Source organism: Leguminivora glycinivorella, chromosome 13 (genome assembly GCF_023078275.1).
Source record: "Leguminivora glycinivorella isolate SPB_JAAS2020 chromosome 13, LegGlyc_1.1, whole genome shotgun sequence".
NCBI lineage: Eukaryota > Metazoa > Arthropoda > Insecta > Lepidoptera > Tortricidae > Leguminivora > Leguminivora glycinivorella.
Window position 1 is genome coordinate 9477961 of NC_062983.1, and position 288358 is coordinate 9766318.

Here is a 288358-nt window from a genome sequence, read left to right on the forward strand (position 1 = left end):
GACGTGTGATCTATCTCGCGGCGACATACTCCCGCGGCAATCGTGTGCTAGGCCTACTGGTTATATTTAGTTGTAGATTAGATTTTTAGGTTATTTTGACAAAATTAAACTAATCTGTGTCGTTTTTAATGCGAATTTCGCAGCAAAAAAATCGTTTTTCTGGCATTATATTTGCATTAAATTATAGTAACTACAACGTAGGTAGGTACTTGAGTTTACATACAAAAGAGTTCAACGAGTACTACGGCCACGGGCGACTGATACAGCTCATAGATAACGTATCGATCGTCTAAAGCGACTGATTAGCTCTATTTCAGTCACAGAACGACTCAACAAAAAGCTCAAAGATCACTCATTACATTTATATTGGAAATAGATTCAAAAGAGCCGACGGAGACGCGCAGAAGGACTTTAAAGGACACTTTCGCAAGTTCCACAATTAGGCCTAACGCGACAACGCGACGCTTCTATAACGATACTTAGGCTTGGACAAAATAGCGTATTTACACAAACCGTCTTAGAATATCACCAGAACACAAATCACGCTCACTCAGGAGTCCAATATCAATAATTTAATGAGATTTTAGCGAGTCCGGGGACTTACTTGCGCGGCTAGAGCGCGTCGGCGCCGGCCCAGGGGCGGGCCTACGCCAGCGGGTACTGTCACAAGGGCGGCTGCGCGTGCGCGTGGTGATGGTGGTACAGCGAGGACTGGTAGTAGTTCTCCGCCGAGTGCCCGTACCCGTAGTTGACGTCGTACATCTTGAGGTCGGACTTGGTGTCGGCCCCGGGCAGCAGCCGCGTGATGCTGAAGGGGTGCGGCGCGGGCGCGTACCCTGGCGGCTCCTGCTTCAGCTGCGCGTAGTGCTCCAACGCCAGCGGCGTGTGCTCCGGCAGGCACAGCTCCGGCGCCGCGTGCAGCTGCGCCAGCAGCTCGTCGCGCATCTCCTTGTCGTCCCCGACTCCCCCGCCGCCCGCGCGCAGCTCCCCGCCTTTATCATGGTGATCTCTCTTCTCATGCCCCCCGTGATGTCCATGCCCGTGTGTCGCTTTCTGCGCTTGTCTTATCACCTCCTTCTTCTCATCCTTAAATCTCTTTTGGCGACGCAGGAAGCACCCGTTCTCGAACATATTCCCGCTATCAGGGTGCAGCGTCCAGAACGACCCTTTCCCAGGCTTGTCGGGCGTCCGCGGAACTTTCACGAAGCAGTCGTTGAAAGACAGCGAGTGCCGGATCGAGTTCTGCCAGCGCTGCTGGTTTTGTCTGTAGAACGGGAACAGATCCATGATGAACTGGTAGATTTCTGAGAGCGTCAGCATGCGCGTCGGGTTGTTCTGGATGGCCATAGTGATGAGCGAGATGTAGGAATAGGGGGGCTTCGCGTGCGTGTAGGAGCGGCGGTAGGTCTTGTCGTTCCTGGCGCGCTGGAGCGCCGAGGTCGGCGAAGCGGCCTCCTGCTCGCGCGGGAGCGAGCCGTAGGGCACGCCGCCGGCGCCGCCCATGCAGGACGCCATGGTGCTCGGCGGCGAGTAGCCGACGCCCGGGGAGCCCATGCACGAGCCGCCGGCCACCATGTTGTTGGAGTACAGGTTCGGGTAGGGCTGCGCGGGCATGCAGCCCATGCTGTTCACGTAGGGCGGCGCGAGGCCCGGCGACAGCGAGCTCAGCGACGCAGACGTCGGCACGTCGCCGTACGACAGCTTCTGCGAGATCATGGCTAGCGCATCACCCGCGCGTGCACGCCGGCCAGGGGCAAACACTCGCACTGATTGAAAGAGTAAATAGAGGCCAGGGGCCCGGCCGCCCCTCCACGCCGCCGCGGATTGGCGGCCGAGGGGGCGGGGCCGGCAGCGCGCCGCCCCCCGCTGCGCGCGCACGCTCCCGCGCCCCGCGCGCCTCCCCGCCCCGCGCCCCTCCCCGCCCGCAGCGGAGCTTCGCGCGCGACTTTCCACTGCTAATAATACCGCTACGTTAAAAACATGGAATCATAAGTGCGTTAGCTGCTACATTTCCTTGTAGAAAATTTCAGTTGCTCTCACATGAGATAGTTGCTTAGGCTTATCGCGGCAATGGGTAGATAGGTAGGAGTGTGTCTGAAAGTGGTTCGGTTCGGATGCGATCAGAAGCGTAGATAAAGCAAATCGTCGTATATCTGTGTGTGAGTACTTAGATAAAAAAGCTCTCTTAGAAAATTGCGTAGATACTTATTTCACAACGCGGTTATTTGCTCTTTATCGCCATTTTGGTATTAAATAATTCCCGTATATTTTGTGCTAAATTATTAGGTATTCTTAATCTTTCTGAGCGTCGTTTACGTAAATACTCTCTTTGTAATTTGTTGTTACGTATTACAGTTGTGCAAAATAAAAGACACTTTAACGTAGAGCGATATGTTTGTTTAGGCGATTTTCTATGAATTTAGACTCTACCGACGGAACGCCTATCAAATCGAACTGAGCTGAATTTTAAATTTATCATAGACAAATTTTTAATATATATAAACGACCTACCTAGAGCTATCGATTTCCCCATGGTCCTCTTTGCGGACGATAGTACCGTAATTTTTTCAGCAGAAAATGCAAATGTTGACATAAGCATCTATCAATCGGACATAAATAGGACTTTAGATATAGTAATTGCATGGCTTGATGATAATAATTTAAAAATAAACCTTGACAAAACTATAATAATGAATTTTGAGCAACGAACTAATAAAATGAACAATTTAACTGTAGCATATAATGACACTTTAATAGAGGAAAAGACAACGACAAACTTTTTAGGATTAAGAGTAGACAATAAGTTGACATGGGAAAATCAAGCAGAAATAATTTGTAATAAACTAAACAAATATCACTATGCACTGTATAACTTACGTAAGTTGGTAAATCAGTCAGCGGTCCTCACATCATATCACGCCTACGTAACCTCAACGTTACGATACGGAATAATGTTCTGGGGAAATTGTTCCGATCGTGAAATGGTATTTAAAAGTCAGAAAAAATGTGTGCGCGCTGTATGTGGTATCCCTCCAACTGATTCTTGTAAACAACATTTCATTAAACTAGGTGTACTTACTTTCCCATGCCTATATATCTATGAAATTGCATGTTATATTAAACAAAATAAAAATCAGTTCCATAGCTTTAACAGTGTACGCCAACAAGGAAAGATTGCAAACACCATATCAACTAAAACGGCATTGTTATCTAAAAGTATTTTTGGAATGGCATCACAAATTTATAATATTTTACCCAATAGTATCTTAAACATAGACAACATCGAACTCTTTAAGAAACGACTATTTACGTTCTTATCACACAAAGCATACTATTCAATCGAAGAATATAAAAGAGACAACACGAGTACTTGAGTATTATTATTAATTACAATTCTTAATTATATAATGTTGAACTGGAATATGTTATGGTTAATAGAAAATATTTGCATTTGTTAAAGAATTACTGATTACTGATATTTGCATGTTACTTATATTTATTAAGTATTTAATGTACTTCACAACCACCAATGAATTTGTATACCTAATGTTGGTAAAACATAGTGATACTAAGAAATTATTTTGTAACAACTATGTACTGTACCTATGTTTAACAAATAAATTGATTGATTGATTGATTGATTGATTGACAAATTAGACAATGTAAAGTAAAATACCTATGTGCCTAAGTTTCTAGGTACAAACATTCCTATGTTATACCTACTATACCATCCATACTAATATTATAAATGGGAAAGTGTGTGTGTCTGTTTGTTCGTCTTTCACGGCAAAACGGAGCAACAAATTGACATGATATTTTAAGTGCAGATAGTTCAAGGGATGGAGAGTACATAGGCTAATTTTTGTCTCTTTCTAACTAACCTCACACTTCCCTAAAATGGGGGTGGATTTTTGTATGGAGCATTACACAATTTTCGAATTTAACGAGAGCGTAGCCGCGGGTAAAAGCTAGTTATTAATAAATTAAAATCTACAATTACTAGTTTTAAAATTAACAATTACAGCACGGGAAGCATGGTCGCGCGATAGACGATAAAATATCAGGCCGTCCCTATCGCACTTACAAATAGTGCGATAGGGACGGCCTGCTATTTTATCACTTATCGCGCGACCATAATTGCCTGCCAGGTAAGTATCTATATACAATATCTAAGTAGGTGAGGTATTTAAAGTTAGAATAAAACTAGGTAATCTAAGTTGCAAATCCTTGAACATGTAAGTAAAAACTTTTTCAGTCGTAATCACATAAATATGGTGCTATGAAAATGAAAAATGAAATTATTTATTTCCGGAAATACATTCCATAGATTATTACTAATATTAACATAATAAATTAACTAAATTAAATTTAAATTAATAAAACTAAAACCAAATTAATCTAGTAGGACCCGCGGTTTCGGGTCACCCCGACCCCGATCCCACAGGCCTGTGGTAGGCCCTCCAGCGCTCCCCCACTAGTTCCCCACTTTATTTCCCCACTAGTTCGCAAAATAGTAGGTAGGTAGGTACATTTCTTGTCATGTCGAAATTTTTAAGTCGGTGTCGATTTAAAACAGTTCCTCCGCTCGTGTTTTAATTTATAGCCACTCGTGTCGAACTTCCTCTTTGTCGCTGTTTTAAATTTGTACCATTTATAAGTAACCTCATCAGAAATTAAGGTCAGGTATTTTTTTATATGACGTCAGTGGCAAACAGGTATACGGCCCGCCTGATGGAAAGCGGTTACCGTAACCTATGGACGCCTGCAACTCAAGGGGTGTCACATGCACGTTGCATTTATCGTAACAAAATCATCCAGGGGGTACTCCATTTAGATCTTTTATTCCAACTCGATTTAGCATTACCAAACAAATAATTCAAATACCTATGCAGTCTGACTGGGACAATAGCTTGGACACGACACGCGTAATGGCTCTACATAGGTAGCTCTATTGTTTTCAGATCGTTAGGGAATTTTATTTGTTTTAGTTTGGTTCATTACGCATAATACTGTTTTTGACTTGCTGGTAGTGTAAACATAAAAAAAAATTATGTACGCTCTAAAAAGTATCTAAGAGATTCTCCAATTTCAATTTATAACAAAATATTTTTTTTAATATAAGTTACTTAAAGATAAATAAAATACGGAACTTGATATGAACTGCAGGGTTTAAAAATAATAAGTAAATTTATTTATTTACTTTTCCCCTCACTAGTTTGGAAACACGTGTTTTGTCCTTTAATACCAGTGGGTAAAAACGTATTTTATCCACTAGTGGATAAAGTAATTTGACCTTTAATATAGTCAAATTTTCTGCTTTAAAACTGATAAAAGTGGATGTATTTAGTGATGAAGATGATTTACCACCTGTGGAATTACTGGAAGCAGTGATAAACGCGTTTTTTTGCGTAGTAATTTCCTCGCTATAGGAAAAGTTTTGTATACACACGGGTGCAAATGTATTTTACTTCTCGTGTGTTGAAAAACACGCCAAGTTCAGGATTCTATTCTCGAACCACTCCCTTCGCTCGTGGTTCAACTATAGAGTCCTTTCAGTTGCTCGTTTTTCAATTCCACACTCGGCGTTAAAATACCTTACAACTTTGCCCCCTTGTATAACAAATAACTATTTCGATCAGCTGCACAAAATTTATACAAAATATACATTATAGTATCTAAGCAAGTTTGAAAAAAAAATTTTTTTTTTTTCATTCGAATAATATCATATTAATTTTGAAAAAGTCCGATACCCCAGGCTCCCATAGCCGTGGCAAATTCAGGGATAAGGCAAGGAGGATGATGTTCAAGAAGACCTATCTTTTTCATTTGGAAACATGTAAAGCATTTGACTTGATGTGTCTCTAAGTGCTTACTAAAAATATGTCTATTCACACTTAAACAGCAACAGTTTAATTAAAGAACATTATTTTAAAGACGAAGCTTATATCACTGAGAGAAAATACAACCAGTTTTCATGTTCGTTCAACAAGTTTTTTGGTTAAAATAGAGCCTACGTGCTCTTTGGTTCAAACAACAAGCTATGTCATTTGAATCGGTAATATATTTGAATCAACAAGTCGATTTTATAAAAACAACCTGACACATATTGTTTTAAACATACGTTTGGCTGATTCAAACGGATAAACCGCAACAAGTCGAACTTGTTAAATTCACAATGCAAATTTCTCTCAGTGTATTTATTGAGAGTTAATACGTTTACCACTAATCGTGGGATGTCGTAGCAAAAGTATAAACTCACAGCACCTATGACAATCAATCAACCAATCTGTAGCAGCACTCAAGAATAACCTTAAAAAACTATGGCTTTCCGACACTTAATTTTTTTTTTTATCGGATTGTTTTTTTTTTCTTTTCTCTCTTTTTCTTTTTCTTTAATTTTTATCTATTTTTTTTTTATTGTCTTGCTTTGTGGTTCGAATTAATATCCATATACTTTTTGGTCTAAGTACCTATATAAATATATATTTTATGAGTATTTGTTTATTTATCATTATATTATTATATATGTATATATTGGTGTATTAATGTAATTGTATATGTGGGTGTCCCAAGAATATGGGACATGAAGGGAAAGTACCTAAAATATCACAGATAGGATATATTGCTGAAAGAAGACTTTATTTTATTTTTAAAACTTAGTAAAACTGCATTTAAAGATTTTTTTTTTTTTGAAAAATTGCATGGACAAAATTTAAGGCTAAGGAGTATGCTATGTAAAATGTTAAAATTCATGGTCTTCCTTTTATGTCCGACACTATGTTATTTAGAAAAAATAATCCTTATGATGAAACGTATCGATCGGTATGACAAAATTACAGAATGATTTTTTTTTTCTCGTGTAGCGGGTTTGATTCCCGGTTTAACCATGTAATTATTTAAAAATCTATGAATGCAGTTTTACTTAGTTTTAAAAATAAAATAAAGTCTTCTTTTAGCAAAATACCCTATCCACGATATTTAAAGTACTTTCCGTTCATGTCCCATAGTCTTGGGACACCCTGTATATTTGTTACCATGTGTATACAAAATTTGCATTTAATTCTTTTAGTGGTTGTACATTTTTGAATTCGTCACTCATCGTTAATTCGCTTCTACTCATTTCCTCAAAGGTTGACTGGAAGAGATCCCATTAAGGGATAAGTCCGCCTACATTGTATATTACTGACTCTGTAACTGTGTCTCTTTTGTTTCCTTTATGTACAATAAAGCTTATACATACATACATACAATGAGTAAAAAGGTCAAATGTGAAGGCCAGACACAGTTCTCCTTATGACACACTTACCCGTACTGACTTTACCTATAAGCTAAGTACTAGGGAAATACGGAATGGTAAACCATTTTTAATTATGATTCGTTTTTCAAACCATATTTCTGTCCATTGACAACTATGTATTTGTTATTTTCACGTAGAATTATCTAATTTATTCATTAGTCCGGCAGTTATCGGCAACAATAGCACGGACACGCTTAATGGCTCTACATGACTCTATTGTTTACACCTCGTTAGAAAATTTGTTTATTTCATTAGTCATTTTGTTATTTACATTGTTTTTACCGATTAGTTTATAGTTTACAATGATATCATTAAAAATGTTTGTTACGTGTTATAACGTAAGTCACCCTTTAAGGTTATAATTATATTTAGTTATTTGAAGACGATTTGTTTTATTTTATTTTACGAAGGTACCTAGTAAAATAAATACCTAAATACTTAGTTAAAAGTTAGATAGGTAGGTAAATTTATTTTTTAACCTATACGAAATAATTAGATACAAGACGACATAGGTAAATGAGATATAAAAACCAGTGTAAGTACCTACTCGTATGTAAAAATGTATTGTTCTAATTCAAACACCATTTTCTTAGTGCTAACTCTGCACTCCTTAATACCTCTATTAGGTATACGTACCTAATTAAAGGTTTCGTTTAGTTACAAGTCTCATTTTGTCACTTACTCTGTATTTTTCTACAAAATAACCTGTCTAAACATCCTCATGACAAACGACACATATGAATTCTAAGAAGAAGAGTAATTAAAAGTACCTAGACTTGGCTCACGAGATCACCGCCATGTAGGTTGTTTCGACGATCATTGTTTCGATAGTCGTTTCAGCGAACGGTCTCATAACGAAGAGTCTCTATCAACATCTCGAGAGACTCTCGCTAGATGGCTGGATAGGGTCAAATGCAGAAGGCGGTGATCTTGGACACGGCGCGGATAGTCCGACGGTTCTTCTCTCTGCAGCCCTAAACATCGGCAGCTTGGACCCTGCCCCGCTGCCGGCGGCACCCTATTAGGTTAGGTTAGTTATAATGTGTTTATATAAGGTTACCAACGGATATTTTTATTTGCCTGTGTGGTGACGGGTTAAGAATTTCACCACCCCCTTTCTTCCCGTGGGTGTCGTAGAAGGCGACTGTGGGATATGGGTTAAATTGTGGCGTAGGCGAGAGGCTTTAAAAAAAAAAGAATAAAATATTTTTTTATTAAGGAAATGAAAACAAAAAAATATGAAAATTGTGTTTTTATTTCTAGTGAAAGTTAATTGTTTTGATGTTAATTAACGGTCCATAAAATATCCGTGGCTAATTTGATAACACCCTATGTGTTTTTGTATTTTACTTTTCTATTCATATTGTAAAAACCCTAGCCTAAGAGTAAAGATAAATAAACGAGTTATACATATACAACCTACCTATACGAAAATTGTAGGAAGTAACCAATAACCATACAATGTAGCACAAATACGCTGACCAATTGACCATGATACCCAACCATGGTCAAGGCGAATGCGCCAGTTATTGTCCTATCCGTTTTATAACGTGATAATTGTGTGGATATGCCATTAAACGCATTGTGGAAACACCTTAATGTCCCGGAAAACACTTGCGACTAAGTAATAGCACACAAATATATGGCTGCGCTAATGATACGAATAAACGGCTATTACAATTCTACATATTTGTAACTTAAATAAGTGGTTTATGATGTAACTTAAACAATGAACGTAAGTACCTACCTCTACAATATACAATACACATACTACATGTCTGGATGTACTTTTATAATGGTTCAGTGATATGCGCTTTTTTACGGTCTTAGCTGAGAAGACCTTCCCTCAATTTCAATTAAATGGCATTACAGATTTTGAAAACCCCAAAAGATTTTTTGCCAATCGATGCCAAACTTATAACACCCCGTCGTTTTTGCGTCGGTCGGGGGTAAAAATGAAAAATAGCCTAAAAATATAACACCTATACAACGTGTTTCCGGTATCACTCAAAACCTCAGACACCCCAACAGATTTTTATTTTTTTAAACTCATCTAGAGTATTCATCTTTTAATCTGATGGTTACTTTTTTTTTAATTGAATTTTTAGATTTCTGTACAGTTCTACTTGACTTTTAGCTCTACACTCAATCAACTTTAAAGCTTTGTCACAGTAAACTTTAAATTGATGGACAGGTAATCGCAGTAAGCAAATTTAAACCCAATATTCAGAATGACAAGGTTGTAATTAGGTACGAGTTCAATTTGTTATGACTTATGATAAACATTAAGATTAAACTGACAAACAACGTCAAACTCGTAGCGGAAAAAATAATCGCCCAAGTAACCAGCCAGTATTAATACCCCTAAATACTGAAAAAGGTAAACAACCTCTAGCAATGCGATATACACAATGTTGTATTACGAATACAATTGAATAGGCACGTAAAAAATAACTAATCATACCTACTAATTCAAATAAAAATATTACCCCCATCAAGATGTAGCTCAATCGATTCTACTCTCGATTTTGAACAAACGATTTTCAATCAATCAAGCAATCAATCAATCAAAATGTTTATTCGTAATAAACTTAAAAACTACACATTATGCATAAAGTATGACTAAAACTACAAATGTACATGGGATGGATAAGTTTATCACGAAATGGTCCCGTCTCAGCATAATGCCGACCCGGAGGTCAGCGCTGATCTTCCGACGAGACCATTTGCGAGACACGAACGCAGCCGCACGGTACGGCCCTACCGTAAATTGAACGCGTTCAGGTTTTTAGTGTTAAGTGAAACACGGTGTATATACCCACCCGCACCTACCCCACACACGCTCGATCTTAAATTCTCCTAATTTATATATCTTCTCCCTCTCTACATAGTGCGCAATATAAGTATAATATAAAGCCAGTTACAGGCCCCCGAAACTAGACACCGGAGAAAGCGGCGTGCTCCGCTGCGCGCCGGTTCTTACACCCTCCGATATTTGATATCATTTAGATACTGAGCGAATGGTATTATGGGGCTAATAACGTACTGGTTAAGAAAAGGTAAGAAATATATTAAAATAAAAACGAGTTTTGTCGAATGAGACACTTTAACAGTAGATATTTTACTTTTGCTGACATACCCATGGCGCGGGCGTGTATTTATTTGTGATAAATAAATCAGCATTTTACACCTATCGATACCGATATACACGCTGAAACGAATATCAAATCCATGTCATATTTTTGTTGTCAGAATCTGTCTGTGGAGTGTTTTGTCTTCATATCTAGTACATTATGTCCCATAGTACAAGCTTTGCTTAGTTTGGGGCTAAGTTGATCTGTGTGTCGTCCCCAATATTTATTTTATTTTATATCTGGAATTCTGGACAAAATCTGCCTATAAAGTAAAAATGCAAGCTTGGTGTGTGAATGTTGAATCAAAATTATTTTAATAATAAAATGTGATCTAATGTGGGCACCTCTACAAAATACTGTAAAATAGTATCGAACGTTATACAAATACTTAATCTTAGAACTCTTGTGAAGTTTTTAATAATAATAACAGGCCTTTGCATAACAGATGATTCAAGCAGCATCCTTGCGACATTTACGTTCGTGGCTGTACAGCCCAATTCGAGAGAGAATCCCTCGTCCGCACTGTACACGGCAGGTTTATGCTCCCCCAGATGGGCGAGGGTTAGAGGCCTGCTCGTGAAGTTTTTAATGATGTGTTAATTACAGGATATATGCATCAAGCCTCCGTGCTATATTTATTTAAGATAAGAGGGATGTCTACCGTCATCATTAAACTATCTAATCTACTTTATAATGTAGGTATCTAAATGCATACGTAAATGCAGCACATTAAATGCACATCTTTACTCATAATAATCTTTAGGTACAATTTGTAAAGTAGTTAAGTTTATTAGGTACTAGTTTTTGCCCGCTGCTTCGCACGCGTTAGAAAGAGACAAAAAGTAGCCTATGTTACTCTCCATCCCTTTAACTATCTCCACTTAAAAAATCACGTCAATTCGTCGCTCCGTTTTGCCGTGAAATACGGACAAATAAACAGACACACACACTTTCCCATTTATAATATTAGTATGGATATAATTGTTATACAATAAACCTTTTTTTTACATACACATGCCTTTTTAATCCCAAGTGGAACCCTACAAAACCCGAAACCCGACACCAGCGCAGTAATGGTGGATGCTTGTTGTAACGCGAGCCACGCCGCGCGGCGTAACTGTATGTGCCTTACTATTGGCTGTCCCAGTTGGTATATGAAACGACGTATGTACTAGTGTTTAGGTGAGTTGGGCTATTTTATCCTAGCTTGGAAGAACAGTTATTTTATGCTATAGTCAGAATAATCCGCTAACTAACCTAACCACAAAATTAACATTTTGCAAAAACCCCCGACCGCGACATAGTAGACCGATTTTCATGAAACATGGCTAAGAACACTCCCGACTTACTCAGCTTTCAGACAAGAAAAACTAAATCCAAATCGGTTCATCCGTTCGGGAGCTACGATGCCACAGACAGACACACACACAGACAGACAGACAAACAGACGGACAGAGACACACACAGACAGACACATCAAACTTATAACACCCCGTCGTTTTTGCGTCGGGGGTTAAAAACCCCCTATATCTCAATCGAATCGAAGCTAGGTACGACAGGTATGTAGGTACCCAATTTATTACTGAATCATTTTATAACGAGACTATTCATTGATTGGCATTCTTACAACATGTAAGGAGGTACCATATCTATATCAGTTTTCTTTTTGTTAATTAAATATATAGGTAGGTACACAGACAACAAAGAAGAGGACAATATAAAAAAATATATACATTTTGTTGATGTTCCTCCAAAATTAGACAAAAACATTGCCCGTAGTAAATTGGCCCCGCCTGTTCTGGGACATAGATTCGACCGATCAGCGCCATCTATCGAGATGTTGGGTAAACGCCTCAAAATAAGCATTTCACACACAAATGTTAATCTCAGTGACCATTTAATTTCTTCTTGTCGATCACGCGCAAAGGGCTAAGGGCAGCGTGATAGATGATAACAGTTATCAGAGACAAACAGATAATTACATACATAAAAACACTGCCAGTAGTAAAGTCACCCTGCCTGCTCATAGAGGGTAGACTGTAACAAAGATTCTACGATGCAATGTTCGTGCGATGTAGGATTCGCCTGTCAGCGCCATCTAGAAGAATATGTGATAAACTCTTCAAAGTATTCGTTTTTCAAATGTTGATCTCAGTGACCATTGAATTTATTCTTGTCGAACATGCACAAAGGGCTGCGGGCAGCGTGATAGATGATAAAAGTTATCAAGGACAAACAACAGATAATTAAATAGACAAAAACACTGCCTGTAGTAAAGTGACCCTACCTGCTCATAGAGGGTAAAGATTCTACGATACAATGTTCGCGCGATGTAGGATTCGCCTAACAGCGCCATCTAGAAGAATATTGTGTTGAACCCTTCAAAGTATTCGCACAGTATAATAAAGAGTGCTGAAGTGGCAGTGGGCTGGCCATATTAGCCGTAGAACCGACAACCGTTGGTGTAAACGAGTTCTTGAGTTGAGACCGCGTCTCGGCAAGCGTAGTGTAGGACGCCCTCAGGCAAGGTTTAGCGACGATTTGCGCGGGATGGCTGGCAGCAGCTGGATGCGAGCAGCCGAAGATCGGAAACGGTGGCGTGAAATTGGGGAGGCCTATGTCCAGCAGTGGACTGCGATAGGCTGATGATGATGATTGATCGATAATAAAGAGATTTATCGTACAGTATGGACACTCCCGCTCCCCGCTGAAAGCGCCGCCCACCCCCTCTCGGTTACCTCACAGTTACCGCCTGTCAAAAACGCGAACATTCGACCTGTCATATTTCACTCATACAAGCATAGTACACGTTCACCTACACGAGCTTAGACTGTGTGCTAGGAACGCGCCTCTTTCATATATTTGATTGCCAGTGTCCGAGGTGCGGTATTAGGTATTAACTAGTTTTACAAATGTGAGTGTTTAGTAAAACGTGCCATTTTGTCGGTTACCATTAAGGCGAGATTTACTTGTATCTTTATATAAATAAACTGACTAAGCGGCTTTACAGCAATCGACAAAGTGGGACGTTTTCTCATGCACACTCACAAATGTTGATCTCAGTGACCGTTGAATTTCTTCTTGTTGATCATGCACAAAGGGCTGAGGGCAGCGTGATATTCGATAAAAGTTATCAGGGACAAACAACAGCTAATTGGGCAAACAAGCGTCAGCCGTCTTCAATACTCCGGCCAACAACGCTAATTACTTGAGTTCTATAATCGTAAACAAATAACAATGGCTTAAGTCACAAGAGGAAGCGGAGGCGGGTAGCAATAGCGTTTTAGAGTTTTAGTACAAATTACACATTACCCCACTTTAAACTCGAATAGGTATATCCATTTAGGTCGGTAACAGTCTTGCGACTTTAGTATAAAGAGAAGCTAATGAAGAGGGAGGGATGGGGCGAGGAAAGTTAAGCTTTCGTTTCATTTTTACTTATGTTCCATCAAAATCTACCATGATTGCGTCTCATAAATACCTCTATATTTAAGTCCGCAATGTCTGTCATATTCATATCGGTCAGGCAAAGGAGAATGAGCAAAAGTAATTATAAAATCCATGAAACATCCGTCATACAAAAGTGCCTATTTCGATTTTTCTATGGACAGATTACCATAGTAATCTTCGTTAGCTTCAGTAATTACCAAGTTATACAACCTGTTTTTATTGATATCCGTTAACCCAGCGATACTCAAAGTGTGCTCCGCGGATCCCTAGGGCTCCGCAAAGCCTCTCTGGGGGCTCCGTGTGAATTTTGGTTATCTGATATGCAACTTCAACTCCCTTCCATAAAACCAAATATTCACCAATTGTTAAAAAATAAAAAAAACAGTTTCAGGTAATACCTCACATTAGAATCTAATGATTAGATTTTACTAATAGGATTACCTATTAAAATAAAGATTGCAACTATTTTTTTTTATTTAATTTATTAAGGGTTCCGTCAGACATTTTGCTTTCTAAAAGGGTTCCATGGGAAAATAGGTTTGAGAACCGCTGCGTTAACCTATTGTATTGTGGTGTGTCTATTCTTACTTATATTATAGCACAATATAGTAAAATATAACAGATACATGTACAAGAGCACACTGCCAACAAACTGTTATACAGTTTGGCGATTACTTGTAAGTTGTAACTTTAAATCGGGTTTTTTTTTCCAATAAATTAAAAAAAAAAGATCTCCCGTAGATACGGATAGGTCTGTTGGATACTTGAATCTGTTTGTTTATAATGTCTAGAATATAAACGCTAGTACTTCAGACTTGTACCAATCTTCAAGCCGGGAACAAAGTACGTGCACTCTTTAATGATGTGCCTAATTGCCTCGGATCTGCACCTCTAGCTGCTTAGCAAATGGCGTGTTACGTTTCTATTATACCGTATATATCAATAAAAATGTCAACATTGTTGTTTAGAAGGTAATTACTAATTAAATAATTACTTTGAAACTAGTGGTCTAAGAAGATTGCGATAAGCTTAAATATTATAAAAAATAAAAATAATTTATTGACCTAATGGGCCTTAGACACCTGGCGCTTAAGACTAAAATGCTCTTTGCCAATTGAAACTTCTTCTTAACCAAAACTATAGGAAGATATATACATACATACATACATACAATCACGCCTGTATTCCATAAAGGGGTAGGCAGAGCACATGAAACTGCTAAAGTTTCAGTGCCACTCTTGGCAAATAAGAGGTTGAAAGAAAACGAAACTGTGGCATTGCAGTGACAGGTTGCCAGCCTCTCGCTTACGCCACAATTTACCCCATATCCCACAGTCGCCTTCTACGACACCCACGGGAAGAAAGGGGGTGGTGAAATTCTTAACCCGTCACCACACGGCCAAGGAAGATATATAACTATAACTATCAAGCTAATTCACAATTTCAAATATAGGTAACTCAGATATTTTTTTTGAGAATCCCCGTAAAAAGACTAACTTTATCAATGTCTATGTCTACATATTTGTTTCTCCGTTAGTATTAGGTATTGTTTACAAACTTTTTTAAAGAAGATTTCATCAAATCACGCAATAGTTTTTTTACAGAAATGGATCATAACTTGGACAACATAGCAGATTTAGACGACAAAAGAGTAAAAGTTAATCCTGCGCACATTTATTTATTTATTTATTTATTTTCGGAACACCAACAGCTATAAATAACATTATGCTAATTTAAATAATAACACAAAGCCAATTACAGGTATTCACAGATAGATTTAGAACCGTTTCTTCCGTTACTCCATTCTTATCTTACTCATTCATGACAAATGTCAAAAAAAATGCAATTTGACTTTAGTTCCGGCAACAAATCACAAATTAGCGCCCATGGGAACATGCATCACACCCAACGAGAAATGATTCTAAAATCCCACTTCTGACACTTCAACTCAACGATTCTTATAATAACATTGAAAGTTGGTAGAATTTCTTTGACAACTTAAGTCTTTTCGGTTTTGTTTCACATGGCGTTAATACCAAAAAACTCGACAAAAGGATGTCCAAGAGTACAAAGAGTTTAAAGGATTGCATTAGCACGTGGAGAGATAACGCAGGTAGGTCATAACACCATCTTACACAAACAACTCACCGGTGGCGCTGCTGTCTTCGTAAATTTGAAAATTTAGTATGAAAACACTTTAGTTCCAAATTTTCCCGTTGTTGCAAGAAAGTTGGTGATGTGGTAAGTCGACAGCACAGGATAAGGTCACGTAAGTGCGTTTTAATTCGTGCCAGCGAACGTCTTTGTGGATAAGATGGAGCTGAAAGTGACGTGAGAATTTGCGAGATTTTTTGAATTTGGAATTAGAAACACGTGAACGATTGAAGAGGCATGTTTACGTCGCTGTAGGTAATATCCATACTCATTTTTTCTCATTTCTCAGAGTGACAGGCTACTTTTTATCTCTTTCTATCCCCACTTTCCCTAAAATGGGGGGTGGAAGTTTGTATGAAGCATTCCGCGATTTTCGAATTTAACGCGATCAAAGCCGCGGGCAAAAGCTAGTAGATAATGTATTTGTTGTCACGGTTCGGGTAAAACCTCGAGATTTGGTAATGGCCGTATCTTGTTACGACAGCGCAAAAGTTTAGATTTAAGTGAACTAGTATACAAGCTCGTGGCAAGTACCTAGGTACTCTGATAAAAGTATAAAAGGTACGCAAAAGGTAAGTAGATTAGGCCAACAAAAACTAGGTACAGTCAACCATTTGAATCCTAGGCCACTTTAGAACCCTGTCTTATTTAAACCGTGTTCTATTAATTTGCAAGTCACATTGACGGTTACTGTGCAAAGGTTCTACAGTGGCCTATGATTGAAATAGGTTGACTGTACAAGTGTACATAGAAGAACACGCGCCTCTGTTGTCAAAGCGGTATTGCGTTTTCACATTATCCGATCCGAAATCGGCAGTAGAAAGGATTTCAAAGGCAGAAATCAAAGATGGCGGCTTAAATGTATGGGATACCGGTTTTACATCCGATATCGGATCGGATAATGACAAAACGCGCTTAGTGTGTTTTTAGATATTTTTGAGCACCTAACGGCTCAGCCACGACATTGGTTTGCGCTTAGGCGCGACAGCGGCGAGCGGCGGCCATACATTGGAGCGAGACACAGCGATGGGACTTTTCATTCGCGCGTATGGCTGCCGCTCACCGCTGTCGCGCTTAGACCAATGTCGTGGCTGGGCCGTAAGGCTCTTCCATTCCATAATGGGCATTTTCAGAATTTGGGACCCCCCAATTAGCGTAGGTAAGTCGTTAACAAAAATTAACTCACTGTCAGTTTTGTGACGATAATTAAGCATGAAATTTCAATAAGAATATTGTTTTTGTGTTAATTACATAAACATTAAGCGATAATCTACATTCAGAATGTGAAAAAAGTAAATTTTTAGACATATTTTATGCTTAATTGTCGTCACAAAACTGACAGCGAGTTAATTTTTGTTAACAACTTAAGCTAATGGGGGGGACCCAAATTCTGAAAATGCCCTAAATCATCGGATGGTGCAGTAGATACCTTTACCTATTATACTATAAGTAGACTCATCTATATTTCATGATTATAATCGATGCATTTGACGATTTGAGGACCGGTCTGACTTAGTCGGTAGTGACCCTGCCTGCTACGCCGCGGTCCCGAGTTCGAATCCCGGTAAGGGCATTTATTTGTGTGATGAGCACAGATATTTGTTCCTGAGTCATGGATTTTTTCTATGTGTATAAGTATTTTTGAGCACCTAAGGCTCTTCCATTCCATAATGGGCATTTTCAGAATTTGGGACCCCCCAATCAGCGTAAGTTGTACCTAAGATGCCTCATAGGTTGAAGTATTTGTATATTATATCATTGTCCGAGTACCCACAACACGAGCCTTCTTGAACTTACCGTGGGACTCAGTCAATGTGTGTAAGAATGTCCTATTATTTATGTATTTATTTATTTATTTACATTACATGCGCACGAGTTAGAATTTTATAACTCTCATTACCACGAGTGCGCTTGAGTCGAGAGAGCTGCCCCATCGCTTTATTTGCCGTCTAAGTCAACAGCTACTGGGTCTTGTACCTTTGATATCGCTGGAATAATAAAATATGGGAGTTCAAAATACTTTTCCCCTCACTAGCTCGGAAACACGTGTTTTGTCCTTTAATACCAGCGGGTAAAAACGCATTTTATCCACTAGTGGGTAAAGTAATTTGACCTTGAATAAAGTCAAATTAACTGCTTTAAAATTGATAAAAGTAGGTGAATCTAGTGATAAAGATGATTTACCACCTGTGGAACTACTGGAAGCAGTGATAAACGCATTTTTTTGCATTGTAGTTTCCTCGCTATAGTAAGGGAAAAGTTTTGTGTTACACTCGGGTGCATATGTATTTTACTTCTCGTGTGTTAAAAAACTCGCAAGTTCAACTATAGAATCCTTTCACTTGCTCGTTTTTTAATTCCACACTCGGCGTTAAAATACAACTTTGCCCCCTTGTATGACAAATAACTATTATTTTTAAGAGACTCTAGCGCAGGGGTCACCAATTATCTTCTCGGATCCTAGTGCCGTACCCGAATGACATTTCTGCGACGCGAAACGAAATCGAAACGCCGCGAAAGGAAGTCTGGCTCTGTCGCGCCAATACGCAAGAGCTATAGAGATAGATATCAACGAGCGTTACGTTTCGTGGGCGTTTCGTGAGCGTTTGTGCCATTCGGCTACGCACCCTGATTGTAAGAATAAGACGATCATATCGGTCCGCTCCGTGTGGCAACGAAACATGCTCCACATTAGGTAAATCGGCGGTCCGCTTTTGGTGACCCCTACTCAAGCGTAAGTATTTTTTATTGTACCTAAGATGCCTCATAGGTTGAAGCTTTTATTATAAGGTACAGCGATTCAAATCTCGACCGGGGGGCAAATGTAACTGGTCCATTTTTTCCATGTTTTACAATGTTTGCATTATTAAATGGAGAGTCCACCGCTTATATAATTATTATGGTAGGCGTGTTCAGTGGATACATGTACTTAGAACGCAACATCATAGTGTAGATAATAATGGAAAAAATTGATTAGTTACAATTGCCCCCCAGTCGAGATTTGCCCCGCTGGCTGTACCTTACAATTTATATGTGAAAGGAATACTAAGGTACATGTAAGGTAAAATTTAATCTAACCTGACTAAAAATTTGGGGAAATAGTGATGTTATACATCACTACTTCTAAAAAAATTCGACCCCCATGCTGCTACTCAAAGTTGAACCGAAGTAGCTCTGTATGCATCCCATAGGTACATTGTTAAATACCATATATTTCTCTTGGTTCAATCTAGTAGCCAGAAAGACAGACAAGCAACTACAGATTATCAATTCAAACTGATACACACTTGTATAAACAAACTATAAACCCAAATTCTAACTCCGAAACGTATTTACTTAAGCGGGTAGTTGCGTCAAAACTGTGGCAGAGGATTGGTCAACTGTATTTCAACAAGGATGGCACGCTTGATAGCCTATTCAAGATCGGTTGAAGCTCTTATTTTATAATAATATCTTGCTCAATATACATATGTACAACTCACCGAAAACGTTCACATTTTATGTTTTTGTACTACAAGTATTAACTGACTATACTATGTAGATGCACATTATATCCCTGTCACAAAGTAACGAATTGTGTGGACGATGGTAGGTACGTACAGTCTGCCAAAAGTGGTTTACCGCTTTTCGGTACCTTATGTGTTTAACATACAGTACCGGTCAAAAATTTAAGTTCACTCCTTGTTTTCAGTACAATTGACTGCTTTAGAGAGATAGTTTTTTGTAGTTCAGACGTCAAAATTTGTTTCGTAAACAATTTATATTTTTTTAACATCTGTTTCCCTCAAATCTTATAGGCTAAATAATTATTTGGCCTATATTATCTGGCTAAAACTGTGTTTCGTGTAAAGATGTGTCTCAATTAGTGGCAAAGGCAAGGCCATAAATATAACTAGCATTTTGCCGTCATGTTTATTAGATTTTAGTGAAAGAAAGGTACGTGAATTGTGTCTAACTAGTAAAACAAATCTCCACAAAACAATAAATATAAGTTGAAAACATATTTCGACTACCAAACCGACGATAATTATCGTACAAAAGTACTCATTTGTACCGAAATCAAAGGGTGAACTCAAACTTTTGACCGGTACTGTAGAGTCGAAAAGTGGTAATCCACTTTCTTGGTTGACCGTACTACTTGTCAATGCCGAGGGTAAGTAACCTATACTATCAGCTGCAAAAGTGCATGGCGAATTTTCTCAATGAATTCATTCATAATTTCTCCAAGTACTTTTGCAGCTGATAGTACCTATATGATAAATATATAAATTAATCCTATATGATTCAATCATACTCGAACTGAACTCGAAATCAGTCATGTACCAAATTATTCACGGTTATTTAGGTTATTTTCATTATACTTAATTGACCGGGATATAGACCGTGATTATGATTACGTTTTTAATTTTTGTCGATTTCCGATATTTCGACGCAGTTACATGCATCATGATCACGGAAAATGGTTTTCAATATATTATGTCCAATAATCCTTATCATCTTCATCATCATCATATCAGCCCTTTATCGCCCACTGCTGAGCATAGTCCTAATGATTATGCCTTATATTTAACCTTAATTATAAGGATTTAATTTTTACCAGTCAGAAGTACCTAGTACCTACTAAGGTTGTTCAACTTCAACGTTTCAGTCGACATGGTTAAGTCAACAGTACTCAGCCGACCCGTTTGTCGGCTTTTTTTAGAAACTACGGCTTTCGTACCGGCATAATTATGTGTGGCTGCAACCCACCCAACCTAACCAAGTAATACTAGTTGGTAGAAAACGCCGACTTTATCCGAATGCTTCATGTAAGTAAAGCCTGACCTGAAGAATAGTCGACTACGCTGTAGGGAACAAATCAAATTATTTTATTAAATATTTATTGATTATTATGATTTAATATTATTATTTAGACGGAATACATTTAATCATTAAAATGAAATAGGGTATAAATATTACCCTATTGAGAATTAAAAAAAAATCTTAAACTATCTTTTTTTTATTTGTTTTTAGGTAGTAACACTACTATATATAAATTATAAACTGAAATAGATACCATACACTAAAGAAAAAGCGATCAAGCCCCACTGGTTGCGAAGTCGGGAATCGAACCCGGGTCTCCAGCTAACGCGGCTGACGTGATAAACCGCTACACCACCTCGACCGCCCCCCGGGCGGGAACCGCGACTACGCAACATGTTGCGGAATTTAATTCGAACTGTTTTCTTCATACTATAGTGAACTGTCACCCCATACATCAGTAACAGCGCCCTTTTGATAATCCATACTTCCATATCCATATTAATATTATACCTCTAAATGGGAAAGTATGTGTGTCTGTTTGTTTGTCCGTCTTTCACGGCAAAACGGAGCGACGAATTGACGTGATTTTTTAAGTGGAGATAGTTGAAGGGATGGAGAGTGATATAGGCTACTTTTTGTCTCTTTCTAACGCGAGCGAAGCCGCGTACAAAAGCTAGTATTCATATATTTTTGGTCAGGCTTTACTTATCGGCCTACCTGAAATGATAATCGTCGATCGAAAATCGAAACGCAGTCTGGCTCTGTCTGAAAACATAGATGGCAGATTACCTACTACCAAAGACCATATATAACTTCGTATAGACAGATAAAGTCTAAGTAAAAAACGTACCTCAGTACCATACAGAAAAAGGTACGGTAGCCTAGATGGCATTACACCTTTGGGGTACGCTCAGCTAGATGGCGCTAATATTAATATTTGACATTTTATTTGATAGATATATCTGCCAGCGTTTCGTTTCGTGAGCGTTTCAGGAGCGTTTGTGCATATGGCTACGCACGCAGATGTCGCAGATACTTAACAGAGTAGGTACGTTAACAGCTACTCACTCATCTCATCTCTGACTCATCATAACATAAAGTATATAATTATATACGTACTAGCTTTTGCCCGTGGCTTCGCTCGCGTTAGAAAGAGACAAAAAGTAGCCTATGTCACTCTCCATCCTTTCAAGTATCTCCACTTAAAAATCACGTCAATTCGTCGCTCCGTTTTCCCGTGAAAGACGGACAAACAAACAGACACACACACTTTCCCATTTATAATATTAGTAAGGATTATGTAGGTACTTACTGGCTAATGTTAAAAACCTTCGAGTCGGCACGGCACTTTATTTGGAAGTGCTATATGTTTTAAACGAATAATTTATTTACCTTTACAATTAACACCACGTACAAATAATACCATAATAATTTGGAAACAGTCATGTTTACCACGATTCTTCGGATTTTTGCGACGTTACTCATAATTTTAATATTTTTTCTACTCCCGTGTTGTTATTCGTCATTTACAGTATCGTGCATAGATCGTTAAAACCTTACATAAAAGATGCCCGCCCCCGCCCGGCGCCCCGCGCACCCACGCATACGATATAGCTCTTAAAGCATTGTTAGGAAGCCTTTAAGGGATATAGCGTGGGTGCGCGGGGGCTGGCGGCGGCGGCGGCGCGGGGGAGTGCGAGCGACAGGGTGAGGCAGGAACAGAGGGGAGGCCGACGCGTCAAAATACAGGAAATAGTGCGAATTTCACGAAAGTTATTCTAGAAAACGATTAAAAATTGCATGGTCGTAGAAAAAGTATTGTATGCAACGGTGTTTAAGTAACTGAGTCAAAAAATACTCGTAGCGTCTTTTTTAACAATTTTCGGCTTCGCCTCAAATTGTTACTCACGCCACTCGTCTTTTTTGACCTCACTTAAACGCCAGTTGCATAAAATACTATAAAACCTGACCAGAAATTTAATATATTATGACTATTGTAAAGAGGGCGCTATTATTCTGATGTATGCGGTGATAGTTCAGTATAAATACGAGTAGTATGAAGAAAATAGTTCTGATGAAAATCCGCAAGATGGCGCGTACCTAGTCATATACAGAGTGGGGCCTGTAACAAAGGCGAAGAATTGAACTGTAGGTTATTCTCCTTATACTGATCAACATTTGTTCAGTGACTTTTAAAAATTATGAAGTCTTTAAATTTTTAATTTTTCATACAAAATAAATATTAGTTTCAATGTACGCCATTATTGTTGTCATTGACGTTGTCTGTCACACTTTAGACTTAACAGAATTCGCAATACATTACCTCTTAGAAAAAACTTTCAAGGGTAATAAAAATCAAAATACAAGTTATTTTTAAAAGTCGCCGAACAAATGTTGATCAGTATAAGGAGAATAGCCTAGAGTTCAATTCTTCGCCTTTGTTACAGGCCCCACTTTCTGTATAGGCTTTAGCACAGAATATATAATAGTTTAGTCCAAGCGGGCAAGCACGGTCGCGTTGAAGGCCTTCACATCAGGCCGTCCTTTTCGCACTATTTGTACCTAAGTGCGATAGAGACACACCGACGCGTAAAGTTTCACAATAGTGTGTTACGCCGTGTTGTATGGTATCTTACTCTGTACCTATCTTATTTTTTCAGTACTATTCCTATTCTCATTTTATCTTACTTCATCTTACATCTTATTGTACGAACTTATTTATGAAATGGATTTTACACCTACAAAAATATGAATAGGTATTAATAATTACTATAATAATAAAGGTTTTATCCCCGGGGTTAGGTTCCTAGGGCAGGTACAGTAAGTATGTACTACTTATTAATAGGATTTCTTATAAATATTTTTGATCAGCGGAGCCAGAATCTGCCATTTTTATTTAGCACAACTACCCCTTTTATTAAGGAAAATGCATTTTCCATCATAGATTGTCGTCTACAACACTTACGGCAATATTTTAAAAACTATTGAAGATTTTTTTTTCTTTCTACTCATGACGTAGATCTTGTTGATTTCAATTTTCAACAAAATGCGGCGATACTCTTCTCCGTCTATCTGAAGCATTTTTAATTGGCAAGCACTTGAGGGGACTTAAAAATAGCAAAATATCCGAATCGTCTAAGTCCGGTTACAAAAATAAACAGGTATTCACAAGTATTTGTGGTAAAAGCGGAGGTTTTCCAATGCGGGTGGTCTCTATCACACCACTTAGCGAGTCACACAAAAAATCACAACCAAAAATATGAAAAATCACACTCATGTATGGAGAGAATATTGTGGACATGGCTGCCTCAGTACATACATTAACTATAGTAGATTTTTTATTGGATACTTTTGGATCTGTAGGAAGACAAGGTGATCCTACCGTGATGACTCCATCATCCTCCTTGCGTTATCCCGGCATTTGACACGGCTCATGGGAGACTGGGGTCCGCTTTGACAACTAATCCCAAGATTTGGCGTAGGCACTAGTCTTTACGAAAGCGACTGCCATCTGACCTTCCAACCCGAAGGGTAAACAAGACCTTATTGTAAAAGCGACTGGCAAATATCAAATGAAATGACATTTCGCACATAAATTTCGAAAAACTCATTGGTGCGAGCCGGGGTTTGAACCCGCGACCTCCTGAACGAAAGTCGCACGTACTTACCGCTAGGCTACCAGCACTGTTCTGTTATTATCTCTTATTATAATCATAAGTAAAATATTATTGTGGAATCAAACCAAGTCCACTCTGCGGCGGTGATTTGCGACGATAGTACAAACACTGCTATCTTAAACGGCATAATTTCATAGATTAACATAAAATTTGCATAGACTTTTGTGTAATTGAAATTGCTGCAGAGAACGTCGTTATAATTATAAATAATATCTCATGTAAAAAAAAATGTGTCTAAGTAACTAATATGTTTCAAAAGCATTAACGTATATATACTTTACTACTACTTTAACTATAAAGTAGAATATTCAAATAAATGCTCACTTTTCGAAGCTGTTCAATCTTATTAGAATCGGGAATATCCTCCCTAGTGTCATCGCCTCGCCGCTCCGCCATGTTTGTTTTCCTAGGTCAGGTACTGCGCGCGCGCACAGGTACGTCCCTCCTTTTCCTTCCCAGTCTCTCGAGATCTTGTCTCCTTTCCTTTTCCATATAATGAAAATACTATAACTTGAATACGTGTCCTTGCTAAGATTATATGAATTATAAAGGAAGTTGAAGTGGATCTGTGATTCGGTTTAGAATCGAATTAAGAGAGATTAAGAGTTTATGCTCAGATAGATGTTAAACTTTCGTGAGACATAATATATTTAAATATACCTACGGTGTGTTTTTCGGCGACATGTTTCGAGTCATATATCAGTCTGTGTAAAGGTGTCCCCCAATATTTATTTATTTATATGAAGACCAATCATTACCTGTATAATGTACCTACCTACTACTTATTTTATTCCTAAAACATCGATTGCGAATTATTAAATATAGGTCGACAGGTCCTTTTTTCTGATTCTAAGCAATACCATATCTCACAGTCGACTTCTAGGACATCCACACGAGTAAAAGGGGAGGGTGAAATTCTTAACCCGTTATTACTCGAGTCATGTAGATATGCAAGTAATCAATCAATCAATCAATCAGTTCTTTATTTTGTTAAACATAGGCTACAGAAAAGGTTACCTTCAAATCAAGAGTGAACAGGCATCTTCTGGGCGAGCTCACTCCATCGTAGGCCACGTCTTTGCCTTTGGCTAGTCTGTGGCCAAGAGTAAGCCCATTAATAAAAAAAAAATACATTACTGTCAGCGCTACCCACCTTTTGTTTTACCCACTATGCAGGTGTACAAAATTGTCTCGTGCGATTATCAAGCTAAACGCATGCATATTTAAACTAAAAGGAAAACTAAATTGTTTGAGTCACAATAAAATGCAAACGGCAGATTAATACAACAATATTTAAAATTCTATTACAATTTTCACAATAGATGTCAATTTGATAAATTTAATACCTACGTAGGTAATAATAAAATTCTAATACAATGTCGAGTCATTATTATCAATCGTATAATAGCATTTTTCAATGAGAAATATGAGATTTATATTCATTGTATCTACCTTGCTGAAAATGTTCCAACTCAGAAAAATAAAAAGACCAACAAGAACGATTAATTTTTAAGTACCTGTCCTCTCTTGTGTCCCTCCAATAAGACTGCAAGTAATCCGCCAACCCCCCAACTGCCCGAGGGCCCTAATGCCCGTGCCCGTGTATTAGTTGTGGGAACGCTTATCAGGCGTAATACGAAATTAATTTGCGGCCGCGGGCAGCGGCGGGTTAAGTCTTGTTTTTAATTAATGGTCGGATTTGAATCTTATTTGTGGATAGTAAGTGGTTTTGAATAGGTTAAAACGTAGGTATTTTTTTCATGTATCTTATCCTTAAAGATTATCTAGTATTAGGTATATTATAACTAGGCGCACATATCTAATAACCTAACCACAAAATTAAATTTTTGAAAAAACCCCCGACCGCGACATAGTACTTAGATCGATTTTCATGAAACATGGCTAAGAACACTCCCGACTAACTCAGCTTTCGGACAAAAAAAACTAAATCTAAATCGGTTCATCCGTCCGGGAGCTACGATGCCACAGACAGACACACACACAGATAGACAGACAAACAGACAGACAGACGCACACACAGACAGACACGTCAAACTTATAACACCCCGTCGTTTTTGCGTCGGGGGTTAAAAAATTAACCAGAATAAGGACAATTTAATAGTTTTAAAGATTAACGACATTTCTAAGATACACTTCAAAATATCTACATTATATGTGTACCTATAAGTATCAATAATATCAATATTAATAGGTAATTATTCATATACATATAATATAAGTAAATAACTTATTCAACTAGGTACCTATTTGAAATACAAAAAGTAATAAAATACGATAAAAAAATAAAAAAATATTGGGGAATCTTATTGCAGTATGTTTTTCTTATCAGACTTTTAGCTAAGTAATTAGGTAGGTACTTAATTTTTGTTATTATAATTAATTAAATCCGAACTTTTGGTACCGAGAAAATTAGCCATCACTGCATTTTATGAGAATCAAATTTTTGCACGCTCTGAGTATAGCACTCTAGAAATATCTACAGGGTGACAATATTAACAATGCGAATCCCAGCCACTTTTTATCTATTCCCATTATTCCCAATTAGAATATTCCAATCTGCGCGCTGATTGTTTTTCAAGTGCGCACGCGCCGGACAATGGGAGCGTGGGACCTAAGGACACCCCAAGGGTTGGTATTCCGTGCATTGCATTTACTTGTACGCGGTCGAACCAGGATAGCGTGGACTAACATAATTATTACAGTGTGTTACCATTTATATCCAAAAATGCATACCAACATTAAATTAAGGTACAGCGGGGTAAATCTCGACTGGGGGGCAAATGTAACTGGTCCATTTTTTCCATGTTTTACAATATTTGCATTATTAAATAGAGTGTCCACCAGTTAAATATGGTAGGCGTCTTCAGTGGATACATGTAGAACTCAACATTATAGTGTAATAATGGAAAAAACGGATTAGTTACAATTGCTCCCCAGTCGAGATTTGGCCCAGTGTACCTTATTTGTAGTAAGTACGTGACGCTACGCGTAAAGAACGAGTGGAATTCACGAAGCGAATCTGTCAATAAATTGACATGTTTCGTTGATAAATTCGTACACCATCGATAATGCCCTGTGTAAATCGATGAGCAAATTCAAATCGATTGCCAATACCGATTATGTTCTCAAACAAATAGCGTGTGCCTAATTAGAGACACGCTAGCTTTGCCAAAAGTTACGTAATTGTTTACCTACAGTGATTTGTTTGGTCGACTGCTTAGATATCATAATACTTACAATAAAGTCGCTATCGCTAGTATATGTACTTACACAGATAAACAATTGACATAGGTACCTATGTATAAAGTATATGTGTATGTGTAATGTTTTTATTTTTACACAGTCCGGTGGTGTAACGTACCTACTGACTTTAGAATCTCTAATACGATAAGAATACGAAATGATCATTAGATAGGCATTCATATAATATAAGGTGTTGCTGAAATGCTGATGATATGATGGAAATAATGATTTTTATATGACTTTCGAAATTACCCCACTGCACCTTACCTACCTACTTAGTTTAGGTTGTTTGGTGACCGATTTTTAAATCTCGAACGGAAATCTGTGCAAGACGCTGAAAAGCCATTTTTGAAAGAACGAGCGCTAATGGGGTGGCAACGCGCATGTGACACTCTTTGAGTTGCAGGCGTCCATAGGTTACGGTGGCCACTTTCCATCAGGCGGACTGTATGCTTGTTTGCCACCGACGTAGTATAAAAAAAATAGTATTTTGGAATCTAGTAGCAATGACCACTCTACCACAGGTATAATAAAGAGTACTATCGTTGACTCTACCAAAGAGGATAAGGTATTATAGAGAGTTACTGTCAAAGTAAAATGTGTACCTAATCAGAATCACAGTGCATAGACTGCCATCTCTCGACACAAGCTTAAACCTCAGTTTTGACAATTTGGCCCATATTGTTAGCTTGATATGTGTTAAAATGTCAAATATTAATATTAGCGCCATCTAGCCGAGCGTTCCCCAAAGGTGTAACGCCATCTAGGCCACCGTACCTTTTTCTCTATGGCTTTGAGGTACGTTTTTTTCTTAGACCTTATCCGTCTATACGGAGTTACATATGTCTTTGATTCTACTAAGAATTACATGATCTGCCGGATATAGAAGATAATCTCTTCCGTACAAACATGAATTTTCAGGGTGCGTAACGTAACCCAAAGTGCCCATCGTTTACCTCGCTCACATTAATGTAGAAGATAATTGAAATGAAAACCTATGTATATGAATAATATGTATTGTACTCGTGTGAACACGATATGTGTTAGAAAACTTTTGTAGGTAGGTACTAGGTGCATTACTTTAAGAAACAGTGAGGTCTTAACGAGAACTCAACTTTCGGCGGAACTAAGGACTTGAGTCTTCACTAGAGATGGGCCGAATATTCGGTATATTCGGTATTCAGTATTTTCGTATTTGGCCGAATAATTCGTTTCTATTGCCGAATATTTACCGAATAAACAAAGTAAATAACTAATGAAGATCTTACGTATTCCATTGGATACTAAGCTCCTATTTTGTATCTTTTAAAGGAACTGTTAAAAAGAGAGAAACCTATGCGTCAAAATATAAATACAATTATTTTGTAAAAAAAGTAAAAAACCGTAGTTTAAGAGTTGAGTTCAGGGTTGTTTTAACTGTTTTAGTTATCCACTAAATCATAAAAACATAGTTGTAGTAACATATGTAACCATTATCAATCATTTAGGTAATAGTTTTAATCTTAACATCCGCTTTAAAAATATGGCGTAACCCGCGTAACCGAATATTGGGCCAAATGTTCGGTTCGGTAAGAGCTGAACCGAATGTTCGGCCGAACAGTCGTATTCGGTAAAGTCCATATTCGGCCCATCTCTAGTCATCACCAATACTTGCACTATAAAAGCAAGTTCTGGCTATGTTCATAATCAGCTGTTATGAACCCTCAGTAGTAGGATGTGAGCTCTCATGGTCCTTAGACTCCTGAGATGCTGGAGATCGGCCGAAGCGGGTGGTCTAGGCGCGGTACAGACGGTAGCAAAAGTGTTTACCCACTTACTTCTTATTACTTTCTGGTCTATATTAACGTAGAATTCAACATTTAACGCGGTATTTAAATACTTAGTCTTCGTAAATTTTGTCGCACTGAAACTGAAAGGCGGCAAGTATCATGTTATCATGTAAGAACATAATATGAACTTATACGAACTGCCTTTTATATTTTAAGCTCACGTTTATCACGTTTGTAAATATTTGATTATGAATAAATAAAAAGGACTTTTTACACAGATTGACCGAATAAAGAAATAGGTATATGTATTTTTAAACTTCACTCCTCACATTTTTGCAGCAAATATACCTAATATCCAATCGGTACTGTGTTGCGTAAAACTAAATTCTCTCTGTGACGTCTTTGAGTGACTTGTCGACTTGACAGTACCTCTCCGGGCGAGCTTCAAGTTTATGATGGTTTTACGGCGAGAGGCACTTAACGCCCGCTACCGGGTACTGCCCCCCCCCCCCCCCCCCCCCCATCTTACATTAATTAGATGCACCATGTTGTTGTAGGTAACAAGGAAACATTTGTATGGGATTTTTGTTAGGTGTGTAGGGTTTTGTTATGTCGGGTGCAGTAGTGGGTGTAATAGTAGTGAGACTTGCAATGGTTTATTATGATTGGAAATAACTTCCTTACTTTCACTATCGTCAGCTTACTACTTGATGTTAACCAAGTTTTTTCTACCGGTTCGAATCAAACTTTTGTTTTTGTCAAAACCAGGTACCTACAATTGTTGATGTTCAATTGTTCACATATAAAGCCACGTATTCATTGTAAACATTTGTTGACCAACAGTTGATCAATTTTGTTGATGAAATGGCACAAAGTTGCGGGAAACTTTGTTTACGGCATGACCTCCTGTCCACACCGCAGACTGCGTGAAAATGTTGCCTGAAGAAGTCGTGTTGTTGTGCTCTCTTGTGTAACCTAAAACCCCGGAAAAAGAAAAAAAGATGGTGGATACGGAAGTACCTCTTACAAAGGCAAAATTTATTAAGTGATCTTAAAATGGGAGATGGCTCCTTTATTAACTTTATGAGAATGTCAAAAAGTGATTTCGAACATCTTCTAGGGTTAATTAGCCCGTCAATAACAAAAAAAGCGACAAATTTTCGTCAACCAGTTTCATCTGAAACAAGACTGGCTTTCTTAATTGCATTATTTTGTCGTTGTCCCAAACTACCGCCATGTTTATTAGAAAAGTTGCAAGAACTGTATGCACACGTCAACATGAGTTGATCAACTGATGTTTTTGATCGACAAGCGAAAACACTGCAACACGCAGTCAGCAACTCTGCAACACCCAGTGTTGCCTGCAACATGTTGCCAGCAACTCAGCAACATGTTGATTAAACAAGGTTGCTCAACAAATGTTTACAATGAATACGGGGCTTAAGTACGAGTATTTATTGTATCTGACGTGATTCTGGTTTCCAAACTAGGTACTCATATTTAGATTCCGGTATGGCATTTTTAAAGCAAAACATTTCTATTTTGAACCATAAAGGAATTTCAAAAAAACTCACGAAAACGTCAAAAAGCGTACCTAATAAATATAATTAGTTAGTTTCAGGAGGTACGGATATTACTAGGAGAAAAAAAATAAACTATAGAGTCATTTCATCTTCTTTATTCGATAATATTTATACTTCGTTACGTTTTGTCTGCTAACTTTATTCGGTTATGTAAGTACTAAGTTCCTTTGACTCTTTGTTCCTTTGAATTAATTTGTGTAAAATTTAGATAGCGCTTGAAGGATCGATCCTCCAATAAAAAAGAACTGAACACTGACAAGGACAGCAACAAGTTAAAAATCGCAACAAAAAATAACAAAATGGGAGGTACCCTTCTAGTTTGCTCCTTCCTAGTTTTTATAGCGAGCTCAGGTGCTAACGACCTGCCCCAACAGGACTCGGTCCTAACTCCTAATAAATGTTTGCCTAGGCAATTAAAGGCACCGTGGGTGGTCCGTGGCCCTGGCGTGGTTTTCACGTGACCACGCGTTTTTTGAATGGAGATGTGATTTTGTGATGACAGTTTTATTTTATTTGGGTTAGAAATGCTGAGGTGTGATTTTTTTGGATCACGTTTTTTGGTAGTGCTACTACCTACTTATATTTTTTTTTGTAATATGTATTTAAATATTAACTATGCAATATATTGTAGGTATGCTGTAATGTTTACTTGTCTAGACTAGAGAGATTCCTATCAATATGGGGTCATATTGCTAGTTCCCGTTATTATATTGCATCTAATGATAGGTCGAGTATATGTTAGTTGCGAAATATATAGTATTGTACAAAGATATATTTTAAGGAAAATAAGTGGCACAGTGGAAACAAGCACAATTACCCTACCTGTAGTACATTTTTTCAAAACTTGTATGCAAAAAAAAATGAAAACACCAACTTTCACGACGATATAATCATATTACAACATAATAATAGTCATGTTTTTACCAGCACAAAATTACAATTAGATTCGCCCATCACATTAGAAAGTGATTCATCACTAAATCAATTAATTAAATTAAAAATAAATATTAATAAAAAGAGCGCGTGCCGCACCGTGCGCCCACTCCACGGTCACAGCTGACCGATTTCTGAACGAAACACAGGAACGAAACGAAACGCAAAAGCTTTCCCGCGTAAAAAAATAACCTACAAATTATAATGCACAATATCGTACACCCCTTGAAATTTCAACTATCGCTTATTGCTAGTTAAGTAAGGGTTATTATTAAAAGTGTTTCGTTTAATTACACGCACATGAAATGTGGTAATCGAGTAACAATTATCCGATGCGTTTAAAAAACAACCTCAAAAGGGTCACACAGTGCAATTGAATCGCGATTTGTTTATACTCGAAGATAATGATCAATTGTTGGGTGGAGTGGGATTAAGTCGTATTGTAATTATGTAGGCGTGGGAAAACTGTCTCAAGTGTTTGCGGACAAGTGCTTGTCTAGGTACATGAAAATAGATGAATCATAGCTTCGACATTTTTCTATGCGGTGCTTGTTTCGTACCCAGCATAGTATCTTTATAAATGAAATTAATGTGGAAGTGTAACGTTAAAATGTATAGATGATATCAAAATAAGAAGTACCTACTTAACGTTCAGTCCGCAAAATGGAGGTACAGTATGAAATGTGACTGCTTCGCCTCGCACGACAATTTTAGTTGTAATATGATATCTGTTTCTAAATGTAGGTTTTTTTAAGCGCAACGGACTTAACGGAGCCGGCGAGCGGCAACTTCACAAAATGACAAATAAATTGTAATAAATATTTAGTAGGTAGGTATATGCAGTTTTTATTTGCTATGAGGTCAGCGCAATGAACGCGATCTGTGTACACTACTTATTAGGTAAGAATAATGGCAAATATGGCTACCAAAGCATACACTTTTAACTTCGAAAATTATCTCCAACCTCCATTCAACCCTCTGCCGACCCCGACTAATAGCATTTAATTTTATCTTAACCCTCTTCGGTTGCGAATCTGCCAAAGTCACCGCACACCTGGTGATGTAACCCCAAACCCTAACGCCTCTGGTAACCGTCATTATGGCACGAAAAGTGTACTTTAAAACGTACCCCTTCCAATAAAGTGAGAAACATAAGGTCCATTTTGCTACTAGATTTAATATTGTTTTGAAAGAAAGAAAGAAAGAAAAGACATTTATTCAGTACAGCACACATACACAGGACAAAATGGTGAAATTAAAAAAAGAAACTAATAATAAAAAACAAATACACAAAAATATCCTAAGAAAATTATATACACAGTCCAGCAATGTATGCAGTAGGGAAAAGGCTTTGACTCAGCATGTTGCTGCAAGACACAGGCGAGACGAAATGCAACGCTGTTATTCTGCCAAGGCCTGAGGGAGTGACTTTTTTGTTTAAATAAAGTAAAACCAAGAAATAATAAACTAACTACTGCTGCTGTTTTCACTATCTGTTATAAGGTGATTAGGCTACTTATCTATATACCTACCTACTTTCTTGCTCACATTTTGATCAGCAATATTTAAATAAGTAAGTAAAGGTACTTATTAAATATAAATATCTGTGGGCTTAGTGAAAAAGGGTATTAACTCAAATTGACTCGATGAAGAAGGGCGTAAGTTCCACCTCGGACTTGTGCCCTTTTTCACCGAGTCAATTTGAGTTATATCCTTTTTCACTAGGCCCACAGATATAGATGTGGACCAAAGAGCCAAAAATATGTTTATAATTACTAATTTATTTCTTTCAAGTTAAGGTTGTGGTTATACCTACCTATTTTTTTTCACTTTGTCTGCAAATTACCTTCTGCCCTATATAAAAATAGAAATATAAAAATGGAAAAATAAGAATGGATGAGAATTACAAATGCATTTCAGTTGACAGCAATGTGATTTAACAAATAAATTGAATACTATGCTGTAGGCAGATGTCCCACTGAACCGTTAGAGACTCGGAGACTTAGGGTATGGGCGCGGGCGCTTTCGTCTTAGTCGCCGAAGCGAAGGCCGTGAAAGCAAAGATAAAAAAATCAAATGGTGAAATGGTGACTATCTGCTACTGATTTTTGTCGATGGAATGCAAAATTCATCACGATATTTAAAATCGCTGACCCAACGGTCAAACCCCATGGCGCATCATTGAGCGCTCATTACACCCCATTGCAAGCTCATCCCTACCTGGCGCTCCCACGCTGTGAAAACATCGTTATAATCATATGCACGCGTATGACTTCCGTTGGCCACCGCTAATTTTAGGGTTCCGTTGAAATGAATAGGGTATTTTCAATACCAAGAGTTGTTTAATTATTCTGTTACTCGAGAATAAAATCTTCAAGCACATACAAAGACGCTTCTACATAACTTACGTAAATACGGACTCTACGTGTTACGCAATGTATTTAGCGCTATGGCAAAAATGTGACAAAGGAATTAAAAAACTAGGAAAACAATCTCATTAAAATAGTCAACGTTATGCAGCCAAGATTAACAATGGCTATCCGATTGCCTGCCTTTTCACCACAAGATGGCTATTCGTCACGCGCGATGTAACTTTTTTTATCCATAAGTTCCATAACTAAGTTATGGAGCCACATTCTCTCGGCATTTCTGTGAACGGAACCCTCGATCAGCATAAGTTACCCTTACATTTTATTACTAGGGCGGGGTAACCTCACATTGAACTGTCCCAGAAACAATACGACTTATCTACCCTTTCGTTCCATCTACATTCTGCTGTTTTGAACACCGTTGAAAACCATATTCTCTAAGTTCCAAAAGGGCATATGTCCCTTTATACGTGCATAATTTTATGCTGTTTCTAATATAAGTGCAATAATAAAATTGTAATTTGTCCTACGGTGATTGATTTGGAAAGCGTGCGATGCAGATAGGTGCATGGTGTGGGTGCATCGGAGTGATAAGGAGTGAGATAAGTAGGTGTTAGCGGAATTGGACACGTTTTTGATTATATCTTTGAGGGTTATGGTTTATGCTATTTATTTGTGTGTTGTCTTTATTAATGGATAAAATCTGTCTAAACTTGGAACCGACTTGGTCAAAAATATTTAGTAAAAACTTCTGTGGACAATACCTATTATAAAAGTAGTGTCATGAACTAAAAATATGTATCCCGTCATGAGAATTTAGTCCAAAAATTAGCACTAGAAATCCTTAACCTTTGTAAAGTCCACAGGAGAGATAGGTATAACCAATAAACCATACTATAAAATCTGTTTGACCCTTAAACAGAAAAAAGTGAAGGAGTACGTGTCTTCTTAGGAGTCTTCTTCTCGCATCTTGTACCTATGTTTTTTCCAAAATCTGTAAACACAGACATACATACAATTATGCCTGGAACAAAGGGATAGGCAGAGCACATGAAACTACTAGTCTTAGTGCCACTCTTGGCAATCAAGGAGTTGAAAGAAAACGAACATTGCATCTATAAACGCCAATTTTCATAAATTTGAATTCGAGAGTTCTACTAAGCCCATTTTAAAATTCACGAGAAAGTCAGTTCATCAGACTATAATAATCGACGCGTACGGCGCGTGCCTAAAAACCGTTGACTCCAAACTAAACTATTTCTAAAACTTACCAATCACCCATCAATCGCAAATTACATTAACACATCCCATCCGTATATTATTACACGTCTATAATAGCCATTATTGTACCGGAAGTGACTGCACCCTCGTGACGTCACTAGTTTTATTGTGTCATTAATATGTGGTGGTCATTAATAGGAGAGCGGTGCGTTAATTGGGGTTAATATTAATGAGTTTGGTAATGAGGAAATATCGGCCAGCTATGTGGATTGTAGGTACATACGACTTATACTATTTTTTTATAGGTACTAGGTACAGTCTGCATCAGTATCGATTAAATAACGGGTCAAAATTATTGGAAAAACCATTGGTCAGCAGTTCTCAAAAAGTTTGTACAAAAATTAAGGAAAATGTTAAATTTGTTTTTTTTTTATATTCCTATTTAGTTACCAAGATTTTTTTGATGAATTGAGATTTTGGTAAGTTTTATTTCGTCATTAAGTTTCTCTAGTATCTATATTTTCTTAATTATAACAATTATCCTGTATATATCTTACGAAAGTCGACTTATATTACTAAATGTTGGAGAAAGATCAAAAATTGTAAGCGACAAAAATATTATTTTCTTATCTTGTTTCTTGAAAACCGAATATGCCACATGTGTGCACTAATTTTGCAACAAAAATAAATAAATACATAATAATATTAAGTAGCTATAAGATATTCTTGTATCTACTGTTTTACTGAGTTCCATTCTGTATACATATAATATCTGTAAGTAGTCATTCATATAATTAATGTAGAGCCATATCTTTTTCTTTTTTCTCTGAAGAGATTGCATTTATTGAGCCAAATCCATACTAATATTATAAATGGGAAAGTGTGTGTGTCTGTTTGTTTTTCCGTCTTTCATGGCAAAACGGAGCGACGATATGACGTGATTTTTTAAGTGGAGATAGTTGAAGGGATGGATAGTGACATAGGCTACTTTCTCTCTCTTTCTAACGCGAGCAAAGCCGCGGGCAAAAGCTAGTACTTTAATAAAAAAAACATCCGTAAAACTTTTTTTATCCTATTAACTGTACCAAACATATTATCAATGCGACTAAAATATGGAGAATCATAGAAACAATCAACCACTTATTTATTAAAACATCAAAAATCAATGGACGTGCGGATGTGAATCAATCACTTATCATTTTTGTTCGTCATGCCGCCGCACAGGTGGCCTGATCAAATTATACAAATTGCAACATACAATATTCATAGGGGTAGGGCGGTGCGTTGAGGTTCAATAGTTTTCCGTTGAACGCTCGTAATTTACAATATTTCTACTGTAAAGAGTTTCACCACAACCTCTCTTCCCGTGAGTGTCGTACGGAGAAGTTCACTGGAAGTGGGATATTAGTTCAATTGTTGCGTAACTAGTCGAGAGGCTGGCAACCTCTCACTGCCAACTCACAAGTCAGTTCTCTTTCAGTCCCTTCATTGCTACGAGCGGCATTCAATCTTGACAGACTATATCGCATAATGAGGTAGCTAAAGCTCGCGTCTCGCGATCGATTTGCTGAAGCTCAAAAATAAATCAGCGTGATCATAGTTCAGAATAGTAAAAAAAAAACACCTGAAGTGCCTGTAACTTGGGACTGAGGTAGGTACCTGAGACCACGGATGTAACGTAAAGTTTGAAACATCAGGCTAAATATATAATATGAATGAATGAATTAGATTTTATTCGAAACACATTTACAACAACATCAAAGTATTAGGCTTAAATCTAGGAAAATAAATGAAGTTACACTGCTGAGGGTGGTTTAGCATATCAATAGTGTTACGACGCTGATTTTCAGTGGCCCCATTTTTAGTCCTGTTTTAATATTAATTTATAACCAAATTTCTCTAAATTCCCACTATTCCCAGCACTACTCACCGAGCCTCTGATTAATTCATATCGCGTAATGAGGTAGGTTTTAAGCTCGCGATTGATTTGCGCCCAATTTGTCGCGCCGCGGTCGTGCATATTTGATCGCCGCTGTTATTAATAATCGTTGGAATATCACTGCAATCGAGTTCCGATTGATTTTTGTTTTGTTATTGATATTTTCGTTTATTTCGATTGAATTGGTTCTAGGTAATCTAGCTACGACGGGTACTGTGAATTGAATTATCCTTGGAGTAGTAGATCGACTAGAGATTAGAGTAGGTACTAGCTACTCGTACCTACTTCGATGTTCCATTATGTGTCGAAACTAGACACTATTCGGTATTCGGCATATTCGGCGTTTAATGTTCGTATTCGGCCGAATAATTCGGTTGTATTGCCGAATATTTACCGAATAAACAAAGTAAGTAACTAATGAAGATCTTACGTATTCCATTGGATAATAAGCTCCTATTTTAGTAGTTTTTTAAGGAACTGCTAAAAAGAGAGAATCCTATGCGTAGTGTTTTGTAAAAAAGTTAAAAAGAGAAGAGTTCAGAGTTGTTTTACTAATTTTTTAGTTATCCACTAAATCATAAAAACATAATTGTAATAACATATGTAACCATTATCAATCATTTAATAGTTTTAAGGAACACCCCCTTTAAAAATATGGCGTAACCGAATATTTGGCCGAATGTTCGGTTCGGTAAGTGCTGAACCGAATTTTCGTATTCGGCAAAGTCCATATTCGGCCCATCTCTAGTCGAAACCTAGATCCCATATTCCATCCATATGGATGAGATATTTATCTTCATACGACTACCCTGTCTGAGATTTTTTACCCAAAATGCAAAACAACCGTAACGTAACGTTCATCAGTTTCCAAATATGATTGTTTAATGGTTCTTAGTTCTTACACTTCTTACTTAGGTACCTATTCTTAGACCGATAGTCCACTATCATAGAAATACGACTATAGGTCTGTATACCTCCCTTTTTCTCCAACTTGAAGAAAAAGGACGGCTATGATCATATTTCTATGATAAACATATGATAGTCCACTATCAGCCTTACGGATTTTATGAGGAACTCTCAAAACAACGAATAATGTTATTAAGCGGAGGGCATAAATAACGAAGTCTATCTGTCTCTAGGGACCATTCCAATTTACGTAGCTAAAATGTAATTTCAAAATAGGTACTTAATAGCGTTTTCAATAATTTCTTTATTTCATTTCATTTTGAAAAAACAATCATAACAATAAGTAAGTACTCACTTAAACACCAACAAGACAACTAACATACCGACATAGAACTCCCCCGATAACGCACTAATTACCCAACACATATCGCACCGATAAGTTTTCCCACAAACAAAAGCGCTCGGTGACGCGTTTTCCGGCGGAAGTTCCCACCCGTAGATTAAAACAAGATGGCCGCCAAAAGATGGCGCTGGCACGCGCCCGACACGTGCGTACGCGCACCCTATGCTATTTTACGTGTTTTCATTGAAAATATTAAAGAATAATAGAGAGAATGGCGTGTTGTTTCACTCTCAAATTGGTTCCGGAAGGTTGGGGTTAAAATGCAATTGAACTGATCATTATTCTCACATAAAGAATTCAACAGTGACCGGGTCGAATCGAGAATCGTGACAAGGGGAAGGTTTTCCTAATGGGTCAAGTGGGTGGATTGTTTTGTACTAGTATAATAAACCTTTGGAGTAACATGTATAAACAAATACATACCCTTATTTTTGTGAAAAGCAAAAAAAAGATCTCGTTACGTTACATAAATAATACCAACCCATCTATTGTGCCTGAGCTGTAAGCTGTAAGTTCACATTTTTGACACATTTGTTTTGAAGTATGTTGCGATGTGGCTAAGAGGTATCGTTTGCCAAATCTAGTGATTATTTACGAATTGGTTGAATCGATTAGACCCTATGTACAAGGAGGACCTCCTGCTTGGTGCACCTGGTGCTTAAACAAATATACGATATCTATCAACTTACTGAAATGTCATTTGAATCGAAATGACAGACTGCCACAGCACTAGTTTAAAAATAAAAATGAATGATAAATGACATAATAAGTAAATCCTGCGTGATAAATTAATATCGTAAAATACTCAATAAAGATCCGCAAAAATGTAACATGTCTTAGATTATGTTTAAAGTAAGCGATATGTTGTTTTTAAGTAGGTACTTGATTTTTAAAATATTATTACAGGATTTTATTTAAAATTTCATTAGGTCGTGCCAGTTTACATTTTGTGGACGCTGTCATGTGTCAAAAATGTGAACTTACAGCTCCGGGACAATACATCTTAACCATAATGTAAAATATATCCTACCTGCTTTCAGTAAAGGGGTCCGTTAAATAATTGTAATTCATGTTAGGTAGGTATAGGCACAGTATAATAAAGAGTACTATCGTACAGTATGGCCACTCCCGCTCCCCGTTGAAAGTGCCGCCCACCCCCTCTCGGTTACCTCACAGTTACCGCCTGTCAAAAACACGAATAGTCGACCTGTCATATTTCACTCATACAAGCATAGTACGCGTTCACCTACACGAGCTAAGACTGTGTGCTAGGAATGCGCCTCTTTCAATATATTTGATCGCCAGTGTCCGAGGTTATTTACCGTGAATAAAAGATATTGTATTAAAGGAAATAATTTATTTAACCCTTTCCGTCCACAAATTCCGGTCGCAACAAATGCTCGTATACAAATAAAGTAAATAGGAGTATTACACAATTATGTTAACATCACAAAATTGACAAAGGGCCCATTTACACGATGCGATAACTGACATGCGAGTTTCATTACATTGCGATTTTCATGTGTTGGATTCATGAATTGTATGTAACTTCAACAGTCTGCAATATGTAACTAAAATCGCGTACGAGTTCCCACGCCGTCTAAATTAGCCTAAAATTCCAAACAGCTTTATCGATCGACTATCAATACAATAAACGAAAAAAACAATACCGTAAGTACGAACATATTCCTTCAATTTCGTTACGTCTACTTAAGCGAAGGGTTTTTTTACACTTGCAGCAACAAAAATAAATATTATTCAAGATTTAAGATTTTATAAAATTTATAATGACGAAATTATGATTTTACTGAAGATAAAAAAAAAACTGAGACATTTTATACTTATAATTTATATAGCTGTCAAGATTAAGAAATATTGAGCAAAAGTTTAACCCTTTACATAGTTTAAATTATAAAACCCCAAAAATTGAAAACAATTAGGTATTAATAGTTAAACAAAAAAAAGTTTATGTTAACGTGTCGAGTGGAGTCAATCAATTGGAACCCTAAGCCGCTGTAGGACTACGTCATAGTAACGTTATAAATCAGAATGTAAGATCTTACTGGATTCCAATTAGTTGACTGTACATTCTGTTCGTCAAAAGCTCAGGATACGGACTTTGATCGTACAGTCACCGGCAATAACATCGCACAAAAAGAACGCCGTAAAAATATCTGACACAATCATATTTTTAGAACCTTAAGAGCATGTCAGATATTTATGCAGCCCTTTTGTGCGACGTTGTTGATGGTGACTGTAATGATGGGCGGAAGGATTACGTATAAGGCACCAATATACTATTCTAAAATTGTTATTCACATTATTTATTTTTAAACATATTTTTGTTTATGAACAGAGTATTTGCATTGATTATTAAAAGCAACTAATTGAGAATTAGTTTGAAAATATCGGAGTTTTATATTGATCATATTTCCTTAAAATAATACCTAGAAATACGCCAAAGGTATTTTAAATAAAGAAGAGAAGGGTACAGTCAAAAACACAGCTGTGAATACAAAGTGCCAAAAACATGTATACACACTTTTATGTACAGGCAATAAAGTTCTGTGTTGACTGTACAAGACAGTTTTTTTTTACTTGTAACCTCTATGCCTCTGTACAGTGACGAACCTGGTAAGGCCCAGGCCTATTTTTCCGATTTTGAATTTGGAATTTTCTTTTTATTAAGAGTTCTAAACTCGAATATGATTTGTAATTTTAGAAGTACGCCGGGAATTCCGAGGTTAATAATCTCTATCAATAGTTTATTTTTTACAATGAGAATTAAGCTTTAATTCAATTACACTCATTTATAAAATCAAATCTCAATGGTCAGTAATTGACAATTTACCCTCATACAATATATATGAGATTTAAACACAATATCATAAGATATTTACACAATTACAATTTCGTCTCTTTAAATCTACGGTAGCGTTACTATGAAGCGTTAATAAATTATGATCGTATTTATATCTAATCTCCGATTTGGTATGTTACTTATTTGTAAGAATAAATTAATATCAGTCTATACTACGTGTGATGTCGGTGGTTAGTAGGATCTAATAAAAGTGTTAGGTATGTTGGGATGATTAAAAAGTGTAAAATTGTCCGCTAGAGAACTGAAGAACTAGAAGACTGATGTTGTAATCATTTTGACGTATTTTTACAGAAGTTAGAATTTCGTGAGAAAGTGTGTGTGTCTGTTTATTTGTCCGTCTTTCACGGCAAAACGGAGCGACGAATTGACGTGATATTTTAAGTGGAGATAGTTGAAGGGATGGAGAATGATATAGGCTACTTTTTGTCTCTTTCTAACTAACCTCACACTTCCGTAAAATGGGGGGTAGATTTTTGTATGGAACATTTCACAATTTCCGAATTTAACGAGAGCGTAGCCGCGGGTAAAAGCTAGTTTAAATATACTTGGCAAATATCTACATGACTATTCGTCATAGTTACAACTAAGCAACTGGCTTTTGTGTATATTGCAAACATATTATATATTTTATTTATATAATAGCGTTTTTTCTAATCATCCTAACGCACCTTGAATCACTTAACAATGTGAAATTAAGTAAGGGAATATAAAGTGAATCTATTCATTTCTAACTACATACCTATTGTTAGTGATGAGTAACTATAAATATAAAATAAATGTGTGAGACAGTGATTTTGATAGCCACACCTGTCCAAGGGTTAAACGTCATAATGTCAAGAGTTTGACGTTTAAAATTACACTACTATATCTATAGGTATGCAATTTGATATACAGGCAGCTTCAAAAGTAGCGGATCAAACAATGCTTCACACGTAACTACCATTATATTATAACTTCTAAACAAAAATATTGTCTGTGTAGTCACTTGCATATACATAAGTGATGATTTTTGTACCTTGTCGCTTTAAATCGTTTGACAATTTCGTATGACATACCTACGTACGGAACTAATTTGTTCCGTCTATTGTCCTTTGAGTCGGCGGCAACCCGAACCCTCCTGAGAACTTGTACACTCCTTTTTGCTGTGCAAAACACAGCAAAAAGGAGTGTACACGTTTCTAATGGGTTGACACTCCTTGTTGCAGGCGTCCATAGGTTACGGTGACCACTTTCCATCAGGGGGACTGTATGCTTGTTTGCCACCGAAGTAGTATAAGAAAAAAACATTTCAGACACGACGTTATAGTGAAAAGGTACAGAAATCATCACTTATTTATGCCGGTGACTGTACATAGAAAAAATAATTACCCCAAACTGTATTATTAACGACTTCAGATAATTTTGGTGCGTCGTTTCATCTGCTCCTCTTGATTTGGACTGTGCATATATGTATTTTTTACAGAGTGTACATTTTGCTACATCTAAGTGTTATGTAAGAGTATTCTATGGCAAATTAAAAAGTGATTTCCATCATTATATAAAAATAGAATAGATATTGCAATTATTACACTATGGCATTTTAGTTAAGTTATTTTTGATTGAATTAGTGTTAACATACACACACTTTTTATATATTAATAATCTTTGTCAGATTATAGAGAGCACGCCTTAAAACTATTATTAAAAAAACAAACATCACAAACATGACCTACATTATTAAAAATTAAATATTATTTTAATACACCCATGCTAAAACATTAATAAAATCGTATAATTTGTTCAAGACATTTTGAGACCAGAGAATTAAAAACAAACATTAAATAAAATTCGCTAATCATTATAATTTTTCGAGCACACGTACAATTATATCATAATTATTACAGCAAATAATTGAGCACAAATGACATTTCGATTCACGTTATGTTTACATGAAACATAAGATGAAGATAAACATACACGCACAAGGTTCTAAAATGTTTAGTAGCTGCATGCATTTGGAACTATGTAAAAATAAGTCAGCATTTTTGGTAATCAATTAGCAGTTTAGAGAAGACACGATGAAAACATAAACATGCAATCAAAACAACTTGAGGTTGAATAAGATTCTACAAAAATATGAGGCCATTGGCAATAAAATTATTTTATTTACGCTTCTAATTTTAGTATCAAATTTACTTTCGCTATTATGGTATGGATTTTCCATAACCAATCTGCATTACTAGTTTGTCGTTTTCTGAAGTAGTAATCATAAAAATCTAACACATTTTTATAATAAAAATGCACACTTGCAAATTAAAAGTTAGGCCGAAAATCTTTTGCAAAAATTCCACTGGTAAACAAATTAATATACAGAGTGGGGCCTGTAACAAAGGCGAAGAATTGAACTCTAGGCTATTCTCCTTATACTGATCAACATTTGTTCGGCGACTTTTAAAAATAACTTGTATTTTGATTTTTATCACCCTTGAAAGTTTTTTCTAAGAGGTAATGTATTGCGAATTCTGTTGTCTAAAGTGTGACAGACAACGTCAATGACAACAATAATGGCGTACATTGAAGCTACTATTTATTTTGTATGAAAAATTAAAAATTTAAAGACTTCATAATTTTTAAAAGTCACTGAACAATTGTTGATCAGTATAAGGAGAATAGCCTACAGTTCAATTCTTCGCCTTTGTTACAGGCCCCACTCTGTATATGTAAATGTGACGTTATCTGGGTAAAGGGACCTTATTGTTGATGGCGCTTACCTCCCGCGGAGTCGTATTTGTACACGAACATCGCTCTTAACGCCGTAAGCGCCATCGAGAATACGGTCCCTTTACCTAGATAATGTCACATATTTTACCTTATATCTGTATTAAATTGTATTTGTAGGTAGTAACTTCGATTACTTAAAGCACCAATAAAGAGGATCAGTTTATTATTCAAACAATTATTGACTGAATAAATACAGTTAAAAGCTTTAATAATAGCGTTATATGTGAATAGTTGAAAATTGTAAAAGTCAATAAGGAATTGCACGCAAAGTGTCAGTAAATAATATTTTATACACACATCAAATATTGTTATAATTCAACAAACAAATTAAAGAACACAGCAGTTCAAACTGTTAGACAAGCACCACAATCTATTTTATTTATTTTCCAATTTAATGAAGTCGAAAGTGTCAATTTTCGGCACAGTGTGCAAAAAGTTGCCGCTTTCCGGCTCCATCGAATAAATAGTACACATATTGGACAGTAAACAGCATTATAATGTTACATTACATTATTGTCTATTATAAATATGGATATGCAAGCAACGATTGTAACATTAAATTCGATTATTGAGTTTTAACATAATTAATATCAATTTTAACATTATTTAATTTATGGATGATTCCCAAGAGATCGGATTTTATTGTGACTGACCATAATTTGGAAAATATTGAGTTATAATTATAACACTTATAGCATCAAACCGGTTTTTTATCAGAATATCTAGTTTTTCGGATTCTGTTCAATATATTTTATCCCACATAGAAAAGTGTGCCTCAAATCTTATGTGATCAATTTATATTATTCTTAAATCACAAAACATGGTTTATCCCATACATAACAGAGCACGTCCATGGTCTGAACAAGTGAACACAGACGTCGCTAGCGAGTATTCGGTCTCATTCGGAACTGTTCGGTCATTTTCGGCGATGTTCGGGGACCGTTGATATTTAAAGAACTAGGTTCGGTGTTAGTCGTGAAATACAGTACAGTTTAGTGCTAGTATATTTTATCCAATACAGAGCACAGCACGTCTGTGGCTAGAACATAGACGTCGCTAGCGAGTGTTCGCTACAAGTCCGTCACGGGTCCGAACACGACGGTAGTGTTCGAGTTGACGCTCGTCCGTCGAGTGCGGTTCGGGTCCTGTTCGGTTTCGCTCGGGAGGGATTCGGGACCGTTCGGGGATGATTGGAGACCGTTGAATTTGGAACGCAGTTGCGTCACTAGTCGCTCCAATCTGAAAGTTAAAAAAAAGTTTCTTATTTTAGTAGTTCGTATAGGTACATAAAAAAAACATATTTACGTAAGGTACAGCGGGGCAAATCTCGACTGGGGGGGGGCAAATATAACTGGTCCATTTTTTCCATATTTAACAATGTTTGCTTTATTAAATAGAGTGTCCACGGGTTATAGGTATATGGTAGAAGTGTTCAGTGGATACATGTAGAACTCAACATCATCATAGTGTAACCTAATAAGTATAATAACGACTTTTCGCGTGCGTAATTTTACACATGGTCCTTGTAACTACGCTTCATACATTTTTTGTACCACACTATTTATGTCATTTTCAGTTAATTTGAATAAGCATTCCCCCTTCTTAGGCTAATTTTAATGTTGAATACTATTAAACAAACTTACATATACTTAAACTATTTAACTCTTTACTTATTTAGAAAACGTCACACATGAATTGCGATTATATTTTTTTTTTTTACATTACTGAAAACTTAGATGCATGATGAATGTTTTAGATTCGGAGGGGATGTTCTGTGAGTTCTCCGTTCGTTCTATGATATGAATGGCAACAAGTCACCAAACCAACAAACAACTTACCAATATTACTGTAGATTATTGATTACCGCTTTTGTTTTCACTAAGGAATAGAAAAAAGAAAAATATTTACTGTTGTCCCGGATTTGTAAGTTCACATTTTTGACACATTTGTTTTGAAGTATGTTGCGATGTGGTTAAGACGTATCGTTTGTCAAATCTAACGATTAATTTCGAATTGGTTGAATCGATTAGGTCCTATGTACAGGCGCTTAAACAAATATACGATAACTGTCAACTTACTGAAATGTCACTTGAATCGAAATGACAGACTCTGCCACAGCACTAGTTTAAAAATAAAAAATGAATGATAAATCGCCGTGTGCCTGCTATATGGCCACAATTCAAAAAACCGTTTTTTCGAGAAATCGCATCTCAAAGTTTTGAGAGTATAGTTGAGGCTGTTAAATAGGATCTTACTTCTTGAGTTTTAGGTCTATGAATTTGAAATTTAGCTTTTTTTACTCGGAATGATATAACCCTCCATAAGATCACATCACTTTTCGCTAAAAAAATTTTTTTTTTTTAAGATACAAGGCCTGAAAGACAGGTATTTAGAGTTATGGCTGTATTGCAGAAACATTTTTTTAAGATTTTGAGATGCGTCCAAAATTAAACGAGATTATTGGATAAAGGTACCATACAAATATGTATGAAAAACACCAAATAGTTAAAATAATTTTATTTACGAACTTTGACAGTAACGATAGCAATGTGTAACTAGCTTATTATACCACGTCGTTACCAAATAATATTAATTATTTAAAATTGAAACAAATAAAACTTTGTAGCTTACGTATCAGGAGTCACCCTGGATAGAAGACTGAATTTCAAGGAACACCTGACCAGCCTCTCTGCGAAGCTCAAGACCCGGAACAGCATCATTCAGTAGCTTACGGGAACTCCAGAGTAGGCTGAATGAGGTAGTTACCTGGGGTGCCAACGTAGCAACACTTCGGACAACCGCGCTATCCCTAGTCTACTCCTCTGCCGAGTACTGCTCAGCGGTGTGGCTAAACAGCACCCATACTACCGCGATTGACGTCCAGCTGAACCACACTATGCGACTCATCAGCGGCGGCCTAAAACCAACTCCCACACACTGGTTGCCGGTGCTGAGTCATATTTTACCTCCAAACTTCCGCCGAGAAAAGTGCCTATTTCGTGAAATTGATCTGAAGACAACTTCATAGGTCCGGAACCTTTTGTGGGCCTTTCACAAGGAACCATTAAAACGGCTATGAAAGACCAAACAAAGGCTAATCACCAAAAAGAGTGGGATGCCCTGGTAGGTCTGAAGCATTCAAAGCTCTTTATGCGGAGTGTAGACTCTGGATGGAGCAAAAAGCTAGGAAAGCTAGGCAAAAGACAACTCCAAATTATAACGGGGGTGTTCACAGGCCATTACGGGGTCAAAGGAATTTTGGCCAAGATGGGACACGCTGACAACACTGATTGTCGCATGTGTGGCGAAGAGGAAGAGACCGTCAGACATCTAATGTGTGAATGTCACGCCCTCGCCAGACAAAGAATGAGGAACTTTGGAGCAGGCTACCTAGCACCAAAGGACTTCAGGGAGCTACCCATGAGCCTCATCATCCGATACGTAGAGATGGTCGAGAAGCTTCTGAATAGCTGAAGGATCTTAGGATCGAAGGGGGTAATTGCACAAAAGATCCCGATGGGTCGAAGTGTATCCGGAAGGGCCCCCGCAGATTTAATATAAGATAAGGAGCCTCGACAGGTTTGGTGTCGGTTGAACCGTATCAGGACTCTGTGGAGCAGATGGGGATGGCGCGAGTCTGCGGAGTGCCAGTGTGGCCGCCCCAATCAGACGGCGCACCATATAGTCTTCGAGTGCCCCATAACCAAGTTTAGCGGAAAAAGGGCTGATCTTAAGACACTTTCGACAAATGCCGTTGAATATCTTAAGTCTAGTTTTTTAATAATTTAAGTAGAGAACAACGTATAAGCCATACGATGAATAAATTCAGACGGGTAAAAATAATTGTGACCTCAGTAATGAGCCATATTTCAGAACCGCACTTGTAAGAAAACAAAGTTGAGATTTGTTTAATCATTTTGTGTAGTAGTTTCGGCATCGGGCTGGTAATTTTATAATAATGAGTGTGATACTGACTGCTGTGACACAATATTTAAAGGGATTTATCGCAATTATCACTCAAATTTTTAGGACGCAACTCAAAACTTAGATTTAAAACGTGTGATATACAGCCACAACTCAAAACGGCCGTCGGTTTACATGCGAATAAACTGGCAAGCGGCCGTATTGCAGGGAATCGTCTGACAATTTATGGTCAATTCCATAAGGCCACTTGTGAGAAAAAGTCTCTTAAGGACCTTTTTTGTTATGGCTCTCGAAGTAAGTCGTCTCGTAAATTGAACAATTTTGAATACGAATCTGCAATAATCCAGAATTCATAATCTGAAAAAAGATTTGTATGCAAACTGACACTGACAGATCTGTCAGTGTCAGTTTGAACTGTCAGTTAACGGAAAACAAAAAAGTATATCTGGAGTTGACCCTGACTGAACTGAACGTGGCGCCATTCGAATGTTTAGTGTGTAGGTACTCACTTGAAAGCGTGTTCCTCCGCATTCTGCTTGGCTTTCTTCATGCTGGCGAGCTCCTTCCGTAGCCGAAGTTTTTCCGTCTCTGAGTCCTCGCCGCCGTTCGTGATTCCGTTCTCGCTCGAGTCGAGACTGTGTCGATAAAAAAAATATTTAAGTATTAAGCGACTCGAGATGCGTTTACAAATCCTTTAGGGATACTATCAGGAGTAGAGGTGATTCACAAGAACGTTGCTTCCGAAAGTTACCAAATGCTTTTGTCATGTTTGAGAATACAATGTGCTATATTTGTCTACCATTCTTCATCACATTTCACCTACTCAAAGGTTAGCTGGAAGAAATCCCTTAAAGGGATAAGTTCGCCTTTGTACTGTCTATCCTGTGTCATATTTGTGTTTTGTGATTTGTACAATAAAGAGTTTATACATACATACATACATACAATGCAAACAATGTTTTTTTCACCACACCAACGGGTAAAGGTTTACTTTGCTATTCGAAAGCAGATAGCAAAATTGCATTTTATCCACAAGAGTGCAAAGTAATTTTATACAAATTTTAACTTTATGCCTTAAGCTAGCTGATAGAATTTACCTATAAATGATGATTTTGAATCATAAATATTGAATCAATCGATGGATTTGATTTAGTTTAAAGTTTTATAGTCAGTATTTTGTTCGTGTTGGTGTGGTGAAAAATTTTGTGTATCACTCGGTGGCAAAGATTGTTTAACCTTCGTGCCTTGAAACCCTCGCAACGCTCAAGATTCCACTTTTTGAACCACTCGCTACGCTCGCGGTTCAATATTGGAATCTTTCGCTTGCTCGGGTATCAACATTGGCACGTGCGGGTAAACAACTACTTTGCCCCCTTGTAAAACAAATAACTATTAATAATTTTAGTGTGAGAATATTTGTACCTCGTAGACACTCTGAGTAGTCGCAGCTCGTCCTCCAGTTTTGCTACCCGGTCCATCATACGTCTTTTGTCTGCCTCCGAAGCCCGAAGTGAACTCTGCAACAAATCGCCAACAACCGCTTTACTTATCTTAGGTACCATCTTTCTACGCGTGAAGTACCTAATAACAATATAGTAGCTAGGATACCTACTAAAAATACTGCTTATTCTGTTAGGTATCTATTTAATTGATAAGTGGAGATGAAAGTAGAATTGAGACCTTTTGATTTATTGCTAGGTAAATTCCACTCATTCACCTCTGGAAAATAGCCAATTTTTGGTAGTCAGCGCACGGGATGATCGAAAGCCGGCTAGTGTCCGATAGTGGCAGTTTACACTTTACAGCGAGTGGCAGTTGCCGATAGCACGCTCACCTTTTATGAGCGGAGGCCATGGGCCGCTAAAATGTTCATACGAGCTTCTTTAACATGCAAAGTAGTGGTGTTGGTGGCTTTTCTCGTGCTCTAGCTCGTGAATTTATGTCAATTCAACCTGATTCCTAATAGCGAAGATGACATCCCTACTCCGTAAAATAGCACAATTACATTAGTCGCTGATCTCTGGCCGTTATTTTCTGAACAAAAATAACAGTGATGGTATGTCATCTGCCTATGGTTAAATTGTAATACCCATGGCGAATATTTTTATACAAATCGCCTAAATTCGATTGGCCAGGATATATGTCACGCATACAGTCACCCACTACTAGCCTTAGCGTAGCGACCGGAGTAGATGCCATTAGTTAGATACGGACGCAGCAGGACGTAACGGCCGATGGTGAGAAAACCTAGGCTCCTAGACATAGGAAGGCAAGACTTAGAAATGGAACATCGGAATAGGCTTTAGGTTCTTGGCTCTTGGCTCTTGGCCGGGTGACATTTTAGCGCCGTTGCGCGTCGCGCGGTCAGCACCCCGTGTCGGCGAATACATTACTGCCCATTTGCGTGTAACCCATAATATACCCGTGTTACGACGGAACTATTCGCGTCAGCATTCAGAGGTTTAGTCAGTAGACGACACACATGGCCTATAGGCTACGATTGAATGTTATCTACCGTGTACTATCCGCCGGACGGCTGTCGTAACTCCGAGAGTCCCTTAAAGTCATTTCTGGCGACGCGGACGACCTGTATCTAAAGTGGGAGTTGCTGACAAATGAGCTGGGTTGAGTCCTCTGCTTCTCTTGAGGTGTTAGGACTCAAAGGGCCTTTTTGCTTAAGTTCGGAAATTTTTAAACAAAAAGGTAACGTTTAAGACAAATTAATGGCATTTTAGCGCCGCTGCACGTCGCGCGGTCAGCACCCCGTGTCGCCGAATACATTACCGCCCATTTGCGTGTAACGCCGGCTTACCCGTGTTACGACGGAACTATTCGCGTCAGCATTCCGAGGGTTAGTTGGCTACGTGAGTTACTGGAAAATTTAGTTTCCATAAAGTGCCATTATAATGACGGTTCGTTTCTGTCATGTTTACCTACCCTTCTATTCTTAAATAACTGATTTTAAGACGGAATAGGTAGTAATTTTTCATTTTTTGGCTTCGACAGCTGCCATTTTATTAACAACATCATCAAAGTATTGTATATAGATACACAGTACTTTTAATTAATGTATAGACAAAATGATCACAAAATGTTACCGCATGAACACATTTGTTACCATAATAATAAATGTGTTCTGGTATGACGCTTTCGCTATTAGGTACAATATTTTCAATGCTGACTGACCAACCTATAAAAGAGAATCTAACACAATATCTCTATATTATCAACGCTTTTGCGTATCCCCATAATTTTCACGGCACTCGTTGAGTAAGATTACACGCGATAGACAAACACACCGACAGCCAGGACCGGCTAATTTTGTTTGCTCAATTCGTTATACTGCTGCTGCGTATCTGCTGATCGTTTGAGGCCATTTAAATAATAAGCGATGTGAGTAGATTGTGTAACAACATAGAACAAGAATAGGCGAGACGACTAAAAAAAACTAATTAGTCCGTCAATTAGATTATCAAAGTATATTAGACACGTATTTTTTCTTTTTTCTCGTAAACGAAAAATGACGACGGTACAGTGCGTTGAAGTTTCGCGTGACGTCACGCCTAGGTACAATTTTCACTTAGAAGTGATGTCACAAGCCCCCACTCCGGAACTTGATGCTCTATGTCTTTGGTTTTTTCATTAATTAGAAAAAGCGAAAAATATGTGTTCAGTATTTTTGGACGATCTAACTGACGGACTAAACAGAATGCCACTTTTTTATGTAGTCGTCATCCCTATAGTCATAGCCGGATACAGAAAGAGACAACAGTTTCACAGCGATTCAGGGACGAACCTTGTTCCTTTCCCACTATCTAACATTTCAGTTATTTGGGGTGATAAAATGATTATCTAATGGGACGTCTAGTTTGCATTAGTTGAGGCGAGAAAGCCCAAAAGAAACAGTTTCCTCGAAATGCGACAAGATAAGTCAATCAAAGGGTTTTACCAAAGATCTTCCGTTGCTCTTTATGTAACGATTCACTATGATCTTGACCAAATTCGTCGGTCTATCTTTGAACCATGTCATTACATCCTATCTATTGTTTCAACTGTGAAACGATAATCAGGATACTACCATGTTTTATTATGACTTGAAAACCACAAAAAAACATTTATAAAGTTTACTTTAACTTAATTAGGCAAAAACATCATTAGCCATGTTAATCTATATATTGTATGCGCATGACGTAAATCGAATTGAGCACAAAATTTTCTGACATTTAAGTTAAGAGGCATAAAGTTCATCATGTCAGTGATTGACTCGGCAAGAAGTTAGGTTCGATGACGTCACTACACGTCTGACAGCGTTTTCGGTGGCCAAAGTTAAAATAAATGTTACACACATTTTTAATCGAAAATACGTAGCCACCATACACTTTAGAGACCTCAGGCAACCAGAGGGCTGGCCAGTATTTCGCGCAACGTATAAGTATCGCTATACAGCGTGGAAATGCTGCCAGCCTTCTGGGTACCTTGCCCATTGACGGCGATTTAGGTCAATTTTTTTATTTATAAGTAGGTTAGGTATTTAGTTTTAAGTAGTTTTATCATGTTTTTATTTGTTGATTTATTTATGCAATTAAATGAAACTCCATACACTTTTAATGCCCAAAATCTACAAAAATTGATTTCTTATGTCAAATACTACAGGAAACGATCATTTCTTGTACCAAATTCGATAAGAGTCTAGTAGCCTATAGTACTACATAATATACAGTCTATTATTATTATAAAGCCCTTTATTCATAACCAAAAACTTAATTTTTTTACATGTTTATGAATTTTATGAAATAAAATTGGTAGCTACATACATAGTAGTGGTGGTATAATATGTATAGTAGTGGTGGTATGCACAAAGATTAGTACTAGCTCAATTACTTTTGCGTTGCTTGTGTCATACACTGGTGGATTATGACTATTATGATGGTCTGAATCAAAACCAGTCATCTATTCTCTTCAAATACCTTTTTTCTGTGGACGTAAGATATTTTTTTTTTTTATTACATACATGGAAAACCAACAGCTGAAGTTATCAATACAATCCAAAATAAAATTAAAAAGCCAATTACAGGTTCTCACTTATAAAAAACAGATTAAAACCAAAATCTTTCCTATCTTACAAACGTGCAAGTACCTACAGCCACAGCCAAGCTTAGGAATGTGTACAATGTATATATTTACCTATGTAAAATTATTACAATTTGATGTCAAGATACGCAATAGCGTGTCCAGCCAAGAAGAAGAAGAGAAAAAAAAAGGAAAAGAACTAGTGTCGCGTTACCTACATTTAAATTTAATAAGCCGAGCCCAAACCTGCGCTAGAATTATCGCACATATAAAAACTAATCAACCTATTTCTTATTACTGATATGCTATTACTGAATATATCAAAATCTACTTCACGTATTACTTTATTTACACTAATGCCTGCCCTGTACAAAAAACTGTTCCTCCTATAATTGGTGGAAGCCTGGTTAATATTTATGGGACGGAAATGTCTTAGCCTCCTAGTTGGAATAGACAAAGAGACTTTACTAAGTAAGCTAGGGCTGTCAACATGGCCCTTAATAATACCTATGAAGTACAATATGTCAGCCATTTCACGGCGCTTGACGAGCGGTATTAAATGATGTTTTTACATAGTCTAAAGTAATCGGCAGATCTATAATTTATATGCATTTTAAAGCAGAGAAATTTCATGAATTTAGTTTGTAATCGCTCAATCCTATCAACGTATATTTGATATTGAGGATTCCAAATCTGAGACGCGTATTCAAGCTTGCTTCGCACGTAAGCACAATATAGAATTTTAAGGGTCTTAGGACGAGTGAAGCTAACAGAACTTCGCATTATAAATCCAAGTGATTTAGCGGCTTTAGACACAATACTATCAATATGGTCATATTGGAAACCTAATACCAATTATTAAGAATTCAGAAGGCTATGGTGTTTTGTAATTTTCTAGATTCAAACTATTCAGTTAGCACAAAACATCTAAGCACTTTAGAAAAGAAACGCCGTCAGTCTTTCGTGAGAAGACAGGCACTTACACACCATTTGCTGGAACCCAGCGCGTGGGCGAGTCAGCTTGCACGAGTCATTAGCGCGCCTGCGCGCAGAACGATAGTAATGAGTTAATTGAAGTGCAAAAATACACGGTCTTGGTGTTAAAAGGGCTTATACACGGTGCCCGTGAGCATTACGAGAGATTTTAACAGCATATTCCTGATCTCATTTTAAGACTAAAATGTCATAATTTATAAACTTTTCTGGCTTTTGCCTAGTTGCAAAAAAAAATTGTTCTTATTGTTACTCAGTACAAAAGGCTTTTTGAAAGAACGATGTTGATGCCATTAACGGAACAGTCTCACTATCCTCATTGATAGATGTCAAAAAGTGTGAAGTAAAATGAGGTTTTCAGAAGAAGAAACTACATAACTCATTTTAAGTGTCAGTTTTATGATTAACATTTACTTTTTATGTTAAAATACATTCAAAAATATTAAAGATAACACAAAAAAAAATTTTTTTTTGGCACAATTTCCTCATCGGTATTTAGTTTTTTTGGCCTCAGAAATGCGTGGTTAAAATCTCTCTCAATGCTCACGAGCACCGTATTTTAAGATGGTGGAGTGTGTTAAGTCTTTTCTGTTGCGAGTGGAGAGAGATAGGGCCAGTAACTCGCTTAGCGTGTGTCGTGCTAAACGGGTTAACGGTGGGAACGCATTGATCACAGGGATTTTGTTTTTAAGGTATTGTTTCGAAAGAAATCAGGTATTGGTATAGTTACATGGCAAAATGTTATGCATCGGGCTGCAAACGTTGAAATAGTTATTTGTTATATAAGGGGGCAAAGTTGTATTTTAACGCCGAGTGTGGAATAGGCTACTAGACTCGTATCGAATTTAGCACATCAAGTTATTGTTTTCTGTAGTATTCGACTTAAGAAATCAATATTTCTAGCTTGCAGGGATTAAAAGTGCGTGGTGACTCCGTATTTTTAATTAAAGTTGTACATACATACAATCACGCCTGTATTCCATAAAGAGGTAGGCAGAACACATTAAACTACTAAAGCTTCAGTGCCACTCTTGGCAAATAAGGGATAAATAAGGGGTTGAAAGAAAACGAAACTGTGACATTGCAGTGACAGGTTGCCAGCCTAATAATAATTAAAGATGTGTGTATGTTTTTTTTTTAATTATGGACTCCGAAAACGGTGTTGGCCAATGGAGTGACGTCACATAATTCAAATCAACTATGGAAATTAGAGGTACTAATCTAATCTCGATAGAAGCAACCTCTATTGTATTAAAATTCATAGTCGTTGCTGTGACAATGTCAAATATTTTTTCTAAATCGACTTACGTCATGTCATGTCATAGATATTCTATAGATTAATATGGCTGATGTTGTTTTTGTCTGACCATCTAAAACACAACTAAATTGACAAGATTCTATTTTGGAGATGAGAGTCACAAACTCGCAAAAATTCAAAGTTTGTAACAGCAAAGGGTTAGATTTTTAGCAAACAACGAACAAGCCAGGATACACTGAGAGTCTGAAACTAATAAAATATTCAAATTTCAAACAGTTTCCAGACTGTAAAAGAAAACAACATGTTAGTATTGTTGGTACAGTCAAAATTCGCTTATCATGGGTACGTAGCCGAATGGCACAAACGGCCGAATAAAGGTTGAGGGAGGCGATGGCTGAGATACGCGTCATACTCGTGAACGGGTGCCGTCTGTGAAGACCGGTCTGTTTAAGCTTACTGGGGCTGTTATAACTTAGTAACTTTAATTCTAATTTTTATTAAATTAGGACACTTTGTTCGGTTGTCGTTTGTTTCCTTTCTTTTAGTGAATATTTTAAATATATGATTTTGACTCATGGAGACCATATACATCTCTAAGGAGAATTAGATTAAGTAGATATACATTTTATTTTTAGTTGTGACATTTAGAGTCATTTGCACCTCTAAAGTAATTTTAGACTTTTTTTTTTTTTTTTGTACTTTTTATATTAAAATTTAGTGTAGTTCTTGGTTGTAATTCGACATTTAGAGACCTTCTACATCTCTAATTAATTGTATAGAGTTAACTTTAGTTAGAACTTAGAATTAGTATATAATAGTATCAATTGTAATTTCAACTCAATTTTAAATATTTTTTTAAATACCTATGTACATGTGACGTGTAAAAGTGCCCCTGTTACACCGGTCAAATCTTACATGAAAATCGGCTAAAAAAACAAAGTGTGATGTAAAGCTGGATTTTTGGTATGTTATTTGGAGTCCTTGGGGGAATGTAAGACTATATTTTGCAAGCAAAAAAAAAGTGTGCTAACTTCGTAATTTAAAAAAAAAAGTAAAAAAATCGGACTTTTTTTGGTTTTTATTTTTTTATTAAAAAACTATGCGTTTTTGGTCAAAAGTTGCTTTGTAATGTTGAAAGCGCATTAAATTTTAAACAGTTTGACACCTTTTTTATCAATGTCCGTCAAATAGTTTTCGAGATATGAAGCGTCAAAAAAGGTTAATTTTTGACGCATTTATAAGTATAAAATGTAGCGTTTTGCCAATATTTTTGGACAAATATCTGCAAAATACTTCATGATATGATATATATTGCAATATAACATTGTATAAAATTTATTTTGCTTTAGTTTTAGTGCAAATAAAGGTCAGTAAGACGAATGGTTACTTTGGTAAACAAAAAAAAATCTATAAATAGAGAAGCCAAGAGTCTGGTAGATTGGTTAAGGTAAAATAGTTTACGCTAAAAGTTTTAGGTTGAAAGTGCTATCTATTCGATCTTAATTTCTTTGATATCTAAAAATTGTCTAAGCTAACTTTGCATCGATTTGACTATTACTAATGAAGAAATAAAATACAGTAAAATTTTGAAGTTTAGTAAACTAGAAAAATAAAACAGAATTAGTTACATTGTAGTGTGACAGGCCACACTCACACTACATTTTCCTTTTACATTTTCCTTTTTGAGGGTCCTGGTTCTGCATCTTGATGGCACAACTGTAGTGATAGAAAGTCCACTTGAGTTGTATTTGACCACCAATTGCTGTGGAATAAACTAGGGGAACGGAAAGCGCCCACGCCAATTATTAAGATACTGGAGAAGTGGTATTCCCAGCAGAAGAACGTAGTAAGATGGAAGTCAACTCTGTCCACAGCCAGCGGGCTAAACTGTGGCGTGAGACAAGGAGGCAGTATGTCTCCGGCTCTCTTCAGCGTGTACATGGATGGGCTGTCGCAGGCTTTGACCAGTACCGAGGTTGGCTGCTCCATCAATGGGCAAATGATAAATCACATCGCATATGCAGACGATATGGTCCTACTAGCACCATCTGTGGGAGCTATGCGTAAGATACTTGCAGAATGCGAGAGATACGCCATACAATCCGGACAAGTCTGAATTTATGCTCATGGAGGCAGCACAATATGCCCACACATGTACCACCTCTTTTGCTTGATGGAGTTAAATTGCGGAGAGTCCACGAAGTCAAATATCTTGGTCACATCTTGTCCAGTTTAAAAGACCAGGAAGACATAGAAAGGCAGAGGCGAGCCACCGCAGTAAGGGCAAACATGTTGGCTAGAAGATTCGCCAAATGTAGTGAACTAGTGACAGCGTAAAAAGACAGCTGTTCCTCAGTTTTTGTACAAGCGTGTATTGTATACTGTCGAGTTATGGTCCGACTACACCTGCGCGGCGGTGAGAGACCTGCGCGTGCAATACAACACATACTATGTACTGATATTTCGTTAAACGGAGAATACTATGATTCGGGCACGTCCACGACAACGCTCGTGAGATTGCATCGAATTCGATGTTATTGACCCTCAGTGATATGCTTTAAAAACCAGTCCGTACAAGAACAATTTCGGAACAATCTGATTCAATTAATGAGGGTTTTCTACTCGTAAATATTTTTTTCCGCCAAGCGGCGATCCTGAGGTCTTTTTGACCGTAAATTTAACTTACTAAATAAATGTTGATTTGATATACGCAAATATGTGTCTGAGTAATACTTGAACAGCCCCCAAATAATAATAATTTATTCTCCGCTACACCTCCTGTAAATATATGTAAACTATGCCATTACCATCCACCGATTATTTCTGATCCAGTTATACTAGACTTACGATATAATCCTATTTTTTAGGGTTCCGTAGTCAACTAGGAACCCTTATAGTTTCGCCATGTCTGTCTGTCTGTCTGTCCGTCCGTCCGTCCGTCCGTCCGTCCGTCCGCGGATAATCTCAGCTCAGTAACCGTTAGCACTAGAAAGCTGAAATTTGGTACCAATATGTATATCAATAACGCCAACAAAGTGCAAAAATAAAAAATGGAAAAAAATGTTTTATTAGGGTACCCCCCCTACATGTAAAGTGGGGGCTGATATTTATTTTAATTTCAACCCCAACGTGTGATATATTGTTGGATAGGTATTTAAAAATGAATAAGGGTTTTTTGATAATATTCATATTTTCGGAAATAATCGCTCCTAAAGGAAAAAAAGTGCGTCCCCCCCCTCTAACTTTTGAACCATATGTTTAAAAAATATGAAAAAAATAACTTTATAAAGACTTTCTAGGAAAATTGTTTTGAACATGATAGGTTCAGTAGTTTTTGAGAAAAATACGGAAAACTACGGAACCCTACACTGAGCGTGGCCCGACACGCTCTTGGCCGGTTTTTAAATAACTGGCACACTTTTGGTCTTAAATGAAAGCTAGTGAAATTTTCTACATTTTATGTAATAGCCTGAGTTGTTTTGCTGATATCTGTCTCAAAATATTAGCAAAAGGAATATTTTCATAGAAAGGGGAAAAATGTTCTTTTTTTGACGCTTCATATCTCAAAAAATATTTGACGGACATTGATAAAAAAGATGTCAAACTGTTTGGAATTTAATGCGCTTTCAACATTACAAAGCAACTTTTGACCAAAAATGCATAGTTTTTTAATAAAACGGCAAATACCAAAAAAAGTCAGATTTTTTACTTTTTTTTTTAAATTACGAAGTTAGCACACCATTTTTTTGCTTGCAAAATATAGTCCTACATTCCTCCAAGGACCCCAAATAACATACCAAAAATTCAGCTTTACATCACACTTTGTTTTTTTATTTCTCTTTTTGACCAGTGTATGTGGCCTATTTGCTGAATAAATTATTTTGATTTTTGATTTTTGATTTTTGAACGCTCACGAAACCAAACGCTCGTAGATTTCTATCTCTATCGCTCGTGCGTATTGGCGCGACAGAGCCAGGCTACCTGGATTCGAACCTAGGACCGCGCCTTAGCAGGCCGGCTTTAATAAATAATTCAGAATTCAGACTACCAGTAAATGTTACCGACGGCCAAATTATTAATATGGCCGTGTAGTAATACACGGCCATATTAATAAAGAAATACCTACCTGTAGCTACTTCGCATTCTAGTAAACGACGAGCGAGCATACGAGTCTGAGAACTCTGAGACTAATAAAAGATTAAAGACATGCGACTAACAGTAAAATAAAACAGCGAGTTGTCACCAGGTACGGCGCTGGCGCCGCGGGGGCAGCCATCCACTTACATCTGCCAATATTTGCTCAGCGCCCCCTCGCGTTCATATTTCAAATGTGGGGAGACTAAAGACTACAAAATACAAAGTTACGGCGCGCGGCAGCTTTTACACGGACGCGTAACGCGGCCAGAAAAGGAGTTTTATGCAAGATTAAAGATTTTAGATTCACAGGAAAACAAAACAGCGAGATACATCTGCCAATATTTGCTCAGCGCCCGCTCGCGTTCATATTTCAAATGTGGGGAGACTAAAGACTACAAAATACAAAGTTACGGCGCACGGCCGCTTTTACACGGACGCGTAACGAGGCCAGAAAAGGAGTTTTATGCAAGATTAAAGATTTTAGATTCACAGGAAAACAAAACAGCGAGATACATCTGCCAATATTTGCTCAGCGCCCCTTCGCGTTCATATTTCAAATGTGGGGAGACTAAAGACTACAAAATACAAAGTTACGGCGCGCGGCAGCTTTTACACGGACGCGTAACGCGGCCAGAAAAGGAGTTTTATGCAAGATTAAAAATTTTAGATTCACAGGAAAACAAAACAGCGAGATACATCTGCCAATATTTGCTCAGCGCCCCCTCGCGTTCATATTTCAAATGTGGGGAAACTAAAAACTACAAAATGCAATTTAGCTTATTAAGCCTTAGTTACACATTGTAAATTAGGTACCAAATGGGTACTAAGTACAAATACCTTATTTTGACTGCTCGAAAAAGTATTTCATTGATTTGTGAACAATACCATCTGGCCCCGTAGCCGAATGGCATTTCTACGACGCAAAACGAAAAGAAACGCCGCGAAAGGTAGCCTGGTTCTGTCGCGCCAATACGCAAGAGCGATAGAGATAGATATCTACGAGCGTTTCGTTTCGTGAGCGTTTGTGCCATTCGGCTACGCACCCTGAAGTGCCTGCGAGTGCACATCGGTGTAACAGTGGGTCGATTGTTTTGTTACACATCGGTGTAACAGTGGGCCCATAGGCCCGGTGAGTGCGAATGCCCCCGCTTAGTTAAATCGATGCGTTCTGGGCCCGCTGATTTTATAATCGCGTGCAAGCGTGCAGAAATACCTACGCACATCACATGTAAACATTTGGTATTCGCGACTGGTACCTCTTGTGCGTGGTGCGAATTTTCGATAGAATGCAAATAGAATTAAACGTCAATAAAAGTGTTCTGTTGATCAAAGTTTAGAAGTTGATGTCTTGAATATTCACGAAGAATTGATGGAGTGATAAAAGCAAAGCACTTTTGTTCCTGTAGGTACTTTGCGAGTTTAGTTTTATGCGTACAAATAAACATTTCTAAACTTGGGAGTGACATCTTTCGTAATATAAATCGGAGAGTAGGTAGACTCAAAATTATGATGGAGATATTGACATATACTAGTACTTAGCTAACCATGATAAATAAGAACATGTAGGTTCCTATTCAAAAGATAACCTAACCTAACCACAAAATTAAAATTTTGAAAAAACATCCGACAGCGACATAGTAGACCGATTTTCATGAAACATGGCGAAGAACACTCCCGACTAACTCAGTTTTCAAACAAAAAAAAACTTAATCGAAATCGGTTCATACGTTCGAGAGCTACGATGCCACAGACAGACACACACACAGACAGACAGACAAACAGACAGACAGGCAGACGTTATTGCGTCGGGGGTTAAAAAAAAGCAAAACTATAATGAATCTGCTAAATCGATTATGCATACAAACATACCTACATACATTAGAATTAAAAATAATACTGATTAAAATTAGAGAAATTAGAAATAAAAAGATTGCAATGTTTAGGCACCGTTCTTAAACTACATAGGTACCTAATCATTGGTTAGATACATTATAATAAGTTAATAACTCATAAGAAAAAGACAATGTGATTCTCTCTGCCTATGTTCCAGTGTCAAACATCTCTTGCCAAATTATACTTCCAAGCTCCTTCAAGCAACCATCGCGTTCCATCAAATTCAAATTGCGAACGCTATATTTTTAAACCCCACTCGTCGAAGGCCTACGCTAAACAGCCAGCGCGCATAAACACTTTTTTCAACGTTTATTTTTACCTCAATCGGGCACTATTAAGGTCTATTTGTCGACTTGGGTGGTCGAGGGCCCTTCACACTTCGGAACGTCACTTTCATGGTGAATATGGGTGTTGTGGCGCGAAACGCCTACGGGTGATAAAGCTGCGGTTGGTATTTGTGTTTTACTTGTCACGCCGTTTTTTACACGCAGTCTGATTTTAGGTTTAATATTGAGGTCGTAACCTGGACAAAGAGAAAAATATACCTAAACTAATTTGTCCGATATATTCTGTCAATATCTATTTATAATAACTTGACCACTTTCATAAATTTCAATCGTTCACATTACAAAAATTGGCGATTACAAATTGTGCAACTTATATAAAAAAAAAATCTTGGCCCTAGTAATGAGAAGACTTCGCTAAAATATTTACAGTCAATTTTAGGTATGTAATATCTTATAAAAAAATATTACATATTTACCTAAATTAGAATTAAGCAGTATTAAATGTAAGTAAACGCCATCTCTCGGATTGTCAGTGAACTTAACGGCGCGGCGCTAGTTGACGACCAAAGCGAGGACAATCGCACGAGCGTGCCGTACTTCCGCAGCGCATATATCGTGTTGATAGTATATGAGAACGCCAAGAGATGGCGCTGTAAACAATAAACAAAACTGAACATACTAACCTTGATTTCTTCAAGAGTTTTCTCACTGAACTTCGTTTCCGGTGACGCCAATCCGTTCTGAAACAAATATCGACATTGTGAAACTTCAGATAAAAAGTAAAATCTGCTTACTAAACAATTATGAGGCAACAGTATTCAAGTTTTATTATATTACATTTTTCTCGTTTTTGGAATGAATTTAGTAATCATAGTAGGAACCCGTGCATGTGTCAAATATTTAGGGCAATCGGGGCCTTTTCATTGGCATATGAATTCTCAATCATCATCATCATCGTATCAGCCGAAAGACGTCCACTGCTGGACATAGGCCTCCCCCAAAGATTGCCACAGAGACCTGTCCTGCGCCACCCGCATCCAGCGAACTCCTGCGACCTTAACCGACATCAGTCCACCTTGTGGAGGGCCTACAAACGCCAGAATTCTCAATGCCAAGTTTTAATTTTAATTTAGGGTCACTAAGACACCCTATAAATCTTTTTAACATGTTGTTTTTATTTTCCGACTGAACCCAATACGCAAAACTAATTGATGATTACTGATCGCATGCTGGCCGTTCAGGCTCGACTGCGCGTGCGATGCGATAAGTGCGTATTTACATACTTGGCCGTGCACTCTATACACAGACGACCAACGGCTAGACTAGTACGTACAAGAGACAATTAACGTCACATAAGCAAGAAAGAGACAACGCTCTACTCAATCATTATCGCCGGCATAGAGGAATAAGTAAGGGAAGAGTTGTAACTCTGCATACATCAGTAAATGCGAGTTATTTGTATAGGCATAGTTACTTAGTCGGTCCTAAAGTTCTGTCACAAATGCTTTTTTAACTGATAAAATTGTATATAAAGGTTTTTATTCAATAAAAAATACATGATATCAAAACCTGTTTTATATTAAAATGTGATATAAACGATCGAAAATGTAGATCGTGATTTTTAAGAATCCTTGATTACTTTGAGTTTGTCGATAGACGTCAGCACGCGGAAAAATAGACTTCGCAAAAGGAAGAAAAAACATTGTTACATTAGCCAAATAAAATAATTATTTTTTTAGTATGAGTTCTCTGAATTTGGGCATATTGAATTACTGGTATTTCATTTTCCTACAAATCTTTATGTCTGCTAGTAACCTTTAGAACTTGGGTACTTTTCAGTAAAACGCTTAGATTTCACAATCATCAACGGGAATGTGCAACAAAACGTTGTACAGTAGCAATATTGTCCATTTAATTCACAAAAATCATATACAAACTTAAAGATAAAAGACCCAGCGTTTATAATAAGTATTATTAAAGCATATTAAGCCAACCAAAAATAAATAAAAAATAAAAACGTCCGGAAGAGGTCGCGTGTTTTTTGACTTGTTTTTTTTTACCAAATTTTCAGATGTTACAAGGAACCACGCGAAACTGCGACAGCAAAGTACTTTAAGTAATATTGCAATTTATTCAGTATGAAACGAGCTTTCAAACCATGCATATGCATAGTAAGAAATATCTGTCAATAAAGTTTTTATCACTTAAAACCTTTGTGACAGAACTTTAGAACTGACTAAGTATAGTGACATCTAGCGACAATCACGCGTCAACTAGCGTAAATTTATTTAGTCTAATGCTCACCAATTTTTATCTAATATTACAATAGTATTAATCAGTATTCTGTTTTCAATTGCTTCTGCTTGTAATATAAGATGTAAACTGTTCTAATATTAAATTTTTGGCAGACGAGACACTGTTGACTTGACACCTAGTATTGATTAGTGGTACTATAATTCACGCTATTTGACGCGTGATTGCCGCTAGATGACATTATAACTATGCCTATACAAATATCTGATCTCTAAAGCCTACTATAGCACACAAGACTACATGAATGATGAAACACCGTGGGATACAAGTATTGCTGAAAACCATTAATTATATAGCTTATTAATGATGTTGATGATATTGATAATTCAATGTTTTTCTACAATTTTTTTGACATTTAGAATTTATTCTAGAAGTTTTTAGACTAGTATTTTTTTTTATACAATTTAGATTGATATCATTTTATTAAATCAATGTAGTTTTAAAACAATATTGTTTATTGCACCAATAAATTGCTCTGATATTTAGAATAAGATGAATATTGTACACTGTTGACAATTTAAAAGTGCTTATTGTAAGCCTATAAGAATAAAGAATATTTTGATTGATTGATTGAATAACTCGCACTTACTGATGTATAACTAAGAGTTGCAACTCTTCCCTTATTCCTCTATGTCGCCGGGTACTGTAGTTCTCAACCTGGGGCCCCTGGGGGTGATTTCCTCTAGGGGATCAAACTTTTAGCTGACGCGTTTTGGTGAGAAAACCGACGTATGGAGTGAGTACTATACTATCCCACAGAATATATAATAGTACAAGTACAGAAGGCTCACTCCTTTGATATGACATTAACGGACAGCACGCGAGCAGCCACAGCCATTGAATGGTCCGCAAACTCGCGGCCCCCAGCATGTACAGTGAGCTGCAAAATTGCATGGAGAAATCATGAATGAATTCATTGATAAATTCGCCATGCACTTTTGCAGCTGATAGTACTTGTAGCGCGGCGACAGAATCGCGGAGTGAGCCGCGCCTGACTATCCTTATTCCTTAACCTCGAGTGGTAAATGATTCGTCTAGTCTAGTGGGTAAATGATCATTGTTTCTATCCCTTGTGAGGTATGTAATGGACTAGTTAGTGGTTTTACCGTACGAGGAATCTTGTTACTGACAGATAGCTTATGTGTATTTGTTTTTCGTTATTTAAGACTTCATTACTAGTAGACTTGACAGGAGGTGTTAACCTCCTCAGTTCTCGTGTACAAATATTTGTAGATATTCCAAAATTATTTTGAACTTTTATTGAATAACAAAACAAATGCTGGTGGACAATCGGACGAAGGCTATCTATGCATTCGGAACACTAGATTATTTATTTATGTAAAGATAAACCTTATAAAAAACGCGATAAGCCACCTCTTTACCGGGTCTCAGGCTCTTCAAAAGTAAAAATAACCTGCAGGGTTAGCATATGATTGCCGCGAGAGTATGTCGCCGCGAGATAGACTACACGTCCTTATGTCATTGATACAGTTAGAAGAAGACATGTCATCTATCTCGCGGCGACATACTCTCTCGGCAATCATGTGCTAGGCCTACTGGTCAGCAGTAAGCCGTAGGGCTATCTTAGAAAAAAATATAATGAACTATAATAAGGTCGCTATAAGCTAAACCGAATAAGTGTGCTATAAACATCCACTGAAGTGCAAGCACACGATAGCGCGACAGTGTCTCGCGGGCAAACTACGCATCCCACTCTAATAAGGAGGCACACTGACATTTTATCCCGCCAGGCGGCGCCTGTGCAAGTGTCTAGGCATGTCACTATCATTCATATGTGAGCGACAGAAAAAACATATCATCTTCTCGCTCTCACGAATGGACTAATAGGGTGGCGCCATCTGTGTGTGCCACCTTTGAGTGTGCCTCCTCATAAATAGCATAAGTGCTATTGCCTCAATCCTATAAGCCTCAGTGTTATTGGCTTAAAATTTAGCTTGTTTAAATTGTATTTAAGTAGGTACTTAATTTATATTTCTCTTAAGCATGTGGTGTTTACCTATAAGTGGTTATTACACTTAGAAAAATACTTCTTTCAATGTATAACATCACTTTTTAGTGTAAATAACTGTTGGTGAACCAATGAAAAAAAAAAATAACAGTTGGAAGAGGATTTGCCCTGCTGGTCGTGGTCACAGATAATTGATGCGTCACAAAAATGACAAAAAATATATTAAGTCTTCGAAAGAAAGTCGACAAATATTTCTGAAACATAGTTTAAAAATCTATAAAAATGTTCAAATATGTAACTCCGTATAGACGGATAAAGCCTAAGAAAAAAACGTACCTCAAAGCCCTAGAGAAAAAGGTACGGTGGCCTAGATGGCGTTACATCTTTGGGGAACGCTCGGCTAGATGGCGCTAATATTAATATTTGACATTTTAACACATATCAAACTAACAATATGGGCCAAATTGTCAAAACTGAAGTTCAAAAGTTGTAAGCTTGTGTCGAGAGATGGCAGTCTATGCACTGTGATTACACATTTTACTTTAACAGTAACTCTCTATAATACTCGATCCGCTTTGACAAGAGTCCACAAATACAAGTAATTTGCATAGTCAATTGCCTATAGCTATCATAAATCAGCTAATCTAGATTACGTTATCAGGGAGTATTACAGAAGGACGGTCCGCTAACAGCCAAACATTATACTTATCAGTATTACTGATAACTGATAGATGACAAGATAGTGACTAAACTTTCCTTGGTGCAGCCGCGAAAGATACCAACATATCGTCACTACTTTGAAAAATCTCGTATCTCACACTGCTCCTCGAAGTTAAAACGCAGTAAGTCTATATGCATTCCACACATACTTATTACATTTTTCTTTCCATTGACAGAAGAAAATACAAGTTTTTTTCAAAGTAGTGACGATATTTAAATAAGCAATAATTTATGAGTATACTTTCTGGCACGAACGTCAAGTTGTTAGTGCTTGATAAAATAAAAACATCGACAATGCTTTTGTCGAACATTAGGTTATTAATTACCCCTAATAATAATCTCTAAAATCATGAATAATCATGTAAGAAATTATGTAAACTATTAAAATATCGTTCGTTTTATTATTATTGTCCATTTATTTTCAAACATGTGACATTTGTGTTATATACATTAATGTTATATACACATGAATTGAAGTCTATATTCCCTAAAGGTAGGCAAAGCACATGAAACTACTCAAGATTCAGTGCCACGGCAATAATTAATAACATAATTATAATAATTAACGACATATTATAGTGTACATTATCGATGAACTAAATGTCGGAAGGAAGTCACTAGTGTCACTTGGTTATATTTTATGAGAAAGGAAATGGTATGTCCAATAGCAGAAAAAGCTACATGTTCAATACACATAAACTTACGACACGACAGTACTCCCAAATGGGGTAGGTAGAGGACATAAAACGACTCAAGTTTCAGTAGCGCTTATAGCAATTAATGGGTTGAACTAAAAATGAAACCGTGAAATTGCAGTGTCAGGCAGCTAGCCCATCTTACAATATTTGGGCCATTTTTTTTCAAAGTCGTCCACTCCACTTTTTTCTTGGATTTGGATTTTTTCTGTGGTTTCCACTCAGAATCGCGAGCTCTATCAATTCTAATAGGAGAAAAAGTGTCCCAAGGTTTTTTCCCCATGCCGTTACCATTTTTTCATACATTTTGTATGGCGGTAACGGAATGGAAGATCGAAAAAATGTATGGAAATCTTGGGACATTTTTTTTCTCCTATCAGGATCGAAAGACTTGGCGATTCTGAGTATTAATCGCTTAAAAAATACCAACAACATTGAAAAAAAAGGCCCATTTTACCCATATCCCACAGTCGACTTCTACAAAACCCACGGCAGTATAATTTGGAAAAATAAAATATTCTTGTGTAATAACAAATATTTTGGAACCGGCAATAAGTATGCGACTAACGCGACCGAAAGCGTTTCTGGCCATTTGTACCGGCATTAAAAAAAACGTTACTTCTAAGTAATAGCAAACGTATTACCTGCTTTTGCAATGATCTCAGTAAAAACAAGTCTATCTGTTACAAAAAGTGACGATTAGTCTAGAAAATACCACATAACCCGCTTTCCCCATAGAGACTGGGCAAGTGCTACCTGATGGTTTGCCGGTTTTCTCTACTAAGAAATGAATAAGCCTTACAATGTTTATTTATTTCTTATCTATCTAAAACCTGTTTAGTTTTTTAGCCTCATTACTTACAAATTAATCATTTGCCCAGACTAGCTAATTCATATTAGTTAGAAAATGTACAAAATGTTTATAAACTTGTAAAGATGTAATACTGGTTCTCAAACTTTTTTTGTGATGGACTGATGGACCCTCCTAATTTCATGAACCCTTATTTTGAGTTTTCTATTTTTTTTAATTATACATATATACAATTTGCCTTTGATATGAATTAGATAAACTTAAACTATTGGCACATAGAAAAACTTTCATATTGCGCGAACTCGGACCAAAAAACTAGTTATGGCTTAGGTACAATTGTGGTTTACATTAAATATTTACTATATTTAGACAAAAGAGTGTTTTTTTGGAATATTTTAAAGTCAAGAGCTTAAATTTAAATATAATGTTTAGTTTTAAAATTATTAGTATAAAAATATACATATAAGCCTATTTTAAACTTTTAAATAAATAAATAACATTTTCAACATTATACTTAGTATCCTAAACCAATTTGTAAGCCTATCCGCGAAGGTAAACAAACCATATCAGCCAGCCAAGTCCCGTTTACAAATAATTCGATCGGTTCACCTTCACCTGACAGGTCATTGACCGTTACAGATCGTGCCATCCAGTAGACACTCGTAACATCATGTCATTAAAGGTTACATTTGGCAAGTCTGCCCGTCATCTTGGATGGCACGATATGACCGTTTTGGACTGGCGCCAGAATTCGCCAGCTTATCCAGACGGTCGACCACCGGAAAATGCGGGAAGACTAATTAAAAGGTAATGGACATTGCTGTAATGTAAAATGAAAAGTAAAAGCAGATGACCTATATATATGGAAGTGCTGATGAATACAGAAATAAAACATTGCTCTTGCTAGTTCATTTTAGACAACGTGAAGAATTTAGTGCTCTTTCAGACACAGCGGAAACCGCGCGGATACAAACCGCGCGGTTGTGTCTGAACTAGCACTTAGGATTTAGAAGTTTTTGAATTACAGCGCCTCTTCACGTATTTAAGGCCATTTATTTGTGTGATGAGCACAGATATTTGTTCCTGAGTCATAGATGTTTTCTATGTATATAAGTATTTGTATATTACATATATGTATCGTTGTCTAAGTACCCACAACACAAGCCTTCTTGAGCTTACCGTGGGGCTCAGTCAATCTGTGTAAGAATGTCCTATAATATTTATTTATTTATTATTTGCGTGGAAATCGTGGAATTTCCGATCTCCCGGACTAGGTCGGTCAGTCGGTCACAAAGCCGGGCGAGTATTGACCACCTAATAGCTTTTACAGCATATGCATACATACATCTCTCTCCAGCAGCATACTCGTGCGTACAATGCCTCTTCTGTATGGTCCGGGCGGAATCACGGATGTCGCGGACTAGGTCGGTCACGAAACCGGGCGAGTATTGACCACCTAATAGCTTCTACAGCATATGCATACATACATCTCTCCAGCAGCATACTCGTGCGTACAATGCCTCTTCTGTATGGTCCGGGCGGAGTCACGGATGTCGCGGACTAGGTCGGTCACGAAACCGGGCGAGTATTGACCACCTAATAGCTTTTACAACATTTCATACATACATCTCTCTCCAGCAGCATAGCGCGTACTCGTGCGTACAGCGCCTCTTCTCGTATCCGCGCGGAGTCACGGATCTCGCGGACTAGGTCGGTCACGTAGCCAGGCGAGTATTGACCGCCTACTAGACCTGGAAAATAATGTAAGAACAGTTATTAAATATTTCAAGACTAATGCTGTAGTTCTTGTAGCGTTTACAGTTACGATGTAAGTAATTATGTATTCTTAAGATTTTAAAAGCAATGATCATGTGTTTCAATTATTTTTGTAACTAACTAGGTCATAATTATTGCTTTAACAGGGTTTTTAAAGGGGTTTGGAACAAAACAGTCATATGAACATGAATAATCAATTGATCAACTCTGTAAATTGTAGGTATTACTTTTTTGCTTAAATTAAGGTATAATGCAACAAAATAGCTGCAAAATTAACGACCTCAGTTTGTCTAACTCCACAGAAACAAATTCTATGTTTTTTACAACGAGTCATATAAATAGTCGAATCTCAGCCAAGTATCTGTATATTCTTACTTTTCTTACGCAACTGCAGTTTAAAACAGAAGCTATCAGCCTAGGTCACGAACGAAGAGCACGCGATACGAAACAATGTTTGAACTAACGAAGCTGATTTGTTCGTAATTTGCAATATTTTATGTAATGTTCGTCTAAAACTGTAAAAACAAAAGTTATCTTCTTACGTAGGGCAAGATTCTTGCCGCAAGAAGGTCATTTATATTGGGGAGCGACAATTAAATTGAAAAATATCAAGGCCCAAAAAATATTGAAGCAGGATTAAACTATAAGAAAAGTAACGCAAAAGATAAACGTATGACCAATATTTGTTTTAGGCAGTACGGACTGTGCTTATGAAACGTTTCCTGATTCGAAAGCATTTGCTTCATGCTAATGCTTGAAATACAATACGTACTTACTTACACTACTTAGTACTAAGTATTTACAGACAAATTGAATTATCTACTTTTCATTTATCCTCATATTTTCAGTATTCAGAAAGAAAATAATACATATTTTAACTCACTTTTGTCATTAAATCTGGCAAGAACCCAAAATCAAATCACCCACGTGTCTAGCCTAGCCGAAAAAAAAAGTTAGCACATACGTTTTCACACAACAGAAGTTAAAACTTCGTAATTCAAAAAATTGCGATAGGAACCGCATTTCAAACAATATAACTTTCTCACGGATGTGCGATCAAAAGGAGATATAATTTTCACATAATTGAGAGAGATAAAAGACCCCGCATTACCCCAGATAAACAGAAATGAAGTTGAGCGAATGGCATATTTGAGTAGCAATTTATTTGTATCTTGAAATAATTAGTGTCCATTACAGTACAGAAAAGTAATAAAGATTTGAACCGTTTTAACGATGTAAGCTGAAGTAACAGAATGAAATGGACGTACGGCCCAATTCGAATTTCAATAAATGTCAAATATTATCTGAATAAGATATGTATCCAACATTTCAGCGTCAAAAATGGCATTTTAGTTTAAGGAAACGTCATCAATAACAGGTCATTGGACAATGTTTACTTTAGGTCTACTCTACTAAGAAAATAATCTTCAGGGAAGTGATACATACCTAAATAATAAAAACAGCAGTCATTAATTTAAAGATTTTCCAGGATTTCGTTGAACCCTCTTAGATGCGAGAACGAAACGTAAAAGTTGATACAATGATATAAGACTCATTTATGTCAATCATTTATAAAGTTAATCATAGCAACCAAAATTTCAAACGGTTTAAAAAAATAGCTAAGAAAATTCTTTAACGTTTTAAGTTCATAAATGCAAAGGCGCCAAATGCCTATAGATAATCTAATACTAAACTAGTAAAAAAACTAATCACATTATCCCCAGTTACAGTAATAAAAATCTACGTCTCGTCTATCTTAGCCTAACGAAAAATAAAACGAATTGTCTGCCAGTGAAACCCATAAAAAACGGTCTAGATAAAGCAATACGCATAAAATTGTTGGGTTTTATGACATCTACAAAAAATATGCTCGATAAACAAAAAAAAACAGCTTAAAATAGTCTAGATAGTCAAATTAGCTGAGATAACACTAAAGAGATAAGGCCTGCCTATTGTTTACCTTTGTCTCTATATTGTTCAGTAATGAAGATTGTAATAAATAGTCAAGACCCCTGCGGTAACTGTTACAAAAGTAACATTTGAAAATCAACAAATGACTGGTTCCCTCCGCCTCCTCCTACTCTTTAGAGACACTTATCAATTTAATTTAATATTCAAACTACTTTTCCATTCTTTTTTTTAATATAAACTGGCAACCCGACTCGATACATCTCTCTTTTGCAGTCGAAATAAAGTTCTTACGTCACGCGTCCGTAGCTAAAAAAATATGCTCGTAATATTTGCACGATGAAGTTTTCGTTACTTAGTACCATTAAGCAATTTATCATAATGAAAATATCCACATGTCTGCAAAACTAGAAGCCACGCAAGTAAAAAACTTGCACGTGAACGATCATACAAATACTCGTACAAAATATAAGTTAAACACTCATATGAACCATATCGCGTGCAATCGATCATATTCTGCAAAATACATCCGAATTGTAGTATAATCCAATTTTATTTTTTTAGGCATGCGACGTCTACTATTATAAAAAAAAATATTTGGTGAAATTTGCTTGAAGTCATATAAAATTTTATCCTTATTTTGCCCTCAGAAATGCGCAGTTAAAATCTTTCGGTTTCCTCTGTTACACTGTGAATTATAAATATTATAATGTACAATAAAAAAATATGCTCATCTTCGAACCTCCAAAAATATGGGACATGCTTCACAAAATAAGAACGTGTCAGATATTTTTGCGGCCTTTATTGGCCTGCTTATATTGGATTTGGGTTTTTTTAAGTGGTTTCTACTCAGAAACTCGAGCTCTTTCAATCCTAATAGGAGAAAAAAGTGGCCCAAAGTTTTTCCCCATTCCGTTACCATTTTTTCATACATTTTGAATGGCGGTAAGGGAATGTAAGGTTTGAAAAATCTATGGAAATATATTTTGGGATATTTTTTTTTCCTATCAGGATCGAAAGACCTCGCGATTCTAAGTATGAATCGCGTAAAAAATACCCATGCTACAAAAAAGTGGGGTGGACAACTTTAAAAAAAAGGCCCATTATTGCAAGTGACTGTACCTATTATATTTTGAAGACCCGTTATCCATGAAGTCTTACTAACCTTTTACAGAATAGCACGTATTGATTATTGGTTAGACATAACGGGGTTACACAATATGTCAATTTAGGGGTTCCGTAAAATCAAAAGGGGTCGATAAAAAGTTTGAGAAACACTGGTGTTCGAATAAGCAAGAATCTTGACTACAGAATTTTTCACAGTGATTGGACAACTGGCAACTGTCACTGTCGTGACAGTAAATACAAGGATGACTTGACTTTTATTTTAGCGATGACGAATTGACGATGCAAAACGTTGATATTGAGTTACTAATTACTTATCTAACATTACAATTATTAAAAAAGCTCTGCGTAGACGAAGGGACGTAGGATTAGATAAAATACCTAATCCAAGTGGTTTATGATTTACGAGCCCAGAGGGAAATTCAGTCCTACAAGGAATATTAATGGCCAAACCTTACCTAATAAAAGCATTGTAATTTATGAATTGTATAAAATTATTTCAACAAGGTAAATATTTAAACAGCATTATAAATAATAAATCTGCCGAAAAAGGATAACTATAGAAATCTTGCGACACTTTTTTTCTTGTATCGAAAAATAACCTAACCACAAAATTAAAATTTTGAAAAAATCCCCGACCGCGACATTACTAGACCGATTTTCATGAAACATGGCTAAGGTGTTCTTCCCGACTAACTCAGCTTTCAGACAAAAAAAAACTAAATCTAAATCGGTTCATCCGTTCGGGAGCTACGATGCCACAGACAGACACACACACACAGACAGACAGACAGACATGTCAAACTTATCTTCCCCGTCGTTTTTTGTCGGGGGTTAAAAAACAGATGAAGTGACCGAAAACGAATATTAGACTTATATAGACCGGGATATAGACGTTCAATATAAGTGTAATGAAAATAACAATTCAATTCAATTCAATTCAATGAATCCGTAACCGTGAATCATTCAAGACTCTCGAAAATAGTTTATTTGAAGACACATCAATTTTCTGTATTTACAAATACTTTCCGTTTTATCTCGCTAGGCAACCAGTTTGGTCTAGAATTCAGCTCGTTATCAAACCTGGTGTTTACGTTTACCGCCCACATGCAAAATACCTATTCCATAATTCATTAATTTAACATTCAGCTTTCTAGCGTGTGTGGTGACGGGTTAAGAATTTCACCACCCCCTTTCTTCCCGTGGGTGTCGTGGAAGGCGACTATGTGATATGGGTTAAATTGTGGCGTAGGCGAGAGGCTGGCAACCTGTCACTGCAATGTCACAGTTTCGTTTTCTTTCAACCCCTTATTTGCCAGGAGTGGCATTGAAGCTTTGGTAGTTTCGTGTGCTCTGCCTACCCCTTTATGGGATACAGGCGTGATTGTTTGTATGTATGTATTCAGCTTTCTAGTTGATTATTCCAAGGATAAACTGTGTAGTTTATCAAAAAGATGGCAATTCTTATATCGAGATTAGGTACAGCGAAAACTACACTACTTACTACTTAGCACTAGCTTTTGCCCGCGGCTTCGGTAGCGTTAGAAAGAGAGAAAAAATAGCCTATGTCACTCTCCATCCTTTCAACTATATCCACTTAAAAAATCACGTCAATTCGTCGCTTCGTTATGTCGTGAAAGACAAAAAAACAGACACCCACACTTTCCCATTTATAAAATGTATTAGTATGGATTAGGTCCGCCATTTGTACTTTATTTGTTATATTGTGCAATAAAATTTAAATAAATAAATAAATGGATTAAGGATTTGAAATTTTGGACGGAATAATTAGATACCTACTTAGCCTCTACTATGATTTATTTACGTTTTTGAAGACCTTACTGGATAGCGAATATCAAGGAAAATATTGTATGTATTTTTCGGTTCCAATTTAATGTGAAATTAAAGGTTTGTAAATCTATTCAAAAACCGACTTTATGACTGAACTAGAAGATTAAAATTGTAAATCATACTCAAACAGAACCAATTAGCAACGCTTATTTTATTTGGTTTCATTGAAATTGCTACGATTTTACTTGCTTTCAATTTCTACAGTCAAACGTTCTCAAACTTTAAAGCTTTGGAAATCTTTGGTATCAGTGCTTTCCATTTCATAAGAGCTAAAACACCCGCACTAATGTCACATCTTGGACCCTGGCAATCAAATATATGAAAGAGGCGCGTGCCTAGCTAGCACACATTCTAAGCTCGTGTAGGTGAACGCGTACAATGCTTGTATGAATGAGATATGACAGGTTGACTGTTCGCGTTTTTGACAGGCGGTAACTGTGAGGTAACCGAGAGGGGTGGGCGGCGCTTTCAGCGGGGAGCGGGAGTGGCCATACTGTACGATAGTACTCTTTATTATACTGTGCTCTGGGTACGTGGTAGCCAAATGCGCAAAAACTCACGATAATATTTTCGGAGCTATCTATCTCTATCGGCGCGACAGAGCCAGACTGCATTTGGCTACGCCGGCTGGTCGATTATTAATAATACCTACAGCTTTTAGCAATTCAGGTCATACTTTAAGATTAGTGCTGTCAATTGCTAAAACAAAAAGATGATACTATTCAGTTGTCTTTTTATTGAGTGTCGAGTTTCTAGTAATCTATTTCTTGAATTGATTAGTTGCGGATTTTAAAGAGATAGGCACTGGTCCCACCGCAAGCTAGGAAGCTATGAGCTATGGGCTATAAAAACGAACAAGAGATAATCACTCCCGTGTAAATAAAAGAGACACGGCGATGTTTATAGTTACTCGCCCAGCGGTGAGCTATCAAAATCGCCGTGTCTCTTTTATTTATACGGGAGTGATTATCTTTTGTTCGTTTTTATAGCCGATAGCTCATAGCTTACTAGCTCGCGGTGGGACCAGTGTCATAGAAACGTGGACAGTTGACTAAAATGTCGAGTTCGCTTTTACTTTCATTTCAGACGGACTAGTGTTTCTGCGCTCAAGAGATTTTAAATCAGTCATCTAGATTAATTGACTCTCTCGTATATGGAAACATTGTTCTTAAATGTTAGTCTAACCTAATCGTTAGAAAAAATAAGAACGAAACCAAAAAATAAACAATGATGTTAAAACGTAAACACTGATTTACCCACACTTCATTTTGTGGTATATTACTTATATCAGGAAGCGCAAACGTAATAAATATGACCACAGACAAAACTTCACTAAATATAACTTCAATAATGATAAAGGTATACATACTAACGATTTTACATAAACATAGTCGTACCTACTAACTAAAAACTATGAAATGTCTGTTAGTTTCTGTTTTTAATTCCACGAATGGCTCTATCCTGGCTACAACTAGCTGTCAAACATCATTTTCGTCAGTCTGTCATTTCCGTATGACGTATTATAAGTCTATTATTATCCATCCGTTCAAAGAAATCGATTCTAACAAGCTTGCCTAATTTTAAACCCAACTGAGTATATTAACATCACCACAAGAAAAGGGAAGCCATATAAACTTCATTTCCCTGAGAATTTTTTGACGCGCCGCCACTCCTAAAGGTACAATGAAGTAAAAAAGTTGTTATGAATCGACGTATGAACGTGCCTCACGTTGTTACGAACCTACGTATGGAATCAATAGCATCTACACAGTTACACGAAGAAAAATATGTTTTCCAGGTTGCACTTCGGGAAGTGTGCTCAAGAGCTACACGAGCTTATTCCACTGTCCCCATTCTACCATCGGACTCTTAGACGCACGGCCGGTTCCCATCCTTTCTTGGTAGATATTCCGCGAATTCGCACGAAGCGGTTTGCTTCTTCTTTTCTTATGCGCACTGCCAAGGAGTGGAATTCCATGCCGGCGGCTATATTTCCGAGCTCATATAACCCGGCAACTTTCAAATCTTCTGGGCGAGCTCAGTCCATCGTAGGCCACGTCTTTGCCTTTGCCTAGTCTGTGGTCAAGATTAAGCCCATTCATAATAAATAAATAATTTCTGCGTTTCGTGAGCATTTGTGCATCGATAGTATCGATACGCACACAGTAGTTAGTGCATACAGATATTTATGGTCGCGTAATCCTATGTAGATGTAACTGAACGCGACTGTATAAAGAGGCTAGGCACAGTAACCTGGTCTTCGATGAATTGGCTTCTACTTTTTGCGCTGAGAAACATTCACAGCTTGCCGTTAAGATCACGCAACGCTATACAGCTAAACACGCTTTCCATGCACTTCTTACTTACCTATATGTGGTTTCGTTTTTGATTATGAGGTCGTGCTCTTGTGTATATAATATAGTTACATTAGATAGACAATACCGAGATTGTAGCGTATTGTATATTTTACTTCACAAATAGGCAGATAAACCATAAAGTCCTTGCAACTATTTGGCATAAGAACTGTTGAAAACAATAAAATGAACCTTATGCTTTAAACTAGCGCTTGCCGTCATTAGACAATGCCAGTTAAAAGGTTAACGGTAACTTCGAACGTTTCCTGCCATAATGTAGGAACTTAATGACACACTTTTTGTTGAAGCCAGTTCATGCGTTAGGTGCTTAATACATACATACGCATTACGCATATTCGAACAATGCTCCTAATGGACTAAGAGCCCAGAGCCGCCACATCTTCCTCATTTTCTCAAGGATGAAACTTTGGGATAAAGTAGAGTTCGTATCGACGTTTAATGTCTGCATATTACCTAGTTCGGCTCGTCGGCCATTTTTTGCTATAAGGTTTTTTTTTTAAACACTAGGTCAGGCCGCTCTGGGCTCTTAGTACATTAGAAGTGAGTAAGATACTCGTATATAGCTAACGGCACGTTAGTGTCAAAAGTTACGTTTCTTCATACAAAAACGCTATTTTGATACTGACATATTAGATGAGGCTCCAAGAGGATGTTCGTTTGCAAAAATAGCGCACCTCATTCTGACTTCTGATACATACAATCATACATAGATACAATTACGCCTGTATCCCATAAAGGGGTAGGCAGAACACATGAAACTACTAAAGCTTCAGTGCCACTCTTGGCAAATAAGGGGTTGAAAGAAAACGAAACTGTGACATTGCAGTGACAGGTTGCCAGCCTCTCGCCTACGCCACAATTTAACCCATATCCCATAGTCGCCTTCTACGACACCCACGGGAAGAAAGGGGGTGGTGAAATTCTTAACCCGTCACCACACAGGCAGTAGGGTAGGTGTATAGGTCCCAGACATCATATAAACAGATGTTGCCAAGCAGTTTTGTGGTCCCCGTCCCCCCCACCCCGCCAATTAAAAATTGCATACAAACAAAAAAAAATTTTTCATCAAATCATGCCGTGTAGGGTAGGTATCAAAAGAAAGGGCTTATTGAGTAGTTTACGAATATATAGCATACTATAACATTTCTGACACTTTCTCTAAGAATTTTTTAGAAAATTTACGAAAATGCTTCATTTTGGAGTTCACTTTAAACCACTGTAGATTAAGAACTAATGAGTATATTTTTATAATTATTATTTTAAGTAACTAACAAGAGACTACGAACCAATAGTTCGTACAGTGAAAAAATTGCATTTGGGAGCAGGGGGAGCAGTCAAAGATGGCGAGTTTCGATAATTGAAATATCTTGTCATTTAAAATAATAATTATAAAAATATACTCATTAGTTCTTAATCTACAGTGATGGTTTAAAGTGAACTCCAAAATGAAGCATTTTTGTAAATTTTCTAAAAAATTCTTAGAGAAAGTGTAAGAAATGTTATAAGTAATATGCTATATATTCGTAAACTACCTACTCAATAAGCCCTTTCTTTTGATACCTACCCTACACGGCATGATTTGATGAAAAATTTTTTTTTGTTTGTATGCAATTTTTAATTGGCGGGGCGGGGGGACGGGGACCACAAAACTGCTTGGCAGCATCAGTTTATATGATGTCTGGGACCTATACAATATATATCAGAAGTCAGAATGAGGTGCGCTATTTTTGCAAACGAACATCCTCTTGGAGCCTGCTCTATATCCTATCCCTATTGTACTGTAGCCAAAGAGTTTGTACGTAAAGAGGAGAGTCGCAGAAAGTATAGGGCCCCGGAGCCCTCACGAGTCTTCTCTTTCCGAATTGAGTCTATAACCACCACGAACAGTTCAGCGACTGTAGTGCTGACCATGTAGGTACTTTTGGTTGTGAAACTTGTGAGGTACCTACCTATGTGTAAGGTACAGCGGGTCAAATCTCGACTGGGGGGCAATTGTAACTAATCCATTTTTTACCTTATAAAAGTTTGAAAATTGAAGATACACACGACGTTACTAAACTACTTTACACCGTGGCTTACGTGGGCGACGGTCGCGCGATGGTCGCGCGACGGCGATGCGACCCATACGAAATCAAACCTTATCGATATGGAAGTATGAGACGCGACGGCGACGGTCGCGCGACCGTCACCCACGCAAGACACGGCGTTAGACAATTCTGCTATCTATTATTAGTGACAAACAAAGGTGTAATTCAGTTAAGTGACGCCAATTGGCATTGAACGAAAATACGGGCTAGTCAGTAACACCGGCACCGTGTCATTGCCGGTACCTCGGCAGTTGGATGATTGACAACTATTATAGAGGCGGGTTTGACTTATACGAGGATTTTGATTTTATATTCATCATTAAAAAAAAAAATGTCCGTCTCACAACCATTTGAAAATAGCGAATGAAATTCAAAGGTCCCCAATCCGCATTGGGCTAGCGTAGAGACTATAGCCCGAGGCCCCTTAAGCATGAGAGGAGGCCTAAAGCCAATTATTGCATACTAGCTTTTGCCCGCGGCTTCGCTCGCGTTAGAAAGAGACAAAAAGTAGCCTATGTCACTCTCCAAGCCTTCAACTATCTCCACCTAAAAAATGACGTCAATTCGTCGCTCCGTTTTGCCGTGAAAGACGGACAAACAAACAGACACACACACTTTCCCATTTATAATATTAGTATGGATTTAAACCCACAACATATATGAGTGTGCACGGGAAAACGTCCCACTTTGTCGATTGCTATAAAGCCGCTTCGACAGTTTATTCATAGGTTCATAGCATAAAGATGCAAGAAAATCTCGCCTTAATGGTAACCCACAAAGTGGGACGTTTTACTAAACACACTCTCATATGATGATGATCGATGATTCAATGAGTTAGCCACCGGTGGTTAAAAACTTTGTTAAACGTCGTAATGTCTAACAATAACTCCATTTCATCGTTCCTCATATTCGACAGACACGAACATGACAATTTGCGTGTCTAATCCCCATAAGAAGTTGATAACTTGACAATGTATCTAGACATTATATGTATTTGTCTATGTAGTTTCTTCGTTTGACAATTTCGTATAACATTTCAAACAAGACGTTAACATGACAAGGTACAGAAATCATTACTTATTTATGCCGGTGACTGTACCACAAGTACCACAACCACACCTCGGGACAATCGCGATCAAATACATTAAGCTCGTGTAAGCGAGAGCGTATACCATGCTTGTATGTGAGATTTGGCAGCTCGACTGGTCGCGTTCTTGACAGGCGGTAACTGTGAGGTAACCGAGAACGGGTGGGCGGCACTTTCAGCTGGAAGCAGGGAGTGGAGTGGCCATACTGATACTGTAGTACTCTTTACTATACTGTGTTAGCGCACTCGACGTTACTTGCGTAAGTAAATAATAGATCGCTACTCTGTGTACGTAACGCTTACGATAATAATTCTTTCATAGCTATCTATCTCTATCGCTCTTGTATTGGTGCGACAGACCCAGACTACCTTTCGCGGCGTTTCGTTTTCGTTTCGCGTCGTAGAAATGCCATTCGGCTACGGGGCCTGGTGTGACAACCGCCTAACCGCAATAGCAGACTCGTGTGATACAAATCTGACCCCAACGTAGGGAGTGCGAGCAAAGGTCCCCTGGGTTATCGTAACACTGACATTTGAATAGGTACTTTGAATCTGTATGTTTTAGTTTATAATACGAACAGATTCCTATTGGATTTATATTGTAAGTGCCAATAAGTACCTAATGTACTTACCTATAAGTATAGATGTAACTGTTTTACAATACAATTTATGTCTCGTTCATTCGGTTCATATATCTGCCCGATATTAAGGAAGTTTCGCAAGAAATATTGGTATATAAATCGGGTTTCTATAAGTTCCCATAGTCTTAACCCTTTTTAGTTTAGGAGGGGGGCAAATGCAATTACGCATACCACTTGTGTGCGGGGACGGGACGGACCCAAGTGGTTATGTGGGCTACCTACTAAACGACCCCCCCCCCTGCCGCCATTGTGCGCTTTTCATCTACAGTACCACCAGCACCATCAGTCCGCAGTGCAGAGCACCACCTCCGTAGCCCAGTCATAAAACAAACCTAACCTAACCAATCCTATCAATAGTTTGACAACTCGTTTTAGAATTATTATGACTAATGATAATCTGGCAAGCAAATTATGTCAGAAAAAAGGGATCCGATATAAATCTTAACTTCTTAACACAATAAAAACTTCTAAAAACGTCATCTCACGTCACCGGTTGATTGGATTGGATGGCACGCGATTTCAAATAAATGCTCGCTAAAGCGCTTAGTAGGTGCAATCGATAATCGATCGAATTCCGGAATGTAACGCGAATCGCGTGCAACTATCGACTCGAGCCCTACCCAACTCTTCACAGAAAGCGTTTCATTGACCGCAGCGATAGCAGAACCATTTTTATGTCCGGATGTTATCCTCTATTCTCACTAGTGTCAATCGCTATTCTCAACCGATTCTCATGAATTTTTAACCCCCGACGCAAAAACGACGGGGTGTTATAAGTTTGACGTGTCTGTCTGTCTGTCTGTCAGTCTGGCTGTCTGTCTGTCTGTCTGTCTGTCTGTGTGTGTGTCTGTCTGTGGCATCGTAGCTCTTGAACGGATAAACCGATTTCGATTTAGTTTTTTTTTATTTGAAAGCTGTGTTAGTCGGGAGTGTTCTTAGCCATGTTTCATGAAAATCGATCCACTAGGTCGCGGTCGGGGGTTTTTTCAAAATTTTAATTTTATTTAACCAGATTCTATGATGAACTCAATTTTTGGTCGACATTTTTTTTTTGTAAAATTGCCATAAAGTGCCAATAACGGATATGGCGCTTAAGACAATCGTGACTTGACTGTTACAATGGGTTTAAGATCTAAGTATTTTTCATCTTTATGTTTTCTAAGCATGTCGCGAAGGTCTACAACTCCCAGAGCCACTATAGTTTATGGTGTTCCATTAGTTCCATACATATACAGTCCTTATGCAATAAGCTTAATCTTTGGTATGCTTATGAAGAGATCTGTTCCATATGCTTTCAAATTTTAATCATTTATTTATTGCGCTCGCTAGGTGAATAACTATTTTGATAGGCGCATACATATGAAAGCTAGGGTGGAATGGAATCACATAGCAATTCAGTATCGAGCCGCATTTTGTGTATGAGAGATCGCTGCATGGTTTCATCTTTCTGATGCGTTGGTAAGCGATTGTCTTCAGATTAACGAGCGATTTATCATACACAAAATCCGCCTCGATTCTGAAATTCATATTCTGATAGATGTGACTTCACCCTAAGGACCTTTTATTGAAAACTAAATTTGCTTATATTTAGTTTTTCCATAAACGATTGTCATCACATCTTAACTAGGCCATAGAGTAAACTGACTCTGGTTCTTACCATTATTGCCACCGATACTGGAACTCGATCCTTTCTGCCAGATACTATGTTGTGTTCGCAAGCTGTTTAGTTCCGCTGAAACAAACATCAACCATATAATAAAACAAATGAAATTTAGCCTCGGGAAATTTGTTAATGAAAAGAGTAGCACTATAGCTTTTCTACCCCGTTTGGGAACACAGGAGCGAGCAATTCGATATACCTATAGACAATCGGCATATAGACCGTGATTCTGATTACCTTTTTGTTTTTTGTCGAGCGGGAGCTGAGTATGGGGACATACTTTCACAAAAATGGGCATGTAACGCATCGAAATATCGGCAACTCAACAATAAAAATAACCACGGTAAAATAAATCCAGTAAAACAAACCGTGAATCATAAAATAAAATAATCCTATTAGCGATTTCTTGTTTACAATTCTAGTGGCAAAGGAGATCTATTCAAACAATGGTGTTATTGTGATTTCAATAGTTCAACAACAGGAATTCTAATGCATATTACTATTATTTTTTCACCACATCAACTATTAAAGATCAATTTTGCTATTCGAAAACGGATAGCAAAATTGCATTTTATCCACAAGAGTGCAAAGTAATTTCATACAAATTTTAACTTGATGCCTTGAGCTGGCTGGTAGAATTTACCTACAAATAATTATTTTGAATCTTAAATATTGAATGGATCTGGATTTGATTTAGTTTGATGTTTTATAGTCAATATTTTGTTCGTGTTGGTGTGGTGAAAACGTTTGTGTTTCACTCGGTGGCAAAGTTTGTTTAACCTACGTGCCTTGAAACCCTCGCAACGATCAAGATTCCACTTTTTGAACCACTCGCTATGCTCGCAGTTCAATATTGGAATCTTTCGCTTGCTCGGGTATCAATATTGGCACGTGCGGTTAAACAACAACTTTGCCCCCTTGTGAACTATTACCTATTACTGTCCTCTTGGCTGGAAAGCATCAAATTTTAGACCACTGCGCTGAACGAAGTTTCATCAATAAAATTGTCAAAATTTCCCATTTTAGGGTTAAACAGCTTTACAAAAAGCAGTGCCATCAAGTTAACAACATGTCCAGTTAAACCCAAGGTTCTACTTAACTGCCTTTTAAGGAGGTTCCAGTTAAGTAGATTATTGTCCTCGCTTGAGGCAGAGACAGATAAATATAGACTGCCAATCTTAGTAATCACCTGCGGTGTCGTAACGTAACTGTTAATGACGGCGGACAGGACTAAAAGAATCCATGACACATCCACACCAATATTATAAATGAGAAAGTGTGTGTGTCTGTTTGTTTGTCCGTCTTTTACGGAAAAACGGAGCGACGAATTGTCGCGATTTTTTCAGTGGAGATAGTTGAAGGGATGGAGAGTGACATAGGCTACTTTTTGTCTCTTTCTAACGCGAGCGAAGCTGCGGGCAAAAGCTAGTATTTTTAATAATTTGAGTTTCGACTTCCACTGGACATTTATAATATCCATTAAACTTATTATGGCCTAAAAAGAACATTAACATAAAATATAGTTTAGATAAAGTAGCTCACGATAAAGCTGTGGTGGCCGAGTGAATATGACGCCCGACTTTCAATTCGGAGGTCGTAGGTTCAAATCTTAGCTCGTATTGTACCAATGAGTCTTTCAAAACTTACGTACGTAATGAAATTTGACATTCACGAGTAGCTTTTCGGTGAAAAAAAAACATCGTGAGGAAACCTGCAATACCAGCATACGTCTGCGGAGTTATTCAAAGTTGTATGTGATGTCCCCAATCCGCAATGGGCTAGCATGCATGCATGTGTCCAGCAGTGGGACGAATACTATAGTCTCAATTATTTACAATTCACGATGTCGCGCATATATTGAATATTACAAAGCATGCAACTTCGTAAATGAAACAATCACATGATATTAGATAAAATTGTACCGTAAAAGTTGAAATGTCGACATACACTGAATAGAATAGAACAGAAAACATTTATTTAACGCCACAACAAAGTACAAATAAAACAGAAGTCATGCAAACAAAAACCGGCCAAGTGCGAGTCGGGCTCGCGCACAAAGGGTTCCGTAGCAGCAAATATTTAACCAAAATTACAGTTAAATCAACCTATCTCAAAAACTATAAGAGATACTTTGATCAAACCAAAAATCGTTGAAAGAGTTAATTAGCATGCATCACCTCTATTTTTTTTAGAATTTTATACCCCGTAGTTATAAAAATAGAGGGGGGGGGGACATACTTTTTACGACTTTGAGAGCTGATATCTCAAAAACCGTTCACTTTAAGAAAAATGTTTTTTAGAAAACTTTATATCATTTTAAAAGACCTTTCCATTGATACCCCACACGGGTATGTACATCGAAAAAAAAATTTTCATCCCTCAGTTACATGTATGGGGGGCCCCACCCCCAATTCTTTTTTTTACTATTTAGTGTCATAATTTTGTAGCGGTTCATACAACACATATTCCCATCAAATTTCATCACTGTAGTACTTATAGTTTCCGAGTAAATCGGCTGTGACAGACGGACAGACGGACAGACGGACAGACGGACATGACGAAACTATAAGGGTTCCGTTTTTGCCATTTTGGCTACGGAACCCTAAAAAACATTAGACGCTAAAATAGGACCCCCACTCAGCATAATGCCGCAGACATCCGCCGCGCTGGTTTTGGTGGTGCTGTGTCTATTATGCCTTTTGGATTTTTATCAAAAGGATAATTTACAAACAGACTATTTATACCTATCGTGTCTTAAATTATGCCTAAATTTACAACAATAGTCAGGAACACAGTCTTTTATACACTACAACTACCAGTGTTGAACAAAACATTTGACCAATCTCCTTGACTTGCTTACTACGGTGTGGGAAGTATGCATTTGAAAGTGTTTTGTGTGGGTAGCTACTGTGTTGTCTAATTTAAGACAGATGTTCAAAGCAAATTGGGACTTTGTAATTTCATGTTCATTTTATTGAGCTCGCTAATGCTATTTATGAGGTTTTTGAATTATTATCCATCTTTGAATTTCATAAACTTATAAATAGACTTTAAAATTTTCCTGACATTGTGCCATAAAGACAGCCAAGGTGACTCAAGATAGAAAGAATGGGAGGATCTTGTGGAGGCCCTATGCACCTATGGGGTGCCCTGTGCCTTAGGACAAGCAAAATAAGGACAAGATTTGATTCTCATTATAATATAAATAAACTTCTCAAAATTACTGAGGATCATGCGACTTTTATCCAATTGCAGACATATATAGACTTGCCTAAAATCTGGTAGGCTCTACGTAAGACTATACAGTGAATTATTTCTACCATTTTCAGGGGCCATTAAATGATGGACTGCAGTCTGGATTCCAACTGCCAACCTATTTAATGTCTTGGCTTACTATTGAAGTCGAGAAGAAACAGACCATAAGCCTCATTTTATTTTAAAGACCTTACACCTAAAGGAACTAATTATAACATAAAATAAAAAAGCCTTTTAATCTAATTGCATTATTACAATTTTTTACATTAATTTTTATTTAATTATGCTGGTGCATTAGACCATTTTTGGGTGAAGGCCCCCTCCTCATTGAAAGGAACTAATTAGTACCTAATAATTAGTGATCAGTGATCACAACGTATTTAAGGTGATACAGGCAAAATACTCCAATTCACACACTTTGAAAAACTTCTATACAAACACAGATAGTAATCAAACAGATCTGCCACAAATCTAGTTCCTGTTCATCCAACATAAAGCATGGACTACTTATTGTGTGCTGCAGCTGACCAACTGTATTCGCTCATGCTCTGATTGCAGAGACAATACTTTTATTGTTACTGTTACAATGCAGGTGATATTGTTGGGGATTGTTCGACAGATTGGCAGTGAATGGTGTATCATGTTTGGAAATTTTCAATTTACATAATTCATATATTTAATTCCAGCAACATGCCTTATACGTTAGATATGACCTCTAAGAACAAATTAAATTACTTTCATGGAAAATATTTTAACTTGTTATTTTTAAGTAGTAACACTACTATTATGTTCTAAACATTAAATAAATGTCATATACAAAGAAAAAGTGACCAAAGCCTCCAGTGCTCCGAGCTGGAATCGAACCAGCGTACTCCGCTTACCGGGCGAATGCCAGAACCACTCGGCTATCGGTCTACGAAAGCAAGGGTCGAAATTTCTAAGTATATGACATTTCCAAAGGCTCGTGGCGCCCTCTGGCCATCCCTGAGGTAGAACAGTATGGTTCGACCTCCTAGCCGAATCAACTCAGGTGAGCTCGGAGCACTGGAGGCTTTGGTCACTTTTTCTTTGTATATGACATTTATTTAATGTTTAGATATGACCTATTTTTTTTTAATATTAGCTAGAATTTATTGTACACAAGAAAATCAGTAGGTAAAATACTAAGCACTTTGATATTATATGAGTCAAATGAAACCATGAGTGACCATCATTGATGCTTTTCAAAATAGTTTAACATAAAAATTAAGTGGGATTTGGTTTTATTTAATAGTTTCATAAGATTTTTATTTTAAACTAGCTTTTGCCCCCGGCTTCACTCGTTAGAAAGAGATAAAGTCGCGTTTGTCACTCTCCATCCCTTCAACAATCTCCACTTAAAAAATCATGACAATTCGTCGCTCCGTTTTGCCGTGAAGGATGGACAAACAAACAGACACACAAATTTTCCCATTTATAATATTAGTATGGAAGTATGGATAGACAGTGTATTTGTTTGTCTATTCTACTTGTTATGCTGACTTTCAAATAAAAATAGCTTACTCACCTCTAGTTTCTTGTAAGTCTTTATTCAGTCTTTCATTGGTCATCTTCAAACTAGTAATCTGGTCCAAGAGGTATGTCAGCAGTCTACTGCCAACCTGACTCCCGGACAACCCCGAGCTCTCTTCCGACACCGAGTCCACCTCCCCATTAGCCGGCCGGGCTATATCAGGCAGTCCTTGCACGCAAGGATCGCTGTATCTCCGCGCACACTCGTCCTTCTCATTGGTATTCATATCACTATTGGAATTCGTGTCGCCGACTGATGTAACTATAGGCGGCAAGCTCGCGAAGTCTTGGCTGTCTGAGCAATTCTTTGGTTGGAAGTAATTAGTGTTCAAAGGGGTGCTGTTTGGGGTGCTGCAGTCTTCAGGCTTCTCGCGACGGCGCGGTCGCGGTCGCTGCACCTGCACACTCTTGTTTACACTCTGCACGTAACGATACTCCGGAGGATACAAAGGCATCGCAGGACTACAGTAGGTAGGCGGCGTAGGCAGCGACATCGGCTCTGCGTAACCGAACATGTTAAACCTGCACGGGTCGTAACCCGGCGCGAACTGCGAACCCCAATTCATATTAGGACCCATAAAAGAATCATACGTATCCATACTCGGGGTAGACTCCTGTATATGGCACATAGTTTTGTCCAACCATTTCGATAAATATGAACCTTTGCTTCCTCGAGATTTTTTCCGCTTTCCCAGGGGACTGTTTTTATTCGCAGTACCGTTCACTTGGACTGGCGTTGAAGCCATTTGATCGCACACAAATAAGCACAAAAAGTTTCTAAACAAAGAAGCACTTGTAACTGTATAATTATTATCTCATAGTTGCCCACACATCGAACCTTGTTTAGTATTCACGACCGAGAAAAAAACCAATAATAAATATTCATCGACCGAGCGGAGGAACGACTATTCCTCAATTCAATTTCGATTGACCAATGACATGAGACATGACGTTATCGGCTGGCTCGGCTGCTGTCATAATTTGACATTTTTGTTCTCAGAGACATTATTCACTAAATATTTAACTAAAAGCGTGCCCCCAAGCAAGTTACAAGTCACATTTTGGTGCCTTCGCGTCAAGTCAACCCTTTGCTTACCAAATTCTGGCGTATCAAAACAATGATTAAAATGATGATGTGTACGTTTTATTTTTATTTTGTTACGACTATAAATTGGAACCTTAAAACCAGTGAGCAGTATTCTTTGCTTTAAGCACAGTGGTGGTAGTTCTTGAAAAAACGCCACAGAGAATGTTGCCAGCATTAAAAATTAATAAGTTAAAAATAGATTAAATCAAAATTATGTTGAATGTTTAAGAAATTAATTGAAATATTTAAAAGGTTAAATTTAATGTATTAACTCAAATTCAAAGATAACTATATACAATCTAACGATTGCAGCGCCATCTAGAAACAAAACAGCCTTTTACATTAAGTCCCGAAAGTTGTCGATAGTTTCGTTAGATGGCGTTGTACGAGGAGTACCAATATTTAGAAAATACCTACCAACTTCCTACCAATTTCTGTACAATTCATTGCATATTTTATTTCTTCAGTCAAGTATAAGGTATTATGAGGATATTTACTATGATTACTAACCGATTCTTTCTGAATTTGAGTCTGTCAAATTGAATTATATTAATTACGTTATGGCAAGTTACGGAAAAACTTTTATTTATGATTTGATTGCATTAATTTTCATTTTATACTTAATCCATCCCATAGGTATCCCGCTCACCTAGACTTTCTATAACTACGTTCTTGGGAACAGTAACCTATAGATAAAAGGTACAAACTTCCATGGATACCGACATTTCTGTTGTACCTCTACCTTTTGTGATTAAGGCCGATGTTACACTATTATAGAAATATGATCATAGAAAACTTGCCGTCCTTTTTCTTCACGCTGGAGATAAAGGGAGTGATACAGACCTATGATATCTATCATTGCTGGGCATTAACTCGTTAATCCGTTAATCGTTAATTAACGAAGTTAATATTTCGATTAACGGATTAACTTTTAAGTTAACATTAAAAAATGTTAACAGACTCGTTAACTTCCGTTAAATTTCTCCGAGTCCTTTAATCGTTATCCCGTAGGGCACAGGCGCTATCTGCGATGCGAAAAACACGTTCTGAACGCTACTACTAATTTACCGATGTCGATTTTTAAAATCCCGAAATAGTAACTAAAGAAGTATTCTTCACGTGGGTTCGCTTTTACCAACGTTGATTCGGTGAATCCTAAGTTTTACCAAGGCTACTGTTCTAGTGATATGGCAGCTAATTCGAGCCCAATTTACGACTACATTCACTTCTCTAGCCTCTACCGCCCTAAGTGCCCCAACAATCCCAACACCGCCAGCATCCCGCTTCCGCCTGCCGTGATCTTGCGGCTCTCCTGACACAGCTCTTGGCAGTAGCTCAGGCGATCACTGCCTTCCACGTGCAGCCTTGAGCTTAATAGGCTTGCTGTTATGTACTTCGGGCTTTTACAGAAATAATAATAATATAATAGTATAGTATAGTATAATTTGGCGTAGGGATGTGACGACCCCATCGCCCATTGGTTTTACCAGTGCAATCAGTCAACGCAGGGCAGCTTGTGGCGAGCTGTTGGGGAACAGCGACCCCACGTACCCGAGTGCTCCTGGGGAGTTCTGTTACCCGTAAGGCGGGTGGGTGGGACAGTACTCTCTACCTCTGGCTTGCCTTGGCTGGCCGTCCAGAGTGGAGTCGTTAGGGCAACATGCCCCAGGGGTGGAAGTGAAAATTTGCATAAGACGCGAGTTGGTGCAGTGGCTTCACAGCCACTGGGCAGAAAGCGGTGTACACCTCTCGACACCCTTGAGTTCTCACACCGGTGTTGCCCTTGAGCCATCTTGGATGTCGCTTTTTGTGGGGGCCCATCTTGTGGGGACGAGTCACCGTCTGCCGGAAATAAAATTGGATACCGTTTTATTAGGCAGGCGTCCGGTTTTTTATCCATAGCCCAGTATTAAGTCCATCACTTTCATCAAAATAGACCAGTTCATTTTAGATTCCATTAACTCTCAAATAGTCCTTACACCCTGGCGGGTGTTGCCTCTGCGTGTGTCCCATGATACGGGCAAGGGCAACATCCGCTCGGTGTACCCCTTACATTTCATTAAAGTGTCGAAAGGGCCTCTACGCGTTGGCTTCGGCCCCGCGCACGCCTCTCAAAGGTCCGGAACACCATTGTTCCGTGATGGGAAAGACATATAATACATTAAAGCGGATACTGATACAACTAAAAAACCTAGAGCAAAATTCATTTCTTTTTTACGTGTTAACAGATTATCGATTAACTTTAACTTACGTTAAATTAGTTGAAATGTATCGCTTTAAAACGATTAACGAAGTTAACTTTTTTAGTAACGGATTAGCGATTATCGAAGTTAACTATTTGATTAACTGTGCCCAGCTATGATATCTATAATATCAGATAGTGTGCTATCGGCCTTAGGGCCAGTTGCATCAACCACGGACAAAACTTCACGCAGCAGAATTCTATAGAAATTCCCATACAAAAAAATTTGCGATAGTGTGTGCGGTAGGTACCTATGTACCTAACTGTCGGTTTAGTGCAGCCGACCCTTGACTAAGATTATTTTGTCCTTGTTAATTTTAGGTACACCATATATTGATCCACACTATCTGATTTCATTTTTACAAGCTGTTATTTAACTGATAATAGTTTGGGTCAAAACGTAGAAGCTAAATTTGACCCACTTCCCGGTTTCCGATTGAGCTGAAATTTTGCACACGTATGTAAATCACGTGACAATGCAATATTATGGCATCATGGAGCCGATCTGATGATGGAGCAGAAAGGTGGTCATAGGCACTCTGTTATGAAACGTCGTATCCCCATCGAGTAAGGGATATTTAAAAACGTCTCGGGGAGCAGTAGACGACTGTTGAAAGAAAGGTACAGCCGGCGATAAGAGCTATTTTTTATTTGTTCACTAGTTAATAGTTCAACAGACATTTTTGTGGCTTCTATTTTGAATTACAGTTTGGCAAAAAAAGAGTAGAAATGGAACAAAATATTAACACTTAATATTCTCCTACAAGTGACTCAATAGTTGCTACATGCAAAACGGTTGACGGTGGCGGCCCCTATTTGTTTCTAATATTTTTTGCCAGGCTCTGTAGCTACTTTTATTAAAGATTATAATTAAAACAACAATCAAAGTCAATAAATTTAATATCTAAATACTCGTGTATTTTATAAAACAATTTGAATTTTATTTACAATTTAGTTTCAATATAATTCCAAAATTTGATATATAATTCGCCATTTAATCACAAGTCAGGATCAGAAGGTAGAGAACAAAATGCTGTATGGCACAAGGCAGACGTAGTTTGAAATAATTCACAAAGAATTAGCTTCATAATGTTCAGTATAATTCTTAATATAATCCGTATAGGTACTAGAAACTTATTTTAGTTATATGTTAGACATGAAAATTGGCAGTATGTTTTATTCTCTCAATAGGGATTGCGACCAATGATTTGGGCCTCCCCATTCCTCCTTTATACCTAGTGTGGTTAACATTTATGATTACTCTTATTTATAAGATAATTAATGTCCATAGTCCAAAATCGATATCTTTGACAATCAGGCGAGCATCCATAACACCAACGATAAAATGCTTATCTATGTCCACTTTATAAAACATTATTAAACAATCAAATCTTAAAACTATCTTAAATTAACTTAATTAATATAACCAACGAGATAATGTTTACAAATGAAAATTGCATTTATTTGCGATAAATATTTAGCTGTAGGTTTATAATCATATTCATAGATTGTACTTGTGTTGATGTGTACATTCTGTGGACAGGCGTACTTACAAAATTATGTAATACTAGTAGGTAACAGAAGATAAATAACCACAGCTGTTATTCGAGCCTAGACAGAAGTATTGATTCAAAGTTGTGTAGGAAATAGTTAGCTTCAGATATTTTTAGAAGAAAATGTTATAAGAAGAGACAACTTCTTAATCATCGATATACTTCTTTTTATTAAGACTAAGTATACATATTGGTCTATGGTCGGGACACCCATAATGACACATTTTTTTAAACATTCCATTTATTTTCTTAGTATTACACGTTTCTGGGGGGTTACTATGAAGTGCTAAAGCCGTTCAGTTTAGGTTGAGAGAAAGGGACGAAGCCATAGCAGTTCCATAGCTCCGTCCCTCCCTCTCAACCTAAACTGAACAGCTTTAGCACTTCATGGTAGCCCCCCAGTTCTATTGATCTTAGGAAAGGATTGAATACATATTGCACAATTTTAGCTGATACGTATATTTTGGTCAGACTATTTGATGTTAATAATGTTACAATTGTTACATATAAAAGTTTTTGTAACCTTTTTTGTTATAGATCGCAAGGATATACCTAACCCAATATATAAAACTATCATGCCAAAATAATCTTTGTTTAAATAACAATTATTACATGTAGAACCGGTACGACACCGTCGTAACAAAATATATAATCCTTAAAATACTAAATGAGTATACGATTTTTGATCAAACAAATTATTATAAGTGCATTTTAACAGATGTGTATAATAAAACTTACATTTTTTACCTTCTTTGTCTACATTTAATAATAATATATTTTCCAGTACATTACAATGACGGTCACGTACAATACGACATCTTAAATTACGAATGTAACGTACCCTATAATTTACTTCAATTCGTTATAAAAATATGAAAATATGAGACCTCGTACTTTAAATAAGTATTTATGACACTAATAAGTAAAATCATACGCCAATTTTCTTCAAATGTTTTTAATCTATTGGAGGATAAAACCGACATATTGATGTCAGAGCTCATTTAATTGAATAATGCTGCAAATAAGATTCTCTTGATTACCTCTCAAGGTTTCATTGCTAGTCATCCATTAGATGCACCATATATGGCCGATACTATAAAGAATATAAAGATCTCTTAAACATATAAAATTACGCTGTTTTTCATTATGCTAAAATTAATAGTACATTACGATACAAGTGCGTAAAAAAGGAAGTTAGAAACGAGTGGCGATAAATTAAAACACGACCGAAGGTAGTGTTTTAAATCGACACGAGTTACGAATTTCCTTTTTGCACGTGTATCGTACGACGTTTTTCAGTACAGATGAGCCTCCGAAGTTTCGACCTGGCATATAATGAACCACTTCTCGAACTAGTGCGTAAAAAAACGACCATCTGTACTGAAAAATATATTTGACAGCGTTATTACAGTCCTTACGATTACGAACTTTTCCTGCTAAGTCACATGTTTATTGTTACGTCATTTTGGATTCCGGTATTTTGCAACGATTTTTCGCAAGTTTGCATTAATTCCTGCTCTTTAAATTTGGTACTTTTTTAGAAGATTAGCTTTAAAATAATGTAACTAGATATCAAGCAAACTTTTAATGAGTTACAAAATAATGGGGTTCTGAAAAAAAAAATCTACTGTAAGGAGTTACTGTGCTGAGTACTGAAAGGTTACCTATTCCGTACCGTACCTACTTGTACGCTCTGTGAAAATATAATGCTGTTGGTTTTACAATTATCCGGAATCCGTTTGGTATTTTATTGTTCCTAGTGTTCCTACCCTTTCCGACCCTGCGTACGCTAGAGTGATTTCTACAAAAATGAAACCCCGAATAAAATGTCAAACATTTCGCGTACGGAACGCGAATGGGTTCAGGGATTCTCGTGATTTGATAGCATCATATTTTTGGTGTTATGATTCCGCTATCGACTGAGAAATCACTCTGAAATATCAAGTTCTAGACGAGTTTGACGTCGTCTAATGCTTCAAGAAGATTGGTTTCCGTCAGCATCTCTGTATCGGGCCAGAAGTCGTTCGATGTAAGAGCTATGTTGTTGTCTATGATCATGTCGACTTGTTGCGGGTAATTAGGACTTGGCGCCATTTTATTGGTTAGATACGGGTCGCTGCCGTGTATGACGCCTATGGGCGACAGGAGTCTGCCGGGGCTGTACATTTGCTTGAATTTGCCGACGGGCGACACAGATTGGGAGCGATAGGGGCTCAGCACGCGCTCCCTTTGCGCGGGACTCATGGCTGGGCTGTAATTGGGAGTATTAGGACTCGACGGAAGCGAGTACATCGGGCTCCCTATACTAAGTGTAAGTGGAGACATAGGGTTAGTGACGTTATGTATCAGATTTGGGGTCGGTATCATGTTTGACTTGGGTATCAAGTTGGATGTGGGAATCAAGTTTGAGTGTATCATGTTAGATTTGGGTATAAGATTGGAGTTAGGTATGAGGTTTGAGTTGTGTATGGGTTTCGGGGGTTGCTTCTGCATGAGGTTCATGACCGGTACGGGGATGATGTTGTTGATCGGGATCTCCTGGTTGACCACCAACCTATACTGGCCCGGCTTCACCTGCATCGGCTGCGGTTCGTCCTGGAATACATACGATAATATACATTAGTATTTCATATTTGAGTGAGCTTAAAGTATCCGTGAGATGTTAAAGTCGTGTGAAATGGTATCGTCTCTATGACATAGAGAAAGGCGGTAATTGAAGAACATATTTCCAAAACCCTAATCATTTTAGACAACTCACGGATACGACTCAGACAGAAGTAAATATTGGAGACCGAAGAGCTTTTATAATACAAATGATACCCTTTATCAACATAAAACATTCGACGCCTTCGTGTTATCGAATTCGAAGTTCGTACCGTATGAAGCAATTACTATTTTTATTCAAGTCAAAGTAGCTTCTTTGGTTATATCTATAGTAACGTTTATCGTTCAATTCTGGGGTCAATAATTGATAATTTTATACAGATAGATACCTAAGTGACGAATGCTAAATGTTGACAAAAGATTTTATTATAATTATCAATAGCGAGATCTGAGATGCGATAATGTCGTGCCCAGGTGCAATTTGTTCAGTTCATAAAACGCATATGTAGACATGGTGATCATTTTATAGATTGGCACATCATAAAATGATCCATTATATGATCTAGTCACGTTATTAAAATCTGCATTATTTTGGAGCAATTCATTTGAGTTGTTTCAGCAAGTTATTCAAATCTAGACCATACCTAATCTCTGACTAATCTTAATGTAAATAGGTGCATGTTGCTATGTAATAAATAGGTATCGGGTATTGGCGATATCGGCTTAACCTTGGCATTGAAAATATTCACTGTTCTACCTACTCGTATTTACATATTACAAGTGCGCGATATATATGGAAACATTTACACAGGTATTCTTCGAAATGCCGGCTGCGGATGACTTCGCGGTTTTAGATGGAGACACCGACTTTTATAGGTACTTCCTAAATTTTGTTCCCGGATTTAGACATAGGAATTTACATCTATTACTAGTAAGTACATACATAAAGTGAGATTTCAAAAGGGTCTTCTGTTTACGGGTGAAATCAAAATGGTCACTGACTTATCTTATTTTTTATCGCTCTAAAATCCAGGCCTTTTTGAAAGCTCATGCACTGTACACGCCTACCATGTTTTTTGCTTTTCTATTCTATAATTTTGTTGTCGATCTTTATATAAGGGATGGCAGGGTTACACAAACAACAGGGTTGAGTGGAAGAAGCTAGGGGAAGCCTTTGTCCAGCAGTGGGATACTAAACCAGGCTAGCAAAATAAATAAATAAATAAGACAACACTTTTAGCGTTTAGACGCCCGCTTTTTAGGGTTCCGTAGTCAACTAGGAACCCTTATAGTTTCGCCATGTCTGTCTGTTCGTCCGTCCGTCCGTCCGTCCGTCCGTCCGTCCGTCCGTCCGCGGATAATCTCAGTAACCGTTAGCACTAGAAAGCTGAAATTTGGTACCAATATGTATATCAATCACGCCAACAAAGTGCAAAAATAAAAAATGGGAAAACATGTTTTTTTAGGGTACCCCCCCTACATGTAAAGTGGGGGCTGATATTTTTTTTTCATTCTAACCCCAACGTGTGATATATTGTTGGATAGGTATTTTAAAATGAATAAGGGTTTACTAAGATCGTTTTTTGATAATATTAATATTTTCGGAAATAATCGCTCCTAAAGGAAAAAAAAGTGCGTCCCCCCCCCTCTAACTTTTGAACCATATGTTTAAAAAATATGAAAAAATCACAAATGTAGAACTTTATAAAGACTTTCTAGGAAAATTGTTTTGAACATAATAGGTTCAGTAGTTTTTGAGAAAAATACGGAAAACTACGGAACCCTACACTGAGCGTGGCCCGACACGCTCTTGGCCGGTTTTTTTTAATATATAAATGGGCTTGCTCTTGACCACAGACTAGCCAAAGGCAAAGACGTGGCCTGCGATTATAGTTTCGACGCTGAAAAGAGTGTCTTTAACGTAAACCCACTTATTGGTATTAGAATTATTTTTTTTTAGCTTTTTTTCCAAAAGTTGCGCAGCTAATATTTTCATAAACAATATCCCCCTTATTCATAAACGAACTCTAATAAAGTTATCAAGCCGATAAAGTTCGTTTGTCCTTTTCTATCACACCAATACGTCGGAAAGGGACAAACGAACTTTATCGGCTTGATAACTTTAGAGTTCGTTTATGAATAAGGGGTTAGGTATTTAGGTACCTAATATATCATAGCTACAATGTATACTGTGTAAGTATAACGTCGTAGGAGGTATGTGCTGGTATTTGTCCATTGACACAGATTCCATTGATTACATATGTGTTTGTTTCTATTAAAGTGACGCGCTCTAATAGAGTGCATTTAGAGTATATTGGCGCGACTGCTTATTGATTGTTCTACAAATGAATCGCTTTGCTTCCTTGCTTGGCTGTTCGACATTTTAAATGTAATTATTTTTAATCCTCAACGCAAAAACGACGGGTGTTTTAAATTTGACGTATCTGTCTGTTTGTGTGTGTGTCTGTCTCTGGCATCGTAGCTCCCGAACGGATGAACCGATTTAGATTTAATTTTTTTTTTATTTGGAAGCTGAATTAGTCGGGAGTGTTCTTAGCCATGTTTCATGTCATGAAAATCGGTCCACTATGTCGCGGTCGGGAGTTTTTCAAAATTTTAATTTTGTGTTTAGGTTATTAGAAATTTTAGTCACTTTTTCGACGACAACAACGTACAAGGTGCTATCTGCGATTTTTTTTTGTAGCAGATAGCACCTTGTACGTTGATGGGTAAGGTGCAATTTTCTGAAAAAAATAATTGCAGGTTGTACCATATACGTTGTTGTCGTCGTTTTATCACTTTTCTTTACATAAAACAAACTTTTTCAACCACGTACAAACCTTGTTAACCTTAAAATAGATAACAAAAAGCATAAATAATCCAATTAAAAAAAGAAATAAAACTTGAAAAAATGTTATTACCTATCTATGAACATTGTCTAAGCCAGTATTTTGCTAATACAATTAGTGTAGCTTCGCGTCACCGTAATAAAATGATGTTCTAGGACAGTAATAAAAACTCTAGAATTTTATTATTGTAGGCCATCGCGATCTTGGCATTTTCATTATAACGAAATTCGCTGGACAGGTGTTAGCATTAGTAAACCCAAGTTTACGACGCTAAAATGGAATTATTAATAACCAACATGGGCCAGAAATAAGCGCTTATCCTATGTGTTTTATGATATAAGCGTAACTGCGGGATATATTTTTAGAGATTTTAAAGAATATCCCAGTAATGTATGTAAGTTGTTCTGCAGAGGTTTCATTAAGATACGGCTTAGCATGGATCCACTGATTTTAGAGAACGAATTTAGATTACGATTTCGTTCTCCTTCAACCCCTTTATTGCTAAAAGTGTCATTGAAACTTGAGAAGTTACATTTACTCTGCCTACGCCTTCTTGGAATAGAGTTTTTTTTATTAAGTATCCTGATTTTAATAAAATTTCATGTTTGTATCTCAGTCTATGTAAATTCTAATCAATAACCAAAAGAAAGTCTTCTAAAATTTATAGGTAGGACACTAAATACTGCTTTTAACGCAGGAAAGCGAAGTTTTTAATTGTTTGTCGTGAAAACCTCCGTTTAACTACTTTTTTATTGGGAACTCTCGGAATTTAGGAAGCCATTTCGAACTTCCTGTTATTTACATCAGATTCGAGGCCAGTACCTAAATAAATTATAACCTAACCTTTCCTCGCTCATTACTCATTAGTTCGACTTCGAACATGTGCCTATAAGTCTAACATAATAGCAAGAGCCAAAGACGTAAAGATACTGGAATAGGTATATGACCTATCAAGGTTACTAAGTGAACAGCCCTCATAAAACCTATAAATCTTTAATTAATCAGGTCTACGTAATACCTACAGCGCCGCGCCGAGCGTGATAAACCGAATCAGCACATATTTAAGGCTCCATTTTGGTAGCTCGACTTAACGATCAATATTTTTGTTTGGTACCAAAACAAAAACTAGTGAGTATTGTTGTGTAACTTTCTAGCGTTATTTGAAGGCAATTTTATCTTCGAGAAAGCAGCTGTTGATGATGTAGTGGTTTCAATCCTAGCTGACACCTACCGCTATTTATCTCAACACCAGTTTCTCTTAAATCAAGAAAAAAAGGTGATTCATAAAAAAGTTGCAAGCATAATCCTACTGTAGTGAAATCCGCTATTAGTTGTTTAGTATTAGTTCTTCCGGCCCGGCCTAGCACAAGCTAAAATGGTTGACGACAAAACTACGATACGACGGAGCGTTTATTACAGATATTTGTAACTTGTCTACTTTGTCCAAGTATTTTAGAGATTACTCATAAAATCCTTGAGACAAAAGCATACCCTCCAGTAGACTTCATTAAATAAGGTATTTTTCCAAACGTTATCATTATCAAAGGCACACAGCCTTAAGGCTTATATACCTAAAGCAGTAATAGACGCCAGTGTAGTTAAGGGGGCTTACGCTGTAGGCTTTGCGATCACTCCCCAGGGATCTTACTCAGATTGCGGCCCTTATCGGCGAATGCCTTACACTAATTTAAAGATTCCGATATTAACTGCAGGTCCATCTTTAATTAAAATAAAATGTGTATTTGTGTCAAAAATATTGCACGCAACATCTCGCCAACAACATACCAACTGACTTTGATGCCGGTCAGTTTTTCGGATCCACGTTTTCTTTTCTACAGTCGATGAATTATAATAATAAATAATAAAATAAATAATAAATAAACATTATAAGGACATTCTTACACAGATTGACTGAGGCCCACGGTAAGCTCAAGAAGGCTTGTGTTGTGGGTACTCAGACAACGATATATATAATATATAAATACTTATATACATAGAAGAACATCCATGACTCAGGAACATATATCTGTGTGCTCATCACACAAATGAATGCCCTTACCGGGATTCGAACCCGGGACCGCGGCGTAGCAGGCAGGGTCACTACCGACTGCGCCAGACCGGTCGCCAGATGAATTGGGGATTTATCCGTCAGTTACGAAGTCGGCTTAACTTTTGACAGTGGTATTAGTCTGTCAATATAAGTATTTATGTATAAAATAACATTCCAATAAGTCAGATAACTTTTATGTAAGCGCTATCTCCGAAAACACACTCAATTGTGTTCAACGTCGTATATAAGGGCTATTATGAGAAGGACAGAAGGGCAGCCAGAATTTCAGGCGTCAATGCCCTTTTTACTACAATTGCTACCTACCAAGCCCATAACGCCCGAGGGTCGGATGAAAGGATTGTTTCTTTTAAGGGTTTCCCACAAAATTACAAACCAACAAATCAAAAAAATTATTACGCCATAAACCTTCGCAGATTTTAATCTAGAATTATGTAAGGTGCAAAAAACCGGCCAAGAGCGTGTCGGGCCACGCTCAGTGTAGGGTTCCGTAGTTTTCCGTATTTTTCTCAAAAACTACTGAACCTATCAAGTTCAAAACAATTTTCCTAGAAAGTCTTTATAAAGTTCTACTTTTGTGTTTTTTTTCATATTTTTTAAACATATGGTTCAAAAGTTAGAGGGGGGGGGACGCACTTTTTTTCCTTTAGGAGCGATTATTTCCGAAAATATGAATATTATCAAAAAACGATCTTAGTAAACCCTTATTCATTTTTAAATACCTATCCAACAATATATCACACGTTGGGGTTGGAATGAAAAAAAAATATCAGCCCCAACTTTACACGTAGGGGGGGGCGGGGGGGGTACCCTAATAAAACATTTATTCCATTTTTTATTTTTGCACTTTGTTGGCGTATTTGATATACATATTGGTACCAAATTTCAGCTTTCTAGTGCTAACGGTTACTGAGATTATCCGCGGACGGACGGACGGACGGACGGTCGGACGGACGGACGGACGGACGGACGGACGGACGGACGGACGGACGGACGGACGGACAGACAGACAGACGGACAGACAGACATGGCGAAACTATAAGGATTCCTACTGTTCCTAGTTGACTACGGAACCCTAAAAATGAGATAGTAAATGTATTAGCACAACATTTCGTAACTTAGTATGCTTGGTGTGACAGCTGGTGTTCTAGTGATGAAAAAACTTTTGTACAGATTACCCTGGAGAATGAACGTGCCAGCGTTGACTATGACTAGGTGAAAACTACTTACGCTCTTGTACTGTGAGTTCTCGGAACTTGATATGAAAAATATTTAGGTATAATATAAACGCAATGTTTCTCTTAGGATTACAGTATAAAAATATGGGTGCATAAGTTGCACATAAGAATATGTCCCATAGTTCTTATGTGGGCGAATAAAGAGTTACGGGATTCACAAGTTGTTTGTACGTGACTGTGCATTTTAAATTTGATTCGTAGACTAATACACTTTTAGTGCTCCGTACCAATTCTTTTCCTAACTTAGGTCCAATAAATCGATTAAATGCGTTTTTTGTCGAGCAGGGACGAGTGGTAATCGATTTAGACTTTTATTTTATACATTTTAGCTGAGAGTATTCTCCGCCTAAATAAGTTTATAGTTTTCATACTCACAAAAACAGTTATCGGAATTCGTTAATTTTCTTCGACGTCAATGTTTCATAAGTGTCTTATTTCCATAATTGTTATAAATAGGATGTACCTATCATGAAAACAGATCCTTTGGAAGCCTACGCCTGTTGTTTGGTGATTTCCTGATTCATAATTTAACAGTTTCGCGCAAACGTCTATTGTGAAATTTTACTTCATAAATTTCTTTGTCGATAACAGAATATAGCGTGAGAAACTACAGGATAAAGAGCTCTTAGTAATGTTCTTAGAAATCATAATAATATGATTTACATAAGTAATTATTCGAAGATTAACACGCTATAATTCGAAGGCGTCGGTGACTGTGTTAAAAAATATGTATGTAAGTAATAATAAAAACGTAGCTCTGTGAATTTCCAACTTATAATTTGTAGATAGTGCATAAAGTCACCAATAGGCTAGTGTCCTACTAGTCAAATCAGCTTCTTTTTAAGAACTGTCAAAACGATTTGCTAATATGGAATTACTATGAAATACTGAGGAGTGATGTCACAGTCAATTCATTTACTTTATATCTTTCTCTTTGACTTATTAAATAGAAATTATGTTTATACATAACTACTGTCCATAGTTTTCTTCTTATTATGTGGTGTTTTATTTCGTGCGTTGCATAAAATATTTTATTTTAAGTATAGGAAACTAGCCTATTAAAGACAAGTTCTAGCCTATTATAAAATGACAATGTTTTCAAAGCATTTGTCACTTGCGTTGCGCGTGAATGTTTACTTACTAGTAATTATGTAACGTTTGTAAAAGCACACTTACGACATTGTGGTATTTTCCATTAAATAATAACTAGCATCGTAAAAGCGTTAATAAACCTTTATTCATCATCATCATCATTTCAGCCATTAATCGCCCACTGCTGAGCATAGGCCTCCCTTCGTGTACGCCATCCCGGTCCTGAGCTAATCTCATCCAGAAATGCCCCGCAGTTTTTCAAATGTCGTCCACCCAACGAGCCAACGGATACCCTTATTATAAAAAAGAATCTATAGTTTAACTTTTATTTATGACAACTAACTACTTTTCAGTGAATATTTTCAATACCATAAAAGCCAATACGGTGGGAAGGCAGGAATGTCAGGATAGGATAACGGTAATAAAAATCAACATGCACCTTTTACAAGTATTACTCTTGATTTATTTTTCAATAAATATATATGGTGATTCTTTCAGTTGCTCTGCAAATATTTTATTAATCGAGAAAAATATATTATTCTTCTAGAACATCGTCCAGTTAGACCATATAGTTATTTTATAACAACGATGATTTGATCTATTTATATCTACACAAATACGTCTTTTAAAAATTTGATAAGTTAATGACAATGCGAAGCGCTACATTTCGAGTATTTTCTATGCACTAGCTATGTGCTAGCATCATTCAGATCGCCCCACATAAAATACCAATGTATGACCCCATATATTCTAGTAGTGAAATATAAAACAACTAACAATGCTTTAGATCCATAAAAACTAAAATACAAATTCTCGACAATACTATATGTCCAAAATCTATCCTATTTTTGTAACCTTTGTATATGTATATAACCAAAAATCCATACTTATATTGAAAACTATACTGTGTTCTTAATTGTACTTTGTATCATTTGGCAGTGGAAATAGTCTTTATACAACCAACTAGTGTTCAGAACTGCCTAAAACTACTCATTCTAAAGTAGACTTTAGAAATAAAACGCGTAACGAAATAGTCGAAGAAAAACTCAGTATCGACTCGGTCGAAATACCTCGATGTAAAAAAATACCTACAATAAGGTAACGATAACTTAGTTTAACTTACAATAAAAAATAAATAGCGTTACTTCTGACAGTAAAACTAGAATTAGTATTGACTCGGCTCATACTACAAACATAAGACTGAGTGCGCGGCAGATAGCCGGGTGTCACCCCGGCAACTACTCTAGGAACCAACCAATAGTTAATCACTTAACCACCAAGATATGCGCACGTTAACTTAAGCACTAAACGACTAAAACGAAATTGCTTTCAAACTTACACCATTATATACATATCACCTAAAACTGAGTCTGTTTAACGCCCGCAGGCGAAAGCACATTATTGCAAGTCTGTGGAAGATTACTACACTACCCAGCCGTACACTTCACCGTTTGCCCGGTGCTTAAAACATCTCAATTGCCATCGCAGACTTTAATCTGGCCGAGGGGCACGTTTTACAGCTTCATACGGATAATTAGATATGGAAAGTTCACGCGACCTTCACTTAATCGGGTGCTGGGTTATCAAATTATATTACGTCTACAAAATTTAAAAATTCGGCCAGATAAGTCTCGTGACAAAAGATCAGGTATAAACGCTTGGAGGCAACTATCGAGTGAACACTGGACGCGCATTATCACAGTTTATATATTTTTGGGAGCAGAGCCTCAGGCCTTAAGTTTTTGGCGGGGCCGGCACTGCACCATGCAGATGTAGCCGGCGTCCACATCGCAGCCGCTCACCAGGAGGTTCATGAGGACGCTCGAGGACGGCGTGCTCCGCACTTCTAGAGCCGGGGACGGGCTGCGCTTGGCACGTTTGGCCCGCGGCTCCTCATCTTGGTTCAACACGCGTTTGACGCCAGTCTCCCATGACGACACGCTTCTGCTTGGTATTAATCCTGTGGAACAAAAATAAATTCAAAAGACGTTCTTTCAGTCAATGTATTTCAAATTTATATTGAACTGGGACGTAAAGTACCTTGATCTGAGTATATGCTTGTAATGAGATCTTGTGGGGGAGGGCCTGTGGGTGGCGCGGCTAAGAGGCGCTGTAGCGCCGGGGCCGGCGAAGCGCTCTGTTGCGTCTGTGTGTTAGTCGGCTGTGGTCTAGCCATGCTGACGTTGTCTGGGAACGCGGCCCACATGACCGCCGGCTCCAATACTGGCAACTCATCGGTGAGGGGGATGAACGGTGAGTGTCCATCGTCTATGTCGTTGTCTGACCTTACGCTATCTAAAGCATCCAGAGAAAGTTCTGTCAATATTGACGACTGTTCACATGACGAGTCACTCTCCTGAAATAAATAGAACATTAGACACAATTCCGCGAAAATTTTAAATCATTATGAAAAATATATTAGTGATGTTATTACCTGAGGTTCAGGTGAGGACATCAATAAAGAATCAGCAGTTAAGGAGTCCACAGGTGAACCATTAGCAAGGTCATCGCCTAAGAGGCTGCAGTAATTGTCGCTAAGAATAAAGTCATCGAACATATCAAACGGACTGTTCTCCAGTGGGATGCAAGTGTCACCGGCCGTGGGCGCCAGATAAGTAAGATCCTCCTCATCAGGCTCGTCTTTAAGCACTGAAAATAAACATAGATGGTCAAAAATCACCAACAAATCATTTTGAAAAATTGTATTTAATGAAATTCAGCAAAAATTTTAAGCTTTAGAAACAGCAACTCACTTGTATGTCCCTTGGATTGTGCCAGTGAGAGATAACCCTTGTTCATGTCTTTCTCCCTTGGTGCAAAGATTTCTTCTGTAGCAGGCACCACTGCTACTATGGCTCCGTTCGCTGGAGGCTCAAATGCGGTAGGCGGTACTGGTACAGGCTTCAAGTCCGCATGTTGGAGTTGGTGCGCGGAGAACACCTCATCTTTGCACTCTATAGCGCTGTGGACAAAACAAAATGCAAATTACCGCCCTAGAGGCAGATCCTACCTAAAATACGTGGTTTCTTATCCAAGTGCAGCACCGATTATTTAAAATTTGCGACCTTTAGACAAGCTCAATAATTTTACGTCTTAATTGTTTACCTATGTGCGTCGCAGTGGCTTGGAGGTGTGAATAGAATATGTTTATGAATAGGAACTAAGTAGTGATGATTTCGCGTTATAATAGCATGGAAACTTTTACAATAGCCAAGGCTACGAGAGAGATGAGCTAAGCTAACAAGTACCTTAACCAGAAAAGTTAGGTACCAGTAATAAGTCTACAGTTAAAGTTAGATATGGAAATAACAACAATTAAATTAGTCATCAATTGGCTTTAATATATGCAATAAAATGCGCTGCGACGCATTCTTATTGTATTATATTTAGTGCGCTATGTGCATACGCGATAAACAAGGAAGTTGTAGTAAATATATATTAACAGTATTACCCGTAGGACCGTTATCTTCATCACTTGTGGAGGCAGGTGATAATGAAGATAATTAGAATACCTATAATAAACGGCTTGCTGTATATATAAGACGATTAACATGGATTATATCTCAAGCAAGCAAAAACATTCGAAACTAATTTTGGTGTTTGTAAAATATACTAAATTCAATACTTACAAAATACAAATTTGATTTTCGATAAATTTAGATCAGTATTTATAAACTCGAAAAGAATTCTAAAAGTCTATTAACTCGCGAAGATTAAAGTTATTAAGATGTGAATTTGCTCAAGTATTCCAAACAATTTAACTTTTAGAATTGTTTAGACGCGTGCGCTCAGTATGAGAGCCGGCGCTAATTTGAGCTGAAACCAGCTCGATAATGTGATGATAACAGATAATACTGCAGTAAGGATTAATTAATTACTTTTGGACCAGTAACGCCGATGACCCGCGAATGGCCTTTCGATATGTGCGTCAGTATATACTGAACTAGCACTATAAATTGTAATCTGTAATACGCACAGCGTTAATAATCGAGACCATTAATATGATAACTTGTATGTTGTTGACGAGATCAGCTATTTTCATTGACCTTAGATACAGTGTGATCTTCCGTGGAAAGCTACTAATACAATTTTCAGTATCTATTTTTAACAAAAAACAACAGCTTCATTTAAAATGGCAACTGAAAAACAATATGAATTATCTGATATGAACCGGTTCCAGTATAACAAAAACATCTAATCATTACGAATGTTTACATCAGCTGAATCGCAAACTCAACCAACTTAATTTGTAATGGCATAATACCGTTCCAAACCGTCGACTCATCGTAGGCTAGACGTAAACCCATTCGGGGGAGTGTTTTATTTATTTTGGTTAGTGCATTTACGCGGCACTTTTGGAGAGATTTGAGAAGGATAACAGTATGGCTGTGAATCAGGGTGGAGAGAGACGAGGGTATGGTTGTAAGTTCGGCCTTGGTAATGACCTTGCAGCAGCCACCCTCGGGCAGGCTCTCTCCTCCACTTAGGCCATTCACCAGGAGTGTAGTGAAAGTGTATGCGCGCGCAACGTTACGTGTGTAGGCCCGTATCGATTGCCAGTTTAAGAAATTCCAATCCAACCGTCCCGACAAGCCTACCCGAAATGCATAATAAAAATAGAACGCAGACTGTGGCGCGGAGTTAAACAAAGTAGAGGTAGTAAGCATAATAACGTCTGGGGATATAATACAATAGTTGTAATGTGTCAGCGCAAAAATACGGGTGTGTAAGTACTAGGGTTGCCGTTCTGTTGACCTTGGCCGTAATCCGTTGTGTTCAATTCGGAGGGGCAACACAATTCAACAATTACATTATGTGCATCTGCCGAAACGAGGACGTGACATCAGATGACTTTAACTAGCTGGCGAGATTCGTAAACATAGAAATACGTTATTTTAATTGTCGTAGAAACCGCGACCACTTTTATAGCTCCGTTTATTTTATTACTGTAAAGTTATGTAGGTGAATTACCATTGCTGATACTAGACTATGTCAATAAAAAATCTACAAATAAAATATAATTACGTATATAAAATGAGTAAAATGAGTCTTTTGGTTTGTTTATGAACATTATCAAGACATATCGAGCAAAAAATAGTTCTAAGTGGAAAACTATTGATAAAATAAGTTTCGATAACATGGGATGTAAAATTATCCCTTTTATGACGGCACTGATATTCGTCATACTAAGCCTACCCAGACTGTTGTCTAATATGATAAAGCGATTTTGGAAAGTATTTGAAGGTCGATTATACAGATTAGATAAAGTCGAGATAATAAAATGTCCTGATAAAAATAACGCAATCTGCAATAATAAAAATAGAATGATATAATGGATAAAAGATAAATTTCATTAAAGACTGAAATGAAACCGAACAGGAAAATTATTTGAGACAGCTGAACTGAAAACGCACGTCACCAGTTGCGGTATTAGAATTATGCACATTCGTTATAAAAGAGATCGAATAACAAACAGTTCATTGTATAAACAATAAACCTATCGATAATAGATTGATACCTGATAAGGCTTCTTAAAAGTTTCCAGCGGAACGAATTGAAAGTGGTTCTGCGGTTTGATAAAGAGATCAATGGGAGGATTTGTAGGCATTGATGAGTTTGATCACGATTTATAGAACGAAGCGCATCAGTCTGCCAATAGCGAGCCGGTTGCGCGGGAGTCAAGGCCGCGGTGTGGTTATGTAACCGGCTGGGGGGCGCGGGGCGCTAATTTTAGCGGCTTCTTGCAAACAACACGCGTCAGCGCATACGCTAATGTTCTTAAATGCAACGACGACGCACTGGACGTCTGAAAGACGGAGTCCAAAATAATTGAATTGAAATTTAAACTAACACTGACTCGGGCTAGCACGGCGCGTTGTAATGACGAAGAATTTTTGCGACGAGTGGACAACCGCGATATATTTGTGACGCATGAAATAGTTTAAGCATAATTTCAGTTTAAACATTGGCAACAACACACTGAACAGTTACATAATCCGTGTTTTTAATGACCACGATCTATTAACTCTTATCTCTCCGGTTTATTAAGTTGACAAACTCGCAAGTTTTAGTTTTAATTACGCTTCCTTATGTGTCGCAATTATTCTGCACTTGAAACGAAACACACACTGTATCCACTTCACTGTCACTGCTTACCATGGTGGTGGAACGCTGTACTTGTTGTTAAACAATATTATCAGTAGTGATTTTCACGTGTTTGGGTGTCGGAACAGCTGATCGCGAGAGTTTAGTCGGCGGTAAGTAACGTGTACGGTTGAGGCGAGGTCTGTGGCGCGAATGGCCGGCGACGGCGCACTGCCGCTCTTGTTTGCGGTGTTCGTTATCCATTGACACGGTGCGCGCACCTATTGCGGTGATATAAGGGTGATAATCAAATGTTTGGCGTGCTGCATTGTGGTGGCCGCTCGTGTGATCCTACTATCATTACGTCGCGATTACTAACCGGCGATAAATTTCGAAGACTGCCGTTCATTCGACGGGCACGCGAAGAGATAACCGGTCCGCTCACTGGTGGTGTGATCGTGGTTGGAAGGAAGCGGTATCATTTGCAGTTGAATGATATTCACACCAGGGGTTTGCTGCTATCTCTTAATTACTAATTGAGTCATAGGTTTGTTGCTAATAGATAGCTCTTAAAACACCACCATATAACCACATAAACCCAGCTAATCTGTACCTAGTAATAAAAGTACAAGTGGGACATTATAATAATAATTGTTGTAATATTCCGTAATATATAAAAGACAGCGATAATATATAGCAACTGTTATAAGGAAATGCTCTGTTGTTATTCTTAGTCCGACTCCGTACACCAGCAATTGTTTCAGCTGTCATATAGGATACTGGATACCTAAATTTAAATAAGGATCGCGACGAAAGGAGTTATTTTAGTGACAGCATCTCCTCGACGAGTCGTTGAACTCAGCTCAGAAACGGAACAAGTATTCAGCTAAGTTTAGTCTAAATGGTATCGTGATTCTGTAATCTATCTCCCATATCTATCATTCGCGGAGTAAACAGTGGAAGTAAACAACCACATATTGCCATTATTAAGACTCGTATTTGCGTATAATTACTGACTCAAGGGCGTAGGACTGAATGTAAATAATTCATAGCATAACTATGCCTTAATCAACAAAGTAAATAGACATATGAGCATTTCACAAAAGAAAAAAAATCCTGCCCATTTGGCAAGTGCCAACAATTTCCGGCTAGCGAATCCAATAAAGAATGAGGCGCTAAAATGTAGACAAAAATAACTTTGGGAAAGTTAAAAAACAACATCTGAGTACTAATAAACTATTTTCATTCATTATATGAGCAGTAGAATTTTTCTAGCTAGGAAAATGAAATGAAACATCATCAATCGTGGGAATTATTAATAGATCCACCATAACTTGAAGATCAATGTCATTCCTAAAATATCTAATCAATATTATTTAACACTTATACTTTGAAATATTGTTTAACTTCGTTTATTACTTTTATTAAAGCATTTATAGATAAACATGGTGTAATTGTTGAAGCTACCGAGGGTAAAGATACTAAAGATAGTAAAGATGTCTGGACCAAATGTTCATCAAATACCTACAATACTCATTAGTATTGCTTCATCTAATAAGATTATCCATAATGATACATTAGCGCCTTCTGCTGCCATAATTACATAGGCACGTTGCCCTAATAATCCTTCTAAACGAGATTACATAGAGTTTAACCAGTAATTACTAAGATTAGGTCCTTTCAGATTATTTAAGCACTAATGATGAAAGAAATACAGCACTGTAACGAATTTAATTAAACGAAGAATAAAGATCAGGATCACTAGATTAGATTTAAAAAATCGTCTCTAAATTCTAATTGAGTAAAATATTGCATAAGTTAGACACCTTACTTGTTCTTTTTGAAGATGTAACTGAGACTCATCTATTAGCCTGGAGTAGCTAGATTCAGCGCATTAATGTGGTTTTGAAATTCATAAACTTTATGAAATTTACATTTTTCAGCACACTGACATAAAAGCTTTTTACAATTTCTTAGGTACCTATAATACCTTTGAGATACGATACTTCTTCAGTGTTATTGGAGTTATGTAAATTTGCTAGTGCGAACAGGACTAAGTTAGTAATACATTACTTTCGTCATTGGCTTTATAGAAGTTTTTATTATTATCTTACTAGCAAGCTCGGTATCTTCAAGACTATTAAAGATAAAATCAGAAGGCATGACATCATTAAGACTTTCTGTTGTACGTATATTGAAACTATTTCGAAAATCTTATGATTATCTTTGAGACACAACTTGGAAGTCTAGGTATAGGTCTAAATCTATATTTTCATTTTTAATATGAATGTTAGCGGTACGGTTTAGCAATCTATCGCTGTCAGTAGCCGTAGCGGTGACACTCGATACGCTCGATGGAGCCGCGTTGTTCCACAATTTAGCCGCGTAACTAAAACCCTCACTAATGGACCGCTAGATAATCCACAGCCAACGTGACTGGATTTTATAATGAACTCGACAAAAGTGTATCAGGAAATGAGTGATCTTTAATAGGAATTGAAATCCAATTAATAAGAAATGATGAAATAATCGAAGTTTTGGTGATACACATATGTTAAGAGCGCTATGACAAAAAAAGGCGATATATTGTAAAATGCACAATATTTATCGACAAAATTGTACACTTTACTCATACTAAAAGACAGTGAAAGTACTTGTTTCAGTTAGAACATCTTATTAACTGTCGGTTAAATAAAAAACATATGAAAAAAAAAGCTTTTTCAATTAGTAATGATTGTTTTTCTGATGCTCGTTTAGGAAAAACCGCGTGAAGCACAGAATTCGGAGCTCTTATTATGTACAATTTGATAAGATCACTCTCATAAATGAGGTAAATTTAAGTTCCAAATATCTTGTACTTCAGGCCCATTAAACAATATTTATCATTTAATTCTTTGAAATTGAGAAATTGAAAGTAAAACGAACTCAATTTTGTCTTGAAAATACATCGAAACAAGTGATCATTTCTCCGAAAATCTACATGTTATCGAAGTTATTTTAGTATATAAATAATCTGCACAATGTGCTTAAACTGCTGTTATCCATTTGTCGTTATAATATTTTATCATGATTTTTTGCCAATTTTTTGAAAACTAGCCTTCCTGTCGCTATTTTACCGGCGACGGACGCCTGCGATTTCAGTGCCGCGCCGGAGCTCGAGGAGGTAAGACGTATGTCACTTTGGTCTCCGAGTTTTCATCGCAAACGTCGAGAATATTTATTGTTGTGTGGGTCGGACGCCTTGTTTCTACACGGGCTATCCTCGCATTGTGTGTGTGTAAACAGCGACCAACGAATTTGATCCTAGATCCGTAAATATTTGCTTTTGTAATACTTTGTTATGTTTAAATGTTAAAGTATTACAACGTTGTGATGATAAAAATGTGAAAATTACAATACGGTCAAGATGATAAGACACATCAAGATGGTACTCGGGATCTGATGATGGAGCCAGAAGGTGGTCACCAGTACCAGTGAACCATGTAAGTAAACGACTTCGTGTTTAGGCTCGTTGGGTTCGTCTCAACAAGACCTTTGACAAGAGGTGGTACTCAGGGTCTGATGATGGAGCCAGATGGTGGTCACCAGTACCAATGAACCATATAACTAAACCCAGAGATGGGGAAATCGTAATCGATTCCGGATTACACGATTACTTGATTTTACTTTGTAATCTGACACTACTGGGTGTCAGATTACTTGTAATGTAATCAAGTGAAACGGTAAATTACCATTACATGTAAAGGAATCACTAATCATCTATACAATCATTACTATTACCAATAATTCTGAATCATAGTCGATTCAAAATAACTGAAATTATTGACTTGATTACTTTCAGATTACGAATATGTAGTACCTCAGATTGCTGACTGTCACTTTGACACAAAAGTCGTCATGGGTGTCGTAAAATAGGTTTTAGGAGGTGCTGATTCCAAAATTAATGACTAATGTTCAATCTGACATTGCTGACTGTCACTCTGACACAAAAGTCGTCATGGGTGTCGTAAAATAGGTTTTAGGGGTGCTGATTCCAAAATGAATGACCAATTTGGAATCTGATATTGCTGACTGTCACTTTGACACAAAAGTCGTCATGGGTGTCGTAAAATAGGTTTTAGGGGGTGCTGATTCCAAAATTAATGACCAATGTGGAATCTGACATTGCTGACTGTCACTTTGACACAAAAGTCGTCATGGGTGTCGTAAAATAGGTTTTAGGAGGTGCTGATTCCAAAATTAATGACTAATGTTCAATCTGACATTGCTGACTGTCACTCTGACACAAAAGCCGTCATGGGTGTCGTAAAATAGGTTTTAGGGGGTGCTGATTCCAAAATTAATGACCAATTTGGAATCTGACATTGCTGACTGTCACTTTGACACAAAAGTCGTCATGGGTGTCGTAAAATAGGTTTTAGGGGTGCTGATTCCAAAATTAATGACCAATGTGGAATCTGACATTGCTGACTGTCACTTTAACACAAAAGTCGTCATGGGTGTCGTAAAATAGGTTTTAGGGGTGCTGATTCCAAAATTAATGACCAATGTTCAATCTGACATTGCTGACTGTCACTCTGACACAAAAGTCGTCATGGGTGTCGTAAAATAGGTTTTAGGGGGTGCTGATTCCAAAATTAATGACCAATGTTCAATCTGACATTGCTGACTGTCACTCTGACACAAAAGTCGTCATGGGTGTCGTAAAATAGGTTTTAGGGGTGCTGATTCCAAAATTAATGACCAATGTTCAATCTGACATTGCTGACTGTCACTTTGACACAAAAGTCGTCATGGGTGTCGTAAAATAGGTTTTAGGGGTGCTGATTCCAAAATTAGTGACCAATTTGGAATCTGACATTGCTGACTGTCACTTTGACACAAAAGTCGTCATGGGTGTCGTCAAATAGGTATCCGGAGGTGTTTGAAAACTAATGACCAATTTGGAATTTGACACTGTTGACTGTCACTTTGACACAAAAGTGATCATGGGTGTCTTCAAATAGGTTTTCATGGGTACTGATCTCAATATTAATGATCAATTTGGAATCTGACATTGCTGACTGTCACTTTGACATAAAAGTCGTTATGGGTGTCGTCAAATAGGTTTCCTTTCCAGGGGTACTGTGCAATGTCAGGTTCCAAATCGGTCATTACTTTTTAAATCATTTCATTAATTTTGGAATCAGTGCCCCCTAAAAACTATTTGACTACACCCATGATTCCTTTTGTGTCAAAATTACAATTAGCACTGTGAGATTCCAAAATAGTCGTTAATTTTGGAATCAGCACCCCCGGAAACCTTTTTGAAGACACCCATGACGACTTTTGTGTCAAAGTGACAGTCAGCAATGTCAAGATTCCAAATCGGTCATTAATTTTCAAATCAGCACCTCCGGAAACCTATTTGACGACACCCATGACGACTTTTGTGTCAAAGTGACAGTCAGCAATGTTAGATTCCACATTAGTCATTATTTTTGGAATCAGCACCCCCTAAAACCTATTTTACGACACCCATGATGACTTTTGTGTCAAAGTGGCAGTCAGCAATGTTAGATTCCACATTGGTCATTAATTTTGGAATCAGCACCCCCTAAAACCAATTTTACGACACCCATGACGACTTTTGTGTCAAAGTGACAGTCAGCAATGTCAGATTCCACATTGTTCATTAATTTTGGAATCAGCACCCCCGCAAACCTATTTGACGACACCCATGACGACTTTTGTGTCAAAGTGACAGTCAGCAATGTCAGATTCCACATTGGTCATTAATTTTGGAATCAGCACCACCTAAAACCTATTTTACGACACCCATGACGACTTTTGTGTCAAAGTGACAGTCAGCAATGTCAGATTCCACATTGTTCATTAATTTTGGAATCAGCACCCCCGCAAACCTATTTGACGACACCCATGACGACTTTTGTGTCAAAGTGACAGTCAGCAATGTCAGATTCCACATTGGCCATTAATTTTGGAATCAGCACCCCTAAAACCTATTTTACGACACCCATGACGACTTTTGTGTCAAAGTGACAGTCAGCAATGTCAGATTCCAAATCGGTCATTAATTTTTAAATCAGCACACCCGAAAACCTATACTCGTGGTATATGCACTTGAAATGTGAAAGTGAAAATGCTAGAATGACATGTAAACCACGAAGTTGTATAGTCATATTGTTCATTGGTATTGGTGACCACCATCTGGCTCCATCATCAGACCCTGAGCACCACCTTGAAGTAATTAGAATTGTATTTGTCTTATTTTATCATCATATTAATATAATTATACTTTACTCTAATACTTATCATATAACAAAAGCAAATATTTGGGATGGGATCTACTTTTATAATTATTACCTTAATTTTTTAAATAAATTTTAACATAATTGATATTATTTCGCGCTATATTCTCGTATTTTCGTACAAAATAATGTTTATTAGAAACCAAAAGTTTATATCGAGATAGTAGATTGTGGTTGTTATCAAAATTCCATAGAAAGGATCAAGATTGTTGGGTCCATTATTGTAGTGCGAGCGAGTGATAAGACGTGCTAGAAAGGGTCGGCATATTGGGCTCGCGCGGCGGGTAAAATACCTAATTTCGCCCGACGCCGAAATGTTATAACGCTCTTAATAGAGCACTTTGATTTGTATATGATAATCGCTGATATATGGAATTATCACTGCAGAATCAAGTAACGAACGTAATAGATAAAAGAGAAAAGAGTAATTACGGCACAATCGCGCTAGATAATGTAACAGAGTACCTTGAATAAATAATCTTGGTAATTGTTGAAATACGCAAAATACACTGATCTATCCTCTTGATGAGAAAGTGAGTAACTGAGCCAAATCATTTGGACCGCACGGGGTCCGTAGGACCCGGATAGAGCATGCGCGAGCTATTGCACAATTTTGCAATCATACCGGACATACCATGATAAAATTTTAGATTTAAAATGAAATTATGACACGATGTCAAAACAACAAGGAAACGTGTAAATTGATATCCATGTGAGAAGTTTAACTAAGTAAGATCAGACACAATGTGCTAATCAAAGTGTCAAGTTACCAGTTTATGCGGGTAACGTCTATAAATTCTATAATTAAAGATACCAGGATACTGGTCGTGGGGAGTTATCCTCGCTCTAGATATAGACGGAGTATGTTACAAATCGAATCATACCTGTTTCTATTACCATAATTTTCTGTCTCAGCGCAAAGATTTATATGCGTCAGTAGATTTTAACTAGCGAACATATGGCTTGTCTGGCAAATGGAAGGATAAACAAACTAGCACCGGATTTTAGGACACATGCAGTGTTTTATAATTCTATGACTTAAAGTCTTGCAGATATCTAATTTGTTAATAAGGTTTTAGCATATTCAACTATGAACCCAGCTATAATATAGAACTTAAAGACGGTTTCATTAATGGCATTTTTAATTTCATTAGCAACATAATTTAAAACCTAAAAAAGGACACGATTTACTTTGACCCTTCCCAACTAGTATCGTAATTATAGGGAATCATAGTCTAGTAAGAATTTCAAAACTATTGCCTAACATTACTAAGCTTTTGGTCAGACACGTAGTCAGCCTACGTGAGTGTATGATTGTCGGAACTGCTTCTAAGTTTCGGGCATACGTGACGCGTGAAACGTCTTGCCCGATATTGAATCAGTCCTTTACTAATAGTGTTACTATTTCGCGTGTTATTGGGACATATTGCGCTTGATACAAGAATGCCACAAGGGAATAGGATCGGGTGAAGTAGGGTAAAAGTGTCATTTCGATACAAAGGCGTTCTTTGAGATATTAGCAGGTTCGCAGATTGGGATCCTAAGTAAACCTTCCAAGAGACAGATCCAACTGATATTTATCCTTGAGGTGCCTTCGATTAATTGTAAATCGTAATGATTAATTGTATCAATACTCGAATACATTTATATAGAAATAAAAACAGTACTTTAATATAGCAAGTAAAATAAATCGAAACGAACTTTGTGATAATATTATAGTCGCATATTTAACTTGCAATGAAACTGTAAAATAATCTTGAAGTTAGCATGACAGAAAGCCCCTAAAAGAAACGAAACTTTACAAAACAACAAACGCACCTGTATTCAGATAGAACACCCAATCAAAATTTCAAAACTTTCAAAAATGAGGTTGTTTACCGACTGACTATTAATACAAATTGAATATATGCCAATTCTTCCTACTGTCGAATCCGGAGTCACGAGTCATAATTGGCGTGCTCGGTGCAAGATGCAGTTCGCGCTGCAAATGGTTATGCTATTATGGCCGGATGCAGACGGCTCCCGGTCGTTGACCCGGTAGCCCCACCCCCAATTTCAACGATTGTGGCTACGTGACTCCACGAGCGTTTTACAACAGGTATTCATTGGTGTCATGCGGGGGATTGCTATACCGCTGCTGTAATGAATGATGTCAGAGTGTGACAATATTTACAAGTCATCTCTATGAGGAAGTGTGTAAAAAACTGCTTAAGTGCAGCATAAATTCAATAGACGTTTAGGTGGCTGTATTTTTGTTTTATCGCTTCAAGGAAAAAAACAAACTACACTACAACATTGCATAAGGAAACAATGTGATGCCTTGTCAACAGAGTTTAGGATATTATTATTTATTTATTTTAAACCGAATTGAAAATATTCAATAGATCAGGCTCTTAAGGTCGGTTTCATGATTTGATGTAGTTAGGAAATAAAATATGTTTTATGTAAGAGATTTTTTGTTTCAAAGAGTAGACATAAACTATCTCAGTCATCAAATCTATATTATTAATTAATAAGATGATGGGGAAATGACTGGAATCTTTTCAGTCTACAAAATTATGCCAAATGAACCTGGTGGTGGATAACGTGAACTTGAAAATGGATATTTATTTGTTACATAAAATAAATATATCAGTTGTACATTCGAAGTAACATAAGTGTAAATCGAACTTGTCATCGTCGTCTATCCAGTTTGAGATAAGAACGAGAAACCGGTACCAGCAGTGGCAGTTGGACAATGAGAGCACTTTCCAAACATACTTCAGAAAATCGAATCCGTTACTTATTTGTTCAAAAGAGAACGACCAAAAATAAGTTAGAAATGAAAATTAGGATACTACATTTGCCCCAATAAATATTGTTAAGTACACTACTGAACTTGATTCGTTAAAAAATGAAAAATCCACTAGAATTGTGGACGATATAAATCCAAACTGACGATGAAAAACTGCAGCTTATTTCAACTTATATATTTTAAAAACGCACTTTAAAACGCTGTCACGAAAACCGTATCAATAAAAGTAGCCCCGAAATTTATTTTAGCAGTTTAAAACGTGGCCTGAATTGTTGATCTAGGCTGCCTACTCAAAGGTGTCGTCGTATCAATCGATATAGACGTCGACGAACCCATATTGTACAGCAGTATTAGCAGATATACTAGTGTAGTGATCGGAAATCGAAGCGAAATCAAGTGGAAATGCTAGTCGTGCCAAGAATTTAATAATGGCTGGTTCTTAACTTTGATTCAGTGGCTCCTGTCGTTAAAAGACGGTCAGAAACTATTTAAAGCTGAAACTTAGAAACGAAGAAGGTCACAAAATAAAAGGAAATTGTTCGCAGTCTAAATTTAAATTCGCATTTAGTTACACAGCTTTGCGAGATATTACGATTTTTTCATTTCCCTAGTCATACAGTTCTGAAATCTGTCAAGACATTGATGACGCTTTCTAATTTTATAATCGACGTAATCTTATACAATTTAAATAAATCGCTAACTTTAACGAGATCATTTAGAACATTCAACTGATCTTTTTCAATATTTTGTTCTTCAGAAACTAATATCGTAAAGCTGCCGACGATATCGCAAGCTTTTTTTATTCTAAGGTTCATCCACAAAGGGCTGGTACCCTTTATTATGCAAGTTGATAGTTTAACAGGTAATCTACAGATAACGGCAGCCGTCTGGCGCAAATCTGCACAGTCGTGCCGAAAACACAGACTGAGAACATTTGTATGAAAATGAAGGATACTGTGTTGAAAATAAATCACTCTTGGCTCATGTTTACCCACATGTGAAAAATCACTTTAATTTTACCTGTTTTAGAACAAGTGCTATGTTTAATTGTTTTGCTGCCTCGCGGTTTTCCCGTAGGGAAATTTTCAAACGGTAAATTTCATAAAATGAGCAACCTGATGAATGGTTAATTCGATGTTGTAATTAATATTTGTGTCGACATAATTACCAAATCCACGCAAAATATAATAACGGAATTTTAGTTAATGACAAAATTAACAAATTTTGTCTTATTTAATACGGTAAAGCGTTGAAATAAGTTATCTCACTGGCTACGAGATTAATTAAAATAGGTAGCTTATTGGATAGACAAAATGTCATATTTACAAAACACGATAAATTAAAACTTTACTTAAATAGTATTCTATACAATCGTGATATAATACAAAGCTTTTCAGTCGAGTACCATGTTTAGGCCACGAAGCTTGCTGAGTGGCCTAATAGTACGGTACGAGAGTGAAAAGCTTAATTATATCACTATTGTATGCAATACTTTTTCTATGAGTCATCATTTTCATCATCAATGGACGAAAAATATCATCATTCAAGTTAAAATTAATGTTAATAGCGTCGTTCACCGTTGTATCAACATCGAATTACCTAGCAACCAATTGTTTATAATAACCGTCTCTAATTGGTCGATAACGCGATAGATTAAAAAAAATGTGTTTCAGATGCAGAAAAATTTGCCAGGTATCGCAAATTAGTATAGAAATTGTATGAAGTTCTATTTTCGAAATTATTACAGTTAACTAAAGTCAACTATAATGAGATATTATAGTTGAGTCGGAACTGCCATAGAGTATCCAACACTGAAAAGTTAGCACTTATAGTTTAGTCTGTGGTGTCCTAATTGACAGATTTAAGTCGACGAGTAGAAAAAGATAATTTTAGCCATCATTGATTTGAAAATCAATGTTGCTAAATAACAAGTCGTTGTTTATCAACGAACCAAACACATCATTACTATCAACTGTTTCACGTGTCAACGCACACACACACGTCTTAATAAACAAGCCGAAATATCCTTAATAAGCCACCAAGGTCCCTGGTACATACAATGGCCACAATTGAGAGGTCCCCAGCAGCATTGACGTCACAGCCATTGACCCTCTCCCCGGTCCATTTGTGTGCCAGTCACCGTCTCGTAGCACAAGATATGAACAAACAAAAAGATAGCGTCAGTTTTTTATAAGTTAGATGAACTGTGTCAATCATTGTTTTTCATCGGGAAGAAATTTCTGTTTTATTTTCCGCACCAATTGTAAGTTTCTGTTTGGCCCAATGGTTGACTGGTAAAGAATGCCTTAAGGCATTAAGTTCGCCATTTGTACTTTATGTTGTGCAATAAAAGTTAAAAAAAATTATAAAAATCTGTGCACAGTGGGCGTCAAAGCTGTTTCAAAGTAAAGAAGGATGATACCGTTTGTTTATACTCCTCCATTCCACTAATATAGTTCGTTCTACTTCGTAATACCCAACCCTGTACATTGTACAACTCCCTACAGTCTGCTTATTAAGTGGTTTAAAGCTACAACCCCGTGTAACGTAATTATGATTAAAAAAGCAGTTTTATAAAGACTTAAATACAAATTACGTGCTCTGCGGCGGAACGAGCTTGGAGAATATGCAAAACAAACAACAGAAGCACTGAAGCTTCACAAAAGATAATGTTACGTTAAAATTGTAAAACAAAGGAACGAAGTACACGTCAGTTTACAGTTACCTGCCTGCATAGTTTTCAGCGAACATTATCTAGGGAGCGGGGACCTGTGAAACAGGGCTTGAAAGTATTCCTGCTACCTTACGTCACTGAAGAAAAGAGATTTGAAATTGCGAGTATTCGTAGTTTTCGGAAGTGCCCATATTAGCGGGCAGTAAAAAAACAAGCAAAGCAAGTTTTCTTACCGTCATCTAATTACAGTCACCGGTAGTAATATTGTACAAAACGAAGGCGGCAAAATATCTGACAAACAGTTACGGTTCTAGAAATAAAAAAATAAAAAAAATCATTTATTCATGTACCAAAAATAAGATTGTTTAAGTTATTTTTGCGGCGATGTGGTTGCCGGTGACTGTCCTCGACTATCAATATAATACAATAGGTACTCTTTATTGCACACCCCACAAAGCAATCGACAATACAAGTAATCCACAATAAACACATAAACAATTAAGAAGAGGTAACAACAACCGGTCTTATCAAAAGCTTATGCAAGAGGAAAATAAATTCTTGAATTATAGGGGCCACCACTGTGGTCGTAAAGCAATGAGAATTGCAAACTAGCGTGGGTGTTGCTCCCATTCAAGCTGAAACGAAAACTGCATCCTGGTACGGTTGGGGGAGGGGGTCGACGACCGAGGGGGGAGGTTAAGGTGCATTCGCCTGCAGTTGCATAACCCGACCAACGACCTAGCTCTGTTTTATTCAGGTGCACGTGCTTTTAAAAAGGTTGCATGAGACAAGTAATGAAGAGGTATAAAATTTGCTTTATGCAATTCAATTTGAGTGGTTATAAAAGATGGTATGAAGGATTGTTGACATGCGATTTAGATGCATTGCGGATGGTGGACCGTTATGGTTCAGTAAGCAATGCACTATTCAATAGCAGCGTTTAAATTGAAACTTATTATTAGTGCGTCGAAGTGGGTGGAGCATATTGCTCGTGGAATCAATGGCCGCAGGAACTCTGAAGTTTAGATTAGCGGGTCATGCGGAAAATTTCGCGTGGGAAAGCTAAACAATATAGATTTGGTCAAGATTTCAGAAGCCGTTAGAGGAGAACAGATCATTCGTGATTTTAAACAAGATATTTTTGTCATCATCAGAAATCTTTCTGATGGTCAATTAACACACTGCTTAGCAAGTGATGCATAGCTTAATATAAATACGTCGAAAGCAAAACCGAGAATAAACCCACTGAATCAATTATGAAGCGGATTTGAATAGACAGTCCAGACGAACAACTGTATTACCTTTACCGAACGAAGTTATTGTTCTAGACATTGTATTATACTGAAAGGAATAATCCATTATTTCAATATATTTATAGAGATGAAAATTCTGGGAACAACACTTTTCATAATACCTTTTGAAATATTAGCTGGAAAACTTGATAAAAGGTCAAGCATGTGTGGCTTAAAATTTTGATGTCTACCCCAAACTTTATCATACTCTATTTCAACCTCTATTTTAACTTGTGCTGCTATATTTAGTCAGCCTTGATCATGACCAATGAATCCAACACCAAATTCGAGAATAAAAATACTAAACAGATTGACCGCCTTCAACGCACATATGTGTTCACCGCCATTCAAAATTACGCCGTCTGATGAATGAATTCGAGATAATCGCGATAGACCCGGTTCTGAAATATGATGACTAAAGATCTCTCCCTAATACCTAGGGATATTGATCTACTTAGCTTGTCTAATATTAGACGGCGCAGAAGGTGTGGCCCTACTGTTAATTACGTGTTGTTGTTACATTGACCCAGATGGTAATGTGTGAAAATAAACGGCAGTGCACGCGAGACGACGCCAGGTGTTGGTCCTGATCTCATGCATTGTATGAGGTCAGGTTTTACTAGCCAGGGGTGTCGTTGGCTTGTTGATAATAAAATAATGGTTAATATTACGTTCACTCGTTTCAAAATATACCTTTTTTCTGACCAAACTTGATTTACATTAAAGAAAACTATGGAAACGGATTATATCGCGTAATATGAATTTAGAATTCATCCCGATGCTTTATAGCGATAGTTTTATTTCATGAGTAACTATCGCGGTAACCGAAGACTATATTTGTTTTTACATTGACAATGATAACGTTCATACGTACTAAACGTTTTAATCGTATTTGAAATATGAATACGATACGAAGTTAGGAACAATGCCAAATTCAGTTTTAAATCGTACAAAAAAAAATCGTTAAAAGCCCTAGTAGAAACTGTAGACGGTATAAAACTTATATACCGTCTACAAACTGTAAAATTTTAGAGTCAAAATGACGGATAGGGATTAAGTTTTTACGTATGTAGGGAAACTAGGGCTTTTAACTTATTGAATCAATGAATATATTACTGCTATTATTAACTAGTGTTATTATTGTTGATTTTGTATTCAGGAAGTTAATAGCACATGATAATGTTTATCAAGAAGTTAATAAGCTTCACGCTTATCAAAATGTGAGGCGGTGCAAGGCAAAAGGAAACTAATCAAGTTAGATGCTTGTTTGTTAGTTAAAGAAATGATAAGCTATTGTCAAAGAAATCGAATCAAGAAAACAACTCATCCTTTTCGAGGACTATTTTGAGCTAAAAATTGTTTAAGGACAAACTTAACGGTGCTGTTACGCTTACACGGGCAACGCGATTGCCACTGCCTGCAATAGACATATTACCATTGCCGCGTTTGTTCAATACGCACCAACTAACTATGGAGCAAACGCGGCAATGGTGTTGCCCGTGTAACGGCACCGTTAAATAATCACTTCCCTTTTATTGTTTTTTTTTTTTAGCCTGCGTTAGTGTCCCACTGCTGGGCAAAGGCCTCCCCTCTCTTCCTCCACTCGACCCTATCACTCGCATTTCCTCCACCAGTTGGGATAAAAATTGATATAACATAGTAAAAACTAAACGTAGATTAAAGTATAAAATAAACGAAATGTGTGTAAGACAATTCGGAAATTATGGAGAGCTGCTAAAACGGTCAAATGAAAAAGACGGAACATTTTTGAATACAGGAGGCAAACGAGTATAACCGCTTGCTGTTAATCAATTTCAGACGCCCATGGAAATCTGAATCTGCAACACCGCGGGGGGTGCAATTCTTTGCAGGCCTATAAGATACGTACGTTCCTTTCTTGAAGGTCGTTACGATCCGGAAGTGCGGGTGACAGTTTACTCCACAGTTCTATTAATATTTTGTTTCTATTAACATTTCTGCAGTTATAAACAGTAGGTACTGAGATACAGACAGTTTATCATATCAGCTTATGAGCGTTTAGTCAATTTATTGGTTGGAATTATTCATCAGATCAGAGAAGATTGAAATAAGACCATTGAGACCCATGAAGAATAAGCCGATAGATATGACTGAATTGACAGCCCTGTTATAAAATTGAGAAATACGCTCCTGTTTATCTACGTATGACCTCAGACTACTTTTGCACATGCATGGAAATGTCACACTAACATATTAGTTCATGACTTGATCAAGAGCAACCCTTCACTAGACATGAGCAATAATATGTATACATTTTAAAACTTGTATCAAAGGGTTAAGATTGAAAATTGATTATATATTGGATTCGCCCTGAAATGCGTGTATTATAACGCAAGGCCCGCAAGGGCTTGGTTGTCGTGATATAATTTGAAATACTGATAACAGAATTTATACGTGTAACGTGCGTTGTAAGTAATTTACATACGGGGTAATATTAATTTCAAGGGAACGCATAGATCAGTCCTTTATACCTAGGTTAAAGTATTAATAAAGTCAAATTTTAAAGAGCAATGAAAATAGACGTATGCCTAATACTTGCACAATAAGTTTCCCAATTTTTAGAAGAGTTCATCTCGATAGAATAAATAAGAAGAATACTAGCAGTTATATTAAATCCTAAAAAATAATTACCACAAACAATACAATCTGAAGCATAATATTGTCTTCGGTTACCGCGATAGTTACTCATGAAATAAAACTATGGAAACGGATTAAATCGCGTATAATGAATTTAAAATACATCCCGACGCAGCAGAATCTGAAGCAGTTTGTTAATTTAGACGAGAGCAACCTCACAATCCTCGTAATTGCACGACCTCATTTAAATACCGAAGGAAAGCTACATAAATTACATTGAAAAACTTTTTTAGCATTCTAAACAAAAGCTCCAAAGGTCCATAAGTCAGTGAATGTTGTTACTGGAAAAAAGGCTATAAATTATTTTAATACAGTTTGCTAACTAAGCTAACTTACATTAATCTTTTTGGAAAGCGCGTAGTATCCGCGAAAGACATTTAAAGAACTGCAATAATGTTAATCAACTGAAGTGTTTCGAGAGGACTTACCTTAATGAATTTACAAGAGATACAAAATTGTGAAACTAAGAATATTGATATGGTCTCAGAAAGAAGCATAGCAACCATTTCCTTTTGATAACCTTTGCCTCTGTTGGTGACATTCTCGTTCAGACTGCGCTTGGTCTCCTTATCTATAGTATACATTGATAAGATAAACTTTGCGATGAACCATACAAACTCATCGGTTACAGCTGATATTAAGTTAGGTCTAACGACTTGCTTTACGCCATTAAAGACTTTATGATTAGTTTCGCAATTATAAATACTTGAAGATAACGTTGACCAAGATAAACAAACTAATGGCGAAGGCAAGATAAACATGAACGTGATTGAGAGAATCGTTCGATGTTTGTCAGGACCCGCGTGAAACAGTAAATACGAGTGAAGTGAACACGGGAAAAGTCAACAAGCTTATTATGCATGTACCTATCAAACTTTGACAAGGATACGCAAGAAGATAAAAGAGGGGATTAATAAATCTTATTCCACGATATATTGCTGAAGTGCAAAAGAAAGTTTGCAAAGACAATAAAATTACTTAATGGATGAAATGGATGTTGATACCTTACATAAAACTAAAAAGTAACTGACTACAAAGAAAGTGATAAGAAAAGAAAGGAGGACACAGTTAAAATTGTTGCAAAACAATGATTACAAAATAAATGTTGAAACTATATGTATGGAAAAAGACACAGATAGAAAAGATATTTTAATTTAAGACGGAAAACTCTCTCAAACACTGTTATTTAAAAGGAATAATATAATTCTTCATCTAATAACATGGTCTTAACCTAAAGGGATATTCCTTTTTCAAAGAAGAATCAAAATTGTTCAGTCGTAACTTTATATACATTTGGTACAAATAGGACAGATTTGAATCAAAGAAGTATTTATTTGCAACAAAATATTACACCGTTTTAGTATGAATATGCTAGTTCTTAAAAAACGTCTTTGGTTCAAGTAACCTTTATCAAAGCAAAAATAAAAACCTGTTAAAAGAAGATTCACCACAATTTAACTACAAGAATTCTGCGTTTTTAATAGGAAATCATAATTTCTTAATTTAACTTTTACGTTCTACAGTCAAGACATAAAAGTTTAAATAAAAAAAATACACGGTTTTACGTCAAGATTTAGTTCAATCTTGGCTTGATTTTAATAGTTCTTGATTTGATGCTTTGCAACTCCATTCAAAGTTCCAGAATAACTTAAAACAAAAATAAACACAGATTTATGTCAAGATTTATTAAGTTCTTGGCTTTGTGTCACAAATTCTTGATTTAATGTCTACAAGCTCCATTTGAGAATCAACAAGTTCAAATCAAAAAATATCAAGGTTTTACTTCAAGATTTAGAACAATCTTGGCTTGATTATAATAATTCTTGGTTTGATGCTTATAGACTTCATTCATAATTCGAGCAGGTTTTAAATAAAAAATCAACACGGACTTAGGTCAAGATTTATTACATTCTTGGCTTCATATCACAAATTCTTGATTTAATGCCTACAAGTTCCATTTGAGAATCAACACGTTTAGATCGAAAAATAATAAAGTTTTGCTTCAAGATTTAGTTCGCGCGCCGAGCGGCGACACCGGTTTAGTTACCAAAAAACCCGCTAGATGGCGCTGACCCCAGCCCATAGAATTCGTACATCGCGGTGTTAAGATTTTTCCCGATTTGGTTAGGCTCGCCGGTTGGAACTTGATATGTATCGAATCATAGGAATACAAATTCCGACATAATAGCCCCCTACTTCCCTCTGGGAACTACGCGCTATTATTGAGGACTATCCTAAACGTGCTTCCGCTCCAGTTCTCTCTCTCTCTCTAACTGGCTGGGGAACTCGTCTTCGTTCTGAGTTATAAGCTTGTAACGTACGGGTTATTGAACATAATACACACCTCTCACGTCATTTCGGCTTTCCCTTCTCTCCCCGCGCGCACCCCCGCTACAAACATTATTTACTCAATCTAAGAAATATAAAATTTCATTTCAAGAAATTATATATTTTAAATGAAATAAGATAAATTACATCCAAGAAGTAAGTATATTTGGTTTAAGATACTTACTGTTTCACCCCAAGAAACATTAAATCTAACTTCAAACATGTAAATCTTCATCTAATACCGTCAGAACTTTTAAAATGAAAAATGTATATATTTGGTGTAAGTAACTAATTGTTTCACCCCAAGAAACATTAACTTTTACTTTAATTATGCATAACTCTTAACCGAAAACCGTCATAACTCTTAATACAACAATTTTATTACTTAGAACCAAGAAATATTATACTTGTTTTTAAGAACTTGCTGATTTGCTTCTGAGTAATAATTATCACTGAACAAAACGTTTACGCTCTTGGAATAAATGATTAAGTTTTTAAAAAAAGATTGTTTTGCTAATCATGTTAAGATATAAAATGGTTAGTGCAAGTAATAAACATCGAGACATTTTATGTTTTATATCAAGTAATTAAAATCTTCCTGATATGGGAAACTGGATATCTCTTGGTTCAAATAGGTTTCTTTGGTTAAAGAGATATTTTCTATCTGTGTACAAACATATTTTACTGCCCAATAGCTACATATCCAATTCCATTTTGATCGAAATACCTAAGGCGATAATACTTTTGTCTAGATAATGTAGCATCTAGAACTGAGATTCAATCGTGAATACATGATTATTTCATAAATATGAAATGCAGGCAGCCCAGCCGTTGAGGCGAGGCAGCTAGGTACTTGAAATTAATATATGCACTGAAAATACCGACCAATGTAGAGCCGCAGACGCTGTGTTGAAAAGATAACACAAACACGCCAAAATAAGCAAACATCATTGTATAACAAAACTGGACAAGGTTATTTTTTGCCAAATTTCGATAAATTTGGTAGGTAAAAATAACCTGTTAGGCATAAATGAAACTAATAACATCAAAAAACTAAAAAATACTATGTAACACTCGAAATATGCAAACTTTAATAATATTCACGGCCCCGACCAGCAACAATGTGAAAACTATGTGATTCATATACAGACGATTAAAGTTTAAACATATGCTACATTTGCGACTAACAAGCGAAACGATTTAAAAATGCGGTGTTGCTATGTTAACCTGTCTATAGAACATGACCTTGCTACTAGTATACGCATTTATTACTACATTGGGGTGTATCGTAATTTTACGCGATAGACGTCGATAAACAGGTAGGTAACTTTTATAGGACGACGCGACGACGACACAACAGATTTACTTGACGTCACGGCAAAAACACTTCTTCGCCACACACTTATCACGCGACTCGTTCGTGAACGTGAAATAGTTTTGGATGCCTACAACTACAATTCCAAAGCTTGGGAAGCACGCCAAAAATAAAGATTTCTACGAGTTTTTAAACCTGTAGTTGTGAAGGTCTCGTGATGCGATGTAAGCCTTATACGTGCCAGCAGTAACAACGGCTTAGAATCTATAGGTAGTATAATACCAGCTCTTAAATAGGACTCTTGACCTTGAAGTGCGGGCCATAAACGCGACACAATTTACGAGGGGAAACGGCGGCGGATAAGAGAATTCGTGACTACAACACCTTAACTTGGAGAAAACTCAGTGACTTAAGCCGAAAGGCTCGGAAGTCAAAAGCGTTTACTGCCTAATTCTCGACGTGAAATATAGAGGATGTTTAAATTCAAGAATTACTAATTTTTTATAGAATAACGGAAACGAAAGAAAGAAAAATGTCGTAAAAATAAACAATACATACATGGGCATTGAAACAAAGAAAATCCATTAAAAGCGGCAGCATCCACTCTGCGAAAATATTTCTTGTTAGCGATGAGAGCGGATCGGGAGAGAAAGTTATAGCCCAGTGAAATAGGATCGTAAAAATGTAATGAAATGCCGACGTTTTGTCAACACTGTTTCAAATCTACACGCATAAAATGACAGATCTTAAATTATTATATATCTAATGTTTTTCAAGAAAAAATACCGGAGACATCAAGTGTAAATTTAACAAGTCAATGATCTCATTTTAGATTGCAAAAATGCCCAGAGATCAATCTCGGGTGAAAATTAATCCTGCAACCCAAATAGTAATCAAAAGAAAGAGTGGGATATTGGAAAATTCTTAATCACGGATGATTGAGTTTCAATACTTCAGTTCAGAAGCAGCCTTGTACAAACGAAGTATTAAAGTCAGAAACAATGACGAAAGTTAAAATTGAATCGAAGGTTTCATGCAAATACACACGCCAAAAATATGAGTTCGTTAGAATTAATGTTATTTTGCCATTCGCGTACATGTTTGTTTTTCATTGGAATACAGACGGTTTTCGTTGTTTGGAAAATGTTCGTAAGTCCGACAATCACTTTCAACATTGCTCTGTGAGTGTTAGCGACCTTTGACATTTTAATCACCTACAGCAATTCATAAAACTGCTAAAATTAATGTAAACGTATAAAACGTGCAGGAGTTACATATCTTAGATTTCTGGCAAAATAAACATTACAAGCAAAAGTTACGAGAAAACGTTCAACTTCTCACCAAAAAGTTATCATCGTTCTACGCATTCGGCATAACTTCAGATTCAATCGAACTTTGAAATATTTCCTACGGGTCAGTTCTGGAGCCCACAAATAGGAAGTTAGAATTTAATTTGCGAACTCATTACGATATTCATGTAACTAGAGTAAGGTTAGATTGGGCTTGTATAAATTATAAATTTTAAGAGGAGATATAAGGAAGGCGGCTAACCTAGTCGATGTTGTTCTTAATTAGGTGCTATAATATGCTGTTTTGTCAATGTAAATAGGTAGCTTATATGATCGAACAATGATTTAAAAGGGACTTCTACAATGTCTCGTTCATAAATGTTGTTACTAGTGCCAAGCATTCAGTTGGATACGCCAAAGTGGCGCCCCTGACATACAGTCCAAATCAGTCAATGCTCAGCCGTAGGCAGGGCAAAACAACCTCGGCCTTGCCTACCATTCCTACCGTCATAATAAATAGACTGGGAATATGACGCAAACTACTCCCGTAACTGAGCGGATACAACAAACTGTATATAAATAAATAGCGTACCAGCAAGATATAAATAAAAACAGTTATGAATGTGAATGAACTTGCAGCAAATTGTGAAGTCCTTGCGAGCAATGTTGAAGTAAATGATTTAAAATGCGTAGTTTGGGGCCTGTTATAATTGCTTAATAAATCATACCAATTGCAAAAGTACGACAGAGACCGACTTTGATACGTCGGCATAGAGTGCTACCGTGCCGTTAGTGACAGTCAGGAAAATTTGTTACATAAGACGCTTGTGCCCGATGCCCGATCAAAGGACTCCCTATCTGTATCTGTTCGTTATCGGAACTCCTCTCTTTATCGCCTACGACTTAGTATTCTCGGAAATAGAGGAACGGCTGACAAGGATATTAATTTTCAAGATTTTTTTGTTACATTAACATGAAGGAATGACGAATTTTATAGTAGAGAAATAATTGAATTTGAGTAGGCGGCGGGGACAGGTCCTCAAAATGTAAACGGACCCAGCCTTACTACCACTTTGAAGTTATAACAATGTTTGCAGTAATTGAAGGGTAGAACTCCGATAACGCTTTTGTTTTATTGAAGAATCTACCCTTTTCTAAATCAGAAAATTGCTACAGTAAATAATAAAGTGTAAAGTTGGTATAAAGTTTATTAAAATACTACTAAACTAACGTCCTAAGTTCCTAAAGGTTAGGCCATAATTTGATTGACAATAAGAAAGTGAAATGCTTGATACTCTTGATATCTACAGGATTACTATAAAATATTAAAAGTAATGCAATGCCACAGTTTCGTTTTCTTTCAACCCCTTATTTTGCCAAGAGTGGCACTGAAGATTTAGTAGTTTCATGTGCTCTGCCTACCCCTTTACGGGATACAGGCGTGATTGTATGATTGTATGTATATTAAAAGTAGTTTATAATGTTTACAGCGAACTATAAACATCCCAACTCGTAAACGACGCAGGTACATGTATAATATATGTAGAATGACATAAAAATGGAATTTCAATATCTAAGTACGGTGCTATCACTTTATAACCACGTATCGTCGTAAAGTAAATTAATGAAGAACAATAGCGTAATATTAATAATATAAAAAAAAACGGTAACTTACCTCAAACAATCTTTTTATAACATTTTTACATTGATATCAATATCACACAATTTAAACCTGAAATGAATGCAGAACATAAAGATGTACCAGACCTTATCATCTCTAAAGTTACTATTCTATTAGACTTACCTTATGATGTAGTTGACGCAAACGACGCTGACGGGCTTCTGCTGCTTGTCTGTGATGACGGTGGCCTGGGTCTGAACCCAGGCGTAGCCACCGGTCTTGGCGAGGAAGCGGTACTGGCCGGTCTCGCATTGTCCTTTGGAGAACACTGCAAAGAAAACAAAAATAAGAATTGTGCCAATGGTTCATGGTTGGTAAAATTTATTCCTAAAGGGATAGCTGTAAATTTGGAAATATGGTAATAAGTTAGTAATACAAATCGACAGGTTTCAGTCACACGCCTGTATCTCAAGTCACCGAGCCGGCCTTTTAGGATTTATGGATGATATAAAAGTGGACGATATTACAGATGCCTTCAGGTAAATTTAGAGTCTTTTTTCGTCCGATTGGAATTTCCCACTTAGCTATAAAGCGAACACAATGTTACATGAACAGTTAAAAATATGAAGACACATTCTGAAAGTGAAAAATCAAATACAGTATCGGATTTTCGGAGTTTATAAGTTTGTATCAGAGAGGATGAATAAAAGGGTACGAGTTACGACCCTATAAGATTTCAGCGGTCACATGTAACTCGACATTACAGATCATTATATTCATATATGTTTGAAAAAGGTTGTATTTTGAACAACGGTATGTAGTACAATGAAGCTTAGTTAGCAACAAATTCAAAGGGGTACAAAACTCATGTACCTATAACAAAGTAGGTAATCAAAATAGATCAGCTACCAATGGAGTCGCAAAGCTCAGTAAAATATTTTTCACCACACCAACTGGTAAAGGCTTACTTTGCTATTCGAAAACAGATAGCAAAATTGCATTTTATCCACAAGAGTGCAAAGTAATTTCATACAAATTTTAACCTGATGTCTTAAGCTGGCTGTTAGAATTTACCAATAAATAATGATTTTGGATCATAAATATTGAATAAATCTATGAATTTGATATAGTTTGGTGTTTTATAGACAGTATTATGTTTGTGTTAGTGTGGTGAAAAATTTTGTGTTTCACTCGGCTGCAAAGTTTGTTTAACCTTCGTGCCTTGAAACCCTCGCAACGCTCAAGATTCCACTTTTTGAACCACTCGTTACGCTCGCGGTTCAATATTGGAATCTTTCGCTTGCTCGGGTATCAATATTGGCACGTGCGGTTAAACAACGACTTTGCCCCCTTGTAAAACAAATAACTATAGGTACACGTACCAGTTAGAGGAGGTGTGTAAAGATTGTAAAGTAATCTGCATAATGTAATTACTTGAGAGTAATTTCTCATTGTGCGCGGCTAGCACAGAAAATTGGGTTTCCCACAATCTACTGACGCCATATTTCGTAATCCCGGTAAATGTTCGTGTAAGTAGTTGAATGAAGACAAAACGACATAGAGCCGTCTAACGGCGATAGTGTGAGGGTCAGTAGTCCTGTGGGATCAGTTAATATAACCCTGATGCCAGTTGAAATATCTCTTCGGAGGAAATTGCCAAAGGGAATTAACGGAGTGGGGCATTTTTTCATTAGCTAGACGAATTCGAAGAGCCCTTTAAATTGACACGAATAAAAGGCTTAATTGCTTTTCTTTTACGTCTACTAGAATTGGTTCGCTCAATGCACAGTTTCAAAGTTTAATTACAGGTAATTGTGTAATTTTAAATTTAATGAATGGTAATTAAGACCGCTCAATAATATTATACGATGACTAAAGAGTATAACATCAACGCGCATGTGTCACGCAAAGCTTTCATTGAAGAATAAGATGAACTGTGCTTGTTTGCCACCGACGGCACCGACACATGTAAATAATGCTGCCTAGTATTAAAAATATGTAAACAGCTTGGATATTTACCAACAAATTAGCTTACAATTTACGATATTTGACAAGTATTCTGCAATGAATAAGGGATTGATTTACGAAATACCTTTGGGGTACTGGTTAAAGACGACTTATCTATATAATACAAGAAGACACATTTCAGTACGTATAATGAAACAAGTTTAGTTTGCAAGTTACTCCAAATAATTTAGTTGTTTGGCCAGAGTTCCCCAAATAGTTGGTAAATGCCTAGTTACAGAGATGTGGCTTAATGCGATGCGATGCGTAGTAACCATAAAAGGGATTCAGGGCTAGTATCGATCGAGGCCAACTTTGAAACCTGTGGTGTAAACAACCTAAATAGACTACTGCAGTTGTTTACCTGTAAGGGATTCGAATTTGATTGAAATTGCCTTGAAAGTTTATTAAATTTCGATTATATTCCTATAATGTATCGTCAATATAATCATATAATTATTATCCATTTCGGTATTTACTACGTTTTAATGGCTCTACTCTTCTAACTAAATTTTAAAGACTTCGTCGGTACTGTAAATGTCGCCTGTGCTGTTCTAAGAAACCCGAGCTTTATGTTCATCCACACAACAATATTAAATTTAGATAATTAACAACAAAGACAACACGCAAACAACAAGATCTTTAAGTATGTAGTAATTAAATGCCTACCGGCTGAGACTGATAGCGCCATGAAGACAATTACGCTGTGACACGCGCAGAAAAGCCGAATTTGAATAAGACGCGAGTGCGTTCAGCCGGTAATTAATATAGCTTATACTGCCGTGAAAATATTAACCACCCTTGACAGTGTATTAGGTTTACTATGAGTCAGGCATTTTGGCTCATGTGCCGACAATGCGAAATAACCGTCATTACTTGAGAACAATGAAATGGAGGAAAAATATTTTGGAGGATACGCAAATTTGCTCTGATTCCATCAATCTTTAGGTTATAGCAACTTTAGAAGAAAAGCTTGTATCTCATCTCTCATCTCATCAAGGAGACACTAAACAAAATTGAGCAGGCATAGGTACTATAAGCTGCAAAAGTGCATGGAGAAATTATGAATGAATTCATTGATAAATTTGCCATGCACTGTTGCAGCTGATAGCCTCCTGCTAATATTGATACCGCATTAAAAAGAAAATATCCAATTTAACTATATCCTATTAAGTACTATTGATATTATATCTAATTTAATTACTCTCAACATAGGTATGTCCGAAAAAGAGATATCGAGAGTAGTATAGTATCAGCAGAATTAAACAGTTTTTTTTTTAAATCTGAATACCGGTCTATAAGCAGGAAACATATTAAGAATTTCGCGAAAAACAAGCCGGAGACAAATATTTCTTCAATGCACTTACACTTTATTCGTAGCCGAAAGAAAACAACTCCGAAACTTTCAATTAAATCTAAAGCATTTGGATACTGGCCAATCATGTGGCTAGCAACAAACACTGGGGAAAGAATCCAGCATAAATATTAGTGAGTCATGTGAAACTGTCAACTTCGTTTGCAGAATATTACGCCAACAATTACGTTAACCAACTCGGTTTTCATAACGAGCAATTAACTTTCATGTCTTCACTCGTCTGAAGTGGTAGGAACTCGACAAAAGCATTAGTTGTTGTAATAAAAATGCCATTCGCTCCCGATCGAAGGAAAGCGCTCCCACTTAGCCTAATTTGATTGGCGCAATATTGACCCCGCAGATGGTATCAACATTGTGGTCACGCGAGTCTACAGGCTAACGGGTCTTTGACCACGGAAGGAAACGTTTTGGCTGAAAATAAAAGTGTTTGCAAAACTCGGTTTTCTTGCCAGCATCTAATTTGAAACGCAGGTGGGGTTTACTTTAGACGCTGTCCAATTTTGTTTCTCTGTTGAAATTTTAATAAGTGTCGACGTTTTTACAAGTTTCTATTAAAACATGCATGTAATATTATTTTGAGGCTTCGAGCCAACGCCCGCTTATTCTACTTAGCAGTATTATCCTCGGCAAATCGTACATTCACAGCGACTAAACTAAATACCCAGTACATGCATACGTAACAGGTAACAGGGAGCCGCAGAGTTCCAGTTCGGTGGCATTGCCCTCTCCGCTCTGTGATGTCTAAAACCGAGACTGAATGCAGCTTTGCTAACTTTAGTTGGAGCTCGAGTCTGAATTACTTTGCCTGGTTCTTTCAAGCTTTATTAATTTAGAAGCATTTCCAGCGCGTTGTAAAGTTTAAGTTTCACCGTCGTTTTCCGTGCGATTTTCTTTAGCATCTTTGAAACAATCTGTGAATCTGGATTCTAGAAAATAGTATATATATACGTAGGTAATAAGAAAACGAAAAATTATAAAAAGTAAAAATGTAAACAATGTGTATTTCAGCTAATTAGAAATTTTTCAATTTTTTTTTTCAATAGTGAAGTATCAATTCATTTAATGAGTTCAATAAAAACAAGACAGACAAGATTTCAAAGAAATTTACACTATTAAACAGTTCCAATTCCAATTTTTATACGGTGACATAAGCAAAATAAATGATAAAATTCTATTGCAAAATTGATGAAGCCAGTAAAGCGGACTAAGTTACACAGTAAATTATATTTGAATATTTTGAATAACGTATTCAAAGGAGAAGCCCTACCTAAACAGCTGTTGGATAATGGTCGGCTAACGGAAATCTAAACTAACTAGAATATTTGTTTAGAGACACAATTCTGAAGTCAAGAAAATGAGGGCTAAAATGTCAAAAGCGATGACAAGGATACGTCGTACGCAAGGAGACTTCACAAGAAAATGCCAATAGGTTCCAATGTAACGCCGAACAAAAAATGTGGAACGCTGAATTACCATAAGACAGCAATTTGCACGTGATTTACCGTGTAACCAGATTCTGATTACCATCATTTCATGTCTACAGTCAGAAAGTGGCAGTTAATACTGTAACGGCCATGAAATAACTAGGTTCACCAAAAGGAGACGTATAAAGTGTAAGGTTTACGAGCGTAAGCACTTTTCCGGTTATGACTTCTTAGTTACTAAGAGATTTCGTTTCAGCTTACAAAGCTCGAAAAATTCTTGAATAACTAGATATTTCCACACTGAAATTTTTACAGAATTCTAAAACGTAAATTTAGGACAGTTTGCGAGTGTCTGGAAAAGCACCCCAATTCTTAATAAATTTCAGGTATCTGGTGAAAAACTTATTAATATCATCTACCTTGAAAGAAATTCTCTTCACAGTTCAGTAGGTAACTTAAAACATTTGGTTCTTGGTCGTACGCAAGTTTTCGCTCTTTTTAATTTTATTTTATGATCATCTAAAAGCTGCATACGCACAATACCTACGATTGATTTATGCCTGTTTAAAAAACGAAATCTTCATCATTAAAACTTTTATCGGCTATTGCATAAACTTTAATTAAGACAGTCTTCCTGTTCGCCAATTAGGATAATCAAAATCACATGTTGACCCCAATAAATTGTTTTAACCTCTTACTGGCATTTTTATCGATACGCACTTCGCGCATAGGTACGATTGAACCGAAGATGTTAGCTGCGTGAACGTGTTGCACGCATGTATACCTACGAGTATTTATCAACTCAAAACAAAGATATATGTACAACATAGCAACAATTAATGAAATAAATGATAATGTATGATATGGGTCAAACTGAAATCATAAAACTGTTATGTAAACGTGGCATCGAAATATTTGGGAAGTGATAGAACGCTTTGTTTTTCAGCGACGCGATGATAAAGTTGTTATTCTTGACAATCTTGACTAACAGGAAATATATAGGCATAAATATACCCAATCATAGTAAGATTTCAGAGTTTTTTTTCGTTTCACTAATTTAAATAATATTCCAAATTAACCAAATTTATGTCATCAATTGTGATGACGGTATTATCATTTTCATTACAATACCAATTACTTGTAAATGCGTTGATTATGATTACTCAAATTGTGGCAGAACCAATCATTTCACTCAATTTCCGATAAGTAATAATGGAATTATAGAATAACGTAACGAACCGTAACTTTTCTCATTCGTCGTGCAAGTTAATAAAATCCTTCGACATCAAACTGTGACTGTGTTGTTAAAAATTAAGAAATTACTTTAAAGGTTACAAATGGTTGTTTACAGAATACATGTTTCCTACAATCACAACAACAGTAAGGGTTTTCTTACAAGCTGAAAGCCACAAAAAGGCGGTTCAATGTACGAATCACCGAATAAACAAATAAAATTTATGGGTATGGCGCTCTAGAAACAGCTTATCGGGGCAAGCGACTTGGAGCCGGCGTACTACATGGAGTACAAACGTCGTAGAAAATAAAGGGTTACATACCTATCAATTCTTTTTAAGATTGCCCTATAGACCCAAAGACCAAAGCAGAGATTTCAAGCCACATTAAAGTCCTGATGTCTCTACGACAAATTTGATGTTTGGCTGACAGCTGGGGAAGGCCTTTTATGTTGTCCGGATCGTTAATTTTGTTGATTCCACTTTTAAAGGCTCTTTCAAGACACCATCAAATGCCCCATTTAACTTTCTTGGTTGTTTCGTTTTTTGGAGGAGAAATAAAGCCTATTGAATGAGAGTTCTTTGAATATTTGAAGAGACCACAAATAATCCATAGGTAACAAATCCAAAAATAATATTGAATGTTCAAAAATAATCCAGATCATGTGAACATAAAAGTCCGGCGGGGAAAGGCGGTCGTAAAATCGTGTAGTTATAGCTACTGCGGAGGACGCTAAAATAGCGAATGGAGAGATTGTTATTGAGTGATATATGGGAAATCTGTAAGAAAAATGCGGGTGCCTACACGAAGGTGATAAAAGGAGCGTTAATATTTTTGTAGGTCGATATGAACTATCGTCTATGAAGTAAATATTAATATATAATGGAATAACCAGTGCATTTCAGTGACAGAATCCAGATTCCAGATCTATCATTATTTAGTACCTAGCTGGAGTAGAAACTGCATTTCGATTTGGCATTTTCGTATAGTGTTGATTTGAGAGGAGTCTTTTCGTTCCGCAACTGACAGAGTTTCTGATTTAAATAGGGAGTAGGGACAAACACGCCAATTCCTTTGAAGCTCATTAGATCTAGGTAAATAATACTTTAAATTTGGTATTTTATGTGGTCAATTTTCAAAACACTACATAACATTCAGCAAAAATGTTAGATTTCGTGCGGGTTATAACTTACCCGAAAATTTTATATATACCTAGGGTAAACTCGCCTCATTCGGTGGCACGCCTAATTCGGTGATACAAGCTTTGAAGCACTATTCCGAAAGACGATTTTTGGTCGTTTCAGTTTACCTTACACCACGTATACGCGCATAAGACTAGCTGATGTGTAGGTGTAATACACGTTATATACAATGTCTCAAGCGCCTCGTAAGAGATAAACGAATAAGGGTCACGTGCGCTTTATATAAAGAACGTGGGAAGCTTCGGCGAAACGTCGGAAATTCATTACAGAAGGCACTGAAGTCGAAATAACAATGATATACATTTGTTACGAGTCGAGCACATGTAACATAGCAGCAGAAAACAGTTAAGTACATATAAATTATGTGTTTACTGAAGCTCAGCTCAAGATTTGAAATACGAAAATAGATATTCATTATCACTCAATTACTTAGATACGCCCAAATAATAAACAACGAAATTTACATAAACAGCATCTAACAATGTTATGCAAATTAATAAATCCGAGTTAAATCTAATTTCACTGCAATAAACGCAAGTTTCAGCAATCCAAGTGGGAAATTTAAGGATTTCGGAAAGTTAGTGTGTAGTTTTAGTTTTGAGTCAGAACTTCAGACTCCAACTAATTAACACCTATCATGAACACTGAAGAGAATACAAGCACAACTCAAACAGAACATTCTAACTCCTTAGTTACAAAGACTGTAAATAAATTAAAAAGTGACAGCAAGAGAGCCGTTGGATTATTTAAGGCTTGTTTGTTTCGCTTGTTGATTAAAATTGTTAGTTGAATCTTTGATTAATTATTACGTAACTATTGTTAACAAGACAAGAGATGTTCCACCGAAATTCCTAAAACAGAAAACAATTTCCGCATAATTATGGTGTAGGTATTTTCGTATTCCGTTTGTGATAAAGGACAAATGCATTGTGTTTAAATACGTTAAAATTCAGTGGTTTTACTGTAGGTACTTCACGTCTGCGTAATATTCTTTTTTAAGGATAATGAAAAAAATGTTATACAAGTATGAGTAAGTCGCTGTGATGTCAACTGAGTAATTGAAAAGTGTCCGGGAGAATAGGCATATGTATCAAAATATCAGACGCCTGAGGAATTCGCGTTGTAATAAATCTCAAGGTGTTTCTTCAAATAGCTTTTGTTCACAATGTTTGCTATAATATTTATGAATACAGGCCATTAACTGCTTTCGGGCTAGGCAATCAGTGCATAAGGAATAAGGTTGAATAAAGAGCTTTCGTTTATAGTCCCAAGTGTAAATCGGGTACTGTTAAAATCTCGTATGAAGCGAACTGGAAGGGGCTAAAGCAACTTTGTGCTGAATGAAAAAAGGTTCATGTTTCATAACGGTACAAATGATAAACGATATTCGGAGTGCCAGCAGTGTACAAAATGAATTTTACAGAGTGTGCCGAATAACCGTGGAGTTTATCACGAGCCGAGACCAAATTTGCGAAAGATAAATTGAAATGCGAGGCGCATCACCGTAATGAAAGGCTCGAAAATTGTTCGATCATTTCGGTGTAACTGTTGCGGCGGTTGAAACAATTCTAAGATTAGAATATAATAATGTTAAGGCTGTCTGCAAATGAAGCAGAGTAGTTTAAGCAAAATTATACAATTAGAGTTGAGACTTAACATGGCTGTAGAATTAGGATTTCAAGAGGAATGAAGAAAAACGTATTTAATTTTGTTGCCTATCACCATTGAGTAATTATAGCCTATCACGGATTAGTAAGGCACGAACTTGACGAAATAAAATCAGAGCTAATAATGTCTCATAATGGCTTAATACTAAGTTTTAAGTAGGTTTAGAAGGGAGATGTTAATGGAAGGCAAATGGTGTCCATAACATAAGCCGGATGTAAAAAATACTGTAACGACCAATCGATTGAGGACTTTTCGACCAGGCTCAAAATGTACCTAGGTATGTATAGGACAGCATAACGGACCAGTTTTAACGTAATTACCTGTGGTTTGTTTACCTAATTTTAGGGTATAATATGGGTCAGTTCCTTTTGTGATTATTACGGTATTGTAGTGGATATACGTGTGTGCTTAAGGTCGGTAGAATCCGAAGGATTCGCTTTATTTGCATAATCCTGGTCGGCCAAGAATGTGGATAATGCGATATTCGTAAGGTTGGACACGTACACTATTAGACCTTAAATGGATAATAAAAAACACATTTAGAGAAACGTTTAAAATACCACTGGACAAATTAATATCGATATTAAAGAGTTAGTACGAGAACATTTTGTTTATAGCAAACCAAATTCAGAATCTTGTGAGTGACAGAATCAAGCACTTACTTTGAATTTAGCATAATTGACAACATTTCAAAATTTTCAATGTCCCTAAATCGAAAACCATTTCGAGATATACGCCTGTAGATCACAAAAATATATTTTTTAATTTTTTTTATTACGTATTTTTAGTAAAAATTCTAAAAAATAGTTTATAGGGGAAGTGACGTCAGGTATTAAGCTACCTCAGAGCTGCCACTATAGGTAACCAAAAACATTTTCCGGTTGGGATGTCACTTGAGTTTGGCAGTGACACTTGGCGCTTACAATTCAAATTTATTTTTTATTTTGATAATTTAACTTGCACAATATTACGTATTGTAAAATACTACAACTATAGATGTCGGATAGAAATGACATATTGTAGAGTTCTTAAAATACAACCTTTCAAGTTATGTCACATATTTGAAAAAATGACAGTGACCGGGGGTCCAGTGAATCACTGCGTTGAAATCGAGCAACTTGTCAAATTAATGTACAAAAATACTAAAACATATTAAAGAAAGTTGGATAATTCAATGGCAATAAAGAGACACGAATTAGGGATCATCCACATATTACGTCACACCAAATTTCAGGTTTTTGGACCCCTCCCCCCCCCCCTATGTCACGCTTTTTTGTATCCCTTTAACAGGGATTGTCACATTTAGTATGACCCCTCCCCCCCCCCCCCCTTACACTGTGACGTAATATATGGATGACGCCAAAGCTAAATGTAAACAAAAGTTGAAAACCCAAAGGAGATGAAGAAACAATATTAACAACTTCAGTTCAGATATAACAATAAAACTTGGTGTCTTTGACGACTGTAATCTCTATTTCGCATTAATATATTAAATAACAGAAGAGTACACGAAACAAGATACATACTTAATTTGACATACACAACCATAGCTGGGCACCGTTAATCAAAAAGTTAACTTCGTTAATCGCTAATCCGTTACTAAAAAAGTTAACTTCGTTAATCGTTAAAGCGATACATTTCGACAAATTTAACGTAAGTTAAAGTTAATCGTTAATCCGTTAACATGTGAAAAAAAATGAACTTTTCTTTAAATATTTAGTTGCATCAGTATCCACTATAACGTATTATATTTCTGTAAAAGGCCGAAGTACAGCTAGCCTATTGAACTCTAGGCTGCACGTGGAAAGCAGTGATCGCCTGAGCTACTGCCAAGAGCTGTGTCAGTTGAGATGCTGGCGGTGAGGGGACTGTTGTGGCACTTTGGGCGGTAGAGGCTAGGGAAGCGAATGTGGTCTTAAATAGAGCTCGAATTTGCTACCCTATCACTACAACAGTCGCCATGGTAAAGCTTAGGATTCACCGAATCAAAGTTAGTAAAAGCAAATCCACGTGAAGAATACTTTTTAGGTAATATTTCGGACTTTTAGCAATCGACATCGGTAAAACCTAGGATTTACCGGCAAATCATAGGATTTGCCGTACTTCGGGCTCTTATAGTAGCGTTCAGAACGTGTTTTTCGCAGCGCAGATGGCGCCTCTGCCCTACTAGATTAACGATTAACGGACTCGGGAGAAATATAACGGAAGTTAACGAGTCCGTTAACATTTTTTCAAGTTAACTTAAAAGTTAATCCGTTAATCGAAATGTTAACTTCGTTAATTAACGGTTAACGGATTAACGAGTTAATGCCCAGCTATGTACACAACAATGTACAGTCAACCAATTGGAACCCTAGGCCACTGTAGAACTATGTCATAGTGACCTTATAAATCAGATTGTAAGAAATCTTTTACTGTTTGTCATTTTGACATGGTTGTAGAGTGGCCTAGGGTTCCAATTGGTTGACTGTACACTTGAACCTTTAGTTTTGCTAAAAGCTCATCCTCTGAAATATTATCTGTTTTCCGAGTGATTTTTCATAGCATTTGCTTTTGATTAAAATTCAATATAAACACTGTAATAATGCTTTAGCTTCCTTTTAATTAAATTTACTTTAGTCATGAACCTCACGAATTTCATAAAGTAGGTCATTCCAAAAATTCTGCTAGACTTACACCGAGATTGTACTACTAAACCCACAATCGTTTTCAGCTGGATGTAGTAATTAATAAATAAGAAGAACAAATATAAAAATCATCATCATCCTCCATCCCGGCATTTGCTACGGCTCATGGGAGCCTGGGGTCCGCTTTGACAACTAATCCCAAGATTTGGCGTGGCACTAGTTTTACGAAAGCGACTGCCATCTGACCTTCCAACCCGGAGGGTAACTAGGCCTTATTGGGATTAGTCCGGTTTCCTTACGATGTTTTCCTTCACCGAAAAGCGACTGGCAAATATCAAATAACATTTCGCACATAAGTTCCGAAAAACTCATTGGTACGAGCCGGGGTTCGAACCCGCGACCTCCGGATCGAAAGTAGCACGCTCTTACCGCTATGCCACCAGCGCTTCATCTTCAAGAACAAATATAAAAATATATATAGTTTATTCATAGACAGCTGAACGGCTTTATCAATTTGGCTACGAGAAAGTGACATTTAATCACGCGTATTATGAATGAGCTAGTAATTGCCACAATCGGGTACGCAGGTATTTACGTATTTATGAATGAGATAAAGCTAAGCTAATGAAAAAAATTATAAATGCGCCTTTTGCTGCAATCTGTTTTTATGAATTGTGCAATGTGTACTCAGTGTCCTCAAATATTATGGACGCTTAATAGGTGAGTTCTAAGATACATAATTTGGAGCGCACCACGAGCACAAAGTATACTTAGTTATATATATATCTTGTTTTAAACTTCACCGGCCTGTAAATCCCTAGTATAGGTTCAACATGTAAACTCCTTCTTGAAAGCTTTTATTTATATCCTGTTCTTAGTTATGCTTGGTACTGTGTTTATATTCTTATTGTATCTTTGTAAGAACATTGGCGGCTTAATCTTTCTTGAGAACGATAAGTTTAGTCTTATTTGTGACATACTCGTAGTAAAGTGCGATATTTCGGTCTACGTTGACCTTACGATGCGCGTGAGCACGAAGGTCTGACATGACGGCAGACGCTCGCGAATCTGCTCAATGTTTGACGTTAGTTGTATACGTAGCTAATTCGTCATTGATTTGCGTATTGTTTCCGGTACTATGAGACAAGTACCTACTACAGTTTACAAAATAATTGTGGATTTCCATTATGTCAGGATCGTTTCTTATGTTTCATGTGAGGGGCATTTTGCTGTTGGTCGTGCAATTGTTTTATAAATATTACAGTACCTAAATAATAAAAACAATCAATTTATGAAAATTTATGAATTCGTTTATCATCGCGTCACATTATTTAAAAAACATAATATAAAAAAATTGCAAGGTATATTACATTTTATAACGGATACAGAAGGAAATTTAATCATACCCTGTCCGAATACCCAGATTCTAAATTTAGACAATAATTAAAGGATGTACTCATCACGCCATATGAAAACGAAATAAAACAATTAAACGTGTTTACGCGAAAAACCGTAAATTATTTGAAAGACTTTAATTGCTTAAGCGCCAATGCCAATGACCTGAAATTTAAATTTTACGATAGTTTTAACTCGGGCATATAGTAACAGCAAGTAAAGTAATACAAATAGTATCTATTGCTATTTCTTAGTCGTTGTCGCTTAACCGATTATTAATCAAAAGCATCACGTCACGCCATCAAATATATTATTTTTACGGAGTTATATTTATCTTTGCTAATAAAAATTTATATAACGGTCCAATTGCCAGTGCCACGATATGATTGTTGAGATAAATTCATCTTCTTTAGGTCCGACTTTTTGAAATATTAGCTCTTCAATTTGTTTTATGAAGCAAATTGGGAAGTATTGGAAAGTATAATCAAACGAAAATGATTGATAGTGCCTACATTCTATCTAGTAATAACCCTAGGGCGCTATTATGATTATTTGGATATTCTGGGCATTTTGGTGAAGTTGCTAGTTGCTAGTAAATTCCCCATGTTTCTTAAAAAATCACAGACATGATCAACACAAGAGAATTCAGGTATAACAACGACCAACTCATCTCCGCTGTCATTGCCGAAGTAAAAACCTTGACGGTTTTTCTTCTTCATTGAAAAAGTAGGTACTGTAGTGCAGAACTGTTAAATTCTCATTAAGGAACGAGGAAATTATTTTTCCCCTCACTAGCTCGGAAACACGTGTTTTGTCCTTTAATACCAGCGGGTAAAAACGCATTTTATCCACTAGTGGGTAAAGTAATTTGACCTTGAATAAAGTCAAACTAACTGCTTTAATATTGATAAAAGTAGGTGAATCTAGTAATAAAGATGATTTACCACCTGAGGAACTACTGGAAGCAATGATAAACGCATTTTTTGCGTTGTAGTTTCCTCGCTATAGTGAGGGGAAAAGTTTTGTGTTACACTCGGGTGCAAATGTATTTTACTTCTCGTGTGTTAAAAAACTCGCAAGTTCAGGATTCTATTCTCGAACCACTCGCTCCGCTCGTGGTTCAACTATAGAATCCTTTCACTTGCTCGTTTTTCAATTCCACACTCGGCGTTAAAATACAACTTTGCCCCCTTGTATAACAAATAACTATTTCCTTACACAGAAAGTTTCTTTAACTCATCGCCCACAAAATGTAACATTTTAATAAAGTTTGTAAGTACGTAACAAGCCCGAACTCTTTTCGCGCGTTTAACTTTTCATCAATTCTTAATTTATGCTTCTTAGTTTCTATAAGTACACTGAGAGAAATTTGCATTGTGAATTTAACAAGTTCGACTTGTTGCGGTTTATCCGTTTGAATCAGCCAAACGTATGTTTAAAACAATATGTGTCAGGTTGTTTTTATAAAATCGACTTGTTGATTCAAATATATTGCCGATTCAAATGACAAGTAGCTTGTTGTTTGAACCAAGGAGCACGTAGGCGCTATTTTAACCAAAAAACTTGTTTAACGAACATGAAAACTGGTTGTATTTTCTCTCAGTGTACATTTGCTCATATAAATAAGTAATTTTAAAGGAAGATTCTTAATTTACCTTCTAGAAGCATAAAGTCGGATATGCCTATATTATGTAAAGGCAGATATCGTGTGGTGGCAGGCTAAACATTTCACCCCTTTTCCTCCTGTGGATGTCGTAGAAGTCGACTTGTGTTGTGGGACAAAGGTTCAATAGCAGTGGGAGGGATGGTCTAGCAACCTATAACCTATCACTGCATTATCTTATGACAATTTCGTTTTCTCTCAACACCTTAATTGCTAAACTGGGTATGAAACTTCAGCAGATTCATGTGCTCTGCCTACTAGTTTTGGGGAAAGGCGTGAGTTTATGTATGTATGAAAATAAGATGTTATTATATTTAAATAGTTTAGATAATATTAAAACTGTTATTATTCAGCACGCACGTGTTACGAATTTTATTACGACGCCATCTTCTAAATTACTGAAATTGGTAAGCCATAAAAGCGTCCCTGTAAATTGAGATTAATTGACTTTGACAAGCCTATTTTTCAGGATCAATAAAATTAATATGATGGGCAATTTGGACCTCACTTCGAAAAATTGTTTCGCACTCTATTTAAAAGGAATGTGAAAACATAAAAATGTGTAAATTATACAGAACTACATTCTGTGCCTTGGAAAATTGACAAGGCGCTTTTTTATACATTGGGACACTTTTTTCCACCGTAAATTGATATTTATTACCTTATTTATGTTAATCTTACCGAATCTCATCACTTAGACTACGCGGGGTATAATTGTGTTCGCAAAAATCGGAAATAGATTGTACGGTAAATAACATGACCAGTATCAATTCAATATTCCAAAGTATTATTATGCTACAAAACTGCAAGAAAACTGCCGCAAAAACGTCACGCCGCAATCACGCCGTAGCGCCGTCGAGTTGAAAGAGTAAACAAAATCTATACGCTATACGTGTACCAAACTCGGCCTCGGTCAAGGCCGTGACATCCTTGATCGTGAATTCGTGACCTCGGAATAATTCCGTCGCGATCATTATGAAATTATGTGTAGAAATTGAGAGCGACGAAACTACTTTTTTTCTATGAGTAACCGTTTTAAAAATCTACGCTACATATATTCCATATATGTATGTTTAAACTCGAGCACCATAAGGACGCATAAGATTAGTGACGCTCAACTAATGTAAAGTTTATTGGGAAAGGTTAGTTTCCAATATACTTGTACTACAAAACCTTATAACATTTAGGAGGCATAGTGCTTATCGTCTTTTCTAACAAACAAAATGTTAAAATGACAGATAGAGGCAGACGATGACTATTCGTCATATCATATTAGATTAGACATACATTTATAAAAAAAACATTCCTGTCATTACAGATGATGTGAGAACCCTGAAAACTATGTTTAAATAAATAACCAAATTCCGGTATAAAAATAGACACATTAACGTCATTTATGTTATTTATGTATAAATAGGAAAATAACACGTGAGTTTTTCGCGTTGGCACTTGATTGACTTGATCTAAGAAAGTATGTTGTGAATGTTCAGATTAAATAATAAACATGATACTGATTTAGCATAAATTAAATAGGTATTTAAGTATTTATAATGTAGGCACAAAATACTGGGTGATTTTGAGTTTTTGAGATTGGGATCCCGAAAGTAAAGTAATAAAGGTTCGTACTTTGTTGGCATACTGAACAATGTTAGACTACAGTTTGGGGTTCTTCAAAAAAGGAGTGTACAAGTTTCTAATAGGTCAGCAACGCGCATGTGACACCCCTTGAGTGGCAGGCGTCCATAGGTTACGGCGACCGTTTTCCATCAGGCGGACCGTATACCTGTTTGCCACCGACGTGATATTAAAAAAAGTCACATAAAAATTGTAAGGTTAGATCAGTTGGATGGAAGCCACTTCATTACAAATTTCCTAATTTTGTCGTTAATCCCATGGAGAAATATGCAGTTTAAATTAGACGAATATTGTTAAATTCACCCGTACCAACCTATACAATTCTATTGTTTCAATAGTTTCAATCACTAAACTATTTGGAACTTCGAATACTTAGGTATTCTTGCTCAGATCTAAATACTACCGCGCAGAAAATCAAAGGAGTGAAGTGCTCAAACCGCTTTGAGTTCCTATAGCGGGCCACAGCCCACAGCCTAATCCCTCTCTGAGGCAGTAGGATGAACTAGGCATAATATTCGTAGTAAGGAATTTTCATCTGTCGTACAGAAATATGCCGTCATACGAATATAGCGAATTCTATAAAAGTAGAGAAAGAACCGAAAAATTATACGACAAAATGTCAGACATATCACGTGGAACCCTTCAGTCGGCACTTGTTACCTAATAACCACTATAGAATTAAAGAACGTGGAAAATAAGGTGTAGACCGACACCTAACGGCCTAGCCACGGCAAGCGGTAAGTCACAAAAACAAAAACGCAGCGCGCGCGAGGCATGCCACGACCTTGCCGCTGTTCGAAATTGCGCGCGGGTTTTTACGGGCCTACCCGCGGGAGCGGCGCGCGGGGCGGCGCGCGACTCGAACAACTGTAGCGCGCCGCGCGGGCACCGCCACGACATTACAGCGGCGCGACCGGCCTAGGCGGCTAGATGGGGCTAGCGATTCCGCGCGAAACAAAATATTTTGTTTTTATTATGAGCGTCTTGTACCCGAAACCTTTATTTAATGAAAATTGAATTGTACTTTCGCGTATGTAGTATGTAATAATGTTTTCAAACATATTTTTGTATAGTATTTATTCGTATTTACTGTTAATTTTTTTCTAAGTGTTTATTTATATTAAGTATCATTTAACTAGCCATAAAATAAATTCCATGTACTTAGTCATCACACATATTCTCTTGTACAAGACGTAATTGACTAATTAAAGCATTCTATGCACTTTAGAGTCACATTCGACAGTAAAAAACATGTTTTTAAATATGAAAACGTTCTGGCCGCTCCTAGGCCCTGCCGCCGCTTCTAAAAGTACGTGGCATGGCTAGCGCCCGCGCGCGTTTCCCGCGCAGCCCAGCCGCCCCGCTCGCCGCCTTAGACCATTGTCGTGGCTAGGCCGTAAGGCCGATAGTCCACTATCATATGTTTATCATAAAAATATGATCATAGCCAACATGCCGTCCTTTTTTTTGACGTTGGAGAAAAAGAGAGATGATCATATTTCTATGACAAACATATGATAGTGTACTATCGGCCTAAGAAAGGAGGACCTACGTTCCCGGAAAATTCTGAGAAGAACTATTTTGCTATAGTTTTCGGTACTACTCCGTGTAGGCTACTGCGTAATTTATTACAAGTAAGGCAAGAATGGAGTAAAAATAAATGGGCCATGGAGACTACTTTATGTAAAGGGCTCGACTGTAGGTATACCTTGTGCCCCGCGTTTTAGCCGCAATCCTCTTATCTCCATCTGCGATAATAAAGGAAAGGATGTATCGTAGTTATGTACTTTAGTTGTGAGTAGTCATCGCACTTTGGTCGTTCTAAGCCGATTTCTACGTTTGGATACTTTGTACGTATTTGGCAGCGTCAAAGCTTAAAGATCATTTCAATAGACCATACATGTATGTTCATTTTCAACAACGATAGTAAACGGCAATAAATAATGCACATCGGTCGGTCTTTGGAAAGAGACCCTTAACGTCACATAAGCAAAAAAGAGAAAACGCTCTACGAAGAGGAAAAACCGATCAGCATTTTTTATGGCCGTTTACTGTATCTATTTTAAACTCCGGTAAAACGCCGCGCTCTTGATTTTAGCAAAATCGGTCATTATGTGCGCAACATGGCAGGCAACAAAAAGATGTTCAATCGAAGTAATACTTTTCCCGTGTGTTTTCGCATGATCTGCTCTGAATCAGTGGTGATCACAATAAAAAGACAGATCCAAATTTTTATTGCTTCTATGATTATACGGCTGATACGAATTGAAGTCAACTTTTGAGTCAAAACTATTGGCGATTTCTTCGCTACTAACATTAGGCTCTATCTGATTGGTTCATTTCCAACATCGTCTGGATAACTGGGTCCACATAGAACTTCAATATCATTCGAGTTAGTAATTGTCGGCGATCAAGACACCAAACACTAACTAAGCTAGTAATCCTAGGTCCCAGACGGCGCCACGAGGGCGTAAAGTGATTTGCTCTCGTAATTTGGACGTGTTCGAATACTTCGTTGTACATTTTGTTGCGTCAGTCTTGGCTTTTATGTACCTACCTACCTACTTGTGCATTGTGCATGTGCAATAACACGAATAAGATATTGCAGTCACTTGGGGTCCCTGAAATAGCTCCCCGATAAACTTTTCAAAACTTAAAATAGGTACATCACTTTTTAGGGGTGATTCTCTGTAAGGATGTTCAACAAACAGTCCCCTGGCAATGATTTTTTAAAATATTTATTTATAAAATCAGAAATAGTTTGTATAATTTAATTAAGGCAAATGGGTTTTATTAAATTATACTAACTATTTAGGATTTCATTAATAAATATTTCAAAAAATCATTGCCAGGGGACTGTTTGTTGAACATCCTTACAGAGAATCACCCTTAGAACTTCTATTTCGGCTATACATCTAGCCACAAATAACGCATACCTATACGTAAAAAGATATCGCTTATATTAGCGTATATTATCAGACTTGATCGAAATAATCGTTTAATCAAATAAGGGTCGACATATCGGCATAACTTAAATGCTTCTAATACCGGTCTGAGTAAATAAAGGCTACTGATGCCAAAATATTTCGACGAGTTTAATAATATCTATCCCATCAAAAACACAATGATAAATATAGACAATAGATTCAGTTACAAAAACATAGGCAGACACAATGAAAACGAAACTTACTGTAAAGTACAGCGGACCAAATCCCAACTGGGGAGCAAATGTAACTGATCCATTTTTCCATATTTTACAATGTTTGCATTATTAAATAGAGTGTCCACCGGTTATGTATGGTAGGCGTGTTCAATGGATACATGTATAACTCAACATCGTGTAATAACGGAAAAGAATAGATTAGTTACAATTGCCCACCAGTCGAGATTTGCCCCGCTGTACCTTATGTATTGAAAGCTCGGCCACACATGCGCGTTTTGATAGCGTAGGCGGAGCGGTAGCGGAGCGCAACGATAGCGGTGCGCCGGATGAACGCTGGCGTTGTGCCCAGCGGACGCCGGCGCGAACTAACGAGCGCGGATTGCGAGCGGAATGCGCGCGGATTGCGAGCGGAACCGCCGGCGCACCGCTATCATTGCGCTCCGCTGACGCTACGCTATCAAAACGCTTTATGTGTGGCGGAGGCTTTATAGTTTGTATCTTTAGGAATTTAAATAAATGTAAACAAAATCTACCCTCAAAATCTTCCTTATGGCATTTGGGGATAAATGACAATATTACGCGACCAACCAAACAAAAAGGTTAAAGACAGGTCGCTCAGTGACAAATCCGCTTGGTTTCGAAAATTTGTAATCTACCCGAAAATGTACCAATTATTAGTTTATGTTTTTGTAAGTACCTAAAAGTACCGAGTATAAGTTACAAAAACAGGCAGACAGAATGAAAACGAAACTCGCGTGTATCTAATTTGTACTGCACGGTTACGTTTCTAATTAAAATCCCTTTGTTTCTCATTCTGCGGACAAATTTGTCTAGTCAACGTTAAATGTGCGTTGGTCCTGACATCCAATTTAATTTTGTCAAGTAAGCCCGACCGTTTCAGAGTAATATAGTATACTGGGTGAACTAGTTATGGAGAAATTTACAAACACCACATAGACGGGAACGAAAAACAGCCCGATAAAATAGCAAATAATCTGCCAAGTATAATAAATACTAAACGGAATTACAATTCGTTTAATGCGGAAATAAATAGTACAGGATATATAGCCGAATGGCACAAACGCTCAAGAAACGAAACGCTCGTAGATATGTATCTATCTCTAACTTGCGTATTGGCGCGACAGAGCCAGACTACCTTTCGCGGCGTTTCGTTTTCGTTTCGCGTCGCAGAAATGCCATTCGGCTACGGCACCTGTACTGAATGAATGGATATTATTATGGAAAACTGTAATCCACGACCAAAGGAAATGCCGCACTATCATTTTGAAGCACCGTTGCCGGATCCATTTCACCCATCATTTACCGTTTCTGATTTCCGTTTGCCCATTTGAATAGCTCACCCCGTATGATACCTTGGACCGCCTTATTAAAATGAATGAGGATCATGATAGTCATGTTATGTAGACGTATGAGATGCAAGAATTTGCATTTATTATCATTTACGATGGGAATATTCATTTGCGTCTTGGCAAGTTTGGAATAACGTGTCATATCTTGTCATCAATTTAATTGAAGAACTTATTAAATTATAAGATCACTATTTTGCTAGTGCATCTCAAGACCTTATAATGTCAATATATTTAGTGGCGAATATAATATTAAAGCAGTATCAGAAGCTATCTACACTCAGATCACCTCTGTTTCATAACAGGGTGATAGCTAATGTTCTGACAGCTGAAGTTAATAGGGCACAGAACACCCCACTAGAAGCCTAATGCAAGCGATATTGTTCGAGACGCAAATCACCAATCCTTGCGGGGTGAGGCGGGAGCGCACGGTGCTGCCATTGGTTGTTTCAAATAATGGCGCGCCTTTACGCTTTGCCGTAGGGATGGGAATGGGACATGTCTATTATAGACAATGGTACCGGTACCAGTACTGTGATGAATTTGTTTTGCAACAAATTATAATATTATAGCAGTTTTTCTAACTTATTTATATTTCTTTAGTTATAAAGTATTATTTCTACAAGTAATGGTAAGAAATGCGCAAGTTAGGCGTTTTTGCAAGCTTTTATTTAACTTGCAATGTTAGTATATTCGGGTGAAATCATGCGACTTTTAAAGCAGATATTTTTAACCGATTGAGCTGAAATTTTGCACACATAAATTGTGTAAATCATGTGACGATGCAATATTATGGTATCATGGAGCTGATCTGCTGATGGACCAGAAACGTGGCCATAGATTAAATTTCATATCTGATTATGATGTTGACCTCAATTCCAATAAGGCCTAGTTACAGTAGTTACCCTTCGGGTTGGAAGGTCAGATGGCAGTCGCTTTCGTAAAACTAGTGCCTACGCCAAATCTTGGGATTAGTTGCCAAAGCGGACCCCAGGCTCCCATGAGCCGTGGCGAATGTCGATGCCGGGATAACGCAAGGAGGATGATGATTGTGATAGCACCTCAATAAAAATCATTCTACTAACCTAATAACTAAACTGTGCATTTTTAGGTAATTACGTTTACTATGTAAGTTAAATTACCAACTAAATATTCTAAACAAATCAATCAACTAAATAACACTACAGACTCTAGATAATTATTCACAATTACAAATCTGCTTTTTTTTATATTTCATAAAATGGTAGCACATGGTACGAACGGTAGTACGAAGTTCCCGCAACAGACATAAACTAACATGGCCCCATCCCTAGTCGTACGTGAAAGGGATAGCATATCGCATTGTTAACTAGGCAAAAAGGGATGGACGCGCCTCGGCGCCGCTCAGTACAACCATATTGACCAGTATAAATGAACTCCGCGGATAATAAACAATATTCAACAAAATAATTAATTTGACTCAACTGTGGAATGTTATTCCATCTTTTTTATATGTGGAAGTGTTAGAAGACTTGCCACACCACTTTATGCTGCAAGAGACCATTGTTTGCAACCAAATTTAATTATTTAAGATTTTTTCCCGAGCAGACACGAACACTGTTAACGGGTCGTATTGCGCTACTGATCGGTGTCGCACGCGTTCAAACTTTTATACACCTGATTTGTCGTATGCTTGGTGACCGCGAGTCGCCCTGTAAGGGCCGTCTTGTTGTATTAGTCTGTGTAATAGGGAAAACATCGATAGGGTCTTCTGTTCTGTTTCTGAGTTTTTTTGTTTTTTGCTCAGGAGCCGATCCTAATCCAGGGATTTCCAACTGCGGCTTGATCAACAAAACTGAGTACTAAACGAAATGAAATGTGCGAGATGGGAACCGGAGAGCCAAGGCGGTGGAATATTTGTAATCGTAAAGTAGAAGGAAGATAATAATTATGTATAGGTATTGGTAAGCAGAAATTGAAGTGCCTATGCCTAAAAGAAAGTCCATACTAATATATTGGGAAAGTGTGTGTGTCTGTTTGTTTGTTCGTCTTTCACGGCAAAACGGAGCGACGAATTGACGTGATTTTTTAGGTGGAGATAGTTGAAGGGATGGAGAGTGCCATAGGCTACTTTTAGTCTCTTTCTGACGCGAGCGAAGGCGCGGGAAAAAGCTAGTGATACATATTCCCAATTGAATAACGCCAGATCAATCTCGGGAGGAAAAGCTACATTCCCTTCAGCTCGTTCGCAATATCAAAGCCAACTGGGTACGTAGCCAAATGGACCAACGCTTACGATAATATCGTTTTCGTAGCTAGCTATCTCTATCTCTTTTCCGTATTGGTGTGACAGAGCCAGACTGCGTTTCGATTGGCGTCTAGCGTCAACCATTGTCATTTCGACTAGGTCGGCTGGTAGGAAATAGCGAGCGATTTACATTTCATGTTCGCTGAAATGACACGGAGGAGAATTCTTGCACATTCTAATTTTTTACACCGTACCATGTCAGATTGCTTTATGGTGAAATAACCATTCGGGTGTTTGGCACTGACATGTATGGGGAGTAATTTTGTGAGTGGTGAAGGATCTGAGCTAGCGATGTGTAACAAGAGACATTTTATTGGTTTTGTTTCACGAGGACGTAAAAGTTTGTGATGACACTTAGTGTGATGTTGACAACAGTTGGCCCGATGAAAGGAACCAAACTAATAATATCTAGGACTAAGGCACTGGTCCCACCGCGAGCTAGTAAGCTATGAGCTATCGGCTATAAAAATGAACAAAAGATAAGCACTCCCGTGCAAATAAAAGAGACACGGTGATATTAATAGCTCACTGCTGGGCGAGTAACTATAAACATCGCCGTGTCTCTTTTATTTACGCGGGAGTGATTATCTTTTGTTCGTTTTTATAGCCGATAGCTCATAGTTTACTAGCTCGCGGTGGGACCAGTGCCTAAGCATGGAGATGTTAAACTACTGCCTTACATTAACACTGTCGAGTGAATTCAGTCGACCCATTTATACTGCTGCACCCATACAATTCTACTGATAACGTAGGTAGGTGCGTTTTCTTGATTAAAATACAGGTAACTCTCAACAGACTAAGGTAAGCAGTATAAAAACAGGCAGCAAGGTAAAGAATCAATACTTACTAACATCATTTGAGGACAGAATACTATATAAAAAGTGAACATAAACTGTGAACGTGGAATGTATCTCGTGATGTTCCCTTTTACGCAGTTGACTTAGCGGACCTTTTTTAAAGGCTAGAATTTAATACAAGGCTAAACGGTGCGTACCTAAAACTGCGTGGGCTAACGAATTTTTAGGCTGTTTTATATTTAGTACCGAGCTGCGTAGTTTATGTCCTCTTTTTGGTGTTTTTTCATTTCATTTCATTTCATTTATTTTAGCATACATAAGCATTACAGTGTTAACCAAAGCGCTTATATACTAGTCACATTAACACTAAAAATACATTATTATTCATTACTTATCATTATCACAAAATTCAATGTCAAATTCAATATAAAATAAGTTACTAAAATAATACACATTTCATTCTAAAATAGGAATATCAAATCTACCATTAATATATACACTATTTAGCTAATATATAATTTCATTTATTTAAATTACACAAATATTTGTAAGTGGCCTCTGTGAACTTAGTAAGAGTACAGCTGAAGAGATCTATTTCAACCGAGATCTTGTTTAAAATATTAATTGCCGCGACCAACGGTGCTGCAGCTAGCAAATTAGTGCGCGCGCTCGGGCGCGCCAGCATGCGCGGAGCGCGGCGGCACGGCCCGCGCGCGCGCGGCACCACCAGTCCTAACTCCCCCAGCACTTCCGGATTGTGCACGATCCCCCGCCAAACTTTGAACACATATGTCGCCAATGACAGATTTCGCCTCACTTCCAGTTTCGTGTAACCTACCATGCCAAGAACAAAGAGAGTCGGGTACATGAGTGGATAAAACGGATACACTCCATACTCTTTTAAGTACAAATATCTGGTAAATTTGTTTTGGATTTTTTCTACCATCAAAGAGTACTTCGCTTCATGAGGGTTCCATATCATTGCCCCACTTTCTAGTCTACTCCTTACTAGCGCGTTATAGAGAGCCCTGACTGTTGCCGTGTTTTTAAAGTCCTTTGTCTGGCGTAGTATAAAGCCTAAGTTTCTAAAAGCTTTCTTGCAAGTATCTACTATGTGCTTTCTAAAGGACAGATCCGACTCAACCCGCAAACCCAGATCTCGCACAGACGACACTCGCGTTATTGGTTCCCCTGCAATGTTATACGAGTGTACCAATGGAGAGACGGCTTTGCTGTATGTCACTACGTTGCATTTGGACACATTGAAGGACAACTTATTTTTGTGGCTCCAATTCACTACCTTGTCGATGTCACTCTGTAATCTTCTACAATCATTGCCATCCCTGACTTTCAACAACAATTTAAGGTCATCTGCAAACATCAGGCAGGTAGCATGCTCTACAACACTCGGAAGATCACTGATCATGAGATTGAAGTTTAAGGGGCCCAAATTACTGCCCTGGCTTACACCTGAAAGCGTTCGATAACAATCCGATACGTGGCCTTTATAATCCACGTATTGCTTGCGGTTACTAAAGTAATTTGCAAAGAGACTAATCAGACTTGGCGTAAATCCCATCGAAGCCAGCTTTGCCAACAGTATATCGTTATCCACGGTATCGAACGCTTTCGTAAAATCGAAATATGCGACATCGACTTGTCCGCCTAGCCGGTCTACTTCCTGTGTCGCATAGTTCATAAAGCACAGCAAATTGCTCTCCGTGCCACGGCCTGGACGAAAGCCATGTTGGGCTTCACTCAGTCTCGCAGCCACCTGGGGAAATATCGCTGCGTGTAACACGGATTCCAATAGTTTGGCAAATGTTGACAAAACCGCCACTGGTCGGAATCCGCTCACATCCGTTCCTGCCCCACTCTTCGGGACTGGTGTAACTCGAGTGGTCTTCCAACATTCTGGAAATACGCTCTGATAGAGACACAGATTAAAAATGTGTAACAAGGGCTCTGCTAACAAAATTCGACAGTCTTTGACCACATACGGCGGAATTCCATCGGGTCCGGCAGATCGCTTTGGCTTAAGCCGGCGCAGGGCAGTTTGCACATCCGATAGCTGCAAGCACGGTATATGTACTCTTAAACTTGTCCCTGCACCGCCCGCTGCCGCCTCTTCCGCCGCTACACTCGGGTTCAGACGTGGTTCGACCTTACTGTACACGGATTGAAAGAATTTTGCCAACTCCCTAGCACATTCTTCCGGTTGTAACGTCTGGCCGTCCTTAGATACTTATTACGACTGTCGCGCTGTGATCTTACAAACCCCCAGAATGATGCGGGATCGCTAATGAAATTTTTCTGTAAGCGTTCCTGGTACATTTTTAATGACGCACTAATATTTTTCTTAACTATGGTCCTGTAATAAGAAAACATTTTATAATGGTTCTCATCTCCGCTGTGTTTATATAACTTATGCCAATATGCTTTTGCCTTTATATCCCTTATTATATCTACGGTATACCATTCGGGATATTTAAACTTGTCATTACTCTTATTATTATTGTGTCTTTTAGTAGGTACGTTACTATTTATCACACTATATAGCTTAACATAAAAACATTGAACAGCTACTTCAACATCTCTTATACTATACAGGGAGGACCAGTCTATCAGTGTCATATCAAGATACAGTTGATTAAAATTACACTTACAGAAATTCCATTTAGGGTAAGGGTGGACCTTAGTCTCATTCGATGCGTTGTATTGAGGCTTACCAGCATCTATCACAGTTTTGGGCTTACACGCGCCTACCACCACGTTGATTTCCAGTGGTGGGTGATGCTCGTCCACTGAAACCAGAATATCAAGGGCCAACCTTACAGACATATCTTCATCCCGTCCAGATGTCAAGGCTAAATCTAATAACCTCCCGTTGGTATTCGTGACTAGGTTTCTCTGACTTAGTCCACAGAAGGCCAAAAAAAAATCAAAATAATTTTGAACATCAGATGAAGCTGAGTACAAGTTAAAATCACCAAGTATTATAAGATTTTTGTATTTCGAAGAAAAAAGCTCTAACGTGTGAAATAATTGCATTTTATTATTATTAGCCAGAACGTTTTTATTACAAAAAAATACTTTTACATTTATTTTAACACGCATTACTCGAGTAAACTCTCCGACAACTAAGAAGAATAAAAACATATGTTACAAAAATAAATGATCTAAGAACTGCTTAAGTCAAATAGACATAAGGTTATTTCTTCACAGTGGGTAATACAAATAAAATTGATTTCCCACTTTTACCTACTCCCATGTAGCATCGACCAGCGCCACACAATACAATATTAATCCAATCCTTACAACATATTTAATACAGCAATATTAGAAACCTCTAGCTTGAGCATTATTAAAACGCCGTACAATTCAATAAACTTGAATTGGAGGATTCTAGTGAATGTAAAAAAATCTCCGACAAAGGCGTCATACTCGTGTCACCAAGCAGACCTTATAAATATGCAAACCACGTGAACTCCGTCTCCCATTTGATTTCCTTACCACGGGTTGCATAAGATATACCCTTTTCGAACTTTTTGCGACCTGAGCGGCTTGTGGAAAGTGTTTATTGGCCATAGCAGGGCAAATATTTGAGGAAGCTTACCTCGATTAATAAATACCAACAAGAATAATCTAAATTTTATTTTAGGTTATCTGTAAGATGAGACATGAATAATTAGACGGGCAAAAACCTTACGGTTTTTGCCCGTCGGTTAGGCAAGAAAGTTTCACCGAATTGACGAGAGCAAAGCAGTCTGTAATTGAAAACTTACTTTCTTGTAAACATTTGAGGACAACAAGCATCTATCTCGAAATAACAACAGATAAGGCTTTATTAAAAAAAGAACCCTACATACATAGGCTACTGTTTACCAAAGCTGGACAACGTGCAAAATTATGACCTTGAAAGTTTTCTGATTTAACTAAAAGTACAAGCACTTTGATATTGTTTACATTGTAGCTAGCTGAACAAATATTTGAACAGGTCGAGCATCTTGAAACAACAACAGGCAAGACCAACAGAATCAGGAATATAGTCTAAAATTAGCGTACCTGTTCACCTGAGCCAGATGAACAATGTCTACGAAAATAAGTATAATGAAAAGGAAGACATAACGGCGAAAACGCCTACGCGATGCTGGATACCTGCCATACACAAAGCCAAGACATTTATGTAAATACTCGGGAAACAATACAATATTAAGATACATTTCAATATACATTATTTGTACACACAGTATATGAATGGAATTTGTGGAAGATACATAATACTGATCAGAAGTCTACTTATTGCGATCTTTAAGTTTGTAGAACAAACTAAACTGACTAAAGATTTGCTTAATCAGTTGTGCTGTTACTACAATACGCAATATGCTGTGACTTCGCTGCATTACTAGTTTTACTCTCTAAAAATATAAGTAGGAGTAATTTGTAAGATGAAGAGTCGCTTGGAAATTTCTCCTAACTTATTCACTTTCCGTAAAACTTCAAAGCGCCAACTTGTCTTAAACTTTACAAGTAATCAGACTCGGCTTACACGACAGCCCAGCGAATAAGATTTTTGCCCAGGGAAAACACTTTTCTGCTAAGATCTCCAAGTGCCTTATATGGATTTACTGGGTAGCATTTTTATGTATTTCGTTCGTCGTGTCGGGCCATAAAATATGTTTATGAGCCATTTCTGTTAGCGAAAAATGCCAATCCCCGGAAATAACTGTCGAAAATGAAGAATTGCTTCTGTAGTGCTTGGAAAGGTGACCCCAATTAGTATCAAGTATCTATAAAATCAGTTGCGAGTTGGGGTCGAAGAATGATCCTCCTCTATAAATACGTGAGAGAAGAGCTAAATCTCTTAAAAAGACTTAAAAGAGCACTAATAGCATTTCTACAGAGCCACGAACCCTGATCTTCCTGATTTGATGAAAAGTGGACGGTTACTAAAAATCCACATTCGCAATAGATCCACGAATACGATAATATAAATTGGAGGTGACGCATAACAGTTAGATGGCATCAGAACGGTTGAATCGTCAGCTATAATCTTTACGATCATCGGAAGGGTTATGGTCGAGCAACACGGGACCCGGTCGTAACAATAACATATATTCGTAAGTTAAATATACTCTTGGTTACATTTTCAGTCGCGGCGAAGGAAAGGTATTCCTTTTTAACGACTTCGTGCGACTTCCTACTGACTTTCGGAGAAGTTTTTAATACGATTCCCTGAACGCGGTGGAACGCAGACTTGGTGATGATTTGAGGGATTTGTTTTTATATAAAGTTTCTCTGATTTTCAGGTGGCTAAAACACACTTGTGCCCGTGTGGTGACGGGTTAAGAGTTTCACCACCCCCTTTATTCCCGTAAAAGTCGACCTTGGGATATAAGTTAAATTGTGGCGTAGGCTACTGGCAAGCTGTCACTGCAATGTCACAATTTCGTTTTCATTCAACTCCTTATTTTCCAGGCGTGGCACTGAAACTTGAGTAGTTTCATGTGCTCTGTCCTGTCTACCCCTTTATGGGATACAGGCGTGATTGTATGTAGGTATGTATGTATGTAAAACAAACCAATTGAACATCTTAGCAGTATACAAATTCTAGAGGATTGCATTCGTTTGAAGATTCTTCGCAAGGTCCATTAATTCGACCGTTATACGTTTATTTTGATGAGCCAAGAAAAGGGTACTTTATCTAATAGCTTACTCGCCTTAACTTTGTTTGTAACTTACCGCTTGTTAAGTATTTAGCGAGTCCGGTTACGTTTTCACCGAAATGGTATATTTTTGTCTTGGGAACGAATGAAGCAGGAAAAGCTTCTAGGTAGCATTTATAAAAAAAGAAAAGAGACTTAAGAAAAAGGGTTACGGTTCATAATATACTTAAAAAAATATAGAAAAAATGTGCTTCATCGACAATATAATGTTTCTCTCGAACGTCAGAAAAATCTTATTGAACTTGTGCGAATAGTGTTTGATTGAATGGAATCTAAGGAAGTTAGTTCATTTGACATTATTTGTTTCGTTGGTGTACGAAGATGGCGAACACACACGTATTAGTTTAGGATAACATTTTCTTGTCTATCAGCAGGGGTAATGTCGTTTTCATCTAATAAAAGTCTGGCAGGTGCTCTATTTTATCAAAAAGATACGTGTCTTATAAGGTGATTTTCGAAGTTGCCTAAATATACATACATACATATAATCACGCCTGTATCCCATAAAGGGGTAAACAGATCACCTGAACTACTCAAGTTTCAGTGCCACTCTTGGCAAAAGGGGTTGAAAGAAATCGAAATTGTGACATTGCAGTGACAGGTTGCCAGCCTCTCGCCTAAGCCACAATTTAACCCATATGTCACGGTCGACTTCTACGACACCTACGGGAAGAAAGGGGGTGGTGAAATTCTTAACCCGTCACCACACGGGGCCTAAAGATAATAGACTAAATTAACATAATAAATAAACATGAACACAAAATGTCAATGTGATTTCAATTTATACTGATGTCTAAAACGACCATTATATTATCAAAGAACAATTTACATTGTCACCATAAATTTCAATTGAGATGTCCGCGTTATTGTTAGCAATAGCAAGTAGGTACAATGATAAAATTATAAGTATATAAACATAAAATATAAGACAATCTTAGTCAGTAAAATAGAGGCAAATGTAGGTACTATTAACACTATTTGCATGTGTTGTATAAAAACATAAAAAGAACTTAAACCAGAGTAGGTAAATACATCTCAGACATTAAATTCCTGCGATTTCGCAAGCAACGGGCCAAGCTAGTTTATGATAAAGTTACTTTACAAGAGACATAATGAGGCGTATCTCGGCTCAGAGGTTATAAATGTTTTAAATAAGTAAAGCAATTTTACCAGTTTTATTATACGCGATCCTCGTGCCATGAAAAGGGCACTCAGGGGCTGTGCGTAATAAAAGCTTTCGAGTTAAAAAGGACATCAAATTGTGCCCAAACCATATGTCCACAATATTCTGTTAGAATATTTTTATTCAGGGACTTATTATTTCAGGGACATGTTTTTGCGCACAGTTGTCTTTTATTTTCTTTTATGTTTACTAGTAAAACTGTTGTGTACTTACTTAGTTTGGCTATCCGAGGTATGTACGTATACGTATGTAAGCTTTCAAGGGAGCGTAGTCTTCCTTAAATGTTGTGGAAATAAAAACCAAGATACTTTAATATTAAAGCTTAAAAATGATCTCTTAACCATACCCCGCGTGGTGACGGGTTAAAAAATTCACCACCCCGTTTCTTCCCGTGGGTGTCGTAGAAGTCGCCTGTGGGAGATGGGTTAAATTGTGGCGTAGGCAAGAGGAGGAGGAGAGGAGAGGATAGGATTTCTTTCAACCCCTTTTTGCCAAGAGTGGCACTGAAACTTTACTTTAGTAGTTCATGTGCTCTGCCTATCCCTTTATGGGATACAGGCGTGATTACATCATACATGTATGTATGTGTGTATGTAAGTCTTATTCGTGCCACTGCCACTGCAAGAATATCAGCGCCTCTTTGGGTCAGAAAAAACATTCATTCAAATAAAAGGGATCCGTTACATCAACCTAACTTCCCATCATTTTCGTCAACAGTAGCCTTTATGACAGTTTTCTTGTTAAAGCCGCCATGACAGTTTTCTTGAGCGAATGTCCATTAAAATATGGCCCAAGTGCGTTCGCATAACTGATACAAATACAGGGGGCGCGTGTCGCGCGTGGCTCGAATATCAAAACAAATGGGTGGGTAAAGGCGAAGAATGGAGGAGAGATGTGTGACATTTTGGTAAAGTTTTAAGGGCCCGCTAAGATCTTAAAAATGTATGTGGGTCGGATTTATCTCACATACTCTGTATTTTCATCTTTACTTATGTATTTGACAGAACTTCAGCGATGGCGGATAACTAGAACTTTTAGAAAGGCTGGTCTGAAATTGGACAACCAGTCTAGATAAAAGAGTTTACCTACACAGGCTCTGTCTTAACGCCTAACGTAAGGAAGATTTTAGATGCAGTTTTTCGTAGCAGTTGGACATTTTTGGCATAGGTAAATGGAATAGGTAATAGCCAAATTCGTAAATAGTTTCAGCAAAATGTTTGTATTGGCATTTCTTTACGTTTCCTCCTGCAATGCACAAACACAATTCAAGACCTTATGGTTGCTTAAGTATATGTCCAAGAAAAGGATCTCCTTGAGATCTGTTGCTGGATTCTCCTGGAGATCTCTCCAGGAGAATCCAGCTCGGTTGGGCGGCATTTAATAAACTTGCGGATATCCTCAAACCCGCTGACATTCCACAGTGCTTGAAAACTCGCCTATTTAATCAATGTGTCCTGCCCACCATGACCTACGGTGCCGAGACATGGACGCTCACTAAGAAGGATGTGCATATGATACGAGTAGCACAGAGAGCCATGGAGCGCGCCATGCTCGGTATTAAGATGCAAGATCGAGTAAGGAATGCCGAAATCCGTCGTCGCACTAAAGTGCAAGACGTAGGTTTCGTTATTACTAAACTAAAATGGAGTTGGGCGGGACATGTTGCTAGGCAGAGTGATGGCAGGTGGACCAAAATGTTAACGGAATGGTGGCCGCTAACAAATATAAGAAGTGCCTGGCATCCGTTGGCCCGTTGGGACGACGACATCCGAAAAACTGCGGGTCACAACTGGATGAGATTAGCCCAGGACCGGGAGAAGTGGCGTACTTAGAAGAGAGGCCTATGCTCAGCAGTGGGCGATAAAAGGCTGATATGATGAAGTATATGTTACTCGTAGAAGACAAGTATTTGGAGGCAAATAACAGGCTTATTGATCAAGCCCCTTAAGACTTGCCGTATTGGCCGTGAACGGGTGGTACAGTCGACCAAAAATGTGGTTTACCAATTTACGGGTGAGGTTCGTTTGAACGTCATGAGACAACAAGGTCGATTTCCGCTTGCAATAATATTATGTCAGTGACAATTGCTCTCTCTATATATGATGTTTACGTCATGCCATGTCAAGTCAACCTTAGCGATCGTTAGAGCTTCCTGAAACTGTTGTAAAAACTGGTAGACTACTTTCTTGGCCCACTGTACCTACGAAAATGGCTAGACGGAAGGATATAAAGAAGTTATTAGTTTTGTGGTTATTCGAGTTGATAAGGCATCTTTGTATCGGCTTGATTGAAAATATTGTAGCATACGTGAAAGCTGGTACGGCTTTTATATGAAAATACATAGGGTATAAAGTTTCATCCAATATTTTTCGCTCGACAAATCATTATCGTCGAGTATTCAATATCGTTTTCTGTTTGAAACATAAAACGAAGCTAGTTTAGATATCTGAATAAAAAAGGAATACGAATTATTTTTAAAATATATTTTTATCCACGCAAATCTAAAATATGTTCATTCGGATCACTCGCGGAAATGATATTTAAATGTCTTATTTATAGACATTCTTTTTGTATAATTTTTAAAGATACATAAGAAAACGAACTTAAGACATATATGTATAGTCTCTGCCGTTGTTATTGGCCATTGGCCACCACATAAATATTACAAGATATCTTATACTTTTAAACGAGCAATTCTTGTATATTTATTTATTTATTTATTTATATATACCGACGATCTCGGAAACCGCTCTAACGATTTCGCTGAAATTTGTTATGTGGGGGTGTTCGGGGATGAAAAATCGATCTAGCGTAGCCTTAGATCCCGGAAAACGCGAATTTTCGAGTTTTCATGAGTTTTTCTTTCGCATTAGTAAACGTAAAAATATGGTCGTTAATTTCGCCGCGCGCGCATCGATTCCGCTTAGCTCAGTCGTACGAGGTCGGTCTAATGTACGCAGATAGATCGTAGGTGTCAGGGTTTCGAATCCCGGCCAGAAATTAAGTTTTTGTTTGTTGTCTTTTTTTTGTTTTTGTATTTATAAGAGTTTTTTTTTATCTAAAGACGTGATATATTCAAATAGAACCGAGCGAAGCTCGGTCGCCCAGATATTGTCCTATTAAATCAGAAATAAGTCTTATTGGTATGAGTGGCTTATATCTATATTTATAAAATCATTTAGATATACTTATATAGGAAAAAACGACGTTTCTACCGATAGAATCGATGCTGTTTGTACGTTTACCTACAAACTATCGGTGGGTACTTCCTGAATCGACGCTTCCGTGACATTTATCATTGCTATCAGACAGTCCCTTTCAGGCCAATTTGGTCTTAAAACTTGCCTATTGAACTACTTCAGAAATGTCGATAAAAATAAATAAAAGATGCATGTCACAATCACAGATAGTATAATGGTAGATAATATACGAGTGCGAAAGCAGGACGTTCACGAACGAGTGGCAGTATCTACATTAAAACCAGATCGAAGGGATTTTTTTTAAATCGACACGCATTCGAATTGCTATTACCTATTTGTACATCTAATTATATAAAAGAAGAAACTAACTGACTGACTGATTGACATATCAACGCATAGCCGAAACCGTTGGTCCTAGAGATTCCAAATTTGGCACGTAGGTAGGTTCCTTATACGGTGGTTAAAGGATTTTTCAAAATTCACATCCTAAGGGGGTGAAATGGGGGTTTAACGTTTGAATAATATTACTTTTAGTACGCGGGCGAAGAAGCGGGAAAAAATATCTTTTTGACAAAGACGTGTAGAGCTAATCAAAGTAGATTTTTTTTCTTTTTTCTTTGTTAATGTCAGTGGTTACAATGTAAGAAATAAAATGAGAAAAATAATGGCGTTCTCAATGGAAGGTGTGGCCGTCGGCCAAGTGTGCAAAAATAACTTCGGGTAAAAAAACAATTACGCGTATCGTCCTCATACTACGTAACTGAGAATCGTTTCTAACCAGGGAACATATTAAATTATTTAATTAAATCAATTTTGTTTGTTATTTTTAAGTAGTTACACGACGGGTTAAGTAATCATAATCACCTTTCAATCGAAAACAGTCATTTTTTCCCCACATAGGCACTGATCCCACCGCGAGCTAGTAAGCTATGAGCTATCGGCTATGAAAACGAACAAAAGATATGCACTCCCGTACAAAATAAAAGACGGCGATATTGATAGTTCACCGCAGGGCGAGTAACTATAAACATCGCCGTGTCTCTTTTATTACACGGGAGTTTACAAGGGAGACTTTTGTTCGTTTTTATAGCCGATAGCTCATATTTTACTAGCTCGCGGTAGGACCAGTGCTTTAGCGTGATCCCGGCCATTGTCAGTGTCCGCTCTCGTACTTCCTTTAATCTACTTTTCGCAGTCTCGCAGTCCTGAGCATCCTCTCGTGTAAGCCCGCTTTCCGCTTTGATATCAAGAGTTAATAATTGTTTATTTCTATATCTATACAAACAAACCAAATCAAGGTTGAACAGGCATCTTCTGGGCGAGGTCACTCCACCGTAGGCCACGTCTTTGCCCGAGTAAGCCCATTTATAATAATTTAAAAAAAACGAAAAAGAACGATATTTCTTTCAATGCGACTTATGCGACGTATAAACAAAGATATATTCTTGTTTTCAACAAGTGACAATTCATTTTGTATTAGGACGAATCTAGTAGGTAATTCTAATGTTAATGTTATTCAATATACTGCAATGCCACAGTTTCGTTTTCTTTCAACCCCTTATTTGCCAAGAGTGGCACTGAAGCTTTAGTAGTTTCATGTGCTCTGCCTACCCCTTTGTGGGATACAGGCGTGACTGTATGTATGTATGTTATTCAATATAAATCGATGAGAAACCAATATGTTTTGGTCTTATTTCCGTCTATATTATATTGTTTATTGAAAAAAGCCGCTGTCTCTATCTAAGATTGGAGCAAGCTATGAACCAAAGACATATGTAACTCCGTATAGACAGATAAAGTCTAAGAAAAAAACGTATCTCAAAACCATATAATGAAAAAGGTAAGGTGGCCAAGATCGCGTTACACCTTTGGGGAGCGCTCGGCTAGATGGCGCTAATAAAAATATTTGACATTTTAACTCATATCAAGCTAAGAATATGGGCCAAATTGTCAAAACTCAGGTTCAAAAGTTTTAAGCCTGTGTCGAGAGATGGCAGTCTGTGCACTGTGATTACACATTTTACTTTGACAGTAACTCTCTATAATACTCGATCCTCTTTGCTATGAACGAAGTAACGCACGTGTAAACACAATCTATAAACAACGTGCTTCTTTTATCATAATCTATATTAAAAGATTATAATGCTCCGTCAGCTTCGTGTACGTTTAGATTTCTCATTATACTTACTGGGGGGTTACCATGACGTACTAAAGACGTTCAGTTTAGGTTGAGAGAAAGGGACACAGCTATAGAGCAGTTACATAGCTCCGTCCCTCTCTCTCAACCTAAACTGAACGGCTTTAGCACGTCATGGTAACCCCCCTGATAATAAAAGAAAATCGTTTTTGGTAACATTGGCCTATGAGGCAAGGGATGATCGATTTTACTTGTACAGTCAACAACACATTTGTGTATACAGACAAAGTGCCAAAAATATGTATACAGAACTTTATTACCTGTACATAAAGGTGTGTATACATATTTTTGGCACTTTATCTGTATACACAGATGTGTTGTTGACTGTACAAGTCAGCAATTCCCGAAAAGTTTGTAATACATTTGGATCACGTCTCCGATTTGGATAAAAATTGGTAGGTTGATAGAGTCCATGATGCTGAGCAAGATCCACTAGGTTTCCCAAAATGTCCTAGGTTAATTGTATGAAACTTTCCTACTTAGTTACCGAAAATGTATAAAAATCTGGTAACAAAAAAGGAAGGTTTCATACAAACTACCTAGGACATTTTGGGAAACCTAGTGGAGCTTGCTCAGCATCATGGACTCTATCAGCCTACCAATTTTATATCAAAATCGGAGACGTGATCCAAATGTCGGTACAAACTTTTCGGGAATTGCTCAAGTACCTTCTCATTCCTTTTTGAATCCCTGGATACTCACATTATAGAAGATTTTCTTAGATTTTCACTTTTTTACTATTATAAATGAGGAGTGTCTTTTCAAAAGGACTTATTTCTATAAGTCAACAAGGTTTATTTCTCTAGGAAGACATTGATAAAAATAACGTCTGTTGCCTTATAGAAAAGTCCTTTTTAAAAGACACTCCTCAAATGGGCTTACTCTTGGCCACAGACTAGCCAAAGGCAAAGACGTGGCCTACAATGGAGTGAGCTCGCCCAGGACTCCCAGGAGCCTTGGCTTGCCTTTATTAGGTATTTTGTTTATTGTAAAAATTACGAGCGAAAAACCGTTTAACACAAGTTTCTAAATAATCCAAATACTCCTCGCTGTTTTAATAAATAAACATTCGACAAGTAGACCCCTAATAGTTTATCGATACATAAAATTGTATCAAAACATTTTCAATAATCTTAATAAACTACGTTTGTATGAAAAGGCAAATCCTCTTTCTTACTTAATATTGGCCGAGACTGTGACCGAAGTACGTGGTAGAAAGGCCTTTGCCCAGCTGTGGGACGCAATAAGCTAGCAAATTGCTAATAAGAGCTACGCGGTCAGCTGTCATAAAAAGGCTTGCCGAGAACAAATTATTCTGTTCGTCTTCAGGATAAACAAAGGAAAAATATTTGCCACTTCCAAATAATTTTATAAATAATCCCTTTCTTAGTTTCCGCCTGCGTTTAAATTGTATTGTATTCTACTCGCTGATTGTTTGACAAATAAATAATAAGTCCACGTTTAAACCGCTGCTATGGGTACTAATTGTACCTACACCTAATAATAAAATTGTACTCGTAGTATAATAATAGTGTTTTCATGGAAACATTATGTGTGCAGCTATCAACTGAGTACAATTTTAAAATCATAGAGTACGTAATAACTATTTATGGCAAGTTCTCATATTTAAACAATGCGTCTGTGTATACTGTACAGTGTACACAAACACGAAAGATTAGCGTAATCATTCTCATGTTTTCATACAAGTGCTGCCATCTATCGAACAGCGCCACAGTCAGCCAAGTTATAGAAGAACGAGAGTTGTCACAGAGAGAACATTCGCTCAGCGTTTTATAATAGTTTCGGGGCTGAAATATAGAGGGCGCTGTAAACATTGACCTAATTAGATGAAATTTCCGCTGATGAAATCGTTTGAAAAAAGAACCGGAATCGATAACAAGCGTCGAGTGAGAATATTCTACTTTTAGTAATCGTTTCCTGCAGTTAACTACTGAAAATGCTCATAATTTCGCTTAACCATGTTCTTGGATGTTTCAATAACCAGTTAGAAGTAGGGCTCAAAAATGATCAATTATTTTATTTTATATATGTATAGAATCGTTTTTTTTTTTGCAAGACGTAATTCAATATTTAAAAAGTATGTATGTCATCGAAAGACCTACAAACGCATGTAGCTAAGTTCGTTCAACATTCCAAAAGTAGGTCAGAATGATACTTTGCTGGAACATTCGAATCGAACGAAAATCGATTAGTAAACGACTTAGTGCAAGGTCAAATGACCTAATTTTTGTAAACACTTCAAACCGTTTGGTTGTTGTTTAACATATAGGTAAGGGGTGTGATGCAATAGATAACCTGTTTATTAAAAAAAACTTACGTGATTTGAATTGATGGACCAGGGACGCACAATCAGCCGAGTGGTGGTAGTCGTAAAGGGAATGACCCACTAACTCGTCCTTGCCGAAACCCAGGGTCTTCGTCAGACTGTAAAATAAAATAAAAAATATTTAAAAAACATTGTTATATAAAAATTGCAAGCATTGTAATAAAAAAAACTTATCCTATCAAGTACCTTCCTACGTCAAATAAACACAATTTTATTCAAGTTGAATTCAAAGACAAAACAAAATGAATTACTTATTAAAAAAATAATGATTGATGATGAAGGGCGGTCAGGTCAATTCTAATTAACAACGAAATTAGGCTAAAAAGGGTTAAAGTACAACACGGCAGTAATGCAACCGAAATGCCAAGGTTAGCAAAAGTAAATATCGAAAATAGTAATAATATTTTGTTAAGAATTACAAAGAAAGTCCTACATCCTTCGTGAAGGTCACTCGCAAATGAGGCCAGACTTCCTATGTTTAGGTTATGACTTGTTATGATAGATTTGCCGGTAGGTGACCTTGCGTGACCTAGCTAATGCCACTCCCTTTATATCAGGTATTTAAGTTGTTCCAACAAAATTTTGACCAAAAAATTCAAAAAAGTCAAATAATAAGTCAGGTATCTCAGCTGGTTATTGTCCTAAACTTACAAAGTTGTTCGAATATCCCGCCATTTCTGCCAAATCCAGAAACTAAAACACTATCCTTCAAGGATTTATTTACACATACACTTATTTGACAACACAGAAACTATACACTCCACAACACCATTTAAACATACAACAATACCGTCTCCCGTAAGTTTATCTCGGACTATGTACAAAACCGCGAAATCACTCGTGTTTAACCTACAAAATACATTTGAAGGTGATATTTTTGTTGATATTACCCGACCGCGTTTGGTAGTGCGATCTCAAAGGGCGCGCATGTCAGTTCAGTGGCCTCTTTCACTTCGTCAGATAAAGCGGCTTTCGGATATTTTTTACAGCGCCACCTTTTGCGGCGATAAGGAAATGGTGGGTATTGTAGCTGTCTAAGGAACTGAATGCCGACGTACTTTCAACACATAAACAAAGATGGCGGAGCATAAGAGTTTTAGAAACTATTAAGCTGCATTTTAAATATTTTCCTTCGTTGAATGTTCGTTGAATTGATGTGCTTCATAAGATATAGGTTATATATGTTGGAAATAAAGAACAAGCCAACTCACCATGTCGTTAAAGGCAGTTGTTGAACACAACTTACTTTAAAGAGCTATCTATCACCAATGCAGAGCGATGGCATGAGAAATAAAGCATTGTTGCTCCTCGCTCTTGTTTGCTGGATTTTTCTTCAGATCAAACTTAGTAACAAATCTACTTACGTGTCATCAATGTACGTAAACTTCATATCCAGACTATGCTTAGTCAAGAAAGTCTTGCTGTCCAGCGGTATCTCTATATTAGAAGGGTGCGGTATGGGACGACCGACGGCGACCAAAGAAGGACCCTTGGCAGATTTCTCGTCTTTCTTGTCTTCAGAGTTAGGTTTTTCGGTCTCTTGGGGCATCAGCATGTGACCAGTGACATGGATAACCTGGAACGAGATTGAACTGTTAGTGGTATGAACTTTACATGACGATCTCTAAGATTTTTGTCAAAGTAACAATAGGCTAGTAAGAATTACAGGCACCATACCTTTGGTTGATGCTCGATAAGTTGGCGACACTGATTAATATCCCCTTTAGTATTAGTGAGTAGGAATATAGATAATTACTGCCAAAGAAGAGTGTGTAGTCACAGTGCATAGGCTGCCATCTCTCGACACAGGATTAAAACTTCTGAACCTAAGAAGTTTGGCCTATACCTATTCTAAACTTGATATGTGTTCAAATTGTCAAATATATTATTAGCGCCATCTGCCGAGAACCAACAATAGGTGTGGCGACATCTAGGGGACCGTGTAGTTCTCTCGATGATTCCGAGACGTTTTTTTCTTAGACTTTATCTGTCTATACGGAGTTATAATATATGTCTTTGTATGCCAGTGAGTGCCTACAATTCTTCATTATTTTTGAAAATATATGTATAATAAAATGTTGGCCTTATAAAAATAAAACAAGCGCAGCGACTATGACATACAGTCAGTAGTTCTACATTTTTTAGTTTTTTGTAAAGTAACGAATGCGAATTAGTTGCGCATTAATAAGGAACTATTATCAACAAATCTTTTGTGTAAGTTTAAACGCATTTAGAACAGCTGTTCACGATTATTGCATCCAATTTATTAATTACCCGTAACCTACTTTACACAATGTTTCAAAACAAGTTTTGATATCCATTATTTTGGTACAATTAGCAAAAACAATCACGCAACTTTCACGGATTGTTCTCGAACACAACACGGAAATATTTAAATTACTAACGAGTTATCAATTTAGGACACATAACAAAGGGCATGATGTTAAAGTAACGACTTATTGTGCCTTCGCCGTGATTAATTAGAAACAATGTATGCTTCTAAGGGCTTCATTCTATTTGATCGTGGTATAAAGAATTAGATAACTATAAAAACACATATTATATATACTTTCGGTGACTTTTAAGCCACAGGCACTTTTTTGTAAGTTTAATGGTTTCACAATCTGCAGTTAAAGCTATATGGCAGATAAAAAGTAACGCTTTCTCTTTCTTTCACCTACAATAAGAAAGAGAGCGTGTTATTTTTATTTATATGTATAAGTAAACTAATCTTGAAAGAATCCCTTGCTGGGCAGCGTAGATACCTACCTAGGTACATATCAGACGCAGATCGTACCGACCGTCTTGCTGACCCTTTGACCGAAGAACTTCACAAATGTCACCATGGTCAATACGGTCAAAGGAGTCATTAAACTCTCTAAACAAGCTTTTTATTTTTGGTTACTTAAGAGGACGAACCTTAAAACAAGCAGACTTGAGATGCACATTCCGCCCCTTGCTGGTCAGAATACACTTCAGACGCAGCAGCAGATCGCGCCGACCGTCTTGCTGACCGTTTGACCGCAGAGCTTCGCGGATCTCGTCAAGGTCACGGGGGTCACCAAACTCTCTATTATAACTATCTTAACTATATTTTCATTTTTAGGTTATTTAAGAAAACGAACCTTGAAAGAAGCGGACTTGAGATGCACATTCCGCCCCTTGCTGGTCAGAGTACACTTCAGACGGAGCAGAAGATCGCGCCGACCGTCTTGCTGACCGTTTGACCGCAGAGCTTCGCGGATCTCATCATGGTCGCAGGGGTGACTGAACTCGAATACGCTTTGGCCCATGATTTCCATCTGTAATATAAAAATATAATTTAAAAACCGGCCAAGAGCGTGTCGGGCCACGCTCAGTGTAGGGTTCCGTAGTTTTTCGTATTTTTCTCAAAAACTACTGAACCTATCAAGTTCAAAACAATTTTCCTAGAAAGTCTTAGTAAAGTTCTACTTTTGTGATTTTTTTCATATTTTTTAAACATATGGTTCAAAAGTTAGAGGGGGGGGACGCACTTTTTTTTCCTTTAGGAGCGATTATTTCCGAAAATATTAATATCATCAAAAAACGATCTTAGTAAACCCTTATTCATTTTTAAATACCTATCCAACAATATATCACACGTTGGGGTTGGAATGAAAAAAAAAATCAACCCCCACTTTACTTGTATGGGGGGTACCCTAACAAATCATTTTTTTCCATTTTTTATTTTTGCACTTTGTTGGCGTGATTGATGTACATATTGGTACCAAATTTCAGCTTTCTAGTGCTTACGGTTACTGAGATTATCCGCGGACGGACGGACGGACGGACGGACGGACGGACGGACGGACGGACGGACAGACAGACATGGCGAAACTATAAGGGTTCCTAGTTGACTACGGAACCCTAAAAATGTGTAAGGCAGTGTATACTTTTAAAACATTTTACTACTTATTTTTAGAACTCTATATCAATAGTTCATGGGTATAAATAAATGGGAGTAAAACACTTTGTTGTCTACTAAATATGTAGATATATCCCTAATTCATTCTCATAATTTCCTTTTAGTTCTTTAGTGCGTTTTCAAGGCAGATGTGAATGATGGCGCCTTTAATATACATGTGTAGGAAATTGGTCATACATCCGATATAGGATCTGATCAAGTGAAAACGCACCTTGTATGACATCCTTCGTCTCTTCACCATAGTAATATTTAAAAAAAATATAGTGTCGTTTCCTAGCAAAAACTTCCACTTTGTCGAGCCCATAATTGGTCGTTATAGTAATCGAAATAAATAGTGGGATGTTTCACTAGACTGCTATACGAATATTGCCGAAGCAAGCTTTTTCTAGCGATTTTTTGTGAATTTTCTCGAATGTTCCAATGACATGCCTACGATACGATACCGCTTTCTCTAATCATGTGTATTGTTGCACAACTAAACTATGTATAAGGCGCTTCTCTCCTACTTACCTACTTAATGAATTTCATACAAATTAACTTCCAATAATAAAAGTACAGATACTTATGTTATACCTAAATAGTTGTCGCTTTATACGTCCCACTTATTGATCATGCGTAGCAGGGTTCGAGCTATATCATTACATAATTAGATATAATAAAAAAAAGATTTAATGCGTAATATAACAATCCAAACCGGGAACTTCTATTTCAACGAAAAATATTTTAGGACTTTAATATTGCTAACATAAACACTAAATAGTCAGCAATGTCAGTGAGTGTGTGCTTATAGTAGGAAAATTGTTTTAATTTTATTATCCTGTTTATTAGGTTTTATATTTTATATCTTGTTTTGTATTATATCTTGGTTTATGTCTTGTTTTGTATTTTGTAGTTTCACAGTGCCTTTAGTGTAAACTGTAATGCTGTGTTACTTTTTTGATTAAATAAAATAAAAAATAAAATAATAAATAAATATTTAATAAAATATCTAAACCTAAATTAAATCCTCACTGTTCTGCGATACGTAACTAAAATGAAGTACACATATAGTATACTCGTACATGTATATTGTTTTTTTGTTGTCTTCGTTCTTTCGTTGATTAATATTAATGGAGAATGCGTGTTTATTATAAATGTCTCGTTTCAAGAGTTTCTTTTTAAAGGAACATGTGTATTCGTCCAAAATGTATAACTACCTAAATTTACTACTTTATTTTTGTTCGCTATAAATAATATGTTCCTTTTAACCTTACTACATATGAATTTTTCATTGGACGATTTCCAACATGAAACTTATGTCTCGAAATATTCTAAAACATTTTAAGGCTACTTTCACATTGCTTCTATTTACCTAATAACTGTTATTTATGTAATACAAAGAAAGAAAATAGGTCTTATACCCCTAGACAATAACTTCGTTACATTCTTATCAAGGAAGGCCAAGACGGATGTCCACTGTACAGTCAACCAATTGGAACCCTAGGCCACTCTACAGCCGTGTCAAATTGACAAGCAGTAAGAAATTTCTTACAATCTGATTGAATACGTCACTATGACATAGTTCTACAGTGGCCTAGGGTTCCAATTGGTTGACTGTAGGTAGCAGCAGCGGCTGGTCCATACAAGCTGATTCCCACTGGCTTGCCTAAAATTGATTACTAGTAAAGTACCTAATGTTAAAGTAGGTTTTTTTTTGCTTTGGTGTTGCCTAGCAGAAATTTTCATCAGCCGCCACTGGTAGGTAGACCTATTATGTCCTAGTAAAAAGTCCTACATCAAACATCGCAACAATCACATTTCCTATGCTTCCCCATCACTATACACAGAAAGGTTCGCGGTAGGCCACAAGCCTTTAAAACCCCTCCTAGCGATAACCTAGATGAACCGCTTTCCATTACAAAAGGTACGTAATATGTCATATGAGACCGACAAAAGCCCGAATCGATATTTTATTTCGTTATCTGCCTCTCTGTCATTGAATACTCCAGCGATAAAGATGCAAGACGAACGCGTGTACTATTATGTACGTAGACACTAAAGTCCCATTCCGTCCTACTGATGAAAAGTCCTACCTCGTACAACGACAGTCGACATTTCATTAGTCTTCTCTATCACTGCATATTCCAGCGATACAGACAAAAGACGAACGCTTGTACTATAAAGTACGTAGGCCCTAAGCCCTCCATTACTATGAATTATTCCATTCGTTAGCCGGCCCATGCGCAGTGACGTCACGAGGCCGACCCACTTTGCGCCGGCGCTGCGTGCGTGTCCACGTGGTTTGATCGAAGTATTTTTGTGCTGTTTGGATATTTATTTATTTTGATTTGACGGTCACATGTATTGTTATTTATGTTTTATGGTGATTCTTTTACTGACGCCGTTGGTTAAGGTTAAGGCGCTGGATGGACTGAACTGCGACCGATAGTGTTCAACATTTAGAAATGTGCCGTCAAAGATGAAAATTAGACCTTTAATAAAGGAGCAAATATAATTATAATTTTATCTATTTAATTGTTTTTTATTTCTTGTCTATAAAAAGAAGAAATAGGTATTTGACGACAATTTCACTCATTTGATTAAAAAATTCCCTCAGTACAAAAAAAAATATGCCTGTCTAACGCTAAATATTCGTATAACGGCTGCTTACTTATTACATGCATCAAATGCCAATAACCTTGAGAGATAATATCATTACCATATAATATTAGGATTAAGAGCGATTTTTGAAAACATTGTTGGTACTTATATTGATAGCGTTATCAGTAAACGTGCGCTATTGAGAGTGGATAGAACCATTTGTCACTAAGCGACTTTGATTGAATTGTATGCGATTCGACAATGGACCTATTGGTGTTGGTTAAGATATTAGTGTGGTTATATGTTGGTTATGTAATCTGACAACTGTTATGTGATCTAAGAGGTAACTATGTGGAAAAATTCATCAGCTCAGCTATTAGTTTTGCAGATTTAACCTTTACTGATACCAATGGAAAATTGTAATCGATGTCTCTTCTCCGCTCCGCTGTCTCATAATCAATTCTGTTTTCTCATGCAATGCCATGAGCCATGGAGCGCGCCATGCTCGGAATTCAACTTCAAGACCAAGTGATAAATGTTGAGATTCGACGCTGCACCAAATTGTGAGACGTGTGACGTCATTACCAAGCTTAAGTGGCCAATTCCACGAAGGAAGCGGGAATTATGGCCAAACAAAATGTTGACGGAAAGAAGCGTCTGGCGTCCGTTGGCTCGTTGGGTCGATGACATGACGTGTAAAATCGAGCGCACTTTTGTATGAGCCCTGCTCAGGACCGGGATAAGTGGCGCACACAAAGAGAGTCTGAGTCTGAGGTCTAAACACTCTAAACTAATGAAGTTGTTGATCTTTTTTTTTCTCATCTCCGCTTGTCGCTTGTCGAACGGCAGCAAAACATAACTGACCACGGATTTATTGTAATAAAATTTACTGCCAGCAGTTACTTAAGATACTACAATACGTTATCTAAGATCTTACCTGTGAGACTCCAAGATGATCAGCAATATTTTCACTACAGTAAACGATGTCTCCTTGCTGGGAAAGCACCAGGACGAACCCGTCCAAAGCCTTCATGTAGGACAGCTCTGATGACAGCTCTTCCACGCCTTTGGGGTTTTCTGTCTTCGGCTGGTCCTTTGTGGCGTTGGGGACTGAAAGGAAATTTATCAGAAGGTTAATTTAGTAATTCATTGGATTGGAGGGTCTTTTGTTTTTGCAATAAGGATAATCAGAAATCAATTTACAGCGTGAGGTAACCGTGTTACAGAAGTTAGTCTAAAAAAAAACATGCACTGTAATCGTCCGAATACCCACAATGTAAGCCGTCAACTTACTGTGAGCCTAGACCAATTTTCTGTAGGATAAATCCGTAATGTATTTGCATTTAAAACAAGTAGTATCCCAACCTTTGCATTCAGTAACACGCGGAAAAAATGCGTTTCCTAGAAGAGCGGGGTAAAACGCAAGGTATCATTTTAATTGGTATAATACCGCGAGTCTAGTTGTCATGTCTATAAGCAATTGAATAATTGCAATTCATGGAACACCATTACGTATCATAACGGTGTATAGAAGGGTATAATGTTAATAATAGACATTCCAAGAAATAAGTTCAATTAAATGACAATGTAACGCAGCGTCGTACATTACTCTTGAGTTACTCAGTATTCAATTGCAAGTTCTTTGACACATGTTAGGAGTTAGGATATAAAGCTAGGGCGAACGGTAGGATACGCGTTACAGGGATATCTCTCCTGACTTCAGCTCTATCATATGTCACCCAAGCACCAAGCCCCATGTAACCAAAACGTCATAATGACCTATGCCACCAGTTCACATGTGACATTATAGTTTGATCCTGTGAGTTCAGACACCGAGTACTTAAATCCAAAACGTAGTAAATGCCTATGAAGCTATACGTTCACATGTGGCGTTTCGGTTGGTAGAGTGAGTCCAGACACTGACGTCATTGTGGTTTGTCGCGCGATGAAGCGCGTGCTAGCGTTACAAATTAGACGGAAATTTGCGGTCCCGTGCAAATCCTGTACCTACACTAACCTAACATTCAAAAAGGCTCCGTTCGAAGGCAAAGGAATTGCAACATGGATTCTTTCTGTGAGATTATTTACCTTCGCCTGCATCGCGCTTTTGAAGGACAGTTACATTGCGGGTCCATGAAGTTAAATACAATGTTGCTTATTCAGCACACCAATTTGCAACATTAAATGAGGTTCCACACACGATAGGCGTACAAAGGTTAATTAGTCCAATTATTAGACTGCTAGCTTTTTCCCGCGGCCTCGCCGGCCGTGTAAAAAAAGAGAGTTACTTTGCAAGAAAATCTCGTATTTGTGTTTTAGAACAGATGAACAGAAACTCTTTACAATATTCACAATTTATTTACTCGTTGGTGATACTTTGATAAAAACTCGGAATGTAAATTCGTTTTTAATGATTTATTCATCGTGTGACGAATGTGACAAAACAAAATGGCGTTGAATTTCCTTATGCGCAATAATGGAAACCTTATTTTCAAACGTATGCATTTATGGAATAAATTACATATCTTAGGCATATATTGTATTTATCATTGGTATCAATGATACCAATATTTTGCTCGTTAATTATGAGACAACAATTTTGATTCGTTAGATCATCATGTATATTTTAAATATGGCAGATGATTCGTTCGAGTGAAAAATTAACCTGTAGTTGTATGGAGAATGCGCCCCCAAACGGTTACTTACTAGAAAAATTATATACATTTTTTGAATCGTTTGCGCTATAGAATAACATACCATTTTTGAAAAACGTCAAAACTCATGGACACTTCTAATAAATCAGATGGCACCTATATACATGTTTGTGCTTTTCCATGGCAAAAGGGTCGCATCATGGACGCCTTGTCCAATGTCCAACGCTGTTCCATCTCCTCGTTCTTGGCGGGCAACTGTTCCATTAGCTCTAAGAAGTTCCCCACTCCTACTTGCAACGCCAAACCTATTCAAACTTATTAATGAATAGGACTTACGCAGTGTAACCACATCGCGGGCCCTGAGGTAGGATATAGCGAGACGCATCACGGAAGCTTTGTCCAGCTGTTCCACTTCCTCTTTCTTGGCGGGCAACTGTTCCATCAGCTCCGAGAAGATCTGCATCTCCTTCGTGCGGCGACATCTGGCCGCGACGCGGGATTTCTCCTTGCGTTTCTCATTGTTCCTGGAAAAAAAGATGGCGATTGGTTAATTTCTTGTGTCGAGAAATTTTTCACACTTTGGAGAATTTACAGTGGCCTGTTTCATCACAATGACAATTGCCGCCCGACAGTGACATTTCGCCGTTGGCTGTTCAACCCAGAAATAGGCATAGAATTTCAGTGACACTGACAGTGTCAAATAATCACTGTGGTGATATATAAAGGGATTTTTCTGTTTATAAAATATTACCAAGAGGGATAGTTTTAAGTATCTACATGATAATATAAGTATTACGAAGTCAATCATTTGTGTCTTTTGACTTTACGCAACTTTTCTCAGAAGTGTTATATGAAAACTAGAGAACCTATAAATTATGGAAGGTATACGTAAAGCAAATAGAATAAACACGATAATAAAACATTGAGATGATTGTGACTCATGATAATCATACTATAACATACTTTTGAACATTAACATGGGAACCAGATTCACGCACAAGAATTATTTACCAGTTTTGATATTAAAGTCATCATTATCATTCTAAATGATTAACTACGCAGTCATAATTAAAAGCTGTAATTGCCATAATTTTAGAATAACTCTGACATAATTCATGTTGTGCCTGAGTTAACAAGCAGCCATGAGTTATCTGTTTAAATTAATGTTAAGAAGCAAAGAAGTTAAGCATTATAAACGTTACAAAAAGTTGACTAAATTATGCGAGATATACATATATACAGATTGTCACAAGACTTCAAAATCGAGGTCAACAACCATTAACTTCTTTGTTATGAATGTTAAATTTTCTCTAAAAATACACATAATGTCCTTAGCCGAGTTCGTTTCTCTTTAAGCTTACTCTTACCAAACCAAATTGAATTGACCAGACATTTAAGAAATCATACTTAATTTACTTGGCAGTCTTGGCACTAACCCAGAAAGAGGAATGTTTCCTTTCAGCAGTCATGCCTGTATGGTTAGCAAAGTATCTACAGTAGGTATGATATGAGTCACTACTCACTACTAATGACAGGTTGATATAAAGGTATCTATTTACTCGAAGACAGACATCGTAGGTGAAACGTCTAAACGTTTTATGTCACCTTTGTATAGACACCAGGTCTCCGAAGCATAGAGCAGCACAGGTAAAATAATTGCTCTATAGACGGCAAGCTTCGTGTGGAGGGCAAGATCGTGCGACGTCGACGGATACGTTTAGGAGGACATCATCATCATCATCATATATTTACGCTATAGCACTATTGCCTGCATCATAATTTGATCTAATCTAGCTCAGACGTCGACCCCTTGAGCATCTCTCGAGCGTAGTCAACTCTATTCTATGGTTGCTGCCTATATCACGACACAAAGTTGACGCAACTGCGCATCCTCCATTCCTTCAACGCCATTTTCTATAGCGTCTTGTGACTAGCCGACGCGCGGGTTCTCAAAGGAACAAATGCGGGTTGGCTCATAATCAATGTGTTACAGAGATTTACCTAATTCGAACTTGGATTAGTAACTAAATAAGTGACTATTGTAACCTAAACTTTTACTAAACTTAAACTAAACGTAACAAGTGGAATTTCAGTGTTCACAACCAACCTTTTCGATATAGCCTGAAGTTTAGTTTCTTTCTCCACAAACGCAGGGGTTCCAGGAATACACATTTTCACAACAATTTTAACATTTGTCCAATATCTTCGTAATTAAATTGACACGGGACACTTCTACTCCGAATCAGTAATAAGAATGATGGAATTAGTAATTACAAACTATATACCATTAATATGTCATTAAGTGCACACAGCTATTTATCGCTAGTTCCAAACAGTACTAAGGATCGGATCATTTAGAAAATAAATTCCTTTAGTCAACTATCAGGTTTGGACAACGAATCTGGCGCCCATTTTTGTATTGACACAATAAATGTTGACAGATTTCAAACGTCCCTGATAATAAATCAAGTGGAGTTTATTTCAAGTATACTAAGTAGTATTTGTCTACAGATAGAAAAGCTAAGTAGTAAAACCGCGTAAAGTCCTAAGCGTAAGACAAATATACTTGATACCAAAGTAAAGACGAGAAGTCAAGAAGGCTGTAAAAGTTTTGTGGTCTACCGCAACAATGATAACAAAAATACTGATGAAACACAATTCAAATGGGCCATCGCATTAAATGTATTGACGCACGACGATCCTGACGTGACCGTCATATCAAATTAATTTGATGTCAAGACAAGGAAGGACGGTGTGATCGAAGTATTTACGTATGACGATGACAGATTACTTTAATTTAAAGCAAAGCAAAGGAAAAAACGTTCAACTAAACGACCAAAATTTTACGAGATTTTTTTGTATAATCAGGGATCTCGATGGAATTTACTATATTCAAGGGGTTTTCGGGGGCGAAAAATCGACCTTGCTAGGTCCTTATCTCTGGGTATACGTGTTGAGTTTTTACATGTTTTCCAATATCAATCTCCCGGATATTATTTGGCATTACATACGCCGTTTGTACTTAAATCTGTTAAAGTAAATGATGTGGCCGTTCTGTGATAAAATAGAGGATATACCTATGCCGACAACTCGTATCAACTAATTAGCAGTAATACAGGTTGATTTGATATCAGGTCGCGCCTCGTAAGGTCTTGTATTTCGCTGACCGGAGCTTAAACAAGTTTACGCAATAAGTTAATTGAATTTTAAATTAGTCATTAGAAAAAGCAAGTCATTAGAATTGAAGTAGTGCTAGGAATTGTCGGTGGTAGAAATCCATAAGTGAATAAACAAACGAATGTTTTGAAACTTGAGTAAATAGAAATTTGACGAAGCGCGATGAGCAATGACAAAGAATACCAATTAATGAAGTTTTAATTTTTAATATCATTAACACTGTTTTGAATTGACGTCTTTTCCGGCCGAGGCGAACGATACGAAGGGTGTTCATCATTAGTGTGTGTGTACGTTTCTTGATCTTATGGTTGGTAACATCACAATGAATAAATAGATTTGGTCTAGCCATAATGTATTGTGTCGGTATGATTAACAAAATAAATAACTATCTAACTTTGTACATACACGCGAAAAACGAAAGTCACTGGTAACGGTTGCCTAAAGGCTTACAAGAGGAAGAATAAATTATAAAACTAAAAATATTAATTAAAAACACATCAAATCCAAATTATTCTAAAACGATAAAACACATTTTTTAAGGAACTCGTAAACTGTCTTCGAAAATATGTTACTTCCTACATTTTGTTTGCCAAACAAAAGTAGGTGGTTAAATATGACTAACATTAAATTACGATATAGTTAAGATTAGGTGATACAATTAATTCCCAAAGAAAGGCTCTGATTGGTTGTTACGATAGATTGACGTCAACACAATGTTTAAAGACTTTATAACAATATTTTTATGTTTAAAAGACCTTGTAAGCGACAAAGTAAACAAATGTTAATGCAAAAGTAGAAATCGCGTAAAATAAATATAATTTTACAAAAAAGTCACAAAAATTCCCAGTCCTTCAGTTCGCAAATATCTGTCAGCTAGTTCTTATCTAGTAATTAGAGCACTACAATAATAGAACTTTTGCAGACCAACATGTCAAAAGTAGAACGCATACTAATAAACACAGGTCGTGTCTAAAAAGAAAACGAGTTTCGGGTAGCGATAAGGACGGGCGAAGCGCGAACGAAACGCATTGAGGAAAAATCGATCGCCGTGAGTAATCCGAATGGGGAGGGGATCGATAACTGCAATTAGTTCCGATGCTTCCAGCTTCCAGTGTTGCCATGCATAATTGTTTACCTGCGGGCCGATTTTTGAGTCTCACGCGTTCGAATTCAGAAAATTGTCACTGAAAATAATAGGCAAGTCACCGTTTTCAAGCGGTATTTTAGTGACAAAATCCCGTATGCGAAATTAAAAAATCGCCCTTCTGCATTTATATTAATTAAAGGGTACAGGGAAAATATATCGACATTTTTTTGTGACATGAGACTTTAATAATATAAAAATGTATAGCTGTCAATGAACTTTTACTGTCGTTGTATATTTTTTATCACTTAAAAAACACCTCACCTATACGAGAAAATAGTATGGTTAATGAAATACATCGTTCCTTTCAAACTGCTGTAACTATAAAGTGTATAGACACATAAGACAGGTTTCTTAGGTATTATACATTTCCTCCTCATTCATAAACGTTCACTAAAGTTATCAAGCCGATAAAGTTCGCTTGTCCCTTTCTATCACACCAATACGTCGGAAAGGGACAAACGAACTTTACCGGCTTGATATATTTATTGATCGTTTATGAATAAGGAGCATAGTGTTTTTTTAAGCAGTCGGTCAACTAAGAGTAAAATCAATGTTTTCATAACTGCGCACAAATAAGAAAAGAAGTTGTTTTTTTTTGTGTTAATCATACGATAATATTTTCACACTTTGCGCAATTTTTTTTATTTTAACTACGCATACGGCAACATAATTTCCAGTTTTAAGAAACTGACAAAACCAGTTCAACTACTTATAAAACAATAAAATTTCTGAATTTGGATACTTAGCAAAATAACCGGATACAACATCTCCGATATATATTTTTTGTAAAGTGCAAAAAATGAGGAAAACCAAAATTGATAGATACGTGTTTGTCATACAGTAAATATTATAGGTTACTTGTATATTATGATAATCTAGTATCAAGATAATACTTATAGCACAGTTTATTATTAGGTACATTATTGTTATGATTATGTAGAACTTAAGCATTATCTACAAAGAATTGTTGATACCGAACTAGGGTTTCTGATTTCTCGACCTATTAGAAGTCTCGAGTTTCGAGAAATCTCGAGCCCAAAGTCTCGAGTCTTCTCGAGTCTCGAGTCTTTTTTTATAAATGGTAAAATTTTGATAAAAGAATAAACAACAATATGATTAGTAGTTTTTATTGCACTAAAAATCTTCTTTGAAATAAACATAAATCAAATTTTAACAAGAAAACTACAATTATAGTCTTGAAAATAATACCTAATCCTTTAACTTCCCCGCCTGTGCACGGGTTAAGTAAATTAAAATGTCATGTATTAAATCATAATGTCATTGAAATTAAATGTTTAAAATAACTTCTTCTTCTTCTTCCTCGTTTCCTCATTGCCGAGGATCGCGACCATAAGTAGCGTGTCTCCATTGAACGCGGTCATAAGCCATGTGGACTGCACAGTATACGCTGTCGCCACACGATTTCTTCACACAGTCAGACCATCTCTTACGAGCCCCACCCCAAGAATGTTTACCATTAATTCGCCATATTATGCATTGGTGCTCTCATAATGTGTCCGAAAAATCTGAGGGTCGCTCTTGGCATATTTTGGAGAGCCGTGTGGTGATATTCAGTTCTTGCAAAATAGAGATGTTTGTTAGTTCTTCTAGCTTTTCAAGTTATACTCGTAGCAGTCTTCGCCAGCACCACATCTCAATAGCGTCAATCTTAGCCACATCAAAACTTTTCAGGGTCCAAGTTTCGGCACCATACATAAATATCGAGATTATCGAGAAGACAAGAGATCGAAATAATCGCACTTTGTTTTGACGTCGGATTCCTCTGTTCTTCCAAATCTTGTCGAAGTTAGCCATAGCACTCTTCGCAGGTTATCAATGACCCAAGATACATAAACGCGCTGACTTTTTCGTAATTGCTTTTAAATAACACGAGGCTATCAAAACTAGCCAAAGTCGCTGCCAGCTTACGTTGGAATGAGAGGTTAGATCGCTTTATCTCGTTATAATTTATGGCCGCCGTTCGACACCGTCCCCACCGCCTCGCGATGAGACCGGGCAGAAGGTAAAAAGTTGCATTTCACTTCAGGTCGTACTTTACATTCCGGACTCGAGACGTCTCGAGTACCTGTCATTTATTTCTCGTCTCGAATGAAGCCGAAATTCTCGAGAAGTCTCGAGTTCGAGACTCTCGAGCAGAAACCCTATACCGAACCGACATAACTAAACTTGCCGCCCGCCTGTTGTCTGCCTCTATTTATAATCATTTGTTTTTCCACTGTATCCACTGTATCTTTTGCTGAGGTGTGCCAATAAAGAGTATTCTATCTATCTATCTTGTGCATAGTATTAAGACTATAAAGCCAAAATAACCAAATACTTATTAATATATATTTTTTAATGTCTCGCTTTACGGTGAAGGAAAACATCGTGAGGAAACCGGACTAATTCCAGTAAGGCCTAGTTACCCTTCGGGTTGGAAGGTCAGATGGCAGTCGCTTTCGCAAAAACTAGTGCCTACGCCAAATCTTGGGATTAGTTGTCAAAGCGGACCCCAGGCTTCCATGAGCATGATGATGATCTCAATAATTTTGTTAAACCAGGTTATAACAATATGATTTTCTAAATATGTAATACATAGAATGAGATGATTCTGTTGACGCTTCGAACCAAATAATTCAAATTTATCTTCTGGATTGATGACTGGTTTATGAATCCTCTTCTTCATGTTAATTTATGATACAGTCAAGTCGACGAACGCAATCAATGCCGGCTGGCCCGGTTGCAAAGGGAAATGCAACTACGCTTATCTTTATTGCTATTTCACATGCTTATCGAACGCTGGCGAGTCGTATGGCTAGACGGTCCTCACTAACGCCGTGTCTTGCGTGGGCGACCGTCGCGCGACCGTCGCCGTCGCGTCTCATACTTCCATATCGATAAGGTTTGATTTCGTATGCGTCGTATCGCCGTCGCGCGACCATCGCGTGACCGTCGCCCACGCAAGCCACGGCGTAACAGCACACCTCGGACACTGGCGATCAAATGCGCGTTCTTAGCACAGTCTAAGCTCGTATAGGTGAACGCGTACTATGCTTGTATGAGTGAAATATGACCGGTCGGCTGTTCGCGTTTTTGACAGGCGGTAACTGTGAGGTAACCGAGAGGGGGTGGGCGGCACTTTCAGCGGGGAGCGGGAGTGGCCATACTGTACGATAGTACTCTTTAATAGTGTGCTAACAGTCATCGGCATGCGTGTTCGTGACGTAACGCAAGCTATGTGCCACATTGCATATTGTTATATACGATACAGTCACGTCAAACATATAGCCAGTGCTCTGTATGCCTGGCCCAGTAGCCGAATGGCATTTCTGTGAAGCGTAACTAAAACGAAACGCCGCGAAAGATAGTCTGACTCTGTCGCGCCAATACGCAAGAGCGATAGAGATAGATATCTACGAGAGTCTCGTTTCGTGAGCGTTTCGTGAGCGTTTGTGCCATTCGGCTACGCACACTGGTGTAGCCCCATCTGATAACGCGGGATGTCCAGCTAGAGTAACAGCCGGATTCCTCTGAAAATGCAAGAATTGTTGGTCCTGTCAAAATTGTGCGGGAGATTGGAATCCAGGATCTTTTAAAAGCTCAAATAACACCGAACATAGCTAACCTGGAGCTAAGCAGAGGGCTGTGTTCTATAGATAGAACGTTCTGTAGGTCTACAGTTAGATATTGGAGGTATACTGATATTTGGAGAAGGTAATGACTGTCCTGGAAACGTGAGGATATTTAAAGAGCTGTCAGGACTTTTGTTGGTTAGACAACTCACATTATGTCTCTGGTTGTGAAGGTATAGCTCGTTAAGCGACTGGAATACATTACTAGTTAGTTATGAGACAGTTTTAGGGCACGCAAATTGAGCATGACAACATAGCACAACCCAAGACATACCCAAATATTTAGCGCAATCGTAGTGATACAGATAAAAACAGGAATTAACATGGAAATCGCACGTTCAGTCGTCAAAACCACTTACTGAATAAGTACACTATTCCTATTAAAAGGGTTTGATTTATTTTATTAGATTCAATGATACTAAATGCAATGTGATTGTAACAATTTAGCTTTCTGAGGGTATATAGTAGGTATTTATTAATTTCTAGTGTTCACCTTACTTAATATTCCTGTAATCTAACAATAAATAGTTTTGTATTGATAAATAAATTGTTACGAAATCGGAGGAGATTATACTAATAAACATATTTACTATTTAGTACCTACATAGATATAATCAGCATCTGCATCGGCTACCTATCCGTAGGTATTAGGCATAAAAGGAGACACATATATATTATACAAAAAGTAGCATCAGCAATTTATTTCCCATTTATGTATGTTTCCTTCATCAGCGTGTCATGGCCAGTCACGGTCATCAAGTTCTGATACCTACTTCTAATCAATTGCATTATCGTTCTTTATGGTATAGGTCTCAATTCTTGGGCATATAAACTTGAAAAAAAAATACAAATTAAAAAATGAAGACTATTTTTAGCTGTTTGTACGAATCGCTGGCTTGGCTTGTTATTAGGGAATTTTCAGAATTTGGACCCCAATTAGCGAAAGTCGTTAACAAAAATTAACTCGCTATCAGTTTTGTGACGATATTTAAGCATGAAATTTCAATAAAAATATTGTTCTTGTGTTAATTACATCAACTTTAAGCGATAATCTACATTCAGAATCTAAAAAAAGTAACTTTTTAGGCAGATTTTATGCTTAACTGCCGTCACAAAACTGACAGCGAGTTAATTTTTGCTAACGACTTTTGTTAATTGGGGACCCAAATTCTGAAAATGCCCATTATTTGAATATTTTGCATTTTATACGGAAGCTCTGGAGGAGCGGTAGAAAGAAAAATTATGCGCGCAGAACTTGTGTGATGCAAACTGCTAAAAAGTATTTCAGTATCTAATGTAATCTGGTTTCCCTGAAAATCCGGTATGGGTCCCTGTTAAGAACAACCAATGAGCTCGAGAGATTAAAGATTTGACTAATAAGACTGATTTCTCGGGCGGATATAAAATTTGAGGTAAAGGTCAGCTCACATACTCACATTGTCACATTTCAGAGTTTAAGGATAAACAAAACACTGGATATTAGGCCAATGTCGGAATAATAACAGCGTCATTTTGCTATCAAACCAGCAACTACCCGTAGCGTGTAAGTGGCAAGCAATTGGCGATGATTGCAAAAATAATAGCGTGCCCCGGCATCCGAGCCAATTGAGATCACGTGACGTCGGCAAATTTATATGTTCCGTTCGTCTGGGGTGTTATTTCCCTCACTTATGTATGAAGACAATCGCTCAAGGAAACCAGTATAAAGTCAGACAAGAATTTTTAGAAATGAAAAAGTGGCAACATGGTGTTGTCCCGTGAGAGATGAGTATATAAGAGGAAGCCTGAGAGAAACCATTTTTAACTGCCAACTTCTTGGGCTATAAAAGCGGTATTTGATTAAATATAGGCTCTTGATCTGTTGGGCTAAGTTACACTGGTACATGTGAGATTTAGAATGAATAAGCAATGAGAATACAAAAACTGAAGCATCGATGAGAACAAAATCGTTCGTCAATTTTCTGTGACGTGAATCGAGGTTCTCGATTGAATATTTAAAAGTCACGAAATTGACAAAACGTCGCTTAAATGATTGTTGACCTCTGAAGATACATTACAATTCGGTAAAGCAGTATAAGAATGAACGCAGGACGATGTAATAAAGACATCGCTAAGGAAAATGGAGATACAACACAGAGACTGACAGAGACTATACCCAATGTAATAAAAACATATCATATCAACAAGAAATCGAGAAATTCAAGAATGAATCAAACGAACGTCATAAATACAATATCCAAATGTATTATCTGGCTGCATGGCCGGTGGCTGGCAAGATAAGATAATTTATTTACATAAACACAGACATAATAGATAATATAAGTAATCAACTTCGTTGCACTTGCAAGCACAATACTGGCTGTCAGTGTCACACAAAACACCGTCTTCTAGACAAACATATACATACTTACATAATGAATACAGGAGCCTATTTGACCTATTTCATTGCCTTGAGTTACCTTGTTTACTTAGGTCGTTGCATGTCTTATGACATTTTTTGTAGAAAATCTAGAGCAATTGCAGACTGTCCTTCACAGCCTGAAGATCTTGAATATCATGCCGTTTTTAATTATTCCTAAATGTGTCGTTTGCTATGCGCAAAATATTAAATAGTCTAGAGCCAATTTGGCCACAAGTCGTCTCCTTCACGATTTTCGTCGACATCTCTTCTAAATACCTAAAACAGGTATGGATGTGTTCCTCGTTCTCTCCAGATTACGAATTGACCTGTTTTAGTTTAAGGAGGGGGGGACGGGTCGAGAAAAAGGGGGGGAAAGATGGCGACCGACCATCATAGATATTTATTCACATCTCGAGTCCTATGGCATCAATCTGTTCGTGCGAGGTGTCATTTGAAAGCTTATTAAACCTACTTTAATTGTTTTCAAACAACTATGCTCATAAAAGTAACCGTTTAGGAAATATTTGAAAATATGTGTTTTTTTATCGCGCATGAATTGCACAGGTACTAGTAAAAAATGCGTCTAACTCAATAAACAATAACTTTACCGCAATTGATGTTATTATAAAATTTTTGCGTCTATTCATGTTCTATCTAAAAATATAAGTTTAATTGGTATATGATAATATATAACCATGTAATTAAGAATTTTGTTTGGCAGGGGTTATCCTCCAGGTCGCCTAAACGGGCGCTGACCGTAGTAAAGTATTCAATATTTTTGAGGTCTTATTTTACGGATCCATATGTGAGAGGTATCGTTTGAAAGATAATTAAACCTACTATAATTGTTTACACATAACTATAGTCATAAAGGTAGCTGTTTACAAAATATTTGAAAATATGTGTTTTTTATCGAGCATGAATCGCACAAGTACTGGTAAAAAATGCTTCTAAGTCACAATAATAACGTTACCGCAATTGATGTTATTATAAAATTTACGCGACTATTCATGAGCTTTCTAAGAATATAAGTTTTATTGGTAAGTGATAATATAACCATGAAATTACGAATTTTGTTTCGTAGTGGTCACTCCGCCGGTCGCATAAATGAGCGCTAACCGTAGTAAAGTATTCAATATTTTTAAGTTCCTATTTTACGGATCCATATATAAGAGGTATCATTGGAAAGCAAATTAAACCTACTATAATTATTTTTGAATAACTATCGTTATAAAGGTAGCTGTTTACAAAATATTTGAAAACATGAGTTTTTTTTTTCGAGCATGAGTTGCACATATACAGATAAAAAATGCTTCTAACTTAATAAACCATAACTTTACCGGAATTACTGTTATTATAAAATTTACGTGAAATTTCATGCGCTTTCTAAAAATATAAGTTTTATTGATGTATGATAATATATGACCAAGTAATTACGAATTTGGTTTAGCAGGGGTCACTGCGGCCTGTCACGGTATTGGGTGCTGACTGACCGTCGCCAAATTTTCTACATTACTCAGATCCTATTTTACTGATAAATTTGTGAGAGGTATCATTTGAAAGCATATTATGCGTACTACCTTTATTTCTAATACTTCAAGTCGAAACTGTAGAAGTTTACAAAATATTTGATTAGTAATATGTGTATTTTACTGTGCAAGAATAGCATTGGCATTATTAAGACACGCTTCTAGCTCAAAAAATTATTGTTTTCCGCAATTGATATAATAACAAAATAAACGGAAAATGTATGACTTACACAAAAAATAAGTTTGGTTTGTATTGCATACCTAAACAATTAATTTTAATTTGTTCACCTCACCTACTGGGCACCATCATATAAATGGATGTCCACCGTCGTTACCTTTTTTCATGATTTTTCAGACTTTATTTCACTGATCTATATTTAAAATAAATAAATACTTAATTGATCAGTAAAATAAACTCTGTAAAATGATGAAAAAATTAAGGCAACGGCTTTGGACATCCGTTTATATGACTATTGACCGTGCGCAGTGGGTATGGTGGACAAATTAACATAATTGTTTAAGCAAAACTAACAAAACTCTTTTTTTGTAAAGGCCATACATTTTGTGAAGAAGAATAGATAGAAGCATGTTTCACTCGTATCAGTGCGAATGCTATATATTCATATACAGTAAAAATACACTTATTGTCAAATATTTTGTGAACTTCTACAATTACGACTAAAATAATTAAAAAGTAACGATAGTACGCATAATATTCTTTCAAATGATACCTCTCACAAAAGGATCGCTAAAATAGGATCTGAGAAATACATAAAATTAGGCGACGGTTAGCACCTATTTACGTCACGGGGATGCAGTGACACCTGCTAAACCAAATTCGTAATTACTTGGTTGTATAATATCATACATCAATAAAACTTATATTTTTAGAAAGCACATGAAATGTCCTGTAAATCTTATAATATCATTATTTGCGGTAAAGTTATTGTTTATTGGTCATGCACCAAGATACAATCTTAAAAATTATGAAAACGGCAACGAAAATGGTCATCCATGTATATGACGGTGCGCAGTGAGTATGATGGATAAATTAACATTAATTGTTTATGCAATACTGACAAAACTTATTATTTGAAAAGGTTTAAGGTCATTTTGGCGTTTATTTTGTTAGTATATCAATTGCGGAAAAAATATAATTCATTGAGCTAGAAGCATGTTTTACTCACATCGGTTCCAATGCATATTTTCAAATATTTTGTTAGCTACTACAGTTACAACTAAAATTATTGAGAACTAATGATAGTACGCATAATATACTTTCAAAAGATTCCTGTTCAATAAAATAGGATCTGAAAAATATAGAAAATTTGGCGACGGTCAGCATCCATACGTGGCCGGGCGCTGTGGCCCCTACTTAACCAAATTTGTAATTACTTAGTTATATAATATCATACACCAATAAAACTTATGTTATTAGAAAGCGCATGAAATTCCGCGTAAATTATATACTAACATTAATTCCGGAAAAGTTGTTGTTTATGGATTAAGAAGCATTTTTTACCAGTAGCTACTTGTGCGACTCATGGTCTATAAAACACATATTTTCAAATATTTTCTAAACAGCTACCTTTATGACTATAGTTATTTATAAAAAAATATAGTAGATTTAATTAGCTTTGAAACGATACCTCTCGCATATGGATCCGTAAAATAGGACCTCAAAAATATTGAATGCTTTACTACGATCAGCGCCCATTTCTGCGACCGGGCAGAGTGACTCCTGCTAAACCAAATTCGTAATTACATGGTTATATATTATCATATACCAATTAAACTTATATTTTTAGAAAGAACATGAATAGACGCAAAAATTTTATATTAACATCAATTGCGGTAAAGTTATTGTTTATTGAGTTAGACGCATTTTTTACTAGTACTTGTGCAATTCATGCGCGATAAAAAAACACATATTTTAAAATATTTCGTAATCGGTTACTTTTATGAGTATAGTTATTTAAATACAATTAAAGTAGGTTTAATAAGCTTTCAAATGACACCTCGCACGAACAGATTGGTGCCATAGGAGTCGAGATGTGAATAAATATCTATGATGGTCGGCCGCCATCTTTCTCCCCCTTTTTCTCAACCCGTCCCCCCCTCCTTAAACTAAAACAGGTCAATTCGTAATCTGGACAGAACGAGGAACACATCCATACCTGTTTTAGGTATTTAGAAGAGATGTCGACGACTTTTTGTAAAAGAGGTCGTTTGGTCCCTGACCTCAAACTTATAATTATGAGATCTACAACGCAATAACATACTTCTTCGACCACTGGCAAAATACTCTTGCTTGTCTCAAATCACACCTTTAAGTTGCCAACATAATCACACCTTTAAGTTGAAAATAATTCAGTAAGTAAAACATCTAAGATTTTCCTTGTCCATCAATATGACCAATTAATACTCCAATCAAAAACGTGACTACGTTGTAGTAAACGTAGCTCGTGTTAACATCAACTGCCATTACATGCGACAGATAAATCTTACACGTTCAACGACACATATGCTAGGCTGACTTATTGTAGTTATATTGTGTTACAAAATCACTCATTTAAAGCGCCCACTCGTGCACGTGCACCCTTCTTTTTAAGCAGTAACTTCTAAGAAGCAGTGCAATAAAATTGGTCTCTGTCTTCTTTTGCCATCTCATAAGCTAATATTAGTGTGTTGACGTAGATTACCGCATCGCTAAAATGTTTCGGAAAATTGCGGGTCACAACTTTATGACTAGCTCAGGGCCGGGACAAGTAGCGTACTAAAAGAGAGGCCTATGCTCAGCAGTGGGCGAAAGGGCTGAATGATGCAGATGGTGATGACGTTGATGAAAATTTTCCTTTGAACATGTTCTCCAATTTTAGCCAATTCAGGCCATTCTCAAGAAATCTGTATTCGGTGGTGATGGTGTTTAATTATCAATATTATCACCTCCTTTTCACACATTTCATAAGAAGTCAAAGAATGGTCAACTTGCATAAGAATACCTACCTAAATATACAATTTTCCAATACAACAATTTAACATTACCTTTCCTATGACAAAATTTAGGTATCAGCTAGCAGTATTGAGTACCTAATATTTGATTATTTAAAATATTATGTCAATTTGTTAGCAAATAAAGCTAACCTTAGAGATTATTACTTTTCAACTTTCGTCTAGTGTAGTGTAGACGGGATAACAACAATATTTTAATCACGTACATCTTACTAAGTTGTATTTATTGCACTATGACCTCTTGTACCTACTTCTTTTTTTACAATGCTAAATTGCTAATTATCATTATGACGACTCCTAACTTCTGCGTAACAAGTTTCTCTTTACACATCTCGCTCGCTCCAATATGCCAGTACGAGTCAAAGTTCAAAGTGTTTGACTCGTCGACTACCCGAAGCTAAAAATGTGTTGTTCTACAGCTTTGGCGTTTTAGCATAAGCATGCCCTAACAAGTTATTTGTATAATAACGATACGAGTAAATTACGTCCTTAAGTTTAGTCAAGCTGAAATGGGACTAGGCCGGCCATGTCTGTCGCATGCACCCACAGAGGTGGGCAAAAATTGCCACGGTCTGGGTGCCGCAAGACGGGCGAGGATCTGGCAGACCCAGGCGGCGATGGCGGGATTACGTAGACGCATATCTTAGCGTTTGGCCGGATATTGCTCAAGACCGTGACGGATGGAGATCCATGGGGGCGGCCTTTGCCCAGTAGTGGGACACCATGTTGGCTATTAATATAAGTTTAGTGACAATGTTTTACTTTTTACTTGAAAACGTTACAAATTGTCAAAATGGCCGCATTTAGAACACACAGATAAAGACAGTAGCTAAACTGGCGTAACGGATATTAACAACGCGTTAGCGTCTCAATTAATATCTCATTATGATAAATAGGACGCATTCTTCTCCAGCGGTACGTGATGCTTGGCTTGACTGCGTGATACTTAATGTTCTTTAAGTTATTTAGGTTTACTTGTTTCAGGATATACAATTAAAAATACACAAAATTAGGTAATAAAGCCTATCACGTCAGGCCGTCCTTTTCGCACTATTTGTAAGTGCGATAGGGAGGCACCGACGCGATAAGGTTTATCACTCTAGTGTGCTATCTACCGCAGGTGGATCATACGGAGTTAACATCAGAATAAAGTGTCTGGGTTCATAGCTCGTTTTTCATAATGAGAAGTAGCTCAGTGACGTGATTACCGAGAAGTTGCGCTATTATGGGATAACTGGCGCGCCTCTATCACTGTTCGACAGTATGCTGCGCGATAGAAGTCAGATAGTCGTAGGTGATGGAGGCAGAGTGAAGTCGGACCCTCTTGGAGCTTCGATGGGCGTAGCGCAGGGCTCGTCGGTCTCCAACTTGCTGTTTTCTCTCCTCTTGAATGATCTGCCTGAGTCCATAGACACGGCCGAGGTGCTGATGTATACTGACGACGTCGCCGCAATTGTCACAGCACCGACAGTCGAAAGCATCGAGCACAAACTGAACCTAGCAACTGCACAGCTGGCTGAGTGGTTTGATGTGAACGGGCTAGGGTAGGGTAGGTAATGAAGTACTTGAACAGGCCACTAGTACAAACTTTCTAGGGTTCGAGATCGACACAGGCCTGGCTTGGAATCAACACGTGGATAAGCTGTGTGGCAAATTGGGGAGCGCGTGCTTTGCACTGGGACGGGTTGCGAAGACGGTGTCTGCAGAGGCAACGCGCACCTGCTACTTCGCCTCCGTACACTCACTGCTTCAGTATGGGGCCGAGCTCTGGGGTCGCTGTGCGGACTGGGAGCGGGCGTTCCGCCTCCAAAAGCGCGCAGTGAGGATAATTGCTCGGGTGCCCCACGATACCCACGCGAAACCGCTTTTTATATAAAAAAAAAAAGTCATCCTGCACGTGGCTATATACATGAGAGCTAATCTGGCGTCATTTAAAATATTCGGAATGTTAAACTCTTACGGAACGCGAAACGCTGATAAGATTATGGGTGTAAGCCGGAAGTTGACCAAGTCATCTAAACTCACTCATGTCATGGGTCCCACCGTCTACAATAAGTTGCCAAAAAACGTTATTGATGCTCCAAGCTTGAGCAGCTTTAAATTCCGCCTAAAGCAGTGGCTTATCCAGCAGTCATTTTATAGCTATAATGAATTCAGTTTTTTTTTCGCTGGGTAGGTGTGAAAACAACATACACTTGTAGAGCTGAATTATATTTAATTAGTAAAAATAGAAAAAACAACATTATTTAAAGGTATTTATACTCTATTTTATAGAACTAGATACATACTGTGTAGTGTGCCAGATCACATGCACTTAAACTAAAATCGCTGAATCACACCTGCCGGTTGACCTTTGACCCATAGTTCAACAACCTCATCTGAAGAAATTAAGAAATAATTTTCTCACAATGGCATCACTTGAGGCAATCAAAGAGACCCAAAAGTCACTGGAATCCACATGTGCACAGAGATTTGCAGAACTGGAGAAAGCGCTGTTGTCTTCATCTTTTCAGCCACACACCACAATTAAAAACGTCAGTGAAGATCTCATTAAATTAAAAGATTATGTCAATGGCACAATAAAGCTCCTGCGGCAGCAAATTGAGGCGGTCAGCAATACTGTGGACTCCATAGAGATGCGACATCGCAGGAAGTACTTGCTGTTTACCGGTGTCCCAGAGGAGGACAATGAAAATATTATTGACACCATGGTAGCAGTTTGCCAGGACAATTTATCTCTGCCTGAAGTGACCCGCAGCTCCATCACAGTCTGTCATAGGTTGGGTAGCAAATCTGAGCGAGTTAGACCTGTGCTAGTCAGATTCTCCGATAACAGGGTTAAAAACTCAGTATGGGCCAAGAAAACTTCTTTAAAAGGCTCTTCAGTGGTGTTGTCTGAGTTTTTGACCCGGGACAGGCAGTCATTATTTACTGCGGCCCGTAAACACTTTGGGATGCGCAAGGTCTGGACCCTAGACGGCAACATATATGTAAAGATGGATAGCGGCAAAAGGGAGCGGGTAACCACATCTGAACAGCTTCTCGCCTTGACTTCGCAACAGGCTCCCATCCAGTCAACTTCGCGTGCTAAAGCTCCGTCGATGACCATAGACCCTACGGCGGATCCATTGCCTGAATCGGCAGAGGCTCAAGCTGAAGCCGCTGAAGATGCAGCAGCCCCCGCACCGGCACCGGCGCCGGCGCCAGTCCCTAAGGCGCCGGTGAAGGCCGCGGCTAGTAAGACCAAGCTGGGTGAGGAGCGCCGTACTCGGCGCACATAGCGTTCTTCTTCGTAGCTCGTAGTATTATTTTCTTTAGTTACCCCGACTGATAACGAGTTTCACAGAATGACGGTATGCGATCCAAGTTTATTTTACACTGCTGTTCGCGTCCACCCTTCTTTTTCTTTAAATTATAATAATTTAACTTGGTTTACCCACTTTGCTAAATTAAATCTCGAATGTTATTTTGCATCATTTGTAAAAGCCGACTGTCACTGTCAGTTAAGCTGTCAAGTTGTCAAACTGATTTCGTTCTGAAACAAGACATTTTAAAAATGTTTAATAATAGTTCGGACCAAGTTTGGACGCGTTCCGTTTCGTTTCGTTAACTGATTGTTTTTAAATGTTTTTTTTGCCTTTTGTTCTTTAACAATGTCATCGTTCTGCATGTTTAAATACTTGTTTTTTTTCTGTGAAATATCCTTAGTTCTTTACTATTTGTCTGTTGAATGTGAACGGTCAACCGGCGGGCCACGCAGTGCCGGTTAATTGTATACTCGTTATATTGTTTACTAATCGTCATATCTTAATTTTACAGTACAATATATATTTTATTATTTATTTATTTATAGTAATTACCTGCCTTCGATTGTTATGTCCGATGATGACAATGACAATGTATCTTTTCACTCTGCCTGCGACTTGTCAACTTCATTTCACTCTCTTGATAACACTTTGTCTGAGCCTGAAACACTGGGCACTCTTTTAACGCGCGAATTTCAAAATACTACTAAACTGCTTAATGTTTGTCATATAAATGCGCAAAGCGTCCCGAGTCACTATAATGATCTTCTCGACACTTTTTCGTCGTGTCAAGCCCATGCCATTCTCATATCGGAGACTTGGTTAAAACCTAACCTTGCTTCTACCTCGTACGGGCTCCCTGGTTATGTATTATTGCGCAATGACCGTATAGGCAAAGGCGGCGGCGGTGTTGCCATCTACCTTCGTAGTGACATCCCTTTTAGTATCTTAGACACTTCACCCTCTCAATTTTCTAACAATATGGAGTATTTGCTTATAGAAGCTAACGTGAAGGGCACAAAGGTCGTACTTGGCGTCGTCTACTGCCCACCGACGGTCGATTATTTCACAACCTTAGAGTCGTTGCTCGTTTCTTTTGCGTCAGAAGGTACACATCACATTATTATGGGTGACTTCAACACAGATCTTTTAAAAAATAATCTCAGGTCACGAAATTTACTGTCCATACTGGACTCTGCGGCACTTTCTGTTCTCCCGTTAAAACCAACACACCGTAATTTTGACACGTCAGACTCCTGGTTGGATCTTATTCTTACGTCATCCACTGACCATGTGAGTAAAGTGGGACAGCTATTAGCCCCTGGTTTTTCTCGACATGATCTAATATTTGTTTGTTACAAAGTACGTCCTCCTAAACCACAAGCAATCAGTATTAAATTACGGAGCTTTGCTCGGCTGGACACTGAGGCACTATTGCGAGACGCGCGCGCGATTGACTGGGTACCCACACTTACGGCTCCAACTGTTGACGAGGCGGTAGTTGCACTTAACACAGCTGTCTTAAAACTGTTTGACACTCATGCGCCCGTTCGTGAAGTAAAACTAAAACGCCCGCCTGCGCCTTGGATTACCCACGCGGTCCGTATTGCAATGACGAGGCGTGATCGTGCGTTCCGCAAATACAAACGGGATCGTTGCAGTGATAACTGGAATGTTTTTAAAATTGCTAGAAATCGGTGCAACAAAATTATTAGGGATGCTAAGCGTAAATACATTCATCAAAATATTGTTTCTTGTTCAACAGCTGACACCTGGAAATTTCTCAAAACTATTGGCGTAGGTAAATCTTCATTTTATTCAAACACTTCATCTGCTTTTTCTCTGAACGATTTAAATACGCATTTCTCAAAATCCTTTTCGCTAGATCCCGCAACTACGTCCAAAAGTATCTCGTACCTTCGCGGCTTACCCTCTTCTTCTCGTTCTACCTTTACTTTCACGCCGGCCTCTGATGACGAAATTCGTAAAATAATTAATTCCATTAAGTCGAATGCGATAGGACAGGACGAGCTAAGTAGAGTTATGGTCTTGCATATCCTTGATTGCATTGTACCTATTATAACGCACGTCGTCAATCTTTCCATGCATACAGGTGTATTTCCATCTCTGTGGCGTAGCGCTCATGTAATACCTCTCCCGAAAGTAGCTAACCCATCGTTACTCAAAGAATTTCGCCCAATTTCAATTCTCCCGTTTTTGTCCAAGGTTTTAGAAGCCGTAGTGCACAAGCAATTGTCCACTCATATCTCCAATAGCCACATTCTCTCACCATTCCAGTCAGGCTTTCGTTCCGGGCATAGTACGACTACCGCTTTACTCAAGGTTATTGAAGATGTGCGGCTGGGCATAGAAGCGTCTCTTGTCACTGTACTGGTGTTAATAGATTTTTCTAATGCATTTAATGCTGTTAACCATGAGCTTCTCCTTGCCGCTCTCGACCATCTCAATATTTCGACGTCAGCGGCCGAGTGGTTTGCATCCTACCTTTGCGGTCGTCGGCAGGCAACTCGTGCCAATCGGGAACTTTCTGACTGGTGCGAACTTTCCTCCGGTGTTCCTCAGGGTGGTATACTCTCACCTCTGCTGTTTTCTGTCTTTGTTAATTTAATCACGCCCTTTATTAATTGTTCATATCACTTGTACGCCGACGACTTGCAATTGTACACTCAAGTGGGGATCGATAATATAGATGAGGCTATAACGCGGCTAAATAACGACCTTTGTAGCATTTCTTCCTGGTCGAAAGATTTTGGAATCGATGTCAACCCGTCTAAGTGTCAAGCTATCGTTCTCGGGACTCCGCGGTCAATTTTACTCTCCGACCTTACATATGTAAGACACATTCTGTTTGAGGGTACCGTAATACCGCTGTCGTCGCAAGTGAGAAACCTGGGGTTGATCATCGATCGGGGCCTGTCCTGGGAGCCACAAGTTTCTGACATATGTCGCAGAGTTACAAATACCCTAAGGTCATTGTACAGATTTAAGCACTTCTTGCCGACCAGTACTAAAACTCTACTCGTACAGGCTCTTGTGCTACCAGTCATAGATTATAGCGACGTATGCCTTACCAATCTTTCACAAGGATTATTAGACAGGTTAGATAGACTTTTAAATAACTGCATAAGATTTATCTTCGGCCTCCGCAAGTATGACCATGTCTCCATTTATCGGCGGAAACTTAACTGGCTTCGTGTACGTGATCGCAGATGCCTCAGAGTGCTATGTATGCTGTACAGTATATTAAATGACCCAGCAACACCGGAGTACTGTAAGAGAGTCGGCCTATCAGTGGAGAGCATCCAAACATTTAAACAACGCTTTGAATCAATATTTTTTTATATTTTAGGAGCTAAGTACAACCGTTCACTCTCAATCGCTGCTTCTATATGAATGCCCTATTGAAGTGTCTGTTTTCCTTGACGTTCTTATACTGTTCCAATTTTAAATCAGGGACTGCCAGTCAGCGACCATGACTGCTGTAAAAGGTTTCATTCTGAATGCGAAACCTCTTACATATCCCTCCCCCTTATGTTAGAAGCAGCCATTGTTCACAATACTACACCCTATCCTATCCTATTCTACCCTAACTACCGGTTGGCCCTACCTAAGCCAGGCCCCCCTACACACACAAAAAAAAAAAAACTCCTAACACCCAATAGTGACAGCCTCATTCAAGGTAGCCAACATCTAACGCTCTTTGCGTGGTTGCCTAGTCCACGGTTGAGACCGCCATAATTTGGATAGTTGGACTATAGCCAAGGTCCTCGCAAATTAGTCAGATATGGACTATGGTTAGGAAAACCAATGGCAAAAACCTAACCCCTGCCCATCGACTAAACCCTTTTATTTTGAACTTTCTGACAGCTAATTGTCTGTGGCCATGACTAGATGACATTGACATGACAGCTGTTAGCAAATTCTCCTAACTTCAAGTAAAAAAAACAAGGCAAAACGTTTATTTCACATGAAAAAACATAATAAATTTTGAAGATGCCGATTCTTGTTGGCGGTGGCGTTGAAGTGGGGGCTTCTCATGGCCGCCAATCTTCCCGCCGCGCCGGTTGCGAAGTGAAGTGGAGCCCGAAGGGCTCATGAAGATTGCTACAGCTGTAGTGTGCTGCACGTTGGTGATGACGACGAAGTGGGGGTTGCATATGACCGCCAGCCATCCCGCCACACCGTGAGCAGCTGGATCATCTGGTCATCTAGTCGGCCTTGTCTTGATACATGTAAAAGAAATGTGTATGAACGTTGTTCTTTGTAGTCAGGAAATTATAAGGGTGTTGTGACATTACACTATAACTTTAAACGATTGTATCTATTTATTAAATATTTACAGTTTGGGGTGTGTTTTATTCCACAGTTTACATGTTTTTATATAACTTAACCTTATTGGTAGCTATAGGAAAACATTATGGAATAAATAAGCCTATCAAATAGTTTTTATTCTAATATAAACATTGCATAAATAATATGTATAGTATTCTACATGTTATATATTGCGCCAAAATAATTAGTTCTATGTGGTTATTTACAAATAATTATCCTTTTTAACATTAGGGATAGGCAAATGACATTTTCTGTCACAAGTCGTTTTTCCTTTGAAATAATGTACATTTTAGTTCACTAATCACAATTATTCCGTAAGTTCTACAATATAATGTATAATTAAAAGATTGAAACTAAATTTACATTGCCTATCTAATGTAACCTACATATCTAGGAAGATTTACTGCATATGTGTATGATTAAGTATATAGGTATGATGGAGCTGATGTTCACGCAATTTGCGTCGACGCCCATGGTCACCGAAGAGGAGTCGTAGAGTTTCTTGAACAACACAATCTTGATCGCCCGTTGCTCTGTTGAATGTCTCGCATTCCATTTTTACGTCAATTCTGCACAGCTATATTTTAACTACGGAATGGGTGATAATGAGTATTAGATAATAAGAAATATATCACCCGGAATAGCTCTTCGTATTGGCGACGATGGTCACTTTGTTTTCCTTCTTCTTAAAGCGCGTTTGGCTTATCGCTTGGCATGCGCTTCCTCGCGCTGTGAGGTCGGGGTTCGTTGTCTGAAAACTCTGAAACCGAAACTAGGGGAAACTTTCAGACGTTAGTGCCTCCACCATGTAAGAGAGTCGGCCTATCAGTGGAGAGCATCCAAACATTTAAACAACGCTTTGAATCAATATTTTTTTATATTTTAGGAGCTAAGTACAACCGTTCACTCTCAATCGCTGCTTCTATATGAATGCCCTATTGAAGTGTCTGTTTTCCTTGACGTTCTTATACTGTTCCAATTTTAAATCAGGGACTGCCAGTCAGCGACCATGACTGCTGTAAAAGGTTTCATTCTGAATGCGAAACCTCTTACAGTACCTGCGGTCTAAATTTCACTTTGTTACTGCACAGCCGGGCCGGGAGCTTCGATCTTCTCGGAAACTCATATTGTCAGTCCCTCTCTATCGCACCGGATCCATGTACAACTCTTTCACATTACATTCAATTCGTCTTTGGAATAATCTCCCTCTTGAGATAAGGCAAACTCAGACCAAGTCTCTGTTCAAGAACAAGTTGCGCAGACATCTTTTAGAAAAGTCTCTTAATCAAGCGTCGTAATAGTTATAGGGCAGGTATATAATATGTATATATGTATAGTATATGTAAGTATATTTATGTAAATTTGTAAGTAGGTATACTCGTATTATGTAGTTTTATTTTTGTAAACGTTTGTATGATGTGATATGTATGTAACCATTTAGGTTTATTAAGTAGATATTCAATTTCTCGACTTGTTATATTTCTTGCACCTATTAGCTCTTATTGATCTCTGTTTGGCCCAAAGGTTAGCTGGTAGAGAATGCCTTTTGGTATTAAGTTCGCCTTTTGTACATTTTTTTTTACTGTGCAATAAAGTTTAAATAAATAAATAAATAAATAATTCATAGCATAGCAGGGTTCGTTATTTAAATTAGCATAATGTTATTTATAGCTGTTGGTGTTCCGAAAAAAAAAAATAAAAAAAAAAAAAAATAAATATAAGGCATGATACGTCCAGCATGAAAATAAATTTGTAACTTCTAATTATCATACATTTATATTGTATTGTAGTTAATTACTAATTATGTATTATTGACGTGTAAATTGGTTTTACAAATAAAATATTATGATATTATGACTGACAGAATGAACGAGCACAGCAATCAGCAATATAATAAGTGAGTACTAAGTCTAGTCTAACTTGAGAGAGCTATAAGCTAAATGCAGTGTCCCGACAGACGCCTATACTTTGGAGGAGTTATAATTATGAAGATAACCAATCAGATCATCTTACCCAAGAGATATCCATCACAGATCCTTCTGCGCAAAAATTATGACTTCGTTATCTCTCTTGTACAGTCAACCAATTTGAATCCTAGGCCACTGTACAACCTTTTCACAGTCAACGTCAAAAGTGACTTATATGGCCAATAATGCACGGTGTCATTAAGACAGGGTTCTAGAGTGGCATGTCATTCAAGTTGGTTGACCGTACATTCAAGCTGTAGAGAGGCAACAAATTCAAGCTGAATCAAAGATTGAATAATACATAATGGTCAGGTTTATGTTATTGTGGGGAAGTTATAATCTTATAATAATACAATTAGAGTAGCGTTAAGGCTTAGACCGAAGGGTACCACAACAAATCAAAGTATTTCATCCATATGTGAGAAACACCAAACTTTTGCTGTTGGAATGCGAATCAGCGTTAAGAGATTGACAAAAATCTATACATTCTGTGTGGAAGTACATTCGGGCATACAAGACGTCCAATTCGACTAAGTGCTAATGAAATAAGATAACATTGTGTAGGATGTGATGGTGAAAAATCCGGGTCAAAAGACTAAAAGAAAAAGTAAGATAATAAAATAGGTAATTCAATACTTGATATGGACTTGCACTTAAATAAATATGGAACCTTAAAAATGAGTTTATTAATAGTTCCAAACATAATACACTTGATAGCATATCGCGCACGTATGTTGTCGTTAATGAGCGGGTCATTTTAGAATTAAGGTTATCGCCGGATATCGTGTGTACAGAATACAAATCGAACTTTGTATTCGGACTTAGGGTAAGGTAGACAAACCGGTATTAGGTAGGTACGTTGACATGTTACGATCGATACAATTGGGTAAATATTTTGTGGAATGTTTCTAAACCCGAAGAAAGAGTTTAGAATAGTTTGGTTGAGCTTCTCTAGACTACTATCGAAGCCTTTTTGTTTTTTGTTGAGGTCCCAATATTTTCAAGATGATAAGCTCTTACTTACATCGAGGTAAAATACAGGTTTAATGGCAGAAGATAATGTTTGACTAAAGCTCATAGTCTTAAGCAGTCGATTAGCTAAAACTTTTTTGATTGTTGTTATTGTGACCCTTGTTACCTTATTAATATTGTATGGACAACTTAGGGTTGTAAATAGAAAAAAAACCAAATGTTTTTTTTCAGAATTGTGAAAAAAAACATGAAAAAAAACCGAGCACCATGGTTTTTTTTCTAAATATGGTTTTTTCAGATGAACAAATAATACGACAATAACGGTTTTTCGTGAGTTGTAACGTGTTTCAATAACAATAACGTACATTTTAATTCAATTAACATTCAGTATACAAACGTTTATTGGGGAATCCCCGATGCTGCGTGTAGCGGTGGTGTTGCCAACAGTAAATAGTGATAACTACCAACTACAGATTTCGTAAATGTTACTTTTATAAGACCAGAAATTAAAGTTATTTGATTAAATTCGTTTAATAGTTAACATTAAGTCTAAAAACCCGTATAGAAGTATTAACTACTTTGCAAATTTTGAGATTTCGTACTTTAGAAAAAAAAACATACTCCAGAAAAAAAACTGTTTTTTTTTCACGGTTTTTTTTCATGTTTTTTTTCAAGCCAGAAAAAAAACCGTTTTTTTGCAACCCTAGGACAACTATAGATTTCTTATAAAGAATGACATGGTGTATTTGAAGCGAGCAAAGAAAATTAAGAATAATAATTGCCGGTAAAATTAAATGATAATTGATCCAAATAAGAAAATACAAATGATAGATAAAGGAAGGTCAAGAGAGGATAAGTTATAGCGCGTGTGAGTTAAATAGGACTGATACTTAACAGACGGTAAACAAAACTTGGAACACAAACTTAAATTACCTATACAGCGTGTGTATTCCATACGGGCGAATATCTTAATAACGATTAGTATCGGACCTAAGGAGCCTAACTACATGGATTTTTTTTAATAGATGAGATATTTTTTTTCATACATAATAATTCAGCACGCAATGTACTAAGTCCACATCAATTAGCGTACCTACCTAAACGTCATTACGACATGACGTTTATGTCATCTCAAATTAAGTTGGACGGCGTACATTGCTGCTTGATCAGATTAAAAAAAATAATTACTCTTAATTAATAGCACTTTTTAACAAAATGATTATCCTATACGATTCGTATGATCAGATACTATAACTGGATACATTATTCGCCCGTATGGAATCTACACGCTGTATAGGCCAATAATATAAAGGGTGCTCAGCCACTATTTATGCTGAAACAATTGACTATTATATTGTTTCAAAAATGTCCCTTTGATTAGGGCTTGCATTCCGGAATTCCGGAATCTCGAAATTCCGGAATCTCGAAATTCCGGAATTTCGGACAATTTTTCCGATATTACAGTTCCGGAATTGAAACACATAATCTCGAAAATTCCGGAATTGAAAAAAAGATATATTTTTGGACGAAAACGTGTAATATCAGCCTGGTTATTTTACAAAACTACCACCGCGTCTATAAAAGATATGTAAATTCATTAAGTTAGACACTCCTCGGATTCAGGTAGTGCCTATTTTATGACCAAAAGGTTGCCTCCAGGGCTAGTTAGAGCGAGATAGTGTAGTTTCAACCCGCTAATATTATACCATTGTCACGTTCTGGTTTTGCTCTCAATTGTTTTAGCTAATAAGTGAAATATAATCATTTTTAAGTAAATATTTGTTATAAAAAGTTTTGTTTTGTGATAATTTAAAATTACTAGCCGGGAGCTGAAGGACAATTTAACAAGGTTAACTGGAAGAGATCCCTTAAAGGGATAAGTTCGCCTTTGTACTGAAACTTTTTATTTTAAATATTATGTGCTGTATTCTTTTTCTGTACAATAAAGTGTTTACTTACTTACTTACAATTAAACATAAATAAATAACATTAGGTACATTATTAATATTATTATTTTATTGGCGTTATTTATGCTCAATTTATTAGATTGAACTTAAATTTCAGTAATAATCTAAATTAATCGGTATTAAAGCGGCACAAAATTTTACTTCTTTTCTCATAGCACTGAATATTTTAGGCATAAATTCTTAAGTTCAGAAGCAAATCGTAGTATTTGGTATTACATTCATTCACAAGCATAACGTCGTAGTTACTTTATACACTTTTTACAAAGACGTGTGCATATTTTACTAAACTCTATAAGTCTATTACCACTTACCACAAAATCAAAAGAAATGAGAAGCAAATGTATGAAAAATGATGAATGTAAAAGAATGATTTTTTTTTTACCTAGGAATTAATCATAAAATCTGTCTTTTTGGGATAGCTTGGATATCTTTTGTCCCTACTCGAGTCTGATAAAGGTAATTCAATATTACTTTTATTACAGTTATAATATGTGAATAAGACGTTATGCAATTCTTGTAAATTATTACTTTTATATTATTTCGATGCTCAATGGATAAAAAAATAACTTTAACGTTGACCACTATCAGAAAACTGGCACTAAAACCTCGTTGGTATCGTTAACTGTAGTTCGAAATACCTTGCAAGACCGATTTTGACGCAAAATGGGCTTTCCTGTAAAATAACTAAAATGAAAATTTCAGTGTTATATGCTTTTCAGGTACGGAGTTATTGTCTTAAACGTCGATTTATAACTAATTTCAGTTTAAAATTGTATTATTTCATCAAAAATCCACCAGAAAACCAAACCAAAAAAAATTGGTCAATTCCGGAACTAGTTCCGGAATTCCGGAATTGAAGTCCAATCTCGAAAACCAGTTCCGGAATTGAAAACCGTCCGATATTGCAAGCCCTACCTTTGATAGTGCAGTACAAGGATCTTTAATGGATCACTTTAAATAGAATTTGGATACGTTCCAAATATCGCAAATTCTCAGATTGTCCCAAGAGGAATGAACTCTCCTGAACTTATCTCAACCAAGGACAAAGTTATACACAAAAATGCTTTTGAAAAAGGAGTGAGAATACTTGGTTACAATTACAAGCATATCAAGAAATAAAAGCCAGGCTTATACTTGATTCTGCGCGTGGTTTTGGTCAGCTGACAAAAACACGAGACACGCTGGCAATGCTGGCAATCATCCAATGCGGCCTATTTGTAATCGCATAAACACGATGAAAATGAAACCATTTTCATGACTACTTAACGCTTGGTTGGGAAAGCAGATGTTGCCATCATTCGCCATTGAAGCGATTTTCAAATAAACCAGTTTAAATGTTATCTCATTAGGGTAGTAATGTTACGGAACTCGGGGATCAGATTAAACTTGTTAAAAATGAACAACATACCACTGATGACATAGATACAAACTACACAAATAATAACAGAACATAACAAAATATTCCTTTAGATATTCAGAGCGTGAAAGCAGATGAAACCAGACACATTTTCATTGATATATGTAGTTATATTGGAATTTGGAATACAAGAACTAGAACATCGAACAGGTAAGTATGCTTATTAGAAGTAGGTAAGCTAGGCAAAGCCTATATACTTTCTGAACACCTACAATCTAACGAAACTTTATAAGGGCAATGTCCTTGTTAATACTGATTAAATGCAAATCTGGGATATAATAAATAAATAAATATTGGGGACACCTTACACAGGTCAACTTATCCCCAAACTAAGCAACGCTTGTACTATGGATGCTAAGCGACGATATACATACTTAAATAGATAAATACATACTTATATACATAAAAAACATCCATGACTCAGGAACAAATTTCTGTGCTCATCACACAAATAAATGCCCTTACCGGGATTCGAACCCAGGAGCCAGGACCGCGGCTTAGCAGGCAGGGTCAGTACCGACTGAGCCAGACCGGTCGTCAGATGTACTTTCATTTTGCCCTTCATATGGTAATTTCATATGAAGGGCAAAATGAAAGTACGAAGTACATCAAATTTAATGTTATCGAAATTAACATATCGGCGTTATCATAACATTGAATAACACGTCGAAGACGCGTGGTGCATTATTCAAAATAAACTATATTTTGAACATGGCGAATAAATAAAAATATCAGTGGTATGATCAAGATAATAACAATAAATCGCATCTTAAATGTAACAATAGTGGTCATGAAATCGCTGAAAGCCAGCGAGAATACACTATCAAAGATAATGTAATGCAAACAAAAAGACTCACATAAAATCTTCCAGATCGACAACGTTGGTGTACTGACAAGGCTGACCATTGACGTTATAGCACATGCTCCCATAATCCCACTCTTGCGTTTGATTACACGGCAAGTTAGGCATAATAGGCGTCTGGAATTGAGGAACCGAACGAGGGTACACCATTTGGGGAGGAAAATACTGCGGTTTGGAGGCGTAGTAGTCCCCAGGATAACACTCCACTGGAGGAATTTCACGGTAAACACTCGGTGCACTGATAGCCACATTGTTCACTGGCTGTCTAGACCACTGGCCTGTCATCGGACACTGCAGATTCCAAGCAATGTCCTCCATTCGGCCCACGACTGGACACTGGACGGGGACGTTGTTCCCGTAACCGTTTATCACCATTTTGAAACAAAATGTCAGGAAACCATCAAGAAGTCCATCTACGGACATAATCCGCGAGCTACTGATAGTGGCAGATGCGCTTATCTTAAACTTAACTAGCATGGTAGCGAAAAGTCGATATAAAACTTAATAGATAACGAGACATTTATCAATTTCGACCCTGGCAAGACTTGCCGGTGCTGATATGAGGCAACATTTATCAAGATATGTTATTTTAAAAGGGATTTTGTTCGAGACATTTAATTAAACGCCGGTGTTGATGCAAATACGGAGATATCAATATCACTTCAGTATTATTCGGGTTTGATGGATTCTGGAAACTGAGCCGCTTCGCTTTCCTGGATTTTAACGCGGCAAAACACTTATATACAAAATCCTAGTAAATGAACTTGAAATAATGAGAATTTGAATGTAATAATAATACTATTTTATCGAGGCTCTACCATAGGATTTCCTTATTGAATAATGTATTTCTTGCGATGTGCTTTTTGTATTGTTTAATATTGTGTTAATATGAACAGTACAAAATGTTAAAACGCTGCAGCCAAAGCAAAGAAAAATGAAAGTGGTAAAACCATATTTGCAATAAAGATAAAATATCCGAATGCATAAAATACAACATATTATTTGGCTCAGTATTTGTATTGAGAAAATAACAGCAACGCAATGTTTATTCCATTCCTGCTACCAAAAGATAAACTTTATTGACCGAATGACCCTGACACCTTTCAGTTGTCAAAACAACAGCGACTCAGTAATGACGAACTCGGGACGTAAAAGCTAAAAGTATAATTGAGCAGCTAAAAATTCGATTATACTCAATTTTAATACATTTAAGGCTTTGCAAAACGTAACTATTTCTTTTTTAACCCCCGACGCAAAAACGAAGTGGTGTTATAAGTTTGACGTGTCTGTCTCTCTGTGTGTGTGTCTGTCTGTCTGTGGCATCGTTGCTCCCGAACGGATGAACCGATTTAGATTTAGTTTTTTTTTGTCTGAAAGCTGAGTTAGTCGGGAGTGTTCTTAGCCATGTTTCATGAAAATCGGTCTACTATGTCGCAGTCGGGGGTTTTTTCCAAAATTTTAATTTTGTGGTTATTTCATTGAAAAACCGTACAGACAACACTTGTTGAATTAAAAAAAATTTGACGAATAAAAATGTTAAGTCTTAATAAATTAATTTTGATAGCCAAGTACCTACTGCTAGCCTCCAAATATGCATCTATACTTTATTTTATTTGGCATGTTTTAGGAGAGAGCAAGTAATAGTACAAACTATCAGTAACAGTTTTGAATGATCCGTGATCAATAAAATTGATCATGATGAAATTGATGAATCAAGATGCATTTTGCACTGCGTCGAAAATAAATATCCCAAATATCCGTTTTCGAAATTTTACAAAATTCATAGCGTTGATTGACTTGAGTGGATTAATACTTTCGATGCTGCTAAAATTGAACTCAAGCAGCGGTTAAATCTATAATACCTATACGGAGAATATGGTCTTTGCGAATATCCTGTTTCCTAAGCAACGAAGCTAAATGATGGTAAAAATAAACAATTTAAGAAATAAATTATCAGCCAGCCGTCGGTCAGTCTGTAATTTTATCAACCATGTGATATCTGCAATTGTCCGGATAATGGCAAACATATCCGTCCAATAAGATTATATTATCTGTGTACCAATGTCATTGTTATTCCTAATCTGAAAACCTGTGATAGCAATCTATTTTTGTCCCCCTTCATCTGTTTTTCAACTTGCGGAAAAACACAACTGGTACTGAAGCTTTATAATGCTATTTTTCGAAGGAATAACGTAATGAAACGTTTGATAACTAACAAACGAGATAATCCTCCTCAATAATCAATTATCATTAATCCTTCAGTTTACATCCCATGGTCTTCTATACCCCACCATGCAGTGCATAGTTAGTTTGGTCCAACATTCTATAGTCGGTATAGGTACATTACTCATATGAAATGAGACTCCCATTTTCCAGTCGTCGGCACAGAATTAGACGAGATCAAAACTGGCTTGCGAATTGTTTTAATAACTCATGTAAAACGTAATATTAACGTTTATATCAATATTACAATGATGAACATATCCCTTTAAAGTAGCTCTTCCAGTTAACCTTTAATCAGTTGAGGGAGAACTAGATTAGAGTCGACACACAACCATACATCCATCCATACTAATATTAGAAATGGGAAAGTGTGTGTGTCTGTTTGTCCGCCTTTCACGGCAAAACGGAGCGATGAATTGTTGTGATTTTTTAAGAGGAGATAGTTTAAGGGATGGAGAGTGACACATGCTACTTTTTATCTCTTTGACGCACCCAAAAAAATACTACCCCATTACCTACTAATTTAGTCTAAATATTCTATGCTACGATTGTCACAACCGTTAGAGCGAGAGAGATTCCAGGTTGGATTCCAGACATTAAACTCGACTTGCTCTACATGTTTATTTTCACATTTATCGGGGTTTATGCGTCGTTGGACTAAAAGTAAATATGGCGATGTATAAAAATGTCTACTTGCATAAGTTCGTGCGTATATAATTTCGACGAAGTATAAAAATGTCCACCAGTATATTAGACCAAATATAAATATGTTGCGGCACTAGACTAAAAGTAAATATGACGATGTATAAAAATGTCCACTTACATAAGTTCGGGCGTATATAATTTTGACGAAGTATAAAAATGTGCATCTGTATATTAGACCAAATATAAATATGTTGCGACACTAAAAGTAAATATGGCGATGTATTTTAAAATTACTTTTTGTTATATTTATTATGAGAAACGAAAATGTATGCATGTAAAATTTATTAAGGAATAAATGGCTAAAATTATAACAATAATCGCTTTATCAAGAAGGTCGTCCGCAGGCAGTGAGCCAAGATTAGATAGTTTGTAGAACCTGTCAACTTGGTGAAATAGGGGCCTGGACCTATGTAAAGAAAGTAGTCATTTTTATATTCCGACTTGATAAGACTTAGACATTTGTATACTTTGAAAGTAGTCATTTTTATATTCCGACTTGATAAGACTTAGACATTTGTATACTTTGAAAGTAGTCATTTTTATATTCCGACTTGATAAGACTTAGACATTTGTATACTTTGAAAGTAGTCATTTTTATATTCCGACTTGATAAGACTTAAACATTTTGAAGTATTGGCTTTCTAATACTCGGACCAATTTTTATTTTATATGTAGACATTTTTATACATCGCCATATTTACTTTTAGTCCAACGACGCATAAACCCTTATCGGAAGCGAATGCACGTTGTTCGCAGCAGTACACGGCGTGAAAAACATGCGTTCTGCAGGGCTAGCACATGACTGTCTCGCCGCTATATAGTCCACAAACACATAAGGTCCTTACGACATAAATACAATTGACCAAATACAGCTTGGCAAAAATGTGTAGGAAAGGAATTTTTTTAATATTTTATTACAGCAACACTTACTTTTTAACCGCCTTCCAAATCTCAAGGGAAGGGGTTCTCAATTCGTCTGTTTGTTTTTTTTTATGTTTGTTCCTCGATATCCCCGTCGTTACTGGACCGATTATGAAATTTTTTTTTTTTGATTGAATGTATATAGATTGGTCCCATTTTTCTCAGAACCCAGTTCTGATGATGGGATCCTGGAGAAATCGAGGGAACTCCTCAAATCTGAAAGGCATACATATGGTGATTTTTGTGTTTTTAAAGGAACAGCATGCATTTACGTACGGAACAGTGACATTTGGTGCAGTGGAACTCCTGATGATGGTCAGAATGGAACTCCTCAAATCTGAACGGCATACTTATAGTGACTTTGGTATTTTTATAACAACAGCATGCACTTACGTCCAGAACAGTGACATGTGGTGCAGTGGAACTGCTGATGATGGTCAGAACGGAACTCCTCAAATCTGAACGGCACACTTATAGTGACTTTGGTATTTTTATAAGAACAGCATGCACTTACGTCCAGAACAGTGACATTTGGTGCAGTGGAACTGCTGATGAAGAGTGAGCCGCCCCTGGTTAGAGTTCCGTTCTGATAATCATTCTCATCTGTAAGTACTTCAGAATCATCCAAATTTCAAAATTGGTTCAGAAATGACGGAGATATCGAATAACAAACATTAAAAAATATACAGACGAATTGATAACATAATCCAACATTTGAAAGTATTTATCACCAGAACCCCAAAGGAAGGCGGTTTTTTTTTCTTAAAAATTATTTGCTTTTTCATACTGAACTGAAGTGATTTTGATATTGTTTTCTTTTGTTGCAGTACGTTACTTGCAGTACATTTTTGTATTGCTAGTATGTAATGTGTTTATATGACTGTTTGATTTCTGTATAATTAAAAGAAAATGCTGCCACATGCGACGCGGTTTACATAGACCGTGGCGCCAATATCATTTTCTACTAATATTTTGTTGCCATTATGTATTCATTCAAAACAGACGTATAGAAGAGATACTGTCACGCATAATATTATATGCCGAGCTGATCATCACATTGTTTAGTGATCATTATGTATACTTTCTTACATAGATTGTGACATTTATGACATGGTAAGCTGAGTTGACTGTTGATACATACATAAACTCACGCCTGTTTTACCACAAGTGGTTGGCAGAGGTCATAAAACTGAAGTTTTAGTGTCATTCTTTGCAATTAAAGGGGTTGATTGAAAACGACATTGTAATATTTCAGTGACAGTTTGCTATATCCATAGATTGCACTCATATCCCGCAGTCGATTTCTACGACACCCACATGATGATTTTAGTAGGAAAATCATTTAAACAAACCTTGGTGGACACTGAATCCCTGCATTGTTATTTCTATTGTGTCCCGAGGTCTACATACCCTTGTTTTATTTAACAGAGTTTAGGTAGAGGTAGGTAAGTGTTGCTTATCATAAAAATGCATTCAGATTTTTTGTTAAAAACAGGTTTGATAATGGATGCTTTCTTTCCCGTTATCGACAAGATACGTCAATCCAAACTTGTTTGATTGAATTTATTTTAAGTAATTACGTAACCCTCATAGCAGTCAAACCAGCTGTCGGATTCAATATTCAATAGGTAAATGTTCTACTTACTTATTTTTCACTTCCTACAATTCCCTGTTTATTATAATGTCGTCAGCTTCTTATGGTGCTCTTACACTTGGGAACACAATTCCAAGCAATTTACATACCATTGCCGCGTTTGTTCTTAGTTGGTTGGTGCGTATGGAATAAATGCGGCAATGGTATGTAGCTTGCTTGGAATTGTGTTGCCCGTGTTAGAGCGCTATTAAGGCCTAGTTAAGAGACTTCATTATACATATACGCGTATGGTCAGCCAAAAAAGTGGTTTACCACTTTTTTTTTATTATAAACTGGCCAGTGATTGACCTTAGTCGCACCTGTAGGCCTAGCACATGATGGCCGCGGGAGTATGTCGCCGCGAGGTAGATGCCACGTCTTCTTCTAACTGTATTAATGACATAAGGACGGGTAGTCTATCTCGCGGCGACATACTCCCGCGGCCATCATGTGCTAGGCCTACTGATGGAAAGTGACGACAAGGCCGACGTTGTGTCCTTATGTGTTTAACATAGTCGAAAAGTGGTAAACCACTTTCTTGGCTGACCGTATCTCTTGAACAGTCTGATCGTCTGTTATAGAATTTATCAATCTTACATATTTGACCAATACGTAGAGAGGTAAGCGAAGGACCGAAATAAATGAATCACAATAAGCCCTCATAACTTAAAGTGAGTAAACCAATAGCATTTTTATATTTTAAACCAGAAGATTCAAATTGAAGTAAATGGTTCGCGACCGAAAAATTGTTCAGATAACATAACAATGTCACGTGATGAGAATAATGGAGATATCGTCACTACTTTTAAAAAAACTCGTATCTTCGTCTGTCAATGAAAAGAAAACTGTAGTAAGTATGTATGGAATGCATATAGACTTACTGCGTTTTAACTTTGAGGAGCAGCGTGAGATACGAATTTTTTTCAAAGTAGTGACGATATGCTAATTGGGAGACTTTAATACTGCATTGTTTTTTTTTTAATTAGTTACACAATTTGCACAGGTCCAACATCCAAAGTTATTTCCTTGATTTAGCTTCAATGTAGGTAAAATCAAAGGTGTGAATGAGAGGTTGTGTGGTGTTTTAAAGTGACAAAGCCAGACGCTCTTGTTACTTGACAAATGTGTTGCTTAACTTCAAACTTGGGTAAATCCATTCAGATAAAGGGTTCCCGCTGAAAGTGCCTCCCACCCCCTCTCGGTTACCTCACAGTTACCGCCTGTCAAAAACGCGAACAGTCGACCTGTCATATGTCACTAATACAAGCATATTACGCGTTCCCCTACACGAGTTTTGACTGTGTGCTAGGAACGCGCCTCTTTCATATATTTGATCGCCAGTGTCCAAGGTGTGGTATAACTGAGACTGGCATGTCAAAGTATACACAAAGTGTTATTTATGTATTTAGGTATACGTATTGCACTCACTTTTAGAGTAGGGATGCATATTATGTGTAAAGATATTTTGATAGTACAGTCACTGGCATAAATAAGTGATGATTTCTGTACCTTGTCATATTAACGTCTTGTTTGAAATGTCATAGGAAATTGTCAAGTGTGTGTGTGGATTGAGTGAGCACCTTCCGAAAATAAAAAAAAATATGCTGATTATTTAGTAAAAGTTCTAAAACAATTGTAAAACGAATCTCTGAATTTGTAAAAAGATAAATCAAAAGATACAGCCATTAACATGTGCTCACTCAGTTCTCACAAACTACCAACGAAAACAGTGAATATATTCATTTAACATATAATATTTATATACTAACATTTAGTAAAAAATAGGCCAACCTACCTCTATAAATATTAGATCACCTAGTGACGTATTAAATTTTTTACAAATAGTTTCTTATGCTCACTCAATCCACACACTTTTGAAAAGCCGAATTTTGATGAAAAACATAAGATTTAGACCGCTATTATATGTGTATAGTTTAGTAAAAGTGAAATGGGAATTTGTAAAATACAAAACGAACCACTAACGTGTCAGGTTTTTTTATAATAAATTTTTGTAAGTGCTCACTAAGTCCACACGTTTTGAGAAAGTTAAAAATGTAAATATCTTACGATTTGTAGCACCTAAGACACTCGAAAGTACTTCAACATTTAGTAAAAATTTTTACTAAATATCCACCATCTAATATTTTATATTCGTTGTCTGGTTTTAAAGATATTCAGACATAACTTTTCTCATACAAATGTATCAAGTAGGGTGACCACACTATGTCGGCTCCTGATTTTCCCCACCTTCCCATTGTCATATTGAGATTGGGGAGTTTCGTTCGTTCAATTTTGATAATATTAAACTAATACCATATTAATTATCCATCTGCAAACTGTTTTTAGGTTATGTTCTTGGCCTAGTGATGATGTGTATTGTGTAATTTTTATCGACGTCAGGATAATAACCATATCGACATGCATGCATTAAAAAGGACATGAATGATAATTGGTAAGAAACAAAGAATATAATACTTCACTAGTAAGAAACCAGAACCTGGTAATCTAATCGCGCTAACAGATGAGCGTACCGGATTTGTAAGTGGGAGCGAGAAATAGTTATTCTTTTCTCGCTCCCACTTACAAATCCGGTAAACTATTATCAAAATTGAACGAAACTCCCCAATCTCAATATGACAATGGGAAGGTGGGGAAAATCAGGAGCCGACATAGTGTGGTCACCCTACTTGATACATTTGTATGAGAAAAGTTATGTCTGAATATTTTTAAAACCAGACAACGAATATAAAATATTAGATGGTGGATATTTAGTAAAAATTTTTACTAAATGTTGAAGTACTTTCGAGTGTCTTAGGTGCTACAAATCGTAAGATATTTACATTTTTAACTTTCTCAAAACGTGTGGACTGAGTGAGCACTTACAAAAATTTATTATAAAAAAACCTGACACGTTAGTGGTTCGTTTTGTATTTTACAAATTCCCATTTCACTTTTACTAAACTATACACATATAATAGCGGTCTAAATCTTACGTTTTTCATCAAAATTCGGCTTTTCAAAAGTGTGTGGATTGAGTGAGCATAAGAAACTATTTGTAAAAAATTTAATACGTCACTAGGTGATCTAATATTTATAGAGGTAGGTTGGCCTATTTTTTACTAAATGTTAGTATATAAATATTATATGTTAAATGAATATATTCACTGTTTTCGTTGGTTGTTTGTGAGAACTGAGTGAGCACATGTTAATGGCTGTATCTTTTGATTTATCTTTTTACAAATTCAGAGATTCGTTTTACAATTGTTTTAGAACTTTTACTAAATGATCAGCATATTTTTTTTTATTTTCGGAAGGTGCTCACTCAATCCACACACACACAATTGTCAAACGATTAAAAGCGACAAGGTACAGAAATCATCACTTATTTATGCCGGTGACTGTACTTTGTATATATATCTCAGTTATTCTGTTAGCTGGAAGAGATCCCTTAAAGGGATAAGCTCGCCTTTGTACATAACCGTTATAATAATTCACTGTACATGTAATTTCTTCTGTACAATAAAGTGTTTACTACTACTACTACTAAAAAGTAAAAATGTATTGATCAATCTTGAGTTAAGGAAGAATTAGAATAATGCAATCAAAATAAGTATGTCTAAGATAAAATTATAACAAAGAATATAATTTGTTGTTCTATTATGACTAAAGTATGCCAAATTCAAATAAGTTGTCCTTAACCTCGATCTCGATACTGATTGACAGGAGGAAGCGTTAGTAGTTAATAGATTTGTAAGATATTCAGTCTGCCTAGACACCGCACTATGAATTGTGCACGTTTGACCACGATCACACCTGACCTGACGGTAAGTGATGATGCGGTCTACGGTGGAGCACGCTTACCTATAAGATGAGCATTTCTTTTTTTTTTGCCACTTTTATGAAGTGTGATATTTTTGAAAAAAAATATGCTATTTCTACTCAGAATTACTAGCTTTTTAAATCCTAGTCGTTAAAAAAATTGTCCCATACGATTTTTTCTTATTTTGTTACCATTTTCCGTACATGTTGTATGGGGTAACAAAAGAGGAAAGTAACAAAAATGTATGGAAATTCTGGGACACTTTTTGTCTCCTAGTGAGATTGAAAGTACTCGTGATTCTGAGTACAATTGACCTAAAATTCACTAAAACAATCAAAATTTTTTTTTTGGCAAAAAAAAAAGAAATGCTCAGATACCTATTTACTTTTGCTTTAAAGAGACCTGGATTGTACTCATGCGGAAACACAGACTCAAGCCTGCCTGGCATTCCACTCCTTGGCGGGACAAATTTGGATATGACAAATTTTACTGATAGATAGATAGATAGATAGATACAGTACTATGACTTACTGATAAAGGACTTACTGACTTACTGACTCTTTGTATGTTTTTATACAACACATGAAAAAGGAAGTATAGAATACCAGTTTACAGTGAATATTGATATATTGCACTCAAAATACTGGACACTAAACACATCAACATCATTGTGTTGATGTAAGAGTAAAAAGAATGCAACCAATGAAATATATTATTATTCATTTCGCCTGTAAACTAAGGTCAATAGTGTGGCTGTGACATACAGTAAAGTGTGACTGGCCTTCACATTGGGGCCAATTCTTTTGGACTTGATTATTTGTTGTTGTTGTTGTTGGTTGTTCTAGGGCACCCCATAGGTGCATAGGGCCTCCACAAGATCCTTCCACTTGTTTTATTGCTTGATGTTAAAGCTGCAATGCAATTTTATATCTATGTCATAGTTATAGCCTATTTTGTAAAGACCTAGAATAAATTTTGGAAGCTTTAACATTATTTATGTTTTATTTCGAGTTCATATTTGCTACTTGCTAGACAATGCAGTCTCCGTGGCTAAAATTACTAATACATGCAGGTGCTCTTCTGTTAAATCTTGTGTGCCGTGTTAATTTTTTCATAGGTTTTCTCATATGCGGATCCCCATTCCGGCACATTAAAGGTTCAATCCTGTTACCCTCTGCTGGAGTGTAGGGTTTGAATCATATTCCTCCATTGACTTTGATCTTGGGCAGCTAGTATAAGTACACTCTTTTAAAATCCAAGAGGTTCTTGAACATTTTTAAAATAGTATAATGGTGGGTAAGCATTCTTCTTATCTTACAGTTGTTATCTCTAAACTAAACTAAAGATAGTAATACCTGATTAAAAAATAAGGTAATAAACAATATGAAATTGCTATTACTGCTAATATGATTCACACCTAAAGCATACTCAATTTAATCAAGAAATTTTGTCCAGGTAGTTCAAGGTATAAAGTACGCAAAAAAGCCTACTGTTATTGATAGTAGTAACCTTCTAGTAAAGTGCACAATATTTTTATAACATGGTATTTAATTTTATACAGACAAGGAAAGAACTTAAACTTTTTAAGGTTACTTTATCAATTTTCCCAAAAGACAAGAAGAAAAAACAGCTTTTTAAAGAGCTCTTTCACGGAGAAAGTTTTTATTACTAGGTATCATGGAAATCACTCAACATTGATAGTTATGTTGAAGGAATAATGAGGTTAGGGTACCTCCACAAAGCTGGCCCAAACAGGAAATACTCATGCTAAGAACTGGTTATATCCTTACCTCCGTTTCTGATTACTCGGCTTTGAAGACATCTCGAATATTATCTGAGTGACACTATTATGAAACTTCGCGATATGACCACAATCTTGAACACTGCCAAGGATAGTAAGTATCACATCGCTTTGCACGATTATATTGTCCAATTTGTTTACTTTATCACCACAGTTTTATATTAATTATCACGAATTATGTCATTTTACAATGCACTTCACGAAATAATATACACTTTGTTGTTGTGAACTTGCACAGTAGACACGCACCACGATCGCTTCAGATGAATTTGACAAAGCAGGGTGTCAATTAGCAGTCCAAACGGATAAACAATTCTGATTGGTCAATATAAGTAAGGGTTATGACGTTAGACCGGTGTGGGCCAATACGAATTAAGAATACAAAGACGGTAATGAGAAAGAACTGAGTTTTGAAATGACTTTGTTTTCTTTTAATAGATGTCGCTGTAACTTTGATCAAAGTCATTTGACAAATGACAAAATATTTTGAAATATTTTCATTACTTTTAAATTTAAACATATACTTACGAACGTTACTGCAAGTAAGGTTTTACATTATTTTGCAATAGTTTTACTTGGTTTTACTGACACTGAGTGATTTCGTAGGCAAATATTTTATTTACCTACAATTACTTCTTACCATGTGCCATCTAGTGTCAAGATATAACATTATTAAGCTTACACCTCCATTCCAATACATGATGTTATACGTCTACTCTTACAAGTTTTGGCCATGTCCGCTAGATGGTGTGATTTCGTAAAATTAATATTTAATTATAAATGCTAAAATTTTATTCTACTTGTTTCTTCTTCTTTTACTATGTATAATTTGCTTAGTTCATGTAACTACCTTATTTATAAATCTTAATGCGATAATAACCAATACCATGATATTACATTGTCCCGTCATTATACTCATTAGGTATACCTAATTATATACATATTAGTCAACTTTGCCACTAAGGATCTAATCTATGTCCAAAAATTATTTTTAGGTAGTAGAAGTAGATAATAGATTTCAACACGCTTCCTCGTAACATGGATCTCATTGGTCATTGAACTGCGCTTAGGCTTTTAAGTCAAGAAATTATACACACGTGCCTTAATTTTTTAACCGCCTTCCAAATCTCGAGGGAAGGGGTTCTCAATTCGTCTGTTTTTTTTTTTTTTTTTTTTTTTTTTTTTTTTTTTTTTTTTTTTTTTTTTTTTTTAATGTTTGTTCCTCGATATCTCCGTCGTTACTGAACCGATTTTGAAAAAAATTTTTTTGATTGAATGTATATGCATACAGATTGGTCCCATTTTTCTCAAAACCCAGTTCTGGTGGTGGGATCCTGGAGAAATCGAGGGAACTCTTCAAATCTGAAAGACATTATATTTTTGTGTTTTTAAAGGAACAGCATGAATTTACGTACGGAACAGTGACATTTGGTGCAGTGGAACTCCTGATGATGGTCAGAATGGAACTCCTCAAATCTGAACGGCACACTTATAGTGACTTTGGTATTTTTATAAGAACAGCATGCACAGTTTACGTCCAGAACAGTGACATTTGGTGCAGTGGAACTGCTGGTGAAGAGTGAGCCGCCCCTGGTTAGAGTTCCGTTCTGATAATCATTCTCATCTGTAAGTACTTCAGAATCATCCAAATTTCAAAATTGGTTCAGAAATGACGGAGATATCGAATAACAAACATTAAAAAATATACAGACGAATTGATAACATTATCCAATATTTGAAAGTATTTATCACCAGAACCCCAAAGGAAGGCGGTTTTTTTTCTTAAAAATTATTTATCATACATACATACTATTATATATCACTCACTTCGCTCGCGCCCACAATATCGCCTCGTGTAACAGACCAACATCAACAAAGCACACTTGTTTCACAATTTACCTACTATTATGTCTATTATATAGTAAAATACCTATTATTTGACATATCTATAAGTTTAATGCCTATATTACACATGTGCTTAACTGGACGGGTATTGGTATAAATATAACCTATTAGGTAACACACACACAGTCACAGTTTGTCTTGTTTGTCTTGTCACAGTTTCGTTTTCTTTCAACCCCTTATTTGCCAAGAGTGGCACTGAAGCTTTAGTAGTTTCATGTGTTCTGCCTACCCCTTTATGGGATACAGGCGTGATTGTATGTATGTATGTATGTATTAGGTAATGGTAGGTATGTATTTCAGTCGTGGAAAAAAAGAGGGCAACTGCCGTAGCCGAATGGCATTTCTCCGACGCCAAACGAAAGCGATACGCCGCTGGCTCTGTCGCGCCAATACGCAAGCGCGATAGAGATAGATATCTACTAGCGCTTCGTTTCGTGAGCGTTTCGTGAGCGATTGTGCCATTCGGCTAGCCACCCTGGACTGCCCACTTGCCCAGCGGTGGGTGGGACACATAACAGGTTAGTAAAAAAAACAACTGTAATTCCTCTTTTAAATTGCATAATATTTATCTGCAGTCAAGGCACACTGAAGGAAATTGGATCTTATTCTGAGCAACGTCCAAAAGAATAGGATGGATGATGTCGCGACCCCAACTTGCTACGCTGTTCCGAATGTTGTTTGGAGTGTACTAAAAATAAAGAACAAAATACATAGGTACCTATATAAAAAACTAGAAAACAATATTTATTGGTTTTACAAGGGGGTAAAGTTGTTGTTTAACTGCACATGCCAATTGAACCGCGACCGTAGCGAGTGGTTCGATAATTGGAATCTTGAGTTGTGATGATTTCAAGGCACGAAGGTTAAACAAACTTTGCCACCGAGTGAAACACAAAATTTTTCACCACACCAACACGAATAAAATATGAACTCTAAAACATCAATTAAACTAAATCAAATACATTATTTTATTCAATATTTGTGAGTGTGCACGGGAAAACGTCCCACTTTGTCGATTGCTATAAAGCCGCTTTGACAGTTTATTGATTTATTTGTTTAAACTTCATTGCACAAATGAACAACTTAATGTACAAAAGGCGAACTTAATGCCATGAGGCATTCTCTACCAGTCAACCTTTGGGCAAAGCAGAGAAGATTGTAGGCGGTGCATTAAGCGACTTTGTTTTATACTATGTAGTGATACTCATATATATATATATATATATATATATATATATATATATATATATATATATATATATATATATATATGAGTGCGTAAAAAAGGAAGTTCGAAACGAGTGGCGATAAATTAAACGACCGAAGCGAGTGTTTTAAATCGACACGAGTTACGAATTTCCTTTTCGCACGTGTATCGTACGACGTTTTTCAGTACAGATGAGCCTCCGAAGTTTCGACCTGGCATATAATGAACCACTTCTCGCACTAGTGCGTATAAAAAACACCCTCTGTACTAAAAAAGCATTTATCAGTTGGTATGGTGAAAATCAAATTATCCTATTAAATATTCGGCGTTCGGGTGATCTGGAGGTTAATTTAATAAGTCGCATAAGCTGAAGATACGGATTTGATTCCCGGATCGGTCACCGGTGGAGAGTTTTACGTTCAATGTTAGGATTTTTTTCCACTTACAGTTCTAGAAAGAACTTCAGTTATTTTGTTTGCCGGCATGTACTGCATTCTATGGAGTCCTCCGCTTAGACTGTCCAAGGTCACATCGGCAGTTATCTCTTGTGTGTGCAAGTTCTTCAATATCTGAAAAATTATATACTTATTTTTGGTACTAGGCTACGATATTTAATCGTTTCATTGGAGAGGGGTGTCCGTTCGTAAGTTCGTAACCTTAAAAAGCTAATTTTGATGGCGCGCGAACACGTAGTTAGGTAGGAGCGTTTTTAGTTACATTGCGGACCGTTGAGATTGAGTATGCAAAACATCAAACAAATACCGCAATGTAATGAAATACGAGTTCTTGCATATATTATACAACTCTTTGTTTATCGCACAGTGTCGTGATATAGTCGTATCGTCATCTCGTGACATAATCTATGGGCAACGTGCGTGCAGGAGCGCTGATTGTCAAGAACAAAAGTAACCATTGAGAATAGAGGTAATACCTCTAATCTCCATAAAAGTAACCTTATGGGCATGTCAAACATTAACATAGAAAACCCGACAAAGTGAGGGCAGCACCAGTCATGCGTCTAGCAAATATACGTCGATGCTTTATTTATTAACTTACTCTAAAGGTAAACCAGCTCAGAGTGTGAACGAAAGTTCCGGTGAACCTATGATTGCCATCGTCTTCTAGTTCAGCAATCACATCATATCCGATCTGAAACACATAACACAATCCATGTAGGATTTATGATTTTATGGAAAAAATTATAGTCAAACGAACATTGCCGTTTAGTCAAATCTATGGTCTTGGTCATTGTGACCCGTCTATACATGATTGATTAGTTCGTATTTGTATTGTTTGTTGTAGATGTTTGATATATAGTGGTGGTTTTCGTCCGTTCACGGGTACATGCCGCGCATTGCGGAAAAGAACGACCACTTCCAAACATTTTCGAACAAACCATAGAGACGCGCGGCCCGTTGGCGCAACATAAAAATTAAAAAAAAAATAGGGGGGTTACTTCTAACTAACATGGTTCGAACCCCGGCTCGTACCAATGAGTTTATCGGAACTTATGTGCGAAATGTCATTTGATATTTGCCAGTCGCCTTTCTGTGAAGGAAAATTTAACATCAAACAAACAAACAAAGCATATTGTGAGGAAGGCCTAGGTACCCTTCGGGTTGGAAGGTCAGATGGCAGTCGCTTTCTTAAAACTAGTGCCTGGCTACCCCGAATCTTGGAATAAGGTTGTCATTGCGGATCCCATGAAATGCTGCCGTGGCGAATGCTGGAATAACGCAAGGAGGAGGGACTTCTAACTAAACCGTAGCCGTCCGGCTGACTGATGAACGTCAGTATACTCCTTTAAACGATTTCCACATACCTTCATATCCCTTAAATTCAACCGTCCATGGACCGTAGCGAAGTTAGTAACGCTACCATTTACAGTGATGGAAGATGTTTGTTGCTGGAAGTTCGTAATGTCCATTTTCTGAATGGACACTAGGAAACCATTTGTGTACGTGACGTTACCCGTGACGTGCCATTTGTACATTTGTTGGCTGTAATAGGAAATACAATTTTTAGATTAGGTACCTACCCATTTATAAGTACATTGGCAAGACCAAGACTTCGCTGGTTCGGCCACCTACTCAGAATGGGAGAGGATTGAACTACCAAAATGGCGAATTTGGGAAGACCGTAGACTGTAAGAACTTGGGGGGTATAATATTTTTATTTAAATTAGTATTATTAGTTATTTTTTACGTGCCCATTCTATTGTACTCGTAATACAACATTGTGTATATCGCATTGCTAGAGGTTGTTTACCTTTTTCAGTATTTAGGGGTATTAATACTGGCTGGTTACTTGGACGATTATTTTTTCCGCTACTAGTTTGACGTTGTTTGTCAGTTTAATCTTAATGTTTATCATAAGTCATAACAAATCGAATTCGTACCTAATTACAACCTTGTCATTTTGAATATTGGGTTTGAATTTGCTTACTGCGATTACCTGTCCAATTTGAAGTTTACTGTGATAAAGCTTTAAAGTGTTTTACAGTGACATGTTAGCTGTCTATTGGTAAACCTTATGTCGTTGCAGTAACGTACACAAATAAATAGTCTTATGGTTTATGATGGTAGTTAGCAATTATTTTATTGAGTGTAGAGCTAAAAGTCAAGTAGAGCTGTACAGAAAATTAAAAATTCAATTAAAAAAAAAGTAACGATCAGATTAAAAGATGAATACTCTAGATTAGTTTAAAAAAATAAAAATCAGTTGGGGTGTCTGAGGTTTTGAGTGATACCGGAAACACGTTGTATATATGTGTCGTTACTTTTCTGTTACGACAATATGTGACTGATAGCCAGCTATTCACCACATTCATATTATCATTTTAACAAAGATATTGACCTGCTAAAGAGAAAAATGATACCACGGTTGTGATAGAAGATCAAGTAGGTAGAGTAGCTTTAACTGTCTCGTTTAGTATATAATTATGGTAGGGTAAGGTGGGCAACAGAGAACCAGTGGTACACAAGGAACCAACGGTTTTATTCGAAAATGCGACGTTGCCAAACTGCACTGCGAACATAGGCACGCGCCGCTAAGGTTCCCCCGCTCGCTCCCCAGTCGGCGGCCGGTCCGCGTTGAAATTGCACGTGTAGTGAAGTATTTTGTGATTTTGGACAAGAAAACAGAAAATAATTAAGTATTTAGTTTTTTTATTTTCTCAGAATGTAGTTATGTTTGATTTATCTAATTAATCAGTTGTGCGGAGTGACTATTTCTCTATCTTTTTGACATTCACTGATGCGGCTTTCTTGTGCCGTTTATTTTTTACCGAATTTAAAAAGTGAAAATGTATATCTAGCACACATTGAACCACAAGGCTAGAGTACTCAATGAACCAGGAGGTTCTCTAGGTAATTCTCTAGTTAGCCTTTGGAAGGTCTATTTTGTACAACTTTTGCCATGTTTAAGAGTTAATATAAATATATCTAATATAACGTTACTATATAGTACAAAAATATATGATAATACATATATTATTTAAGTTTTTTGAAGTGCAAGACTTTATTTTTCATATAACGAAGAATATTGTGACGGTTACATTAGTAAACTACTCTTAGTTTAAATAAATAAGCATTTTTGACATTGTAAATGTTGTATTTATTAAATTGCCCCATATTTACCTAAATCAGTTTGTATATTTTGCAATTATTTATCAAAAACTATGCAATTATATAATGGTAGGTTCATTGTGTACTAGGCCGGTTCATTGAATACATAGTACCGGTTCAGTCTGTACCAGAGATTGTACACAATGAGCCATTGTTCATCTTTTAAAAAAACTAAAATATCTCGACTTCTATTCAGTTTTATTAAAAAATAATGATGAAAATTTAGAGCTAGATAAATAACAAATGCACTGAATAAAAAAAAATTGAATTTGGACCTATTATGACTGACTTATTAAGATTTAAATTTTTGGTGGCTCATTGTTGGCAACCTCACCCTATGCTTTATGAGCGTATACAAGACAACTAGAACAGGGTATGTAGCCGAATGGCACAAACGCTCACGAAATGCTCACGAAACGAAACGCTCGTAGATCTATCGCTCTTGCGTATTGGCGCGACAGAGCCAGACTACCTTTCGCGGCGTTTCGTATTCGTTTCGCGTCGCAGAAAAGCCATTCGGCTACGGGGCCAGTCTTACTTAAATTCTGCTTAATACCCTCTGTAGCAGAGTGTGTTGTGTATCCGCCTTAAGATATTTGTGTAACGTGCCCTTAACAATCTCTAGCTGTCATCCAACATCCATGACACCTTGCCCCACCTCTAGGATATGCAGATTCACACGGGTAACATATTGCTCCTTACGAAATGTATAATTATATAGACCGTCAACCAAATCTTGTCACTAGAAAAAGGCGGCAAATTTGAAAATTCGCGGGCTAGCAACACTAGTTTTGAAAAAAAACGGTGAAAGTTCGCGTGTCATTTGTATCTTATCTGTGGAAATCTCCGACCTACCAAAAAGAGAAATAACTAGCATATATCCGTCCCTTTTTAATACATTATCTAATTCGTAAGGAAGGAGCGAGCCCCTTGAAAAAAAAATATCTGTTGCTGTTCGACGTGCATTGCTGGTTTTTGTTCGTTTCATAGGGATACCATACTTTAGTTTGATGTACATTGCTACTGCCAAAATTTGGTTGACAGGCTATAATTAAACCAAGTTAGTTTTTTTTTTCAATTCGACTGAATGTTTTTTTTTTAACCGACTTCAAAAAAGGAGGAGGTTCTCAATTCGACTGAATGTTTTTTTTTTTTGTATGTATGTTCCTCGATATCTTCGAGAATTGTGGACCTATTTTCAAATTTTTTTTTTGATCGAACGGGTATAACCCCGAGATGGTCCCATTGGCACCAAGTCAAGGTCTGATGATGGGATCCTGGAGAAATCGAGGGAACTCTTCAAATGTTATAGGCACATGTAATGTTTTTAGTGTATTTTTCAAAGGTAAACCAGTATTTACGCCTGATGGTAATAATTTTATGTGGCTGAGCTGATGATGGAAGGTCAACTCCTCAATGGTTAGGAGTTAAAGGATAATTCTTTCACTAGTGTACATGTATTCGGACTGATACGTATAATATCAATAGGAACCACTAAAAATCATTAAATAAATAAACTTTTTAACAAAAAATAAAACCGCCTTCAAAAATAAGCGCGTTACAAAACACGGAGAAACTAAAAAGCAAAAAATAATAAACCTTTGAATTCAGATTTCTTATCGTATTGCAATAATCTAAACATCCAAATTATAAACAAATCAATTATTTTTGGAGTCGGTGCCAGCCTGCGTATGGTTGGGTGGGGCAAACAGGCAATAGCAAGGCGACGAACAGGTCTGGTACCGACTGCAAAAATAATTGATTTGTTTATAATTTGGATGTTTAGATTATTGCAATACGATAAGAAATCTGAATTCAAAGGTTTATTATTTTTTGCTTTTTAGTTTCTCCGTGTTTTGTAACGCGCTTATTTTTGAAGGCGGTTTTATTTTTTTCTATGACGTTTACCTACTGCGAAAGCTTACACAGTAGCTTAGATTAGGACACAAATTATTGGACTGTACCTTATTGTTTGATGGAAATCTTGAAGTCGAAGAGAGCTGAAACCCTGCTGCTCCAAGCGCAGGACAGTTTCTTGAACCACCTTATTGAAATAATCCTGGGCTTCCTGCAAAAAAACTCGGCTTACTGTAAACCAAGCAAAAAAAATATATATTTAAAAAAGAGTTTTAAAAACTATAGCGTCATTATAATAATGCGAAAAATATTTGTTTGTAATCATCGAAGTAAAAAGTGAAAACTGATAACTTGAACATGCCCTATGATATCCTAGACCAATGGCGGGCAAATAATCTAAGGCCCCTGGGCCATATCCAGGCCGAGAAGGGATTTAATCTGGCCACCACCCCCACCACCACCAGTCCGGTACTTCCAAATAGTGTATTATAAATGGCCAGCATTGTTGCAAAAATTCATTTTTGGCGTATACAGTATCTGGATTCTCGGCCTTCTCTAAAACTTCTTAAAATTTTAGCCCCGAAATAAAATAGTTGCCTCTGCTAGATTGCCTCCGATTCCATGGGTTGCTCAACACCACAGCTCAAAAACCTATTTGTAAAATCTTTTATGTATTTTTCGTTTGACTTTAAACAGATATTTGGCGAAATTTTGTAAGAGTCAAGTGAGACATAAGACGTAGAATGTAACATTGAAGTCAGTGAAGTACTTTTTTATTCAGAAAATAATGTCAAAAATAGGAAGAGCCTAGTTTTCTTATTCTACGTTACTGATGTTGGTTTAAACATAGTCTACATGAAAGTATACACAATGAATTCAATAAACTAAAAAAAAAGTTAATATATATATAATTGCCGTTCCATTAGATACAAATAGTGAATGCATCATTATTATCTACTTACCCCATTGTCCATAAACCAAATTAGTTGCAAAAATAAAACAAATAAGTGCACAAAACTTCATTCTTACAGACTAATATTCACTCTTCAAATAATTCAATTAGATTATCAATTAATATCAATACTTGTTGATATGTCGGATATCAATGTGACTCTTATAATATAATTGTTATAAGTAGGTACAAAGAAAGGACCAAGATTGTTCACGTCATGGATGCATGTTTTGTTATCTTGATCGTTTATATTACTTTGTTAGGATATTAAGTAGGTATCTACCTACTATGATAATTCATAATTAGCAATAAGTTTGATTAGGTACTTTGACAAGGAAAGATTTAAAATTCTATCAATCAAATGACGTTCCTATGTGTCGCCAAAAAAATCTTAAGAACTATTCGAGAATTAAAGAAATTTTCTCAAACATGGTATGAAATATTGATGTTATGTGCCTTGTAATTGGCAGCGAAGTATGACGTTGCAGGTGCGGCTAGGACGATTGATAGATAATGGAATTTCATACAAACCTTGCAGGCCAAGGCCGGCAAAGTCTTCTTTTTTAATTTCCAAACACAGATAATTGTGACATAACATCCAGGTATTTAGCCAATTAAAAAAAAAAACTATAAGGGGCTGTATAGACGTGCCGACTGCAACTGGTACGGGCCCTAGACAATATTTGATTTTGGGTGCGTTTTCATACAAAAAAAAATATTCGTTTTTTTTTAATTTTTTTTTATTTTTTGTTTTTTTATAAGCGTATACGGGGTATCAAAGGGGAACGAAAATTCTTCGGGTTAGCACATTGTTACTGGTGAATTCTCAATATAACTTGAGACTCCAGTGCCGTTACAAGATGTAATAGTCTGTCGGTAGATGGCGCTAGACGTCACCCCAAGACGTGTGTACATAAGGAAAGGCATGGAAAGATTTGCGATGTCCGGCGTGGCTTCCGTAGCTCAATTGGTTAAGAGCCTTGCACGGATTGCAAATGATGCGGGTTCAAGTCCCGCCGGAAGCGTAAATTTTTTTTTTCATTTTTTCCTTTAATATAAAAATGTTTAGAATCGTTAGCAGACGTTTCTGCTTGTTAAAAATAAATTTAGTTAACGGAATTCAATAAAAACAGGGTGTATTGTATATGTGCTCGGAAGAGTAACGGTAAAGTCTGGCTTATCTAATAATAAACTGATGTGTAGCTCATAATCTTAATAAATAAGGCTGCAGTTATAATCTCCCGATATTTATTAAGCTAGGTTCTAGGTTGCTAGTTGGTCCCGAGCGTCTTGACCTAGCGCCAAACTAAGCAAACCTTGTACTATGGGTGCTAGCTAGGCGACGATCGTATGTATATATATTTATATATAGGAATGGTCGCAGTGATATATAGTCGCTACAAAGCTTTAGGTACATACAAAACATCTACGACTCTGGAAGAAATATCTGTGATCATCATACGGCTAAATACTACCGGGTTTCGAACCGAGGACGATTGGCTTAGGAGGCAGGGTCACTACCCACTATTATTACTAGTATATTTATAGGAATACTCTTTTTTCTGAAATTCGAAGAAAATACTGTAATTATAATAGTTTATTCCGCCAGGCTCGAGCGTTTTTCACTGTGTTAAGTTTTCTTACCCTTTTTTGCTATCCCAACCATAAGGTAACTAAAATTGTAACAATATTACACTTCATAGCCTTATTTGACATAATAATCGAAATAGCTAAGAACAGAAGGTTTCTTACATGTTCGCCAAGCAATAAATTGGCAACATTACTGCCAAGTCACGTACCAGCGAGCGTTGCCAGGCCAACTGGCTATTTGCATCACTATAGTTTAGTACTGAATTGGTGATTAATTCTAATATTTAAGTATGTGGTAGTTACAACTAGGGAACAAATCAAATTATTTTATAGAATATTTTTCGATTTGTTCTTTTTTCAAGTAGTCACACTACTAATATAAATTATAAATTTAAATAGATATTATCATACACGAAAGAAAAAACGACAAGGCCCACTGGTGGCCGAGCCGGGAATCGAACCCGGGTCTTCAGCTTACGCGGCTAACGTCTTCACCACTAGACCACCCGCCCGCCCGGGTGGCCCGGGCGGGCGGGTGGTCTAGGGGTTCGATTCCCGGCTCGGCCACCAGTGGGCCTTGTCGTTTTTTCTTTCGTGTATGATATCTATTTAAATTTATGTGGTAGTTGTTAAAGTAGGCCAGTTATAAGCCAAAATTCGATGTCGACTCGACAAATATATTATTTTATGTCTTTATGTCAAAATAGTACCTACCTATTATACTGCGACCCTTTCATATTCTCAAGGCATGAAATGAAATTACCCTTTTCTTCCTACCTTTAGTAGATTTGTTTAGGTTCGTGTGCTTGTGTGCCTCTAAGCAGAAAGTAGGTACATATTTAAACCAACAAACTGGTCAGCGTTTACGGAGTTCCAAAAGGTCGCCAGAACGAGTCTTTAAAAAGGTCTCTTTTAAACTTTCTTTTAATTAAAATTTAAAGGAAAATCAGTGTAAATAAAAAGGCAAAATACTTCAAAATAATTTATACATAAAACAAGACAAACATACAATTTTACAACTTTAAACAACTTACAAACTCCTTTTGCTTCATTGCGTTTTATGAGACCTGAGACCGAAGTCATTCAAAGCCAGGCTTCGGAATATTTTATTATTTATAATATATTTTATATTTCTTTAATATTATATTTTATATCCCAATTGGAACAGTATAAACTTTTACTGTCGTTTCAAAACCCAGTGGTTTACTCAAGCTATGGGCAATTGGAAATCTATTATTTGTTCCTAAATGCTGTTGGGGAACTGATCTTGTCCGAAGACTGACTGATAGGTGATGATGATGAAGTAGATTTCTTATTAACTCGAAAACTATAAATAATCCATACTAATATTATAAATGGGAAAGTGTGTGTGTCTGTTTGTTTGTCCGTCTTTCACGGCAAAACGGAGTGATGACTTGACGTGATTTTTAAGTAGAGATAGTTCTTCAACTATGGAGAGTGACATAGGCTACTTTTTGTCTTTTTCTAACACAAGCGAAGCCGCGAGAAAAAGCTAATAGTCATGGAATTGATGGAATAAGTGAATGATTAACCTTTTGAATGCCAACAACAAAGTGTTGTTACAAGTCGTGCCCACCGCGACAGGCACACCATAAAAGGTCGAAGGTAATGTTTTAATTAAATAATTTGATTTGTTCCCTACATCGATAGAAGGCAGCTCCATCTCTGTGGGTATATAGTAATCCTGCAATAGGATTCATATAGGAGGAGCAAGCACAAATTGCTCGCCCTTAGAGTTGGTCAAAGACGCCTAGCCTTCAGAGATAACATACACTATGATTTCTTTATCTCTAGTGTATAGTATCTATTTCCGTTTATAAAAGGTCTTGTTGCGGACGCTGTGAAGGTAATTTAGACATTTTCAAGAAGCTTGCTCGCACGTGATATTTGTGCACGTCAAAATAAATAAATATTCAAAAGGTTAAGCGTTGCAGTTGTAGCAGATCTGAGGGAATTTGACCTTGTAGGTAGTCACGTTGAGTAGGATAGGTTGGAAAACATCTGAAGCCCAGGCCGCCATGCCAGTAGCGGCGCTTGTCACGTCGTACTGTAAAATCATAAATAAATAAATATTATAGGACATCACCGTCACGTGGGTGTCGTAGAAGTCGACTGTGGGGTTAAAGTGTGGCGCAGGCGAGAGGCTGGCAACCTGTCACTGCAATGTGACAGTTTAGTTTTCTTTCAACCCTCCTCATGTCCTCTGCTTTCCCCTTTGTGAGATACAGGCGTGATTGTATGTATGTATGTGTATAGGACATCATAAACGCAAAGACTGTCACTAAAGTGTAAGAGCAGGGCATATACTCCACCGAGAAGACAATAAGCTTGATGATAGGATTTACTTACACAAAGTGACTAACAGCATAGAATAGAGGAATAAGTAAGGGAAGAGTTGTAATTTTCCATACATCAGTAAATACGGGTTATTTGTATAGGCATAGTTAAGTGACATCTAGCGACAATCACGCGTCAAATAGCGTAAATTCAGTACTGCTACTTGTCAATAGATGTCGCGACGAACGAAAAGTCTAATGCCCACCAATTTTTAGCTAATATTACAATAGTATTAATCAGTATTCTGTTTTCAATTCCCTCTGCTTGTAATATATAAGTTGTAAACTGTTCTAATATTAAATTTTTGGCAGACGAGACACAGTTGCCACCTAGTATCGAGTATCACCATAGTATTACCATAAGTAGTTCCAATCATAGAGTATATTGAATAGTATGGTATAGAGTTATCAGTCAAGATTTTCGAATGCAACGCCATCTATTATTAAGTTACGACAACTTTTCATGTGACTTTCCATGCCTAAAGGTTCCTTTTTTAGAACATAAATAATGTGGACCCTTTAAACATGGAACGCCACATATTTAAGGCGGGATTTCTAAATAGGTCATTCATCAACCAGTCACATTAATAAATATTTGAACGCTAACTTATTTGACAAAAAAAGAAGATTAATAATATTTACAATTTAATACATGTAATTAGCCATAGAATGCCGTTCGCTAGTTTGCGGGTGGTACAGCGACGTCTAGCGAAAATATTGGACATCAAAAATGCTTATACATTTTACGACAACCAGTCATTACCCAGTTTGCGGAGGTAACAGTGACATCTAGCGAACAACTTGCAGTACGACATATAATTGATTTTTACGCCCTCTATTGTTAATTTTCCTAAACATATCGAAAGTACATCGGATTTATTATTTCCTTTGACTGAAAACACCATGGTTCCAATATTGAACCGCGAGCATACCTGCAAAAAGAGGCTTTCAGTTAGTGTGGTGAAAAATATATTGATGCTAATCACACCACAGAATATATAATAGTACAAGTACAGAAGGCCCACTGCTTTGATGTTCACGAAATGCCGCCTTTTTAAATGCCTACAAAATTCTAACAAAAAAACGAGCCGCACGTGCGCAGCGTCGGACGATAGGGTTGCCTATGGATTACTGAGATAAAATGTTGTACTATTATATTCAATTCTTGGGTACTTGGTAGAGGTATATATACAGTATTTATATATTTTTGTTTAATTTCCAACATCACAAGCCTTATTGAATTTTTCTGACAATAGTAGATCTGTGTAAGAATGTCCTAAGTATGGTATTTATTTTATTCATGATGACATGTTCATTAAACTGAGCATTATAGCCATTCCAGACGCGGACATCGCATAAAAAAAACTCGTGACGTAAAGTAACAATAGAAAGTGCGACCGTGCGTTCCGTGAGAATGCACGTCACCCCTGATTAGGCCGCGAACTCGCGGCCGCCAGCATGTACTTGTAGCGCGGCGATTGAATCGCGGAGTGAGCCGCCCCTGATCACACATAAATGCCGTTACTGAGATTCGAACCCGGGACCATCCTCTTCACATTTATTATCACCACTATGCCAGATCAGTCTTCATCTTTAAAATTAGGATTTAGAACGAAAAATTGCATACCGAGTGTGTCAACACTTGTGTAAGAGCCGTAGCAGGAGCGAAAATCATCTTATTTGTGCTTCTTGCCAGAGTGGTCATAGTCACCGTCGCGGTCAATTCTTCAGTGAACATGTTGTACACCACCTAGAATATATAGGTATTAATGAATCGTTCTGCACGCTTTGTATAATAAACAAAAGTTAGTTTTTTTGCAAAAATTTCATTTTTGGCACAAGCTTTTATCGCCGACTGTACCTTTCTTTCAACAGTCATCTACTGTTCTCCGAGTCGTTTCTAAAAACCCCTTCCCCTTACTCGATGGGGATACGACGTTTCATAACAGAGTTCCTGCCACCACCTTTCTGCTCCATCATGAAATCAGCTCCATGATGCCATAATATTGCATTGTTACGTAATGTACATATCGATACCTCTGGGTTCAATTGGCGTAAAGGACATTTTGGCGAAAATGAGTTATATATACAGTTTTGTTCAGAATTTGAAGCGCTATCGATCTGTGTAGTTAAAATTTCGATATCTCTTAAAAAGTTGCCTTTACGACCAAGATTTTCTACTATGGGCTTGCAAAAATAGCTTTTCTGAAGGGGCGTAAATATCAAGTCATTAATTATAAATTATTATTTGTGTCGTAAAGGAAATCTACAAATAAAAATATAGTCGTAAGTCACCTTGATATATATTGTTGCCCTTTAAGCCCTTACTTTTTAAGGATCACTTTCTATAGTAGTGTGGTAAAGTTGGGCGTAAAGGACAAGTTTTTTGTTCTTCGTCCTTTACGACCAGCACTAAAAATATTTTATCCGCAACTGTAATCGATATCTTTGGGTTCAATTGTCGTAAAGGACATATAATGCAGGTTTCCAAGAGAAAGATAAACCCACTTTTTTGTTTTTTTGACCTATATTTGTGACGTGTATAAGAAAAATATGCAGATTACGAGTATCTTTAACCTAGTGTAGCAACCGTAGTGATAAACTAAACGATTTAGAAGATAGATGGTTGTAAAGGACACGTCAAAATGCTATAACGTCCTTTACACCCATGATTTGATAGGGTCGTAAATGACAGTCTTAGATGATTTTTATACAAAGTCGGGGCGTAATTGTAACCGAAATGGTACTACAAATGTTGTGCTAAGTTTACCTACAATTAAAAACTGGAAAAATGTATCAAAACGTACTTAATATGGCATAGAATAGCTACATTAGTTTAATGCAGTGTATTATTTATCTAAGCTATCTTAGCAACAAAAAAGAACAAGACTATTTTATATCCAGTTTTGTAATAAAGAAACAATATTTGCTTAAAAACTATCTAATACTTTGGCAACAAATTCAAAGTTATTTTTTTAGTATTCGCCGCTGTCTGAATAGTCAGTAGGTTACGCATTCAGACTTTAATTCTAGCAGGGAAACGCTTTCGTAGTATTATTATACTGCGGCGAGATGTAGGTAATAAAAAAAACACTATGGTAATCAGGGTACGTACCCAAATGCACAAACGCTCACGATAATATCTATTTCGTAGCTATATATCTTTATCGCTCTTGCGTATTGCACCAGACTGCATTTTTGTCGGCGTCTGGCGTCGACGATTGCCATTGAGCTACGCCGACAGTAAACTTTAACAGTAGACTATACTAACATTTAGTGCGACAATAACAGGTGCGTTTCGCTAGCGAATGAGCGTTAGCGTTTGGTGACTTGGCTATATGTACCCAGGTACTTAAAGCATTGACTATAATATTTCTAGGATTGAACTCATAATTAAGATTATTCTTATTTAACAGGTTTTAGACTAAATAACAATATTCTGTTTTAAAATTATCAAAAATATGAATCAACAATGTAGGTAGTCTTGACTACAGTTACTATTATTTATTAGTTGGTCACAGTTTGTATACGCGTCCTAACTTGCGTTTATAAATAGGTACTTAACTCTTTAGTTATTCTTAGAACTTCTTTCTACTTTAGACTTAAAATTACTGTCGTATTAATATAGTCTACTGTTCACATTTTCTGATTAAAGTTTACGTGATTACCATTAGTGTTTGTATATTTACTTAAACTACGAAAGCGTTTCCCTGCTAGAATTAAATACTGAATGCGTAACTTATTGAGACAGCGGCGAGTACTAAAATAATAACTTTCCAAAATATTAGATAGTTTTTAAGCAAATGTTGTTTCTTTATTGCAAAACTGGATATAAAATAGTCTTGTTCTTTGTCTTTGCTAAATATTTAGATAAATATACACTGTAACACTATTGTGGCTATTCTATGCCATATTAACTACGTTTTGATATATTTTTCAAGTTTCTCAATTGTAAACTAAGCTAAAAACAGTTGCCATTTGTACCATTCCGGTTACATTTACGCCCCGAATTTGTATAAAAATCATCTAAGACCGTCATTTACGACCCTATCAACTCTAATTGTTCAAAAAAATCGTGGGTGTAGTAAAGGACGTTCATAGCATTTTGACGTGTCCTTTACAACCATCTAACTTCTAAACCGTTTAGATTATCACTACGGTTGCTACACTAGGTTAAGGATACTAAAAATCTACATATTTTTCTATATACGTCACAAATATAGGTCAAAAAACAAAAAAGATGTAAACATTTTTCTAAAAAAAAAGTTGTTTTTTGCTTCTCCTGAAAACCTGCATTTTGTCCTTTACGCCAATTGAACCCAAAGGTATCGATATGTGTGCAAAATTTCAGCTCAATCGCAAACCGGGAAGTGGGTTAAATTTAGCTTCTACGTTTTGACCCAAACTAACATACTAAGACCAAGAGACGATTCAGCTTAAATGATCCAAAACTGGACCGGACCGTCATCACACTTCACTAGGTATTATGTTAAAAGCATCACCGATGTCATTTTTTTTGGACTAGCATTTGCATCAGTTATCTTTTATTATGTTTGGCAACTATTACTCGGCTATAAGACAGAATATTTGGATATTACTCAAGGAAAGCATATTACCGCAAAGGGATACTGGACGATGTTGTGTCTAAAGATCCCCGTGAAATGGTGGATTCTGCCATCATCCAGGGTTACTTCGACGTCGTACCCCAACCTCACGTCTACCATCCTTAGCGTAGCCTGCAAAAATAACGTAGTTTTAAATACCGACTAAAAAGCTTCTATTCCTTGATATTGGCACAATACTGTCCCTTTTTATTTTTTCTTAGCCTATTTTATGTCCCACTGCTGGACAAAGACCTCTCCTTTCTTCCACCACTCATCGCGATTTGCTACCTACTCCGGCCTGTCGGAACAATTTACCGCCACCAATCAGAAACTGTAAATCCATTACCTCTTTCAAGCAAAATCTTAAACAGCATCTACTTGAATCTCAACTAAATGATTAACACTAAGCGGCCACATTTGCATTTATTTACATTTACATTTATAAATAATATGTTCTGTCAGTAGGTTAACACACACACAAGTATACACATTTTCTCTAACACGCCCAAACATAGTTTCTGTATAAGTGATCATACGTTCTTTTTAGTTATAAGACCTAGTTATTAATTTTCTGGGTGCCCTGAAAACCAGTGCCGCGTCTATTAGACACGGTATTCGCTGAGTGGCATCCTATTTGGTGTACTAGTTATTAAGTATTATGTACTTGTTTTTATTATGTATCTGTATGTCAAATAAATATTTTCTATTCTATTTCTATTCGTTGGAAAATGCGTCAAGGTCGTCCCGCCATCGCTTCTGTGGTCTGCCTCTGCCCCGGATAATCGGCGTGTCCAGTCAGTAGCCAATTTGGCCCACCGATCTGGATGCATTCAGCAGACATTATTTTGTTAGTCAGACTATAAACTTGACGGAAACTGAATATAGAATCTCAGATGACATGGGGCATACTGTTTTACCTATTTGTGGCCACGAGTAAATAAAAAAAAATAAAATCCCTTATGAAAAACAAGGAACTGGACTTCCAGTTAACTTGGGCTGGGATTTACCTGGACAAACACGCTGGTGGTATTGTCTGAGTTGTCAAACCGCCACACTTGTTGTAGGGTGCTCTGAATCAGGTCCACCTTCTGGATCGACGTGACGAAGCCATTTTTGAACGCGACACGGCCTTTGACTGTCCAATCGAATATATTTTCACTGTTGGGAGAAGAAATACAAAATGACAATGTAATGCTAACTTACTGCCCGATTCGAACGTCGAAAGAGATCTAATACGATATAAGGATCGGATATGTCAGATTCATTAAAAGTGTCATTTTATTTGGAGAATCTGTATTAAAATTATATTAAAATATGTGGGCTACCGAGCTTTGCTCGGTTCTAATTTATTATATCACGTCTTTATATAAAAAAAAACTCTTATAAATACAAAAAAAAATACAAAAACAAAAACTTAATTTCTGGCCAGGATTAGAAACCCTGACACCTGCGCTGCCGTCCGATCACTAAAACCCCTCTAAGCTGCATATTACCAGTTTTCATTTGGATAAATATTCTTAAATAGGAAAGAATTCCCCATCGACTGGTCTTGGAATCATATTTTTATCATTTTTAGTTACCGAGATACAGAGTCGACATACCTCGCTAAGTGCACTATTTTATAACCCTTTTCAATAGTATAAAACCGCAAACCCACATTTGTCTTCTATAACTTATATTAAAGCGCTTAGCAGTTGTTTATCTTCATAGTTTTATCACACGATACATAACTATAACAACGTTACTTGACATAAGCTTCATAAATTCCCATTAAAGCCGTTTAATTGCGTTATTACATTTTATAACATTCACTTTTTTAAATAAAATACTACGCTTAAACACGGCTAAAGTCCTTTAAAAAAAAAAAAAAAAATATATATATATATATATATATATATATATATATTTTTAAAGTCCTTTAACCGTGTATTTAAAGACTTTCATTGTAATTTCGGTTACAAATACATCACTAAAACCTAGTTACTGCGCTTTACGGTGAATTTATTACTAAAAAATATTCATAATGCCACACTGAAACAGGACAAACCAGCAAAGCTACGCTAAAACCCCGCTAGTTGTAAAAGTATACCTTCCAAAGTTATTGCGCCAGTCCGACAGTCGGCCGAGCGGCTCGCGCGCAGAAGGTTGTGCGAAGGCTGTAGTGACCGGTGAATGAACATTTTCTCCTTAAAATGTTAAGAAACCGAAGACCAGGTAAGTGTTAAATATCTTTTTTTAAGGTTTTTTCAAGCACAACTTGCGTTTTGCTAACGTATTATCACACGTTTGCCGCGACAAGTAAATACCTAACTCATAAGTTATTCGATCAAGAGCCCAGTTAAAACTATTGTGTACAAATAAAGCGTAAACAAAAAAGTCAAGAAATTACATTGTACCATCCTATTGCTATGTAGGCATTGCCATAGCCACATACATTTTGTAAGCATTTATTTACCTTACAATGTTTTAGTACCTATGTAGGTATGGATTACTTGCGCAACATTATATTACCGTCAAGCTGATTTAATAATGCAGTCAAAAATCAAATTAATTAATGTTATTTCTTTTAGGCTTGTTACGAACTTCAAGATACAAACGATAACAGAGATCTGCGAATAAAATGAATACCGAAAAACCGACCACAAGTCATCACACCAGCAGTAAGTTTAATAAATGTAGAACAGAAGGGGATTGCTCAACTCGATCTTTACCAAGGAACATTTTATCGTTGTTTCAAGAATTTTTGAGATTGATAGCTCAGAATTCTTTGCCTAACTTAGCCACGCCGAACGTTTCTGCTTTAATTTTCAATGCTGACGAAAATACATCAATTTTAAAACTCCCTTTTACTGGTCCAAGCTAAAACCGTTGCTGACGATCATCGAATTTGGGTTTATCCTTCGTTGTAACAAAATCGAACAACGTTTACTTCTTTAATCATTCGTAAAATGCTTCTCATCTTGATATAAGGAAAGAAGGTTTTTGACTATTCCGTCGCAGACGCATTGAAACTACAAGTGATGACTCGAAAGAAGAAGAACTCTATACCTAGCATGTAAAAATTGTAAAATGACAACATATGTATCATCCAAAATGAAGCTTTATCTTGATTTATCCGCTCCAATTCATACAAACAACAGAGAAACAAACTTAAAATTAACCTAGTTAATACAATTTTAAGCAATGATGCACCTGATTTTACCAGAAATTGTTAACAAAGATCTCTATATTGATTCTAGTTTAAAGAAAAAAAAAAATGTATGATATATAAGTATTCTGCTGTACCAATTCATTCAGACCCTTCAAATCCAGAAGTTTTACATACAGAAAAGGAGGACTGACCTACACATAAGTACATATAACCATTTATCGATGTAGAACCACCGTCGATATAGAGCACTACACTCGTAATATTAATACATATTAATAATACAACTGTCGAAAACCAAACGTACAAAAAAAATAAAAAAAATTTAAGAAGAACGGAATCAAGCGGAAAGAGAGAAAATTATTATGTCAAACAATCCTAAATGTATTTTGAATTTTTGAAGTATTAAATAAATAAAGATTGCTATTTTCACTTGCTTGGCGAATAAAAAATGAAATCCGTGTTTCTTTTTGTAAGAACTGCCAATGTCAACCGTTTTTAACCTTATATAACTCGGTAATAAAAACATTATTTTAATAGTGTATTATAGTAATAATACGAATAACTTTGGATATCCAAGAGCGACACCTTTCGCCGTGTCGGTATAGCAAATTGATTTGTTGCAATGTAAAAAGCGAATTTTATTGTTTCATATTAATGTTATGTTAGTTTTCACTAATGTTAGAATATTATATTAAGTTTAAATATGTTAATTTGTAACATAACTTATAAAGAGGTTTTTTATGCATGCAAATAAATGGTTATAATATCATACAGTTGTCTTTTATTCATTTAACAAATTGAATTGCTCTTGAAACTTAGTGCAGGTACTGCAGGTAAACGGGACATTGCTAAAATGATAAACTCCTTTTAAAAAGAATGACAATGCTAAAACCTAGTAATCGTCGCTGGTTTGTCATATAGCGGGCTTTTAGATTAGGAATGCATACAAATTATTTCGATGTTAGTAGTCATTGCATAGCTTAAAAACGGTTACAGCATTTTTTTAGAGCATATACGATAGTATAAAATTGTTTAGTGTCTTTGCGGTTATTAAGCTATGTTTTTAGATTATTATGCATTGCTCAGTTACGATTACTATAAACACGTAAATTTACTTTGCCGTTATTAAGCCATGTTTTATGTATTATTCAATCCTAAAAAACGGCTAAAGTATACTTAACCGTGTTTTAACAGTAAAATCATACATATTTTAGGAATTATTTGCATAACTTAAACACAAAATGGCGAATTTCTAATAAATTAAACAATATTTAATTAAATTGATTTTAAATAATGTTAGCGTGAATTTAGTTTTAATTTAAGAATGAAAGAAATCTGGACTAAATCGACACATTTCCTAGAGATATGGGTTTTTATGTTTTTTGCCCATATCTCTCTTGCCACTATCATTTGTGGGTTAGATGGGTTTTAGTGATAGGACGGCAGTGCGATCTGTCTGCGCTGAACTGAGCTACGCAGAGCCAACGCGCGGTCGGCGAATTTAACGACCATATTTTACGTTTACTAACGCGAAATAAAAACGCATGAAAACTCGAAAATTCGCGTTTTCCGCCGATCTAAGGCTACGCTAGATAGATTTTTCACCCCCGAAAACGCCCAAATAACAAATTTCAGCGAAATCGTTAGAGCTGTTTCCGAGATCTTCAGTATATATATGTATATATAAATAAATAAATATACAAGAATTGCTCGTTTAAAGGTATACGATATCGTATAGTGCTGCTATAATGAGATTTTTCTACTCGTCGACTTTAATCTGTCAATTAGGACACCACAGACTAAACTATAAGTGCTGACTTTTCAGTGTTGGATAGTCTTTGACACTTAGTCAACTATAATATTTCATTACACTCACTTTAGTTAACTGAAAAAAATTCAAAAATAGAACTTCATACAAGTTCTATACTAATTTGCGATACCTGGCAAATTTGTCTGCATCTGAAACACATTTTTTTTTATCTATCGCGTTATCGACCAATCACAGACGATTATTACAAACAATTGGTTGCCAAGTAATTCGATGTTGATACAACGGTGAACGACGCCACTGACATTAATTTTAACTTGAATGATGATATTTTTCGTTCATTGATGATGAAGATGATGACTCATAGAAAAAGTACCTATTGTATACAATAGTGATATAATTAAGTTAGCTTTCAAGCGGTTGGTACATCAGTATCTGCTGAAACAAGAGTTCGAGTAGCATCCATCAATATTAGTATATATATAATATTTGTATGTATTAATTATATAATAAGTTTATTAAGTATATATGTATAATATTTTTATTTATGTATTTTATCACTAATTTGTATTGTACTCCAGCTGTTTTCGATTAATTCTAATCTGTTATTTTTCATTCTCTTTGCACCATTTTTATTTGTCTCTGTTTGGCCCGATGGTTGACTGGTAGAGAATGCCATTAGGCATTAAGTCCGCCATTTGTACACATTTTATTTTATTTATGTGCAATAAAGTTTAAATAAATAAATAAATAAATAATTAAGCTTTTCACTCTCGTACCATACTAATAGGCCACTCAACAAGCTTCGTGGCTCGACTGAAAAGCTTTGTATTATATCACGATTGTATAAAATACTATTAAGACTATGGGATATTATGAACCTGTAACGTTTCCAGGAAATTGTAATATTAGCTTATTTTAAAGAATCCCATTAATTATGTTTTATTTGTGAACAAATGAATATAAGAATCTAATTTAGCCGATTTGTCTTGTCTTTTTATTAATTTCATTATTTTAGTGTATTGACGACCGGTCTGCCTCAGTCGCTAGTGACCCTGCCTGCTAAGCCGCGGTCCTGGGCTGCTAATCCCGGTAAGGGCATTTTTTTGTGTGATGAGCACAGATATTTGTTCCTGAGTCATGGATGTTTTCTTTGTATATAAGTATGTATTTATACTATTTATCTATTTAAGTATTGTATATCGTCGCTTAGCAACCATAGCACAGCTTTCCTTAGTTTGGGGCTAAGTTGATCTGTGTAAGGTGTCCCCAATATTTATATTTATTTATTTATTTATTTATTTATACATATATATATCTTTTCAGAACAATTAACCTGGCAAGAAAATTGGCTTGTTATTTATAATTCCGTTTCAGATTTTACTGATTTTTTCGCTTTGTCTACCGATAATGAAATTACGAAATTATTGATACGATAAAAAGGACTTTGAGATAAAATCGGTGATATATTATCTTCGTCTATGATATGATCTGGCATATGATGTGCTAAAAATATTTAGCAATATGGAAGTTTTTTAATAAAAATAAATTTTACTTGTAGCTAGATAACTCTTTCTAAGTTGAGAACAACGAATAGAGAACAGTTTTGGAACTTTGTTGTGGATTTGTTTTGGATTTAAATGTACTTACTGTGGTGTATACTTATCGATACTAAACTCGTATAAGCGTATTCTGACATTATGTTATCGAGACAAAAATTGTATTTTACAATCAAAAACGTCGGTCGTCCTGCACAAACTGAGCATGGTCACAAATTAATTCAGCATTAAATACACTTACGAACTATGTACTATTGTAAAATCTCTCACTATTAAACTCCAAGCAAGATATTTAATAGTTGTTTGATTCAACCTCCAAAATCACAGGGCGACCCTGCCAGTGCGGCGTTGCATTAAGCAACTAAGTTGTAAAGTACTTACTCAATTTCAACCTCATGGTTTGGTATCTTCAAGTTGCACCAGCCATGAGCCTCCACATCCTTCATAGTTGTTTCCATGACCTCCAGAATATATGGCATGTGGTTGACTAGACGAACATTGTTTACTGAAAATAAAGAGCTTAGGAAATATACTGTATGAATTGTAAACTGAAATGACTGAAATAGATATACACAGAAAAAGCGACGCGAATGTTGTCGGTGTCCGAGAAAATCAAGTTATTTTGAAAAAAAAAAAACATAAGTACGTATTAATAATCTTAAATACCTTTAGCAAAATGGAAATTTAACGAATTAATAATTGATAAAAAAGATTAGTTTTATATGGTTTGTCTCCTTACACAAAGGCTTGTGCTTTTTTCACTTTACGTACTTAATAAATATAAAACCCATTTATGCTTACCTGTACTCAATAATTGTGAGTAAACCAGCCCCGCATTTAATAACAAAATAAAACACAACACTTTATCCATTTCGACAATCGGATCTAAACAAAAGATTTTTGATTTTTTAGTCACAGTAGAATTTTCAGACTTGTCCCAATGGCATACTCTGTTTGCGATTGTAAGACGTGAGAGGTTTTGTGTTATTAATTGACATTATCGAGAAGTGAGATTATGATAATTGCAATTGATAATTAGTTACTTATCTACATACAATAAATTGGCTTACAAACTAAAGTGATAAGGATAATGACCTAGCTAGTCACCATGGTGATTTCTTGTGATGATGGTGAAATAAATAAATAAAGATTAAGTAAGTATAGGACATTTACACAGATTGGCTGAAACCTCCGGTACAAGCTCAAGAAGGCTTGTATTGTGTTGTGGGTAGGTATTCAGACAGTCAAATTCATCTTTCAAAAAAGCTCGTACTTTCAGCAACATAAGTATGTAGGTAGTTTTATATTTTAAATTAGTTGTTATTGAGTTTCTTACAAAAAGATTTCAGTACCTACTCCAATTTGTCACATCGGTGTTTAATATGACGGTGATTCAAAGTCCTTTCATCATGAAATATGGATTACATTTAACATTAAAATGTCATTAAATCTGGATGTAACCATGAAATCGCATTAGGTCCATTTCATTCGGGCAGATTATCCTGTCAAGTTTGCCTAAATCGAAGTGACAGGAGGGCTGTCAAAGCTGTGTCAATTTGCGGACCTTTGTCAAGTTGGGATCCATGTTATAAAGATTTCCAGAACGGGGTTTAAGGCGCAAGCTCAGAGCGATTATACATAAAGTATAAATAAATATTAAATGTAAAAAATAAATATTATAGGACATTCTTAGACAGATTGACTGAGTCCTACGGTAAGCTCAAGAAGGCTTGTGTTGTGGGTAGGTATTCAAACAACGATATATACAATATATAAATACTTATATATTTAGAAAACATCCATGACTCAGGAAAAAATATCTGTGCTCATCACACAAACCCGAACCGCAATTCGAACCCGGGACCGCGGCTTAGCAGGCAGGGTCACTACCGACTACGCCAGACCGGTCGTCAAAGTATGTCAAGCCATTTCCGAAACTTGTTATGAAATAAATAAAATATAATTCAGCATTTACCATACTTAGTTTCCATAGGAACTCTGTGACAAAAAAAACCAGACGTTATAATTATTGTTCGCGCCCTTTTCATTCATTATCATTCATATCGTCCATCCCGCTCGCTCTTCCATATGATAGGTTCAACCTCATTTTTAGGGTTCCGTAGTCAACTAGGAACCCTTATAGTTTCGCCATGTCTGTCTGTCCGTCCGTCCGTCTGTCCGTCCGTCCGCGGATAATCTCAGTAACCGTTAGCACTAGACAGCTGAAATTTGGTACCAATATGTATATCAATCACGCCAACAAAGTGCAAAAATAAAAAATGGAAAAAAATGTTTCATTAGGGTACCCCCCCTACATGTAAAGTGGGGGCTGAATTTTTTTTTATTCCAACCCCAACGTGTGATATATTGTTGGATAGGTATTTAAAAAATGAATAAGGGTTTACTAAGATCGTTTTTTGATAATATTAATATTTTCGGAAATAATCGCTCCTAAAGGAAAAAAAAGTGCGTCCCCCCCCCCCTCTAACTTTTGAACCATATGTTTAAAAAATATGAAATAATTACAAAAGTAGAACTTTATACAGACTTTCTAGGAAAATTGTTTTGAACTTGATAGGTTCAGTAGTTTTTGAGAAAAATACGGAAAACTACGGAACCCTACACTGAGCGTGGCCCGACACGCTCTTGGCCGGTTTTTTTTATTTGTCATGTCACCCGCCTTTGTGCCGACCTTCTTAAAAATATAAAGTTAATACACGTCTATCCGCAAAAAGACATTCGATGTCAATGGTGTGAAAAAATATGCGCAACGACGAATAAAGCTGTAATTACTAATTAAATAAATATCGTTTCGCAAGTGGACACAGGAAAGAGTGAACCAAGTAAATCTTCGAAAGGGTGCATGGCCGCCCGCTGAACTACCGAAACGATAACAACCGTAAGTTGGATCGGCAGCCATCAATTGCCATAATTTTATTTTTCCGTTTTTATTTTATTTTATGTTACAATAGTTCGTTTGGAGCTACGTATCCCGCAGGTCCTCCAACAATTATAATTTTGATTAAATCCTCTGATAATTGCTTGTTAAAAAAAGTGTCAACGATAAAACTTTGCAACTGGAATTAAACTTTTTGTCTATAATATCTTCATCAAACAATATGTACCTAATGCTAATAAAGAATTTGCGCGTCGGCTCTTCGTTTCTGCAGAATTTAAGTTATTGTGTAAGCAATAACCCAATTTTGTATTACTGTTATACAAATTGTACTTTCATTGTATCTATCCTTTTATGCCTTAAGGCAATCAGTATGAACACCTGAGCCACGGAATACTAATGAACTTTTTGTATTAACCCCCGAATTTGAGGGGTTAACTTGTCAGATTAGACATCTGAAATGTACAGATCCTTTTGTGGATTTAAATATGAAATTATGCAGATAATTTGGACGTATTTATGCAAAATGGAACCAACCCACATGAAATCTTCATTGAAATGTTTACTTCTTTGTTTAATCAATAAAGATCGATTTTCGAAATTATTCATCCGTGGATTGGTTCCGTTTTGCATAAATACGTCCATTTGCAAATTATTAGACCTTAGATTTGGGTAGCTTTATAATTAATGCTGGATGACGAAATTAACAGACTTAATTTAAACCTATAAAAACTTGTTATTAAAATTTAAGTTCTGATTTTAATTTTATGCGTTTTATTTTAAGAAATGATGCAATTGCATTGCGTAACTCTTTATTATACTGTGGTATCAGTGTGCGAATGCATGCGAATTTCTGCTGTTTCTTGTGTCCGTAGGTTATCTGTTACCATCAACTGTCATTCATAAACACAGGAATAATTTTTTTTATTGATATCATAGACTAATGCTGTAACAATTTAATATAAAACTATAGTTGATTTCAATCCCAGTTAGATTATGTGGTACTATCATGAAAAAAAAATTAGATGATTTATTTCAATGTTACGGGTACTTTTTTCCACAGGACGGGGAAAATTGTCACTTTCAATAATCACCCAAATTCATCATGTTTTCAACAAGCCATGTGATAGATGACTAGATCAGGAACTACTATTATTTTTCAAAAGGAAATTGTGATAATTATTTACTTTAACCCGTGGAGCGTCCTATAGTCACACGGTGTCTATAAATCGTATGTAATTCAGGGGGGCGGGCTCATTGTTTGAGTTTTATTACTAACACAAGTAACACAAAGTATTAAGCTTTTTCCATACACTATTAAATTAGCAGAAACACAATTTTAAACAAAGAAAACATGTGAAGCTTTCGCAATTTCACAGACTTCACAGGCTGCGCTAACAATCAAACTATCTTTAAAACAATCCAAACTTTTGACGCCTAGCGAAATATTAATGGTAAATAGTAAAAAACCTCCCCCACAAAGTAACCTACGAAATCGTCTAGACGGCAGCGACATCTGCTGTGGGTTTTTGTGCTCGCCTTATTGTTATTGCATTAGCACTTTCTAAAATAATAGGGAACTTGATTGTAGTTAAAATAAAATATTTAATACCATGCACGAAATAAAGCATCAAATAATTATAAGAAAAACATGGAGAGAAGTTATTTTTAAATCCAATTTCTATTTAATAAGTCAGGTAGAAATATATAAAGTAACTGAGTTGACCGTGACGTCACTCAATTCGATTTCATATAAATTCCATATTAGCAAGTCGTTAAAATTCGTTTTGACAGTTCTTAAAAAGAAGCTGTTTTGACTAGGAGGCAAGTTGCCTATTTTCATTTACTTTAAATATTACGAAATTTCAGGTTGAGTCTACCTTTTTTACAGAGGGCAAATTATACCTACTCAAGCGCGGTGAGGAGCCTGAAATGATTATGTGGTACTTACTAGGTTGATGAAACCCGTGATTTACCTTTTTTACAAGACTGCGCCGCCTCCATGCGAGAGAGGTCATATGAACACAGAAGTACTCATCCGAAACCTCGGCCCTTGGTTCAACCCGCCTCCTCAATGTGGCCATAAATAAACATTCTTACATTGACTGAGTCCCACGGTAAGTTCAAGAAGGCTTGTGTTGTGGGTACTCAGACAACGACATATACAATATACAAATACTTATACATACATAGAAAACATCTATGACTCAGGAACAAATATCTGTGCTCATCACAAAAATAAATGCCCTAGTCAAGATTCGAACCCGGGACCGCGGCTTAGCAGGAAGGGTCACTACGCGCTAGGCCAGACCAGTCATAATGTTGTCTGTGGTGAGGTTGATTGCATCTACCTTAACCAGAATACCAAATTTTTCATGGTATCACTGATAAATATTCACAGCGAGCGACACCCAATCGCACGAGTTTTAATTGCGCCACCGATTATCCCACCAACCGTCGCATACATTTGAATACGGAACGATGGTTTTATTTGTTCTTTCGATTGAATTTTCTTGTGGTCATTTACATTGGTTAACGGTAAGATTAGGCAAATTTTATAGTACGCGGCAGGCGGTTAAAAGTTGCTTAGCAACATACCTAAATGACTATATGAAACTTGAGAACCTCCAAAATATGAGTGACTAGTGACTAATGTCTCGATTCGAAATTTAACATACGTAAATACAAGATCTACATACGATATGGAGAGAATTTCAGTGTAAAAATTACGTTTATGTTTGAAGAGACGTCACTTTCGACACTGAGAGATCGGTATTAAGCCAAATTAAAATCTGTCTGTAGTGTCGTGTTTATGCTTTTTACAATCAATTCAGGTTTTTCTGACTCTTACAAGTGGTGGCAATTTTCTTTGCGATTATTAAAGAAGAAGATATTATATTTCTTTGCTCTTATTAAAATGAAAGGCAAACGAATATTAACACTAAAATAAACTGGTTGCTCATTGCTTCCCAAGCCATTTGTACATTGTCTATTGATTAAATTGAGGAGGACCGCCTAGCGACTTTAAACTTACGCGAAACTTCAACTGCGCAAGGAAAGGCCTAAGCCCTCCTACGTGTACACGTACAATACGGATGGTCAAATTTATTGACATGAATGTTAAAGAGTGTTTTAGAGCAAGTTTGGCCTGGCCAGCCACATAAGAGCTCATGAAAGGAAAATCCCGTGATTGCCGAGGTCGTCGTCATCGAAATCGATGTGGAGGACTATATCATATCATATCATTGATTAAATTCTACGGAAATGACTTTATTATACTGTTTAAACGTCACCTTTTTAACTTAGGTACTCACCCTACAAAATCATGCTAAGTTTACCATAAATTACCCTAAATCATGTACTAGTGACCTAAAATCAAAGGCAACCCCACTTAAAGTTAAAGTGCCAACAGTGGCACATCACGAGGGCAAAAAAGGGGAAAAACGTCAAAAGCACGTCCTTTTTAAGAGCTACAGGATGCAAAACTGGCACTTTACGTGTCGTTTTAAGGTGCTTAGCATAATGCTTGTAGCCCTTGTGTCAGCGGTGTGTCGTAGAATACATAGTACGATAGAGACTCGCCACTTTAAGTAACATAATGGCCGTATCAGGAGCTTTTTTTTAAAACAGGTCAATAATTTTACAACAATCTTAAAAATCTAAAAAGTCGTTATTGACTCCGTTGAATCACTGCATCACCTACTCAAATCAGTTGTTTTATCTGTCTTCTCTTTAGCGATAAGACCGCCTGTTGTCTACCATAGTTAATTAAAGTTATGTGCTTAATTTTTTTTGATGTCATCTTGTTATATTGGTGAGCAATAAAGAATATTTGTATTTGTATTGTATTGCATTTAATCGAATTTAGGTAACTACATACTTTGCATAGTTGTTTTCTAACTGCGGGGCTTAAGATTATTATAATCTCTTCTTCCTTCTACCCTTATCCCACATCATGTGGGGTAGGTAAAACACGTCTTCCTCTTCCATTCTCCTCTATTATTCGTCATCCCAACACTCACATCTTTCTTCTCATATCCTCTTTCACACAATCCATCCATCGTTGTTTGGGTTTACCCCTTCCTCTCCATCCATCAACCTTCATCTCCAACATTCTTTTGCCTATATGACATTCATCCCTCCTCATTACATGACCGTACCACGCCAACCTGCCACTCCTCATCTTTACCGTTATAGGCGCAACTTTCAAACTTCCCCTAATATACTCATTCCTGATCCGATTCATTCTGGTCACTCCACACATCCATCTCAACATTCTCATTTCCGCTACGTGCACTCTCCTTTCATCCTCCACCTTTGTCGCCCAGCATTCAGATCCATACAATAGGCTACTTTCCTCCTAGCCAAATCAGCTTCGTTTTAAGAACTGTCAAAACGAATTTGAACGATTTGCCAATATGGGAATGATATGAAATTGAATTGAGTAACGTCACGGTCAACTCAGTTACTTTATATATTTCTACCCGATTTATTAAATATAAATTGGATTTAAAAATAACTTCTGTCCATGTTTTTCTTATAATTATAAGGTCTAATCTGATGCTTTATTTCGTGCATGGTCTAAAATATTTTATTTTAACTTTAGTTAAGTTCCAAACACAACAGATTATTATAATCTCACTGTTATAATGAACGTTCGTTATTACTTAACGCATTAGGTTACGACTACATTTTTTTTAAGGTTGACATATTGATGATACTTTTGCAAATATTTCATCCGGTCCGATGGGAAAATATCTCTATATATTGCCACTTTCTAGACCTGTGTATTCCTACTATTTAAGGCGAAAATCCGTCCAAAGCCTGCAAGAGCAGACGCACGGAAATGTTCCATTACCGTCGCGTATGAATATGTATGGTACGGCAGTCCGTCTGTAATCAGGTTTGCGGCCAGTTCTGACGATTTGAGGCAGGTTTGTGTTCGATTTGCTAGGATTGAGGGAACACTGTGTTAATTAATATCCACTGTGCATCGTTCGGATTTGCTATCTACTAAATAAATTGTAGTTGGTTAGAGGAACTGACCCACCAATATATCTGGAGGTGTATTTACAATTATATTTATTTAAACTAACATGATTTGCATTCATAATTTTAGAACTAAACGGGACTGTGTGTCGGGCCTGTTTGGTAACTTTTACCAGACGCTTGAAAATCTCTCTATCTTTCCCTAATTTCTCAAGCTACGGCCGGCGCAAATGGTTAGTAAATGATGATTATCAATTCGTAACAGTATTTTATAACACATATATAAAAATCAGCCTTGAGAATTTAAGAAAAGTTAGTGTTTAAAAAAAACTTATAGAAATAAAAAGGCCGAAGGGCCGAACCAGGTAATATGCAGACATTAAATGTCGATACGAACTCTACATTATCCCAAAGTTTCATCCTTGAGAAAATGAGGAAGGTCTAGCGGTTCTGGGCTCTTAGTCCATATAGAAAGTATACGCTGTATACAGCGTGTGGATTCCATACGGGCGAATAATGTATCCAGTTATAGTATCTGATCATACGAATCCTATAGGATAATCATTTTGTTAAAAAGTGTTATTAATTAAGAGCAATTAATTTGTTTAATCTGGCCAAGCAGCAATGTACGCCGTCCAACTTAATTTGATATGACATAAACGTCATGTCGTAATGACGTTTAGGTAGATACGCTAATTGATTTGGACATAATACATTGCGTGCTGAATTATTATGTATGAAAAAAAATATCTCATCTATTCAAAAGAAAAAACATGTAGTGAGGCTCCTTAGGTCCGATACTAATCGTTATTAAGATATTCGCCCGTATGGAATACACACGCTGTATAGGTACTTAGTAGTGTCGTGTTACCAACAAGTTGGCTTTTTTAAAGGAACGTAATCTTACATGTTATTTAACTTAACCATGCCCTTAATTTAATTAAGAATAAAAAAAATACTATTATAAACTTCTTTCTAACAAAAAATTTATTGCCAGCAATGTACAGCACATACACTTTTCAAGTGAGGGCAATGACAGGTCATAAGTATGACGATGTGAGTAATGACAATTAAGAAGTGCACGCATTATATTGAATGTTGGGATTTCGGTTTTTTTATTCAGTTAATTTAAATAGATTTGCTGATATGCAAACGATTGCTAATTGGTTTTAATAAATGCCCGAGTGGTCATACCGAGGGTGGGACACCGAGTAGGTGAAATTTTAGATTTACTTAGTTTTAAACTACAGACGGTAAAAATCTACGTAGTTTCAGGTGGAGGGTAAATATACCCACATTAAAACGGTGTGCTACCTGCAGTTAAACAGAACAGTAATTTTCTCCAACTCGTAAATTCACTTAACAAGTGGGGGAAATAAAATTTTCTCAACTTTATCGGTTTTCGATCGGCTTAACGGAGTTTAGAGGTCGTTAAATAAAGCAGTAAACAAGGCTCACAATGTAGCAGTCGTATAGATTTTGACGATAGGCCATTGGTCCTGCCTAATGTTTCATTTATTTTTCAAATGACCTGAAAAGTTGCACAATATTTCAATTGTTACCTGTAAAAAAGCTCACTTACAAACTAAGAAGTCTTTGCGAGATTAAGGTAAAGCCACATCGAACAGCATTGAGCCTCAAAATCGCTCGTTAATATGCAGATGATTACGCATCGGAAAGCTGAACGCATGCGTGCAAGTTCACACGTTCACGGACGGCTAGTGACGTCATCTGTCATAGACCAAAGGAAAATGACTACGCGTATGCTATAGCATACGTGTCCACGAATGTGTTAATTAGTTTTTCGTATCGTATCGATTCTGATAGATATAATATATGTGACTTCACCATTACTTAGAGTAGTCAGAGAAAAGATTTGTTTAAGTACTTATTCATAGTTAAACAGTAATTTTAAATTCCAGTTTAATTTAACTCATTAGTTTAAGCGACAACACGGAAAGGCGCAACTTGAATATAATGAATTAAAATACCATTTAAATACTAAAAGCGGCAAAGGAAAGTAACGAACCGTAGAAAATGCCCACTGAGACCCCTTTTCATTACCGTTTTATCCATTTAAACATTTTGCATGGAAAGCTGAGTGACATGCGTGCACTTAACATACCACTACCACTAACAAAAGGCACTAACTCCATTAAAAAACATTCAAAACACAACCTCATTACCTTAAAATACAGTTTAATAAATTTCAACGTTTATGAAGATTTTGCTTCCTTGTTTTCCACGCGCAAAAATACAAACTTATTTATACGGTCAAAGGAGGAGCTGCTATCTATGAGCGTTCGCTATTTCAGTACGCAATGCTTATAGTTAAACTTTTGCCCACCCACAAAACTAAGTTGGCGATTCGCACTCTTCTTTGAGGACTAACGAGGCATGGCTGGAAAAGCTTGAGAGGTGTTTCTCATATTTACTCTAGGAAGATGTTTTTCTAACTAAAAAATGTGACGATGTTTTGTCAAAGGATTTCCTCCTTAACAAAATGAAGGGTGAGGATTAAATAAAGTTAAATACGAGTTATAAGGTTATTTTAATTCAATTTGTAAATAAAAGACAAATCTAACTAAACGTGTTTTAAAAAGAGTCAAATTCAAACCAAATTATGTAAAGAAATGTAATAATCTTGCCACTTCTTAATACTTACCAAATTTTTTTGCTAGTCTGTCCTCCTGAGTCCTGTGTTTTTCCAACGTTGGTAGTCATAACTGCCGAATGTACTGTACCAAGTACAAACTAAGAATAGTGCTTAAGACCGAGACAAACAATTGTTGATTTTAGGCATTTTTTAAGTGATATATTTTTTTTAATATTTTTTATGGTATGTTTATTGTGTATAGCAACAGTCTAACGAGAAAATTATTGAAAATATTTTGTACTCCTGTAAGTACATTAGGCCTATACAAAGTATAATGAAAACAACATAAAAGTTTGAAAATTGTATATTAGTATCAAAAATAAATCACATTTTTCCTCTAAACAACATTTAAGTAAAAAACATTATTGAATTACAACATAAACAGTCTTCTTCTCTTGAAACAATTATAAAAGTCTTCTATCAACTCTTAATAAAACAGTAACAATGTACCAAAATTACACAATTAAAAACAGTAACAATATATCAAAATCACGAACATACTTATATATTACCATTTGAATTATCTAAGTTGCGATATCTGTTGTTCATTGAAGGCTGAAAAAAAAACATTCGTATTATAGACCTAACGTACAACCACAAGAATAAATTCTAAACAGTTATTTATGTAGCAAACGCCTAACGTACGACGTCAAGTACAAAATATTTTGACTGATCATAAACCAACTTAAGCATACAGTTTTCGTTAAAATTTTGTTTAATCTACAATATTCACAATTTGTATATACTAATTAATATAAAAAACAAAAGAAATAACAAGTGATTACTTTAATATAAACAGATTAACTTACCTCGTGCCGCCCGGCGACCCGGCCGTGTGGCCATCTTGCGAAAAAGTGACACTAATACTGACAGTTGACAGTTACCTGGGCAACATGGCGAATCAACCATATAGTAGAGAAACAGAATGTCCGTGTCAGTATTGCCGTTGTAAAAAAACTACCCGGCAAATGGGGAAACAAAAGTTTGTACTTTGGTAAGTAGGGGAAGGTGAGGTAATACGATCCCTGGAGGTCAAACGATCCCCCGCCCTAAATCAGGGACAACTAGTGCCATCTATCCAAATGCGCTTTAAACATGTTCCCCGCGCCCCAGCCAGTCACCTCTCCAAGTGTCATGGCGGTGCGAGAGCTCGGCGTGATTTTACTAAAAAATAATCAAAAAGTGTGGCTCTGATCTAAGATAAGCCTGTTTTTGAACTTTCATTACTTTATTCATGTTCGTATTTATTGAAATATTGTGTTATTTGAGGGTATTAATATCGGTTAGCTAATATTTAAGCCATGTTCGATCACCGCACGCGTTATTTGAAGGTTATAATTTGATCGATATCTAGAAATTTGGTGTTTGGGGCAAAACGATGCCTTTCTATGTGTTTAAAATGATCCCTGGAATCATTTTACCCCATTAGTATTTGTTGTTTTTACAGATCATGCCGCGAATTTATATACGCAAAAGTAATCGCCTAAATTGGCTTGAAGAACAAAATGCAGAAGGCATTAGATGCCGTCAGAGATGGCATGCCTTACAAAACTGCAAGTAGAGTTTAAGGTCCCGGTGATGGCTTTAAAAAAAGGAGCCAAAGGTAAAAATAAAATAGCTGTAGGCTCCGCTAAAAAGCTAGGTCGCAAACAAACTGTGTTTAACTTAGAACAAGAACAGGAACTGGTTGATTACATTAAGGACATGGAGACTAGAATGTACGGACTGACCACACAGGATGTTTTAAGCTTAGCTCACGAACTGGCAGAAATAATTGACCTCATCCATTTTCTGAAGAAAAAGGAAAAGTTGGACTTGAATGGCTTCGTTGATTTAGTTTAGACGTAGACATCCGGACATTACGATGCGTGCCCCAGAATCGATGTCTTCTGCTCGGGCGCGAGCCTTTAATAAGGCCTGTGGTGGACAATTTTTTTTCGACTTTCGCAAATGTGCAAGCAAAACATTATTTTCCACCCCATCGGATATTTAATGTTGACGAGACGAGTATATGCACTGTCCCAACAAAAAACTCGAGAGTGTTTGCACAAACGGGCCGTAATAAAATGCCGGGCCGTAATAAATAAAGGGCCGGGTTTAAAATGATCCCTGGGATTATTTTACCCCTACCCCAGGGATCATTTTGTACAAGGGTGTGTATAAAATGATCCTTTACTAAACTTTATCAAAAACCTCTAATACTATAAAAATACACACATATAATAAAAAACAAGTGTGCAGTTACAACGTCAAGTAAGTTTACTACCTACAACAATAGAAATCTTGCGGTTTTTGTCTTCAGCTTTAGCCACAGTTAAGTTTTTCCCTTAAGGGAATCATTATACCTCTTTACTTCATGTATGTCGTTGAAACGTCAGGCCTTAACTGCTATCCTTAATTTGTACTTGTACAAGTACGTGGGGACTCAGGAGGATAATACAAACAATTTTGTAAAAACATCCTTAGCGTTTCTAAGGAAAAGACCCTTTTCATTTCTAGAATCTTAATTTTCCTAATTACGCTAATTCTTACTAATCACAGACTGACACAAATGGACTCCGCATATGGAGATTATTCTCTATGTCAGTTTTCATCGGAACTACAACTACATTATAATAATAAAATTTTAATTTTGTAATAAAAGTAAAATTCACGACAAAGGAAGTTCACGTTAATTATCACTGAACGAGTAGCATGCTCAAGCACCGACATCATACATACATGGAAACAAAGGTGACAAGAATATTATACTCCATACGAGATACGGGGTTGCCTGACAATTTTTTTTATTGTAGACTGATCTGTGATTGACCCTACAGGCTTAGTGGAAAAGTGAACGTGAAGACAGAGTCTAAGTCTAAGATGGGGCGATTCTGTAATTGCCTATTCTATCTATCTATCTATAGCAGCCTTTAAAGCGCCCGTCTTCGGACATAGGCCTCCTCTCCATTCCTCCACGCTTATCGGTCCATTGCCATCCGCATCCAGTTATCGCCAGCTAGTTGGCGGATGTCATCTCTCCATCTAAGCCTATATTAACTCTTGCTTTTTAAAATGTTTAACCTACAACTTTGCGCGATAATATTATACGCAATGCAAATAGATACAACATGACTGTATGTGCCGTGTTGTCTAGTTAGCAAGCGATCTGCACAGATTACTAGTAGGTAATACGATTTACTGTGCCTTTGAAGATTCTCAGAAACACCTAACGAGCCGTAAGGCCCTTCTCAATTAATTAACCTGTTCAAACCAGAATATATAAGTACTGCCATTGGCAGCTGATTTCCCTCGAGTTGAGATACACGTGCGGAATTAGAACAATGGACTTATTATAATAGGTACGGTTAAGGAAAGTGAATTGTTCTGCGTTGTACAAGGAAGGTGTGAATTATCTGTCGAAACGGATGATGTGGGAAAATATTATTTTTATTTATTTATTACTAGCTTTTGCCGGTGGCTTCGCTTGCGTTAGAAAGAGAGAAAAAGTACCTAGCCTATGTCACTCTCCATCCTTTTAACTATGTATCTCCACACTCTAAAAAAAATTTGGTTGCTCCTATCAATATTTTGATAGTCGTTTTGCAAAAAATCACGTCAATTCTTCGCTTCGTCTTGCGTTGAAAGACGGACAAACATGTGATTAATTTTGTTGTTTTTAGAGTGTTTGCATTATATAAGGTAATTGTAAAATATCCACTTTGTGATTGCTATACAGCCGCGTTGTCAGTTTATTCATATAAAGATACAAATAAATCTTGCCTTACTGGTAACCGACAAAGTGGGACGTTTTATTAAACACACTCACATATGTAGGTACTTACACATTAATACTTTCATATTGGTTCAGATTAAGAGTTGTGAACGATTCACGGTTATTTTCATTAAACTTATTATGTTGACCGAAATATAGACCGTGATTACCTTTTTGATTTTTGTCGAGCTCCCGATATTTCGACGCAGTTGCGTGCATCATGATCACGGAAAACTAATCACGGTCGTTGAGGTAACTGGTGACCGAAGAGCTGGCGACTTCCTCGCATAACGTATCAGCATTGCGATACAGCGAGGAAATGTCGCCAGTATCCTTGGTACAATGCCTCTCAAGGGCCTATCTTAGACATTAGCTAGCTTTTAAGGTCTTAGTTTCTTATATAATTATGTAAATATGTTCATGTAAATAAAGAATTATGAAAACCTACGGTCTAAGTTAATCACGGTCTACTTATATCCCGGTCGATGTAAGCCTGTTAGTTCAGATTCTTCATTATGACCCTAAATTAACAATATAATGAAACCAATACGAAACATTATAATTTAATAGCTATCATAAATCTAAAGGCAGGAGTAACATTTCAAAAGAGATTCTGAGACCTCTCAAATATTCCCTTTAGTCATTGTACCCAGGATGTTGGAGGTTGTTCTTCATAACCCTTTCACAAACCGAGCTAGGTATCAAAATCAGTTCATTAGCAACTTTGCTCGTTCTACCTCTAATAATCGTACATGTTCCATAGTTGTCCCTTCGAAACATCTAAATTACTTAAGTTCACACTACGTTGTCTATCGTATAAATATTTTAAAAACAGCCAGTAATTTACACAGAACCCTAATGGCCCTCAAAAACCGTTCAATTATAGCCCTGTCACACACAATGCCCATAAAATGATTGCTTGAGCTATGCCTCAGTGGCTACCGGACAAAGAATAAATGATTTGATTGGAAAATTCAACTTTCGCTGTGTAAATGCGGTTTGTTCATCAATTTTGCCGTCATCAGAAGTTGGCAGACGCTTTTTTGATGAAAAAACGGGCATGTTTTGATAGGATACGATATTGGTCGGACATTTTTAGGGAATAGGGATGTCTGCGGTTTTTTCTCCGCTACTCTATATTAACTGTAACTATGTGAAAGTATCGATAGAGTACGCATACATATGTAGTATTTTGTTTTTCTTCAGAGTTGATTTTATACTTCGGAGGTATCGTCCCCTGCGTCCCCTGCGTCCAACAATTCAGCGTCTTATCCACGAACAATTAAAATTGTGTGGGAAAGCGTCTGCTATACCATAAATCAAAATAATTAGAGAACACATTTTGAAAAACTGTTACGTGCCGAAAAATAATGTATCGTCGCATATTTTCTGTTTATTTTCTCTCACAAAATTTATCGCCCAAACATCGAGTCCCCTGCGGTCGCCAATGCAGCGTTTACCAAACAGTTCCGGCGAAGATTACGGGCGCAGATTAAAAAGAACACTATACGCCCCTGCTGCAGGGATGACGGGGGCACGTTCCGGATAAGGACTGCGACTTGCAAAGATAAATACGTTTTTTACGCAAAAAAAACATTTTTGACACAAGATTTTACCGCCGACTGTTTTTTCTTTTTTTTCAGCAGTCATCTACTGCTCTCCGAGACGTTTCTAAAAACCCCTTACTTCTAATTAACACAAGTCAAATTATATTCTATTGAAAATATTTCAACTTGTGCTATCTTAAAGTAGTCACACCACTATATATATAAATTAAAACCGAAATAAATTACACATATGAAAGAAAAAGTGACCAAGGCCTCCAGTGCCTGAGGCTGGAATCGAACCTGCGTACCCTGTAATCGCGGCAGATGCCTACTTCCGCTCGGCCACCCAGGTCACAGCTGCTGAGGTCGGAATTATCTCTCATATGAGTAATCTATACAAGGACTCGTAGCGCCCTCTGACCATCCCTAGGGTAAAACGGTATGGTTCTTGCCCCCCCAGTTCGATTCCAGCCGCAGGCACTGGAGGCCTTGGTCACTTTTTCTTTCATATGTGTAATTTATTTCAGTTTTAACCCCTTACTTGATGAGGATACAACATTTCAATACGTAAGAGCGATAGAGATAGATAGCTACGAAACAGATATTACGACGCTGTTACGTCGTCGCCCAAATCTAATGTTTAATTACGTCTTTTGCCTTGGTGTAAACTGTAATAAGGTAAGGTAACGGACCCAATCATGGACATATGTATCCCATGAAGGGGTAGGCAGAGCACATTTTTTCAGCCACTGTAAGGGGTTGATAGAAAACGAAATTGATATTTCACTCATTTAACCCATATCCCACAGTCGCCTTCTACGACACCCACTATAAATCCTCTATTTCTATCTTCTATTTCACTGATAAATGTAAAAATTCTACCGCTAAGCGTGTTAAATCTTGAATGTCCTATCCTTCTTTTACATTTCAAGCGTATTGCAGAATAGATTCTCCTATTGGTTTCTTCATAGTTAACAAATTAAAACTAGGTGTTTTTTCTCCAATCATGGACGGCAGTTCTCCAGTAATGGATCCCCCATTATGGACAGTGAAATATGTTTAAAATTTTACTTTTAAAGCCAACTGATACTCAATGAGTCAATGTTATATATCATAAATAAAATTAGTTTGGGTTATTTTAACATAAGATTGTTTCTTCTAAATTTTGGTTTTGTAAATTGTTCCTTGTCCATAATAGGAGGTACGCAGTTTTCCGGCTCCAGTAATGGACACTCGCAAAATAACGCTATTTCTTTATATCTTTGGAGCAACAAACTAGTATGTTTTATACCTTATCTCATGCTTAATGCAGTAAGTAAAATTCATTCAAGTTCACACCGAGTATTATTTTTTTATTATTTTATACATGAACTCAACTCTCTTAGCAACATTACTAAGAATTCGTCTTGATATTTTTTTCAATAAACTGGTGAATTTTACCTTGTCGCCAAATCCTTCAGAAATAACCGAATTAATTGAAACTTCAAAATTAAACAGCTCTACAACTCTAGTTTATGGTACATTACCGTCAGTTTTTAGAAACTTATTTTAGATACTTATTTTTAAGGATTTGTGTTTTTTTGTCCATAATGGCATCACCGTCCATTATAGAGTATTTTACGTTACTGTGTTACTTTTCGATTAAATAAATAAATAAATAAATTATCGTGAGCGTTTGTGCATTTTGCTACGCACCCTGGTGAAGGATGTCCACAGCCGTCTCGTCTCTCAATAATAAGGACAAGCAAGACCATGAAGTAGGGAAGATTTGGAGTCCTTACTGGTAACAACCCTAGTGACTTAGGGGTCGTGGTGCCGCAGGGGTGTTTTAATAAACGGAAAACTGATTTATAGCTCTCGAAAAGGAATTTTCCGGCGCGGTGAAGGCGATGGTAAGGGTGCTGGTTCGTATGTGCGACTGACGTTGCGTTAGTCGCAATGCAGATAGTCCGTGCGATTTTTTGTAAACATCAAACAAAAAAAATGCGATTTTGATGGAATACGGTTACCTATATAATTTGGATTTTGTTGGATGTTATGTTTAAAAATCAGACTGTGTTTATTGAGGTCACACTATTTTTAACCCCCGACGTAAAAACGACGGGGTATAAGTTTGACGTGTCTGTTTGTCTATCTGTCTGTGTGTATATCTATCTGTGGCATCGTAGCTCCCGAACGGATGAACCGATTTAGAGTTTTTTTTGTTTAAAAGCTGAGTTAGTCCGGAACGTTCGTCGCCATGTTTCATGAAAATCGATCTATAACTATGTCGGGGGTTTTTTCAAAATTTTATTAAATCAAAAACTACCTTTACTGTGCGAATATCAAAGCTCTTGATGAAATGACCCCAAAGTGTCTTAAATCGTGGCCTTCAGACCGAGGACTACAAGTGGAGGCGTAGAATTGCGAGAAACTCCCAAGACCATAGTGTTATAAAATACGGAAGTACCTACTTCATACATATTGTTTAAAGTAAAGTAAAGTTTATTGATTGTTAACTGTGTACATACATTAGAATAACCTTACCATAAGGTTGCCCATTTCGAGCATAACAATAATTCAAAGAGGAGTAACCCGAGTGCTCACTTCTAGCGTGCCACATCAGCCACATGTCTTTATGCTGTCGCCGCTCGCCGCCTTGTGTCGAATCGTGCGTACGCCAATCCTACGTTTCGCAAACCTCAAAGACGCGGTAAAGAAACGAGAGCTTAAAGCGATATTTGTAATTGCGCAGTCATTCGCGAAGGAATTTAAGGGATCGATTTCTTTGAGTTTTTTGCGGTTTTTTAAGAAATTTTAACGCTTGAAGAATGTTGGGAAGTTGTGTAAACTTGATCTACTGGCTTTATCTATTGACAGCTGTAACTATTTATAATAAAATGGAAGGAAAATTGAGTATGTAAGGTACAGCAGGGCAAATCTCGACTAGAGGGCAAATGTCAATTTTTTTCATGTTTTACAATGTTTGCATTATTAAATACAGTGTCCACGAGTTATATATGGTAGGCGAGTTCAGTGGATACATGTAGAAATCAATATCATAGTGTAATAATGGAAAAAATGCATTAGTTACAATTGTCCCTCAGTCGAGATTTGCCCCGCTGTACCATACTCATCTCATGACGATCAGACAACAGACCTACTACCATCTCAAAGAATGACAACTCAGGATCCTTCTGGTGTTGGAGGTTTACATGGGCGATGTTGATTGACGCATACCTACTAAATATCAGGCAATCCCTCTGGTCGTTTAACTCGACCTATATTTGTTTTGGGTGTGTAATGATTGGTATAACTTTTTTTGGTATAGTAACATTTGATATAACAACATTTGGTATATTTTTAAAGGATATAATCACTCATTTGACATAATTAACATTTGGTATAGCCACAAAAGATCTACTTTTATTTTTTATAATCATTATTTCGTATAAAAATTATTTATAATAACCGCTATATGGTATAACTATTTATTGATATACGACTAGTATAATATAACTAGCAAACAGTATAAAACATTTCAAGAATTAATTTAATTTTTTTTTGAGGGATCACAGTTCTAACCTAACCTAACCTACTTTTCTGACAGTAGATGTGTTTAAGGGTCACAGTTCTAACCTAACCTATTTTTCTGGTAGCAGCGCGTTGTGTATAGGGGTCACAGTTCTAAGCTAATCTACTTTTCTGGTAAATGATGGATCTAATTTATTGTACATTTTTTTCATTCTAACTGTGCTTTAGAAATAATTAATTTGTGTTATACAATTTATTTATTTCTAAAGCACAGTTAGAATATTATCGGAAATAAGCATTATACTAAAAGTATGTTATAATAAATGTTTTTCGAAAAAATGATCATTAGGTATATTAAATAAGAATTATACAATTTGTTAGTATATTATTTGTTGTTATATGATTCAATAATTATATCAAATGATCGTTATAACGACTAAAATATATCAAAAAAAGTTATATCGATCGATACGCACCCATTTTTTTTAATGAGTCACTGGCCGACCTATATTAAAAAAAAAACAAATAGCATACTTTGTACGTTTAAACCGTTTATCTTAAATATGGCTCTGATAATTTTTATTCTGCAAAAATCTGCCCTACGCGCCAATTTATCTGAACAATGTATATTTTGTAGGTAGGTTGTCCTTGCTCTCAGCTATCCGGTATCCCTCCTAAGAATTTACTTGTCCTGACATTTCTTGACAGGCTGAGACAGGGCATTTGCGAATGCCAATAGGCAAGGAGGAGCACGTTCCTGAGACGCCTAGGTTTACCTAGGTCCTGCAGCGGAATTTGCTAACCGTGCTAATATAGGGTGATCCTAAATAAACCACGTCGTGTTTGAAGTTGAAGGATAAGTGCAAAGGGTACACGTAATAACATAAAATTGATAAGGGTTGTCTTTTTACTTCCAAATTGTTCTAAACATTTAATTGTATGGATTCACATGATAAGCATTTGTCTTCCAAATAAGTTTTTCCATTCAAAATTTGTTTCTCAATGTAGGTACTTGTTTGTCATTTTGGCTGGGTTCTGACTGATATCTAATACTTAACTATAAGTTAAGTTTCAATTTAATTTTCCATATAATTGGTTTACAAAATAAATACAGTTTTAGATTAATACATTACACGTTTAAGGGAAATAATTCGTATCTTTTATGTGAAAATTTCTCAGATTATATTCTAAGTTACGTTGCGTTGTTGTTAGTATTGAGTGAATTAATTTAAAATATTGCAAAACTGACCCATTTATTTTATATATTTGATTTATTTCGTTTGGTTTTCAATTAATTTATTTATTCTAATTTTGTAATGACAATGATAAAAAATTTAGTTTTGTGGAATACTAATTCATATATTTAATTATTATGTAATTGCGTATCGTAACAAAATGATCTCAGTTATCCTTCTAAATGAATTGAATTGAATTGTTGCGTAACAAATCTGAGAATTAGTTTTTTTCCATACTTATAGACGGTTTTATTTTATCAGTTTCGTTACACAATTCACCATTTTCGTTCGGTTCAGGTTCGTTACGAAATCCAAAAGGTACAAATTTTCTGCCCTTACCACAATGCAACTAGCAAGTAACATTACTTACCGAATATCTCAATAAAAATAAATATTCTCTAACAATCTAACATTTAGATTAAGTCTACTGTTTACAGATAAAAGTTTGATAATATTATGTAGGATACATATGGAACTCCTACTTTGATAGTTCTTCTTAGTTATACACGGTGCTCGTGAGCATTGCAAGAGGTTTTAATCACGCATTTCCAATGCCATAAAAAAGATTTTATTTAAATACAGATAAGGAAATTTTTCCCAAAAAAAAAAAATATTTTTTGCACTTTTTTTACTCTTTTTGAATGTATTTTCACATAAAAAGTGAATGTTGTTCATAAAACTGGCACTTAAAATAAGTTTGAGCGCTTTTTTTTCTAAAAACCTCATTTTTGAAAGGTTTATTTCTCACTTTTTGACATTATAGCAATGAGGATAGTGAGATTATTCTCCATAAGGGCATCAACATCGTTAAAAAAGCCTTTTGTACTGAGTAACAATACGATTTTTTTTTCAATTGATAATAACTCTGAAACTAGGCGAAATCCAGAAAAGTATACATGACATTATAGTCTTAAAATAGGATCAGGAATATGTTGTTAAAATCTCTCTTAATGCTTACGAGCACCGTGTATATTATACTCTGCAGATGGAAGACAGTGATAGTTTCGTATCATTTCTAACCCTGCTTGCATACAGGTCATTCTCAAATAAATACCAAAACTTCAATTTCGACGGCCATTGAACCCCAAATTCCAACTATCATTCCCCAAAAACGTACCCCCACTTAATATCCATACATCAGCGCAACATACCTGTGAATCCCCCAAATTCTCCTTCAAAATAGGATATCGAAAATGCGAAGTATGGGAACTATTCGAGCCATCCTGTATAGTATCGGATGCCGTGGATCGAGTGACAGCGTGGATGGAGTGCCGAACATTCCGGTCGGGTTGTTCGAGGCAGTGATAATTACTTAATTTACTGATGGTTAGCGTTATATTCTAGGTACTTGTATTTGGTCATTTCAAATGAATAACGCCGCACAAACTCCGTATAGAATAGACTGATAAAGTCTGAGAAAAAAACGTACCTCGAAACCATCACGAGTTATATACGATACTAGCTTTTTCCCGCGGCTTCGCCCGATAATAGATAAGTATCTAATCTTGTTTTCTCATACAAACTTTGGACCCCCATTTCACCCTTTTTTCTTAGTGCTCCTCTACACCTTATAAGGAACCTACTGTACCAAATTTGGAATCTCTAGGACCAGTGATTTCGGCTGTGCGTTGATATGTCAGTCAGTCAGTTTCTACTTTTATATATTTAGACGGTCTCCTGGAGGGATAGATCTTTGATTGCCTCTCGGTTAGATGGCGCTGATATTACTGATTATTTGACAATTTTAACGCGTATCAACTGTATCAAGTTAAGAATATGTTCCAAATTGTCAAAACTCTGGTTTTTTTATTATTATTATAAATGGGCTTACTCTTGACCACAGACTAGCCAAAGGCAAAGACGTGGCCTACGATGGAGTGAGCTCGTCCAGAAGATGCCTGTTCACTCTTGATTTGAAGGTTGCCGGAAATATAGCCGCCGGCAAGGAATTCCACTCCTTGGCAGTGCGCATAAGAAAAGAAGAAGCAAAGCGCTTCGTGCGGATTCGTGGTTCAATAGTTTAGTCGAGAGATGATAACTCTTTATGCACTCGATCCTCTTTGATCCATACTTAAGTACTAATATTAGAAAGTGTGTTTGTTGTCCATCTTTCACGGCAAAACGGAGCGACGAAATGACGTGATTTTTTAAGTGGAGATAGTTGAAGGGATAAAGAGTGACATAGGCTACTTTTTGTCTCTTTCTAACGCGAGCGAAGCCGCGGGCAAAAGCTAGTACTATATAAATATAAAAATGCAAAGCAAAACTTCAAAAGATTGTAGAAGAACTTATATTGACCGGGATATAGACCGTGATTACCTTTTTGATTTTTGTCGAGCTCCCGATATTCTAATGAAAATAACCGTGAATCATTCAAAACTCTTATTGTAGAAGAAGTTTTCATCCGAAACGGTTATAATGATAAACAAACCAAACAAGTCAATATATATACTTTACAACTCGCCCCTTTTCACTACCTTTCATTTACAATAATTGCATATTTAAATTATTTACTAAGCCTCATGAAGTATTCATGAATACTTGAACACATTTAAAAAGAAAGTATTTTCAGCTGTTAGAACAATTGTGGATATTAAAACAACTACAATCGAAACTTTTAGTTACCTATTTATCTGTAAAGTAAAAATGATAAACCACTTACCTATCTATGTCCCGCAACAATCTACTTTGCTAACAAGTATAGTAAATTGTCTTTCAACCAACTTACAGGTTGTTTTCTTTAAGACCCCATTACATATCCTTCCGCAAATAAACTTAACTGGATAGATCTCTTCAAAAACCCCAAAATACCCTATAATGACTGTCACAACATTTCATTTTTCTCCCCGCGAGTTGTGACTTTGACACTTATAAATAGACTTCGTTTATCTGCGTTATCACCTGTGCTCGGATACATTATACAAAATCTCTCGTCATCTGGAACACTTTAATTCACTCCATTCTGAACCTTGTATACTGTGTAACGTCCAGTCTAATTTGGTACTTGACTGTTGAAGACTGTAATAGAAGGAGCTGCAACTAAGGGGTCTTGTGTTGCTGGTAATTTCCTGTTTCATTGTATAACAAATGTTAATAAAGACTGGTATTGCGTTCAAACCCTTCAATAGGGACAATATTTTGCAACGATCATCCGTCAAATCTAGAGGTTCACTTCTACCATTTAAGACGCTACAGGAGCGAAAATGCTAAAATGGAAAGGAGCCCCCCTTCCATTTGGGAATTCTAGTTTAATATACTAGTGTTATTAACTAGATTTATGGAAAAAAAATTGTCCTAAGAACGACTCAGTTATAAGCGATTGCAAAAAAATCTTTGAAATCGAGGTTCCGCTCTCGACTGTTTCCTCCTTCAAAACTTAATCAATCGTAACGAAATTTGGTAATTTGAATAACAATGAAATAATCTGTGTTGGAGCGTTTAGTTTTTTTGGCAAATTGTCACCAATTTTGAATACCACACCATTTTTTACGCCATAATCAAAAACGCCGTTTTTAGAAATTTTTGATGGGCTCTAGCGTCTTTAAAAATAAGAATATCATAAAAAAACCGGCCAAGTGCGAGTCGGACTCGCCTACCGAGGGTTCCGTACAAACTTTCAATGGTTGAAATAATCATACTACTCATACTCATATTCATTTATTCATATTTGTAACGCCATTTTACACGTCAAGATTTGATTTAAAAAAATAATATTCATACAACAATAATACTTAGAGAATAAATAGACAGAAGATTGAAATTACAAAAAGTTAGGCAATATTCACATAAAAAATGCACAAAAATATTTTTCTAATTATGTAGGTAATAAAAAAATTGTCATAAGTGTAGAACGGGTGCTCGACCAGCCAATTTTTTAAGCGATCTTAGGTACTTAAAGTTCGACACACTAGGCGCTTCAACCACATATTGCGGTAATTTATTATAGACGGCAGACCGTAAATTGGATTTCGCCAATTTACGGTCGATACCTACTAACTTTCCGGCATTTCGAATGTTGTACTTGGAACACATGTTGTTAGTTTTGTCACAGAATATATGTATAATAAGTACAAGTACAGAAGGCTCACTCCTTTGATGTTCACAAAATGACGCCATTCTAAATTCTTACCTACATTAACAAAGGGACCGCACGCGAGCAGCCAACATTGAATTTTTCCCCTCACTAGCTTGGAAACACGTGTTTTGTTATTTAATACCAGCGGGTAAAAACGCATTTTATCCACTAGTGGGTAAAGTAATTTGACCTTGAATAAATTCAAATGAACTGCTTTAAAATTGATAAAAGTAGGTGAATCTAGTAATAAAGATCATTTACCACCTGTGGAACTACTGGAAGCACTGATAAACGCATTTTTTGCGTTTTAGTTTCCTCGCTACAGTGAGGGGAAAAGTTTTGTGTTACACTCGGGTGCAAATGTATTTTACTTCTCGTGTGTTAAAAAACTCGCAAGTTCAGGATTCTATAAATAACTCGCAAGTTCATGATTCTATAAATAACTATTATACAAATAACTATTATTGCGCCGCGCGAAGGTCGTCGCCAATGAATGGGCCGCGAACTCGCGGCCGCTGACATGTACTTGTAGCGCGGCGATAGAATCGCGGAGTGAGCCGCCCCTGGTTTTGTATGCTGCCAAGTTCTCTCTTACATAAATGGCTACCTGCATGATAACTATTGCAGGCAGTGTAATGAGTGTAAGGATTCTTATTTTTTAAAGAGTTCTTTGACCGAAGTGTCTACTGTCTACACCTACAGGTACCTGAGCAACGATCCTGACAGCTCGTTTCTAAAAGCGAAAGACCCTCTCCCATTCAGCACAACGTCCCCAGAGCTCCGCACCGTACTGTATTAATGAATAGACAGTGACGAAATAGCATGTCCGGGCTACTTCTGGAGCCACAGACTTTGCAACTCGACCTAAGGCAAAGCACGCACTGCCCCGACTACCACACGGTTTATCTACTTGCTGGTCCCATTTTAAGCCCTGATCAATCTTTAAACCTAGGAAAGTAGTCGTGGATGCCTGTTCAAGTATTTTCCCATTAATTATGAACTATCAACGGCGTGGTCATGCGGCCCGAAAGATTAAAATGCACAAAGTGAGTCTTTTTGAGATTTAAAGCTAAGCCATTCCATGCGAACCATTGAGACAGCTGAGTTGTCGTTTCATTCAAGGCTCGCTGAAGCTGCTGTCTATACGGAGTTATATATGTCTTTGACTAGAAGTATAGGTACTCTAATGAGTATTATTGTATTTAGCGCCGTCTCTCGGCAAAATTTACTAAGTAATTTACGCGACTTGAGACTTGTGCGAACCTTTAGGCATGGAAAGTCACATGAAAAGTTGACGAAACTAATAATAGATGGCGCTGCATTTGAATTTCTTGACTGATAACTCTAATACTAAATTGAATGAATATACTCTAAGGTAGAGCAGAGTCTAACTGGGGAATTACCTCCGCTTTACAAAAGACCGCAGTCAAGTAGCACTAGACTTTACTCATTGTTGTGTTCCTGCCGGTGAGTAAGGCAGCCAGAGCTCAACGAGGGTGCGGTATGCTGACGACTGGAGGACCTACGGAAGTAATTAGGACAATAGATCCTTCCTCCTTCCTCCATCCTTCCTTCCTCCTCCTTCCTTCGGTCCTTTGAGTCGTCGGCACCCAGGCCCCTTCTAAGTACAGGTTTGTACAAGTTTCTGTAAATGAGTCGAGTCGGCAACGCACATGTGCCACTCCTTGAGTGGCAGGCGTCCATATGTAACAGTGACCGCTTTCCATCAGGCGGACCGTATGCATGTTTGCCACCTACGTGGTACAAGGAAAACTCTCGACGAATTCACCTTAAACATTAAAAACTAAATCAAAATCGATTGATTCGTTCGGGAGCTATGATGCCAGACAGACATGTCAAGCGTCAAACCTTTTATTATTATAACACTCCGTCGTTTTTGCGTTGGTGGTTAAAAACAAGAAACCTCCTTCAAAACTATAATCAAACACAACTTTCTATGAAAATCGGTCAAGTGCGATTCGGATTTCGACATTTCCATACAAAACGGTCATGAGCGCCTGACGACATGTGATGGCAACCTACACTAGATTTGTACAATTTTCAAGATTTTGCGTATATTTTGGAAACTATAAGAGATAGAGCAAATAGACTTCAGATTTTGGTTGTCGGTGGCACAATTTTTTTGTTTTCGTATATATACATCATTTTTTGGACCTATGTGGGCAATATTATGGTCAGTGCAGTTCTAAACAGTCTTAAGCACCTCCTTTTTAGTAGGAACTTAAGTCATTTTGGCAAATGATTACAATTTTTAACAATTTCTAAACAGAAATGAATTTCTTTCTACCTGTCCATGGCGCTCACAAAATTTAAAAACATTTAGTAAGTACTTGCAGCGGCAGTGAGTGAAAATCTCAATTTGAGTTTTTTTCTCTTAAGTCCAACTTACGCTTGACTGTAGATTTCTAATAGGTTTTCCTGTAATCTACAGGTAGAGGGCTATCTCGTGTATTTTTTTGAAAATTTTACGCTTAGTAGTTTCGGAGATAAGGGGGGGGGATGGTCATTTTTTGCTTATTTTCTTGAATTACTTCTAAATTACCAAAATAAAAACTATAAAAAAAATATATTTGAGATGCTTATAAAATGCTCTTTCATTTGATATGTAGCACAATATAGTTCTAATAACTTTGATTTTTAATTTTCAATTTTACCCCCCAAAAGTGCCCCCTATGATTAAATTTCGTTTAATTTCATTTAATTATATTACATGTCCGTCTTTGGGCCACAGGTTTACATACGTGTGCCAAATTTCAAGTAAATCGGTCTAGTAGTTTCGGAGAAATCGGCTGTGACAGAGGGACAGACAGACACGCGAGTGATCCTATAAGGGTTCCGTTTTTCCTCTTTGAGGTACGGAACCCTAATTAAAACAAAAAATGAAAAATTAATTGCCCTATTTTCAAAAACCAGGGAGGAAATAGTCGAGAGCGTTTGTTTGGAGAATCGACCCCTCCTGTATTGTCTTGAATTTGACGTTTTGTGTACATTGGGGTTGGAAAGTGTATTATTAGGGGGCGCAAATATTTGATTCAGTTCAGGAAGAAGTTTGGAAAGTTTGGTTAGATTGACGTGGATAATGGCACAATGCTTACTGATCAGGAAATTGTGTTAAAGGAACTCGACCGTTATAATGAAGTTGTTTGAGTTGAATGAATTGGAGCTATTTGAAATTTAAACAATATTGTATACAATGCAAAGGAAATTACTTGACGCATTCGACTTATTTTATTACAATTTATGATAAGATGATGGTGTGGCTAATTTTGTAAAAATCGGCCAAGAGCGAGTCGGGCCACGCTCAGCTCTGTAGGGTTCCGTAGTTTCCTGTATTTTTTTTTCAAAAACTGTGCAACCTATCAAGTTCAAAATAATTTTCCTACAAAGTCTTTATAAAGTTCTACACACATTTTTTTTACTTTACTTTAGGAGCGATTATTTCCGAAAATATGAGCATTATCAAAAAGTGATTTTAGTAAACTATTATTATTTTTTAAATACCTATCCAACAGTATATCACAATAAAAAAAAACACTACCCACATTACGTGTAGGGGTGGACCTTTCCGTGATCGTTATAACGTATTCCATCATTAGTACATTGTGCAACAAGGGGAGCAAGTTGAATATCACTAACGAGAGTAAGTTAAATCGCGACGGCTTGCCGAAGCGATTTAAAGACTCGAGTTAGTACCTAATATTCATATTCCCCGAGTTACACACTATGTTTTTCATCACACTCGCAATGTAAAAAATATGTAAATAGATGTAAAAAAGTTAAGTGCGGTACAAGAAATTTCACTATTCCCTTGGGAGAACGACTTTTCTATAACTCACGCTCCGCCTGCGTGCAATAGCACATTTAAAGTGCGGGTGTGATGAAAAATATATCATTTGCCTATTTTCATAAAATTTTACCTACGATTTTTTTATAGTATTTTTTCTACTCCCGTACTGTTATTCGTGAGTTACAAGGTCGTGCATAGAACTTAAAAACCCTACATAAAAGATGTCAGGACAAGTCTATCTAGTCTATACCCTGAAAACATTTAGTAGAAGTAGCACGATATAGCTGTTACAGTTCAGTAAATACATTGCTACCAACTTAACAAACCAATTCGCAGAGTCGAGACTCCTTCGTTTTCTGCTGCGTTCATTGGCGACGCGTCGAAGTCGAATCGCATTCAAATGTATGAGAACTCGATTCAACTCGGCTCGATTCGTCTTAGTGGCCAGGCTTAAAAGAACCATACCATAGACAGTTTTATTTTCATGTTTGCACTCAAACTGCATATTCAAAATGGTAGGCGGTCCACTAGATAACTATGATGACTGAAAGTAGGTATTTGTTGATTTATAATTTTCTTTCAAAATAAGTGCTTGGTCGTAGAAAAAGTATTGTATGCAACGGTGTTTAACTGAGTCAAAAAATGCTCGTCGTATTAACAATTTTAAATTACCCACGCCACTCACCTTTTTTGCAACCACCAGTTGCATAAAATACTATTATGCAACTGGTGGTTAAAAGAGGTCAAAAAAGGTGAGTGGCGTGGGTAACAATTTGAGGCGAAGCCGAAAATTGTTAATAAAGACGCCACGAGCATTTTTTGACTCAGTTAAACACCGTTGCATACAATACTTTTTCTACGACCAAGCACTTATTTTGAAAGAAAATTATAAATCAACAAATACCTACTTTCAGTCATCTTAGTTATCTCGTGGACCGCCTACCATTTTGAATATGCAGTTTGAGTGCAAACATGAAAATAAAACTGTCTATGGTATGGTTCTTTGAAGCCTGGCCACTAAGACGAATCGAGCCGAGTTGAATCGAGTTCTCATACATTTGAATGCGATTCGACGCGTCGCCAATGAACGCAGCAGAAAACGAAGGAGTCTCGACTCTGCGAATTGGTTTGTTAAGTTGGTAGCAATGTATTTACTGAACTGTAACAGCTATATCGTGCTACTGCTACTAAATGTTTTCAGGGTATAGACTAGATAGACTTGTCCAGACATCTTTTATGTAGGGTTTTAAAGTTCTATGCACGACCTTGTAACTCACGAATAACAGTACGGGAGTAGAAAAAATGTATTAATGGCATAGGAACGGGTAGTCTATGTCGCGACGTAATCCCTCAAATCATGTGCTAGCCCTGTTCGAGAGCAAAATATCGCACGTTTTTTCCACCCCTTGTCGATATTGACTCGCCCCTTGTGATCAATATTCCTTATTGAAAAATTCAAAACGCCGCTTTCTGTACTATATTAACCCTTATGTTGCTTTTGTTGTGGTCTAAAGTAATAACCGGTAGAGCGATTATTTCCTGGGGAGCTAAGAATAAACATCAATTCCTAAGTTTTAAAGAGATTTTAGTGACTTTATGTTAAAGAAAATATTTTAAGCAGTAAACGAAACAAAACACCACATAATTAATAGAAAAATGTGCACAGTAGTTATTTTTAAACACTATTTCTATTTAATACGTCAAAGAGAAAGAAAGTAAATTTGTTTTTTATCATGCAGAAACATCTGCGAGCAACATGACATATGGCATATGGCATGTGGCCCCGGCAAGGCCAGAGGTCGCAGGTTCGAGTCCTGCCGGAAGTGTGAATTTTTCCATTTTTCTTTTAATTCAAAAATAAGAAAGAAAGTACTTAAATGAATTGACCGTGACGTCACTCTTCAGTATTTCATAGTAATTCCATATTAGCAAATCGTTATGACAGTTCATAAAAAGAAGCTGATAATATTTCAATTTGACTAGTAGAAACTAGCCTCGAAAGTTTGTATTTGTGGTTAGTTTTAGAGAATTTGTATTGTTGTGTATTTTGCAGTGTTATTCATTGTTTGTAGTAAATTTTGTCCTCTCAGTGCTAATACATAATTTATAAAAAACTAAGTAAAAATAATAGAATAAAAACTTAGAGATATAAAGGGATATATCTGATATCCAGACACGTTTTTTATGGAGATATAACTAACGTAGAGAAACATAACCATAATGAAGATATAGAGATGAAATGGGGTACTTCATTTAATATGAAGTACAACGTTGGTCATCTGCGTCCCCTTTTCTCAGACTTTTTAACTACCGTTAATTTGTTTAACTGGAAGAAATCCCTAAAAAGGATAAGTTCACCTTTGTAAAAAATATGAGCGTGTTATTTTTTCCCGTATTACGTGATTTTTGTACAAGTGTTTTACTACTACTACTACAAATATTTAAAAAACGCTACAAGTTGTTTACTTGGGCTGTTTAGCAGTGTGAGTGTGACTGACACCTCCAAACAAGGGCCCTCTTCAAATATCTACGAAGAATAACAATTTATATGCACTTATTCTTGTTAAGTATGTAATATTATTTTTTAATGCTGCTGTAAATATAAATAAACATTTTAAATATTTGTTTGATTAAGTAAGAATTTTGTTACGTTGTTATTTACTAACGTGCCAGTCTGTGATAATTAGATCGATGTAAATGTTATTATTTTTTATTTCGTAGTGTTTTACATCGTTTTCAATGTTTTTAGTACCTATTCAAATACCATTTACTAGTTTTTAAGCCAATGAATAAAATAAAGCTTAAATATTATATTCACGTTTTTATTTAAAGTTCTGTTTTAGTGTTCTTTTTTTCTACCACTGGTTCTTTAGTAGACAAAGAATCGTCTTTTGTTGGAGTTGATACTTGTTCGTCATTTGCGACTTTCGGTTCATATTTGACAGGTTCCCGTAAAAGAGTTTTATCTAACTTTTCTTCAGATTTTTTGCCAATGTTTGCTGTAGCAGCATTTAATATATCTTCAGTTTTCTTTGCAGGTTTCGGTTCTTCAACAACTGTCTTTGGTGCTTTTGGATTCCAATAATGCTTGTCATAAACTTTGCTCCAAAAATTGAATCCATCTTCAAAAAGGTTTTTATTGATTACAAGTTCGTTTTCAATTTGTAAATAGTAACGATCCTCATTTGTGTATGGTTTCCATTTGATTTCAATCAATTGACTTTCATAAGCTGTTGGGTTCCTGGAAAAATAATTAGTGGTAGTAAGTTAAAGAAATGCAATCAATGAAAAAATGTAAAGTGATTGAGTAAGTTGTATTTCTAGTTGTTTACGACTAGTTCCTTTTCAAATTTACATTTTAGGTGCACTGGTTCTTAAGGTTTGTGCAATTCACGTTATGGCTGTCGTTTGGCATAACTATCAAAAATTACATGCCTACAAAAAAAAATATGACACCCCAAAAATTCAGGGAAAATAATTACACGTTTTGTAAATATTATGAATGTAGGCATTTTTAAATTTATTTTTCTTTTTAACTTATCATATTTCAATAAATGTACATATTCTACGAGTAGGACAATTCGTTTATGCAGTTTGGTTCAAACAGAGGCTTCCAATTGAATGGTCTCTTTCTGGAAGCATCCATGTGAGTGAACAAAAGTACTCCTGGTTTGTGCAGTGTTCCAGAAAATTTTGAATTTCAACTCGACTTTCCTACAACTGACGTTCAATATTATGTGGCTTAACAACGAAGAAAAAAGTTTAGATGCAACTCTATCCAATGAAGGAAGATTTTATACAGTTTATGAAAAAAGTGACAATAAAATCAAATTAATCTTTCTTTGGCATGCAATCATCGTTATGGCAATGTTAAGTGATACTACTTAAAGTGCTGTTACAATAAACTGCAATGAACCCATATGTAGGAATCCTGAAGCACTACGAGTATCAAAATTATATGTCGTGCACTTTGAAGAAGATATTAAAATACTTACTCATATTTAACGAAATCAGCCCACATCATTGTCATCCGGTCTCTCGTAGTGAGGTCACTATCCTTGTTGGTAAAACCATAGAAATCCAAAATGTAAGCTGTCTGATCTCTGTGACTGGCTCCTGATATTTTGTCCCAGAAATAATGCTTGGTATTCAAATCACCGACGTATGAAAATTCATACAAAAATACCGGCCTCTCAGTTCTTTCTGCGTGTAGTTTAGCTGATTTTATAATTGAGTACTTAAACATGGAGTCAGAAAAGTAATCAACATATCCTTGTAATGTATCATGAGAAACTTCTTCGCCCTTGAAGTATTTATCTTTTATTTCCTTGATAAAACTATCTTTTACATTTTTATCGATCAATACTAGGTCAGCGGGTAAAAAATAATCGAATTTGTCATTCATTTTTTCGCTCCATTCGTCAAATTTAATAGACCTGCTCAGTCCTTCCATATTAGAAAAGCCGGTCAAAACAGCCAGTTGTTTATTTTTACCTTTTTTCATAATATTTAATGGAGATTCAGTTAAAAACGCTTCTATTCCATCGTGAATATTTTCAATGCAGGGTGAAAAGCCAAACGTGCTATTGGGTAAGAAAAAGTTATGACCACTTGCAGTCAAATTCTTGATTGGCGTTTCTAAATAAAACTCAGTTAAATCTCTTAAACTGCCTGTATCTTTAAACCCGACTTTAATGGCCATGTTTCTCGCTGTGTCAACTGGATCTCTGTTGACAGCAAAAGGAGATAGTGCTGATCCACTTTCAAGTATGAGTTTATCGATTAAGCCATCAGTGGTGTCAGATAGAGCTACGAGTTCTGCCATCGCCGCTCCAACACTAAACCCAGCAATTGTCACTTTCTTGGGATCTCCACCAAACTTGGCGATGTTTTTATTGATCCATCGCAACGCAGCCACTGTGTCTTTTAAGCCAGCATTGCCAGGTACTTCTTTGTTGCCAAGGCAAGTGAATCCTAGAGCGCCTAATCTGAAGTTGAAACTTACGACGAGGACATCCTGCCTTGCTAGGTAATGAAATTGGGCCATATTTCCATTTCCGCCTGAGAATGCTCCGCTGTGTATGTAAACTACTACTGGCACCAAGTTATCGTCAGTAGCAACGATGGGAACTAAGAGGTTCATAACTAGACATTGTTCTTCGCCGTCAATGATCGGTTCTTCGTCTCCACCGGTGAGGTAAGTTTGGAAGCATCTGGTGCTTCTGACTTTTGCTGGCATTACTCCGCCCCATGGTTCAGGTGGTAAAGGGGCCTGGAAATCAATGACATTACGTAAAATATATATTTTTCTAAAATATACTCGAAAGAAATCTAGATAAATCTTCTATGGTGGTTATCTGGGTACGTCTCTGAATCTGGCAGATTAATGGAGTTATCATCTCTCACACACTCTTTCCACTATATTAACACGTTCGGTGCCGGCGACATATATAGTAGTTTTTTTTTAAATCAAGATTTCCACTTGAGAACTTATCTGCGATGAATAGCATTGTTCTCTTTTGTTAACCATAAACCGCTAATTACCTGTGCGAAATAAATACCATAAACAACATTTTCGTACAAAATTATGCCTACTAGCAGTGAATGTGTTAATGTATGTATAGATTTTATTATAAGATTACCTGGAATCGGTCTTTCCCCGTCGGTGCTGTTGCATAAGGAACTCCATAGAACTCATAAAACTCTCCATTCCAGTATTTCTCACCCTCCACCCCCCCTTCGTCTAAAATCACAACTTTCTTCACCGTCTTCCCTAACACAGTATAAATTAAAAAACAAATTAATATAACACGCAACATGTTTGTACAAATCAGATTCTAGAGTGTTATTATCACTAATTACGGTTGGTAACTGATACTGATAGTGAGATTATAAGTATGAGGTTTTTTATCGCTCGAAACTCCCTTGTAGATAAAGATAATCCAAATCATAGAATTTCAAAATCAATTCAAAGATTATTTGTATTTATTTTGTATCGTATTGTGTCTTCCCGATACTGTCCTTACCTAAATTATTTAGTTAGATATGTTTATGAGTTTTTCGGAGCTTTTGTGCGAAATGTCATTTGATATTTGCCAGTCGGTTTTCGGTGAAGGAAAACGTCGTGAGGAAACCGATTTCCAATAAGGCCTAGTTACCCTTCGGGTTGGAAGGTCAGGAGAGAAGAGGAGAGAATTAAGGTTGGCAGTCGCTTTCGTAAAACTAGTGCCTACGCCAAATCTTGGGATTAGTTGTCAAAGCGGACCCCAGGCTCACATGAGCCGAGCCATGGCAACAGCCGGTCGGAATATTGGTGGTGGTGTTATAGTTATATATTATTTATAGTGTTTATTATATAAAAAAAATGCCATCAGAGTTATGTCCTATCGCTTTCAAGCATTTTATTGTGTACCTACTTACCTATTCATAATTTTCTGCTATCATAAGTATAAATGTAACAATAAATATAATAAATAAAATAAAATAAAATAAAATAAAATAAAATATCTTTATTTCAGACCAAAGTCCATACAGTGAGCAAAATACATTTTTAAAAAACTTATTCTAATTCTAATTAAAGTGCCTTGGTAACAGCCACATACACTCAGTTATATGTGTAGGTGGCCACCACCGAGTGCATTCTAGTCCAGTGTATGAGGAGCTGACTATCCCAGCGATCAGCTAAGACGGCCAGAAGGCTGTTCCGGCTGCCACGCAGGCGGCACAAAGATGCCGCGCACCGCGCGCGCAGCATGGCCTGGAAACCATCTACGCGCGCATGCGCGAACATTCCCGATGCACTACACCAGCGCGGCAGCCGCAACAGCGCCCTGAACGCATTGTTATACTGGACGCGGAGGTCACCCAGCGCCCTCTGCGTACAGCTGGCCCATAGTGCACATGTGTATAGTGATGTGCAAAAAGCTTTAAACAAAGTTATCTTGACAGGCACTGTGCATCGCCCGAACCTATGTGCCAGCATGTTCGCCCTGGTCGCCAGCGCCCTCCGCTCCCTCTTTATATCCTCATCGTCACACATATCATCACATAATACATGGCCAAGGTACTTAAATACATACACTCTTTTTAATGGCACTCCATTAAGCAACACTGGAGGAACCTCTTCAGGACACTTATTACGAGATTTAAAAATCATTACGGAGATTTAAAAATCAATAAATCGATAATTTATAATTACTATTTAAATTATAATAACGGCACCACGGCCGATACTATTTACCACGAAGACTCCTGTCGACACCGTTGTTGCCTTTTGTAAAATATTCTCATGAAGAGAAGGATTAAATGTTTAATTCTCCTATATATTGGCACCTTACTCTCACACTAATTTTATAAAACCTACTTCCTAATATGATGCACCTCTTTTATGTCGAAAAACCCGTTAATATTTCCGCGTATCATCGCAAAATGTTCGTCACGTTTTAAAAAGCCTCTCAGCGCGGCTTCAAAGGCAAATCATCCGAAATTCATTAATAATGGAGGTAAAAGCGGAGCCCAAAACCATGGATATGAAACGTATTTTATTATACAGGAGTCTGAGAGGAAATAACACAGATAGGGAGTGCAAAATATATATTACCATAAGAAATCCGTTGCGGACACATTTCTGGTGTCCGGCGCGCGAGTGGGGGCCTTTATACGTTCCGACATCTACATCTTAAAAAAATTCGGTAGCCAATCACGTGTAAGTAAATATGTAAGTGTTAACCACATACATTTTCAGAAGGGTTAGGCAAAACACATGAAAGTCAGTTGTCTTGCACCGTCAACATCTTCTGAGGATGCTGTAAGCGTAATTTGTTAACAAAAATTAACTCACTGTCATTTTTGTGTCGACAATTAAGCATAAAATCTGTCTAAAAATTTACCTTTTTCATATTCTGACTGTAGATTATCGCTTATAGTTTATGTAATTAACGCAAAAACAATATTTTTATAGAAATTTCATGCTTAATTTATCGTCACAAAACTGACAGTGAGTTAATTTTTGTTAACAACTTACGCTAAATGGGGGGTCCCAAATTCTGAAAATGCCCAGAGAGGCGAAACACGTGTCGAGTTTTGTATTTTTGGTGATGATATATTTTTATTTGCGTATTTATTTTATGTATAAAATACGCAAGTAAGTATAATGGGTTAGCACTGATTGAGTAGCACGTTATATGTCTATTCGCGGATTAGCAAAGTAATCTTCTATATTTTGATTAACATGAAAGTGCTCATATTTATGTCCCACGCGTATTAAAGGTAGAAAGAAAACGAAATTGTGGTATTGCAATGATAAGTTGTTAGCTTTTCGCCCACACTTGACACCCCAGAGTCGATTTCTACCATGGGAGGTAAGGGGGTGGTAAAATTCTTAACCCGTCACCACACGGAGCTAATATATGTAGATATAAATCGATCTCATTTAATTTGTGCCCGTTACTTTTGAAAGTCTACAAACCGTACCGTACCGTGTAAACGGATCGGCTTGCCTCTTTATGCGGAATATATTCAGTTTAGTAGGTTTCCATGTAGACCTGTGCGTGAAATATGGCACTGCTACTTTTCACCGTCGACTTGTAACAAATATTATTTATATTTCGCGTGCTAACGTATTGTGGCAGTTGGAATTCAATTCCACGAGGTGTTAGGGTGTCACATTATTTTTCTAGAACGTCTGCTAGAGGATTTGAAATCTGGTTCTAGAAATTTGTAGATGCTTGGTCTAGCTCTCGCTGTGACTATGTGTTATTTTATAGGAATATTTCGTCGAACATTTTTCGCTTACGGGAAAATGTGACCACCATTTCCCGTTTAGTTAATAACTTAATATAGCAAACGATGAGTAAAATAAAAAAAAATGTGACCAGTTAGTTTCTCTAAATCATTGGCTTTCATGTTATTTTTAAGTTAAATTGTCAATGCCATGTATATTGTGGGTATGAACAAAGAATGTATCTATCCATCTATTTATCTATCTACCTATCTAAATACCGATTGACATATTAAGTAATAGGTAGAAAAATCCTCATGGCAATAATTTCGTCTTTCAAAATTTATGTAAATATGTTTTATTCTTAAGTAAATAATAAATATATACTATTAGGAAATAATTAAGACAAGTCCTAATATTTTTAGAATTAAAAAGAGAAAAGTATTAAATATGCCCGAGGGCTTATTCGACATCCGTAACAGTCAATGTTGGTGGTATTGAAAAAATAAGGGTGCGTATCGATCGATATAACTTTTTTTGATATATTTTTAGTCATTATAACGACCATTTGATATAATTATTGAATCATATAACAACAAATAATATACTAACAAATTGTATAATTCTTATTTAATATAATGATCATTTTTTCGAATAACATTTATTATAACATACTTTGCGTATAATGCTTATTTCCGATAATAAATAAATTCTATAATACAAATTCTTTCTAAAGCACAGTTTAAAAAAAACAATCGTACAATAAATTAGATCCATCATTTACTCTGGTAAGTAGATTACGTTAGAAATGTGACCCCTACACAAAACGCGCTGCTACCAGAAAAATAGGTTAGGTTAGGTTAGAACTGTGACCCTTAAACATATGTACTGCTATCAGAAAAGTAGGTTAGGTTAGGTTAGAACTGCGATCCCTTAAAAAAAGAATAAAATTAATTCATGAAATGTTTTATACTGTTTGCTAGTTATATTATACTAGTCGTATATCAATAGATAGTTATACCATATAACGGTTATTATAAATAAGTGTTATACGAAATAATGATTATACAAAATAAAAGTAGATATTTTGTGGTTATACCAAATGTTAATTATGTCAAATGAGATCACTCATAAGGTGACGAACCCAATCATGGACAGTTTAAGAAAAAAATTCGCCTGTTTTTGATATTTGACTCATACATGTAAAAATTCTACCGCCAAGCGTGTTAAATCTTGAATGTCCTATCCTTCTTCTACATTTCAAGCGTATTGCAGAATAGATACTCCTATTGGTTTCTTCATAGTTAACAAATCAAAACTAGGTGTTTTTTCTCCAATTATGGACGGCAGTTCTCCAGTAATGGATCCCCCATTATGGACAGTGAAATAAGTTTAACATTTTACTTTTAAAGCCAACTGATACGCAATGAGTCAATTTTATACACCATAAATACAATTAGTTTGGGTTATTTTAACATAGGATCGTTTCTTGTAAATTTTGGTTTTGTAAATTGTTCCTTGTCCATCATAGGAGGTAGGCAGTTTTTCGGGTCCAGTAATGGACACTCGCAAAATAACGTCATTTCTTTACATCTTTGGAGCAACAAACTAGTATGTTTTATACCTTATCTCATGCTTAATGCAGTAAGTAAAACGCATTCAAGATTACACCGTGCGTTATTTTTTTATTATTTTATACATGAACTCATCTCTCTTAGCAACATTACTAAGAATTTGTCTTGATATTTTTTTCAGTAAACTGGTGAATTTTATCTTGTCTCCAAATCCTTCAGAAATGACCGAATTAATTGAAACTTCAAAATTAAACAGCTCTACAAGTCTAGTTTATGGTACATAGTCGTCAGTTTTTAGAAACTTATTTTAGATACTTATTTTTAAGGATTTGTGTTTTTTTGTCCATAATGGCATCACCGTCCATTATGGGGTATTTTACCTTATATATCCTTTAAATATATACGAAATGTTGTTATATCAAATGTTATTATACCAAATAAAGTTATACCAATCATTACACACCCAAAAAATAATATATATAACGAAAATCAACTTTATTTTATTACTACTAAACAGTTCATATACTTATAATAGTGAATGTGGGTACCTACTGTGGTAAATTGCCCCTGTATTTGCGTTTTCATGTTGTGATTAATTTTTGTCTTAATACATATAATAATATTTTTTTAACATCGAATAACAAAACATTTAGAAAATACCATAATTACGGTTTCATTCTTGGCTGTCTCACGCAATGATTTAATTACACCGATCTTCACAAAGAAAAGTCCCAATTACGCAAGGAACGGTTAATCGTAATCAAAAGTAACCCCCATTAGACACTCATTAGCGAATAATTCAAGCGGTCTCAGAATTATACTATCGGGTGGCAGGGTACGGGTTAAGTGAGAAGACTAAGGGCCTGTTTCAGAAGTTAAAGGAAAAGAGGATCAAGTATTATAGAGAGTTACTGTCAAAGTAGAATATGTAATCACAGTGCATAGACTGCCATCTCTCGACACTGGCTTAAAACTTTTAAAAATCATTTTTGACAATTTGGCCCATATATAGCTTGATATGTGTTAAAATGTCAAATATAAATAAGCGTCGTCTAGCCGAGCGTCCCCCAAAGGTGTAACGCCATCTAGGCCACCGTACCTTTTTCTATATGGTTCTGAGGTACGTTTTTTCCTAAGACTGTAGCTGTCTACACGGAGTTGCATATGTCTTTGGTTAAAGGTATCTGTAAGATTAACAACCACCATACAAAATTTATATTTTGAAATTAAAATTTTGAAAAAACCCCCGACCGCGACATAGTTGACCGATTTTCATGAAACATGGCTAAGAACACTTCCGACTAACTCAGCTTTCAGACAAAAAAAACTAAATCAAAATCGGTTCATCCGTTCGGGAGCTACGATGCCACAGACAGACACACACACAGACAGACAAACAGACAGACAGACAGACAGATGGACAGACAGACAGACAGACACGTCAAACTTATAACACCCCTTCGTTTTTGCGTCGGGGGTTGAAAAACCCCCCCGACACAGTGGACCGATTTCCATCGAACATGGCTAAGGATACTCCTTAATAATTATTCAGTTCATTTTTATTTTTAACCCCCGACGCAAAAACGACGGGGTGTTATAAGTTTCACGTGTGTATGTCTGTCTGTTTGTCTGTCTGTCTGTGTGTCTGTCTGTCTGTGGCATCATAGCTCTCGAATGGATGAACCGATTTAGATTTAGTTTTTTTTATTGAAAGCTGAGTTGGGAGTGTTCTTAGCCATGTTTCATGAAAATCAGTTCACTATGTCGCGGTCGGGGGTTTTTTCAAAATTTTAATTTTGTGGTTAGGTTATTACACTTGTTTTTTTACAAGAGATCAAAATAGTAAATTATTGCAGAGGCCAAAAATTACGACCGTTTTTTACGGCAAAGCATGAATGCCTAGTACTTTTCACATTTCGTCATTATCAAGGAAGTTCTTAGAAAACTAAAGGAGTTCCTAAAAATAAAATATGAAGATCGTCTCGGTCTGAAAATACAAATTAGTTTGCCATAATATTATTAAGTGATATTTAAATAAACTAACCACAAAAATAAAATTTTGAAAAAACCCCCGTCCGCGACATAGTACCTCTGGACCGATTTTCATGAAAAATGGCTAAGAACACTCCCGACTAACTCAGCTTTCAGACAAAAAAAACTAAATCCAAATCGGTTCATCCGTTCGGGAGCTACAATGCCACAGGCAGACACACACACAGACATACAGACAAACAGACAGACAGACACACACCAGACAAACACGTCAAACTTATAACACCCCGTCCTTTTTGCGTCGGGGGTTAAAAACGCTCCTAAATAACTTAACCAACCAAATTTTGATAAAACCCCCGATATAGTGGACGACAACGATTTTCATGAAACATGGCTAACGGCTCAGCCACGACATTGGTCTAAGCGCGACAGCGGCGAGCGGCGGCCATACATTGAAGCGAGACACAGCGATGGGACTTTTCATTCGCACATATGGTTGCCGCTCACCGCTGTCGCGCTTAGACCAATGTCGTGGCTGGGCCGTAAGAACACTCCCGACTAATTCAGCTTTCAAACAAAACAAATGAACAGGGCCCGTAACTTTCATGCCCATGACATCAGTCTGACGTCACGCTACATATAGGATGATTCAAATAGTTCTATTGTAATAATTAATCATTATTCACACAGAACTATATTTAGATAGAAGAAACAAGTTCATCTATTTGTATAGGGGCCGAGCGTGTCAAATTTTGTACTGAAGTTGTTTCTTGCCTGTAATTTTAAATATGTCTCAGGCTCTTGATTGTTCATAATTTTTGTGTTGTTGCAATTGAATATCACGTAACGAGGCATTTTTTATGTTTTGATTGACTTCAACTTACAAAAATTGACGCCCGAAAGCTGCAAGTTGCGATTAAAGACGGACAACTCAGTGGATTTCACTGAGTTCATTTGACACGCTAAGTAGATACGTTTGCTTGATCTATGGTATATTATTCATTAATCAATTTAATCGATTACAAATGACTTCAAAAGTAAGCTATTCATACGTGGAATAATTAATACCTACTCGATACGTGAAACGAAAAGGAAACCATTTGTTTTGTTTTTATAATTTATTGAAATATGGTTACAAAACTGTTTAATAAAATGTATGTATAAAAAATAAACAAATTATTTAATTTACTTTTCAAGTATCAAGTAGGTATCTAGGTATTAATTATTTCACATATGAATAGATTAGTTTTGAAGTCATGATTCAAATGATTTATAATTTTTTTTTGAATCAATAAATAAATAATGATTAATTAATGAGTGAAGATCGGGCAGTCAAAAGAGCCTACTTGGGAAGACCGAATGGACGCCGTCCTGCTGGTCACCCAAAATACTCGTATCGTTGGGCAGATAGAGTGGAGGTTGACCTCCGTGAGCTCGGCGTCGGTGAAAGCTGGCGCGATACCGCTCAAGACCGAGCAAAGTGGTGTGCTCTTGTGTTGGAGGCCAAAACTCATTTTGGGTTATCGCGCCAGCCAAGTAAGTAAGTAAGTATTAAATAAAACTCTTCAATCATTCTATATGCAGCGTGACGTCAAATTTATGTCATCGGCATGAAAGTTACGTGCCCTGCAAATGAATCTAAATCGGTTCATCCGTTCGAAAGCCACGAATCCACAGACAGACACACACAGACCGACACGTCAAACTTATGACCCTCGTCGTTTTTGCGTCGGAGGAAAATTCATTTCACCTGCATCTCTCAACTTGGGCCCGCGGTCCTTCGGGAAATTACCGCTTCGACCAATTAGAAGCACCGCGGATAAATTGTGAGCTAACACTCGGATATTTTTTAATTATATACCGTAACTTTGGACCTATTCGGCGATTTGTTTCGATTCCTTTCGTTGGATTAAATTTTGAGGTTTCGTTCGGATCTAAAGTATGTTTCGTGTGTATTGGGTTTATTTTGATTGTAATTTGTTAACGCTTAGAAATAATCTGTGGGTTTCCATTGGAACAGGGCTATTATATTATTAGGGCTGCAGGACACCATTGCGAGTGCAGACTTCTGGCCGAAACGGAGCCACGCTGTGACGTCATCGCCCAAATGAATTGATTAATTTTCTTTTTTAACCTTCGACGCAAAAACGACGGGGTGTTACAAGTTTGACGTGTCTGTCTGTGTGTGTGTGTGTGTGTGTGTCTGTGTGTGTGTCTGTCTATCTGTCTGTCTGTTTATCTGTATGTCTTGTCTGTGTGTGTGTCTGTCTGTGGCATTGTAGCTCCCGAACGGATGAACCTATTTAGATTTAGTTTTTTTTTGTCTGAAAGCTGAGTTAGTCGGGAGTGATCTTAGCCATGTTTCATAAAAATCGGTCTACTATGTCGCAGTCGGGGGTTTTATCAAAATTTTAATTTTGTGGTTATGTTATCTTGTTCTCTTTTTTGTCTTTTTCTCTCTTTGTTTATGTTATCTAAGTTTCGTGACGCTTTAGTCATACTGTAAGGTCATGTAAACATGTTTTCCCCTCACTAGCTCGGAAACACGTGTTTTGTCCTTTAATACCAGCGGGTAAAAACGCATTTTATCCACTAGTGGGTAAAGTAATTTGACCTTGAATAAAGTGAAATTAACTGCTTTAAAATTGATAAAAGTAGGTGAATCTAGTAATGAAGATGATTTACCACCTGTGGAACTACTGGAAGCAGTGATAAACGCATTTTTTGCGTTGTAGTTTCCTCGCTATAGTGAGGGGAAAAGTTTTGTGTTACACTCGGGTGCAAATGTATTTTACTTCTCGTGTGTTAAAAAAACTCGCAAGTTCAGGATTCTATTCTCGAACCACTCGCTTCGCTCGTGGTTCAACTATAGAATCCTTTCACTTGCTCGTTTTTCAATTCCACACTCGACGTTAAAATACAACTTTGCCCCCTTGTATAACAAATAACTATTTTTAATAAATAAATAAATTATGCCAGTGGGGTACAATCTAACAGAACTATCGTTATGGAAAGATGTCATGATGAAATAAAATATAAGGCAACATGTGGGGTGTTTAAGGAAAATAATGACAAAATTCATCTTTGTTCCCGTTTTGCAAAAATATTCCACTTGCGTCAACGAAAATGGAGGGTTAACCCACCATTTTATATGGGATTTGACAGTTGACAGCCCACTAACCTTGAGTTAAGTGACTGGTGCAAGTGAGCCTAAGATATCTACTTAAACTCATTTAACATTTTTACCTCGTTTTTGCTTCAGAAATGCTTGGTTAAATTCTTTCAGGTTCTATTCATGTTGTTATTCAATGTATCTAGTCAGTTATTTCAGAATTCTGCCTTTCGACACTATATTATCATTATCTAATACTAGCTTTTGCGTGTGGCTTCGCTCACGTTAAATTCAAAAACCGGCCAAGAGCGTGTCGGGCCACGCTCAGTGTAGGGTTCCGTAGTTTTCC

The 288358-nt window shown here is 36.8% G+C and overlaps 6 protein-coding genes across 13 annotated transcripts in view; all 6 read right to left on the bottom strand.

Annotated features, from left to right (window-relative positions):
- Positions 1-1743, bottom strand: part of LOC125232829 (silk gland factor 1) — a 2188-nt gene extending 445 nt beyond the window's left edge. Inside the window, exon 1 of the mRNA XM_048138621.1 lies at positions 605-1743. Coding sequence (XP_047994578.1) covers positions 664-1716 — 1053 coding nt within the window. The 5' untranslated portion in view covers positions 1717-1743 and the 3' untranslated portion in view covers positions 605-663. The remainder of the gene's footprint in view (positions 1-604) is intronic.
- A 42687-nt stretch (positions 1744-44430) lies between these two features.
- Positions 44431-88850, bottom strand: LOC125232826. 2 transcript variants are annotated; one of them, XM_048138618.1, is made up of 8 exons: positions 87925-88850; positions 83121-83195; positions 70240-70364; positions 62789-62845; positions 49890-49984; positions 48977-49102; positions 46382-46421; positions 45661-45782 (listed from the first exon to the last, which is right to left on the bottom strand). In XM_048138618.1, exons 1-7 carry the CDS (start codon positions 88673-88675, stop codon positions 46397-46399), a joined length of 1254 nt encoding a protein of 417 aa, XP_047994575.1. In that variant the 5' UTR covers positions 88676-88850; the 3' UTR covers positions 45661-45782; positions 46382-46396. The 2 variants fall into 2 exon arrangements, with proteins under 2 accessions (XP_047994574.1, XP_047994575.1); XM_048138617.1 differs by lacking the exon at positions 46382-46421 and having other exon boundaries at positions 44431-45782.
- A 5724-nt stretch (positions 88851-94574) lies between these two features.
- Positions 94575-219818, bottom strand: LOC125232824 (hypoxia-inducible factor 1-alpha-like). Of its 4 annotated transcripts, none has more exons than XM_048138614.1 (13): positions 182821-182837; positions 180827-180951; positions 179056-179243; positions 177003-177175; positions 172665-172841; positions 170904-171115; positions 169531-169637; positions 131230-131374; positions 105416-105624; positions 105097-105311; positions 104703-105018; positions 104465-104622; positions 94575-95406 (listed from the first exon to the last, which is right to left on the bottom strand). In XM_048138614.1, exons 2-13 carry the CDS (start codon positions 180889-180891, stop codon positions 94759-94761), a joined length of 2613 nt encoding a protein of 870 aa, XP_047994571.1. In that variant the 5' UTR covers positions 180892-180951; positions 182821-182837; the 3' UTR covers positions 94575-94758. The 4 variants fall into 4 exon arrangements, with proteins under 4 accessions (XP_047994571.1, XP_047994570.1, XP_047994572.1 ...); XM_048138613.1 differs by lacking the exon at positions 182821-182837 and adding an exon at positions 182721-182738; XM_048138615.1 differs by lacking the exons at positions 180827-180951; positions 182821-182837 and adding an exon at positions 219553-219818.
- A 2191-nt stretch (positions 219819-222009) lies between these two features.
- Positions 222010-229274, bottom strand: LOC125232832. Of its 2 annotated transcripts, none has more exons than XM_048138626.1 (6): positions 229121-229274; positions 228266-228389; positions 224498-224675; positions 223732-223824; positions 223122-223244; positions 222010-222156 (listed from the first exon to the last, which is right to left on the bottom strand). In XM_048138626.1, the coding sequence occupies exons 1-6, from the start codon at positions 229179-229181 to the stop codon at positions 222034-222036; spliced, it is 702 nt and encodes a 233-aa protein (XP_047994583.1). In that variant the 5' UTR covers positions 229182-229274; the 3' UTR covers positions 222010-222033. The 2 variants fall into 2 exon arrangements, with proteins under 2 accessions (XP_047994583.1, XP_047994584.1); XM_048138627.1 differs by having other exon boundaries at positions 228266-228369; positions 229121-229260.
- A 1970-nt stretch (positions 229275-231244) lies between these two features.
- Positions 231245-245099, bottom strand: LOC125232831. 3 transcript variants are annotated; one of them, XM_048138623.1, is made up of 7 exons: positions 244941-245099; positions 244521-244644; positions 238669-238819; positions 237674-237793; positions 234685-234807; positions 232496-232768; positions 231245-231276 (listed from the first exon to the last, which is right to left on the bottom strand). In XM_048138623.1, the coding sequence occupies exons 1-6, from the start codon at positions 245008-245010 to the stop codon at positions 232643-232645; spliced, it is 714 nt and encodes a 237-aa protein (XP_047994580.1). In that variant the 5' UTR covers positions 245011-245099; the 3' UTR covers positions 231245-231276; positions 232496-232642. The 3 variants fall into 3 exon arrangements, with proteins under 3 accessions (XP_047994580.1, XP_047994581.1, XP_047994582.1); XM_048138624.1 differs by having other exon boundaries at positions 244521-244658; positions 244941-245067; XM_048138625.1 differs by lacking the exon at positions 234685-234807.
- A 30314-nt stretch (positions 245100-275413) lies between these two features.
- On the bottom strand, positions 275414-278460 carry LOC125232935 (esterase E4-like). Its single transcript, XM_048138784.1, has 3 exons — positions 278255-278460; positions 276608-277884; positions 275414-275853 (listed from the first exon to the last, which is right to left on the bottom strand). Exons 1-3 carry the CDS (start codon positions 278429-278431, stop codon positions 275439-275441), a joined length of 1869 nt encoding a protein of 622 aa, XP_047994741.1. The 5' UTR covers positions 278432-278460; the 3' UTR covers positions 275414-275438.
- Between the last annotated feature and the right edge of the window lie 9898 nt (positions 278461-288358).

Bases quoted from the DNA above. Each gene is read 5' to 3' on its own strand.
- LOC125232831 (XM_048138623.1), bottom strand. From the start codon at position 245,010: ATGGATAAAGTGTTGTGTTTTATTTTGTTATTAAATGCGGGGCTGGTT. The intron at 237,794-238,668 runs GTAAATCCCAGC...TTATTTTTGCAG, and splicing joins CCACCAGCGTGTTTGTCCAG to GCTACGCTAAGGATGGTAGA. The intron at 232,769-234,684 runs GTATGCAATTTT...ATGATTTTACAG, and splicing joins CACAAGTGTTGACACACTCG to TACGACGTGACAAGCGCCGC.
- LOC125232935 (XM_048138784.1), bottom strand. From the start codon at position 278,431: ATGTTGCGTGTTATATTAATTTGTTTTTTAATTTATACTGTGTTAGGG. The intron at 277,885-278,254 runs GTAATCTTATAA...ATTGATTTCCAG, and splicing joins CGGGGAAAGACCGATTCCAG to GCCCCTTTACCACCTGAACC. The intron at 275,854-276,607 runs GTAAGTATTTTA...TTATTTTTCCAG, and splicing joins GCTGATTTCGTTAAATATGA to GAACCCAACAGCTTATGAAA.
- LOC125232832 (XM_048138626.1), bottom strand. From the start codon at position 229,181: ATGAAGTTTTGTGCACTTATTTGTTTTATTTTTGCAACTAATTTGGTT. The intron at 228,390-229,120 runs GTAAGTAGATAA...CTTGGTTTACAG, and splicing joins TTTGGTTTATGGACAATGGG to TAAGCCGAGTTTTTTTGCAG. The intron at 223,825-224,497 runs GTATGTGGAAAT...TATGTGTTTCAG, and splicing joins TGAATTTAAGGGATATGAAG to ATCGGATATGATGTGATTGC.
- LOC125232824 (XM_048138612.1), bottom strand. From the start codon at position 208,835: ATGGTGATAAACGGTTACGGGAACAACGTCCCCGTCCAGTGTCCAGTC. The intron at 179,244-208,455 runs GTGAGTCTTTTT...CTTTTTTTCCAG, and splicing joins GTCGATCTGGAAGATTTTAT to GAACAATGAGAAACGCAAGG. The intron at 177,176-179,055 runs GTAAGTCCTATT...ATTTCCTTTCAG, and splicing joins CCGCGATGTGGTTACACTGC to TCCCCAACGCCACAAAGGAC.
- LOC125232826 (XM_048138617.1), bottom strand. From the start codon at position 88,675: ATGGCTTCAACGCCAGTCCAAGTGAACGGTACTGCGAATAAAAACAGT. The intron at 70,365-83,120 runs GTAAGAACCAGA...ATTATTTTCCAG, and splicing joins CAGTATCGGTGGCAATAATG to GTCTAGTAGGCGGTCAATAC. The intron at 45,783-48,976 runs GTGAGTACCTAC...TTTAACTTTCAG, and splicing joins GCGGAGGAACACGCTTTCAA to ATTGGAGCGACTAGTGACGC.